The sequence below is a fragment of the Electrona antarctica genome (genome assembly GCF_951216825.1).
Source record: "Electrona antarctica genome assembly, chromosome: 18".
NCBI classification, from domain to species: domain Eukaryota; kingdom Metazoa; phylum Chordata; class Actinopteri; order Myctophiformes; family Myctophidae; genus Electrona; species Electrona antarctica.
In genome coordinates, this window is record NC_136799.1 from 19304025 (window position 1) to 19544394 (window position 240370).

The following is a 240370-nucleotide window of genomic DNA, read 5'->3' on the forward strand; positions in this document are numbered from 1 at the left end:
TATTAGTAGTAGTAGTAGTAGTAGTAGTATTATTAGTAGTAGTAGTGGTAGTAGTAGTAGTACTAGTAGTACTAGTAGTAGTAGTAGTATTATTATTATTAGTAGTAGTTTATAATTATAATTATTATTACTATTATTATTATAGAGCATTTAACATATGAGGTATAAAGTACAGAAGCATTGTATTCATACAACAGCAAGGTATTATTATTTGTATTATTATTATTATTAGTAGTAGTAGTACTAGTAGTAGTTTATAATTATAATTAGTATTACTATTATTATTATAGAGCGTATGAGGTATAAAGTACAGCAGTATTGTATTCATACAACAGCAAGGTATTATTATTATTATTATTATTATTGCTATTATTATTGTTATACAACAGCAAGATTGGGTAAGACAGCAAGATTGGGTAAGACGTTATGTATCTTTCAGGACCTTCCACTGCTTCGTCTGAGTATCTCTCTCTCACTTTCTCTCGCACGCACGCATGCACGCACGCACACACGGCACGCGCGCATACACACACGCACACACGCGCATACACACGCACACGCGCGCACGCACGCACGCGCACACAGCCACCGCTCCAGCCAGCGCTGTACAGCCGGTACGGTAATTACACTACTAAATGCGCAACGAAATTCGGGCGTCGGATCACATTACTGTCGGTTCGCGAGTGTAGGACTGCGTTACTCCAGTTTTTCTCGTTCAGTCACTCATGTTTAAGCGGTTGTGTTCAACTTCAAGTCATGGCCAGTTATAGTAGGTCATGGGCATGGCAGGTGAAGAAGATAAAGAATGACCAAGTTAACATCCGCACTCAGTCCCGAGTCCGCAGTTGTTTTCAAAGGTCCTTGTCATGTGACAAGCTATGAGGTCAGCTGATCCGACAAATATCATATGATGGGCCTCAGAACAGGCAAAGTTGAACAACCTCTGGGTGCTGCTAAAATGTCGTGATCTTACAAGTCTGCAAGATGTTGCTATTTTAACCCTCGACTCGTTGATTTGACTAGAAAAGTATGCCCCCAGGCTAGCGAATTGAGTAGCTTAGTGACATTTACAAATAAAATCTAAACTCAGATTCTCAGAGTTTAGATATTTGGCTAGACAATGGCAGAAAAACTAGTCTCACACACACATGGGCCAATTGATTGATTGATTGAAGAATTTATTAACAGTTTGCAGAATTACAGTACATTTCAAGCACAAACTCAATACAAAGGCTGTTAACTGTGAGTGGACGACCCAATTAAGCATTACACTTGTTTCCAACAGGGTCCACCATGTTCAAATCATCAAAACATTTAGAGACGTACAAATAGACACTTCTATAGACAGAACAGGAATTCATCAAATTCCAAACTAGATTTATTGGGAGTTGGCTGACAAATACACGCACGCACGCCAGTGGCGTATCCAGGAATTACGTTTTGGCCAGGCAGATCTGTTAATTTGTCGTCTCCCCGTGCACAATCGTAGCACTAAAGGTTTTCAAATAGATATACCTGCCAGACGAGTGGGATACAAAGGCTGAAAGGCATGCATTTACATTCCAATGGGTGATTGAGGGTCGCGCTCTACCGCAACGGCAATCAGCTGTCCATTTTAATAGTTCTCAGGTCTTGTTTTTGTCCTTTCTATTCTATGGATTTTGGCCAGAACACACACACACACACACACACACACACACACACACACACACACACACACACACACACACACAATGAAAAGGCAAAAGCATCACTATAGATTTCATGTTTTAAGCAACTTTATTGAAGGGAAAACTTAAATCAGCACAAGTTGATTATCAACCTTTGCCTAAAAATGCCAGGGCTACAAGAAGACAGTGTTCAAGTCGTGTATAACTAATAGATCTTCTACTAACTTCTAAATAATCAAAATAAATGATAGAAAGCGTTTGCGGGCACCAAATTTCCAACAACCTAGCCTTACAATCCAATTAATTTGCAGATAAAACATAATAGTCTACCTTTTAATTAGCATGCATAAAATACATTGAATTTCTTATACTGTACTTTCCTTAAACATTTCTCTCACACACACACACACACACACACACACACACACACACACACACACACACACACACACACACACACGTTCTCTGCTGTATGGATTTTCTAATACTAATTAATTAGAAGAGCCACACCAGTCCTTAGGACTCAAATACCTACTTATACAGGAGTCAAGGGTAGGAATCCAGCAGCATTCATAGCTTTAACAAATTGTCCATTTTGCCTTAAACCGGTCACACAGTTGCAGGTCAATGGTCAATCCTTATTTGACTGAGTGAGGACATATTTCCCAATAGAGATCATTTTGATGATGTTTGTTAATTACTGAATAATTATTTAAAGCTATGAAAACACTTGGAAGCCTAGTCCAGGACATTTTCAACCAGGGCCTCCAATAGGTACCTTTAGGCAGGGCTCCATGGAGCTGGCATACAGGCTATTGTTGAAGGGAGACGAGGCAGGGTCAGCATCTCAGATGTGTTCAGACTCAGAGTAATGAGTGACATCATTAATTATGGGCTGAATGAACAAGTGTCAGTGCAGGCAAGCCAGGCCTTCTTCTCTTACTGGTGCATAATCAAAACAGAGTCCACAACTGTGGCAATGTGCTCCTTAAACAAACAATTGTTGAATTTGTTGTACTTTCACCGATCCTGGCACGTGTCCAACTTAGAAAACACTATCTTCTTATGAGCACGCGGGGGAAAGTTGGAGGAACAGGGATAAAATGTTGTAATTAACGAACCAAAAAGGTAAAGGGGGGAAAGATGAAACTGAGAATTTTAAATTGGATCCAGCAAAATGTTTCCCCCCCCAAACACCAGCTTTTCTGAAGGATGTGGCATCACATAGCATATTTCTGTGTCCATTCTTTTGCTATTCTGCCGTATCTGTGAACGAGAGGAAGACAAAAATCAGCCAAGGCCTAGACATTCACCACAGAAAAACTAAAAATGTTCTTCTTGCGGAAAATAAGCTATTGGATCATCTCACTATTATGCATCCACAAGACTGGTAACCTTGTATTCAAAATTTGCTGCAGTGCATGCCAACACCTTAGCACACTAAATTTATAGTGGATTGTGCACACAAGCTTAGCATTATCTCAAGTGTTAGCATATACACTGGAATAAAGTGTGATGTTTCTCACGGAACTTATTTAGCAAGAAATTGAGCCATTTACAGACATTCATAGGAACATGTTCAATAAAGTTGAAAGAGAAACATTTCATGCTAACAAAGCAAACAATGAACATTCCTTTTTACTCATCATCAAACAGTGATTAGTATATTCTCTCCAGTCTGTCTGTCAGTCAGTAACCAAACAACCATGATATACAGAAGCCCACACTGCAGCCATACAAGATTTGGTGAACTAGAGCCAAAGACTTACACTTAATAGAATGCAGAGGGACATTGGGGGAGGCAGCCAGCAAATGCCTCTGGTTATAGTTATACCAATGTGACCAGAGAATCACAAATCACAAACACATCTACCACATCCATAACACTTAGCCAAGGGTGCAACGCTAACTCTGGCCTTACCCCTAAAGCATGGCATACTTCTCTGTCCACTCCCGAGCTAGTTTATTATACCTGATGGGAGTGAAACTGGGTTACACAAACGATGATTCACACTAGGATTTATGAGATTTACCTTGCAACCATTGTACATAACATGGGATAATATAGCTTAATTTCTACAGATTTAAAGGTTCCTGCAATAACAGATACTGTATGTATATAGATTACACTACACCCACTGCATTACATTATTTCCTAGGAGACAAAAAAAAGGTTATATAAATTATAAATAATATGCTGTATGCACAGTACTTACTTCTGAGTATCTGTTTTATAGATTCGTGCAATCTCTGGCACTAGTGGGTCGTCTGGGTTTGGGTCACATAAGAGAGAGCAAATGGACAGAAGTACTGTGGGATGAAAAAGGTAAACTGTGAGTACCTGTAGCCAAATGATTATCATCATTGTAAAACATTGTATCCAGACTTCGTCTTTGTTTGCTTTATTTAAATAAACCTACAATCTATCTATCTAAAAAAAACGTTTCAAGGTTAGGCGTTTCTCTTTAACATGTACACCAATATTCATTTAGGTGTGCAGAAGCACAAAATAATGCATGAATCACGAATCACCAGACAGTGTATGGTGAATGCAATCTACTTAAATTATATGTGAAATGATGATTCTAATGGCATATATAATGATAGTTATATTCTATATTCTCAAATAATATCTATTACATTGTCATCCATTGTCCTGCTATTCCATACCATATGTGTTAGTATGCATTATGCAACAAAGTCAATGTTTCAACTACATCCAGGATATTAAGATTAAACTCCAGCACATCCATTATATTTTGTGAGAGAATGTGTTAAATCTCAGAAATCTTACCCTTTGAAATAGTAAGAGCTGGAGACCATTGTGATCTGAGAATATCCAGACAGATACTGCCGTTACTGTTAATATTTGGGTGGTAGATTCTTGTTGTAAATGCAACCTGAGAACAGAAGGATTAACAAGCCATTACATTGTGAATTGACAGCAATCCCATTTTTTCAACTGAAATTATGCGTTTCCAAATAAACAATATACAACCAACATTGTGACCGAAAAATATACAATTAATTGTGAATTAGACAAATGACAGAGAGAGATAAAGCAGAAGGCCGGCTCATTAGCCTCTTCTGGCATAATAGCATCAGAACCAACCCCAATAGATATTTACATGGAGCATTGCACATGGCCACAAGTTAACCTTCTAGATTTTAAACCCCTGTGCCAATAGTCCATACCTAAATGATACAGAAATACTTGCCAATATAGTGTAAAGACTCATCTTATGTAGTAGGTGATGTGTGGTTTTTTTACACTTGGTAAGTAGTTCTGTGTGATTCTGACTTTGCCTAAAAAGATAATTCTACTTAATAATTGCATACATTTTAGCTGTGATCAATCTTCTGTGCAGTGCAGACTTACCTTGGGTGGTTTGAAAGGGTAGTCTGTTGGAAAATTAATCGTCAAGAAAAAGACACCTCCCTGGTATGGACTGTCATTCTGCAGGCGACAAAAGGTATCAAAACCTGTTAGACAACATCGGATCCCTTTGGCAATAATGAACGTTGTCTTATCAAATATACTTCCGTAATCTCATGATTAAATTTGATGCACCCTGCAAGACAAACAACAATCACCCAGATGCACATTGCATTATACCATGTTTAACCACACTCTCTGTCTGTAATGCAATTCAACAGTCTTTATTAACTTGTCTTTCGATTACTGTCCATCTAATAAACCTAGTTTTTTCATCTGCACAAATGAATAACCTGAAACTGTGTTTTTGAATAAATCACTGTGATCAACAACATGAATAGCTTATACGTACAGGTCCCATGATTGTGGCTTGCCACTGAAACACTGAAAGAGAATAGAAGAGATGAGAGTTTATGATTAGTTATCTTAAGCTGAACCCACATAAAAGAGGCATTATATCTGTCAGGAACAGATACAAAATCATTAACAAGGCTGAAAAACACTTCCCTGGGAACATATCTGATACCATTTCCCTTTCCCCTGCTGCATGTTCTCAGTCAGTAACATGTCTGTTTTGCAGCTATGGCTGTCAGGGCTAATTTTTTAATTTAATTTCTTCTGTTTCTATCCTTAATTTGATCTAAAACTATTTTTTTATTTGGATGCTTTATCATAATAAAATGCTTTTAGAACTAAGCCAGGGTCGTTTTCCTCAAACGGTGGTAGTTCTCTCTTGTAAACAGAATACTGTATTGTGCTTCCTTCTGTTACATATTTGTTTATTTTCAAAAGCTTACAAAAAACGGACACAGGAATTTGTGTAGGCTAGTTCTCCGATATCGTTACAGAATATAAATTCTCAGTAACTAGCTCTAGTTCTGTGCATCATATTTGAACTTGTGAGACACCTACTGTCCTCGCCTACAGGACCTGCTGAGCACTGGGCTGGAGGGTCACGGGCCAGGTCGTTAAGCTCCTGTAATAATAAGAAAGGAACAATCATTGATCAAGCCCGAGACAATTTACTTTACAGACAAAACGACTCAATCTAAAGAGGTAAAAAAATAAAAATACCCATCATGTGTCATGTAGGGGAGTCACGATTCAGAATAAAAATAAGTCATTATGACAGTTCAATATTGCACACATAAGAAATTACAAACTAGTTTGCGATACTCCAAATAACCCCCTCTCTACAGTTCTCAATCTTGTTGATAAGTCTTTAGGTTTAGAACATTCGATTTCTGGTAAAAGCCGTACTTAATAATTCGATTATGTAACAAAACCAAGCCGACGTTGCCGGGAATCCCTAACACCCTATTGTTGGCTGTGTATTTTAGGGCAGATTCACACTGAGTCTGTTTGATTCAAACTGTTCCCGAATACAATTGCCTGGTCCCCGCTGGCCATGATTCACATTGGCCTTGATTCTTCCGTACCCGAGTACATTGTATTCAATGCTTTCACATTGCATCAATCCGTATCCGAGTACACTTCAATCAGTCCCGAGACTGACTCCATGCAGTCCCGGGACCGCATGGTCCGCTCCGGGGAACAGTACGCAGCATTCACACTACCACATCATCTGCCAAGTGGTCCTGAGTGCACACCCAGGACCATAGTGTGCCTAATCTGCCCTTAGTCCCTGCATTTTGAGAAAACATGGGCACTGTCAGAGATGGTGGAGGAATTGAAATGAAAAACTTCTCCCACTGTCAAGTAACAGTTTCCCTAGTTACAATGTCCTCCATATATGCAAGTACCAAATCTAAAGTTGACACCCCTGCTGTCATGATATGACTGTCAAAGATAACACAAAGGACAGGAGTCCTGAACTGGTTTACATTATGGCCCCAGTCATTCCTTCTGAATCAGATGCTAACATACAGCCTTGTTAGAGAGAAACACAAGAAGATACTCCAGGGAGTGAGGGATGCTATAGTGTAGACTGTAGAAACATAGTCATGACAGTTTCAATGCTCTATTACTTGTTTTATCTGCCCTCCCCCTTATGTACTGTACAGCATTTTGATCTGCATTTCTATGTATGAAAAGCTAAATAAATAGTTTATTATGTCATGCATCTACTCAGGCTGACTAGTTATCTCGAACAACGACTGATAGCAAGATGAGACTCGCCTCAAAAGGCAACTATATTTTTAGGTCTATAGCTATTTTAGACAGAGGTGGGGGCCAATGCCCAGCCCTGGGCCTCCCTGTCACTCACTATTACATATTCACTTTATGGATTTTTCCCCTGGAAGGTTCAAGCTAGCAACGGGGCATAATGTAAGCTGTTGCTTTGCAACCTATATCCTGTGCTGCCGAAGTACTGTCAAGTGTCAACACAGTCTGATGTGAATGGGGCCAGAGGGGAGCAGAGGCATTTATACAGAGGAAATGTATCATTAAAGATTTTTCAAGCCAGTCATGACTTCCAGTAACTTTTTATTAACTAGTGTGATTAATATGAGAGCTTAATGGCAGCCAGATGACGTCTGTACACAGACAGACGTATCGTCAGCACCAGGCAGCTCTTTGGCTGCGGCCAGAGCCTTGGCTGCGGCTTTGTTCGTATGCAAAAGGTATTATAGATTGGGCAATTGTCAATTTGTCAGGTGTCCTCTTCCTGTTCAAACAAAGCGTCTGTGGAGTCGTTCAGCGAAGTTATTTAATTAGCTAGTGGGGAAAAACGCCGGTGTTTAAATTTGTCCTCCGTCCGTGTGTGACAGTCGGTGATTAGATGAAAAGAATGCCTTAATAATAAAGTCCACCAAAAGACTTCTAGGACTAGGCCAAAATGTACACACGTCATGACAAGTGAACAACAGAGTACAGACTATGAACATGTAATGTCACACAGCTGTGTTTGCCAGCAGAGCAGAGGTACATGGGAGGCTAGCTAGCTCGATCGGGTCTAGGTTCAAGTTGACCAAGGGTTCGTCAGTGATGTCAGTCAGACCTAGCGGAAATGATCACTCTTCGGATCGTGCGCCTGTCACTTCTTATTTAAAATTAGCTGGACAGTTATTTTAACTAGAGGAAAACGACGTACTTTGTGTAGCATCAATGCCCGTTTCAGTACAATGTACGTTATTTTAGCATACGCATACCAACAAGCTATATATTTGTGACGTCACTTGCGACGTGCGTATCCCTCTTTATTCTATCTTGCCAACCGGCAGGCTAGAAGAAGGTCCTACCTTGTGGATCCTTTTCAGCGCCATCCTCGCTTGATGTTCTCCCTGTGGTGAATGTTTTCAGGTCCACGCAATGACTGGGGACCGTGATATGCCAGGATTGTTGGCAAAATGTCACCACTTGCGTTAGTTTCAGGATGACGGGCCTTCACTTCTCAAGCTAGCGCGGTGCTTTGCTAAACTGGGTAGCAAGCTAAACTACGTATGCTACCTGTTTTCTTTTATTTATCTCACTTACATTTGCCACTTGGATTTTATCAAGTCGCTTTGATGCGCTTTCTACTTTGTGTCGTTGCGTGCAATTCTTCTCGGTTGTTTGTAAATCCGACAGCGCTTAGGTGAGCGCGTTATCCCTTGAAAGTACACAGACAACAAAAGGTCCGCTTCTCCTTTGGTTTCTTCCGATACTGTCAGTTGAGTTCTGTGCTAACGGCTAACGGGATAGAATGTTACCTTACTACACGTACCAGATCCCATAGCCCGGGAGCATTGATGACACAATGGCGCTGTAATTGGCTAGTTGTTAGGCAGAGGAACAAGAAAGGAAATACTGGGTTAATAATGTTTGAAATGAAATGAAATGAGGGCATATTTACCCAGGGTATCTGGGCTAAGCTCAAGAACTTGTTTCCAGCCAGGCCCTGCTCATAGAACACATTTCATCGTAGTGGTTGATGCCTTGTTCAAGGGCATTTCAGCGGTGGTAATTTTTAACGTGTCGGACGGCTGGTTCGAACTGGGAACCTTCCGGTATCTAGACCGCGCCGCTATCCGTTCGGCCACCGCTGCCACAAAGAGTTTTAGATTAGATATTGTTAAATTACTAGTAACCATGTACATTGTGTACACAGAATAGAAACCGTAGAATGTATTTAGGCAGGAGAGGTTGGCAATTCCCATTAGTCAGCATCAGTAATCTGATTTATACAAGCTCACTTGCCACCTAATGGTCAAAATAACAGGGGCCAAGCAATAAGAAAAACGTTTGTCGTGCAATAGGGCAACTGGAAGCTGGTGTCCCAGCATAGTAGCATACATAGGAGCATTATTTGGTGTCAGCCCTGGTACCATTTCCAAACTTTAAGACCAAGTTCTGTGAGACTGGTAAGGACTGAGGAACCACAGGCTTTCTTCCAGAGATTTACAGGCAAGATTTGCTCAGTGGTACCACAGACACATCTCTGAACAGATGTTGTATTTGTTAGAGCTAGAGTGGCCAACAGACCGACATTGGCTGATTTGCAACAAATCCTGGTTGAGGAATGGGATGCCATCCCACTGTAATGTGGCTAGGTTCTTATGATTTTAAGAAATCAAATGTCATATTTTTTAATTAATACATTTGACCATAAGTGTCAGCATATTTCAGAGGACAATCACCACTTGTAATGTTTAATTTATATTGGGCTACAGAAGAACGTTTTTTATAAAGGGCCACAATAGTGAATTAATACTGAACAGAGCCTGTGGTTACAATCTACTGTCAGGACCTGCTTCAATTTTGTCCCACAAAAATGTAAAAACAATGAAAATGTTTTTAAATAAATGATTTAAACATGTAAACACGTCTTATCCTAACCTGTGAGTTTGTTAAATTTATGTTAAAGTTATTTACAATAATGTAGTGGTATAATCACTTTAACCCTGAACCATTATGCCTGTGAATTCAATCCCAGACAGACATTTCAAACATCAGCACATCCATTAATCTGTCAGTAAAATAACAGCACATTCATTAGTCTGTCAGTAAAATAACACAATTTCCCACAATGGATCATGGCGTCAAGGCAAACATGTTTCTGTCCACTTAAAAAAAGATTGTTCCCTTCACACCCAAGGCACTGATTCATGGCACTCACTACTCCACTGTGTTTGTGAAAGAGTAGATATCCACTAGTGGCCAGGAAATAAGTGCGATTGAAATGATTTGGCCTCTTTGAGTCTATCTTGTCTGAGTCCGTACAGTCTCTTCGGACACTCAAATACTGTCCATGTTGCCAAATACATATTTATATAATATGTTCATTGCTTCATTTGATGCTAGATGTTTGCCCAGCAGTGTTCATATGCCATGAGACGGTCTCAAGGAGTTGGTTGGTCAGTGCCGTTTCCATTCCATTGAATCAGTACCACTTACGTTTAGTGATACAGACTTCTTCTGGCAGTCCATTGTTGTCGAAGAATATTTAGCTTCCTTGAACCTTGTGCTGTGAAGAGTTTGTCAGTGGTCATCTCTGCTGGCGGAGCTATGCCATTGCAGATGACCATGAAGCCCGATTTTTGAATCACATATCATGCCACAGTTGGGACATGTGAGGCCTGGATCAGGAGGCTGAGATGAAGCTAGATCAGCATTATACAGTGATACCAATGATACAGGTATCATATTATGGACAGCCGTTTGGTCAGAACGTTGTGCCCTGCTGTGAATTACAAGGGTCTCTTGGGTTTCCTCAAACTGTGGCGCATCAGGGCCATTTAAACAAAGGGCATGATCTTTTTCCAAGTCAGATGAGTTATTTGATTCATTGCTGTTTATAAAGTCACATTTGGCTACACAGCTCTCATCATAACTGTCATTATTTTGAAGTATCACAACAGAGTTAGCAGTGTGTCCTTCAAGCTGAATGCAAGGTCCAGCTCTCTCAGCATACATGCTCTCCACATTGTCCTGGTTTACAGTGTCCACAGAGTACATTGGGAAGGACAAACCTGTCATTTCAGAATCCACAGCTCCAGAACACAGCTTGTCTTCTGTCTGCAGTATATCTCTGCTTTCCTCCTCACTCGGGCTGTGCTTTTCAACAGGAGACATTTGATCCCGTTGCCTGTGAGAACTAGGACTGCTCCCTGAAGGGCAGTTGAATACTGGGCTAGTGAAGCCAACAAAGTCACCACTGGAGCTGAAACGGAGGCCCTGGACAGCCCTCCGACGCGGGCTGTCCGGACAGTCACCGTCAACTATGCCATTGCCACAGGCTCCCGCCTCAGACCTAAGTGTCCTCTCCTGCTCCTCTGTGGGCTCAGGAGCTGCTTGGTTACTTGGGGCCTCCTGTGAGGGATCGTTCCTTGTGGAAAGATCTCTCTGCTCTGCAGCTAGCTCTGCCCCCTGTCCATCTCTTTGAAGTGGTGTTGCTGCCCGAGTGTCGCCAGCCCCCTGATTCTGACTGGTCAATGTGGGTCGGACCGACTGGTGGCACATGGGGCAGGTCTCCTGAACATACAGCCACTTGCGGAGGCAGTTTCCATGGAAAAGATGTCCGCAGTGTGTGATCACAGCAGAGCTCATTTCCTGTGGAAATCAGATGTTTTTTAATTAATAAAAAAAAAATACAACCATAATTATTATTAATAATGAATAATGTTAATTAATATGTTTCGACCTGGAAACAGATGGAACAGACATCATTGTGTTGCTGCAGCTGCAGAGGTGTGGCTCGTGGCAGGGAGTTGATTTTCTTTGCCGCTTCCTGTCTCAACAGGAAGCTCTTCCAGCCCGACTGCGCCCTGAGCCACACGTTGAAGTAGGAGTGGACGATGATGACGGAAGCACCCATCCAGCTCCACTCCCCAAAGAGGGACTCCCATGTTCCGTACGCCACCACGCAAAGGGCCACCATGAACTCCAGCACTCGGCTGATGGCATTCACCCAGTAGATCACCTCGTCCAGGCTGTCGATGGGGTCGGTGCGGAAGAGCTCCACCATGAAGAGGGAATAGATCAACATGGTGCCTGTAACCTGAGGAATCGAATAGTAAAAGAAACCAAAATAAAACTATGGATTTATTAGATAGTTCTACAATATTTGTCTAGATAGAAGAGGGTAGAAGAGGGTAAGGTAAGCTATAAGGTAAGATATGTTTCTTGAGGGGCGCTAGCTGCTCTAACGTCTGGCTTTCCTAAATTACATAAAATGACGTAAAAAAACAGCACCCCACATGATGTCTGTTTAGAGTATGATGTTTGTTTAAAGAAGTGAGGCGCCCCTCACTTCACACAAGTGTGATTTTGGGTGTATGATGGCATGGCTGTTGGACCAGGAAGTGGAGGGACATTACCAGGAATGTAAAAAACAAAACAAAATGAAATGCCCTGCCACATGAGAAGTGATGATCAGTACCGGCGATCAGACTTAAGATGTTCGGTGATCAGTCCCAAAAAACCTGATCGAACCATCTCTCCTGTATTTCAATAACACCTTTCAAGGAGCCTTACAACTTTGCTTCCTATGAACTGGATATGCAGCTGAAAAGCAGTCACAGTAATTTAGTAATTTACATGCAATGGGGAGATGATATATAGAACACGAGTAAAGCAACAGAAAGACAAAATAAGGTTTCCTTGTAGTTGTAGTAACTCTCTTACCTGAAGAGAAGTGAGCATGAAACTGGACACCAGTATAAGAAGCCAAAAGTCCATGTGGAAGAACTGGCCGATTTTATAAGCCATGACTCCTGGGAAAACCAGCAGGAGCACGCACATGCTGAGGCCACGGAAGTGTTTCCACAGGCTCCTAAAGCAAATGCATTACAAACACTGAACATTGTTGAGTATGTATTCTGTACATGCTGCAGTCACTATAGTGTCACTGTTTGTAGCAGAGTTAAAGTCTAGACTTGAAGCCTTTCATTCAAACAAATTATATTACATTTTGATTATAGAAATTATTTTACTGCAGGTTGTTGTATTTTGTGAATACAATAATAATGGATATATTTTTAGAAATTAACTCTGTTACCTATTGCGGGATGCACCCAGTGCTAGAATGACTGGGTCCGTGATTTCAATCATGGACTGCAGAGTGGAAGTGGCCACGATGAAGAGGATGATGCTGAGAAGGAAGGTGCGCTGTAGGGCTTGCATATCTAGTAAACCCGTCTGAAGTGCCAGTAGGAGCAACGTGACACCCTCGGTCACACCTCTGGTGAGAGACAAACAAATTAAACAAAAATGAATGAAATGAAAAGAAACTGGAAAAAGTGCCCCTCGGGGGACACAGGTCTCCACCAGGGCAGGTCAGGTTGTGGCCTCCTGGTGGCGCTATAATAGGCCAATGTGAAAAGGGTGGCATTTCTTCTTACGCCTTGGATGATTTGAGGCATTATGTTCCAAAAATGTGTTTTGCAAAAATCCACCTGTTGGTGGCGCTATAACAGGCCAATGTGAAAAGGGTGAGATATATTCCTCAACCTAGTAGGAAAGTCTGTGAAAGATTTCATGTAAATTGCACGCTGCATTCATGATTTGAGGCTTTTTGTTCAAAACGGGCAAATCCTGCAAACTTTGAAAGCCAATGTCAATGGATGGAATATGAAATATCGGACAGATCTGTCTTGAACACAACACATGAATATAGAGATAGTGTGTAACGATTTGCGGGATTTTTGGACATAATCTGGAGGAATAATATCAAAAATAAAATTCGAAAGTCAGCCTCCTGCCGTTCTGGAAAGTTTGGAGCAGAGGTTCATAATTGGCATCCAGGGAGTGTGTGTGCAAAATTTGGCATCGACCAGGTTAACGGTGCCGGAGATTAGCTGTACACAGACAGACGGACGGACACACACACACCCACGCACACAGACGGAGTGCAAAACATACTCTCTCCCCATGCCTTCGGCCTGGTGGAGACAACAAATGAAACAATTCATTTGCTCATCCTTTCTTGTACAGCTGCAGTCTTGTTGGCAGAGAAAAAACAGATATGTTGAATATCAACGTTTCAAATATGTTAATAACTTGCATTCAACATTTAGCATTTACTTGCATTGTGAAGCACTATGTGATTATAAATGATTCCACCCCATTGGTATGAAACCCGGACAACAGCACAGCCTTACACCACTCGGCATGGGCATTCACTCAGCTAGTAATGCCATGCACGGGCATGCCTCACTAGGCTCAACCCCATTTCCGACGATGAACCTGCCCTATTGTTTGGAAGGATGCATTGCTATTTCCTGCATAACCACGCCCATCTGGGAGCAACACCTGGTTTCCTTGTTTGCGGCCAGTCCTAGTTTCGGGTAGGAGTGGTTCTGCTTTGTGATGTCATAATGCATGTAGCCGAGTTTTGATTAATCAACTTTCGAGCAGACATACATACTGTAGGTGCACATAAAAACATACATACAAACACTGCTCTAGATGCCTCACTTTCAGTCACTCTGTAAAAAACCATCGCGTAGACAGGGTTTTGAATCCTCAGTCCACAGTGCCTCATGCTTGGCCTGGTGTTCGTACATTGTCTGGTCCACAAGATTCGATACTCCACCAAGATACCCATGTACCTGTCTAGATACTTCCTTAATGTTAACGAAGTCCACACCCACAACACCAGAGGGAGTGCAACGAACCATGTACAACCCAGATTTGGCACAAACAAGGGACTAAATTATTTTCGCTCCTATGCCACCAAAATGTGGAACGCCCTACCAACAGTCATTAAGACATGCGAATCCCTTGACTCCTTCAAAACCGCTCTCAAAGGGCACCTACGGACGGCTGCAATTCGAAACTGGCCCCGTAAAAATCTGAATCCCCCCCCCCCCTTTTTTCCCCTCACTGTATATGTCTCTTTTCCCTTTTTACCTCTATGATGAATTCCTGTTCTGTTCTTTGACTATATAGAAGTGTCTATTTGTACGTCTCTAAATGTTTTGATGAATTGAACATGGTGGACCCTCTTGTAAACAAGTGTAATGCTTAATTGGGTCGTCCACTCACAGTTAACAGTCTTTGTATTGAGTTTGTGCTTGAAATGTACTGTAATTCTGCAAACTGTTAATACATATTTCAATCAATCAATCAAAAAACATTCGCGTGGAAGACGATCTCTGTCACTGCACTATGTATCATGTGCATCGGAGGAGACATGTGGTTGTCTCTACACCCTCTCCAAGACCAAACAGTAGGGGTTTAGCAGTGACTACAGGGGTTTAGCAGTTTCTACAGAGTTAAGAGATTCTCATATGCACCAGTCCAGTACACTCATTGCATTGCCATGGTCGAAATAAGACACTGCCTGGTTGACTACAGCTGGTGACCTGTGAATTAAGCCAAAACAGAAAAGGTAGCACAAATTTCAGACTCACCTGTGCATGACGTTCTCATTCTGAACAGCTGCATAACCCCCCAAATAGAATTTGCATAGGTTAAGCAGCCCAAGAGCCAGGTATGATACCACAAACGTCAGGCCCAGCAGGGAGTAGGGAGTGGAACAACACTCGGAGACACTGTGGAGAGCGGGGGGTGCAGAGACGCAAAGGAGAAAAAACATCAATAACGTGCACACTCATTTGTTCATGTCTATATCCATATTAGAATAAACAGGGGGACATAAACAAAAATTCAGTCACTAGGAACTGATTTTGCAAAATTTCTGGCACCTGCTAACCTACAAAACTGTTAGAATTGTTAAAATAGTCATAAAATGTCAGAAATAAGTGAAGGTACCTTTATTCCCGTTTACAAGCATTTTCATATTATGTTGATATTGATATTATGTTATGCTGACAAAGAAAAAGTAAAATATTGCTGTATTATTGCTGTGAAATGTGTGGGTGTAAATTACTGTATATGCTGATGTCTAAAAAAACAGTAAAACGCAACTCCTGATGCACACATACAAATCTTCTTAAAATACCTTGTTAGCACAATGAAGATAATTCCCTGATGACCTGCTGAGGCGCTGCTAGACATAGTGTCTGAGCCCAGCTGGACCACGAATAGAACAAACCAGAAAACACTGAACAGAACTGGGACAGCAAACTGGTTCCACAAAGAGATTGCCACAGCCAGGAGCCTGTACAGCTCTATCACCTGAGAAAAGAGAAGCCAGGGACATGTCGATTACAGATAAATATTATCTGATAAGAAATAATTGTATTGTTTTGTTTATGTCCCACAAACTACTGACATCCCAGAAAGACAAAATCAACATCATCTTCCATGGAATATGAAACAAAGACAAAAGAAAATCGAAAAGAAAAGTACTGTTGGCCTTAATGATGCTAAGTACTATACAATACTTGCACTTCAACTAAGCATGGCTTTTTTGCATGGTGAATTATAAAACATTTGAAACATAGTCAATGATTATGTAGTCTTGGGTGGCCAGACTATTGCCTCCCACAATTTTCAAGCGATAAAGCGGCTGTGAAGCCTCTTTCCCACTTCTGTTTCCTCTTTACAATCACGCAAATTTATCAGAATATAAATCAAAATCATATAAGCATATAATACAGCTTGCTGCTTAGCAGAAATAGAATTCAATGTAAAGATATGATAAGATATTTTATGACGAACAGATGACAGCTTCCTCTCTAGGATTAAGGGGGTGTCGTTCCAGACTCTATATAGCATTTATTTTGGAGATTGTGGAGTAGTTGTCTGGCTACACGTAGGGTCATATCTGCCGATACCGATTCTGACCGATTCTGATATTATACAGAGGACCACAATTGGCTTGGCCCAAAGCCTGTTAATAAAGTAATCAATCAATAAATAGCCTATACTCTTTTCCAAGTGTCTGTTTTCACAACTGAATGACTATTGACTACTGAATGAGATGAGTACATCTAAATTAAATATAGAAGTCTTTTTAATTTTTATTATTTTTTGCTGGTGAAAACCGATTAAATAATCTGTATAATTTTGAGACCGTTCCGATACCGATATGGCATTTTTATGGCCGATATGGCCAATTCCGATTAGGCTACCGATTAATCGTGCATACCTAAATAAAACATACAAGGGGTGGGACTACAGTTACCTCCAACTGAAGCAGTTCCGAGTAGGCGGCTTTGGCTAGGCGATATGGCACAAAGAGATTTGAGAGAAGGAATATTACTATTCCAACTCCAGTCAGACCCATGGAGAAGGAGTTGACAGTTAGCAGCGTGGCATGGGGTGATGCACACAGTCGGGCCAGCAGAGGCAGCATGTGGGCAGAAAACAGCCACACCTTTCTGGTCTTCAATAGAAAGGCACACAAAGTGCTGAGAATAATCTGACCTAGATGAAAAAACAAGGCAGATTAACAGAGCTGTAAAGCCTTTTGAACATTTAATGTACAAATCAAATTCAGTGATATCAACAATAATAGTCTGACTCTGAATTCATATAGTACTCATCTAAAATAGGTTTTACAAAACAAACAAATAATACTAGTAATTAAGACAAATTAAAAAGAACATTTACAAAGAGACATGTTTTAGAGACTCTAATTATGCTACAAATGTGACATTGGGACTCACTTGTCAGTGCAGAGACAAATCGGTTGAAAGCCAGAGAATCGAGGTACAAAGCTCCTTCATAACCGTACATCACCTCCTCACGTACATAATCCCTGCCAATGACATGAACACGACACATGCTGGCTGTGAGGTTGTGCAATGCTTCTAAAATAAGTGTAAACAAGTGAACAAGGGCTTTGATTCAAAACATTAATTCACAAGTTCAGCATCTTGGCAGGCTACAGGATACAGAGAGACATGCATTGTGTGCGTGCGTGCAGCCCAGCATCATCATACAGTATGAGACAACTGATTCTGTCAGTATGATTGGGAAATGTAGTAATAGTAGTAATAGTAGTAGTAGTAGTATGGCACCGTACTTGGAAATCTGATGTCCCACGTATAGAAGAAGGGCAGCAAGGATGTGGAGGTAGAGTGTCACAATGTGTCTCAGTGGCAGAACCAACACTATAACATTTATGAGGTGACCTGGAAGAGAAACAAGGATGTTCATGTTATGTTGCTTTTTTTTACTCCACCTTTGAAGGTCAGAGGGAGTGTCAACTGGAGGATATACATATGGAGAAATGTTAACAAAATATAAAACAAATAGGATATAGCATGTGATGTACAGTATGTACTCGACAACACAATAGATTTCAATCTGTTTTAGCTAGTTAGGAAAGCAACTATTTTCTTCTTTTTTCAGCTTCTGCTGATGTTAGACTATTAATATTTGTTGTAATTCTAATATCAACTAAGAGACTGGTTAGACTAATATGTTCATGAATACAGCTGTGTAAGTGATAAAGGTGAATTATGATTATATTACCCAGATATACATACCCAGATAATACATGTTCCAAATTACATATTTGTATTTGAAAAGCATGTCTTCATTTTTGGCTTTGAGGTGGTCTGTTAAGCCATCAATGTCACATTTATACAATAAGTCCAGCACTAATATGCTTGGAACCCTAAGGGCAACATTGGCAAACTCTTCTAGGCGAGGCATCTTGAGATCCACTTTTTGGAGAGAAGGAAGCTTGTGTCACATGCTGAGCTCAGTGGATGTTGTCACTGTGCCATGGGAGAGTTTACAACCATCATGATTGCCTCGTCCTCTAGTCATCTGCGGAAAAAAAAATGTCCACACACAATATGTTAATTGCTCCTCATCTTCTCTTTATTTGAACCAAACAACAACGTTTTGAAAAGTATGCTTTTGAAAATGAAATAATGTGATGTGATTGTGTATACATGATTTGAACATGCATGCACAGTACATCATTATTAGACCTACATTTAGGATTAGCCTTCAATATAAAGATAATTAATCAGACCTTAAATGGCAAATGTTTTACAAAATACATTCTTTATTTATTTTTTTACATTTTGGAAAAAACATTGCAAATTTAACAGTCTTCTCAGGTGCCCACTCTTACTGATTACTGTCACTCGTCGTCATTGATTACTTGGCACTGTCACCCTTTAATTGTATTTCTACTGCGCTTAAACCGCTACCAGATGATTCAATCAATTATAAAATGTATCTCATTTTGTTGATGGAAGGACAAAAGAGAAGGCTCTTTCTTATTTACAGAAAGAGCTCGTATGAAGTTGCAACCATGCAGGCCATATGTTAAATAAATATAAACTCCATTTGTATTTGAGACTTATCCTTGTTTCTTGGAGAGGTGCTGCACATCATAGCCATTATAATTAGGGCGTGCAAAATCCAACACATTCAAGATCAAGATATTCGTACTGTACTGTACCTACTTTGCGAAGCATCTCGCATCTCAGTCGGACAGCCATTTAACGCGGTGCACAAATAATATAAACATTTGGTTACGCGCAAACTATTTGGAAATCTGCATATGCCGACATTCTGCGATAGAATGAAATGAAGAATGTCTAAACTTAGAGTAGATAAAGAAGATAATAAATTACATAAAACAGAGTTGACACGCAATGTTGTGATTCCAGGGCATCGCTTGCGTGGCTATTTCCTGTGTGTACACGTCATGTCAGCCAACACAAACCATTTCAAAATAAAGGTCATTCACAGTCAAAATAAAATCTAATGAACTCCATTATGAAATAACTTCAATAATTAATTCAATCAATTAACTTCCTGAAATGTGACAGACACAGACATTATTCTTCATCAATCATTTGTTGTAATTTCGATCAAACAGAGAAGGCCATCTGATGTTTAATGCACTATTTCTACACACTTTCAAAAAAGCTGCAGAGCAGAGGCAAGGCTGGCAAGTTGGCTGTGTGTGGCATCAAAGACTGCACTGCAGACTGAGCACCATTGAAGGTTTCCATAACACTAGAGGCAGGCAGTTGGGACCAAAATCCCATGTGGAAACAGCATTTGAAGGAATTGACGGACTAGCACTGTTAAAACTTTCCATTTTGGTGACTCCTGCAGTGAAATGAATTAACCTAACAGACCAGCCAGCAAAATGTTGCATTGTATTTACTATAATTTATCATTAATACATTATTATATTAAGAAACCTTCCTGTGCCAAAGCTGATACCTCTTCATTTTCAGTCCCTTATTAATTCAGTTATGCTGATCCTCTTGGTAACCAGAATAGTGGGTACCTGACTGTATCCTCTGTCTCTACACTGTAGTCTACAATGTTATCTGAAACAAAAGATTATTGATTATTGAATACACTAAATATATACAGGAGCACTACTGCGGTATACTCTTCATGATTGATCAGTTGGTATTTTCTCACATACCAGTAACTCCTGAGACAATTCCTAATCATTCCATTCCATGACCCTGTTCCTTTCACCACTTGTCCTATCTCAACAATTACGTCTACTGAATGTACTGATATTTCCTCTGTTATAATGTTTTGCTGGAGGAACCTATAGTAATTTGATTGATTGTTTCATGCTTCATTAGAAGCATTGATTGATTGATAAAATACTTTATTAGCCGTTTGAAAACAGTAGGCAAAATGCTAAAGTAAAAGGATATTGTTGTCCATTGTACTCAATTCATCTTCATGACATCAGCAACAACACCAAAATAAATATTATTATATATATTTACAGAAAAAAAGTGTGGTGGGGGGGATAAGAGGATTCCACTCACACAGGCAGGGAGGCAGGGCTCCTTCTGTGGAAGTGGACCTCAGGAGAGTGTTGTGTGCATCTCTGGGGGCAAGTTCAATAGCCCTTTGGGTTAAATCAGCCATACTAGACTCGATAATTGCTTTTAAAACAAACCATTTCCCTCAATTGACATTCAATTCACAAGGTTGACACATGAACAACCTTACAAGGATGAATTCTTTGATTCATTGTCTACAATGCTGAAACAGTGATTTGAGTAAGGACTAAGTGAATTTAAAAACTGAGATACCAAAGGCACTTCATCTTACAAATAAAAGAGACATTTATAATATTACTTATTTTTATAAGGGACTCTTTAGAACCAAAATACATTGGCTGTCAGATTTTGTATTGCTATCAAAAGGGTTAGTACAGTAGAGCATTGGCTCTCAAAGTGGGGTCCCGGGACCCCTAGGGGTAGGCACGTGCAGAGGGGGGGGGGGGGGGGGGGCTAGGGGGGCTTGAGCACCTGACCTTTTGCAGAAAGTGCCCTTTCTAAAAAAGAAGTTTTATTTTTTTATTCTTTTTATTTTTAAAAAATGTTCGATGGAAAGGGCAAAACAAAGTTTTATTATATATTTTTTTTAAATTGCCACATAAGGACATGTGTGTGTGTGTGTGTGTGTGTGTGGGGGGGGGGGGGGGGGGTGTGGGGGCCCAATACGAGCTTATGTGGGGGCCAATAAGGGCTTGTGGGGGGCCAATAAGGGCTTATGTGGGGGGAAAACAAGGGCTTGTGTGGGGGACCAATAAGGGCTTATGTGGGGGGCAAATACGGGCTTGTGTGGGGGGCCAATAAGGGCTTGTGTGGGGGGGGCAATAAGGGCTTGTGTGGGGGGCAAATAAGGGCTTGTGTGGGGGGCAAATAAGGGCTTATGTGGGGGGCAAATAAGGGCTTGTGTGGGGGGGCAATAAGGGCTTGTGTGGGGGGCAATAACGGCTTGTGTGGGGGGCAAATAAGGGCTTGTGTGGGGGGCAAATAAGGGCTTGTGTGGGGGGCAAATAAGGGCTTGTGTGGGGGGCAAATAAGGGCTTGTGTGGGGGACCAATAAGGGCTTGTGTGGGGGCCAATAAGTGCCATTGGCCCTTCAAGACGAACATTTGACAAGTAATGATAAATGCCACTATCATAATGAATTATCTTTTAATCTGCCATCAGTCAGTTTTAGTTTCAGACTAATGACAACATATTTCTTATTTTACTGTCCAATGACATGAAATGGCACAAGGGAAGGACTCCACAAAAAGACCACCCCCAAAAATCGTGTGCCCTTTTTTGGAGTTTGAGCCCCTGCCCCCCTATAGTGCTCTCTGCACGGCCCTGGGTAGACCTACTTGAGGGAGTTCCAGGGGGTCCCTAGCTAAATTAGAGATAATATACTTAGTTATGAACCAAATGGACCCTTAATGGGTCTGTAACTCGGAGTTAAATTAACAGTGGTTGTATAAATTGGGGTCCCAGAGATAGAAATGCCATTAAATGGGGGTCCGTAGATTAATGCATGTCAAACTGGGGGTTCTTGAAATAATAATGGTTGAGAATTGATCCGTAAAACTCCTCTCTTATCGTGGTCCCTGACCCCTTTTCAAATGGGGGTCCGCAGACTAATTATCGGTTTGGGGATACTTGACATGAAAAAGTTTGAGAACCACTGTCCACTGCAGTAGAGTCACACTCTGTGTTTCATAGGGAATGTTTCCAGGACTACAAAGATGTTCTGTAGAAGATGTCCAAGGACTACACTAGTGAGGAGCCAGAGGCCACAGTGGAGCAAAACAATAACATTGAGACCACACTACAAAATCCTGAGTGTTCATTTGACTCGTAAGATTTTATTGTGCATGCTGCCTGAGGCAGGGCAGATGTCCAGGGAAGAATGGCCAAGGTTTGGCGGGACTGGAGCAGAGAATGTTAAACAAAACATTGGCAGACAAAATCATTTACTTAATTCAGTGGTCAAAGAATACAATGAAAACAATGCACCAGTACAAGATGCAGACAGAGGAACTATGGGCTGCATGTGGTGGGCTCCAGCAACAGACTGTTTGTAGTACTAGGCTATGTCCCTTCATGCTGTTAAATTGAGCTGTACCATTGGATTAGTATACTGTGTTACTGTTATTATGTAAAATGCCAGTGATTGTGCAGCAATGCCACTTAAACCCCAGCATCCTCATTGTGGGAAAGGCTTTAGCAGGAAATAGCAGATCGACAAGCTCACAACGCGTAAAGCTTTCCCCACAATAACTGAAAACAGAAAATACACTAGTAGAGGGAGGTCACCAGAGATTTCGACCCAGGACTATTCGACCAACCGCAAATTCGAGTCCGTTCGACCCGTTTTTACCGGGTCGAATTATCTTTACTTTACTTTACTTTATTTGTTTATTTAGACAGGACAGAGCATATTAATGAACGTCACATGAACGTAAATACACCGGGATTAGCAAAGATGCTAATTTTCATCCGCAGTCCTCACACAAAACATAAAAACAGACAAACGGTGTAACCCCTAGAGGGTTCACCTTGTAAACAAAATGTAAGTAAGATGAAATATGCAATATAAATGAAATCCCAATTATAATATTCGCATCTCATATATGATGCCTAATTCTCCATATTCAGGATTTAAGATGGGGAACATATACAGTTGGAGGGGGGTACAGCATTGTGTAAACAGAGCTATGTTACATTGTGTCGTTCTATATGGGAGAATAAAATGAGTGCAAGAATAATTGTCAGACAACACAGAGCTGCTGCTAATGTGTAGACTGAACGTCACTTTATGACTGAATGACAAAATATAGTGTATTCAAATCACAGCATACAATCAATAAAGGCATTACCATTATAGCTATAACTTTTCTTATATATCATACTTTTATACTTCATGTGATTATTCACAAAACCCCACTAGCAAAAAACGTCATACTCTGCTATGGGGATGAGGATGGTGGCTGCTAGCCTTAGGAATGTGATCGTTGATGGCCTGTGTCTCTGTGTCTCTGTGGGTGGCTCCCTTTAGCCTCCATTAGCCTCTATTAGCTTTGTAATTGTTTGGTAAATAAAAACACCAACACAATAATTGTTTGGTAAATCAATGTACATATTATTATTATTATGTCTCTGTCTCTCTCTCTCTCTCTATGTCTCTCTCTGTCTCTCTCTCTCGCGGTCCGGGTCGAAAAGTCAGGTCCAAGCGGGTCGAGAGCGGGTCGAATGGTCCGGGTCGAATAGTCCTGGGTCGAAATCTCTGGTGACCTAGAGGGTCTGCAGTCAAATGGGGTTTAAGTCTTTCAGACAGTTTTCATACTATTAGCCACTATGTCAATAGGTCTCAATATATGTTGCTTTATGATTTATGAGTTATTTAATTGCCAATTAGCCAATTAGCTATAGGCCTAACAGCTGTGGAAAATTATATTTACATTCCATGGAGAATGGATATCCAGACAGATAAATGTCATTTCTCAATGAGAGAAGAATTACATGTTTTATTATTTTAACGCACTAATGTCCTCATGTAGGCTAGGCCTAATGCTACAATAAACTCAATGAACTGAGTGACAAAGAAATTAAAGAATGGAAATAAAAACATTGTGTATAACAGCTTTGGAGGGATATCCATAAAAGCCTATAGGCTATACATAATGTGTTAAGCTTTGACGTGAAAGATGTGCGCGTGTCCTCAAGCTTATAACCACACATAATATAATGTAAACTACAATCATGCGCTTGTTTTTTATGGATTACGGTTTTTGCAGGAATTTGGGGAGGGTGGGGTTGGGGAGGTTGATGCAGCGCGGTTCGGGTCTGACTGTGACTGTCATCATCTGTTGAACCATTTTCGCAGCCTGAGCCTGCACCAAACAAAGAGAAAGATGGAAAGGCTATTGTGCATTGGGACTACAATACTTGTTCTGACAGGTTTTAACGAGACAGGAGCACTGATCACTAATGCTACGTCTGGTAGCTATTCTTTTAACACAAGTAGACCTACAGCTGCAACTTCAGATTGGACTGTTTCTGTCACAATAATGAACTCTTCCATACATCAAGAAGAGACCAGCACAGTCGGATGGACATCGATACCTACTACAGCAGCGACAGAGATGCTCACCACTACTGTCAGAGATAATCAAACCGTCAAGATAAACGTTGAAAAAGATGGTAAAGAAACCCCTGAAAATAAGGAGAAAGTCGACGCTACTGAAAGCAAGACAGAGGATGCGCCAAAACCACTGGGTAGGTCAGACTCAGGGGACTAATATTTGACCTTTTGTGTTTTGTATTTATTTTTAATTTGCGGGAAAACTAGAAAATGAAATTATTTGAATTATAAAAGCAATTAGCCTACATTACGTTAATTGAATCTTTGCATATAAAACTGTCTACAGCCTAAATCTACTGAATTAAAAACATGAGGCAACAGAGACCTAGCTACATTATTTAATTGCCTGCCTTTCTATTAAAGCATTCATTTTGGTTTGTTATTGGCCTTGTTTATGTAAAATCCTCAAAATTTGGAATTGTACAGATGTAGCCTATTTAAAAATAAGATAAACAATAAATTATACAACTTAGAAAGGCATGCAGTGCAGGTCAGCCAACAAATACACATTTGTCTTGGATTCAAAGCATATTGAATCAATTTATCAAGATTGTGTGAGAGAGGATTTTCACATGCCATGCTATACCCATGTAGTGATGATGTCAAATGCAAACAGGATTCCAGGTACCACAATAGTTTTATTTCAAATGAATGCAACTGAACTCATTTCTTCATTGAAAGAGACAAAATGCGTTTGATCTTGTTAGCATATCCTCCTGTTATTGATCTCAAAGCCATAAATCCTGTGGGTTTTCTCCACAGTCTGCTTAGACTTGACTCTCCTGACCCATGTCTGAGCGGCGGTGTCTCATTACATGCATACACTGTCCATACTTTTGCACAGGCTCACTTATCTGCAAGTCCACTTTCCTTGACTCCCAACTTAGGGAGAGAGAGAGAGAGAGAGAGAGAGAGGTGGGGGTAGGGGGGCGTTGCGTTGTGGTTTCCTCAAACCTTCCATGGAACTCACTCAGTACTATTATACTCCCCACGACCTTGTGGGGAGTGAGAACATAATGGTCTAATACTATCAGACTGTGAGGTTGCTTACTCAGAACAACCAAAAGATGGTATTTAACCCTTCAGCAGTCTGACCAGAATAGTTTTTACTTGAATGTAAAATATTGCATCCCTAGTTCAAGAGAAAAGAGTCTGCACACCATTTTCTGCATTTACTTCACGTACTTGAAGTAAATGGGAGCAGCAAATGGTGTGCTGTTTTTCAGCCTCTGTTTGCCACCAAATATTGCATCCCTAAGACAAGCACAGAAAGACAACACACACAGAAGATGGTATCTGCTAAATGCTTTCATTCTTCTCCAGACTGCCCTCCACTTGGCCTGGAGTCCCTGCGGGTTCAGGACAGCCAGCTCCAGGCATCTTCCTTCCAACGGCCAGGGCTGGGCCCTCATAGGGGCAGGCTAAACATTCAGGTTTGTCTAAGCTATTCTCTCAGAATCATGGTCTACTGCCTTTTTTACCCCATTTATGGAGTCAGGATACTAAGAAAGGTGTGTGTGTGTGTGTGTGTGTGAGTGCATGAGAGAGAGAGAGAGAGAGAGAGAGAGAGAGGAGAGGTAGAGTGTGTGAGAGAGGGGGGGGCACAGGAGAGAAATAGTCTATCAAAATTGTTCAAAGACAGGGATGTTGGGAACACATTACATTACTTCACATACATAGAAAATAAATACTTACTATTTACTGAACATAACTGCATATACACTGTACTGTACTGTACTGTACTGTACTGTACTGTACTGTACTGTACTGTACTGTACTGTACTGTACTGTACTGTACTGCACTGTACTGTACTGTACTGTACTGTACTGTACTGTCGACTATAGTAGCCTACATATTAACACAACAATGCCCCAATGCATTGGTCAATCACCACACTACATGCATTTGTTTTCTCAGAACACTTTCCTTGGTATAATAATCTTAATTTAACTTACTTTATTTATATATATATATTTTAAGTAACTTTTTTCAGCATTCATATTCTTTATTTGTTAGATAAGATAGTAGAGAAAGATAGGAAGCCAATGGCAGAGAGAGGAGAGACATGCGATACAAGACCCGGAAATCAGATTTTAACTCAGATCCTCTCGGCGTGGATGTCGACAAACCACCTGAAGCTCAACCTGGACAAGACCGAGCTGATGTTCCTCCCGGGGAAGGGCTGTCCGCACCGAGACATGGCCATCACCATTGATAATGCTGTGGTGACCTCAACTCGGACTGCGAAAAATCTGGGTGTGACCCTGGACGATCAACTGACGTTCTCGGCAAACATCGCATCAGTGACAAGGTCCTGCAGATTCCTCCTCTACAACATCAGGAGGATTCGCCCCTTCCTCACGGAGAAGGCAGCCCAGGTGCTCATCCAGGCTCTCGTCATCTCCCGCCTGGACTACTGCAACTCCCTCCTTGCTGGTGCTCCGGCATCTGCCATCAGACCTCTGGAGCTTGTTCAGAAAGCTGCGGCTCGTCTGGTGTTCAACCGCCCCAAGTTCTCCCACACAACCATCCTTCTCCGTTCTCTACACTGGCTCCCCGTAGCGGCTCGCATCCAGTTCAAAACCCTGGTGTTAGCCTATAGGGCAGTGAAAGGAACAGCTCCTTCCTACCTCCGGGCTATGGTCGATGCCTACACCCCTGCCCGACCACTTCGGTCTGCCACCTCGGGGCGACTGATTGCCTCGTCACTCAAGGGTCCTTCTGGCCGATCCACACGGTCACGACTCTTTTCTGTTCTGGCCCCACAGTGGTGGAATGAACTCCCCACTGATGTTAGGACAGCAGAGTCACTGCCCATATTTCGCCGCAGGTTGAAAACCCACCTCTTCAGGAAACACTACCCTTCCTCTCTGCCTGACCTACTTGTTGTTAACTAGTTGTACGAACGCTTGTTTTCTATTGTTGTATCGTTTATTGGATCTTGTTTAGTCGATACACTTAATTGTTTTAGCTCATGCTCATTTGATTTAGCTATTTTGTCTCATCTGTTTAAGGAAATAGGTAGCTGATATATTGCACTTTTACCTTAGCACTAGGTATACTCTTGGTTGCTTGTTTTTGCAGAAAATGCACTAAAGACTTCTGGTGATTAGTAGTTTTTGTTCCCTACCTATGTTGAATACACTTATTGTAAGTCGCTTTGGATAAAAGCGTCTGCTAAATGACTGTAATGTAATGTAATCCTGGCGGCTCACGAGGAGCACTTGTTATTGCAGCCCGGCTGCAATAACTGCAACTGGCTGAACCAACAGGCAGGCACCCCGTTCATTTGAAATCTAGATTATAATATACATTTAACTTAATCATTACTTTGCATTTGCATTTGTAGTCAGGCATTGAAGACGGGGACCTGTATGATGGAGCTTGGTGTGCAGAGTACAAAGATCGGAACCAGTGGCTGGAGTTGGACGCCATCTACCTGACCATGTTCACCGGAGTCATCCTGCAGGGCAGGAACTCCATCTGGAGGTCAGGTACTATCAGGGTCAAGATACCAAGAGTTGAATTCCAAAACTATTTGAAAACAGTGAAACCTGTTCATATTGAGTAATATTACCAATGATCAATTATTATGGGTAACTTAAATCATTTTTGTAAATACAAACAAACAATTAAACAAAAACATCTATTGCAAGTGTATAGCATTCAATAGAGTTAACACTGAACAAAAGAGAGAGAAAAAAAAACTTTCCATTGACCAAATGTAATGATGATAATTATTTCCCAATATGACATTTAGGAAATTAGCTCATTATTTACATAAGGTTGTTATCGTAAATCATAGTAAAAATATATTTAGTAATTTGATGTAATTGAACTCGACTACTACCTATTACAACACTGACTATACAAGCAGTACTGCACTGTAGGGTACTGTACAATCACAGACGAGTCAGTGGAAAGAGCCCATCACAAAAAATGCTTTTATTTTGCTTAATGAGGTTTTAATTTCTTGGACTTGGTGTGGTTACAGCTGGGACTGGGTCCATACATACAAGGTGCAGCTGAGTAATGACTCTACGAACTGGGAAACCTGTATGAATGGGACAGAGGAGGCGGTATGTGTGAATACCTCTTTATTATTGTACATAGTTATCTTATTGGCTTTTTTAACTATTCCTCCAACCGTACTATTTGCAACAACCATGCTAAGTTTCTATATACTTTGTATCCCACATTGAATATTCCCATAACCACCTAAACTATTTATTTACTTAGTTGACCGTGGTCAACCTAGGGCTTGGTCTGCCCCTTTTTCCCCCTCTAATGAACATCATAATATGCAGATCAGCTATTTTCAATGAAGAGATATTATCTCTTCATTGAAAATAGCTGATCTGCAAGCTCACAACACGGCATGTTGTGAGCTTGTAGATATGCTATTTTTGCTGAATGTTCACCCCAAAATAGGAACACTAGGTTTCAATTGGTTCAATAGTCATATAGTGTTTAATGATGTAACATTGCATTGTGCAGGTATTTAAAGGGAACGAGGACCCAGAGACTCCAGTGCTGGCACTACTCCCTGTTCCCACCGTGGCCCGTTCTATCCGCATCAACCCTCAGACCTGGTACTTTAATGGCACCATCTGCCTCAGGGCTGAGATACTTGGCTGTCGTGTTCCTGGTATAGTTTTAAACCCTTTTTGTTTAAGACATTCAACTTCAGAGCTCTGGTATGAAATTATTTGGTAAATGTGGATTATCTCTGTTTATATTGAAGATATCCCATTGAACAGTGATATACAGATGCTTCCTCATAGATCCAGATGACATGTACTACTCAGACACAGAACGGGAATCAAAAGACGATCTGGACTTCAGGCATCACAACTACAAAGAGATGCGAAAGGTTAGTCAGTTCCTCTTCAATCACAGAGAGACCACAGACCAAACATGCATGATGAGTAACATGGTTTGCGACCATAACAGACTGCCATTAGCCTTCTAAAGATAATGCCAAAGCTTTGACTCAGAGTCCAGAGCGTTTGCAGATTTGCGGAACAAATCTACATCTGCTGTAGATTAGATGGACGGATGGACGATAGAATGACGGACGATAGAATGATAGCCGTTCTGGAAAATTTGGGGCAGAGGTTCATCGTTGGCATCCAGGGAGTGTGTGCGCAAAATTTGGCATCTACCGGGTTAACGGTGCCGGAGATTAGCTGGTAACGGACGGATGGACAGACACACACACACTCACTCACACACACACACGGACTCACACACACACAGACGGAGTGCAAAACATACTCTCTCCCCATGCCTTCGGCCTGGTGGAGACAATACATTTTCAAGTTGCAAGCTCAATTGTCTGGGATCCGCTTCTTTGATCCTCGAACAAAACAAGACTACCATTTCCAATTAGCCCTCCCACTGACAGGGTTTCTATCTCCTTTCACTTGAAGCTTATGAAGTCTGTGAACGATGAGTGTCCTGACATCACCCGCATCTACAGCATAGGGAAGAGCTACATGGGCCTCAAACTCTACGTTATGGAGATCTCAGATAACCCCGGCAAGCATGAACTTGGTAAGATGGATTGTTTATTTTGTTTTCTCTTAGCAGGAGGATGTACAGGAACCTCAGGCAAGATCACTGCAGTACAAACAGGGACCAAAAAAACAATGCCAGGCTGAAACTTAGTAGTATGATATTATTTCTTGCAGAAGGCTACATCCAGTACATCATCCAGTACATCTTGACTGATTTTTTTCAGACCTCCAGTTCTAGGCAACACAGAATGGGGGGAATTTTCCCCTTTGCAAAATAAACTATTAGCCTATATTCAATCAATTGTCAGCTCCCTAATAAAATCCCTAAAAAGCTCCACATTTATCCATAACCAATTTGTTTCAAACTTTAGTAACTCCTAATGTTTGAGTGATTTCGTTGCAAGTTGATAGCACTTCCTAACCAGTAAAAAATGTTGTCCCTCTATGTGCAAACATTTTATTTCTGCCAATGACTTTCAACCTGGTATCCCTGTTTTGGGCATGTCATTATAGACAAAGACAAACATTAAAAAAAAAGGAATGCGTTTTTTATTTTCACCATGTGACACCATTATGCGAAGAAGTATAAAATATGGCTTCAGTGGTTATCCAGTCAAGTTGCTTTAAGTTCAACAGCCCCTGGGATGAACTGCTTCCTCCATTCTCTTCTGATAGTGGCTGTTTAGGGGCCCAGTTGAACTTCCCCTTGTGTTTATACAGCCTGAGTTATAGAGCAGGACTGGATAACAAACCCTGCAGTGTCCTGTTGAAAAGGCCTCTCAAATAAACAAACAGATTATGGTTTCAAATTCAATAGTTCAAGACTATGTATACACCATCAGAATCAAGAATGTTCCTGTGTTAAAATGAGTTAAAATAAAAATGCATTATCGCCATAACTTGGCTGTTCTGTCTGGTAGCTAGTTGTGGTCACTCAACTTGTGCCAAAGTGTAAATAGAAGTACAGCTAGTCTACTTGGTAACTTCAAAGACATGAACACATTTTACATTTACTTTTCTATCTGAGAGAATGAGAATGTAGGCTATACAGTATGTGCAAACAGCTGAGTCTCATTCACAGTGGTTTCATGGATAATTAGGTCCCGGTGCAGACTTTTTATGGGCAATGGTAGTGTTTGGACTCACTATTTCTCCGCATCATCAGTAAGGTTTCATCAATAAAAGACCCATGTCTTTATGGGCATCTTATTGAGTCTAGATTCTTACAGGACTATACTGTATTTTACGAGTCCACCAATCTTATTGAATTACAGAGAGGTCTGACTTGTCTCTAGAAACTGTGTCCTGACAGTTTTCCTCTGATGGTAAAGGCCAAGACAAATTAACCATACTGTATGTCTAAGTTTAAGGCAGGGCTGGACCAAATTACGCCTATTAACCCTATCTGCTTTAAGTGGGTTGCATTAATGTGCACCTGTGGATTGCATGTGAGTTTACCTTGCACACCAAACTAAGGTGAATCATCATAATCTTGTGTCATTGTTTTTGTATTGTCCCAGGGTAAAAATATATATACCAGTTTTCTTTTCTTTCTTTTTTCTGTTTTGCTTGGCCCATAATATGCCAATATTCAGGATATTCAGGCTAGGCCTATCCTTTTATATATTATCATTGGCAAGTTGCTGTAGTTCACGCTTTTGCCAAATCTTATCTGAATCCTTGAATGCGTTCCCAATGTGCTCCTGGGCTTCTGCCAATAGCTAAAGAGACCGGCTTTCAGATGCTTCGTTGTTTTGTGTGACTTGTGTCTCATTATGTAGTGAATTACTGTGCAAGTTTCGTTTTGTATGGTTGCAACAATTCGAGCAAGGCACATTCATTTCAAGTCAAATTCAGTGGAAGACGGCATGGTCAGTTAATACACATATGGCCAATAACCACAATTTATACAATCCAAACAGAGCCTCATGTTGGACTAGTGACTCACCCAGGAGTGCAAATCAAGAGATTCTTCTGTTTCTCTTCAGCTCTTTATAGTCTAATCAAATGAACACTGATCCCATCAGGGATCTTCTTTGTTTTGCCACAGAGGAATAGTTAATAAAGATCACAATATTCTGTTTAGTTGCCACCTTTCTAACATTGTAGGTAACCACTAGTAAAAACATCCCGTAACTGGCTTTCTATTGCCCCTCTTGGCAGGTGAGCCAGAGTTCCGCTACGTGGCAGGGATGCATGGGAATGAGGCTCTTGGCCGAGAGCTGTTGCTCAACCTCATGCAGTACATGTGCCGGGAATACAAAGGCGGCAACCAGCGCATTGTGCGCCTGGTGACTAAAACACGAATCCACCTACTGCCTTCCATGAACCCTGATGGCTACGAAGGAGCATATGAGCTGGTACACAAAGGAGATAATGAATGAGTATGGTATTAGACAGACTTTAGGAGTTGGACAGTAGAGACGTTTCTACAAAATGAGAGGGCAGTCAACTTTTATTTATTTTTATTTATTTTTAAGTGGTGCAACCACTTCCTTAAGTGACTATGTGTGTGGGTGGCTGGCTGGCTGGCTGGCTGGGTGGGTGGCTGGCTGGCTGCGTGCGTCTGAGCACGAAAACAGCATGGTTGTTTTTCACCACCTGTGCGTAACCTAACACACACAAACACACACGCACATATTAACTGTATATATGGTGATTTCGGGTGTGCCAGTACAGTACAGTACAGTACAGTACAGTACAGTACAGTACAGTACAATACAGTACAGTACAGTACAGGGTACAGTAGAGGGACCCCCACACGGTAACTCTGTCATTTCTCAACCATTTCGGACACAGGGCGGCTCACCGGAATCGGTCCGGCACCCTGGATGCGTTCCTGTGGGTCTGGAACTTCCAGAATTTTTTAATTCATGGTGAAAACATTGAAAATATGTGGAGGAAGGGAGACATATTTGGGGAGATTCCGTCCTGACTGAGACAGCAACAAAACAGCCAATTTATAGATAGATTTTAGTGTTTGCACAATGTATGAGCTGTACATTTATTTAAACTGTCAATATGCCTCTCTACCAAGTTGGGGCATCAAGTCAAATTCGTATGCAGAAATTGAAGTTGTTATCTAACATGAATCATGATTGTGATTGATTGATCGTAGGGCTCAGAACTGGCTGGCTGGGCCCATGGGCGGTACAGTTTTGAGGGGATTGATATGAACCACAACTTCCCTGACCTCAACAACATAATGTGGGATGCTCAGGAGATGGCGGTGGACAAATCTAAAGTCACCAACCACTACATCCCCATTCCAGAGTACTACACCAAAGAAGATGCCTTTGTAAGTCAGTTATTTAACTACTTAAACCCTATTTGTGTCCGGGTAGTTCAGTCGGTAGAGCGCTCGCCTTTCGACCAAGGCCATGGGTTCGATCCCGGGCACTGCCGACTCAGCATATGAGTAGCATGGCTTTAAGTCGTATTGCTGTCACAATAGTAGTACTGGCAGCAAACAGCTAAACTTATACAATATATGCCATATAAGAATAGGCACTAACAATCAATGAATCAGCTTATGATGAATCCGCTCATGCAGATAATTCTTTCTCAAGGGAATCTGAGAACATCTTGAAATGTTAAAATCATGTGTGTTACCCTCTGTGGCATGCAAGCAATATTAGATATTTCGAACAGGAAATCTATTCAGAGCTGAAGAAATTGCTTTTGCTCGTAAAACAAGAAGAAGCGATTCTTTTATAGTAAGAGTTCAAATTTTAATACCAAACATCTGTTGCAGTCCAGTTCTATTGTTGAACTTGAAATTGTTAGTTTTTTTTCCTTCGTTTTTTCAAGGACAGGAATCTCAATCCCTTTTTTCTCCAATAAAGCAGAACCTTACAAACATAATTCAAGCTGATACTTCATCAGTTTAACGCTTACTCTTACTCTTCTCAGGTCGCGCCTGAGACCCGCGCAGTCATCAACTGGATGCAGAACATCCCCTTTGTCCTCAGCGCTAACCTCCATGGTGGTGAGTTGGTGGTCACCTATCCCTTTGACTGCACTCGCGACTGGATCCCCAAGGAAGACACCCCGTCAACCGACGACGGGTTCTTCCGCTGGCTCGCCACTGTCTACGCCTCCACCAACTTGGTGATGGCCAATCCTGACCGCCGCCACTGTCACTACGAAGACTTCCAGCAGCACCACAACATTATCAACGGAGGGGCCTGGCACACTGTCCCTGGGAGTGAGTACCTTAGTACACAGTCAAATCCTTACATACAAGTTTGTACATAAAAGCTAGTATATGAAATACATTCATTTTCAGTCCTTGACAGTTAGCACGAAAAAGTTTGAGAACTACTGATTTAGAAGGCATTCATAGAATCGGCCTAAGGTCTTAATGGGTTAACTCTTGACTTTGTACAAATGAACCCATAGGAGTTTACATCCTATAATGAAAGATCATAGTCAACAGTGAGATTTAATGTTGCTTAATTTACATTTGTCCAAATGTGTCATGTTTGTATTCTTTCAAATGATGGATATCTCATTTTGGAATGAAACAACTCATTCCATTGGGGGTCACAAAGAGTACATACAGAACACTCCCTTCTTAAAACAAGGGAATGTACTGTATGTACTGTACTGTGTTGGTTCTTAAGAATCTTCAGTCAGTAAGGAACATGTACTGTACAGACTTCATCATGTTTTTCAAATAGGGATCCCTGGTGTATTCTTGTTTGTTTGTCTTGGATGAGTGTAATATGAACTAATTCCAGACATCTGTTTAAACGTTTTTCTCTGTCATCAACTTGGCTGTAAAAATTCCCTGTACACACACAGGCTGCAGCTCCAAAACAAGCTTACTCTCACTACAGTTATATGTCATAGATGTATATACTTAGATCAGAGACTGTTATACTGAACTCAATTAAAAGGAATTGGAATGAACTTAAATGAACTCTCCTCCACACACGCCTTCCGGTTTATATAAACAAGAGTGCTATAACGAAACCAATATTTACAACTGAAGCTTAACGTACTAAGCCTGTACCCCGCGTTTCTATTATGTGATGGTTGAGTGTATGTTTCCCGCAGGTATGAATGACTTCAGCTACCTCCACACCAACTGCTTTGAGGTGACAGTGGAGCTGTCCTGTGACAAGTTCCCTCATGTCAGTGAGCTTCCCATTGAGTGGGAGAACAACAAAGAGTCTCTACTGGTTTATATGGAACAGGTCAGTCAGTTGTGTCGGTACATTGTCTACCCTTTCCTTCCCAACTTGCACTTCACCAACCTTGTCTTCATATAATTGGTCTAATGGCCATTAATGGCACCATTTGAATCTACTCAGTCTGTATCTCAGAGGTGGACAATGGACAGTTCAGAAACCTGCCTACCATTAACAACACACATTGATGAGGATAACAAGCTGGGGATTCAAGCTAATAGAAAGTTAGAAGGAAATGAAAGTTAGTATGCTGAAATAGAAGCCATTGTTCTTGCATTAATAATAATGCAAGAACAAGTTACCAACAAAAAATGTAAATGTTGTTTGAATGACCAAACGTGCCTACTGATTGTCTGTCTGATTGATTGAATACTTTATTAGTCAGAAATGTAAATAGCACGAGGCACAGTCAGACATTATGGCTAAAAGGATAACACAAAGAAATCCTGGGGACTTGTTTCCATTGTGGTCCTATTTATGACCCCTGTCATTGGTCGGCAGGTTTCTGAACTGTCCACAGCTCTCCTCTGAGACACAGAGTGAGTAGACAGAAATGGTGTTATCTTATGACGAGCATTAATGAGGACCAAATATACTCCATAACAGTGGTTTTCAACCAGTGGTCCAGGAACCACCAGTGGTCCTTGAGGGGGTTCCAGGTAGTCCCCAGCTAAATGATGGAGAGTTGGTAACCAAATGGACCCTCACAGATCTTTAACTCTTGAGAGTGTAACAGTAAGGGTCCATTTGGTTAGATTTTACACTCTCAAGAGTTACATTATTGTTCAACATCTGCATTACTTAAAGGAGAATTCCATGCTAGAAGGCTTTCTTACCTTTTTTTGTAGTTGTCCCTACCAAAGAGGTCCAGGTGCTATTTTTGTGCAAAAGCGCATTATTGGCTATTTCTCCTACCATAAGCCCTCAATGAATTGCATTGAATTGAATGGGGCATTGGGGAGTTGTGCTAATTCGCTTATTTCCATCGAAATAAGCGAATTAGCACAAAAACCCAACCCCCATTGAGAGCTTATATTAGGGGAAATAGCCAATAATGCACTTTTGCACAAAATAACACCTGGACCTCTTTGGTGGTGACGTACCGTAACAACTACAAATAAAGGTAAGAAAGCCTTCTAGCATGGAATTCTCCTTTCATTTATAAGAAGTCTACACAATTAGAGAATTTGGAAAAATTGTGGACAATATCTTATCCAACGATAACAACATTCTTTAGTTTTGGGTCTACAAGGCTAAATGTCATCAAATTATGGTCCGTGGCTCAAACGCCAAAAAGAACAATGGGCCTTGATATGAAAAGGGTTGAAAACCACTGCTCTATGACGTTGAAATGGGTTTAGTGGTCCTTTGAACGATTGGCGTTCAAATCTTTACTCTCCACTTAGGTTCACAGAGGAATCAAGGGTGTGGTGAGAGACAAGATTACCAAAGAAGGAATAGAAGATGCTATAATCAAGGTTGAAGGCCACGACCATGACATCAGATCAGGTAGAATCCTACCTTACCTCTTTGTTCTATTAAAATTGTGATGCATTTTAAAAGATACATCTGACAAAGATAATTCATAATGATTTATGTATGGGATGTTGGGCATCCATTTTTTGCAGGTTTGTTCTCATTGAAGTAGGTTCTTCCTTATGTTTTGTTTTTAAATAAATCTTGTGTGTCCCCTGCCTGTCATCTCTGTAGCGGGTGACGGTGACTACTGGCGCCTACTAAACCCGGGAGAGTACAAGGTGGTGGTGTGGGCTGAGGGCTACTTCCCCTCCATGCGGCGCTGCCGCGTGGGCATGGATCCACGCCCCACCATCTGTGACTTCAATCTAACCCTTACGCCCAGGCAGAGGCTGAAGGACATCAGGGCTAAAGGAGGGAAGGTTCCTCAGGACCTTCAGTTGCGTCTTCGTGCCCTGAGGCTCCGTAAGCTGCGTGTCAGCACCAAGGCTATCAATCGCAGGCGCCAGAGCCAGCAACAGCAGCAAAGGAAAGCCCGCTCTGCAAGAGCCAAGAGGGCATGATGAGTGTCTGGGTGAAGGAGTGCATTTAGCATTTACATGCACAGAAATACAGTTGTCATATCCCTATTGAGGCAACACACCAAAGTGGTCCTGCAAATGCCTCACACTAAATTAAGGTATTGATCGCAGTAAGCATAACCCTATTAAAACCACTGGAGTTGTGCTCAAGCTCTCAGTATATTTAGGCAAGTAAACAGCAGCCTTAGTGGATTTTGTTAGTTAAGTTGTGAAGCAATGCAAAAAACACAATACTGGTGCTTTTTTCAGGACTGTATACAACACAATCCTCAGTGTTAATTCAAAACTCTTGTACAGAGTGGATTCTGAATGAAGCACAATGTCTCGGAAATGAACTGTTTACGCGCTGCAGTATCCATGTTATCCTCTTGCTAAAGGCTTTGGGGATGAGGTATGAGGATCGAGTGATTGAGTATCAGCTGGTCTGATAAATGAAATGTTTTTCTAACACTGTACTTATATTTTACAATGACTATTAGTCCACCAGAACCATATAAATATCACAGACAAATACAACATCCATTGCCGTTTTTGTCTCTAATCTTTATTATCAAGCCCATGTATTATGCCTTTTGGGAGGATCAGTTTGGAATTGGACAACAATGAAGGTAGTTCATTATATGATGTCTTCAGGGTAGCTTGCAGTGTCTGAGAATGCACAAATACAGTAGACAGATCTATGCTCAGCTATGTTCCATATGCCTCTATGCTGTGGTACATTTTGAAACACCCCCTCTGCCTCCTCACACTGCCACACAGGGAATCTGTTATAATCAAAAGTTGCTGACAGCAGTGTTGAAGCCTACAGTAGACTGCTGGTTGTTGTCTCACTCTCCACCAGGCCGAAGGCATGGGGAGGAGAGAGTATGTTTTGCACTCCGTCCGTCCGTCCGTGTGTCCGTCCGTCTGTGAACAGCTAATCTCCGGCACCGTTAACCCGGTCGATGCCAAATTTTGCACACACACTCCCTGGATGCCAACGATGAACCTCTGCCCCAGAATTTCCAGAACGGCCGGTTATAGCGCCACCAGGAGGCCGCTTTGTGCAAAACAAGTTTTTGGACAGTACACCTACAGATTTTGTCCAAACATCACGCAAATTGGTACACAGTCTCTCTAGAGCCATTCAACGAAGCGGGTCTTTCAGATTTCTCAGACTCCATCCTGATTGGCTAAGATTGGCTTCCAAAGTTTGCAGGAGTGCTCAGTTTCAAACAAGATACTGCAAATCATGTGAATTTGTGCACGCACATTCCCACTAGGCGAGGAAGAAATGCCACGTGAACATTTTCAATTCAGCCTCATGGTGGCGCTATAACTGGCCGAAAAGGGTTTTTACCTCCAACTGCACAGATCTGTCTAAAACTTTGTATGCATTGCACACTCCCTAGAGGCCAAGGAAAAACCTTTGCCTGGAATTTTTCACATCTGCTCTTTATAGCGCCACCAGGAGGCCGACATGTAAAACATTTTCTAATATTACTCCTTCAGATTTAATCCAAATTTCACGCAAATCGGTACACATGCTCTCCATAGTCATGTGATCAAGACGGGTTTGTTTGATTTCTCATAATCCACCTTCATTGCCTAAGATTGGCTTCTAAACTTTTCAGGAATAGCCTGCTTTGTACCCGTTTTGTACAAATCGCCACAACTACTCAACACAGCGTCCGATCGCGGTGAAACTGTGCACACACACACACAAAACATGATTATATTACTCCTAAATATTTTGCCAAACATCCCACACACTCCTATCCTCCTGGTGGAGACCTGTGCCCAGAAGGGCACTTTTTCTAGTTTTCTTGTTATTGTGGGGAATGTCTTGTGCTCACTGACATTTTGACTACCATCTAGTGGATGTTCCCAAGCATTACAAGGTTGTTGAGTAAAACAAATAGTCGGCAGTGCAAAAAGCCACTTTTATTTCAGTGATTATAAGTACCATTTTAGTCATGTCATTGTTGGGATTACTTAGAGCCATTTAGGAACAAACATTGTGAGCTTCAAACCTGTCAAAACAGTTTTATCCCACCCTCCAAACTGAAAACAGAATTTAACAGTTTGCTCGCAAATTATTAAACAATAATGTTCAACCAACCAAATCTGAATGTAGGTAAAAACCATGATAGGGCTGCCAAAACAAAAAGATTTGTAATTTCATAACAAATACCATGTTTATATTTGCTTTATGTAATATGGCATTTCTCACAAATGAGCAAGAAAAGAAAAGCAGCAACAGAGATGAGGTCAATGCAATTATTCATTCAATGCTTAAATAATTCAAATAGACTAGAGGCTACAAGTATCTTGCCAATGCTCCAGTATTTTCTTCCCGATGTACATTATAACTTTGTCCTGTTTTAAAAAAATATTTTTTTTTATCCGTCTCTTGAATTGACTGAATTGAACCCACTTCTGGTTTGCAGAACATTGAGCATGTAATTGAGGTACAGAGTGCAAAAGACATCCTTCCTTCCCTCTCTTTCCTCCCGACACACATGATTCAGTCAGTATGAAGCATTTTGGGAGCTTAGAATTATAAGGTCTCATCGACAGTAATATAAAAAGATCTTCTCACAGCTAGTATGTTCTTATCTAACACTTTTTAATTATATACAATAACTTTAGAATTAACAAGAATAATGCCACTTCTACTTTCAGGGCACAGTAACTTCCCTGGCTGAAAGTAGGGTGCATTATCTAGATGTTTTTGTTTGTTTTTCCAACATAGACCATTAAACATCCTATATAAACAAAGCTAATAACATTTTGTACATTTCTATTAATCAAGCACTTCAACATTTTCAAAAATCCAACTTCAGTTATCTACAAAATTATCTTATTGCTGAGACAGCTTATGCTTACAAACACTAAACCCCATCACCAAATGAAACCTTACAAGTCCAAGCTCACATTTACTGCACAGCTACATCAGGTAAGGAGCAGCCATACCCCAGACCCAACAATCTTAAGACATGTTTTGGCATCAGACAGCTCCAAGCAGAGCACCCCTCTCACATAAATAAGAAATAAGAATAGGAGGATATTTATCAAGGCTGGTGTGCATAGTTGTATAGGCTCATGTTGCCTATTACTTGCTTATAACGAACAAAACTTAAATCACTAAGTATTTTAACTGTCATAATAAGGTGAATATCTGGGGGCATTTGCCTGGTTTTTGGGACCACGCTATACACTACACAGGGTTCCCTTCCCCGAAAGTATCGTATGTGATTTTTGTAACCATTCACTCTCCTCCACTTAAGTAAAATAACAAAAATGTTGAACAGTCATTAGCAAAGCTAATGAGAGAAATGCTGCTATATCCTTTCACCACTCTATACTACAATCTGAGTGCCTTGCCACCACAAACAAAATTGGATAATTTCTTGTTTTGTCAGGGAGATGGACAATATAAAAGAAAATGCTGATGGTATTTCAGAAATCTTCTCAAGTACTTCCCAGAAACAATACCTTCCCGTGTGATTATAGCAACCATGCTCAAGTAATTCTCCAAGCACTGCTCCTCCACACATTGCCTCAAATACTTGTGTCTCAAATACTTTTGCATCTATTTTATAAGAGTATGGGATTTCCCTTTCAGGGCCCTAAATTTTAAAATGCACAAATAAGGTGAAAACAACATCCAAATAGGAAGTCTCACAGACCACAGTGAGAGAAAGAACTCAATCCAATGTATAAACCGTGCTACATGTAGTTAGTGTAAAGTCAAGATCAAGAACATTCAAAAGAACTACAACAATAAAAAACATTTAAAATCCACAAAAGACAAAGAAAAGACCAGGACAATTAGAAAAAGAGGTGTAGAACAAATAATAAGGTAGTAGGTAGGAGAAGGTCACCATCCATAACCACAGCGGGAAGGCATCCAACGATGAGGTCCTTTGCGCAGGGGTCAAAGTTCAGATTGTATGAGCAGAAAAGCAGCACATATGAGAAGGCATGACAACCGTGAACTGATTAGCTGTGAACTGATGCTTCCCGATGAAATGTATGTAGAATGGAGGATGCTGAAGAACAGCTGCCCGGTTCTCAATTGTCGTATGAAGACTAATGACTGTACTTTTGTTATTAGTGTAAAATATCAGCATCATTCCTTTTTTAATTCTTATTCTTTTAACTTCTGGGTGTTAGTCTCAACAAGACTCATGGTGGGTTACTAGTACTATTGTTAAAGAACACACAGTTCCAAACAATGATTGGATGAGAAATCTAATATGTTTGTGAGTGATGCCATTATTCCACCTTGACCTACGCAACAGCGACCAAACCAAGCCAGTCTTTGACTCTCTAAATCCCCCATTTTTCACCATAGATTAATTCCTATTTAAAGTTTTGGATTTGAAAGGCTTAAAGTTTCACCACAAGGCCATTGATTCTTCAGCCAGTATTCCCCATACTTCAGTCTTTTCTCTACAGGCTGATGGTGTAAGTAGCTGCAGTCAGTATACCAGACCTGGGAAAATAGTATTCGAATACACGGTTTAAAACTAGTTTGATGACAGCTGTTTGCCACATGGAACAATATAGGAAATTTAGACCACCAAAATAAAAAAAAATTAAAGTCAATTTACTTACTTAGAGGGGGGGGGGGGGGGGGGGTCTAAATATTAACAACTACTATTTATCCCAGGTCCATATATTAGTCCACGTTTGTTCACCTAGGTGCAGCACAGGTAAATGGGTCCACTTGTGGGACAGAAACAGATGCTAGAACTTGGGCTGATAGAGTGCCACACGGCCACTAAGGCAACCAGAGGCCAGCTGGCAATGTGTTGGGGAGAACTTGGTGGTGAGCACCACGTCGCTGTGAGAGTAGATGGAGCGAACCTCCCTCAGCACGCTGGTCTGGACGGGTAGGCAGTCAACCAGCTCGGCACAGTGCTCGTCAAAGGCCAGCAGGCGGACGCCGTAGGCGTAAGGCGAGCATATGAGGCGGCCGTCGGGGCTGAAACACAACTCTTTGATGTAGCCTCGGCCCACGTTGGCCTCCTCAATGTAGTGGGTGAGACGCAGGGAGCAGCGTGGGGAGACGGGCGGCCGCGTTGGCGCCCCCTCCTGGAACTCATACACGCACGTCCACTGGAGGGAGGCAGAAGAAAGCAGGGTTTAACCCATTAAGACCTGAGACCACATTCCACAAAACGTCTTCTAAATCATGACAGTTTTCTGAAAAACCTATGTTCAACCTATGTGGTTGAAAAACTACTATGTCAGTGGTTCTCATGTGACCCCCATGTGAAAATAGGTTGTTCCAGGGCCCCCCAGAAGCAAAGATATGAATTATAGATGTTCGCTGTGAAAGATATTATATTCATAGATTTGCACCACATATTCACGATTCAACAGCTAAAGTTTAAAATAATGGTTAAAGTAGTTAAGCGCAATAAGGCGACACAGATGCGTGGGGGGGAGGGGGTGCATCGCACGTCATCGTGTCTAAGCGCAACGGCCAATCCTGCCCACTAATGTGTTTGTCCTCTCTTTTTTCTCAGTCGTGTTTTCAAATGGATTTCAAAATACGACGGGAAAACTTGGGATTCCCTTCTCACGTACCAGTGGCACATGTCCCGGTGGTTGGGAACCTCTGGTTTAATTAGCTTCCCTCTTCACCCGACTGGAAAGTGTCCAAAGCTGAATTTACATGAGCCAAGGCTCTTTAACATCTCTTCTAATAATGAGACTGGCTTTTTGCCAGCTATTTGATATTAAAAGTAATGCCTAGGATTTTATCTAATTACAGTGAACTTGTTAGTTATTTGGACAGTGGCACACTAATGTTTTGGCTCTTTAAGTTACAGTCATTACTTAGGATGCAAAATAAAGTCTGCCAAATGACAAAGTCTGTCAAATAAAACATTGCTAATTTTCAGAAGGAGTCAGATTATTAGTGATGAATGGTCCAACCAGTTATGTATGACAAACATATTTTGGATGGACTATAGCACTGTGTTTACAGGCCCAGATACCTGAAGATCATTGAGACCTCCATTGCAATTTTCCATCAAAGTTTATTTAGCAAAATCATGCAAAATCTAAACAATAAAAAAAGCAAAAACAGTGCCCTTTAATTAAAACTGCTAATTTGAGCCAAAAGACAGTGGTTTTAAAAAGCCATGAGCTTTTTTTTTCCTTCTGCGGGCTAGTAGTGTTCACTAACCTCCTGGTCATCCATGTTACTAGAACAACGGATGAGTGTGGCCCAGCCTTTAGGGTGGAGCTGGAGGGAGGTGATGCAGTTCCCTCTGTCCCTCTCTCCAGGTATTTCTGGGGTCAGCACCTCCAGGCTATTCCTGGGAGACAGACCTGGGAGAGGATAATGATAGTTTTATTATATATATATATTTTTAAATATATATTCTTTATTTAAAAACATCTACAATCATGTTACATGATTTTTCAAATAACATTTCTTTGGTTGACCAAGGGATTCTTTTTTCAAACAAAGACAAAATAAATCAAATGGGAGAGATAAAAAAGAAACAAATGACATTTAGGGGTTATAAAATGTGGCCTATATCAGGAACTAATTATGAAGTTCATAATTATACTGTATTGTATGGTGACCGAGTACCACCAAAAACCTCATTATTTTGTTGAGATAAGCTGTAATTAACATTTTCCACGCAATTTTGATTAGACTGTAAGTAGAACATTTAAATACCTTCTTTGTGAGGATGGATCTTGCTGGAGTCATTTCCCTGGCGGGAAGTTCCAGTAGACCTGGATGCTGATGTACCGCCATCTACACAGACCAAGAGAGACAGAAATGTTTTTTCCCCACTTCAATATAGATGGCTAAAACAAGCATGGACTTCTAAACTTAAAGCTCAGGCTTCTTCAAAGGGCCTTTATCAGCAAAGTAATAGGAAACACAAAAAAGAAAGAAAAAAATAATAAAAATGTCCCCCCCCCCCTATTTTGGCCATTTATATAGGTGAAACTTTTATAAAACATTTGCAAAATGTGGAAAATTGTGGGGGTTATATGTGGATATTTCACTTTAAAAAAAACACCCCAGACAGTTTTTGGGGTTGCTTGATTCAGTATTTTAGATATTTGATATTCATTTTAGCTGCCCTGCCCCCTTCCTATACAAACCCATTGTAACTTCAAACTCCATTTTAACCATGAGAGATTAATCAAAAACACCCAACCTGGTGACTGATACTGCCCCCTCCTAATACGTGAGGGGGCCGTGTTTTTTCATTTACTGTATTCTTTTATTTTTAATAATTGTTTTGGAAAAGAATAAGGAGCAGGAGAAGGCCAGAGGACACTAAATAATTATTAAAATTAAATGAAAACAGTAAATGAAAAAACACAGCCCCTCACGTATTAGGAGGGCAGTATTAGTCACCATAAAAAGGACAGGTGTTTTCGATGAATCTATCATGGTTAAAATGGAGTTTGTAGCTACAATGTGTTTGTATAGGAAGGGGGCTGGGCAGCGAAAATGAATATCAATTATCTAAATACTGAATCGAGCAACTTAAAAACTGTCTGGGGTGTTCACATAAGCCTGAGTAGACGATAAAATGTCCAAAGGTTATTTTGAAAGTGGAATATCCCTTTAAGTGGTTAAGAGGTTAACTCTATCATTATCTCTGTGTCAGTCTGTGTCAGTGTCTTTGTCTGCAGAAACCCTGCCTTCTGCCTGTATTTATTATGTTTGAATGTTGACATCATTTCTGGGCGCCAACCTTTTGTGTGGCGCCAATTGTATTTGGTCACACCTGCAACAAATACCATTGCTTGCAACATAGTGTAAGCATACAGCAGCTGTTTCACAACCAACTAGCCAATAAAAACTGTCTCTCTGGGTCATAGGATCGAAGCAGCAAATGTGACCATCATGGAGTCATGGGGTTCAAAACAGCTAAACAGAGGGAGTGAATCTGGGGTTGGATTTTCCCCCATTGGTGAGATTTGATGAGGATGATGCGGTTAAGGGCGATGCAGAATGGGGTGTTTTCTGCTGGACGTTATGAGTTGTATTTAAAAATGACAAGTGGCATAATTCTACTCATTATACCTTTAAAACCCTGCAGAATCAGATGCGAATGGGATCAAATTTAAAAATCAGAATTGAATGACTTTATGCAACACAAACTACATCTGGAAAAGTGTCTTTAAAGTGTTAAAATGTATTTATGTATTGGCAGTTGATAACATTCAAAATACTACCAAAAAGGAGAATTTTGTCTTACCTGAGCTAAGGGACGTGCGTCGTGCTCGGAGCATGCGGTAGCTGCCCACCTCCAGGGACTGGGTGAGGTCCAGGTCGTGGAGGATGAGCAGGTACCCTGAGGAGGTGGAGATGAGCATCTTTGAACAGTCGGGCGTCAGGCGCATCCTCATAAGGTAGCGAGTATGGAAAAACTTCTTGTGCGGGCACCCTTCCTCTGTGAACCTGTAGACAGAGGATTAGATTGGTGAAGAACGCAGTGTGGCATGGAAGAAAAATAATAATCACACCTGTGTGAAGTGAGGGGCGCTCGAATCATCGTACATCATCATCATCATCAAGAATGGTGGTCCGCTTACAAATGTTATACCAACTATGAATGAATGGATTGATTTAATCTATAGTATATTTATTATGGAGAGAATTACATTCAGCTTCAGAGTTCAAGTTGAAGTCTTCACAGATAACTGGTTTAGATGGATTACTCATGTTTCTGCCATAAGACCTGATTTTGTATAAATTCAGTTAAACCTGTTTAACCTGTATATGCACCTGTTTGAGGTACTTATGTATTATGAATGATCATCAATAGAGAAGAGAGGCAGATATCTCCCCTTGTGTGTATTGTACGTATATTGTCTTGTTTTGTTTTCGGTTGTATGTATTGTCAATTGTCAGTCGTTTCGTTTTCATGTTTTGATTAAAATTCAATAAAACGTAAATTGGAAGAAAAAAAGAATGGTGGTCCACTATGGCCCCTACACACTGTATGAGTTTTAAAGTTGTACAGTATATGCTGTATATAGTTGTATATGCTTTGAAATATGCTTTTCATCTTTACCAGTCCCCATGGCAGATGATCCAAAAAGGACATTTTGGACAATCAATATCAATATATATCCCATGCTAATGATGCAAAACATGCTTTCCTCGAACATAAATCCAGCAGGACAGAAATCTGAAAAATAAAGCTTATATTGGGCTGGTCAACACCAAGCTAATGCAGCTATACTATTATTCTCCTTCAATTATTTAACAAAGGCCTTCAAGTGCCAGATCTACACTGGTGGTGTGCAGGGTAGACCCAATGTTCAAGTGCTACATTTACTATAGCAGTGTACTTTTACTTTTTTGTATTTTTATTGAGGCTCTGAAATTTCACAGCTGAACAATCGCCATTCAATGTATATAGAACCACACATTTTTCTTTTTTAAACACAACATAGGAAAACAACCACAATACGGACATTACAATGCACAGACAAAAAAAAATACAAACAAGAAAAAACAAAACAGTACACCACAGTCTTGACATGATTGTACATTACAGGTCACCAGAGTATTTGTTATTCACTACCGGTCAATAAGGTACATTGAAGCGCAGTCTAGAAGGGTCCACTGTATCTAAGACTGGTTCCCATACCTTCGTGAACCCTAACATGTTATCACACTTTTTTTTTTAAGGTGCCTTAGATTAATATTCAAGTCCTACTGTGTATCGTTTTCAATTAAGAAGACGTGATCCACCCCTTTCTATCTATACTTAAGTGTTGATTTTGACAGCAAATTTTGATTTAGTTTCAGTCGTAGTATTTTGAATAAAATTCCATTTAGTTTTAGTCACATTTTAGTCATCTGAAATGTTTTAGTGTTAATCTAGTTTTAGTCAACTAAATATCATAATGATTTTAGTGGACTACATCTACAGTTGATTTAGTAGACTAAAATGTATTTTGGCAATGGCAGGCCTTGATTGCGTCGTAATGGCTGATTTTAGACTTGGTTATTTATGGCAGTTGTCTTACCAGATCTACCAGCTGAACTTGTAGATCGGCTATTTTCAGCATGCAACACAAACAAGCATAAAATGATTTGTCTTTTAGTTCTTATGGATCTCTTCTCCATTACTAGTCCCTCCCTAACATTTTAGTCTAGTTTATTTGTTAATGAAATATATTTAGTCTTAGTTTTAGTCATCATAGCTTAGTTTTTATTTTGTTTTCCTCTGTAAAAAAAGATAGTCAAACATTTTTTGTCATAGTTTTAGTCAACAAAATCAACACTAACTTAAAATTGCCTTGTGAGTGGATGTTGGGTGGACAGAGGGCATCACAAATATAACATGCCCATGCACAGACAGCTTTAATCTAGATTTAAAGGCTGTAAAATGCTCATATGGAGATGACTTTAAACTAAACCCACGCATAACACTTAAACCCACGCATAATACCAACAAATACATACAGAACACACACATACCTGTTGGTATCCCAGGTGATAACATTTCCATCAAAGCCGGAGGTGACCAGGAGACGTGTGTTGGTGTCATACTCTATGTTCTTCACCCAGCTGGCGTGACCGTGCAACGAGCAAATCTTTGAATTCAGCTTGCGCAGATCCCATAATGCAATTGTGGTGTCATCCGAACAGGTGGCAAACAGACGATTGTCCAAAAACCTAGAGTGCAAAAATTAAGACAAGACCACATTCAAAACGTACACTGCCGTTGGTTCAGCAGAACTTACGGCTAAAGATTTTAGGCAGTTTTTGCTTCATGTAGACTGACTGATAAATGTAGAGACAGGTGCAGGCAACACACAGGTCTCCAGTCAGAACTGAACCACAGGGATGTTGGTATTATTCAGTTGACACTCAATTTATTATAAAAAATAATCAATTTAGCTAACTAACAATTAATACATTTGGGGAGAATGTACATTTTTCTTTCAACCCTTTAAAAAAAGGCTAAAAAGCTACTCTTCTCGATTATATGATTAATTTTGATTAAAGGACCACTTCGCCACTATTCAACCTAGTCTGTGTGTTTTTAATCATTAGCATATATGCTAAAATGCGCCCGTTTATTATCATTGGTGTTCTGTAGCTCCGTGGGCGCACTTCCAAAGCTGTCCACCATGTACGTATTTGTCCAAAAATGACGTAGGTGGTGGACACTCGGTAGGCTTTCAGAAACTACAGGGACAATGGACAGGTAGGCTTGCCGTAGCTAGCCTAGCCGCGAAGGACACCCCTGTCTACACAACAACAAACGAAAACAACGAGTCAGTATGGCTGCTCCAGGGGATTTTTCCCTTACACATAATGGCAGAATCTGCGTTAGGGTCGTTATATGAACCAGAAATATACGGAGGAAGAAATGCAGTGACGGGGACAAGAGCAGCTGCTAGTTGCTGCATTTGGATGTGTGGACTGTTGCCTGCTGGAGCGACCTAGCTAGTAGCTTTCCCTGGTCCAGTGCGTCGCACATGCAAACCTTTCTGCCCAGGAAAAGTTTTTTTCTGCCCAGATAGTGTTTGTTGACTGTGTTACTGGGAACCTGCGTTCAGGATGCCTAAATAAACTGGAAGTTGCAACCGAAGCCCGATGGACGAAGAGGGACATTCAGATTGAAGTAAGTGTTCAATGTATTTACAGCTTATTTGTGTACGTGTGTGTCGCCACACCGTATTGTTTACATAAAGTGTCAGAGGCTAGGCACGGCTTCAGCCTACAACTTTTCGGTCCAAACATATTCTATTCGTTCAACTATTCATTAATTCAATTCAAAACTGTATGGCATGCCATCTGAAGCAATGTTAGCCATGGGCTCGTATGTTTCAGGGCTAGCAATGTAAACATTCAAGTGTTATACCTGTGTCCATTAGGTCAGCCCAGATGGGTACAGAAGGCTGATGAAGCTGAAGATGTCTTTGATGGACTGATGGTGAGCCATACATACTCAACTCAAACTTTATACATAAAGCACATTACTGTATTTGCTGTATTTTGTTTGACCCCCTAGAAAACTAGATGACACGTCTCAAGGGCATATCATTTTCAATAAAGGTTCATATATTTATATATGCTTTTACAAAGACCAGTCAGTGGTCAACCAAAGTCCTGTAAAATGTAGTAAATATACTGTCATTTATACTATAGGCCTACTGTGTCTCACACAGACGGTTTCACACTGTAGTATTGAATTGTATCTGTAAATCACACTAGATGACGGTGAATTGACTTTTAACCTTTTGTAATATCTCAAAAGAAAAAAAAAAGATCATTACTGCATCAAAAGTAATCAACAAACTATAAAACTGATGACAACATTGTACAAATTACACAAGCAAAGTTCCTTGCACTGAATAATAATAAAACTATTTGTATCGCACCTTTCATGACATGCAATGCAGCTCAAAGTGCTTTACAGAGCAATGGTGGAAAAAAAAACGCAAGGCATAAAACATTGAAATGGCAGTAATGCAATAGTGAGGACATGAATAAATCTAAAAGCAAGAGTGTATTTAAAATGTCTAGAGACTGCCTGTCAAAGGTACAGTGGGAGTTTGTTCCACGCCGTGTCGCCGTCGGCCCGTAGAAGCTGAAAACTGCTTCACTGTGTTTTTTTGTTGCCATTTGTTAGGCACATCGAGCAAGCCAGCTGTGAGGACCTGAGGGGGTGGTTTGGGACATATCTAGGCAGGCAGTCATGTAGGTCGGAAGGTCACAGATGCAGACCAATAATTGTAAAATCAATCCTAAAAACAACCGGAAGCCAATGCCGTGACACTCTTAGTTTTAGTTAAAACTCTGGCTGCCGCAAGTTGTAATCTGTCAGTAGTTTTCTTTGGCAGTCCAGAATAAAGTGCATTGCAGTAATCAAGCCCAGAAAAAACAACGGCGTGGATCAGTGTTTTTGCATCATCTAATGACTGACAGGCTCTGATTCATACAATATTTGTAAAGGTGAAAAAGGCAATCTTGGTAACATGATTGTGTGAATTAAAATTCAATTCAGAATAATGACCCCCAAGTTATTTACTGTACTGTTACTTTCTACAGTCAGGTTGCCAAGTCTGCTTATTATTATGATTGATATGTGATACTCAGTTGTAGCCTACCTACTAATTTGATCAGTAAAGAAACATACTGTACATAGCCTACACACTCAATCGTCCATTCCAGTAATCCTTGAGTGCTTTCACCATTACTGACTCTACGTCTTCTCTCACCACAGCATGTGCGTCTGCTCCTGTCCTGTCTCGGCCAGAAGCAGCTCCAGTGATGTGTCATCATGCAGAAAGCCTGAAAAACCACCTGCCTCAGTGACCTCTGACTATAGAACATCTAGTTTGTTAATTTCCAGTTCAACCATAGACCCCTGTTTTTATATATATCTGTAGATTTATGTAAATCAGTACTATTAAAAGATAGTTGATTTGATGACAAGTTTGTTTTATTTTATCTCATGTAGGCGTATGGTATTTATACATTTTGACCAATTCCTAATACTCATTCACATCTGAATGCAAACAAGACCACAATGGAAATAAGTGAATAAGTGAATGTGTTTTATTGTACTGTAACATAAGGTTTAAAAAACAAGGCCACACAGGCAAAGTCTGTCCTCTACTCAGATTACAAAAATCAGAATCCCAGAAGAAAAAGTATCAATATTGCTATATAGAAATACTCTGTTACAAGTAAAAGTCCAGAATTTAAAATGTACTTCAGTAAAAGCACGACAATATTGGTAAAGGCTTAGGAGTAGAGTAGTACATTGATTTATCAATCCAGATTGTGTACAACAGCAACATACAAAGTAAATTGTATCTATATAATATACTGTATACTTCATGGGAGTTCCTTGAAAGCCACTTCTTCATCTCTTGAGTCGAAGACAGCCACCGAGACCTCAGCTCCTGCATCAAATAAAGTATTATGCAATTATGGGCCTATCTGACCAATCATGAGACAATATGGTAAACAATATAAGGTTTTTCATTTTTGCAAATGTATACAAGCTCGCAGCACGGCACCAAGTGACGCACTGAGCTTGTATATCTGCTATTTTTGAATAGCCAATGCTAATACAGATGCTTTCCCGGTTGTAAATGCTTTTATGTTTGGTTTGTAGTTTGAAGCTTGATATGGAAAAATGTAGCTCTGGTCCATAGCCTTCTGCAGGGCTATGGACCAGAGCTAGGAAAAATGGTGGTGTTTATGTGGAGGGTGTTCCAGTTACAAACAGCAAAAAAGGTCTTTAGCTGTAAGCATCAGAGACACTCGGCATGTCAAATTCATTTATAGACATCACAACAACAACCACGTGTAACAACAACCATGTATTTTGAAAGGAAATGCATGTGGTCGTAGCTTTAGTTTATTACGACATACCTCTGTTCTGCTTCGATGATGATGATCCGGTCAATTCTTCCATTAGATTGCGGTCGAACTGGAAGATATCTGCGGTGGTGAAATGTTCACTGCACACCCAAAGTGGTCCGAGTACAGTACAGAGTAAAGCTGGATGATTGCATCTGTATTTTCGTCATAACGAGTTCTAAAAACAAAGCCAGCCAGTGGCATCTCGAGTCCGACGCACGTTACTTCGAACTGACTACTATTACCGCTACTTACTTACTACCAGAGACTAGGCTACTAACTACTATACCACCACTACTGCTGTTACTATTACTACCCCTAAATATTAGCTATTATTACTTCTATCGCTTGCAACTCCAAACAACAACACGAGAAACTTTCAGCTTCCTGGGTGCCTGGGGCTGCCTGTCTGTCTGTCGCGCAATGCACTGTGGGTAATGTAGGAAATGAGCGCACCGTTCCTCGGCTCGTTACATGAGCCGTTGTCAGCCACTATATCGCCAAATGAAAATATTTATATTTGTTTTCATGACCGGATATCATACTAAAGCATGACAAATGCCATGTTATAGTGGCGAACTGATCCTTTAAGTAATCGATAGATAAATCACCAAGACAATAATTGATAGTTGCAGCCCTAGCTGGCACACTATCCAGTATCCACTCCAGTAGGTACCTCTAAAGATTACAGATAGTATTACAGATAGTTTTTACCTTATGTTGTTGACACAGTCCTCATGTGCTTCCACCAGGGTTTTGATGTGTTTGGAGGAGATTGGATCGAACAGGAGCACCTCAGTCTGTTCACAGGCCACTGTCAGCACAGACCTGAGGAGGACAATCAATCCCACAGAGGTCAAATGACAATCAATATGGAAAAACTCGGCTTCAATGAGTCACACACCAAAACACAAGGTACTGAATGCTCAAAACACCCTGCTGTGTACACTAGTGATATTTATATGACCTGACCGGAAACAGTGTGCGTGCGCCCATCCTGAAAATAGTAACAAGTAGCAATAGTCAGATATAGTACGTTTCTTTTGAGTTAGATGACCCTGCATTTGGCACAGTGACCAGATCAGGCTCTCATACACAAATGCAATTCTTCAGACAGCTCTGTGACAAGTTGTCATATACTGTATGTCTACAAATTAGTCTTGTTGCCATTGCCTTGGTTAAAAGAACATCTTGTTAAGTTATTGACTTCCACGTTTGGCCACTGCTATGACAATTGTAGTTCAACACTTAGATTTTACTCTCATTGACGGATGTAAATGTAATGTCTATATCTTATTACCCGTCTGGAGAATATTCCAAGTTGAACACAGCACCGTGTGTCTGAGTGCTCAGGTTGACGGAGTCCGCCGAGGGGTTCATTGAGCAGTACAAGTTTGTCATTGTCCTGTAGTTATCCCGAGCGGGGTCGACAAAAAGACCCCTTCTAATAGTCCTGCTTTGCACCCAGGAGAACAGACTCCTGCTGCCCTTCACCGTGCCGCTGGCACCGGGGCAGCCCACCGTGGGCGCCGCCGCCGGGCAGCGGACATCTTTCTCGGCGGCGGTGGTCGCGCCGTCTTCACGCTCATCGTCGCCGCTGCTCTCCGGTGCAGCAGCAGGGGGGTTCTTCCCGGTGGTCCCTGAACTGTCACCATTTTCGTCCTCCTCCGAGTCGTCTGTGTCGGGGTCCTCCTCCTCTTCTTTGTCAGCAGAGGCACTGCTGCTGTTCGGAGGCCTGTCCTGCTGCTGCGACTGGTCGTCTGCGTCCTCGCTGTCGCTTCGGTGCCCCGAGTTCATTGTCGCTCCGTCAGGGTCCGCGGACCCGTCTGTCGGGTCGGCTGCGCCGCTGCTGCAGCGTCTCCTCCTCCGTGACAACGATCAGCGACGAGTTACCGTTGTTGGCTACCTTCCGAACATAATATGACAAACTCTCACTCACCAACCCTTTTAATACGCCATGGCTGCGATTCTTCGGCTGGCCGCGCTGCGTTTAGCCGAACTGTATTGTGTTGTTGTCAGACAGACTTGCTACTGCTAGCAGAAGCATAGAGAGCGCCTCAGCATAAACAAAATGCATCGCAAAATAAAACGAAGTGACGCCTTTCCGTTTCCTTCTCTACTTGGGGGGAGGGGGGATTCGGGGATTGTACGCCGCCACCTACTGGGGATTTACGGTGCTGATAGAGCTTTTAAACAAAAGTGATATATGACTCATATCACATATAATATGAGCAGATATTTTCTATCCAAGCAAAACGGTTTTATTAGGTGCTGATAGAGCTTTTAAACAAAAGTGAAATATGAGCAGATATTTTCTATCCAAGCAAAACGGTTTTATTAGTTTGTTTGAGATTCTTTAAGATGGGCTGTGCAACTTGTGCCGCATACTAGGACCACGTTTTCTCCTTCCTCTTCTTAATAGATATATTACGGGTTTATTTAAATCTATACATATTTTCATTTAATACATATTTACAAAATATTTTCAAAGAACTTAGTATATTTTAGAAATAAATACATGAACATTATTACATACCCCTACGGAGACCCCCACTAGGGCCTAGTCCCTTAATTATTTATGATGATCGCTCTGTATAATCACACAACTTGGCATCGGATCAGAATGATGACACACGTGCGCGCGGGGCCGTTGACAGTAGCCGCTGTAGGTCTATATTCAAATCATGAAAAGACATGCTGTGACAGTGAAGTGTGGAGCAGAAAACATCTCTGCGGTTACAAAAATGTCAAACAAAATTATAGTTTGTGGTATCAGTTTGCATTCCTTTATACATTGCCCCAGCTGTGTGTGTGTGTGTGTGTGTGTGTGTGTGTGTGTGTGTGTGTGTGTGTGTGTGTGTGTGTGTGCGTGCGTATGTGCGTGCGTGCGTGTGTGGGTGTGTGTGTGTGTGTGTGTGTGTGTGTGTGTGTGTGTGTGTGTGTGTGTTTAAACAGAGTCTAGGCTATAAACTATAGCTTAAGCTATAGCTTATAGCCAATAAATCAATATAGGGAAAAATAGGGGAAAATATAGGGAAACACAATGGGAAACAAACAAGTATGTCCATGATTATTATTAGGCCTATTAATATTTTGTATCTTCAGGTAGCCCACTTTATGGAATCATAAAAAAACTAGAAAAAGTGCCCTTCTGGGCACAGGTCTCCACCAGGAGGATAGGACTGTGTGAGATGTTTGGCAAAATGTTTAGGAGTAATATAAACATGTTTGCCTTTGATGGCAATTGATTTGAGGCATTTTGTTCCAAAAATGTGTTTTGCAAAAATCAACCTGTTGGTGGCGCTATAACAGGCCAATGTGAAAAGGGTGGGATATATGCCTCAGCCTAGTAGGAAGGTCTGTGAAAGATTTCACGTAAATTGCATGCTGCGTTCATGATTTGAGGATTTTGTTCAAAACGGGGCAATCTTGCAAACTGTGAAAGCCAATTATAGCCAATTAGGATGGAATATGAAATATCGGACAGATCCGACTTGAGCACATGACCATAGAGATACTGTGTAACGATTTGTGAGATTTCTGGACAGAATCTGGAGGAGTAATATCAAAAAATGTGTTTTACAAAAGTCGGCCTCCTGGTGGCGCTATAAAAGGCAGATGCGGAAAATGAAGGTCAAAGGTTTGTCCTTGGCCTCTAGGGAGTGTGCATGCAACGTTTCACGCAGATCGGTGCAGTTTTAGGTAAAACATTTGAAAAGCTGCCTCATGGTGGCGCTATAACAGGCCGTTCTGGAAAATGCGGGGCAGAGGTTCATCGTTGGCATCCAGGGAGTGTGTGTGCAAAGTTTGGCATCGACCGGGTTAACGGTGCCGGAGATTAGCTGGTAACGGACGGACGGAAGGACGGACGGAAGGACGGACGGACGGACGGACGGACGGACGGACGGACGGACACACACACGGACGGAGTGCAAAACATACTCTCTCCCCATGCCTTCGGCCTGGTGGAGACAACCATGCCTTCGGCCTGGTGGAGACAATTATCTCCCACATTATATACTTTTCATAACTTAATGGTGTTGCTGCTGCAGGCAGGTTTTGCAGCTCAGTCAATTTCATGGCATAGACGTCAACGTCAACAATCAACAGATAATCAAAGTCCCATTAACAAAACTTTAAGTTTAAGATTAAATGAGTCTATAAAAACCGGCAGAAGCCTGTGAGACTGTCCTCGTGACGCAGGTCACAGGTGGCTGTATGCAGTATGCTACGTAAATGATACAACATGCACGCGCGCACAGGCATGCACATACACACGCACGCGCGGCACAGTTCAATCATTGAGAGTGAGAGAAGAGTCAAGCTCGGCTCAGCAGACGGCAAAGATGTCAAGGGTGCAGGATGCGGCTCTCCATGCAAGAGGAGCCTGCCGCGCGTTATTACGCGGGGAATCGAGATCAGCTAGACAAACACCGCACTTTCCCCAGCTCATCATGCTTCTAGTCGTTATTCTGCTCATCCCAGTTCAACAGGTATCGCTTCACCCCCAGTGTCTGGACTTTGCACCACCTTTCAAACCTCATTGGCACCTGGAGTTTTGTCGGCAGTATGAAGAGTTTGGCTGCTGCGACCAGAAAACGGACAATATCATTGCCGAGAGGTATTGGGACATCATTGACTTCTTGGAGGATATCCCCGGATACGAGCTCTGCAGTGACATGTTGAAAGAAATCTTGTGCCAGGTAAATAATACATTATAATAGTAATATCTGCACGTCCAGATGTGTCACATCGCACAGTATGACACTGGTCATGCAGGGGGCAAAGCATCACCTCACATGGCCATGCATACATTTTTATTAATTTATACATTTTTTTAAAATGTAATTCTAGCATAGAGAAAGCAGGCTAATAATCTACCAGGTTTATTATTTTATTTCTTATTTTTTTTAAACATAATTTTTCCCCCTCACATTCCCCTAACTTGGACTACCTGTCACATCATGGTAAAAAAGTAGGAAAATATATTTTAAGAAACTGAAGTCAAGACTAACATGGTAACTTTCCATATACTTTTGTTGGTAACAGGTACGGTCGCCCCAATTCCATCTCGCCCCAGCTTTTTTCCGCCGACCTCACGCCGACAGCTTGGTGCGACGGTTCTTGTATTCTTTATTTTGTTTTACTGAGAATAAGGTTAGAAATAAGTTTAGGTTTAGGCATAGTTTTACTGAGGTTAAGGTTAGGAATAAGGTTAGGTTTAACCGTTTAAGCTAAGCATAATTTACTTAGATTACTTCAGGAATACCAGGCCGCGCTGTTCCGCCGGCTGTACGCCCCGGGGCGAGTTGGTAAAGGGGCGAGTTGTTTTGTATTCCTTTTGTTGACTTTACACAGCCTTAATAACAGGATGACAGCAAACTACTGACACCTAAAACTGAAAGACAACTGCTGTTGTGTTCTTAAAATCACAGCCCCGAGCGGGTGTATTAACAGTCTGACTATTTCCTCATCCCTCTTAGGAGTGCTCTCCTTATGCAGCTCATCTCTACGATGCTGAAGACCCCTACACCCCTGTCAGAGAAATACCCGGGCTGTGCTTTGCCTTCTGCTCAGACTTCCATGGTAAATGTGGCTACGTGATTAAGTATCTGACGGAGAACAAACTCCTGCGGGACACCAGTGAGCGGGATGCAACAACCTTCTGCAGCATGGTTGAACTAGCTGACCAAGATTACTGCTACCCCAATGTCCTGAAGAACACACTCCTGAACAGCAACCTGGGCAGTGTGGTGGAAGACCCTAGGGGGTGTCTCCAACTTTGCCTGGTCGAGGTCGCAAACAACCTCCGGAACCCTGTGCTCATGATCCACAGCCGTGACGACACGCACCGCATGTTTATCGCAGAGCAAGTGGGCTTCGTGTGGGTCTATTTGCGTGATGGCAGCCGCCTGGAGAAGCCATTTCTTGACATGAGCGGGGAGGTACTGACCACACCATGGTTTGGGGATGAGAGGGGCTTTCTGGGAATGGCCTTCCACCCGCAATACAGAGACAATGGGCGCCTTTTCATCTACTATTCCATCCTGGTCAACGGCAGGCTTGAGAAGATCCGTATCAGTGAGATGAGGGTCTCCGACTATGACATGAATATGGCTGATCCATATTCAGAAAGGTAGTTTTAGTTTATATGCTGGGGGGATCCTCTTAATTCCCTGGCACAGCTGGTTGACGAGGGGCCTGCCCTGCCCTTCACTCACTCATCAAAGTGTTTTCTTCTTACAAGCCTATAAAAGACTACTTCCTCGCTCCACCCAGATATGACCTAGACTATAGGGCCCAGTACTTCCCACCACCAGTAACTTGCATGAGCATGTTTGACATTTTGCCACCGGATTTAAAATCAGTGACATGTGTCAAAGCTTGTGTTGAAAAGGTTAAAGCCAGATGACAGAGTTGCTTGGGGGCCTGACATACTGCAAAAGAACCCTCAGAAGATTGAAAGCAGACATTGATGTCTCTATAATCTCGATTTTGGATGAGTAAAGTTTCTTGTGTAGACAGTAGACACTAAAATCAACAGGGTGGTCTAGTAACATTACTGGTGGAAGTTGAACTGAGTTGGTTTTCATACCAATCAGATATTACTTTGCACTTGGTAAACCAATGTGAAATCTTAGTTAAAAGTTTAGTTTTCCAAGAAAAACATCTGCATATCATAATTATGTTGTTCTTCTAGGAAATGGATGAGCTTTGTGAAAAAAATGCGAATTCTGTCCTCCTTCATTAAGGGTCATTCTAGAGATTGAAGAGCCAGCAGCAAATCACAATGGAGGTCAGATTCTCTTTGGCCTTGATGGATACTTGTACATCTTTACTGGGGATGGTGGAAAAGCAGGGGATCCGTTTGGGAAGTATGGTAATGCTCAAAACAAGTAAGGCACAAGTTTAATACTTAAAACCCATATTTCCTTTCATAACCATAACAGTTACAGAATTATACAGTAAAACTTCACAGAAATGCTTAATGTAACATCACTTAAAATCTTGCACACTCCTTTTCACACCTATATAGGACTGCGCTGTTAGGGAAGGTCCTCCGCATCGATGTAGACGGAAGCGATGCTAATGGAAAGCACTACAGAATCCCCCCTGATAACCCTTTCATCTGGGAGCAGGATGCTCGGCCGGAGGTGTATGCATTCGGGGTCCGGAACATGTGGCGCTGCTCTGTGGATCGTGGAGACCCGGTCAGCCAGTATGGCAGGGGCAGGATCTTCTGTGGAGACGTAGGCCAGAACCGCTATGAGGAGGTGGATATTATTGTGAAGGGGGGGAACTACGGATGGAGAGCCAAGGAGGGCTTTGAATGTTTTGATCTCAAACTCTGCCACAACTCCTCATTGAGTGAGTATTATGTTATGCCATTTTTTTTGCCCTAATACTTGTTTAGAGTAGTGGTTCCTCTGGAACCTTGAGGAGGTTCCAGAGGAGGTTCCAGGGGGTTCCCCAGCAAAATTAGTTAAAGGTATATTCAGTGATTTCACTTAATTTAAATATCACTTATTTTTTCTTATTTTTTGGATAATCCTCCATACTATAAAGTGTGCTGACCATATAAGGAGTTCCTCCCTGTCCCCAGTGAGCCCCTGGGGTAAAAAAAACCCTAGTTTCGGTTTGGGCCTTCCTCCAATCATGATCGAGTGGGGCGGGCCTTGGTGCACGTGCTGTTAGTCTGTTGTACTTCCCCTAACTGTAGAGCGTGTGCATGTGCACATCTTGTTACCGGGGTGGACCAGGGTTTTTTTCCAAATCACCCAAATCACTGAATGCTCCTTTAATATAGCATCAAAAGTTTTCAAAACCACTTATATACAATGGCTAATTAGCTATTTTGAAATCGAAAATAAGATCTCAACAAAAAACACAAATCTTGTTTCAGGGGTCCTTGCTTGGCACAAAATATTGTCAGATAGGGGTTAAATTAATTTGGAGATCCGACCTTGATATGAAAAGCTTTGAGAATCACTGGTTCCATGGGAAAACTCACTGCATCTTTCTTCACCATAACAGATGACATCCTCCCTATATTTGCCTATAGCCATCATGTTGGGAAGTCTGTGACAGGAGGTTATGTGTACAGAGGATGTGAATCCCCAAATCTCAATGGCTTGTACGTGTTTGGAGACTTCATGAGTGGGTATGTTAGAAACTCTTTATTTGCAATTCTGTCACCCAGTTGTACCAAAGAGCACCTTGTTAGAGATTTATACTCTGGCCAAACAGATGCGCTCCTTCCCCTCTCTTCTCTCCTTTTTCCTATTTTCTATTTTTAATATTACACTTTTACCCATGGGTATCCTGATAGCATTTACCAAATACCCATGCACTATACATGAAATAAACGGTACTCTAACGGCTAACCTGTCCAACCAGTCGAATTATGGCTTTGCAAGAGGATAGGACCACAGGGACCTGGAAGGAGAGGAGTGTGTGCATGGGAAACACAAAGACATGTTCTTTTCCAGGACTGATCAACCACTATCACAAGTTTATCATTTCCTTTGCTGAAGATGAAGCAGGTAATTCAGTATTTCTTATAAAACTCTACACAACTCTACATCAACTCATCATAGATCATTTTCCAGCATTAAACTTGTTAATTTGTGAATAATCTGTGTGTTGTAGGAAGAAATGAAACATGTACAAATGTGTTGATGGATAGTTTGGATGTTGTTTTTACTTGTTCCTCCTTGAGAAAAAGGAGGTCCCACACACTGTCTTCAACTTATATAGCAGTAGTTTATTAGGGCCTAATAAACTACTGCTATATAAGTTGAAGTAGCCTAATAATTAGGCTACTGAAGGTTACAACGTTTCGCTCTCACGACCTTCATCGGGTATCTGTTTCCAAAAGCAACAGGTAACGGTTATATAGAGGAACTCAGAGAGGTGAGAACCAATGAGAGACACACGCAATTTGTTACCATGTTCCTCCTTGGCCTTGAATTGTTTCATAGATGCCCCCTGTTCTCCATTTTCCCCACCCCTCCCACAGTAAAATGCAGTTAGAATGGAGCTAGTTGTCTTAATTCATTCTAATGTGGGTATTTTAGTAGCTCCAAACTTTATTTATTCTTCACGAATCGTCTATTAATAGTGTCCTGTTTGTCACACTCGAGCTGCCGTTCATACAGAACCTAGCGAGCGGTAGAGTTCTCAAAGGGCCTCAAAATTAAGGCCTGGGCCAGGCCTTGGTTCTATATGAACGACAGCTCGATGGTGACAAACAGTGCATGTGTGAGTACCAGAACACTATTAATAGACGTCGCGATTCGTGAAGAAAAATAAAGTTTGGAGCTACTAAAATGCCCGCATTAGAATGAAGACAAGATAAGATAAGATCTTTATTGTCACTGTATGAGACATACAACGAAATTCCGTTTAGTGCAACCATAACATAAAACAGTATCAACAGAGAGAACACAAAGGACAAAGGAAAAAAACACTGATGGAGCAACTTCATGGCATAAAACTGTTAGTCCGTCATAGTCCAGTCCAGTCAAGTCATCTCAATCCATTAATAAGCATTATAATGCACCGTTAAAAATAGTAAAATACACCAATAAAATGATAAGTAGATCAAATAAGGGGGACCACACAATCACAAGATTAAATAGATGGAACAGAGTCCGAAGTTCATGTGCAAATTCATCATCAGTAGAGGGGAGACCATGGGGGAATATATTATATACTATTGCACTTGCCCATATGCTATTGCATACTATATACTATATCCTATTGCATTTGCCAATATGCTATTGCACTGGCCCATGGTTTATATTGCACTTGCCAGTTAGGACAGTCATATGCGAGTGTGTATGCGTGTATGCGAACCGAGCAGTGTTTTCACTGATGTGGTAGATATGTTAATGTTTTGGTGTGGATTTTTTTAACACAGTGTTATGAGTGTTTATCATATTAGTCTATAATAAAGAGATTGGTGCTTATACTGCATAATGTGACTGGTTTGTGCCTGTCAGTTCTAAGCTGACACATATTTTAAGTCGCTAGACTAGAGCATTCAAAAGATGTTTGGATTTAAGGATAAATATTCTTGCAGAATATGATACATGAAATGAGTGTGAGAACAAATAAAACAATAATTGCACTTTGGCCATTATTCTTTATGCCATTTTATTCCTTTATTTATCTATATTATACATTCTATTCTTTACTTCTCTTTATATGTTTTCTTTCCTATCATATAGTCATACCCTTTATATAGCCTGCTTTGATGAGTTGTGTTGTCTTTCTGGTTGTTTTCTCTCCACAGGGGAACTGTATTTTCTCGCTACCTCGTACCCTAGTACCATCTCTCCATTTGGGACAGTTTTCAAGTTTGTGGATCCATCCAGGTATGTCAATACTAAAGCCATGTCTTGTGCATGCAGAAACTGCAGTTGCGCAGTCAAACTTGCCACTATAATAATCGGATAATTGTGGCGGTAAACTTATTTTGATGTTGAATTAAATTCAAGTCGCTCTGGTTACGAGTTTTGCTGAATGCCTGAAATGCAACTGTAATGTAAAACCTATGTTAGTTGTACCAATATGTACTGTAGGTCAAGGTCAAGGTAAACTTTATTGTCCACAAGGGAAATTTGTCTTCTCCTGCAGCCCCACATAAAACATCAGGAACTGTAGTCAAATGCTGACCCTTTGTCTATAAGAAATAACTTGAGTTTGGTGCCTTGATCTACACATAGGCAGGTTTCCTTCACATATTGTTGTCAACCAATCCGATAAATTTTCTTTTTTTCTCTGGGTCCTATTCAATCTCCCTTATTGAATGACCTAAAGGCTGCAGTTATACGGTTAAGTTACTTCATTTTATTAGACACATCCATAATACGGCAGGGCTGACAGAATCATTAGATGGCTCAGATGTCAGATGTCTTCCATTCTTTCCATTCACAATCTTGGACTCCTTCCTTGGTGACCTGAGTCACATCTACTGTTTTTCTACACTAGATATCCACCAATAAACGTGTCTAAACTTTGAGCTAATTAGGCATGTAGATATATCGTATATCAATATATATATATATATCGATATAAACTGGTGACAATTTAAATTGATTTAATAAAAACATGTATCGCGATCCAAACAGCAGAGGGATCGTACAATCATGTTAAACCGTAAAAAACGGAAACGAATCTGTGAAAAATCGTACAGTGAACCTAACATCGTGATTCGAATCATATCGTGAGTTGAGTGAATCGTTAGATACCTAGAGCTAATAGATTTTTTCTTTCAATAATACTATGCATTCCAACAAATAAAAACAATGCATGCATTGTAAGACATTCATGTATAACGTTTTAGTTAGAACGTTAGACAAATCTGAACCCTAGGATTTTTCAAAGCCTGAGGATTTTTCTCTCCCTCAAATTCAAATCCTCATGAATTAATCCTCATCCAGAAAACCTAGGTTTTATGTCAGTAGCCATCTGGATATCATGATTTCATTGTACTGCATTTTAAAGATTCCAAGTGGTCTACTTGCCCAGTGTCCCCAAGATGCTGCAGTGGAGCACTGTCTTAATGTAGGCGACTGGCCTGCTGTTCAAGGCAACATAAAGCCTGATTAATACATCGTTTTATGACAATAAAGTCATACAACACATTTTTTCATTATTTCAATAACTTTAACATGGAGTCACTATATGCTAACCTTCAACCCATGCAAGAAAAAGCAATGGCATGTTTTCTATTAGCAGTAATAGTGCATCAGGTATCTTCACCAGGGACGTGCTCACACCTGTTTCACAATACAGCACATAATGTAGACAAGCCATGTTATGTCTCTAGTATTGACTTACCGGTACTGTATTTATGTATAATAGTTATGTTTTTGTTTTTTAAACCAAAACCTTATCCCTCTGCTATTGTATCTAAACATTTACAGGAGAGCACCTCCAGGAAAATGCAAGCAAAAACCACTCCCTGTGAAAGTGAGAGGGAAAAAGGTTCCATTCATTCCCAGGGAAAGTAAGTTACCTGAGTTACCTTTGTGTTTTTATTGCCTTTTTTATATCCTTTATGCCAGCTCATTTCATAGCTGCACATACCAGACCTGATGATGGGGAAAAACACATTTCGAAATTACAGTTTACTGTGATTAGTTTTGTGTGATTTATCTTCCATGGCTGCCAGTACTCAATTTATAAGTAAATGAAAACTACCTTGTCTGTCCAGACTTAGTGTATACTAGTGAATTAAGTGAAGGAATGTTTTATGAGGTCACAGTGACCTTAACCTTTGCCAACCACATCTAGTCAATTCATCCCTCAAGGTGTTCCAAGGTTGGATACGAACGTATCTATGGACAAGCTTATGTACTTTACTTACTGTATGGACAAACCTACTGTATGGATGTATGGACATCAGAAAAAATGCCTCAAGCACAGCTGTCTGCCGCCAGAGGCATATAAAGTCTAGATAAAGTACTGTCCAGTGAGAGCATGGAATAGTTCTAAAAACCAGAACACATTGGGAGGATGTAATCCGTTCTGGCAAGCAATTTTATTGTTTACTATAGGCTATTTAAGTAAACTCAGTAAAACTATTCTTCACCCTGCATTTCATCCATCTATAAGTTGCCAATACGTATAATGAGACTGAGGTCATATACGTAACAATTATAGAAGGCAGTGCTGATTTAATCATATCTTTAAAATGCCACATGTGGCCTACTTCTACCATAGAAGATGTGACAATGATGTACTTACTTACTTACATAGCCTACTAACATGTGTGCCATTTCAGTTACTTTACTGGACACAAATGAGAAACCCACGCGACCTCCCCTGAAAAAATTAAAGCTGACTACCAAACCGCCAGCGACGACACAGACCAGCCCTACCTCAGCCACTGCCAGCACGAGGACTGTGACCACTGCTACCACATCCACAACCACTACTACTACCACCACTACTGTGTTGAAGCCTAGATGGAAGTCAGCGGATAGGAAAGCATTGAAAAAAAAGAAGTTGGAAAAACTGAGGAAAACAAAAGTGATCAACAAGCAGGTGGCACAAACAAAGGTCATGTTAAAACAGACATCCAATGTACAGACTAAAAAGAAGACCCCTGTGAAAAAGAAGACCCCTGTGAAAAACCTAGTGAGAAAAAATGCCAAAGGCCAAAAAAAGAAATTGCCAACTAAGAACAAACTGAAAAATGGCAAAAATCAAACATCTACAGAGAATTTGAAAAACAAAAACAAACCTATCAACTTGAAAAATAATACACTCCAGACCAGGGCAGGAATTTCATAGAGGCCACCGTGCCCCCGATCAGTGTGGCATTATGTCCCTCAAAACAGTATATGCCCTAAAGCCACAGTGGTCTTGTTGCCCAGCCCACAAGGCACCAGCGCCCCTGCTGATTTAACTGTTAACTGTCGCTTTCCTGATCCAGATTCTGGATTCTTAACTCCCCCTGACTCCCCATTCAAACAAGTCCAGTGACTGATTAGTCCAGGCTGACAGTGTGTGAACTTTTGATTTGGGATTGTACAAATATTGGTCATTTGTAAATACCAATAATTATTAAACAATTATTTTGTGAAATAAACAGCTTTATTTATTTATTTTTTCACTGATCGTTATACTACTGTATGTAGTAAAAACAAAATCCTTAACCAGACAGACCGACCGACAGACCGACCGACCGACCGACCGACCGACAGACAGACAGACAGACAGACAGACAGACAGACAGACAGACAGACAGACAGACAGACAGAAAATATTGTTTATCCATCGGGGGTAGTGAATGATAGTGAAGGCTGCTGCTGCAGAAAGAGTTATGCCTTTAGCTTTTGCATTAAGGTGAGAAGCTTGGCATCATGGTCCTTATTGGTTTGCATGCTGAATGGGTTCCTGTTTGATTCTGTTTGAGATGTGTGGCATGATATGACAAATAAGATCCTTGATACATTGGGTTATGGATTTAGAGCATTGTGTTAAATAGTTTCCTTGGGTCATGCCCCTGTCCCCATTGTCTTTGCAGCTTTACAGTCTTTCACTTGTCAGCGTTCAATTGAGTGAATTCAGCTGGAACAGATCTCCTTCAATGTTGCAAGTGAACATGTCATTTCCAACGTGTGATGATAAGTGAGGTGACATCAGCCACTGAGTATGCGTTATAAATTTCTATTTCATGCAGACTTAACACAAGACATACAATACACAATTATATAAAACAAATTTTACAAAAATTAGATGGGGGACAAAAACTGGGGTAAAGCATAATACACATTACACACACACACAAATTACAATTGTGGGGCTTCCCCAGAGTGTAGCCTATATGTTACAATTACAATTTAGGCATTTAGCAGACGCTCTTAATCCAGAGCGACTTACAATAAGCAATAACAAAAAAGCATGGCATACATCACATACATAACTAGAAAAAGTGCCCTTCTGGGCACAGGTCTCCACCAGGAGGATAGGAGTGTGTGTGATGTTTGGCAAAATGTTTAGGAGTAATATAATCATGTTTTGTGTGTGTGTGTGTGTGTGTGTGTGTGTGTGTGTGTGTGTGTGTGTGTGTGTGTGAGAGACACAGCTTGGCCTGTTGTAGCGCCACCATGAGGCTGATTTGAAAACTGTCAAGTGGCATTTTTTCCTCAGCCTAGTGGGAATATGCATGCACAGTTTCACCGAAATCGGACGCTGCGTTGAGTAGTTGTGGCGATTTGTACAAAACGGGTACCAAGCGGGCTACTCCTGAAAAGTTTAGAAGCCAATCGTAGGCAATGAAGGTGGATTACATGACTATGGAGAGCATGTGTACCGATTTGCGTGCAATTTGGATAACATCTGAAGGAGTAATATTAGAAAATGTGTTTTACATATGTCGGCCTCCTGGTGGCGCTATAAAGAGCAGATGTGAGAAATTCCAGGCAAAGGTTTTTCCTTGGCCTCTAGGGAGTTGGCATACAAAGTTATCCACAGATCCGTGCAGTTAGAGGTAAAAACACTTTTCGGCCAGTTATAGCGCCACCATGAGGCTGAGTTGAAAATGTTCACGTGGCATTTCTTCCTCGGCCGAGTGGGAATGTGCGAATGTGCGCAATTTCACGGAAATCACACAATGTGTTCATGATTTGCAGCATTTTGTTTGAAACTGAACACTCCTGCGAACTTTGGAAGCCAATCTTAGCCAATCAGGATGGAGTCTGGGAAATCTGAAAGACCCGTTTGGTTGAATGGCTCTAGAGAGACTGTGTACCAATTTGCGTGATGTTTGGACAAAATCTGTAGGTGTACTGTCCAAAAACTTGTTTTGCACAAAGCGGCCTCCTGGTGGCGCTATAACAGGCCGTTCTGGAAATTTTGGGGCAGAGGTTCATCGTTGGCATCCAGGGAGTGTGTGTGCAAAATGTGGCATCGACCGGGTTAACAGTGGCGGAGATTAGCTGTTCACAGACGGACACACGGACGGACACACGGACGGACACACGGACGGACGGACGGACGGACACACGGACGGACGGACGGAGTGCAAAACATACTCTCTCCCCATGCCTTCGGCCTGGTGGAGACAAAAAGTAGTTATCATGAAACATGGGTAAGCTAAGAGCGTAACAGTGGAGTATCTATACTGTATAATGAAACTATATATATATAAACGATGCATACTATACTATATTATACTATACATATGTACTATAAAGTGCTATGACTACATAAAATACAATTCTATGTAACATGCTATAAGTCTGTATAAAATGCTATCTACATAAAGTGCTATCTAAGGGGCTATATATGTCCCCTATGTAGCCTGTAAACTGCAGTTTCGACAGCCGTCGATCTTCCTCAGAGGCTTCACACACAAAAACGTGTGTCCCTCTCTGTTTCTTTGACTAATTGTAAAACAGTTAAAAGTGCTGTGATATCCAATTAATTATTCAGCAGAGACAATGTATTCTCATGACCTGTACACAATTACACCGTTTCATATCCGCTCTGGACACAGACCGGATTGACATTCGGCAACTTGCAAAGAGGAGGAGGGAGGATTTGTTTACATCGGGAGAGCAGGAACACGATTTTATTCGCAGGAAAAGGGGACGGGCGACGGATTGGAAAGAAATCAGCGGGGGGAAATATTCGATTGGAGAGAAATTATTTCGGTGGACGTTTATTGTCAAGAAGTGAGAATGGGGCAGATGGGGGAGCCCTGCCATTGGAAAGGAATGGATCGAGCGAGGTGACCAACCGTCGCTCTTAACACTGCCAGGATTAATGAATCTATTTATCGCACATTGCCACATTTTTTCCCCTTTCAACCCTTATTTTGAAGAGCCAAATATCCGTAACAGGGTGTTCCGATGACGTAATGCTGTGTGTGGTGTCTTGACCGGTTGTTGTTCTCTCGCTCGGTGCAGAAAAAACCAGACCGCGAGTATCACAGCGCCTGGTGTCGGCCGTTGAAAAACCTTGTTCATTCATTCATTGAGCCGATTTGGAGATACAGGCCATTGAAAGCAGCACATAGAGTGCAAGTGGATGTGCGCGCATCTTCAAAATAGCCACGCCCACTGTCACAATTTACACTGGGATGCTAACGAGAGACAGCTATCGATGCGATCCGATCAAAACATGGATTAAAGAATATAAAGCCTAGAAAACGTAGGCTACGCTGTTGGCGGGCTGCCAGACAAAAGTTAATCTACGCTTTCTACGCTTCTGGCGGGCTCCGTGTTAAGCGCCACCGTGCCCCGCTAAGTAAACCGTAGTAACATTAGTATCATTGATGTAACATTTCCATAGTGAGAAATGGGCTTCCCTCAAATTAATTTCCCCAGTCACCAACAACAATGTTTGGGGCTACAGCCATGGGCATGTGCCTAGTGTTTGAATGTAGTTTTCATGCATGAAATAATTTTTGGATAAAACCAAGTTGAGCAACTCACAAAGAAAGGGGTTTGGAGGGATCTCTATGTCAGCACAACTTTGATGTGTTGATGTCTTGAGGAATACTTCCACTTTGGTGGTTTATGAGTTAAAGGTATATTCAGTGATTTCACTTAATTCAAATATCACTTATTTCTTCTTATTTTTTGGATAATCCTCCCTACTATAAAGTGTGCTGACCATATAAGGAGTTCCTCCCTGTCCCCAGTGAGCCCCTGGGGTCAAAAACCCTAGTTTCGGTTTGGGCTTTGGGTGGCAAAGCCTTCATCCAATCAGGATGAGAGGGGCCTTCCTCCAATCATGATCGAGTGGGGCGGGCATTGGTGCACGTGCTGTTGGTCTGTTGTACTTCCCCCACTGTAGAGCGTGTGCATGTGCACATCTTGTTACCGGGTGGACCGGGTTTTTTTCAAAATCACCCAAATCACTGAATGATCCTTTAAGTTGCAGTCTAGACTGCAACTCCCACCTGCATGGCACGCCCAGCCAAGCCGGAAGTACCACGGAGGATGCAAACACCAGTCTCCATGATGGAGAACAGAAACTTTAGCTCTGTGCCACCCAGATGAACAGCACCCTTTCTGGGTGCTGTTCATGTTGGATCTATATCTCAGCTGGGCTGAAAGCAGGGCATTCGTCCCCGTCTGTCTGTCTGTCTGTCTGTCTGTCTGTCTGTCTACAGCTAATCTATTCATAAACCTGAATAACACCGTTTACACACCAGTGGGCAGCTGTCATTTGTAGACTATAATGTGATAGATTGTACCCCAAATAGGGACACCAGTTTGGACGTGGTAAAAACAATCATGGTTGTTTAAAATACTCTTGACAAAGGTCCAGTGAGGCTCAGAGCTGTTTGCATGCAAGAATGTATGTAATGACCACTTATTTTAGTACTTTTAGTACTTTTTTTTTTAGTACGTTTACTGTCGTAAACTCATTGATCCAAGTTAATCACTGCTGTCTGTTTTTAAACCATATCAAAAAGGTTTGAAGTAGAACTATAGGCAGCAAACAGGGAAAAACTTCACTTTTGAAAGTTCTATCTAACCAATGTCGAGTGTTGCAAAAAAGCTCTAATTTTATAACACAATTAAGTGATCAAAATAAACGGTTATATACTTGTTAAGTGTGCGTGCCCCAGAAGCCGCCTGTAATTTAATTCTCCCCACACCACTGATCATAATAAAAACACACTGCATGACCTCTTGAGTGTTATAAAGTGATGCTGGATTCAGGAGTGCATTTCTTTGCACATGTAGCTATGATGTCCTCATTGGGACAAACATTTCATGTAAGGTAAGGTGTATATACTTTCAACAAAGTGCTGTACAAATAATAAATGCATAACAAATACACAACCTAAACAAAGTAACAATAAAATATAAAGTTTAAAGCACAAAAAAAATAAAACAGGATAAAGAAAAACCTGCCACATCTCTACTACTGTGTATGTTTTATAGCGTGTTTGTTGTGGTGGTTCGAGTGCCCTTTCAGACCACAGGGCTCCAGAAAGATTATAGACTGAGATAATTACGCATGAGTACTGAGGTGTTCTAAACTCAGATGACATGGTTGCACCAGCATTCAGCCAGATTTTCTACACCAACCATGTTACCTAGTGTTTCAACACATTCTTTGTCCAAAAACCGACATTATTTCCCTTCAAATTATCCATTTTAAGCTGACGGACAACACAGTGGTTCAGAATGGGCTCTTGTTAAACAACAGCATTTCTTGTACTGTAGTTTGTCATTACCTGCGGCTTAACAGCTTGACTACCTTTGATGAACTGGGGCTGGGGGGCGTTGTTAACATGCAACAACATGCATGCACGTTTTTCTCACTTGAAAGAGGATGTGCTTGGCTTACAATTGTTTGTTATTTTTGTTCCTTATGTGAAGAAAGCTCTTTGGCACATTTGGGGGAATTCATAATTTGCATTAAAATCTACGAAAGTTGACAACGGAAAGATATTCACATTTCTAGAGTTTAAAGTAATAATACTATGCTGGCTAGTGGCTACCTTATCTATAGATGATGGATATTAGTTAGAGTGCTGTAAGTAATATTTTCTGATCATTAAAGCTACATTCTAGTAATCATTGATATTGCCAGAGTATTCGGTAACAGCTCTCTCCAGCTCTTAAATAACAGAAAATAGAGCATTTTCTGGTAAATTATTACATCCCAACAGCAGAGAGAACCCCACCAAAAATCATTTATCAGCTTCAATTTGATAGTATTCCATTTCCAGTTTTGTCTGTTAATTTGTTTTTGCGTCATCACTTCCAGTTTCACTTATTGTCTCCGCCAGGCCGAAGGCATGGCCGAGATTCTGATTGGCTAAGATTGACATCTAAAGTTTGCACGAGAGGCCCGTTTTGAACAAAATGCTTTGCAAGCTACGTTGATGAACAAATCAAATGCCACCCTTTTAACATTGCCCTATTATAGTACCACTAATGCCATTCATTTCCAATATCACAACTGTGAGCGGGCGAAATTAGTTTTCTTCGACGGGTGGCTGGCATCTCCCTTAGAGATAGGGTGAGAAGTTCAGTCACACGAGAGAGACTCGGAATAGAACCGCTGCTCCTTCGCCTGGAAAGGAGTCAGCTGAGGGGGTTCGGACATCTGGTTAGGATGCCTCTCGGGCGCCTCCCTAGGGAGGTCCTCGATGCACGTCCCACTGGGAGGAGACCCCGGGGCAGACCAAGGCGCAGTTGGAGGAAATACATCGACTCACTGGCCTTGGAACGTCTCGGAATCCCCCAGGAGGAAGTCACTAATGTTGCTCTGGAGAGGGAAGTCTGGAGCACTCTGGTGGAGCTGTTGCCCCCGCGACTCGACTACGGATTGAAGATGCGGTTGAAGATGGATGGATGGATGGATGGACAACTGTGATGAGGTCATCACATTTGTGTTTTTCATGCCAAAACAAATGCTACTTAAAGGAGCATTAAGTGATTTGGGTGATTTGGAAAACCACCCAGTCCGCCCCGGTAACAAAATGTGCACATGCACGCTCTACAGTTGGGGGAAGTGCAACAGGCCAACAGCATGTGCACCAAGGCCCGCCCCCACTCGATCATGATTGGAGGAAGGCCCCTCTCATCCTGATTGGATGAAGGTTTTGCCACCCGCCACCAAAACTGAAACTAGGGTTTTTTGACCCCAGGGGCTCACTGGGGACAGGGAGGATTTCCTTATATGGTCAGCACACTCTATAGTAGGGAGGATTATCCAGAAAAAAAGACAAAATAAGTGATATTTGAATTAAGTCAAATCACTGTATATACCTTTAAAGCGGAATGAAAATGTGTAAATCTTGCCTGCATATTTAGGTTGTAAATGGTACCCCAACTTTCAGAAGCTGTCACAGATTCTCCCAGGGAAACTGAATTTCAATCTTTGTGAGATGTGTTACTAGACACCTTTACAAACACACAAATATATACAAATATATTGGTAAGGAATTTATTCCCAGATTGTATTAATATCTCCTGACTATCCTCACAAAAGTAGAGTAGTATAGTATAGTATAGTATAGTATAGTATAGTATAGTATAGTATAGTATAGTTTCATTATATAGATATTCCACTGTTACGTTCTTGTTTCATGATAACTACTTTTTATGTATGTGATGTATTGCCATGCTTTTTGTTCTTGCTTAATGTAAGTCGCTCTGGATTAAGAGCGTCTGCTAAATGCCTAAATTGTAAATTGTTAAAATTACCTACATGTTTGTGAAATAACCCCTTTAACACATGGTGGAGTCATACAGAGATATTCTACTACTGTAAATAGCTGATACTGTGGCTGTGTGAGTTTGAACAACAGGTATCATACTAAACACCTTTCCTGTATTGGCAGTCATCACTGGATTGGCCCCCAGTCAGACTTAGAACTTTTGTTTACTATATGTTTTTTAAAGCCCTTAATGGTTTAGCACCACCATTCATCTCCAAACACCTCTGTCCCAAAACACCTGTAGGGCAGGCCAGTGCGGCCACTGAGATCCTCTGACCTCTCTCTCTGACTCTGCAGAGACTTCTCAGTACCACTATCCCAACTGAAGTAATTTTAAGGCTAAGGGTAATTAAGCAGCCTGCACTTACCCTTCCCTGTTAGACCTGCCCCTTTCTGGACAGACTCAACACACCTTTGTCCAATCTAAACTGTTTTTCGACACTCATTTGACATTTTTATCTCCTGTTCTTTCTGTTATTGTATATTGGTCTAACTTAATACTGTCTTAACTCTCACATTTTATCTGTTGAATTCTGTATGCTGTTTTATTCATTTGTACTTGGTCAACATGGTTGTTTATAAATGTGCTTCAAAACGGAGACTGAAACTACTACTTTGCAGCATCCCAGCACTAGCCTGATAATCAGAATTGTCTATTGGCTATCCCAGCACCACATTTGAACATCTGAAGTGCAGCTTAGTGAATTATTACTTTATCACAGCTCCGCCAGCATCTGCTACACATCTATTTTGAAAAGTATATTGCCATGCTTTTTGTTCTTGCTTAATGTAAGTCACTCTGGATTAAGAGCGTCTGCTAAATGCCTAAATTGTAAATTGTTAAATTTACCTACATGTTTGTGAAATAACCCCTTTAACACATGGTGGAGTCATACAGAGATATTCTACTACTGTAAATACTAAATAGCTGATACTGTGGCTGTGTGAGCTTGAACAACAGGTATCATACTAAACACCTTTCCTGTATTGGCAGTCATCACTGGATTGGCCCCCAGTCAGACTTAGAACTTTTGTTTACTATATGTTTTTTAAAGCCCTTAATGGTTTAGCACCACTGTAACGGCCATCCATCACTTTCCTTTGTCTCAGTTTTGGCCCGTTACTGTCACAGGCATGGTGGGAGTGATCCTATATGCAGTACACAGAAAACAGGTACAGATAGATAGATGTCCAGTCGTTGATCCAGTTTGAGTTATTTATTGAAACAGAAGTGAGCAGTTGAAATTGTAAACATACCAGTTGTATTGAATTGTTATTTTCTTTCTCTGAGTGCTGGTGCTGGTAGGAACGGTGTGCTCCCATGACCCTGTGTCCTAGTCTGTGTCCCATCTGAATCACAGCACCTGTGCACCCTCTAAATACACACCCAGTGCTGTCAAATCTAAAGCCCGCCACCAAGTGTTCAAAAACAATATTGCCAACAACAGAAATAATACACCACTATCATAATGGCTCCTACACACCGGCCCCTAATTGTTTTAAGTGTAGCGACACAATTACAAAAATAAACATAAGGAGCCAGTATTAAATTCACATTTTTACATTGTTCATTTGTTCCATTTTCTTTCCATAATTTTTTGTGACAATTTCCAAAAAACAAATCAAAAGATAGTGTTGGCATTCAAAGTCTCTTGGAGCCTTGTGTGGTGCATTTAGTTCTTTAGTGTCTTTCAGTTTTTTAGTTTTTCTATGAACAGGAGTTCCAGTGCATAGCCCATGTGTGCATCTTGTCATGTGTGTGCTGAAGTACAGAGGCATCTCTGCATGCTTCCCATAGTACCTCGGTATTTGAGGTGTTTTACAGGCCGGAATCCTGGGTTCTTCGGATGGAGGTGGTGGTTCAGTGTGCAGGGTCCTGGACTTGTCTCTCCTTTTCATTTTCCTGTGTTCATTTGGCTGTTTGTGGACATATTTCAGATATTTCCTGTTGACATACTGTCGAGTTAGATAGGTTCTGGGATGATCGATCTTTGTTAATTCAGTTGTAGATTTTAACCATGACTTTGGCTTCCATTTCCATGCCAACTCTTTCACTAGAGTCCTGATTGTTTTCCAGGATGGGGATTTGATGTCCTTGGCGTCCTTTCTTTTCCTTTTCACTCGTAGTAGAGCCACGTTCCTACTTGAATGTAACGCCATCCATCACTTTCCTTTGTCTCAGTTTTGGCACGTTACTGTCACAGGCATGGTGGGAGTGATCCTATACGCAGTACACAGAAAACAGGTACAGATAGATAGATAGATGTCCAGTCGTTGATCCAGTTTGAGTTATTTATTGAAACAGAAGTGAGCAGTTGAAATTGTAAACATACCAGTTGTATTGAATTGTTATTTTCTTTCTCTGAGTGCTGGTGCTGGTAGGAACGGTGTGCTCCCATGACCCTGTGTCCTAGTCTGTGTCCCATCTGAATCACAGCACCTGTGCACCCTCTAAATACACACCCAGTGCTGTCAAATCTAAAGCCCGCCACCAAGTGTTCAAAAACAATATTGCCAACAACAGAAATAATACACCACTATCATAATGGCTCCTACAACCACCATTCATCTCCAAACACCTCTGTCCCAAAACACCTGCAGGGCAGGCCAGTGCGGCCACTGAGATCCTCTGACCTCTCTCTCTGACTCTGCAGAGACTTCTCAGTACCACTATCCCAACTAAAGTAATTTTAAGGCTAAGGGTAATTAAGCAGCCTGCACTTACCCTTCCCTGTTAGACCTGCCCCTTTCTGGACAGACTCAACACACCTTTGTCCAATCTAAACTGTTTTTCGACACTCATTTGACATTTTTATCTCCTGTTCTTTCTGTTATTGTATATTGGTCTAACTTAATACTGTCTTAACTTAACTCTCACATTTTATCTGTTGAATTCTGTATGCTGTTTTATTCATTTGTACTTGGTCAACATGGTTGTTTATAAATGTGCTTCAAAACGGAGACTGAAACTACTACTGTAGTGTGTGTGTGTGTGTGTGTGTGTGTGTGTGTGTGTGTGTGTGTGTGTGTGTGTGTGTGTGTGTGTGTGTGTGTGTGTGTGTGTCATGAACAGGGTTAAGGTATTGCCTACAAAACACGAATGTTTATACCCCCCTCCTAATGATGGTACAGTACTAGTAATGTGAAAGTCAGCATGAATAACATTAAGACAGGCTGATGAATACATCACATCACAGTGAACGCTTGGCCCTTCTTTAACTCCTCTCATGTGTGCTATCCTTTTGCAGCATCCCAGCACTAGCCTGATCATCAGAATTGTCTATAATAGTCTGGAGCCAGGCTATCCCAGCAGCACATTTGAACATCTGAAGTGCAGCTTACTGCTTAGTGAATTATTACTTTATCACAGCTCTGCCAGCATCTGCTACACATCTATTTTTGGAAAGAAAACACAGGACCACTGCCAGTGTTGTCACAGCCTCTAAATCAACCCTCTTTGTGCTCCAACCACTGTCAATCTATATCTTCAGATGACATCACAATTAGGCTTCAGAAACAGAGCCACATATCACAATTACCACATTCCATGATTTTTTCATCACAGCTCCATATACCCAGGGATGCTGCAGGCCAGCATCACCTGCACACATCTGCATGTATCCCCAGATGGATTTGCGCACAATGTGCAAACATGGCAAAAATGCTGTTGCAGGAACTTACCCGCAATCCAATCCAACCCTTGATGCTGAGTGCCAAGCAAGGAGGCACCTTTACTCTTCGCAGATGAGTAAGTCTGGGACTGAATCTGAAACTATGGAAGCACTGGGTCTTTGGTATGACCCGGCCAGGGATTGAACCCCCATCTTCCAGTCCCAGGGCAGACATTCTAACAAGGCCACTGAGCTCCTGTAGTCACGTACTTACTATAAATGTTCTATAGATAGGATGGTTTCTGTGCATTATTGAGTACAGATTAGTGATTACTATGAAAACCTGCAAAACCTCAGTCAGTCCGCCCGTCACGCCTCCTGGCCTGTGTGTGTGTGGCTGCGTAAGTAACAGTGAAACAGTGAACAAACGCTATAACGCTCCGTGCTCGGACCCAGCCAGGGACACAGCCAGGGACACACATTGCTGGGCAATGGAGTGGCTGCACCACTAAAAAAGAAACTCGCGTCTTACTGGTATAATACCATCATTCAAGGTGCAGGACATCATTCAAGGTGCAACGTTATTTAAGGTGCAACATTATTTTGATATTTATCTGGATTCACTAAGCCGTTGCCAGGTGGGTCCCATGTGTTCATGCATGTGTTATCTATCTGAGTGATGCATGGCACACTGCTCATTCAATGTTCTCTGCATAAATAAGGCTTCAACATGACAAATGAAGAGAAGGTAAGTTTAATATTATACTTAATATATTGTATCTTGTCCTTTTGTTTATTTATTTTTCATCTTTTGTTTTCTTTTGTTACTTTAGTTTAATGTGCAGTGAATGGAAATACTGTAATAATAAAACAAATAGTAATCACAGATGTTATGTCTTACAATATCGTAAGTTCTTTATTTAATTAAAATGTTTTAACATAAACCGATTTAATTCTGGATTCATATATCTCTAATAATAATAAAAAACAAGCACTGAAAATAATGGATAAAAAACCAATGAAATGGCATCATTGCATAATACTTAGAAAATACAACATGCTTAGTTTTGACAGTTTTATTAAATTCTCTTTCATTAAGGTAATTTTCAAATGTGTTCATGATCTTGCCCCAGCGGTACTCTGTCCTCAGGTAAAAGGACCAGATAGACCAACTAGTAGGATCACAAGGGGATCAGCAGCCGGAAACCTCAAGGTAGCAAAGTGTAAAAAAAAAGAAAAAATAGGCTTTTGTGAACAAGTGATGTTTTATTGCTCCCTACTGGTAGTCCTGTAGAACAGCACAGAGCACACTAAAGATGGTTCCATTTATGGTGTAAGTATAACAAAGCAAAACACTGCCCTATGGTCAATTGTTTTGGAGAGGCATACATGTGTTTAAATTTACTCTATGGCTCTCCCAAATGTTAAGATGAAAAAGGACTCTAACTATAAACTACAGTAGCTACATTCAACACTGAACGGCTATGCTCACTCCAACCACTATCTCAACAGAGCAACAATAATAAGCATTCTCCATCAACCATCATAATATTGATTGAGTGCACATTGAATTGATAAAAGACTCTTGGTAACTTTACTGTACAAGGACTGGACCACAGAAAGACACTGGAGCACACAGATCTTCTTTTATATTATTTAATCAACAAACACGACTGCAAAATATTAATAATGTTTTGAAGCTATATGCAGGATGAATCATGCAGATCATTGGAGTCCAACACACAGAGTCCAACACACATTGAATTACTTAAGGACATGTCAGAAAATAGTTGCATTAATTAGTAACGTCTGTGAATCAAGTAGTCTGATTTGAAGTCCTTTTTTGTTTTGGTGTGGTGTTCTGAAAGTGATCCTCTAGTGACTAGTCTATAGCAATTCATGATCAGATTCCACTTCATTTTTCTGTGAAACGGTATCTAAGACTGGGTTTGATTCAGCATTCAAGAGATTTATTTGCCACACTCATAGTGAAATGTGTGTGGTTATGTCATATCTCTCATATCTCTCTCTCTCCCTACCTAGTACCTACCTACCTACCTACTGCTCTCTATCTCTCTCTCTCTCTCTCTCTCTCTCTCTCTCAACGGCTGATCTTGTACACAATGTCTCCGACCTGGAAGACTCCAGTCTTTTTGACAGTATACAGCTGTCCGAATAAGGGTGACGTTTTGTAAATGTGCTTCTCTGAAGGCTTGCACTGGCGATAGCTGGAAAATAAGACAACAATTAGAACACATTAAGCTGTGATTCCAACAGAGAAAAGGGTTATTGGACATGGATTATAACATGAAAGGTGGTTCCAAAATGTGCATAGATTTTGTTTTATTGTTCTTACCTTTTCAGTGTATCTAGAGGCTCCTTTCTATTGATTATACCTGTTTCTGGGTCAACCGTGGTGAAGATGCACCTGGCAATGATAAATACAGATAAGCTTATTATTATAAATACAGATTAGCTTGCAACATTATTCTTATTATTAATTACACTGCTATTATGTCACCACTTTCAGAGCATTTTTAAGAACACAGAATGAAGCTTTACAATATTGACAATGATATAAATATCTCTACATGAAATTGTGAACTGTGAAGATGTGCTCATTACAAATTACTAATTTGAGTACACCATGTTACCTTCCACATGACATCACACGCTGCATTCGCACGTCTCCAATCTGAACCGCCTCCCATGAATCCTAAAATGTAGGCAATATTTTGGGGGTTACTTTTTTGTCACTATGACAAAAAAAAATGCATTATTTCCAAAAATGATGTGCAAAAGTGTTTCTCATAGTGAGATAATAAAGATTGAGGGCCAAAATCACACCTCACCTCATCAAAGGCTTCACAGTCACTTATGACGATATTTGGACGGAAGCGTTCCACCGTGACATCTTTCTCCAGCCGGGTGCTTAGATCCCTCACTGAGGCCTCCGACAGCAGCATCACCGGTCCAACGTCAGGGTAAGCCACCTGCTACCGGATTTTACATCAGCAACAATGACGCACATTACAAAGTATGACCGTGTTGCTTGCCTGAAATAAACTATATTGGCATTAGTTTAGGTCAGATTTCCAAAAATGTTAACCGTGTTGTGGCAGTAATTATTTATTTTTTATGCCTTGCAAGACACAGTTACAAACACTTGTTAGGGAGATTATAAATGTCGTTTTTCACATATACATAAAAATTGACCATTTAAAGATGGCGGCTACTATGCTATATATATATATAGCATAGTAGCCGCCATCTTTAAATGGTCTATATATATATATATATATATATATAGCATAGTAGCCGCCATCTTTAAATGGTCAATTTTGAGTCATTAGCAGACATTTTTGAGCTGCAGCAGATTTGGATTCAGTACCCCTTAATATCTCTAAAGAAAAACATGCATAAATAACACTTAAGGACTTTAAGTAAGCACATTTTCTGCTTTAAGAGGTTTAAGAGGTTATGTGACTTATGTCATGTCAGTATTTAGTATTTATGTCATGGCACTGATATAAAAGATGGGATGTGATAAGGAAGATGAAAGCAAGCCAATAAACAGTAAAACAGTCATCTCCCAATAGAAATATTCAGCCTGTAGCTGCATAATTAATCATTGAGAGCAATGGTAAAATCAAAGCAACAGCAGATTCATCTTTTACTCCTTGCTCGCCAAAATTATAAGCAACCAATAACATAGAGAGCAAGGTTCAAAGCCATTGGAAACGTATGCCCCCCCCCCCCCCCCCCATTTACCTCATATTGTGGGAAAATGGGCTCAATTTCCACTGGCCTCCTGGGCTTCATGTGGGGTTCAAAGTGCACCAAGCAAAAGGTTTTATCACATGCCAAGTAACGGCTGAGCCAGCTGGAGGCTTCGTCACCACAATACCTGCCTTGAATGTCAGCACCGAACACTCTGAAACACAGAGTTTGAAAACATAAGAGTTGCGGAAACATAATTACAAGAAGCGTTGTTGTCCAACTTCTGTCATCATCATAAGTTCAGAGAGAACCAGGTGCTCACCGCAGACGTACTGTAGAAGTCAACAGAGTTAAAATAGTAAAAGGTGCTCCTGGATCAGACAGGATAAGTACTCCGGGTACTCGAGGTTAAAAGAGGAAACAAGGCTGTTGCCTCTTTTAACCTTGTGTGCCCGGATCTCCAATTTTGTATCTGATCATAAGTTCAACTGTAATATACAGTGTTGGGCAGTAAATTAGTAACAGGAGTCAGCCCAGCTCCTAATCCAGACAACAGTCTTGTCAAAACTTGACTATTGCAACTCCCTCCTTACTGGCCTACCGGCATGTGCACTTAAGCCCCTCCAACTGATCCAAAATGCCGCAGCACGCTTGGTCTTCAACCAGCCAAAATTCTCACACGTCTCCCCCCTTCTCCGCTCCCTCCATTGGCTCCCGGTCGCTGCCCGCACAGAATACAAAACTTTGATGCTGGCATTCAAAGCAACCAAAGGCATGGCCCCCCCATATCTCACAAGTATGATCGTACCCTACAAACCCTCCCGCGCACTCAGATCAGCCAACGCAGGGAAGCTGGAGGTACCTTCACTAAAAACGCCGGGACAACGCTCCACACGTCCCAAACTCTTCTCCCTTCTGGCTCCAAAACTATGGAATGCACTTCCCATCGCAGTCAGAACTGCAGCCTCACTCCCAATCTTCCGCCGTAGTCTGAAAACCCACCTCTTCAGACTCCACCATGGCCCGTAGCACTTGCCCTAGCCTAGCCCCTTAGATAGCACATTATGTAGACTTAGATAGTATTTTAAACAGACTTATAGCTTGTTACGTAGACAGCTCTAGAATTGCACTTTATGTAGTCATAGCACTTTATAGTACACATGTATAATATATTATATAGTATAGTATGCATAGTTTACATAGATACTCCACTGTTACGTTCTTAGTTTACGCATGATTCATGATAACTACTTTTTATATATGTGATGTATGCCATGCTTTTTGTTATTGCTTAATGTAAATCGCTCTGGATTAAGAGCGTCTGCTAAATGCCTAAATTGTAAATTGTAACTAGTTAATAGTAATATATTATATCCCAGTAACGAGTAGTGTACGGTATTACTCTGCCAAAACAGTAATATTATTACTATTTACTTTGTAAAAATAGCACATATTACATATTACTTTTTTGTTTTTGTTATGTTGGCTGTTGGCTTGAAAACATTTAATTTCAAAGGTTGAGAGAGATTGCTGCTTTATAGCCTTTTTGGCTGATTGGTGAATCTTCTTAATATTATTATTCAAAACATTGGATTCAGTTCTAAAAGAAGCTGACTAAACAGATTGTGTTGTTGTAAATCCCTTTTTTCGCAGGTGGGTGGTGCAAAAGTAATATGTAATAATATTACTCTTGATTCCAAGTAATAACTAATGTAATATTATTACTTTTTCTAAGGAGTAATAAGTCATAAGTAACATATTACTCTCCTAAGTAATATTGCCCAACACTGGTAATATAATATAATATAATATAATATAATATAATATAATATAATATAATATAATATAATATAATATAATATAATATAATATAATATAATATAATATAATATAATATAATATAATATAATATAATGTGACATGTACTGTACCCCTCGAACTAAATGTTAGATACTGCAAATGCATAGTACGTACATTGTAAAGAAATTTAAAAAAAAAACGTTTCAACACGTCTGCAACACGTCCCTATGACGAAACATACAAACTTTATCAGCAAGGTAGATGATCAACAACTGATTGATCCATGTAGTTTATTGAACCCCTATTAAAATGGTACAGGAACCTGCAGTCGATGACACGGTTTTCAGGCTGTTGAAGGGGGAACCTGAGCTCTTCCATGTCAGGTCCGTTCAGACAGACCTGCCGTCCCTCGCAGGTCAAAGACACAAGGACCAGACGGGGTTCCTGCCTGCCTGTCACCATGTGGCCATCCTCGGTGATCACAAGCCAGTGTCTACATCAAAACAAAAGGATGGAGAAAAGTACTGAGAGATATGGGACTTTTTAACCAAACCCTTACTAAAGGCTGGTCAGAGCCTTCGAGACAAATGTATACTTTGTCATACAGTGGTGTTGCCAGTGACCAATGGCAAATTTACCTTAATGTCTAGCCCTGAATTGGCATGCTGACACAGCAGCATGTGGACCTAAATGCTACAATAGGAGGGGAAGGGGAGGGAGTTTGCTCACTGACACGCTACAGTAGAGGTGCCAGTGACCTACTGTATACTGAGTGTGTACTGTGTAGCATGAAAGAGTGAGAGGCGTTCTGCTTAAAAAGACTGCCTCCATTAGGATTGAGGGCATGTGTGTTAGATTGTGGGCGAATGAGATTGGAGGGTGAATTAGCGTGGGAACCAACTTTACTGCCTGAACTATCTCGATGCTGCTTGATCTGTTTAACATCCTATGCCTGATGACGCAGGCAAGGCAGAAAACTGTTTTTTATGCTGCTACCTGGCCTGTCATCATATGTGGAATTTAGGGTGCAAAATGCAGCCCGTCTCTGAGAAATAGAATATTAAAAACTGGCATCAGTATTTATAAAAGCATGTCATACAGTATAGCAAATGCATACACTTTGAAAATATGTGTGATCCTGACCTACAGTATATGCATACCAAAAACCTCTGCAAGCTGAAAAATATTATTATTAAGCAAGGTTAAGCAGGACATTTGTTACTAGTCTTGAAAAGGTCCATAAAGGTGATATGGACTTTCTAGAAAGGCAACTTTAGAATAGGGAAACATGTGTGGATTGTGGATTAATAAGTGTCAAACTACTAGTGAATTAGTTATGAGCAAGACCTCACTTTAGAATGGGGAGCATGATTATGAGTTAAAAATACTTCATTTAGAGTTATATGGGCACTTGCAGTTTTGTATTTAATTGTGAAATAAATGTTCAGAATCTACAGCTTGGTACGATAACCAACACACCAACATAGCCAATGCAAAATGTAGACCTATGCTTATCAACAACAGATAAGAAAAAGTTTATTTTAAAGTGAAATAGTGTTGTTAAGGGAGAATGACTATTCTTGTAGTGAACTGCCTTATCAGGTCCATACTGAGCTAAACATAGGCTATTATATCATAATTTATGTACAACACCCTTTCAGTTAATGTCAATAAGCTATAGTCTAATTAAGTGGTTAAAGCTCTATTAAGCAAGCTCAATTATAAAACTGGACGGGCACCGTTTTTTCACCAGAAATACTTTTGTGCCCAGTGTGCCCACTAGGTTTTGGTGCCCAGAAATACAGTATCTGGTGCCCACTTTGTTTTGGTGCCCAGTGCCCCCTGGGACCAGTAGGTTTTGGTACACAGAAAATCGACGCCATCGAAGGCGTTGTTTTTGAGTTGTGTGGTGCCTATGTTTTGTAGCTCCAAACGGAACCTCTCACTCCACAACAACGAGCGGAATAATGAAGAACAATAAACTGGATAGAGTGCTCGCCTATAATCGAGCCAGATAATCATCTTATTCAACTAGTTAATGGTGAATATATAGTCCCTGGTCTACTGAATTCATTCATTGTGCTGTACAGTAGCTAGCTATATACTTACCGATCTTGAAGTTCTCCATATTTTAATCCAAACTCTTGGCATTCTGCAAGAGCGACGGACAGCGCTTTTCCAGATTTCAGGGGGTGAATAAGCAGCTGCGACACAACACCCACTGCTGTAACTTTTTCTGGCTTTATAAAGTATTTATATCCGAGACCAAAGCCTAGAACAGCAACACCAGCTCCCCCGACCAAGAAAGCAACTTTTTTATTTTCCGAAAATGCATTCATCAATACTCCCTTCAAGTTCATTTTTAAACCTCAAAACGTAAAAGAGTTGCACGGACATTGAACTTTATGAAAGAGAGGAGGCGTGTCTAAACTGGTCCAACAGTTTATGACGTTGCATTGTTGACACGGACAGTGATTCTAACCGGTTACATTACATTTCAGTTAGGGATTATTAGGCCACTGAACCCCCATTTGACTTTTTTCAGTGGTGGTGGAGGAAGAAGTAGACTACTCTATGTTTTACTTGAGTAAAAATAGAAACAGGCTATTACAAGTAACAGGTAGGCCTATGATGATTTTGCATATTTGTATAATGGTGGCATTAAATGTTCTGATGAAGGATCCCAATGGAAACAAGCCATAGGCTTTCTTGGGTTTTAAATCCTAGTATAGACCTTGTTGAACTGTACTTTCCTGTCAAATTATTGTAGTGAATAAAAAGTAGGCTACAAAAATGCCTTGAGATGTATAGCTGAGTAGGATATGTATAAAATATTAAAAACTGTAACAGTTTCTTGAGTCTGTCCTTGAGAGACTAGAAGTGTATACAGAATAATCATACCATACAATAAATACACCATGCTACTTGAGCATAATGGCAGAATATTACACCATTGTAATATCTGCTAATCTATACTAATACATTCTCTGTTGGTGTACAAATGGAACCAAATGGTCTTGTGAGGGTCCATTTGGTTCCAATAATTTAGCAGGAGACCCCCTCTCTCCCCCCAGGACCCCAACTGAACCACTGCATTATACTGTATCTGGGGCAAAGATCTTCCCGGTATTCAAATGTGTTGTAGCGGATGCACTGTGTGTACATTAATGAATTGCACCCAAATAAGGTTGAAAAGTTAGAAATACCCTAAAGAACCTATTGTCACATTGTTTAAACTAAAGACTTTATTGGGGATCCAGTCTCGATGATTGATTGTCATGGGGATAGGGACTAAAATTCCAAGCGGACACATGGTTGAGAAGTAACTCATAGGCCTAAGCACTTACACAGAGTCCAATAATTGTGCTTACTTTCGCCTGACTAACCAGTGACAGAGAGGCCTCTCAGTTTAATCTTTAATACCCCAAAATGTGTCCCAAAATAAACAAACAGTTGCTCTCAGAGAAGAGGCCTGGGTGATGTAATGGCTCAGCTGACCTTCTGAGTGAAACTATTTTTGTCATTGACATAGATACCCAGGTTTATGGCCAAAGTAGAAAACAGCAGATGCTGTCACGGTAGGGAGTCAATACAGGGATTTGTCGAATGGATGGATACTCCTTCTGTTGCAGTCCTGTGCACGCATAATGGCTGAAGGCATATTCACGGGAATGACGCCAGAACTAGCTGGCTGTCTTCATGAAGCAACGGCAAGCACATTATTATCATAACAAGGTACAATCTTAATTGCTCTACATGCTCAACAACTGAGAAGAGACAGGTCACAGATGTGTGATTTAGAAATGTCAGGGCATAGAGAAGATGAAACGGGAACTGAAACACTGTGGTGAGGTGACTAAAGTGTGTTAGTTAGATGATCAGTTATTTCAAGTTTATAAATTGTCATTTATTTTGCATTATGAATTCTGTGCAACTTAAACCTTTTATTTCCTGCTTTATGAGTTTTCAAGTCATCCCCATTCGCAGTATTGTGCCTTAAGTAAACCAATGTTTGCACCAGTGACATGTAAAGTCTTCTCTTGGCATTATTTGTCTTTAACCTATGGCATTAAACAGGAAAAGTGTAGGAGTCATAATTGGACTTTGGTCAACATTCCCATGGGGCCACCATCTGGGCCACACTGCTATTTCTATATATTCAGGATGATGAGTGTTTTCTCTCCTGTGGTACACTGGCATAAACAATATTGATGTTGATAAAAGGTTCCTGGAATGACTACATCTTAACCACAATCCTTTTTCTGTGTGCATTTAATACATCAATACAAGTGGACAAGCACTAGAAATTGATTTAAATAGAGCAAAAGATCCAATATGATATTGTTGTATTAATAATCCTCCTAGGCTGTTCGATTCTTTCTTATTCAATCTTGTAGATTGTAGATACAGTACTCTAACCATTGCAATAATCATTCACAGTGATCAACAATATTGATGTGGATTTTGGTGGAATTATAGAAAACCACTCCCTCGCTGAATATCAGCGAGATGCTTGAGATGCAGGAACAGCTTCAATGTATTACATTTTGTTCTACAGATAGTCCACACTTTCTCAAAAAATAGTGCCCTTATTGTCAACCCGAACCCTTCAATGGCCATCAATGGTCTCTAGACTATAAGACATTTAGAAATCAGTCTTTAACTGGTCCAGTATTATATCCTTAATACTTAGTTAGTTAGTTTTCCTCATACACAACAAAATGTTAACTTGTGTTAACTTTAAGTTAACATTTTACTGTGTGCCTCTCCATTACATTGCTGCTTCGTCTCCAGTTTCATAAATTAGACACATATTCTTATTCATACACATTTGTAAGTGATAAATCCAACAACCAATGTAATTTACATTGTAGCATTAATGACGCGCCTTCCACAAGAAAGAATGCAGAGAAACCGGTTTCCATTAAATCTGTTACAGTACTTGCAGAAAATATAGGCTATTATGAATCAATACCAGCAAACCAAACATAACACCATACACACCATAGCAATTATTTCTCTTCCACATAATGTGTACAAGGATGATGTAGCTGTAGTACATCCTGAGTATTAAATACGGGTCCATGTGTTTACATTTGTACACTCTCAGAGTTACAAATGATAAATGAACACTGAGGATTTTACTGTGCTGGTCCGTGGTCCCTCATCCACATCAGTGCAGTGCAACACAATTAAGTAATTATTCAGACAAATCACAGGTAACAATAACTTCTACGTCTTTTCTGAGGTTTGTAAATGGAGGCCAGGCCTGAGTAGCATTCATTGGTTTATGAGAAAGGTGAGGCTTGTCAGTTGTCACAAAGAGCATCTCGATGAGTGTACTGTATATCCTCTGAAAGTCAATTTAGTTTATTTTTCAGTTTAGTTTCCTGTGGCTTGTCTTCTGAGTTGATACACCACATCCGTCTTGAACCCAAGCAGTTTAAAACTAAATGAGATAAGTAAAATTATGAGGATTATGTGCCTGTGCTGTTTGACCCTGTTCTACAGACTACATCCAGGTAACTGACCTGTTTTGTTTGATAGGCACAAAATGTTGTGAAGCTTCACACAGTCCTTGAGGTCAAAGGAGTGCAGTGTGGAGAGAAATGCAAAGATGGAACAAAACAAGAAAAACAACCATACCAATGGGGTAGCCTACATGTACTCAACCTTTTGATTTCCACTGTTAAATTGTATTTGAACAATATTGAAATGAGCTGTGCTTTCGTTAGCTTGTCATGATGTTATCCAAATTGACTTGTATCCATCAAAGGTGTCAATGACTTCAGTTAATCCTGATATAAGACATGAGTACAATTGTGTGCCCTGGCCACCACCAGTTCCAGTGACAGGCATCTACTGTATACTCCATTAATAGATAAACTATCAGAAGATGGCTAAACCCTTGGACCAAACAATACTCCGAAATGGTCACAGAATCATTTTGGCGCTGGTCTGGCTTTAATGAGTTTGACTATAAGCATAGTAATTTTTTGTTTTCACCTTGTGCTTGCCCGTTTTTCATGTCCTCCTGTCTTCTACGGTTTACAGCACTGAAAACATCTAGTTTGGTCTATAATCCACTCGGCTGCAAAAACAATAATGTATTGTATTTGGGAGGCTAGACAGAGCTGCGTCTCTTGAACACTCTGAATGGAGACAGAATGTGTAGACCCGTTGTTATGGAACTTATACTGGCACATTGGCGTGGGCTGCACACGCACCCTGTGGACCCAGGCTCAATGTGGTGCGGACATAAGCTGCTCTGCTGAAGGTAGGCATCTGAAAAGGACAGCTCCTGAATCATCATGGAGCTCTGCATCTTCTCCCTGCTGCTCCGGTACCACAGGCAAGAGCAGATTGTCTGGAAATGCATCACCTCAGTGTAAGCTCTTTTGAACTCTTTACCCCCCTTAGACCTGGCATTTCTCACAGGCATGGGGGACATGGCGGTGGAGGCTGGCACCGGGAGCAGGTGGCCTGCCGCTGCGGCCAACGAGTGGGACGCCTTGTGCTCTGCATCCCTCCTCTCGTCCTCAGCGTTCATGGTGAGGAAGCGCAGAACGACCAGGTTGAGGAAGGCCCCAATCACCGTCAGGCCCGTGAGGATGTAGACAAAGCAGAAGGCCACATAATGTGGGTCGTTCTGCAGAGCGTGGTCCTTCTGTAGGGCGACGTAGTCACCGAATCCGATGGTGGTGAGCGTGATGAAGCAGTAGTAGTAGGCGTGGAGGAAGCTCCAGCCCTCGTAGTGGGAGAATGCCACCGCCCCCACACACAATGTGCTGCCGCAGGAGAAGAAGCCCACGGTCACCATGTTAGCCATGGAGACCTCAGGTTTGCGCATTCCCAGGCACTTCTTGGCTTGGTGCAGCAGATATCTGACAAGCGTGTTTATTCTCTCTCCTAGGCTCTGGAACATGACCAGGGTGAGAGGGATCCCCAGGAGAGCATAGAACATGCAGAACACCTTACCTGAGTCTGTGCTGGGGGCAGCATGTCCATAGCCTGATTACAAAGAAATAACAATTTATTCTTGCATTGAAAAGAGTAAAACAGAAGCTTTATAACATGACAAATTAAATTAAAGATAGACACAATGAGCAACTGAGAATTGGCATAATCAAAACATCATGTAGGCTATATAGCACCTCCAGTACATGTAATGTTTATAAATAATTTTAAGTTTCTGATGGAAACTGTGGAAACTATGGAAACTTGCAAATAAGAAGTATAGTTTTCGAATTTTCCTCCAGATTTGTGTAGGCCTATATTCAAGTTTACACAAGCCATGAAATAGGCTATTGTTTCTTATGTGATTAGATTAGTATTGTCTTATTAATTAATAAGCCTAATTGTGTACACAGCTTAAATTAATCCAAAAGTGTGGTCGAGTATAATTCCAACATTGAGGAATTAAAATAATTCCATAAAATAGAGGAATTATAAGTAGACTACTGTCTTTAAAATTGACTTTAATGTTTTGAAGCAACACTTCAGTTCCAGCAAAGCTGTGTCACAGCTTACTGTCGCTGTGTCAGCTGATACTTTTACAATGGATAAAAATGCTATGTCCTATTGTCCTTGTGTTTGTCCTTGGATAAACCGAAGTGGTCATAGACATTAGTGTCACTCTCAACTCAACGTTTTGAGGCGAAGAGCAGCTTAAAACTCAACAAAACAGCTTTGGTTTCATCTGCTTCGTGTTAAATATAATGATCAAAGCTCACTGCTCACCTATTGTCGTTATCACAGTAATGGCGAAATAAAAGGATCCGGCGAATTTCCATTGCACCCCAGCTTTGTGTGGTTTCAGCTGCAAAACGACCTGCTCCAACTCAGCAAAGTTCACTTTGGTCAAGTTATATTTCCGCATAAGTTCATATTTTCTCGCATCAAGCTTCCTCCTCTGACTTTTTTCCTGTTTAGATTCCAACGTGTCAAATACGGCGGCTCCAACCACCAGGTAGGTTAAAATACTGATAATGAGAGCAAGAGTCCTGGCGTTCTGCCTCTTCATGATAGAAAAGACGCTCTAAAGACCCTTATCCTTGTCGTTTTGGAACAGAAGCGTTCTTGATTGAATATAGATCCAACATTCGGGGGACTTGCGGCGAAGTGCACATTGATTGGGAGCTGTTCTTTCAGCACCACCCCCACACCACAGTTGGGTGCCTCTGTGGGTTATTTGGACTATTTGTCATCGTCATATATTTAGACTTCGTGGAGAAGAAACACAGGGAACAATCCCACGGGCTTTAAAAAAAAACGGGCGATAAACAATGGTTTTAGTTTCGAAGAATGCTTTTTACTGTAAGAAAGATGCTGTTGAACGAAGTTGAGCACTTTGAATATATCTATAGGCAGATATAGCCTACAGCCCTACAGTATAGTTTCCCTGAAGCCTGAATAAATATTACCTCAATGTGTGAAGAGCGCTCATATTTCTGAGCATGCTAGCACTGTCGATGTCATCTTTCAACAAGCTAGCACGTATCACGTTTTCAAATAACGTTCAGTAGGATGTTACAATATTTACTCTGTGTGTTCAAACAGATAACCGGTCTCCAGGTTTCACAAGTTGTCAAGCAACACAATTTGCTCTTTTGTCTGCAAATAATTATTAGTACTGTAGGCCTACTTATTTAAGTACAATTTTGAGGTATTTGTTTTTAGTTTACTGTAGTTTTTCTCAATTTTTAGTACAAGCTCATTTACTTTTTTTTTTCAATTCTGAACGTCAGTATTTCCAGTATGTACCAGTATTCCACCTGCATATAGTATTACCCTGCCCATCAAGAGGAACAAGACCTCTTACATTTCCAGATGTTCTGAGTAGGGACACAGGACTGACTGAACTTGGTGTGGCAATGAGCAACAGAGACCAGTGGAAGCAGCTTGTGTCGCAGATCTCGAGGGCGCTCGAAGGATGATGATGATAGTATTAATTTTACTTATACAAAAACGGATACATTCAAAATGAAAAAGATTGAGATTTTCTTTCTTAATTTATTTTATAGTATGAAAGAGAAAACATCTACGAGATATTATACATAATATAGCCTTAAAACAACACCATCTATAATTAAGTCATCATCATTGTCAAACATTGTTCTCTTGAACATACTGTAAATTTGCAACAAAGCTCTGTTCATTGTGGCCGTGAAATGATCTCTAACAAGAACATAGCTCTAGCAGACTAATTGTTAAAGGGCTATCAAAAGAGGCAATACGATATTCCTATGCAACAATGCTGAGTGAGACAAGTCTCATATGCCCCCACAGTTTCCCCAAATGTCATTGTATCATAGTATAAACACAATTAAAATTGTAAAACCCATTATGTTCAAAACAAGGTGACAACATGATAAAATTATCCTTAGTCAAATAAGCCAAATAATTGTCACATATGTATAATCACATTTTCATATACTAGAAAAACACATTGGCATCATAATGAAACTGAAGACGAATTGAATTAACCGCTCATTCTGCTCTCATACAAAATTATACATACATTTGTATTCTTAGATCAACATACAAGCTTGATCACCAGTATAAGACAACTTGTGGTGAAAACAGTACTTTTATGGTTTCCTAAATGAGAAGAACAAGATCATTTTAAGTCCATTAGTGCTTCACTGCATTCTGCAAAAATAACCACAGAGCGTTGAAGCAAAACTTCCAAGAAACCAGCCAATTAACACCTCGTGGAGGCACTTTTAGACATGCTATTTTCATCCCTCTTGGCCCTGATGCAGGCCAATCCTTCATTTCTATCTTTGTATGGCTGCTACTATGGGTGAGAATGTAGCTGCATATTTGGCATTTTTGGCAGTTACATCTTTGTTAAATCCGAGTCTGTGTTAACCAGCACATAAACTGTCCCTCTTGAAAATATCCTATCATGTTTAACCTGAGCCTGAGATTATGTTGAAGTTCTACGTAGTTTCTGGGTTGACTGTATGCCAAGTGAGTAATAGAACCTGATGATTCAGATATAGACTCATGTCTTCTTGTACGAGATATGAGTATTTGCCAGGAGACATTAACCACACCCTGTATACTTTGTAGTATGTCAAATTGTGAAAATAGCCCATGTACAATCTCATAAGCTTGTAGATCTGCTATTTTCACAGAATGTTTGCCTATTATGACATACCCAGAATACGGATCCTAGGGTGCATGTGGTTAAACAACCAATATCCTGCATACAGTCTGATATAATGCTCTCTTCCATACAAAGATAACAGCTCATATTAGTGGCTACAACACTCATCAGAGAGATCAGGAATTTTCCCTCTGGATATTTGAGATAGGTTGTGGTTGGAATGACATCACACTTCAATTATCAAGTGCTTATTAGAGCCTCCATTGGATCTTATGTGTTACCAGGAGATATTTGGATCACTAAGCTCTGTTTACAAGGCCTCAAACTCATCCACCCTCTGCTTGGTGTTGCCCATGCGGATCCGCTTCAGGGTCTTGTATTTGTCACGACCTTCACGGACATTCTCCGTGTGTAGCAGGTCGTTCTTTGTCTTCATGCTATCGTCTCTGGCTTGGCCCAGCTCTGTGCTCAGGTCCTGTGGGAAGTGAAGAGTGTTTCATTAATTAAGGGTGAGCAAACTAACTGACTCCACTGAGCACATATTATGCAGGGTGCTGTCAAGATTCAAATGAGGTTAAACACAAAAGTACTGACTCAGTACTCTACTGGCTGTAGAGTACTGAGTCGGAAACGATGGAAGTTAGAGATCCATGCCCCACCTGGCTATGCAATACCCATTATACCCGTGTCAGAGTACCCGTTGCACCCATCTGTCTGTGTCCCTTTTATGCCCATTTATGGAGATTTCTGTATCTGTCTCTCTGTGTCCCTTTATTCCAATATATGGAGTTCTGTGTCAGGCATGCCCAAATATGTGTTGTGATGTCAGAAACAGGCCAGCTCCATTATGGAGCCTGTGCAGGGGCCCTGTCCAGAGCCTGGGCAGAGGTCTTTTGTGGCGGTTCTGGACAACCGTGGGTCCGACCGACTCGACACCGGGCACAGACAGACAGACAGAGACATGGTGCATTTATAGATAGAAGATGCCAACTAACCCTCCCCACACATTTCTGCGTTAGTCACTGCTGTACCCCACTGGTTCACCTGTCAGTGAGGAGCCCCCACTGGGAGGACTCAGTGCCTCCGTCCTAATCCTCCCGTTTAACACCCCCTGCTGACAGGCGCCTTCCCAGCCTGTAGGAGTGACTAATAATAATGGATTGCATTTTATAGCGCTTTTCTATGCACAGTGCTTACTCAAAGCGCTTTACAATGGTCCATTCATTCATACATTGGGAGCCGGGAGGTGAAGCAGCGAACAGTCGACACCAGCGTCCTCACTTCCCACATTCACACACCAATGGTGGCAACCACTAGAGGCAATGTGGGGTTCAGTGTCTTGCCCATGGACACTTAGACATGTAGACAGGAGGAGCCGGGATTTGAACCGCCGACCCACGGATCATTGGACGACCTGCTCTACCTCCTGAGCCACAGCCGCCCCAACTGGTGCAGTAGTCTCATAGTAGTGCTGCATAGCCAGCCTAAAGGTCTGGCTATGCAAGACTACTAGTGCAGCAACAAAGATTCCCCTCACCACCAGGATTCCCTACCCTGAACACAAGCAATTGTGTTTATACAGACGCACGGCCAAGCCAGAGATGCAACCTGATGAATTCAAACTCCAAGACTCCACATGGTGGACAGGTTCTTTACCCCTGTCACACCTGAGCACCCTCAATGTAATATACTGTCTACAAGAGAGAGAAAAAAGAGATCTAAAAAAAATAATATAACTACACTGTTAATAAGTGCTAATTCTCAGGATTTACAGCATCGATCTAAATAGTAATAGTTTAGGGAACCACCAATTTATCCCTATAGGCTGACTGCTGGTACTGACCTTCAGTTGTTTCTGCAAACGTTTATTCTTTTCGGCCTCCGTGACGCGCTCCTCCTCTTGGCGGTGGTCGTCGATGCCCTGTGACGGCAGCTCGGCGCTGTAGGTGCTGTTCTCCTCACTGTGCTCCTCGCTGTGCTCGCTGTGTTCCTCATGGTCGCTCTCGCTGTCTGAGGAGGACGAGGCGCTGGCAGGAGGAGTGGCGCTGGCAGGAGGAGTAGCGGCGGGTGCCGGGGAAGCCATCACCATGGTCAGCTCCTCTTTCGTCTTCTCCAGGTCCTCCTGCACCTCCAGTGCCTTGGGAGTAGGACAGAGAGGTGCAGATGTCACATTGACGATGAACATTTCTATTTAGACTAAACTATAAATACAATTGTCAAACATCACCAGCTACTGTGCTAAATATGGTAAGCGGAGGGGTATAATGCAGTTACATGCATTTCAAGGACTCTTCCCATTGTTCGCGGTCAGCTGCTGTGTTGTAAGAAACTCACTTTGCTGTGCCATGACTCAGCCTCTTCCTCCTTCCTTCGCTTGTCCTCCTCAAGCTCAGCGATCCTGGCACTGTACTCGGCCAGCTCTGCCGCCTGGGGGAGTGAGAAGAAAACCATGTCACCACACAGCCCTGTTTAACTTAGCAACCTTGTTTTTTCCGACACTTCATTATGTCCCTAGCCAAAGGCCTGCAGTGACGGTTAATGGTTAAGCTACACAGTATGTATTGTATTGTGTGGTGGCGTTCATGTTTGTATGACCATTACTAGAACATGAACTCAGATTCAGACATATACTCAAACTCTCAAGTTGCTAAAACACTACTTCCGTATTAACCGTTTCCATAACTCATGGTTGCCAGTGCACTGCAGCAATACTACTACTACTTTACCCACCAGCAGTTCCCGACCCTTGAGTTGGTCTTCAGCCTGTCTGGCCAGCTCCTCCTTCTCTACGATGGCCTCCAACCTCTCAGCTTCCAGCCGACTTGCCTCCTCCTCCACCCTACTCCTCTCCTCCTCCAACTTCAGGGACCGTTCCATCTGTTCCTGTAGGTCTAAAGTAAGCAATGCAGATGAAGATCAACGTTATGCTGCGTTCACATTTGAGGCGACACAAGGCACAAAACGTGTGGCCAACTACTTTAGTGCTCAAGCCACAGTCACTGCGTAAGGAGGGTTAAATAGAACAGGTAACTGATTAACAGCAAGATTTAAGAATAATAATAAGGGTAATAATAATAAGTTGTAATAAGTAATTCATCAAGGACATTTATTTTTGGGAGTGGTATTTCTTTAACAGTAGGGGGCAGCAAATGATTCAGAGTGCTCAAACTCAAGCATTATGAGGATTATTATTATATAAATAATGGTAATGAGTTGAGTTGCACACACCAAGACTGCATTTCAGAAATGTATTCTTGCATTTTGGACAGGAGACCAAAATGCGTGATGATTATTAAGCATTAGTATATTACTTAATATACTAAACTTGCTTACTAAACGACAAAACCATGGAATCATTGAGGGCCGCTCTAAATCTAGGATTTAAAAAAAATCCTTTCCTACAATACCACTAAGAATAATTGTAATATAATACAGCTATTAAAGTCAGTCTCAAGCTCTTAGAATGTAACTCCAAAACAATGCTGTTTTTGTTTTTAGACATTTATACTCAATTTATGAGCAAACAGGAAACACCTGTGTAGTTGATGCTCCAAATGTTTAGCTACTTAAGCAATGGGATGACTTCTTAAGCCTCATTTTTACCGTGTCATGATGGTGAAAAGATTATGCATTATGTAGCCTATAAATTAGGCGTTACCTCTCTCTGCTTTCTTGGTTGATTCTTGAAACTTTAAGAGCCTAATCATCAACTCCTGCTTCTCTCTCTCCATCTCCGACTTCTCTTTCTCTATGGCCTCTCTCTTCTTCTTCTCACTCTCCAGCTGAGCCCTGAACAATATGACAAAAGCAATAGGCAGTTTTTTATTTTTCATTCATTAGAATGACAGACATAAACAGACAGATAGACAAATAGGGATTCATGCATAGATACACATTCAACATATTCAGCCATACAAACTCAGGTCAGGTTGTGGCCTCCTGGTGGCGCTATAATATGTCAATGTGAAAAGGGTGCCATTTCTTCTTATGCCTTGAATGGCAATAGGCCTATCTCACAGCCCCCTTTCCACGCCCACTTCCGGTAGATAGTGGTGTCATTTAACATTAGGCATTTACACTTTTTTTCTCTGGAGAATCTAAGTACATTTCCTAATGTTAAAATGTCAAAGACCGATAATAATATGAAGAAAACACAATGGTATAACAACTCAAATAAGTAGAATAAACCTTACCTTTACAAAACGGTAGTTTGTGGCTTGTGAAAATACCTCTTTTAACATGGAAGCCTATGGACCGCAGAAAAAATAACACCACTAGCCCCAAAAGGGGGCGTAAAAAGGGGGCGGGGAAATGCTGTGAGATAGGCCTATTGGATGATTTGAGGCATTTTGTTCCAAAAATGTGTTTTGCAAAGATCCACCTGTTGGTGGCGCTATAACAGGCCAGTGTGAAAAGCGTGGGATATATTCCTCAGCCTAGTAGGAAAGTCCGTAAAGGATTTCACGTAAATTGCACACTGCGTTCATGATTTGAGGCTTTTTGTTCAAAACGGGCCAATCCTGCAAACTTTGAAAGCCATTGCTAGCCAATTAAGGTGGAATATGAAATATCGGACAGATCCGTCTTGAACACATGACTATAGAGATAGTGTGTAACGATTTGCAGGATTTTTGGACAGAATCTGGAGGAGTAATATAAAAAAAATGTTTTTTCAAAAGTCGGCCTGGAAACTTTGGGGCAGAGGTTCATCGTTAGCATCCAGGGAGTGTGTGTGCAAAGTTTTGCATCGCCCGGGTTAACGGTGCCAGGGATTAGCTGTACACAGACACACACACACACACACACACACACACACACACACACACACACACACACACACACACACACACACACACACACACACACACACACACGGACGGACGGACGGAGTGCAAAACATACTCTCTGGTGGAGACAATTATACGTTCCAATAATGGCATCTCTCCCTCACCTCTCCATCTGCTTCAGCTGCTTCTCCTCTCTGGCCTGGGTCTTCATTTGCTGCACCTCAATGCTGTCGTTCTTGCGACGCCGCATGTACAGCTCATGGTTGCCCATGCACAGCGCCAGGATGCCCTTGTTAACTCTCAGACGAGGTGCTAAGAATATAAAATCCTGACAGGACACAATGGCAATTGTTTTGTGACAACAGTTTTGTTGTGTCCTGTGTGGAGACTCATTAAGTTATTATTATTAAATATGATTTTTTTAGTAAAAAAGCCCAAAAATATATTTGAGAGAAAATATGTTTGAGTGACTACTAAAACATGTCTTAAAAAAATGAGTGTTTCATGTTGTTTTTCATATTTCTTTATAGTTGATTCTTTTGGCCTTTTTCTGGACAGTCAATGTCAATGCAATTGTATAATAAAAATGGATTGATTGTGTCAAACATCTTACGCAACCTTGAATGTTTACATTTCATATACAATTATTTTAAATGAAGATGTTTTGAAAGACAAAATAAACTTTCATCTGAACATTCCTCCAAGGGAAGGACACCATTGTCATGAAGCACTTACAGGAGCTTTCTTATCTATGGGCTTGATGATGAATTTCTTGTCATTGAAAGAAATGTTTCTAATTTCACTCCAGGGAAATCCAATCTTTGGAGTGAGTCTGCAAACAAGTAGGGAAGACAGAACAGACAGAGTAATTTGACAGTGAACAGTGAACAGGACATTCATTCAGAGAGAATGAAACACACGTTTAGCATTCTCATGCTGTAACAGACCTTGGAGGATGAAGTCATTGACATCTAAAAAGTGGATAGTACAAATAAAATGAGAATAAAAATCATGCAGAGGCACTCTCTTTTTTCTTTTACCAGTTACAATAAATGTGGCTGCATAGCCTGAGATAACCTGACAGCTTAGTGGGATGCACAGCATGTACTGGTGCACATTATACAACAACAGCAGGGAATGAATGAAGCACCCCTCTGTTGTGGTGGAGTCAGAAGAATTAGGTCAATGGCCCCTTAAAAACAACAGTCATGCTTGCGGTCAAACATGATAGCATACAAGTGATAGTTATTAGGAGAGTAGTACTGCAGGGGTCAATGACTCCCAGACTGTTGGCCTTGTCTCGTCTACAGGGCTTCAGGTCTCAATCTCAATACATATATGAGGTCATTAACAGAATATCACAAATATAATAATATTTGCATAAATAATGTGCTATCATTTTTAGGTTATATATAAACTAAATGCAGTGAAAAGAGACAGTAAGTGTGAGTGATCTGTGTGTGTTTATGAGAGATAGAGAAAGAAAGAATAAGAGGAGAGTGAAAGTGGATGAGTCATATTACATGGGTCAGCATTAGCCTTGGTACCCAGGCTTTTCTTTTTGTTCGCATCGGCTAGGTCAGCATTGACCAAACAACATTTCAAGTGCAGGGCCAAACCAAACGTCCCATTTGTTAGAAACTGGGACACTGAGTCGTTGAATTACCTGTCGTCCTTCTCATAGATGTTAAGTCCAAGAGCATCTACTCCCAGCCACAGGTCTGTACCCTTCTTGTTCTTAATCTCAAAGTAGTTCACGCCATACATCTCCAGATCCTGGGATATCTTCAGGTACTCCAGCACAGCATCTTCCCTGTTCAGAAAAACAACAAAGATGAGTCAAAAGTGAAAGAGAAACAAAAGCAATGTTCTATCATTTATTTACCTTGCATGTGAGATTACCTGATCGCTGTGCCATGAAAGAAAGGAAATGGAAAATGATTTGTTGTTGACATTGAGTGAATGAGTGAATGAGTGAATCATCATCGTCATTTCACTACCATCATCGTTAAAATCATAAAATTACGTCATAACAAAAACAGTAATATGTAATACATTACCAAGTAATGCTTTGATTTGATTTGATTTTGGTTAAAGAACACAATATAACATAAACCTATTTAAGTTTCCAATGTGGTCCTGCAAAACTGTTTCTGAAAGTAATGTTACAACATGACATAGTAACTGTAATAATATTACCCAATTTGCAAAAGTAATGGATTAATATTACTTAATTACTCATGAAAGTAATATTATTACCAAATGCATTACAACAACACTGAGTTTGTGTGTAAACTGGTGTTGACTCACTTCAGCATTGCTCTGTGCTCCTCATGCCAAACTTGTATCCTCTCCTCCCACTGGTCCTTGGACATCTTGTGTTGGTCCAGCACTCTGATGTGACAGAAAGTTTATCAGTAACCATTTGGTCAAAATGTAAACCGTCTATGTATACATAGTGCTAACTCAAACACATACAGTACATTGTTACTTACAGAATGTCTTGGGTTCTTTCTTGCAACATGTGAATGAGTTTCACGAAATACAGTGGAGAATTAATAATAGAGTGGCGGCCATCAAGGGGCCACTCAGTGGCCAGAAACCAACTGTAGATATCTGACTACAGCATCAACTAGGTGTATGTATATATACACAGAATATAGCCCTGAGGCTAACATAGCAGCCTTCAGATTGGAACTTCACTCTGAAACGCCCTGACTACTTTGGCGCGCGCACGCACACACACACACACACACACACACACACACACACACACACACACACACACACACACACACACACACACACACACACACACACACACACACACACACACACACACACACACACAAACATTTAAAACATAAAAAATAACTATCAAGATCAATTTCACCTCTTGGGCAGTAGGCGCTCAGATGTCAGGTAGCCAGACTGGTGCACAGATTTAGTGAAGTCCCCTAACTTGGCCTGAATAGAGTAGGAGGCCAGTAGCACGGCGGACTCAGGAGGACAGTAGATTTCATCTGACAAGATGTCTTCTTTCACCTGCAGGAAAAACAGCCTCTGGGTGATGTCCTGGACCAGTTCATCAGATGCTTCCTCCGGGTAGAACTTAGCCCGGAACTTGAACTGGAGGGGGTTCTCCTTCCTCACCTCCTGGGCAGTGACCTGAGGAGAGGATAGAAATGTAGTCAAGTGATATTGTGAGAAGAATAAAGCAGAATAGACCAGAGTAACATGTATTATCATAAGGTATATCTATTTTATTTTACTGAACTCAAAAGAGAATACGGTATGAAATGCTAAAGCAATACATACAGTGAAATTGTGTTAAACATACATACATTTCCATTTACAAAGGTAAATGAGAATACACAGATTTACTCAAATTAGCAAATGGACCTTTTTGTCAAATTTCAGCCATGTGAAAAATCCTTTGCTGTCCACGAACTGCAGTCCAAAGTACCAGACTTCTCGCAGGCCGATGGTTCTCACCACCTTGGGGAGACCAGAGAAAATGCAAGGTGTACTGTAACAACAGGTGGAATGAGAAACACCATAACTTAATCCCTATATAATACTTTATTGTATGACGCTGAGTTGAAAGAAGTTAATTCAAGTACATTAAATCAGTCAAGTACATTAAATGTTTCAGATATAGTCTTGGCATAATTTGTGCAGATATACTTGAGCCAAATAATTTGGTAAACTACATAGAATGGTATCGGATTGGATTCTGTCTGTTCCAATACTGTCTACTACTGACACCTTTTTAAAAAGATTTATTTTTGGCCTTTTTATGCCTTCATTATTGATATTGAAGTGAAGTCATACAGGCAACGGGGCGAGAGATGGGTAGTAGTAACACACAGCAAAGGCCGTCAGGATCGGGACTCGAACCTGTAACACTGTCAGGCTACATCGGAGCCTACATTATTCAATTTCTCAAGTACCTACTCCAGATGTGGTTGTAGCTCTGTGAGTCTGTTAAGCTCTGCATGCCCTCAAATGCCAGTACACTAATTATGTTGATCTTTATTTATCCACTGAAAGGTAGTTATATTATATGAACATGGAGGGTCTTCTACATCAATGTCATAAATACTCACACCTGCTACTTTAATTAATATAGTTTATTAGCGACTGTAGGCCGCAGATTACTATGAAAACCTGCAAAACCCGTCTGTCGCTCCATCACTCACACCTCCATATATGGTTGTTAGTGCATCACGCCTCGTGACACACTCCATATATGGCTGTCTCCATATATGAAGATCACGACACCTCGTGACATGCTCCTGAAGATGGTCAGTCCGTTACGCCTCCTGACAAAGCTCCATATATGGCTGTCTCCATATATGAAGATCACGACGATGTCGATCTGACATCATCGAACCCTCTACACTCAAGACATATATGGCCATGAACCCTGGCCATACCTGTTTTTCATCGTTCATTTTGGTCAATGAAAAACAGGAGAAATATAGGCCTATGGGAATGTCAATATATGGCCATATTGTGACAGTCTCATGATAACCAGTGTGGTTACTGCGACGCGAGTCACACTTGCAAATGAACCAAGTTGGTACAACACATGGATCTCCATATGTGGAGCTGACTATCATCACCTGGATCTCCATATATGAAGATCACAACACTGACCTCATCAAACCCTGGATAACCATACATGGTTTGACATACTAGATCTGCATATATGGAGCCAGCCAGCAACTCTACATCTGACCTCACTGACACCAGATTAATAGTTAATAAACTCCTGCTTCTCAACTGTGCCGTATTAAGAAGCTCTGTTGTTTCTTACTGGTGTATATGCTGTGATATGTTGTAAGCTTGTAGATCAGCTTTTTTTGGTGAGTGACACCATCATACAACAAAGTAAACTAGTCTTTAGCTTCACAATACAAACACAGCTCAACTCAAGTGTGGATTAACAACCTTGCTCAAGGGCAGTACTTAACTGTGTCCTTGCATTACAAAACTGGTCTGAAAGCTACAGCACACTAACCTGGTCAAAGAGCTGCTTTCCTGTAGTGTTGGGGTGGAAAGAAAACTCCAGCTCTGCATCCATGGTGGTGACCCGAACATTGACCTGCAGCAGAAAGGGTCATTACAAATTCTTGTTTAGTCATTAGATATGGCTGAGGCCCTCTGTTAGTACGCTACTGTCTCATCTACCTGTGTCCTGTGATCCAAGCATTTAGCAATTGTGCTAGTTCAAAAGATAAAATGGTGTATTTCTACCTCATATCATGTGTTCTTTTGGCTTGTTAAATGACATTATATATGGTACCTGAAGCCTATAAATAGGGTTGGACAGTTAGGGAGATTCCAAGCCAAGGGTAGTTGGATGACAGGGGCCCTCAAAGAAACTGTGGTTTATATCGTTTCTATGACCCATATATATACCGGTATATATTTATTACCCAAAGAGAAAGGTCATCATGGGATCTGGAATGGTCTTCTTTACTTGGACACATTGTCCTTCAAAACACTCATCACTTACAGTTGAACTATACCTTTAATTCAGAACTGTGAGTGTGAAGTGGATTGTTCATAAACCATAATTGCTTGCTATCTCACTAGACTTTGGACTACCCTTGTGAAGTACTACAAGGTTGCTCAAATGGAGATTAAAATATCCAAATAGTCAGTGCTTGCCAAGATGCCTTTAGACTTAACACGAGCAAATCACACTAATTACTATTAGTCAATGATTTTTTGTTTGTTCAATAGCAAACATAGTTTACAAAGCTAACAATGTCTAACGTCAGACTCATTATGTAAGCTACTTTAACGATTTAGTAGTGATGGTCACTTTAGTCATTGTAACTTTGTTGAATGGAAAAAAGGAATCACAATTGGAGATACTGTACAACAATTGCACAAAGTGTGCAATGACCCTTTGACAGCTCTGAAACAGCAATGCATTGACCAGTAACAGAGTTACACAATCTTTTTATGAACTTACACTAGAGCACGCCCCGGGTGCTATAAAGATAAACTCACTGAAACTTAGGTCACAAAACCAATATCCACAGTCTTACTTTCCAACTGTTTCCACCTTCATGATCATTTGCACAATATACTATCTTTCACTCTTAAAGTTTCAGATCTTGATAATGCATTCCTTTTCACTAGTAACCACTGTTCCTTTGAATTTTTAAAAACTCAATGAGTTGGAGTATTTCCTTTATCAAAACAGTTATCCAAATGTGTACTGGCAGGATTCAGTGAAATTGCTGCTTCACATTCACTTTTATTCAAGTGATATATATCTTTATTCTTTATCCACCTCTTTAAACAAGGGCATAACAATTGCACACATCAAACACTTCAATCGTTCATACCAACATTATTTCTGTCATTAATGTTTCCACATTACTCATAAATGTGAGTTGTTTCTCGTGTCACAAAAATGTCAGAAAAACTGAGTCAGGTGTCCGTATCAAGAATGACCCCTGTGTGGGTTGCTTTCTCCTTGGAATGCCGATAAGAGGCCTGTTCTAGGTGCTCATATAGAGGGTATAGTTGCAGGGTCTCTTATCACCAAGGTTTTCTAAAGACTATACTATTCCACATTTCAAGAATTCCTATTGTGGATATTCTAACAGCAAATATTATTTTCTTTTGGGCTCTCCCTTAACTGATGTGGGGAAAGGTAACAGTCCCATTTGGAGAATTAATTACAATTGCCATATATGCACAATCAAAAGAGAATGTGAATAAAGTAAATTTGAGTAAAAAGGTTAAACCATGAATTTATGAGCTGTTTGGGAAGGCCATTCAGGCAATTCACAAGTAAAATGCAAACATACACAGCCAACACAACCTAATTCTTAACATGAAGTAAGTATGACATCGTCATGAATGTGAGGGGTATAGGTCAAACTGAGTTTGGTTAATGAATACATTCCCGGAAGGCCAGATCTCTCTTCAGTTTGACTCACAAGTTTAAAAATGAAAGAATCTAGAAGACAGCTACTTAATAACATAAGCAACTAAAATAAAGTATGGTAAAATCTCGCTGAAATATTAACAATAGCTATTAATAAATAGGCTATTATTATTCAGTCAATTAGGAAAATGTGCTGTCCACATACTGTATATTTCAGTCACAATACAAGACGATTTATTTTGAGCATGAATTCACGCATAGTTTATCAGTGCGCCAAGTTTAACATTCACATAAGTAAGAAACATTGTTATAACACATTCGGTTACCTTAAACTTAAACATCTTCAAAATGAGAACATCTTACCGTTTTGGGCATCTTGACTCCGAATGTTACACCAGCTCCAACCAAAAAGAACACCGTTCCCCAACCTGACTGAGAGTGCAGTGGCCTTCCCCCTGGCGGAAAGCTGATAAAGAACACTGCAGCTCCTGCACAACTCCCACCGGCACACTCAAGGGTAGGGCTTCTGACCTTTGAACTCTGCTGTAGATGACACTGTCGGTGGTAGGTGTGACTTAACAAGGCATCTTCCGGCCTCACCTCCATTACACATCCAGTTCCTCTGGACAGGTATAGGCTTGGGTGGACGAATGCTTCCACCCATAAATGTTCACCGGTGACTGTGACTTAACTGTTGTGAACTTTGATCGGAGCATGTTGGGCTATATAGCCTGAGGTTCTATTTATGTATCCTATTTCGTGATTATTATTGCCTGACTGCACATTGCAATCAACAACTTGATGTTTATATACTACATATGTATATTTGTCTGCATCTATTGTATTTGCTGCACTGTCCCGTTGTATAATACAACAATAATAATAATAATAATAATGGAAATATATCTATCTTCTATCTATCTATAAATGCACCAAGTCTCTGTCTGTCTGTACGTCTGTCTGTCTGTGTGTAATCCACATAACTTGAGTTCAAACTCGACACACGCGTGCCACGCCACCGCAAGGGGTGCAGTGGCCGGTGTCGAGTCGGTCAGACCCACGGTTGTCCGGAACCACCCCAAAAAGGCCTCTGCCCGGGCTCTGGACAGGGACTCTGCCCAGAGTCCATATATGGAGCTGGCCTTTTTTTTTTTTTTACATCATTCTGACGTTTGCATATACTCCATATTTGGGCATGCCTGACAAAGAACTCCATATACTGTATGGGCATAAAAGGGACACAGACATAATATCTGGGTGGAGCATGCATTTCCTACTTGCATCGTTCCAAGTAGGCCAGTGCCCAACGGGCACCGCTGTAGAGGCCCCACGAGCACTTCTCTAGTATATTATATTTGACGTATACAACCTGACATCATTTTGGAACAGAATATATTTAAACTGTTCTAGTCTCACGAATGTCATATTAAAAGTCCAGGGAGGGTGAACTCTGTCCATGCAATATAGCGACTACTACAGATTGGACAAGGTGCCTGTTCAGCAGGGTGTGGATCTAGGAGGAATGTACCTCTGCATGCATTACTTTATTTACTTCCTCAGGTGAAAAGATTTGGTCTTCACATCACGCGTGTCAGAGGAGACAAGTGGTTGTCTTGTCTGTGCTTTCCCTAGCACCAACTGTAAGAGTTAGCACTGACAAGGAACTAGTATATATTTTTCATGTGATATTGCACTTGGGTGATATTATATTGTCCAACACTGACCCATTGACCCATCTGCTTTATAGTGGAGGTATACTGTTTCCAATATCCAATTTTAGAATATATCCTGCCTGTTTGTGTTGTAAAATATAGAGTAACGGATAGATTGATCTATTCTGTTGTACAGCAACTGTGTCACATGACCACGTCCTTTTGTCAGTATTTACTTATGTAACGAGTCAATATGTTCTGCACCATTGTAACCATAGGAAAAATTACCGTACAGGTACATTATGATTTGGCATTTAGCAGACGTGTTCATCCGGAGCGACATAAAAAGTGCAAGATTGAAAAAAGCGGCATGGAATGAACCCCAGTAAACCAACAACAGGGTAGGTCAAGAAAATAGATTGTTAAGAAAATGTTCCATAACATAACATAAGTATTAACTACTGCAACTGACACTTAAAGTGATTTGGATGACATAAGAGATTTACGAACTGTAAAAAAAAAAAAAAGAAAAAAAAAAGATAATATTAATATAGCCCCTGTATTCTGACACATTGTTGTGCTCAGATATTAGTTCTAATGATAAATTGTCTTTGAATAAAAATACTATGTATTAATGATATTTATACACAAACCATACACAACAAAATAACCATAAGAGTGCTTTGGGATGTTTACACATTCAGAGCATTTGAGTACGAGTTGTCAACTTAATTACAAACATAAAGGCTGCACGTAAATGTCATTGAACATTGTTCATATCTTTTGGAACCTTTTATTTTAATTGTATACATTACTAATGAAATAGATATGAAATAGATCTCCAGGCAAACAGTTGTCACACAGTGACATTATATACTAAACATACATACTGTATTTCCTTCATTTGACCTTTTTTTTCAATCACAACAAAAGGGAGGAGTATTTATGCTCATTTATGGTCTGAAGACTATCACTGCTTTGTATACACTTGCATGTGAAAAGGAATAGCTCATCTAGGATTATACAATAGTGTCAAATCCCTACTGTCAAATACAATCCTTGTTTGCAAAAAAATAAAAGAATCAAGAAAGCCTCATATCCACATCAATATACGTATATTAAAAAGGATAACGTGTGCTTTGAATGGATTTCACAGGTGCTACTCAACTTAATCAGCTCAAGTAATATGAAAATCCATCAAATAAACTAGTAATTTCTAGTAGTAGTAGTTTCCTCCACCTGCATTATGTTTCCTTATGTATTGGTGATAACTTTCTCACTGTTGGACAAATTCTGAATGTATGTTTTACAGTTTACACTGTAATTTAAAGCCTGATAAATGTACCTTTAATGATAAATTACTCAAAGGTGTAATATAAAGCCTGATAAATGTACCTTTAGCGATAAATTACTCAAAGGTGTAATATAAAAAGGTCCTTTCAAAATGTGAAAATATATTTAACTCGTCTCTCTATGTAAAAATAGATTAGAACTCATCTCTCTTGAGTTGGAAATGGGGCTGGTCCTCAGGTTTGAAGTTCTCATTTGGACTTCCATCCTCATTGAGGATACAAGACGCAGTGTAACCCACGATGGGGTATTTGGCTTTGTATGTTCCCTCAAATACACTGTCCAGGGATTTTAGTTCCTCTTCTGTCAGGCCTGTCTGTCAAACAATAGAAGGGAAGAAACGTTCCTGAAACATTCAAATTACATTTTTAACATTTAAATACAAGGCATTTCCTCAAATAGGAAATAGGTTAGGGCAGTGGTTTCCAAACTTTTCAGGTGGAGACACAAAAGAGAGATTAGACATTTGCCTGCTGCGACCCAAAATATTGAAAATAGCAGATCTACAATGAGCACACAGATCAAATGATCTTAAATGACTAGATTACCACCATCAAAACAACTAATATTGATGTAGTCACAATCCACGTGTATTAAAGATGCAACATATCAATATCTGTTGTAATCATGGATTTTTTTACATCCGGATATCCCGTCCAGGACAGGTTTCAGACGCGCCTCCTCAGAAGACTCAGATCTGAACCCATTTGATTTGGCGTTGGGAACCTGTTGCGACCGCATTTATTGATTGATTGAAATATTTATTAACAGTTTGCAGAATTACAGTACATTTCAAGCACAAACTCAATACAAAGACCCAATTAAGCATTACACTTGTACAAGAGGGTCCACCTTGTTCAATTCATCAAAACATTTAGAGACGTACAAATAGACACTTCTATATAGTCAAAGAACAGAACGGGAATTCATCATAAGGGAGGTAAAAAGGGAAAAGAAACATATACAGTGAGGGGAAAAAAGGGTGGGCGGTGGGGGGATTCAGATTTTATGGAGGCCAGTTTCGAATTGCAGCCATCCGTAGTTGCCCTTTGAGAGCGGTTTTGAAGGAGTCAAGGGATTCACATGTCTTAATGACTGTTGGTAGGGCGTTCCACATTTTGGTGGCATAGGAGCGAAAATAATTTAGTCCCTTGTTTGTGCCGAATCTGGGTTGTACATGGTTCGTTGCACTTCCTCTGGTGTTGTGGGTGTGGACTTCGTTAACATTAAGGAAGTATCTAGACAGGTACATGGGTATCTTGGTGGTGTATCGAATCTTGTAGACCAGACCCATTGCAAGATGCTGTACTGGGTTCGGGGGGTGAGGCCAAGTGCATGCCCTTGCTAACGTCGACCCCAGGCAGGGTTTGAACCCACAACCTTCCGCATGAAAGGCATAAGCTCTAACCACTACACTAGGGTAGTCAGTTGTAATCACCCTCTCTGTTATTTAACTAGAGTGAGTGCCTATGTAGAAACTTGCTATGGATGTTACAACACTGGTGTCCTTATTTTGGTCATTATTAGAGGCACTTTTTTATGTCAAATAAAAGTAATACTTTTGTTCATGCTCCAACTTATTTCTGCTTTTCATCAACTCACAGTGTCAGATGTCAAGTCTGCAGGATCTAGGGACATTTTAGCCACAGCCCTTGTAGTATCCTTGCCAACCAGGGCGTTGTATGGCGCATCTTTACCATAGAACTCTGCAGAAAACAAAATACAAATGTGTCAACTGTCAATTACATTTTATTTAACTTTTGAGTGTCTTATTTAGATGAGGCAGCATTAGAGCAGGCCTAAGAATCAAATGGATATTAATACGGTAATAATAATAAACTTAGTTTTGTTACATCTACTGGGATGTTAAACATTAACAACCAATACCACGCCAATAACGAGGTCCTACAAATTATTGTTCATCATGGGTGACAGTCAGAGCTGTGTCACCTCACCCATGAACTTAGTGATAAATTCATGTTCAGGTTCAGTTCAGTGAGGTCGCAAGCCCACCTTATTTCTGTTATTTACCTTTTCCCTTGGTAACATCAAACACCACTCCTTTTATTGCCATGTAAATAGGCTGTCCCTCCTAAAACAGGATAGATGAATCATTACCAAGGCTACTCCATATAAAACCGGACGCACGCGCACGTCGCGCGCGCACACACACACACACACACACACACACACACACACACGCATGCGCGCGCTAGACTAGCATGGCAACTTACCTCGCTCCCGTCATATTTTGTCAGCTCTTTCTCAGTGAACAAACGGACAGGTTTGCTGGCAGGTTTATGTTTCAATTTAATATCTTCCGCCAAAGTTGTATACAGTAGAATGGTTAACATGACACAGAGTTGTAGCGTTGCCATGGTTAACCCCTGAAGTTGAATCTAACACGGAAATTGCGCCTCCTTCCTGTGTACTAAAGTCATGTGTGCATTTAGCACACTGTGATTGGCCCGCACAGCACAGCAGCCACAGTTGTGTAAAACAAATCATGGATGTATCATGTATATTACATGTAGAACCCATAATCAGTCAGTGTCTCAGTCACATGCACGGTCAGACCCCTTTATACATTAAAACAACATTGCTACGTGAGCATTTATAGCATAGGTATGTTTCTTGACAGACACTTCCACAATTTCTCAGTTCAAAATACTTTGGATTGGATTCTATGTAAGCCACACAGAATCACAGAACAAAGATGTGCACACTTCAAGTGCCCACTGCCCAGCTCTGCAGTCCCCACTTGACAAAGGTGCACTGGCCGCTGTTGCAGTTCACAAACACATTTCTCAAGGCTGGGATCGAGGGCCTAGTCAACATAGCCTGGCTAATAAGCCAGACTAATATCACACAACACTGGCAGGCATTTTTTTTGCCAACGGCTGATTCGGTCTGGTTTATTAACCAGGCTATAGTCAACAGGCTACACAAACTGGTTTAACGCTAGGAGGCTTTTCTTCGAGGACGCATGCAGGCCAGGAGGGAAGTGAATATATTAACCAAGGGAAGGAGTAGAGACGGCCGGGGATGTGCCAGTGTCGTGACAAAATAAGTTGTTGTGACTCCGTCACTGGGGGAAGAAGAAGGGAAACACTATCTCCCCAAAATGCAGCATTTAGTATTACAGTTCATTTTCTGACCTTTAACTAATGAATACCGAGCCGGATTATTCGATCAATTATTCATTGAGAGAAGTCCATCGGAATGCTTAGGAGGGAGCGCTCCCCTACATACCAGGAGGTGAGCTTGAAACTGTGTGTTTGAAGTACTGTTACTGTTTACACAGTTGCCAGTGAATGTTCTGTTATCTTTCAGGTTCCTTTCCATTGTTAACAGAACAAAAACAATGTGCACATTGCATTTTAGCGTGAGCTGATCGAAGATAGAAATAACGTATCATGTGACTGTAAGCAGCAGTGCTTGAACTGTCCGTCGCAGGTACGATGGTGTCGCGCGTTTAAAACGGCAAATATACACGCTCACAACGCCTCCAGACCACAGTCTATGCTCCAGACGCAACACGCTATGAGCTTGTAGATCGGCTATTTTCGGGTTCGCCACCGTCATGCGACGAAGTATACAGTCATGCTTTACAGCTGACAGACTCTGAGATGAGGCATGTTTTGTTTGTTTGCTTTCTTCGGCACTTAATCATACTGTAACTCACTTTTCCAACCAGACAAAAGTACCACCAGAGTTGTATGCTGTTTGTTTGATTGATTGAAGTATTAACAGTTTGGAGAATTACAGTACATTTCTAGTACAACTCAATACAACTAGCCTGTTAACTGTGGACGACACCATAAAGCATTACACTTGTTTACAATAGGGTCCGCCATGTTCAATTCATAGAGACAAATATACAATAGCCAAAAACAGGAAATCGTCATAGAGGTCATGAATCTCATGATAATTATGCCTTTATGCTGTCTCAGTATACTTTACTTAAGTAGCATGTGATGCACACTCTTTCAAAGCCAAAACATTTGTGTGATAGTTCTCATTGTTGCTCAGGCTGTGCAAATACATTTTGTTTTACTAATACACCCTATTTCATCTTAATGTAATATAGCCTACCTATAGTACTACCTACAAATCAACAAAACTAGTAATACTACTCTGTACCATATAGACTGCTCTGCTTTGAGAGCTTTACTTGATTTTGTTTTCACAAATGTGGGTTTCAAATATATCAGCAATCAGGGGCGAATTCTTCTTATAACTGTCAGGGGTGCTCCAGCTACCAGGCACCCCTGTAGTTGTTGTTGCTGTCAGCAATCCACTAGCCACATCTTTAAAAAATATATATATTCAAAGACAAGACAGTAACAGAGTAACTAGTTTAAAAAAACTACATTTGTACATTTTGACAATCAGCTTTCTTCTTAATGGACTGTATATGATATGGAACACATTGCCAAGTTGCCAAACTGATATCAAAATAATTCCAGATATACATGTTTTTATTGTTTTCATAACAAAGGTATCTAAAAGCAAACCAGAGCTGTAGCCTACCCATTTTGTCATTGTATTGTTGTTTTGTTTTAGTTGTTTCACCTCATGTGTGTATTTGTTTGTGATCATGTTTGTTTTATTGTACCTCCTAAGTGTATTGTGGTTTTATGATAGTGGAAAGTTGGACATTAGCCATATAAACTCTCTGCACACCAGTTTCATATGTACCTATTAAATAAAGATCAACTAATGATACAGTGCTAAAATATCTGACTTTACCTTACAGTTTGATGATGAAGAAGAGAACCAGTCTCCAGACCTTTTCCAAGACGTTACTGATGACCCAGACCCAGAGGAGTGTAATGGCAGTATCTCACAAGGTGAACCATGTCTCTGTCGTACTATGTCAAGGCCTTGATATGGCCAGGGATGTGGTGGATGGTAGATTAATTTACCTACTAATGTGGTACCTTTTGTGAACACAAAACATGTTTATTTTTTTCTTTTAGAAAATTAAATATAGATTAAATACAAATGAATAATGTTGTTTCGCACTTCAAAATAGGGTAGTTTTCAGATTTTTATTTATTTACGGTATATTGACTAGAGATTATCTTTAATCCTTTTCTTTATTTGGTGTTAACTCCTTGGGGTTTTGCTTCCACAAGGAGGTTAGTATGTGTAGAAACTAAAAGGTGCTCTCATTTGCTCACTTCTGTACCCCCTTTTCTGTTTTCTAAATTTCTAGGCACTCCCTTGTATTCTGTGTATTGAAAAGGTTCACTAATTGTAATCACCTGTTTTTCTTTCCTTTCAATGCAGAGGATGACGGTAAAGATGGCTCACCATCGATAAAATTCAACAAAGCATGCCTGAAAAATGTATTCACGGTTGTGCTCATCTTTATCTACCTGCTGCTCACCGCAGTGGCTGTCTTCCTGGCCTACCAAACCATCACTGACTTTTTGGAGAAACTCAATCACCCTGTCATGTCCGTAACTTACAAAGAGATGGACTCATTTTGTCCTCCTGGTGTGTATGAATATTGAATAATAATTTTGGGTATAAATTAGGGACATAACTTGGAAAATGTGTAACTGTCGGAGCATACAGTGATCATAAATGTTTTTTATACAAACAGAAAGACTAAATGTCATTCTACCTTCACCCTAGAAGCGACAAACCAACAGCCTACAAGTCATTTTCAGTAGAGCCAGCGATATGAAGTTACAAGCTGACACCCAAAATTTGTTGCTGCATCACAAAAATAGTTGAGCTGGCTTCAACCTTTTTCATTGCTCCAATGAAGCAGTGAGGCATCATTTAATCATGTCTTATTTCACAATTTAGACTCCCCTTCCTCCTCCCCACAATTCCTACTCTGTTCTGTAAAAAGGAAGAACAACTCATATTGGTGTTAAATAATTCAAATCAGATTGAATACTTTCCTTACATGTTTGATAACAATGTACTGTATATGTTATCAAATGCAGTAACCATAACCATTGTAAATGCAATAACCATACTTGTACTTTTGCCGCTAGTCTGAACGGCTGCATGTAGCCTAATTATTTTGCTTTTCAAAAGTCTTCCCTGATTTAGCTGTCCCAACTCAATGTTAAGTAATTACTGACTTACAACACCAGCATGTGGAATGGTGTGCAACACAGTGAAGTGCATGCAAGCCAATAAGCAAGTGTTGCTTCAGCTTATTTGTCTTTGTGGTTTTGGCATTATTACATGTTATGTATTCCATGTTTTCTTCTTTGAACAGGCATTGCTTTGTATCCAGGGAAGGCTCAACTGCTCGGTTGCAAGCATCACTACCATGACATACCTCCTTTAGTGGAGCCAGGGAAGCCTCAGGAAAGTGACTGTGTGATAGAAAACGTTACTTACATAGGCCCATTCACAAATCAAACAAAGGTCAGTGACACACTATGATTTATTGGTAACGACTCAGGAACGCTCGCCCCAAAACACTCTTGTGCCCATGTTTTGCACTGAACTTTCGCCCCCAGCTGTGGACCACTCGCCCCACTTGGCACAGAACGCTCGCCCCCAGCGAGGCGGACCACTTGGCCCGCTTGGTGAGAACAGACTACAGTACTAGTACAGCCCTAGGAAGCAGTTAGGCAAAAAACAGTTTAATTACAACGATGGAGGCACACCGTCTGAAACGGACTTGAGCCACGAGAGGCACCGCCGGCAAGTGAGTCGAACGTGACAAAGTCCTCTTCAGCCGATGCAGCACAGTTCGAGTTACGACAGAAAATAATAACCCCCCACCCCACCCACTAGTCTTGGTAACCCTGAGACGTCAAAAAAAGTGGTCAAATGGCCAGAAATACCTGGTGGGTTCGACTGTTCCGAGGTCACCGGATTTTACTGGGGTGAATGGAATTTGCTGGCCAGAAACATGTGATTCCGATTATTCCAAGGTTGCCGTATTTGAACCAGGGCGAGTGTGTTTTGGTGCGAGCATTCCTGAATTCGATATGTTTAGCTGAGTTTCATAGACATTGAACATATTCCTGTTGCTCATTTTACTTTTACATTATTCTCCGGGGAATCCCTAATGCCATTCCCCACACTCGCACCCCCAAGTATTTACGCAAATGGCCACCATGTGGGTATGGTCAAAAGATTCACTGTCATGGGTGGAATCCATGGTGTAAATCTAATATTTTCTTTGACCATGAATGTGTAGAGTTTTTTCAATGTCTCTCTATGACGGTATTTACACTGCATTATGTGAGCTGAATCTGGATAATGTTATCTCTGGATATGGAAAAATTATTATTGCTCAATGTAGTCTCAACATTGCAATCAGAATGGGATCAGATCTGCCAGAACACACCTGGAGGTGGTCTGGCTCACATTATGATCGGTTAACAATGTAAAGTCACAGTCGAGATCGGATCACTCATTATTCAGAAGAGATATCCATGCAAAGTGTAAATGGGATCTTTGTCTATCCTACTAAAATCGTCTCCTTGATTGTGGTATATCTTTCAGTTAAATGAGTGACTTAAGCCCGATTGATTCATACCTTGTTGCATGATGGTGTAGTGTAGTTCACAACAAGTCGTAATCGAGGCAACTTGTTGTTAGAGTGTTGGTCTGCTATATGGCATGTGACAACGTCGTGTGGCGAAGTATAAATTAGGCTTGAGAAACCAGAACATTGTGCTAAGGAAAAAAAACATACTGTCATACTTACTCCTCTTGTCTTGTGTTGTAGAAGCAAGCTCTGGTGGTCCGTGGCCCATCTTATGTCAGGAAGAAAGAACTGATCTTCATGCAGTTCAGTCAAAATGAAACTGAGGAGGATTTCAGTGCCATCACTTACATGCTTTTTAACAACTACACTGATTTGAATTCAAGGTAAAAAACAAGAAATGATTACATAGTAAATTAGTAATAATGTTTCAGGTGAAAGGCGCTGTCTCCGTTGTCCCCCTTTTTGTCTTTGTATTTCCCCCCATATTATTATTATTATTATTATTTTAGTAACGTGTATGTTTCTGTGTCGCAACCTTGCGGCTGCCCTTGTGGGATTTGTAGGACGCACGCATGACCCGTCCTTGCAAGACCCGTTTCCATTCAGGGAGAAAATATGTTTTAGAATAATGTGATTTGACAAAATATAAATGGGCTTGATGCTATAAGCCTGGTAAATGCAAACACAGAATTATTTAAGTTCTTAGTAAAAATATTATCATCTGATTTATCATAATCACAATGTTATGCCAAGACAATGGTGAATGGTCAGTCTGTGTGATAGTTGCTTTGCTCTTTTATTGATTTATGCAGTAGGTAAGGTGTCAGCTCTGCCATTCTGATTCTCTAGTGCAGATAAATCAAAGTTCATGATAGACTGTGAGAAGAATTACTCCATGTGGACTTTCTCTGGAGGATTCAGAACCTGGGTCAAGATGTCTTTGGTGAAGACAGCTGGGAAAAGCAGCGAAGCTATGGAGTTTCGGCAAGAGGTATCATTTATCTTTTAAGTTTCACATCGTTTTAATGTTCATTTTGGTTAATTGTTAAAAGAAAAACAATTTCATGATCTATGTTTAATATCTTTCAGTCGGGTGTGGTCAAATTCATTGACAAGAGGCCTGAACAGGAGAGGACCAATCAACTTTTCTTTGTGGTGTTCGAATGGAGAGATCCGTTCATGCAAGAAATCAGACTGGTATGTTCTACCCCTCCCCCGTTCTCTCCCATGTAGTAGTATAAATAATATAATGGCAATTATATATTAATATTAGTTTTAGCAGTAGTAGTTTTACAAAATATTAACTATAATTAATATACAGGGTACATAGTGATTTTCAAAACAGAGCCTTAAATATAATCTCAACACTCTATTCCACATTTCCAAACAGATTGTGACTGCGAATCCCTGGAACTCCATAGCCATTCTCTGTGGGGTGTTCATGGCTCTTTTTAAGGCTGCAAACTTTGCTCATTTTACTATCAGATGGATCATCAAGATGCGCAAAAGACACCAGAGAAACAGAACAAGGGAACTTAACCAAATTGGCTGAAGCATACTGCAAATAAGCATTTGCATTTCTCACGAAATTGCCGTCAAGGTCCACATCACCTAAGATTCAAACCATTATTTAACTCATTCGCAGCCTAGAACGCAGAGATTGTCTTTTGACGTCTTATTATTTTATTTATCAATTACGTTTCATAACGCTGTTCTGCACCCGTCTGTATCGCTCCGGTTGCTGTGCGAGGGAAGTAAACAGGGAAAAAAATAGAAGTGACAAGTCTGACAAGTATGTCTATGGGAACGGATTTTTTTTAGAATCTTTTCCAGGCTGCGTTTTTTTTTTAATGTTTTGAATATTTTGTTTTTATTTTCAATTGATTTGCGGCTCATAACTAAAGCATTGATGATCGGAGTTGCAAAATGTGTTTTGGGTGAATTAAATAACATTTGCGGGACTCATTACATAGCCGATTTTATACTTTCGGTATTCAGTCTTTTCGGTCTTCCGGCTTTCAAAATAAGATCCTCGTTCACTTACTGCACATTATGGCGTTTCTCGAGTACGAATCCAGCCACTAGATGGCACCAGATGGCGGCGAATTAGTTTGTGATCATTGATATGATTATTTTTGGGATAACTTCACTACATGCAGTGTTTTGCAATTATTGTTAAGGATTGTAGACACAATTGTTTGGAGATAAATGTATGTCATATTATGCCAGCATTTACATTCTGGTCACATTTTAACACTAGTTTCTCACAGAGCTTTAAAGTTGTCTCAATCATTTCTCTAAAAAAGGTCAAATTCACAACGATTGATTTATTGAACCTCTGTGCCTTTTATGTGTTAATTATTTTTATTATAATACATTTAATGTTGTAGGCTGAGAGTTCTGCAGAAGAAAATGGGACTGGAAATTTGAGTTGTACTATGCTACTGATGTAGTTGCACTATGCTATATATAATGTATATGTAAATATGAAAACGTTACTGAAGGCTTATGTTTGGTAAGGGATTTAGTGAAACTGTCAAAATATTGCTGAAATCGCCTTGCTGGATTGTTCTCAGGTGGATTATAAAGGGACTATCACATGTCTTGTTGTACCTTACATTTGTTAATGTAGCATTCATGGCAACTTAATATCACACTGTTTGTGCATAACTGTGAAATTATGGCTTTTAAACTACTGACAATGTTCAACTCTAAGTCTTTTATGAGAATTACCTGTTTATTATCTATTTAAGGTAGTGCTATTATTGTCACATTATTGGTCTATATTTAAGGTAGTGCTATTACTGTCATGTGACATACTGAACATAAAGAGTATAGATGTGGTTATTATACACATAAGACTTGCTTTCTGGATTTTCTTTTCAAAGATTCGCATTGATTCATCATCTGGAATGTACTTGAATTGATCTAAATGATGTTATATGAATAAAAAAAACATTTCTGAAATACAAATTATGTCCTTACTAGCTATTTATAGATGAATGACCTGCACCTTTATTTACCGGTAGATCTAGCCTACAGTTGATCATTGTCAAGGGCAATATCACTCAGTTTAAAATTGCTCATGCCTTAACCTAACCTAGGGGCCAGGGAATTCACTTTGGAAAATACAAATAAAATCCCACGCCCCAGTACAGATCAGTGTTAAATTTCTCTGCCAGTAAGACAACTTAATACCGGTCCTCCACACACAAAAAATATATAATGAAGGAGAAAGTGTAACGCCCAGGATTCAAACCCTGATGTGCCGCACGGGAAGGGACACTATAGTCAAAGGGGAATCTCCCTTGACCGGGGGAGATGTTAGACTTTTGGTCTTAACGGTATCTTCAGTGATTTTACTTAATTCAAATATCACTTCTTTTTTTTGGGTTGTGATAATCCTCCCTATACTATAGTGTGCTGACCATATAAGGAGTTCCTCCCTGTCCCCAGTTAACCCCTGAGGTAAAAAAAAAACCCTCAGGTTTCGTTTTTGGCTAGAGGGCCCAGCCTTCATCCAATCAGGATAGAGAGGGGCCTTCCCCCAATCATGATCGAGCGGGGGCCCCACTGTAGAGCGTGTGCATGTGCACATCTTGTTACCGGGTTGCCCTACTCGCATATATTTGTGCTGCCCCCCTCCCGACGCGAGCGCTGCTTTATCTCATGCAGATCCAGTTTGCGAGGACGCACACATGGGCGTGCGTTATTACGTGGTGGAGCCACGGAGAAAATTGTTATTATGAGGGCCGGCTTGGCACATTTTGTTGCCCCCCTCGGTGTGTTGCTTTCTTGGGTTTAAATACTCTTAGCAGACCTTGTATTGAACTGTAACAAACTGTTTTTTCTGCAAACTTATCAAAGTACTCAATCAATCAATCAAACTCCACTGGCCATTTGTGAGAGACAAGGTTTTCTGCCACTTTGTGTTCTTAAAATACACGTTTTGCTACCACTGTCCACTACTATAGCGATTACTACTGATACTGATTGATTTAATGATTTTCCAAAAGTTGCAGGCACTGGGTAGGGCGGTAGGCATACTAGGCAACAAGCCATGGCGGGGGTCTGCGCTCCGAGGGGCACACTTGTCCAAAGGGATTTGGCCACGCCTCCAAATAAAGAATGCCACCTTACTGGTAAGATTGGGCCCTTTGGCCCCTTTGTTTGTATGAAGAATAAAGAAAGAGACCAAGGAAGAGGAAAGGGGTGATGTGATCTTTTCGGTATTATTGGGCAAAAATGGACTTGTACATCATTCCGGAATCCGGGTTCAGTTCAGTTGAGGTCAAAGTCCAATCAATCAAGCGTACAGGACGCTATGTCGCTTACTTGTGACATCACGGACAAATCCTTGGTATTCTCATTGTATGCCTCAGCGGTGGATGAAAATGCAGTACATGTACAAATATTTGGATATTGTGGAGGTATCCGAACAGTAATCTCTTAACATTTCCAACATTGAAGCATATGTTCTAACGTTCGTTGACGTTTTAACGAAACAGCCACGTTGTTATGCTTTAACACTGCACAACAATGGCAACGTTTCTTTTCTTTAGTTGTTAGCTTGCTAACATGTTTTGGGGATTTATAGTTAACGTTAAATCTAAATGCATCTTTCATGATAACCGAATTAATTAACTATATCTGATTGTTTGACTTTGTTTTGCTGTTGAAGGAAAAATATATAGCGCTTGAGCTGTGTGCTAGAGCAGTGACTAACTAACGTTAGCTAAATAGCTTTTTGCTAACTGCAGACAAGTTGTGTCTTGGACTCTTGGTTAACATCTAATATTTTATTACTAAACATACGGCACCTAAGTTAAACGTTTAGAAAACGTTATTCTCTAGGCTGGCTGACGTTAAACAGCTACAACTTAATGTTAGCGTTAGCGTTGACGATAACTTCTTGAAGTTGATACTTGCTAGCTAATGTTATGTTGGGTAACTTGTTAACTGATTGCAAAACTTGCCAAGGCGGGGTTGATTTGTGTCCCTGCAGATTATCTTAAAGACGTGTAGAATGGTAAACGGGGCCAGAGTGGTCTAGATATAGTGAATAACATATGAGAGGGACTCTTATAGTGTATGTTGATACAACAATGGTGTTGTTTTTAACCATTAAAACAACCTGTATCCATCTACAGGTTAGCTAACATCTCTGAGGAATGAGGATACAATCCTAGACTCTGGAAGGATAGTGTTGGTTGGCAGCCTGCTGCCCTCTAGGGATCCACTGTGTGTGTGTTGACTGTTGAAGGAATGCACGAGCCTCCAAACATACTATCAATGTTACATTCAACATACTATAAATATCTATTATACTGCTCTCATAGTAGCTTGGGCAGATAGATATGGTGGTATGGTATTGTCAGGTGTTTTTCTTATAACATCATGCACAGAATATAAGCCTAACTTTCTTATGATGACGATGATGGGCTATTCAGTCCATGTCCATATAGCGTATTCGTCTTCTTGAGCAAGGCTCTCAATTTAGGCTACACGTGGCATAATGTTGATTTTAAAATTAGTTCACTAATGTCTGATTTATACATAGTTGCGTGCCAGTGTCGTGTACAAAAATAAACGATCCACATTCTACAAGCTTGTAGATCTGCTATTCTTGGTGTGAGAGACCGGCACTTACATAAGTATATATTGGGTGTAATTTTATGTTATTATGAAAGCCCTCAAATTGTTTCACACCATAACAACACAAACTGTAATGACACCTCTCCTGTGCTATGTGGTTTAGTTTGAAATAAAGTGATTGCGAAGATAAAACGCATACTTTGTTTTGCCATTATTGCTACACAGGAGAGGACTTGTCAGCTCTTTTTAATGGGCTAAGAACGTTGTTTTGTTTTCTATTGGGCCACGATGCGTTGTTGAATACTAGAACTGATCTGGGATATTGGACAATTTCCCAGCCAACCACAAATTTAGAATAGAATAGCACCTCCAAAATTAGATTGCTGGTAGAGCTAATAAACTTAATGGATGCTGAGAAAATTGATCAGCATTTCGCTGGTTTCTGGGCTGGCTTTTTCTCCCAAACTGTTTCTGAAAGTTGAACAAGTCCAGACATAGGCCCTAGCGCTCCAGTGACACTGTCCTCTGGCCATGATGTTGTTCCATCAGCACTTCAGCAGGCTAGAATTAGACCTGTTTGTTTGGCTACGGCACCTATGTTGTGGAGCGCTGCAGTAGAGTTTGGGCTACACGCCGGTATCACAGACACAAATAGCAGATCTTCAAGCTCACATGCTTTTCGTTGTGAGACAACGGCATGCAGCCAAGTATAATTCAGGCATTAGTCACCACTCCTCACCAATAGTGTAAATGTCCTGCCTTTGCCAATGATATCTCATCTACTAAGATGATTGCTGACAGCAGTTCTACATTTGTCCGCCTTAAATTCAACTGTGTTTTTTCATAATGAGCTTAGTGTTACAGAACTTTCCACCATGTTTCTATGTAAGCGGTTAATGAGATACTATGACATTTTGACTCTTGATGCTACCTTTGCTGCATACTTGCCACAGGGGGAAAACAGCCTCATATTGCAGCTAGCTTGACTTTTTGATTTGCCAATCGTTAATTTCAGACAAGATGAATTAACTTTTTCTCAGCATCTCTTTGTGCTCAATAATATTTTCTTATTTTCATTGACAGTAATATCCTAACATCCACCTGCATCCAAGATGGGAAAAGACAGGAAGTGCATCCTTTGTGAAATGGTCTGCTACTCCAAGCAGGTAAATTATAAACATGTTAATAGTTCTATTTGTATTCATCTGTCTTCTACAGCAGTTGTCTAAAACAAAACCATAGTCTCCAAGAAAGTCAAGTGTCAAGAAAGTTGGCATTTCTCCGAAGTTGCATGATAAAGTTGCGTGCGCACGGACGCGCTCGCACACACACACACACACCAACCAAACCAAACATTTTTGCTCAATACCCGAAAGAGGGTATAGAGAGAAAATAGCAGATATACACACTCACAACACGTTTCTTCGAACCACATTATAAGCTGGTATATCGGCTATTTTCACTACTACTTTTACTACGTTTTTTATTTTTATTATGTTTTCATTTTATTCATCAAATACTTTTGAAAATGTTGGAATTGTTTTTTAATTGACGAAAAGTTGTGATTATTTTCTTCGTTTAAGCATTTTTAAATGTAGGAAACAGGGAAAATTTTATATTTCTTTGCAACACAAACAAATTGTTTCTGCAACCCACAAATGGGACCTGACCGAGTGTTTGTAAAACAGTGGTCTATACTGTATCTGTATCACTGTTGTGCAGGAGATGGGTGAACATATGAGGAGTATGCTGCACCACCGAGAGCTGGAAAACCTGAAAGGCCGGTGAGTTCTCTCTAATCATGAAAGGCAAACCTTTTGTCTTTAAAAAAAAATCTATCTGCTCCAAAAACAATGAATATGCTCAAATTAATGTAATGCATACAAACCAAATAACAGGTATCAGTCAAAAATTAAATGATTCAAATCGACCACAAATAATCAAACGTTTGCATTTGATTCAAGATCTTGATTCAAGTCCATTTCAGACACACAGGCACGTGTATGCACCATCACGTGTGCTGTATGGAAGATGAGCAGCAGGGCAGCTGTCTCAACTGTGGCATATATATTTAGACACAATCTCCCCGGAACAACGGTCATGACCGACTGAAGGCAACTGGCTGTCTCATGACTCCCGTATAGATTAGTGAAGTATGTGAGTGAAATGTAGGTTAGAGATACACAATCTGCAACTTTCAAGTGGTTGCTAGAGTATCGGGACTTCAAATAAATATTTATTATTATTATTATTATTTTACCAATATTACCAAAAGTCCATGTAGTCCAGGAGTTTTAAATGAAAAACTATATATATATATATGTGTAGTAGCGAAGTAACTATTCCACATTTTTTCAGAAACGTTTGAAATTGTGTTTGTTAGTTATATTAATGCTACCGTCAACATAATGTCACATAAAAGGATGCCTATAATCCCAAAGGAGTCAATATAAATACATTACAATACAGTCTAATAAGGCCTTATGCTTATAGTTCGTCTAATTACCATCTATTCTATGTTACAAGTTGGCTTTATAGTCACTTCTACATCATATGCTAACTTACAAATGTCCTTCTGTTAAAGTTGAGAACGAACACAACTGCAACCCAACCATATAGATCAGTGGTTTCCAACCGGTGGCCCGGGGACCACCGGTGGTCCTTGAGGGGGTTTCAGGTGGTCCCCAGCTAAATGATGGAGAGTTGGTAACACTTTAGTTGATTTTAACTCTTGAGAGTGTAAAATGAAATTGTGTAGACTTCTTGTAAATGTGACATAATTGCCATTTTGATCAATGTTTGCCTGTGCCATTGTGGACACAATCTTATCCAACGACAACAAAATATTCTTTAGTTTTGGGTCTGTCAGGCTAAATTTCATCAAATGGTGGTACGTGGCTTAAATGCAGAATAAATAATGTTCCTTGATATGAAAACTTGATATAGATGAAGGCTTTTCCAACGGCACAAGTTGTCATAGAATGGAAGAATGCCATGACAGGAAAGTCATGGCTTTAGCCAGGCAAGTCACTGCCCATCACAGAGAAACCACAGCATGGCATTCTTGGGTGTTAGGGGTTTTAAGCAGGGTAGTGGATTGTGTGCAGCTGCACAAGGCTCCAGTTACACAGGCTTCAGAGATTGGTTGACAGGATCTCTGCAACTAATGTGAGGACTGTGCTAGTAACACACACCAATATGGAGGGGGGAGGTGAGTCTTAGCTCTTGGGGGCAGAGTCTGTGATTAAATACAAACACAGTTGTCCATACAGTCTCACAGCACAGCGGACAACATCATGAGAGCGTGCTAAGCTGAGGGTGCGCCCACCTTCCCCTTTGCGCGTCTCAGCGCTGTGCTGGGTACAGCCTGGCTGTCCCTCCTGCCATCACCCTACCACCTATACCCTGCTGAATAAAATGGAAAGATCAGGAAGCTCCTATCTGTAATTTGTTTTTAAACAAGGGAAAATTCTAAGTTAGTTTACCTCCTGATCTGTGAAGAGTAGAGAATTTTGAGTTATACATTTTTTTCAAAGGATTGTTGAGTAATCTCCTCTCCTTTAATTTGATTTATTTTTTACTTTAATGTAACGAGAAAGTAGAGCCTCTCTATTGTTGAAGGCTCTGCAGGCAAGAAAAATCGAACCAGACTTCAAAAAGTTTTTACCTGAACCATGCCCGAAGGAACCATTGAACGCCCACTGTCCCCCTCCCTCCCCAGGGACTGCGGACATGAGTGCAAAGTTTGCCGAGTGACGGTGGTGAGCCTGACCGAGTATGCCAACCACATCTCCAGCCCTGTGCACAAACAGAACGTGGAGGCTTCTGAGCGACTGAACGGCACAGATGACCATGAGGAGGAATACTTTGACAAAGAGCTGGTGGCCTTGATTGAGAAGAGAAAGGAACAGCTCAGGTACGTTACTTTCAACCAAAATGGAGTGGTGGGAGGCTGGGAGTACTAATAACTAATATTAGTACTAATATTAGTATAATAATTAATGTTCTTAACATTTCAGTGTTGCACCAAAGTAGCAACAATATTTGTATTTGACTATTTGATGAGTCTAAAATAATCTAGTATTATCTGTCTGCCATAATCCACAATTGAGTATACAAGGCAGGGCTGCATTATATCAATGAAAGGTGCTCCACACCGGTAAGGTTTAGCCACACATGTAAATGTTGCTGATAGCCTACTAGACATCCCAGTCTCTAAACCATGTATAGTCAAACTGCTCAGAGGAGCTCACAGTTCTGATTTAGCTGAGCTGCCCGTGCTGCACATAGAGCAGGAGAGGCCTGGAGTCATATGTCAGCGCTACAATCTAAAAAAAAAAGCATGACTGCACACTCTCACTTGCTCACTAAAAGCTAAGACACATTCTTCTCAAATTAACAGGTCTCTCTGCTGCCTAGAAACATAGTCTATAGAACCAAACTTTTGAGTTTAACATTATGTCTAAATCGGTGAAATATGATGACATGGTTTAATGGTTTCATTACTGTTAGCCTGCCTTTGTGTTCCTGATCATATCCCATAAATGGCAGATTATTAGTGATCAAATTAGTGGTACATTTTGATGTTTATCTCAAAAGAGGGATGTCCAGCAGCAGTTGGGAAAGAGTGATTCAAGAGTTGAGATCGTCACATGCAAAAGCTGGCATACAGCTGTCCTCTGCTTACACTTACCAGAGCATATCCCCGACATAGACATGTAGGTCATAGCTTGAACCAAAGTGGCAGCTCCACAGCTATGCAGCAAGTGATATGGTTGCTAGCTAGACTGTTTGGTACAAACAATAAGTGTAGTTCAGGTTATGAGAATGTCATAACTTGAGTGTCATTTCAAAAACCACCACAAACCACTTCCACTTGACATGGCAGCAGGCATGATGGCGTCAAATAAAAAGTAATGTAATTCTTTCATGAAAAGTGGAATCAGCCCACAATTTTAGAGATGAGAAGCTTCCATTTTTATGCGGTTTGCCCACCACTTCCCAGCTGCTGAAGGTAGCATGTGCTTTGTATTTTCTTTAGGCAAGAAGAGTTGGCCGCTGCTGCAGCTGCTGCAAAGCAGGAAAAAGAGGAGGCGGCACGCAAGAAGCAGCAGGAGTTTCAGCAGAGGTTGAAAGCAGTGAAGGAACGCTTTTCTCAGGGTTACACATGGCAACAGTCGAGGGGCATCGGTGGATCATTCAGTGGCCAGGGAGCATTGAACCGGAACAACATATCTTATGGGGGCAGACCGTGGGAGGGTCCATTTTCAAGACCTTCAAACTACAGCCAACAGGGAAAGAGCGCCACATGGCACGCCCAGGAACCCCCCAACTTCCAGAATTGGGATGTCCGACAGAGGGCACCTGGTAGGACTTGGCGTACTTCAGAATTTAGGCAGAACATGACGTCTGACCAGGGTATGGCGCCTGACAATTCAAGAAGTCGACTGCCCTGGCTGAGCAATGGAGGTAGCAGTAATGGGATCTATGGCTGGAACAACATTTCTCAGTGCCCACCACAACCAACCAGGCCTTTAAGCCTACTTGGAGAAGTACCTCATTGTCCGCCCGCACCAAGTTATTTTGCTCGAGCAATGGGACATAATCAAGACAAAGGGCAGGAAAGTGGACAGGGTGATGGGTATCAGCACATGGAAGGATCAAGTGCAGAGCGTGATCACCACAGCAGTCTGGCTCCTAAAGCCTCTGGCAGTAACCCCAAACTGGACAAAGCCTGTCGCTGGTCCCCCTACCCGCCAACTAAGTTTGACTGCGCCCCCCAAAAAGAAACCCACCACAGCCCCTCAGCCTCAGAGAAGTCCCCCAAAATCCCCACAACACAGCAACAACAACAAAATGGACCAGATGTTTGCACCCACAACAGTCCTTGTGATGGTAAGAAAAAGAAAAAGAAGAGGAGTACTAAGGGCGCAAGGCACCAAGATAAAAGTAACTGCAGTTCTCACAGTGACAGACCACAAACCTCCTCACCTGAGCCATCCAAAGAGAGGTCGGATAAACTGCCAGAACATAGAGACAGGAAGGTGCAATCAGTTCCTGATCCTGAGCTCATCAAGGCCTCCAGTCAAGATCCTGAGCAATCCACGGTGATCCCCAGCCACAGTGACCACAGCCCTAGGTTCTCACCCACTGGAGTCTGTGTGCGAGAATCGGTGCGAGAACAGCAACTATTGGAAATCTTGAAAAAGTCTAAGGAGGCAGTGTCAGACAAGAAGAGCTCTGTCAAGCTTTCCAAGGAGAGCAGGCTGGGATTTGTCGTGCAGGAAAAGCAAAGCAGAGGTTCAGACAGCCAGGTCGGAGCCAACAAAGAAAATAACTGTAGACAGGAGCAATCCAAAGCACCTTCTTCTACCATGGTCAGGTCTTCTTTTCGTAAAGAGGGGGAAACAAATCTGCCATTTAACTGCCAGTCTCTGCAGTCAGTGCAGGTCAGTACATCCACCATGGACACTTCAGAGCCTGTGGTCTCAACCAGGGAAGAAGACCGAGACAGTAAGAGGTTGGAGTGTGGGCCAGAGGAGAGAACAAACTCTGTTGCCACAGATGAAGCCATGCAGACTGCAGAGATCAGCCATGGGTCAGAGAGTGATGCCTCCAGAAGCAGTGAAGCAACACATTCCACCTCAGGATCCACTGCTGCACTCAGTCTGTCCAAAGTTAGTCTTCCTCCTGTCTTGAAACATGACCTGAATAAACACATAGTCTCCAAGAACAAACCCAACCTGAACATCGCCAGGCGGGTCCGAAACGTGGACGAGTCTCGGAGGGGCGAGGCGGAGAAGGAGTCAGGACTCAAGCCAACCGTGCGGCAGCTCATCAGCTCATTTGGATCGCGCAACGTGAACTGGGAGCATGTGTACCAGGAAGTCAGGAAGAAGCAAGAGCAAGGCAAAGGCATGCCAAGGTGAGACATTGTACATCGATTTACACCTGTAAATGGCCAGCAGGATTAAAGTAGCAATTCAGGGTATACCAAGGTCCTTTGAGGTGATAGTTTGAATGTCGAATATGATGTTTCACACTTCTAAATGGTAAATATCATCAATATCAGTGACTACATGCATTAACTGCCAGAAACTAAATGAACATCAGATACATTTGTTTTGTAGTAAATACGTAACATATAATTACTTTAATGTAACATCAAATTCAAAGTAATATGTCCCCGTGTGTAGGTTTGGCATAGAGATGGTGTCCTGCGACCAGGAGGATCACAGCCAGGAGGAGGAAGACATAGCTCTGCTCGAGGGGTTCCAGTGGGAGTCGCTAGCTGACTCGGACACCTCTTCCCTCCCGGTCACTTCCGCCCGCAAACGCTGCCTATCCGAGAGCAGCATCGCTCCCAACTGCTCACAGTTTCCCTCAAAGACTTTGGGGGAGACGGCATCACCTAGAGATGCCCTCCAGTGGCCTAACAGACCCCCCTCTCTACACAAAGACAGTCTGCAGCAAGATAAGGTGCAGGTGTTTGGCCAGTGTGAGGCCAGACCATTGAAACAGCCAGAAGGGTCACTGAAAGGGACACTGAAGGCTCTCCAGGGATCAGTCACACTGATTGGGGACAGCAGCTCCGGTCCTGAGCTGTATGACGCTCAGGGGGCTGGAAAGAAACGCAGAGCAGCCGGGGTAAGTGGTGGAAGTGAGGAGTCTTATTTTCTTTGAGATGGGAAGAGTTCAAAGTGATTTAAAGGTGTCATGAATTGATACTGATTTGACTGTCTGTCTGTCTGTCTGGCTGATTTATTTTATTTAGTATTTTATTAATTGAGTTTTACAAGCCACCCTGCAGTGTACACCATGAGCAACAACATGTCTCACAGACATACTATATTTCTCATTCATTTTTAGGATATTCCAAACCCAGAGATTCCTAGTTTGGAAAGAACCAATAAAAGGAGGAAAATCAAGTCCAAGAAAGGTAAGCATCTAAAACAAGGTGAGAACCAACCTTGTTAAAGATTATTTTAATAACTGTACTACATCCCTGAGCGTGTGTCTGTGTTGTCTGCGTGGCAGAGCGTCTCCAGGTGGACCAGCTGCTGGCTGTGTCTCTGAGGGAGGAGGAGCTGAGCGGTTCCCTGCAGTTGGTGGACAACAGTCTGATCCATGCCAGAGCTGCCCTGCAGGCTGCTTACATTGAAGTCCAGCGCCTCATGGTGGTCAAACAGCAGGTAGCACCTCAGACACAAGACATGAAGTATCTGTCCTTCCTCTGTTACAATTTTTCTATTATTGTTTGACCATATTTTGGGAATGTAATTATAAAAAAGAAAAAACAGCAGATATTTACACTATTTGTCCTACAATGAAGTATATAAATTGGTTTTGTATCTGTCAATATGCTTGTTTGCCCATCTTTATATGTAGCACACTCTGTATCCAGTGTCTCTTTATTGCATACATTTATTAACATCACCATTAATGTGCATGTCATGCTACAGTATATGCATGTAATTACGGAAAAAAGGTCCAGATTACAGTGGGGTGGGGGGGGGGAACTGTGATACGTATAGTTCTACTTCTCTTATAGTCAGAAAACAATGTATTTGGTTTCCAACTTTCCTGGTATTCGATGGTCTTGAGAATTTCATTGTTTCCGTTTTCTCAGATGAACGGCGAGATGACCACCCTGAGAAACAAGCGTATCGAGCTGCTCAAAGGGATGCAAGGTAAGAACCGCTGATCTCCCCCTGACATGAAACACATTGGGTGACCACTGTAATGACCAACAGTGCAGTGCCTACAGCTACATTTATGCTCTGTTGCGTGATGGTGTTCTCGCCAAGAACAGCTGAGAATAGCAGACCTACAAGCTCACATACTGTATGTCAGTGTTTCCCAAACTTTTTCATGTCAAGGACCCCCAAATTGACACTAATTAGCCTGCGGACCCCCCATTTGAAAAGATATGCCAGGGACCCCCATAAGAGCAGATTGTTGTGGCTCTAGCAGAGAATCTCAACCCATTTAATTTCAAGGACTCACAGTTTGACATGCATTATAGGCTACAGAACCCCATTTAATGGCATTTCTATCTCTGGGACCCCAATTTATATTCATTTAACTCGAGAGTTACAGACCCATAAGGGTCCATTTGGTTCCATTTTGGTTGGACCCCACTTTGGGAACCACTGCTGTATGTCTCCCCAGTGTTAACCAGTTTTATCTTGTCATCTTCTTCTCCAGGTGATATTGGAGACACAGCAGCTCCTGTCAAAGTCAAGGAAGAGAAGATGGATGCAGTTCCCTTTGAGTCCCAGCAGTCCCCACTGCCCCCTTCTGTCCCAGATGCTGCTGTCCCCAGCCAGGCTTCTCAGCCCCCACACTGTGCCTCCACTCCCCTCATCACACCTGTAGTCATAAAGCAGGAGCCTCTCTCCCCAGTTCATGTCAGCTCAGAGCCAGACCCCATGGAGATTCCAGCCCCCTGTGCTCACAGCACCACCCCTGAACTACCCGTGCCTCTTGCTGCAGATTCTCAGCCAGGTAGCACTAGTCCTCCTGAGTTTTCTCATAGCTTTTATGTTGCTGCAGTGTTTTGATTTAATCATAGTTCCCCACAGGGCTGGCCCCGATTATCTGAATATAAACTACACAAAACTAGCATTGTATTAAAATCTCATAGTTTAGTTTAATGTTAGAATGTGACATCCAGTGCTGACAAATGTTTGACATAATGTGCATGGCTTACTCTGTCTTTGCATTTTCTAACTCACTTGAGATATTAGAGTATCTGCTAAATGCTCAAATTGTAAATTGTAATAATGGACCAAGTAAGTGTATTCCGTTTTTCTCTTCATCTGTAGACCCAGCAAATAACTACCAGGTATCTCCTGAAAAAGGACTGGAGGTTTACAAAACTACCAGGGAGCCCACGCCAGAGAGCTTCAGAGCCCCTGCAGAAGCCAAAGAGAGTTCCCCGTGCACGGTTCAGGTGATGGAGAGAGCTATTCAGGCTACCAGAGACACTCTTAGCCCATCGTCCGACTGCAAACCCCCCTTAGATGCCTTGCTGTCCAGTCGAAGGAGCTCCGATGATGCGAGTGTTGTTGCTGGTGCCACTGTCTCACTGTCCTGTGAGACAGTGTCCTCTGTCCCTGCTGCCCTCATGGTGCCTCTCTCTCCATCTGAGCTCAGGACAAGCAAGCGTGTGAGGAAGCTGAAGAAGAGAAGGGTGTTGAAGAAGGCCCAGGGGACAGACCAGCCTGAAAGCAGTGACACAGAGGTTGAAGCGATAACCATGAAGCCGAGGCGCATCCGCACACGCAGGAGACCCAGTTGTGGCTCTCACGTTAGCACCTCCACTCCACCAGTCGCGAACGATGATGGTGACAGGGAAATGGAAGCAAATGGGGAGGTTTTGGCGGTGGTAGAAGTCCTGTCTGACTCTCTGTCCCCAGCCACTAAACCTGAGCAGGTGGACACAGACTCGACCCTGGACATGGTGGAGCTTACCCAGGTGACTGCTGTTGACGTGGTGACTATTGAATCATCTGAGTCAGAGGCAGGCATGGAGGCCATCTCTGCCAGCCAGGAGGCCCAGATGGACAGCAAAGCCCAGACGCCAGTAACAGGTCCGCCCCCAGCCTCAAGCCCCACACAGAACCTGGCCTGCAACGAGGTCACCTCCACCAGTGAGATGGATGTATCCACTGCTGTCAAGCCTCATCATGACGGGTAAGATTGATTATGTACCGTATTTAAAATTTGCATCCTTAAAGTTTGAAACGCACTAACGCAGACACTATACCATAACCATAGCCGTCTGAAACCTTTTCACCAGGAAAATTATGATTTTCTTTGTTGTTTGGTGCTCATTCTGTATATGAAGAACAGATTGGTTCATGCCATAAGTCATCCCACAGTTCTCTCCAACCTGCGTTTGCATTTCCCTATCACCCAAGCCAGGTTTCTACATGTGCACAATGGATAGTTCTATTTCAGATCCTATATATCAGATCCTGTGTATTGGCCAATGGCCCTCACATCTTGCCTTCGAAGCACTGTAGCCCAAATAATGTCATGAAATGACTAGGTGAAAGACCATAGGTAAAGTTGGTAAATCCCCCAACAATGATCAAACAGAACGTGTGTGTGTGTGTGTGTGTGTGTGTGTGTGTGTGTGTGTGTGTGTGTGTGTGTGTGTGTGTGTGTGTGTGTGTGTGTGTGTGTGTGTGTGTGTGTGTGTGTGTGTGAGTGTGAGTGTGAGTGTGAGAATATGCTTCTAATTTATCACTTTTTTGTAAACTTTGTTTACTCCACTCACTCATGTATGTCTGTTTTCCCCATAGTGACATCCAGATGCTGCCAAAGATGCCAAAGGCATCATCAGGTAACACACAGGATGATTTTCCCACAGGAGTTATTTTAGAGATTGCAAAAAATACAGTCCATGATATGTATAGAAATAGCACTGGTATGCTTGGTGTTTTACATTGTACATGAATAGCTCATTTCCAAAACATTAAACGCTGCATATAGAAAAATTACCAGAGATTTGTCTGTAGAAACGTTATAATTTAATCCAAGAATCTTAATTCCTTATTGTGTATTAAAACGTAAACGCTCTACTAAGACCACAGCCATGCTGTGACTCTTCCTGTGTAGCCCAACATAAATCTTCTCTCACATCTCACATTCTCCGGGGACAGAATTAGCACTCCACACACTCTTTGAACAGATTGAAATAGTCTCCACAGATCCCAAATTACTTTTTATGGGCAAGATATTCATAGAACTGATAGATGACTTACACTGAGTGTGCTCAGAGAAGTGATTAATGGAGGTTTCTGAGAGGAGGTACTGTATATAACCTGAAGTCAATTGAATGCTATACAAACATCTCTCCTTGTCATATATATATATGTGTTTTCCTTCTTTTTCTCGGTTGTAAAAAGTGATGTGAGGTATTTAAACCCTGTGTGTGTGTGTGTGTGTGTGTGTGTGTGTGTGTGTGTGTGTGTGTGTGTGTGTGTGTGTGTGTGTGTGTGTGTGTGTGTGTGTGTGTGTGTGTGTGTGTGTGTGTGTGTGTGTGTGTGTGTGTGTGTGTGTGTGTGTGTGTGTGTGTGTGTGTGTGTGTGTGTGTTCGTGCGCCGTGCGTGCCAGATGTGTCGTCTGATGCTGGAGACGACTATATGCCTACTGAGGGGAGCTTTGAGGGCCACCAGGAGGCAGTGAACGCCATGCAGGTCCATGATGGACTGTTGTACACCTGCTCTGGAGACCGCACAGTCAAGGCCTTCGACCTGGTGGTGAGTATGGATGACATGAAGCATGGCCACAGCATTACCTTAAAAGTTACAGAAGCAGGGTAATGAATGGAAAGTTGCCAGTTTATTTGCACTTATTGGTTTGGGTTTGCCTAGAAGCAGTACGGGGAACTGAATGTGTGTGTCGACGTCAAGCAGAGATGGGCTGTGAAACAAAGATAAAATAAAAGTAAAAATAAACACTGATGCTGGTCTTTTGTCACGTTTTCTAAATTTACGTTGAATTGTGTTGAATGGCTATTTGTATTATAGATTATTTTCCTATTTTCTTTAAAGAAGTGTTTTGGCAATTTTATGCATTAGTTAATTTAGGTCGGTATAGATTAGAAAAAACAAGGTCAGAGAGAGAGGAGAGACATGCAAGATAAGACTGGTCCTATTAATGCTGCTCCTCGTGCTCACAAGAAGCATGTGGACTGTGTGGACTGTGCACTAACTGGCCGAGCCACCAGGCACCTCGCTAAAGAAGCATGTGGACTGTGCACTAACTGGCCGAGCCACCAGGCACCTCGCTAAAGAATAGAATTAAGTTTTCCAATACCTTGAATTCATTCCGTTTTTATTTTTAAAATCAACAAACCAAGATTTTGGTCCCAGACTTCTGGCTCATGAGATCGTCCTTCATGAGATCGTCCTTTCATACGTCTCCTTAACTTCTCAATGTCTTCCAGAGCCATAAATGTGTGGCTGTGTTTGAGGGCCACAGCACCAAGGTCAACAGTCTGTTGGTGTCAGCAGGACCAACCCTGCCACAGCGCCTGTACTCTGGCTCCAGTGACCAGACCATCCGCTGCTACAGCCTCAAGGTGACAACAGAGAATGCATGTATAGACAAATAAGTAAATTGGTCATCACAGAAGATTAAACTATTTCATACTTGGTTACTATATGCATCAATTGCCATAGGGGGAAATGAGTCTTTGAATGATGTTACCGGTATATACTGTAGACTAGTAACCTGATTAATGAGTGCAGATGTATAGTTCTCGTATGAATCAACCTTTGAGTTGCTGTTGCTGACACAATTTCCAGCTTCAAAATGCAACTGGCTATGTTGTATGTTTGCAACTGCCATTATTTAACATGATTATTTATTTCCGATACAGACAATGGAGTGTGTGCAGCAGTTCTCTCTATCAGACCGGGTCCTCTGTCTGCACAGCCGCTGGAAGATCCTGTATGCTGGCCTGGCAAATGGCACCGTGGTCACCTTCAATCTCAGGGTGACTGAGAATTACATCTTATACGATACTGTGAAACTGTAGAATACATAGTTTTGTATTTAGGTAACGATAAAACATAGCAAGTAGAGACAAAATAATTATACAAATCCAAAAGACTTGACCAAGTAAAATATCTTGCTACCATGCCGTAAAAATATAATGTAAAGAAAATGTTATTCAGATGGAATCAGATTACACAAATCAAGGACAAAAAGAAATAAAGTAAATTAATAACAATAAACAAATCACACAACCAAATTAATAAATAGGTTAAATGAACATAATAATGTTTTCAAATGTATGTATTGCTTTTAAATGTGGACACCAGGAAGACTAGCTGTGCTTTAGGGCACAGCTAATTGGAATCCTAACATATAAAATAATTGCAGAAATGTACTTGTTTTTTTGTTTTTTTTTATGGGGGTTTTTTGTGTGGCTTTCGCCTTTATTTTATATTTTTTATGGAGGGACAGACAGTAGGCTGACAGGAAATGGGGAGAGAGATGGGGGGCTGACATGCAGTAAAGGCCATCGGGAGTCAAACCCGCGGCACACTGCCAGACTGGATTACCAGCCAAGGTGCCTGGACCGCTGAGCCACGGCCCAGGCCAAAAATGTACTTGTTTAACAGCAAATGTTATCTCTAACTAACTAAACCGATGTGTTTTTTCCCCCTGGTCTGATCAGACCAACAAGCAGCTGGATGAGTTTGATTGCCACGGGCCGCGGGCGGTGAGCTGCCTGGCCACGGCTCAGGAGGGGGCTCGGAAGGTCCTTTTGGTGGGCTCCTATGACAGCTCCATCAGCGTCAGGGACGCCAAGAATGGTCTACTGCTACGCACCCTGGAGGGACACACCAAGACTGTGCTCTGCATGAAGGTGAGGATTGTTGTGAAACTTGTATTAGATGTAGAAGTTCATGTTGACTCTATTCATTTTATTCATTCTAACCAGTAAACCCTGGGAAGTACTGAAAACACTTTGACATTATTTAATGTTTTGCCACTGTATTTGAAGTTATCTTACGTTTTTACTCCCCTGTACTCTCTTCCACACTCAGGTGGTGAATGATCTGGTGTTTAGCGGTTCCAGCGATCAGTCCGTTCATGCACACAACATCCATGTGAGACAACAATCCCTTTTCACACATTATGACACATTGTATCAAAATATAACATTTCTTGAAATTAAAATTGTGGCTAAAATGTTCATTCTATATTTCTACAACTGCAGACTGGAGAGCTGGTGCGGATCTACAAAGGCCACAGCCACGCGGTGACTGTGGTGGCCGTACTGGGGAAGGTGATGGTGACGGCATGTCTGGACAAACTGGTCCGCATCTATGAGCTACAGGTCAGTCTTCTTTAAGGGTACACTTACAACATGACAATATCAACAATAATAACAAATTGTGACAGCATCAGGAATTTAGAAATTGATTTATGGCCATTCATGCAAACTTTTGCTCATTTTGAATCTAAATCTCATTGTTCTGATGTGACTGAGGAATACAATATTTGTATAATGTTTTTCTTTTGCAAATTACGTTTTCAGATCTGGGATTGTATTTGTCTCATTTTTGGATAAACCTTCACTATAGATTAATATATATATAACCTTTCCTTGTGTTGCTACCTTGTCGAGGTGGGAAGGCTTGTGTGTCTCCGTGACTCTGAGGGCTATACCGGAGGGGGTTCATACCCCCGGCAGGTTCAACCAAGCCGGGCAGGTCTCAGGGGAGAGGCCAGACGAAAAGCAGCACCTGGTCCTCCAGGTTGGGGGTTGGGCGTGGGGCTAACAACCTCACCCCGTCAAAAGAACGTTGTTACAGAAACTAAACAAAAAAAATAGATGAATATAACCATAATTCTAACCATGAGATCGGTTTAAATAATAGTACATGGATGTGCTTTATACAAAATGAGATTTGTAATTCGTATTACTCATGATGATATTGATTCACTTGTTTACAGTCCCATGACCGACTGCAGGTCTATGGTGGACACAAGGACATGGTGATGTGCATGGCCATACACAAGAGCATGGTAAGACTGACCTTTCCACTATACCTGTTTCAGAAGATATTGTTAAAACTAGTAGAAAATTTAATTAATGGCATCTATCTATCTATCTATAGGCTTATTATAGCTTTTAAAACACACAATATATCAGTGTGCGTGTGTTAGTATTTTAATATTACATCATTGTCCATCTGGCATAAATTAGCCGCCTATACACGTTGGCTGGGGTCCTTAATGTGAAAAACAACAACACGGTGGACAGCTACATGCAGCTATAGTGAGAGAGAAACTTAAAACTATATAAAAAAAGAAGGGAGGAATACAAGTTTGGCGTGAGCTGAGAGTGATTTAAGTTCTAAACCGCGCCGACGACGGCTGGATATGCCTTATGAAAAGAAATTGGGATGTGAGAACGTGAATGAAGTCCGAGCGGACAGCTTGTTACCAAGGATAAGGATATACAATCACTAACGTTGTTGAATGACAGTGGTGAGTGACATTGTTTGTTTAAACGGACTGCAGTATAGAATCCCATGTGCTTCCCTGTGTTGGTGGCGTTGCGGTTAATATAAATAGGATAATATAATTAATGAGTTTGGATAACGGGCGGATAATGAATGTACACACGGTTGTGGGTGACAAAACACTCCATCCACAGGTCTCTAGTAGCAACATATTTTTTAAATTTTTGAATAAGAATTTGAAGGTTTTCAGAAACCTTAGGTTAGGTTTTAGAAGGCGTTTTTAGAATTGGCCTCAGGTCTAAATAGGTCAAGGTCTATGCTAGACACATATTTAAGGTATCCCAATAGCATGTGAATTGCGTAGTAACTTAGTTCATAGAGCCATGGTTACATGAGTAAAATTGACCCTTCACTGGTGTGTCCTTGTGTCTTCAGATCTACACAGGCTGTTATGATGGCAGTGTGCAGGCTGTCAGGCTGAACCTGATGCAGAACTACCGCTGTTGGGTAAGAGAAGAGACTGGAATCAAGGAACTGAGAGATGGGAGTGGGGTGCACAACAAATTATTGTGCATAATCACATGTTTCAATTTTAGCACACACGTTTGAAAGTCATGGAATTCGTCAAGATGTGGTTATTGTTAAACTTAAAGGGAAACTGCTGATTTTCAAAATAAATCCCATTGTTCTGATGTAAAGAGATAATCTAGTGTGGCAAAAAACACCCTGCCTTCTGAGTATTTATCATTGTTATTTAATAGTGACATCAACATTTTGCAGAGAAATACCCAGAAGACATCACATTTAATATTATTGATACCGTCGCATCAGAACAATGGGCTTTAGGTTGAAATCGGCAAAGGTTCCGTAATAGAAGTTACCGGTAATTAAATTACATTTCTGCCCCACATAAAAGCTTATACTGTATTTTATTGGCGTCGATGGTCAAGGCACATACCAAAAATAACTTGATTCAGATGGGTAGTTTCCAGTTTGTGTTTATTGTTGTATTGTATTGACAGTGGCATGGCTGTTCGCTGATCTTTGGTGTGAGAGAACATCTGCAGCAGCATCTGGTAAATGATCACTCCAATGCCAGCCTCCTCAAATGTCGCTGGAAAAATTGTGATGAGTTTTTTGGCGGACGCAATTGCTCCAAGCAGGTATGAAATGTTGAAATGTGGCTCTTTAAATATGATCTCATCTCCACCAATCTGTACTTTGTGTATCAAACCTATTTTTTTTTTAAGAAAAGAAAAAAGATAACAATTATCTTGCTTTGACTTGATCCTTCTGACCTGCAGGGAATCCCCATGCATATGCAGAAACATGCTGACGAGGAGGTTGAACTGGAGCCGTGAGTGTTAGGCTGTCATCTAATCATGTTCGCCCCCCCTACTTTCTACCTCCCATATTGGGGGGATATCTTACTGGGACCCACTCAACTAGACAGCGTTAATCCTGATGCTGTTGAGTGTTTTTGTTCTGTTTGTCGATTCCAGTACCTGCTCTGTTGGAATCCAACCGTGATATCACTACTACTGTTAATAAAGCAAAGGTTGTGTGCTGACTTTTTCTTACTTTGGCAATCACATCTTTTGCTCTATTTCTCTCTCTGTCTTCTGTTCATGTACACCACTACAGTTCCTTTCTAATCACTGACCAAATAAGACAAGAAACGCAGAACTGTTGTATTTTTTAAGTGGAAGAAACTTGGGCAGTTGCCGGTAAGGTAACTGAAGGATTGCATCGCTTTTCTTTTTTCAAAACTGCCTGCAAGTACTGACTACTGTACATTAAGCCTCTGTTTTACAGACTGGCTGGCTACTATATGGCATGGGTTAAGGGATGTTTTTATTGTTAAGTGTGAGTTCAGTTGTGACGTGTCACAACAACTTTTCTTTGAGCAACTTTTCTTTGGTTTACTTTTTCATTTGCCGTTTAATCACTCAAGGTTCAGAAAAGTTCAGATTAAAATATAGTACTGGCCTTAAAAGGGAGTGAAACCATTTGAGATTTCATGGCAGTTTTTGGGCCGTATTTCAGTGCAATGCCATATGGTGTGACATTTTTAATAGTTGGCCGTTTTTAAGGAATTAAATGATGTGGAAATGGTTTTCTTTTGAGTGGTAACTTTTATTTTCCTTCCCAGAACCCTTTGCGAACATTCTTTTTTGTTAGCAATGTAAGGTTGACATTTACTATTTATTTTTGTGTTGCTCATCGATAATGGCGTAGAAGGGCTTTGGTGCAGTGGTGTGACTTGGTCTTACATTTCCTTTTGAGGATTTGTGTTTGCTGTGAAGGAGTACTGAGAAATGGTGTTTGTGGATCCATGTGTGTAAACATGTTGATGTGTGTCTTTCTTCGTAGTCGTCATAAGAGGGATTTAAGTTATATATTTTTCATGAATGAGTGTACTAGTCTGTATGACATAATATTGATGCCTGGGATTCCTCGGTTGTTTCATACACTGAGCATCAAGTAGAATGCGTGAGAGCTTGGGTGTTTTTTTTACCATTGTTTTGTTTTTGAAGAAGAGGCATTTGCGTGGAGTTGAAGAGATGTGTAGAGAGGAGGTGTTTGAGGGAAGAACTTGAAGGACAGAATTAGGGTTCATCTCCCATGCCATACCTCACCCAGATTTAAGGCGATATTTTAACAGCCAGATTTTTGTTTTCAATTTTAAAGTAAAAGTTTGCTCTATGCTCCTGTCCTCCTTTGTGCGATGGCAGCAGCAGCAGCTATTGGTTGTGTACAATCATGTTTGGGGTTTGTCTTCTGCCCAGTTAACCCTGCAGTCGGAGTCCTCACAAATCACCATCTTCATAGTTTTTCCGGTAACAGGCCTTATCTGGCCCCTGTTATTTCAAACATAAGGAAAAGCATGCAGTGTACCTCTTACCTGGCATTCCCAAGTTTCTTCAGTTTTTTTTTTCCTTTTTAGTTATTACCAGACATTGTGAACTAATAAACAGATATTTTATAAGAAAACACAATGTAAAAACAAAGTGATAACATAATAAAAAAGTTTTCTGCAACATCGTTTTGAGTTTCTTTCAGTTTTAGTCAACAAGATGTGTGTACTGTATCAAGCATTTGTGTCAGATAATTTGTTTAATGTCAAAGCCATTGGTAAAGCAGACAAACCATAACTACACAGTTCTTTATTGGTTTAAAATCATTATAAATGCAGAACACTCATTTGACCCAAAGGTTTAATTGGAAACCACGAAAAAGCTGAAGTCCAACCTGATTAGCTGTATCCACAACTCCACTGTTAGAACCTCATAACTTGTCATAATGGTAAAGGGCTTGATATACTTCATCGCACATTGTTTTGCGCAACGGAAATAGCCAATCTACACTCTCACAACGCTTCGCACTGCGACGCGTTGTGCGCTTGTAGATCGACTATTTTCGGTGCGCCCAGACCTGCACGCAACAAAGCATAAATCGCCCTCAACTCTGCCTTAAAGAAAAGTCCAACCACAGTAATGATGATGTTCTCATAGTAGAGCGTCATGTGTTCTTTGGCAGGGTCTTCTGTGGATCCACATGCAGAGCTATAAGACTTGGTAGACTGTACAGTTTGTCAAGAGATTTGATGGATGGGGAGGGTAGGAGTTGGGGAATGACCATTGGCTGGAAACAGAAAGCCTGAGTTTGGAAGTACTGTGCTCCTTTCCCGCAATGCAGCAGTTCATCCATTGTCCACCACTGAGAGCCCCCTGTTTGTTGCACTGTTGTAGGAAAAGGGTATTGTAGCACCATGGGTTTGTTAACTTAATATCGAAAATGGAAATGTTAGTTATAGAGAGGGTTTGGAGGAGCAAGTTACTGCTAAAGTGATTCTTTCCCACAAGTCATCATCCATTGTCCAACCAAGTGGCCTGTCCATGAGACGAGGAGAAGGAAGGGGCCTCGCACCACTGGTGGTCTGCTTTATTGTTAACTGTATAGATGGGGGCTGGAGAAGCAGGCGACAACCAGAGCACCAGGTGGATCTTTGAGTCAGAAAGATGAACAATGCATACTACAGAGATGGATAACTTAGGGAGAGGCTTTGTGAGGTATCGTGACAGAAAAAGAGAGGTTTGTGTGTGTGTTTGATGCCTGAGAAAAGTACGGTACATGCGTTATGGGAAGGGGTGTATTGTGTGTGTATGTGTGTGTGTGTGTGTGTGTGTGTGTGTTTGTGTATATATAATATATATATATTAAAAAGGTAAAACAGGGCTGATGACTCAAGGGTGATACTGATTGGTACTTGGGGGACAAAGGCAGGAGAGGGAAAAGGAGGCATGAGTTAAAGTATAAAGAAAGATGAAGAAGGGATGAGAATTGAAAGAAGTGTGAGCGAACTGAGGGAGCAAAATACAGAATAAGGGGACATTTTGGGAGTGGGAAAGAGCAAAGTTTTTGTGGGAGCTTGAAGGAGGAAGTGGAGGCGAAATGGATGAGCTCCTAACGGCGTTCAGGCACAGTGAATAATGAGGTAAAGGCTGGCAGTTTCTGGTCCTCGTGGAGTGGGGCTCACCTGGGAAAAGATGGGCCTTGCTCTAGGCATACATGGTCAACTGGAGCCACTGCGTGCAAAGGGGAGACACAACAGCTGTTAGCTCAACATAATAAGTGCATGGCATCTCAAAATGGGATATCTATCATTTGAAACTGACTATTTGGAAAGAGGGAGTGGACTAAAACTTTCTGTTGAAGATACTGTCTAAGGCTAAGCAACCTTTTCAATAGAGCGCTAAAGGGATGAATTATTTTTTGTAGGCCAATCTAGAAGTTACATCTGTCATGGGATCCCACTACAGATTTACAATGAAACTTTTGCAATGAAACTTTTTGTGGATCAATAAACTAACAAACAAAGGCTTATGATATTTATGTTTATGAAGTCTGAGCCACAAGCATTCATTCTAAATTTTAAAAAGCATGTCAATGGCTTCATAATTCACAGAGAAGATATTTACAGATAATTTATGTCATAACAAAACTCCTAGGTTTTATTCACATGAAATTGGGTACAGTTAATAGCTAGTTAAGTGCTTACCTCCAGGACACTGAGTCTGATCGTACCATCTCCCTCCACATCAAAGGCCTGGAATGCCCCTGTAAGGAAAACAATACTTTGATACAGCAGCTGTACTGGATTCCCAACAATGTGTCATGACCAAATCTGACTATCTAGGTAAATCATTCAGTACAATGGATGCTAAAAAATACAGTTGACAGTGATTTTTGGTGTCAAATATTGTTTGACCTCTATTTTGTGGGATACTCAATTTGGTATACTAAAGGTCACTTCACATGTGTAGCCAAACTGGGCTGGATTTCCAACAGTAATCGAAACACAGGCATTTAGCGGTGCACTGTGTTGACCTGCAGGGGCGTCATTTGGGGTCCCAGGATGGTATATAACTATCCATATAGTTGTTTTCTTGTCGTAGATTCATTAGCCACTTTCAATCTGGTCATATGTCATTGTAGGCGAACATTTTCAATAATCTTCAATTTAGTTATCTTATATTTTCAAAAATAACCAAAATAGCAGATCTACGAGCTCACTCTGAACTTGTAGATCGGCTATTTTTGCTATAAAAGCAAAAAGCCATCTTCCTGTTTCTTTCTGAAACGAGGCCTTTATTGACCCGATTCCCTGTTCCTGGACTACTACGACTACAGACTTACTGAACATTCCTTCCAGCCGCACCAGACAGCTGATGAAGCTGTCAAAGTCGATGTTCATGTTCTCGTTGGCGTAGCGCATGGTGATGATGTCGTACAGCTGGTTGTTGAGACGGAAGCCTGAGCGGGACACAAGACACATGACTGTACAGTGACAACAACATTCACAGGCAGAGGTCAGGCATGGAGCAAAGGCAATTCAAACAATTCCTATATGGTCTATGACAGACAGTGGTTCCCAAACAGTGGGTCACAGACCATATGACAGTGGTTCCCAAACAGTGGGCCACAGACCATATGACAGTGGTTCCCAAACAGTGGGTCACAGACCATATGACAGTGGTTCCCAAACAGTGGGTCACAGACCATATGACAGTGGTTCCCAAACAGTGGGTCACAGACCATATGACAGTGGTTCCCAAACAGTGGGTCACAGACCATATGACAGTGGTTCCCAAACAGTGGGTCACAGACCATATGACAGTGGTTCCCAAACAGTGGGTCACAGACCATATGACAGTGGTTCCCAAACAGTGGGTCACAGACCATATGACAGTGGTCCCCAAACAGTGGGTCACAGACCATAAGTGAGTGGGTCACAGACCATATGACAGTGGTTCCCAAACAGTGGGTCACAGACCATATGACAGTGGTTCCCAAACAGTGGGTCACAGACCAATTTGTATGGGTCATGACTCGAGTAAAAATCCTGTTTTTTTTTCCTACATAAAAGAAAATCATCAAAAGATTTTGTTTAAAAATATATATACATAAACACACACACACACACAGCACACACACACACACACACACACACACACACACACACACACACACACACACACACACTGTAAACCAATCGAAGAAATCCCATGAATAAAACAATTTCAATAATTTAGAAGTTGTGAGCATGTAGATCTGCTATTTTCACTAGTTTGGGTCCCGTGGCAAACATCTAATTTCTCTTTTGGGTCACAGGCTAAAAAGTTTGGGAACCACTGGTCTATAGCATATTTTAATGACCCCCATAGAGTTTTTATTTTTAACAACCTCTCCAAATATTATGACCGTAGCTTATATCAACAAGACTTGTTTGTCTTTGCATTGGTTATTACCTGCATCATTGACGGCGTTTCTCATCTCATAGCTGTTGATGCTGCCAGACTGGTCGGAGTTGTAGTGCTTAAAGATTCCCTGGAAAAGAGAAGTTGTAAATCTAATGCACCTGGTAATGCTCACTGCTGAACTGAAGCCTTCAGAAGAATTGTGTACATCCGTATTAAGGGTGATCATGATTTGTTTTCACTACACCTGATCTGATCTTAGACTTAATATGTGCTTCACTGTAAAAGACTGCAGTGTGTTCAGATGAAATATGCATAACTGAGCCCCGAAGCGGACAATACAGTAATTCATCTCAAGGCTTCAACTGTAATTTGAGAAGACAGATGATGCTTAGCTGTGTCTCGTAACTAGAATAGCTATAAGCACAGTAAAGGATGAATAAGAAAGATATAGAGGTATTCACACCTGCCACTGTTTAATCTTGTTCCACATAAGTCTGAACTCTTGCAGATTGAGTCTACCTGTTCCATCCATCTAACAGAGGCAGTTAAGACCACAATCACATTTACCTAGCAGAGTCAACATGTTATAAAAAAATAGAACATCAAAATAGACAGCAAAGAGAAATATTGCTTTAAATGGAAATTAAACAAAGTCATGGACATTTTAAAGTGAGTTCAAGAGGGAATCCATGTTTTCAATGTGGATCATAGACCCTGCCATGGGGCTCAGCAGGTTGTGCGTTCTAGAGACAGCCAGCCCGATGCGCTCGATACAAAGGATACGTCCATCAGAGCAATCATGCTCCTGCAACTCTCCAGACTGAAACCCTCAGTGTTAAAGTCCTTGTCTGGAGGAGAGAGGTACAACACACAAGTAACTGCATCTTAGAAACACATTTCTTTTGCCTGATTAATACTGAAAAACATGAATAGTTGGTTTAATAAATGTAATAACTGCATGATTATATTTACAAGTGATAAGTGATAGTGATATATATATATATATATACTGTATAAGTAAAGTATTGTGGTAGAGTGTATAGTTCAGCATGTGAGTAGACGTACGTTTGGAGACCACTCTGTTGAGGACATTCTTGAGTTCATTTGCTGTGATTTCCATTTCCTGTGAAAAACAGGAGAAGATTACTTTACTGTTTACACAAGCCATCATAACTTCTTCTTGCGGCTAATTCCGATCAGGGGTCGCCTGATCAGAATTAGCCATCTGTTTCTGTTTTCTGCATCTTCCTTGGTCACTCCAGCCACCTGCATGTCCTCTCTCACCGCATCCATAAACCTCCTCTTTGGCCTTCCTCTTCTCCTCTTGCCTGGCAGCTCCATCTTCAGCATCCTTCGCCCAAACCATCTCACCCTTGCCTCTCTTGCTTTATCCCCAAACCTCATCTGTTTAAAGTCTGCTTTCCAGGCACCACTGGGTTGTACTGGATTCTCACTGTGACCTTCTACCACCCTGAACAGTCCATCTCATGGTTGATGCAGAGTCCCCTCAGAGTTAATCAACATTACTTTCTTCACCCAATCATTATCTTCCTTCCTCCTCACAACGTGTCCGTACTACTGCAGTCTGCCTGTGTAACCACTCCTCACCTGGCCACCACTCCCATGTTCTGTTCTGGTCTTTCTCTCCCTCTGTGACACACCGCACATCAATTTGATCATCCTCCTCTCCACTCTGTTCAGCTTCTCTTCATGCTCCACCCTCAGGGCCCATGTCTTGCTTACATATGTCATGCCACTTCTGACGCAGGCAGAGTACACATTTGCCCTTTCATCTTCAGGGATGGGGCCTTGGATGTTATAATGGGTATGAGTTCCCTGGACGTCTTCCTTCCACTTCTCACCTTGTGGTCACTGCTAGGTCCACCCCCTATCAGTGTTAGTCCCAGGGAGCAGAAACTGTCCACCATACGTCTCCCTGTCGAATACAAGCCCCTATTGCTCGGCTGCACCTGCCTGTGAAACTACTCCCCTGCACCGCTTGGCTTGCACTGGAATGTTTCACTTCTTTTTTTTTTTTTAAGATATTTTTTTTGCGGCTTACGCCTTTTATTGGTTTTTTTGAAGGGACAGACTGACAGGAAACGGGAGAGAGATGGGGGAAGACACGCAGTAAAGGCCGTGTCGGGCTCGGGAGTCGAACCCGCGGCACACTGCGACTGGATTACCAGTCGGGTGCCCAGACGGTTACGCCACCGCCTGGGCCTGTTTCACTTCTGCTTGCCTTTTACTCCACTGCATCTCCGATTCTCCGATGGACCCATTTCTGACAGCCCTTGCACTGGAAAGATTTAGCTTCTACTCCCTTCCCACAGACTCCACATGGGGAGAGAGATGGGGAGTGACATGCAGCAAAGGTAGTCAGGACCAGTGACTCACTCGCTGTCAGGCTGGCATTGCAGCCTAGGGTGCCCGGACCACCACGCCGGCGGCCTGGGCCGGCAGTTGCAATATTAATCCACAGTTAGGGGTTGGTTCATGGGCACTAGGGCATGTCCACACACCGGTGGGCCTGCATATGTCGGGGGGCCAAACCTCCTCTGAGTGTAGTTCAGCCAGGGTCCGAGCTGTATCCTGCAGACCAGCTACCGTGTCTCGTCACGTGGAGGCACTACATAGAGGCTATGTACTCTGCCTTTCACATTCTGCTATAGCTATGTTGACAGTGAGAGGTGGCAGGCACTGGGCACTCCACCAACACACTAGATGCATCACAATAACCCGACTTCTTACGAAGTCAGACCCAAACCTAAGCCAATCAAAACTTTCATTTGTTCCAAATGATTTCCACTCTGTTGTCAATCATCAACTAAAGCATGAAGAATGAAGCCCCCTGTTGATACTTGATACACTAGGAGCAGTAGTCCCTCCATCCAACGCTAGCTGTCTGTCACCCATCCATATACTGTACTCACTTCTCCAGCTATCTCCTGAAAGATGGTCAGGAACTGCTGGTCCTCCTCGCTCTCCTCCCCCGCCAAGGCTGGTGCCGGCTGAGAAGGTGTGGGTCCATCATGGAAGGCAGAAGAAATATGTGGAGAGAAACAGACAGTGTCTGAGAGGCAGAACAAGTCTTCAGAGTGCTACCCTTTGTCAGCACAATGCAACGTTTTGGTAAGAAATGAGATTCATAATATAGTAAATGCAGTATGTGCAGATCATTCTCTGACGGCAAAGTCAAAGAATGATATGCACATATTTTTTGTTGAAATGAAATTAACACAATAAATACATAAATTACTAATAGTTGGAATAGACTAGGTCTGCCTCCAGGACTGTGTGGAGACATAAAATGTAATATGAGTGTCATAATTGTTTGTATTGAATGTAAAAAGTCTGAAGGCAGAGGGGGAGAGATGAGAAAAACTCACCACTGGATGATCAGCCTCAATCCTGTTCTCTATCTCCCTGGATGAAGACGAACAAACAGCAGTCACCATGGCGACATGAACAGGGCGTACCATTTCGTTTGGACCATAAATCTATCAATGGCTAATCAAAACATTATTTTATGACATGATATCAGACACTACAGTAAATCTGAGTATGTCCTGAGTCATTCTTGAATGGAATTATCTTTCTCATCCTATAAAAATATATTTATCTTTACATGTAGTATATGATTGAAGACTTATGGCCCGTATTCATAACGAGCAAAATCATACCACAAACTCTTACCGTGTCAGTGAGCTGTGAAGAAAACACATTAGTTAAGTACCACCTGTTGTTCCTTCCATCCAAAACTGTGTTAGTTTTCCTCTTGAAAACAATGTCTTTTTATTGCCACTTGATTTCAGCTGCTCTCCTCTTGGACACTTTGTATTTACCTATCCACTGAGGTTCTGTTATTCTAATTGGGAGGTGCCTTGGGCCAAACAGTATTTGCAAATAATTCCCAAAATGTAAACAATTAAGATAGTGTCTGATAGCATCCATGTTGTCAATCACAAAAGCATACAAAATTGGCATAAAGAATCCAGAAATAACCCTCTGCCACTCATTGCGCTGTCCTTAGCGGCAGCCTCTATCAATATGGTACTCCAAGCAGGATAAAGAATTAATTGCAAATACTATTTAACCTATGAGCAGATATGCTCTAAAAGCCAATATTTGTTCTTCAAAAACTGGCAAAGTGCTTGGTTTGCTGGGCACTTCCACTTCATAGCTAGCTTGAAAGGACCTCCATTTTGCTGCTTGTAATTCAGATCCCAGTCCATCAGATAGGTACTGTAGAAGACCACCTCTGGATGCCATCTTGTCCTCCAGGTCAGCATTAAGTGGTGTTATTGAGGTTGCAGCATGGGAGGGGGGTAATTCATGGACTAAAAGGAAATGTTTACCGGAGCATGCCCAAATCTGAAGTCGCTTGTCCTAAAAAAGATTCCATAACAGCTTCGAACTGGGGCCGATTTCTTCCAGCTCTACAAATCAAATCGCCGTTAAAATTGTTTGTCCTTGGTGGTTCTTAACCCTCCCAACAATCCCCAAGCTATCCCATGATCAATACATCCACCCAACCCCAATTAACCAACACATCCAAAATGTAAAACACAGAATGCACAAGGGCAAGATAACTGAGGAAACACAAGTACAGCTGGATACTGCTTAGATCAATTGAAATGTGCTACATTACATGCCAATATATAGGGCTGGATATTGTTTTTAATTTAATAAAATTTTGGTTCTGCAGTTTTGGGACTGCTTTTCATATAGTTTCTTAGAATCTTGTCATAGAATCGTACATTTATTTTGTTGGTCCAAATGACCATATATTACTAATTCTCATCACAAAAATAAAACCATTTGAGTGTTTTGAGACCTTTCGATGTTTTTAATAGAGTATCCATACACTCTGTTTTTCAATACCCAGCCCTATCAAACAAAACACAAACTGAAATGCATAAAACTCTAATAACTACAAGTAACACAGCTATAAGCTATATGAGGTTGACCTTATGTTAGGGGGAGGGACAATTACACTTTAGTGTAAGTACACATTCCCCTTTACATCTTTTCCCTCCTGCCACCAGCCACCCACTTGGCTCCCTCACCCACTCACTCTGAGGTGTTCCTCTTTTCAGAGAAGACTCGCAGGATGAATTCGCCCTCCTGATGGGGCTCATAGGTGGAGGGCACGATGACGTACTCCCCAGGGCTCAGACGGAAACGCTGGGTGACCTCGCGCAGGTTGATGTAGGACTTACAGCGAGCCTTGGAAGAGTTGCTCAGGAAGAAGTCTTTCTGCATGTGCTGCTTGTTTCCATGCATCTGCAAAAGAGGAGGAGGGAAAGAGCACAGAGAATGTTTGACACAATAAAAAACAATGACCTTAACCTCTATTTGTAACTATACCTTAGAACAGGGGTTCTCAAAGTTTTTGGCTGGGGACCTCCGGAAATGCTTTGGCCATGTATCGCCCCCCCCCCCCCCCCCCCCCCCCCAATACAAACTGACTGCAAAAATAACCTTCATTAATAATAGAGAAAATACATCATAATAAATAAATAATTTAATTTAATTTAATAAATAAATACTGAAACCAGATATAATCATTAAGGAAATGTATGCATGTACTTTGTGTACTATGTAAACTCCAGCCATTCAGTTGCAAAAAATAAATAAAAATAAATAAATATATATATTTCTTTAATAATTTGGGGACCCCCCAAAATAATTTGGCGACCCCCGAGGGTTCGCGAACCCACGGGTTGAGAACCCCTGCCATAGAAGGTGTTTTTTGCCTCAGGCCTAAAGGGGTTAATACATACGTCATACAGATACACATAAAGATAGTCATAAAGACTGAAATCCACATAGTGCAGGGTGTGAAATAGCTGGAAAACGGATGCTCCACTGCAAGTCAGGCTTCCTCCTTACCTCCTTTGGAACCTATGGGCAGACAGAGACAATGTCAGTATGACAGGAAAGCCATACACGTACAGTATAACTGTATAAAGCTTCTGTAATGTGTAATATACATGTAAAATACAGTATTCAATGTTATATTATGGAACAATTGCCTGAATAAGTAGTTAAATGTAAATAGTTAGCATATGGTTGACTTTAGACTTCCTCAGCACCAGAGAGGCGAGGGTTCTCCACAAAGACAGTTGTGAGACAGTTTAGTGAGACAGCCGATTATACCTCATAAATGGCAAATCCGATGGTGAAGAGGTTGGCTCCCATCTTGCGCTCTTTCCTCCTATTCTTCTGCATCAGAGACACCACAAATGTGCAGGCCACCTCGTTATCCTCTGGGTCATCATCCTCCTCCAGCAGACGCAGGCGGTACTGAGGGTTGGTCCAGAATGTGTCTGTGCAAAATATGGAATTCATAAATTCATCAAGCATCAAACCGTTTGATACACAGACTGTGTTTGGATTGTTTGAATTCATTTTCTTTAACCTACTTTTACTTGTGTATTTCCAATTTTCTGTACTTTTACTTCTACTCCACTACATCTCAGAGACAAATATTGTCCACTACTCCACTACAATTATTTATTTTAGTTACTTTTTAGATTTGGATTGTTATTACAAAACATACATTACCCACTTCAGCCCTATATACATTTCGGCCATTTGAAAATAGCCTATCTCTACAAGCTCAAAATGCATCGCGATGCTACGCATTGTGGAGGTTGTAGATCGGCTATTTTCAAAATAATCTTTTATACATTTGAAGACTTGAAATGGGACATTCTACATAACTACTAGACCTGTACGTGCCCGTCGGTCAGTACTTAGGAACGATGCAACTTGGGAACCTAATAATACCCATTGTCATATAGCACCCGTTTTAACTATCTGTATGTGTCCCTTTTGTGCCCATACTGTATATGGAGATCTCTGTAGTATGCAATACCCATTGTCATAGCACCCATTTTAACTGTCTATGTCTGTTTACATGAAGCTGAACCTGACCAAGCCCTCATGCACACCAAATGGATCCACTCTAGAGTTCACCGTGCCCACTGTGTACCTGCGTAATTCCTGCATCCTCCAGCAGAACATCCCCTCACCCAGCGTCCCTCGTTTACAGAAACGGTCCACTTGTGGATCTTGTCGTCCTCCAGGGCGTCGGGGGTCAGGTTGCAGATCTCGATCTTGGTGTAGTTCTTCTTGAAGTCGTCGAAGGACATCCTGCACGGAAGACGCAGGGTACAGGATGAAGTATCTGGCTCAGATCTCCTTCGTCTTCGATCACACATATACCTCTGATGGGTGCAAGAAACTAATCCTTCAAGGAACAACTCTTCCGGGTGGAACCAGAGACAAGGAGAACATTTGAGGATGATACACGAAAGAAGTAGAAGGAACAACTTCTTCACTGCAATGCCTGTTTTATACATGGCTGTGCACCACACCGCAAATACCTAGCCGATTTTGGTGTGTGACATCACAACATGTAACAGGCTAATCAATCAGTAAAACTTACCAGAACTCGCCATCCTCAGCATTTTGATGCTGCAGCTTCTCCTTCTCAGACTTAGACAGATTTTGCCATTCCTTAGAGCTGTTGGAAAAGTTAACAGAAAATGGGTGTCTGGAAAGCATGAAAATAGGCTTTGATAGCTGCTAATGCACTTAGTATTTCTGATTGTGAATCTACCACACAAGGTGTGCTTCCTTTGTATCTATCCTCACTTTTAGAACCAACGGTTACTGGACATTCAACACGTTCAGAGACACACATTAGATATATCAATATATATCAAGGAAAGACTGCTTTCATTTCTTATTCTCCACACAAATGGAACAAACTTCAGGACTCTCTGAAACTGGTCTCCATAGAGACATTTACGGGTGGTTCTTGAGGACACATTACATAGTGACTGCACCCGTTTCTTAAGACAAACATTAAAAGTCCATAGACGAGTGAAAGCCAGACATTGGAGGGGATAGCGCCCCTCAATAACTAGTGACTCAACCACAGGGCACTCAAATATGTAATTCATGTAATTCATCCTATGATGCAACAATTCCCAGGTTCAATCCACACTATATGTCCCTGTATTTAAAGTACCCTTTTCTGTATATATACAGACACTGAAGCTTTAACCACTTAACCACAGAGAACGCCAGTGTACCTGTACACAAGATGTAACAATAAAGAAACCTTGACCATGACTAAGCCAATTAACCACAAAAGTCTCGTCTACAAGCTAACAATGCATTGCAACTTGATGTGTTGCAAGCTTGTAGATCAGCTATTATCAAAGGAATTGATTCAATCTTTGTCATTTAAAATGTTGTCTATAATGATATCCCCAAAATTGGAATGTGTGGGTTAAAGGAGTAGCTCACCCCAAAAGATACGTACTTTCTTTCAATTACACACCCCATGAAGCCTTGAGTCTCCTACCGGAGACGCTGCCATTCATCACATTATTAGTGAGTAAATGGTGGTTCAATCACTGTACAAAGTCAATGTGTTGTCGTAAGTTAGAAATTAAAAACAATTGCGGCGCCCGCTGGCCTAGTGGTCCAGGCGCATGCGACATATAGGTTCTGGCCTGACAGCGTGTCGCGTGTTCGAGTCCCGTTCATGCTGACCTTTGCTGCATGTCTCTCCCCTCTCTCTCTATCCCTCTTTCCTGTCCATCTTCACTGTAACTATCAATAAAGGCACAAAAGCCAAAAACAAATCTTTTTTTTTTTGCACATCACTTACTTGTCACTCCAAGGTCCATTCCATTCTACCTGACCCCATGGGTTCCTGAGACGCACCAGTCGCACTTTATTCTCCTTGTGCTGGGTCTGTTTACACTGAGAAATTATTATCATTTAATCAAAGGCAGCTCACTTGACTTATTTTTTTCTTCATTGAGACAGACGGAAGGAAAAACAAAGCACTTGATAGCAAAATGGACATAAGAAGACAGAATACGGAGACTTTAGACTATCAATGCCCTATAAATAAGACACAAGTGTGTGGACACAGGCAGAGACAGAGTAAAGATTTTATCTGAAATGTTTCTGTATTTCACCTCACATGTTTTTGGTGGAGTGGCACTTTTTGTTTTATATAACACTATGGCTCATTAATCATCAACAATACTTTTGCATTTGTGAAGTTGGTGTGCAAGCGTTACCCTCTCTGCTTACCTCGTCTACAGCAGTCACAGAGTAAGCATGGCCCTTCACAAGTCCTGTCACAGTACGAGTCTCAAAGCGAGCTGGAACCAGGGACTGGTGATTTACAAAACAAGGTATTACAGAAAGAATAAATGGGAACAAACCCAACATTCAATATAAAGAAATTCATTAGTATATAAAGCATATATTAAGATGGATAATCTGAGAATAGAAAATTAGAATCAAAGAACATATATTTAGAAACACTGAAGGAATTAGGAAATACACAAACAATAGCCAAAAGGGTGAATTTGGGGTTTATGATATATTATGCAAACGGGTGATGCTGGAGGTAAAGGAACCAGGCTGGAGTGCGAGGCGAGCACATCAAGAAATACATTTGGTGAGTCCAAACGCCCCTGTGAACTAAATTAACGGCTTTTGGAATTTCGTCATGTGGCAGCCTTTTTAATGTTTGTTTAGAGCACTTTAAACCAACATTACCAGGTGCCCCTCACTTCACACAAGTGTGATATTTTATCACACTATCCTCACACAAGTGTGAGGATAGAGAACCCACCCTTTAAAGTACGAATTACACATGGATCATTTTGCTTTGCTGATTACTTTCCTCACATGGAATACTTTCCTTATGTGGGTCTACTTCCTTGTGTTCCACCTGCATGTAATAATATTAGCTCGAAAGCCTATGTTCTATATCTGTTACTCTCTCTACTGCTGCACATCTGCAACTGCTGTTAAGCTGCATCTATACACATCTGCATCTGCTGCTACTTTATAACAGTATAGTATGTATTATTTCTTCACTTTACAAGGAAGGAACCTCTTTGTTTCTACCCTGTTTTCCTTTCTCTTGTGTCTGTTTGTGACACTGCCACATAAATGTGTGAAATAATGTATTTCCTGTCCTTGTATGAGTATTGAAACTAGAAAACAAAACATACTGATAACAAGGGAATATATTGGTTAAACTATGGTTGAGTATTTAATTTAACCCTGAAACGTAGTGTACAGAGGTGTTTTGTGTAGTTAAATCATAGTCATCCATTTTCTGTTGACGATGTTTGATCATAAGGGGAGCTGTGGGGAAAAAACATGTGAGCAATAGTTCCAGGAAGTGAGGTACCAGGAAGCTATAAAGGTACAGGAAGTGAGGCAGCCTGGGGTTCCATCTTGGGGCAGTAAGAAGAGTGTTTGTGTTTGGTGGTGGTTGTTTGGCAAACAAACTCTTTTAAAGCCAATACTCACACTGAGGAGGATACATATTTTTCCTTTTTTGTCAAGCAATGCATTGCCTTTTTGTTTTCTAAACTTTGGGATTACTTGATTTCGAGAGAAGAGAAAGGTATTACTTTGGTATACCTGTCTCTTGGAACACATGTAAAGGGACATTGCAGGGGAAAAAACTGAAGTGAACATTTATATTTTGAAAAGATATGAATTGTCCAATTGTATTATTTTTGTTTGATCTACTTTAATACAGATAAAAAATATTGCAATTTAATTTCAAAATAAATAGTTTGGGGTTTTCCTTTTTGCTCTGCAATACAGTTAATTTCCAGTACGAAGATGTATTGTCACAGCCTGGTACAGGACCTTTATTTCTTTAATATAAATCAGACATATCATTTTATGGTTCTGATTGTTATGTTTATATTCTTTCTCTTTTATGGAAATCTACAACCAATGGCGCTTTTACAAACGATATGTTCACCCACTCGTCTACACATGTAAACCTGTGATGTGACTTTAAAGCTGATATTGAATGTGAATACTGTCTATTTGTAGAGGCAGTAGCCATTGCAATGGGTGCAGACTGCAGAGCCAACCTCTGCACCTTTACTGGGCACCATTAGGTCCGTTCCTATTTGTACGTTTTAAACTCACATCAATGGAACAGCCCATGAGGGAGCCTCTCTGCAGAGCTTTCTGCATGATCTTGTACAGCTCCTTGGGGGCCTCCTTCATCTCATAGAACTCAGTCACTCCTCCAGTGAAGTCCTCCATGGCCTCAGTGGTGTTGCCACCCTTCAGGGCCTCATAGGAGCCATGAAGCCTGGAGGAGAAGTAATGTTACAGAGAGAATTTAAATATAGTACTATAGCACAGTGATTCCCAATGTCCAATGTCATAAAACAAGAGACAATTATGTGACAACAGATTTGTATTCTTCTGACTACACATATGCCATTGTCCTAGTATGAGCGAATAGGGGAAGGGGATCAACGTGATTCTTTGTTTGACCCTGCAAAAAAACAGCCTTACTCATCTGCGAAGAGAAAAGCCTGGTCACAATATAAGGCAGATATTGCATAGCCGGAAGTGTCGGTCCGGAACATCCGTCAGATGTATTTCCCCCGGATACGATAGTTTTCGACCAATCACAACACTTATTTCATACACGCAGAATGTAAACATATTTGTAAAGCGTCAACATCATTTCCTTGAGCGGTACTTCTGCCAAATTCCAGCTATGCACTCTACAAGTAGGTCTTGCCCAGTGTGGCAAAAACTTGAATGTGTGTGTCTCAAAGAATATGATTATTGGCAGAATCGTTTTCATTTTCTTAGCATCAGTCGTTGTTGCAATTACCTGCACTACAATACTTGTACCATACCATATGTTGCGCAATGATGAAATAAACCCATAAAATGTAACATGTAGGTTCCCCAATGCAATTCCAATGGTAAGTTGTGTTGTTTTCACCCTATGAAGGCATGGTGGATTCTGCCACCCCCTGAAATACCTGTATGTGTCTCAAAGAATTGTTTCATCATTCATAGTCTGCCCATTGGCATCTACCTGTAGCCCAACAGGTGAGTAGATATTAATCTCCTCATGAAGATATAAGAAAATATGTGCCTGCCCAAAGAAATAATATGCACAAAAGGCTTCTCTCCCTTCCTCTGTTCTGTTCTGAGACCTACTTGGCATAGGCCTTCTCCAGCAGGGCGCTCCAGAACTCGTTCCTCTCAGCCGACTTGGTGAACACCAGCTGGTTGTTGAAGGTGGGGATGCGGTCGTCGATGACAACATCAACCCAGTCGCCATAGCGCCAGAACTGGAAGACACAGACAAGGTGAGATTAAAGATTGAGGTTAACACGTACCAAATAAACCACACACTCCCTCTGTGAGCTTTGTGGAAGGAGCCCCGTGTTAGTGGCAATGAATTCAATACAATGGACCAGATCACTAGAATGGAAACAAGGAACATAATATAAAGGCTATTTAAAGGAATAGTTCAGCCCCAAAATGACCCCCAAAATGTCTATCATTTATATACTGTAAATACTGAGGACACGGACAGGATACAGGACACTTGGGATTATACTGTGAATGTTATTTTGGAGTTTATAATATATATATTTTTTCAACTGGAGAACAAACGATAATTCTCCTTTTCTGAAGCAAGCCATCATGGGGTGAGTATAAATATAAGACATTTTTTTTTGGGAGTGAGGTAATCCTTCAATGAAAATTCACAGCACTATCATTAGGAAGTGATTTCTAACCTGGAAGTGGAAGATGCCAGCATAGCTTTCAGAGTAGCTCTGCTCAATTGGAACGACTCTGTAGAGGAGCTTCTCATTCAGAGTCAGACAGGCGATGGCAGCCAACAGCCAACAGTCACCTGAACAAAGCACACTGCTCAGTTCAAACCCATTCATTACAGATTTTCTGTCCCACCCAGGGGCTACTTTCACACAAATAGATACATTACAAATACAAACACTGTCTGCACCAACATCTCTTGCTAAGCTTGGTTCTATAACCACTTAATACTGGAGGCCAAAGAGTACACCGGCGTGATGTCACTGATCACATGACCCCAAGTTCTAGACCTCCAGTTCTAGGCTAAACAGAAGGGGGCACTTTATATTATTTCCACACAACAACTCTAAGGTATATTAATGACATAGTTCAATTTTGAAAATGAATGGTATTCCCCTTTAATATATTTTGTTCTACAATGAAAATAGCGTGAAAATAGCTGCAAAATGGCTCACAACACATTGAATTATTGAAATATTTTAACAAATTTGCCTATGACATGCCCAAAGTATGGACGCCATGCTGAAAGTGGTTATGGGCACATTTTGTTTCCCATTTCCACGACCATGTTCCTGATATATGACAGATTATGTAATTTTGACCTTGACCTTGATTGTGACCTTTTCTTTACTCATTTTGACCCATGACTCATTTTTTACTCACTACTATTTAGTTCACAATAAGGGACACAGACACTGAGAGATGCAACACTGCCGGGTAATGACATGCTATTTATGTGACCCATGAAGAGCAACCTCAACAGAAGCAATAATCTCAGAGAACCGTTACAGTGCATTGAGGGTTGGGCAGCAGTTGAAATGGGGTAGTTGAAATGGGGTAGTAACATTTTTGTTGCCTTAAAACCAGTAATGATACCAAAAATTAAAACGGTACTTATGTACGGTATAGGTATTCTACAAAGAATGCTTTAACCATACCTGTTACCTGGACCATTGTTATTTAAAATGACAACAACAAACAGCCAACAGTGTGTTCTATGACAAACTATTTTCCTTTTGTGTTGTAGAGGAAAAGACCACCTGCAAGTGCTGACATGTGACTTTTGATTATCCAGGTGTGTGTCAGAGTGCTATAAACAATGTAAGGTTTTCAACAGGAGGGGAGCAGGCAACAGGGTCTGCCTAGACCTTTGTCCCGCCTGGTGCCCTTTATGCACGGTCTGGATGGAACAACAATGAGAAGTGCTGCTGGCTGGATTCCCTTCCAAAACAATAAGCATAATAAGGGGGTGCCACTGCAGGCGGAGAGGCCATGTGTGGGGGGCTTGTTGGGTTGTTTTCTGTACTGCTCTGCCTCTACTGGTACCCCAATATGTTCCGTTTATGCTGTGCTATTTTGTGCTATTTTGCGGATGCTCTGAATGCTACCTCAGTGTCTTGCAGTGTCAATGCATCATGCTGTGTGATAGCCCACAATCCTTTGGTGGGCATACTGAGTGTTGCAGGCATCATAGCTGTGACCTGTTTAAAGATAGTACTTCTAAACTCTCTGTCACAGCAGCATGCCTAGTAAATGTCAATACATTTTTGGATCAGTAATATAAATTCCTGGCCATTTATTCTATTTCTTGGTAAATTACGTTTTTTTTTTCTTTTTTTCCTGAGGTCACCAATCTAGCAGCTATAGCCCCTGTCTGTAGACTATTTCCTTCCAGGTTTACAACCAGATAAATACATTTGAATGTAAAAAGAAGCACAACTTAATTAATTGAATTGGGTGATTTCAGTTTGAAGTGACAACAACCTAAAGGTGTTATTACTTTTTAATATAGAAAATATTTACCAAGATCTCCCTGACAGATGTCGGTTCTGCTGGCTCCTCCCACAATGAATTGAGGATTGTCACAGATCTCCTACAGACACATTCAGAACACAGGAATAACAGGAATACATGTTTCATAACTCTACTCCATCAATGGAGAATTGGTGAGGAGCATTCCTTCTGCTCTGGTGCCAATATACTGTTCACCTCCATGTGTAATCCCCAAATTAGAAGAGATAAGTGAGAGATGGTTCTCCTGGCTGACATTACTTCACTGATAACTGTCATCAAGATGGAAAAATCCCATTATTTCCACGAAAAGGCATTGACGCTTGTATTATTGAAGATAACGTCAAACCCCACCCCACACACACATGCATGAGCCGTGATCCTCTTTAATGAGCATCCCTCTTCAGAGTGCCAACCTCCTCATCAACCCCCTCTGCATCCTCTTACCTTGGGCCTCTTCCAGACGATGTTCTTGACCTTGTTGGACTTGTGACCCAGCTCCTTGTAGCCCAGGGACTCCACGGTGGCTGGGAAAGTTTCATCCTCAAACAGGCTCTTCTTCTGGACGTACTCCTGCTTTAGGGCGGTGAAATCCTGGCCACTGAACCGCAGGGGCTTGTTGAGGGACCCTTCCCCGTCTCTCCTCTCTCGCTCCCGGATTAACCGGTCGCAGAAAAACCCAGACGGTGTGTAGGGCATGTCGTCTCAGGTGAGAATGCTTTTTGTTTTTTTGAAAACACGGCTTTTGACACTTGTACTAAAAGTCTTACAAGCCTGAAACCCCTGGCATAAATCCAAACAGCCAATCTCTGATTGGCTCCTTGTTTGTGTGACGTCCCCCCTCACTCAGAGCAGAAGCAGAAAGGCTGCAGTAGGTGTGACAGACATTCACTTGACATGCATTCACCTCTGCATTTGCATACACACACAACGCACAAACACACACACGTACACAAACACACATACACATTTGCACATATACACGTAAAGGTTTGACTATTTGATGCCCTCCCATTGGTGCGCTGAACAATGACCTTTCCTGGTCTGTGGTGCTCTGGTGCCATCATTGTTGGGTGACACAAAGGCCATGGTGGCATGTAAAGAGAGGTTGGTGGATGCCCTACCTCAGCAGAAGGCATTCAACCCCTTTAAACCTATTCTCAATGGAGCTCAGCATTGAGCAGTCTCAGCACAACCATGGCCGGCTAATGCTATGGGTATGGCTGTGAAGGGGTGCTCTGCTGTCTATTTCTTGTCTCTAGTGACATGATACAAAATCAATTAGTTGTTTTGAGTGCTTTTATGCCGTACCGATGGCTTAGCCATAAGGTAAACGCATTCGATCAGGCTTTGGTGGAACAGATTGTACCAAAGGTTCCTGCTCCTGCCTCCTCTGCTGTGATAAATTAAGAGTGTTATGGCAACACACACATGGCCTCTGACCCTGAAGTGCACAACATTTTAACACTAAGTATATCTTGAATTTGGCACTGAACATCTTCCCTGAAACTTCTAATATTCTCTTAGGACCTGGAAAACCACAAATAGGTGGGAATAGCATCACTGCAAAGAATAAAATGACTGTTGGCTCAGAAGCACATTTTTTATTAATGCTACATTACGCTAACACGTTTCGGCAGGAGCCTTCATCTAAGCATAGTGATATGCTCTGCCGAAATGCATTAGCCTGATGTAGCATTAATACAGGGTTCCCACACACTTTTACCAATGAATATCCAAAATATTTAACCCAGAATATCATTCAGCGTATTAATGCGTTTCTTACTCCTATTTGCAATGCCAAAAGACAGGCAGTGTAGCAACAATAAACAGAATATAGAATGCTATAATTCTATTCCAAATTTTGTGCCAAATGTTTTGCTAGGGCATAGGATCACGCTGGAGCACGTTGTGAGCTTGTAGAGCTGTTATATTTGTCACATACAGGTACACATCAGGCTGCAATCACGCTGCCTGTCTGACGACTTATGTTACATATTTCGTGTAATGTTATACATGTTTTGGAAAAAGTGTATTAACAAAATCAATAGCCAAAAACAAGACATAGCCAACTATTTTTCCAGGACCCTTGATAAATTACAAACCTTTATAAAATTAATAAAAATATACATCTGAGCCAACAGTCTTGCATCTTTATTCTTTGGAGTGCTGGTATTTCCACCTGTTCTGATAGTTCAGTATTGATTGTAGCTGAGCACCCACAGCCAAGGAGGCCATCAGAGACCAAACCTACTCCACATCCACAGATAAAGGACATTATCTCCTATGCCATTTCCTGACTAAGCCATTCTCACCATACAGTGTATATATATATATATATATATACACACACGTATATATTATATATATATATGAAATGTTGGCAGTCTAGTAATTCAAGCAAATGTCATTGTTGCAGTTGGTGTTAAGTCTCTATGAATGATAGTATTGGTTGATTACCTACAGGTTCAAAAGGCCAGCAGGTCTCACCAAAAGCCATTCACAATGCTCATGCAGCAACTTAAGGATACATGCATAAAGGAACTGTTTGAATCAGCTACCTTGGAAGCTGAAGGTCAGGACAGCTTTTATTCAAAAGAGCACCCTATTGTTCCTAAAAATGACAACAGAAGGCCTTCACATGGCTCCCAACAGCCTCCATGCCCAAACCAGTGTTGGGATACGAAAGCACGTTATGGATTCTGAATCCAAAATCAAACCCATTTAAATCCCAGATCAAATCATTTCGGTAAAATTGTTAGTGGACAGAGCAGGGAAAACAATTTCTCTGTGCAAAACAGTACAGAACTAGGGTTGGGAAATGATGTAGTCCATGTGTGTTCAGACACACAGTCACACAAAGAGAGTATTCTCAGCACTTGAATCAGCCTCCGTTTGCAAGTGTAGCGGTAGGCAAGAGACAAATTGAAAATCAACGATTCAATGAGATATCGTTTGACTCCGAACGTAACTACTTAAGCCCATACGGCATACTGCATACTTCAGCATATGACGAATAGTCAAAATAGTTGATCACAATGTGAGCCTGTAATTTAAAAATAAAAAAATACAATATTCAAGGTGAAAAGGCTGATTAATGAATGAATGTGACAGTTAATCTATCTGAATGTCCCAGTCCATCACCACTCTATGGTTGAGGTTGTTCACTGTCAACATGTGCCGGTCCTCCTCGTAATGAAACTCAGTTGACATATACTTGGTATCTGGTAACAAAAAAACAAAAGAGAACAAGGCGATTTATTGGCATTCTATCTTTTCCATTCTGTCTCATTATCTGTAATGTAGCACAAAATGATAATGTGCTTGTGTTTCATAGCTTAATATGTCATGACATTTAGCAATTTGCTGGCATTGTTAATGGGAATGTGGGTTGTTCAAAATGAGATATCATATTGTTGCTGTCGGGAGGAAACCTCATAACTAGATATTTTGGCATAAATCAGTGCTATTGAACACCCTTTACATCTGTGTGTTGCCTTCTTCAGGGCATACCCTGAGGAAGGCAGTTGCATCTGCCGAAACATTGGTTCCTACTCTGCATCCTAATATAAATAATCGGCACTTCAGACCTACAAGCTCGTAGCATGCCACTCGGTGGCGCGCTATGAGCTTGTAGATCTGCTATTTTTCAATAGCTAAAGCATAACACCAAAAGGGGTTCCCGCCCAAAATGGGTTAAATATCTAAAGTTACAACACCAACTTTGATGAGACTGTATTGCTTTTTTATTTCCTGAAAAATGTATATTTTTCATTTACTGAAAAATTTATATTTTTCATTTCCTGAAAAATGAACATTTTGGAGTTATGAGTTTCCTCCCGACCGCAGAGATATGATATAACAGACATGTCATATATCACAGTATATAAGAAAGGTCATGTCATATATCATACAAAAAACAATGAGGTGACAAAATATGACATAAGAAGTAGGAGGGGGGGGGGGGGGTGCATACTTAGTTTAGACTAGTCATTGGTTAGACATGGGTTAGGTTTAGGTGTGCTGCCCCGTGGGAGGTTAGGTTTAGGGTGAGGATTTGAGATAGGTTGTAGTTGTAGGACTAATAATGACTGGTCTAACCAATGACTAGTCTAAACCAAAAACTGTCTAAACTAAGTACTGCACCCGAAATAGGGTCATGACACGTGTGAATGTAAAATTGTGAATGCATATTGACAACACATCCTCACCAAATACATGTACAGTCACGTGGCAAGGCCTCCTCTTCAGCCCCAGGACAATGAGTGACTGAACCATGTTGCAGCCACTGTGAAACTCACCCTCCTCACTGCCACTCCTGACAGAGACAACAACACCATGTCAGTCATGGATCAATACATTCAGAATACAGTACACACACACACACACACACACACACACACACACACACACACACACACACACACACACACACACACACATGCACGCGGTGGGAGAGATATGTTGGGATACTTTCTATTATCGTCAGAATCAAAGTACGGCAGCTGTGCAGGAATGTCACTCAGTGACACTGGTTGGCGTGGTTGCATTCACAAAGAGTGTTAATTTATTTGTAACCCAGAGTGTGCAAATGTGTACAAGTTAAAATACATGAACCCTGAGGGTTTTACTGTGTTAATGTTGTATTAAATGTTACAGTGACTCTCCCCCTATTATATTATTATATGGGGATGAATACATTTTAATCTTTAACTAGAAAAAGTGCCCTTCCGGGCACAGGTCTCCACCAGGAGGATAGGAGTGTGTGTGATGTTTGGCAAAATGTTTAGGAGAATTTTTTTTTCCTTAATTTTGTTGAGGAAATGCAGAGCCAGATCACTCATAGCATCTCTGAGGATAGAATTCTGGATGAGCAGGACATGTGCAGCATTTTGTACAAAACGGGCCACTCCTGAAAACTTTTGAAGGCAATCTTAGCCAATCAGTGTACAATCTGAGAAATCCAACAGACTCGTCTTGATCACATGACTACAGAGATCATGTGTACCGATTTGAGGCATTTTGTTCCAAAAATGTGTTTTGCAAAAATCAACCTGTTGGTGGCGCTATAACAGGCCAATGTGAAAAGGGTGGGATATATTCCTCAGCCTAGTAAGAAAATGTGTGAAAGATTTCACGTAAATTGCATGCTGCGTTCATGATTTGAGGCTATTGTTCAAAACGGGGCAATCTTGCAAACTGTGAAAGCCAATTATAGGCAATTAGGATGGAATATGAAATATCAGACAGATCCGACTTGAGCACATGACCATAGAGATACTGTGTAACGATTTGTGAGATTCTTGGACAGAATCTGGAGGAGTAATATAAAAAAATGTGTTTTACAAAAGTCGGCCTCCTGGTGGCGCTATAAAAGGCAGATGCGGAAAAGGCAGGTAAAAGGTTTGTCCTTGGCCTCTAGGGAGTGTGCATGCAACGTTTCACGCAGATCGGTGTAGTTTTAGGTAGAAAATGTGAAAAGCTGCCTCATGGTGGCGCTATAACATGCCGTTCTGGAAAATGTGGGGCAGAGGTTCATCGTTGGCATCCAGGGAGTGTGTGTGCAAAGTTTGGCATCGACCGGGTTAACGGTGCCGGAGATTAGCTGTTCACAGACGGACGGAAGGACGGAAGGACGGACGGAAGGACGGACACACGGACGGAGTGCAAAACATACTCTCTCCCCATGCCTTCGGCCTGGTGGAGACAATAACCAGTGGAATACTATAAAGTTAGTTGACCGAATCCCCCAGGGCTCTATAATTGGCTAGTTTTTTTTCCACCCCATCTACACCAAATCTCTTTGTCAAAAATAGCTGGATGTTCACCGCAGAAAAGGGAAGCTAGGGTTCATGTGGTTAAATGTTACAGCATTTGTTAGTCTTGACATGTGTCCTTCACTGGGGAGGTGCGAGGGTGACCTACCGGCAGAGCAGACGGCCTGAACGCATGCTGAACGTGCGCAGGCAGAAGGCCTTAGTGTCGCGGTATCTGAAGGAGTGGCCGTCATCCAGGTACAGCTCACCGGCAGCACAACCCTGCCGAGGAGAGGAGAGGAGAGGAGGATTAGACTCACAACCACTGAACCCAAACATCCCTATTCTAGGCATTCAAAGAAAATAGCCAATCGACAAGATGTGTAGAGGCCTAGAGGGGGAAAAGAGTGGACAAAGTGGAGAAGTATAAAGGGCTTAAGTGGTTAAAAGATAGCTGGTTCGGCCTGGGCCATGGCTCAGTGGTCCAGGCACCTTGGCTGGTAATCCAGTCTGGCAGTGTGCCGCGGGTTCGACTCCCGATCCCGACGGCCTTTACTGCATGTCTTCCCCCCCCATCTCTCTCCCCATTTCCTGTCAGCCCACTGTCTGTCCCTCCATAAAATATATAAAAAAAGGCGAAAGCCACAACAAAAAAAAACATAAAAAAAGAAAAAAGGATAGCTGGTTCCAGAAAAACATAAAACAAATAGATAATTTATGTATTTGTCTACTGGTTTAAATATTGATATGTTTATGTCTCCACAGAGCAAGCCCACAGTCCTAGATTACCAACATTTAGTAGAAGAGTCCTATGTTTTCCCAGAATCATCATGAAAGAGAAGTGGCAGTATGATGAATAGAGGACAAAACGTAAAGGGACAGATAGCAGGATACAACATTGTATCCTGCTATCTTCTTAGAGTTTGGTGGTTGATTAATCAGTGATCAGTGATTAATCAACCAAATCAATCAAATCCATACTGTGTACCTGAGTACAGTGGCACTTTGCTCTTTCTCTTTCATATTTGCTCATTTGGACCCCAGTACCCCAATACATCACTATTCACTATATAGTTTCCCACATAGCCAGATGCTTACCACAGAGTCTAGGGCCACCGTGAGAGAGAAGGGGTACTGTTTTTGCTCAGCTGTACAGGATCCACATTCTGCCACCCTGGGAACCACAGTGCCACCTCGCTGGAACACAGGTACCTGTAGAAAGACACCACATGAAGGAATACATACATTTACATTACAAAGATACATCATTTTAAGTGCTTCTGAGTATAGTTCTCCATTAGAGTTGGTCACAAGCACTCATAATTCACCGTAATGAATTTACTGTAGTCATTAAAAAAAAGCTAGCTTCAACCTATCTTTGTGGTAAAATGTAAATATAACCTCCAGCAGTAGTCCATCAATAGACTATTTTCAAACTTGTACCCCCAGCTGTCCCATCCCCACCCCCTGGTGGGCAAATCATGTCAGGACACCCACTGTGTCCAGGGTCACTGGAAAGTTCAGGGTCCTCCCTCCTTTGTACGACTTTGCAGTATGGATATCATACCAAATCTACAGTACAGACAAAAAAAACAGAAGCCTTATTTTTCAAATGTAATACCAGATATATGTACACATTATAATGCATTAGTAGACTACTAAGCACTTATGCTTATTTACCTCGTTCGCTTCTGGAAGTAAAACTTTGACTTCTTGAACACCAGATTCAGTTACAGGACAGGCAAGCAATGCAGCTCCTGCAGGGAATGAGGGAGGTACAGTACATATATAAAGTGATCTTGAATTTTGATAGAATCTTGGTCCAAAATGTGTCAAGCATCTTTATCTGGTCGGTGTGCTCCATTAGTGAGAACCTGGAAGTAACAATTCCATTTACACTTGTCTGGCGAAACAGGTCTCAAAATCACACATTCTCTTCATTAGTGTTAATTTAGGTGTAAAACAAGTAATTTTGAGAATTATTTGTGACTATTTCTGGTTTCTTTATCACAGAGCACAGGAGCAGTAGATAAAGATGAGCGATAATATTTGGAAATTAGGAGTTCTTTACCAATCATATACTGGTTGTCCACATCAAATATGCTTTGTTCTTCTGGATACTCCACCCATAAAGGTCTGTTGTGATGAATAAAATAACTGTTGACTTTTGTTTTCGAAACGGCAATTATGAGAAAGATTTGAGTAATATATTCATATCTCACTGACAACACTGCTTTAGCAGAGGGCAGCAGTACTAACCTAAGAGGAGGCAGCGCTGAGACATGTGCTTGGTGAAACAGAGTGTACCAGTATGGCAGCAAGCAGTACCTGAAATACACAGAAAACAAGAGGTGTCTCTCATTAGGAGCTGTAGAAAGAGATAATGGACCAAACCATCTTGTGACTGTGTGAGATCTACACTGTGATCTTGTCTTGGTTAGTTAATAGCTCACATATACATCTCAAATCACATTATGATTAAGTAGAAGGAACAGTTCCTCACTAATGTTCATTATAAGATTTTTTTTTTTTTTTTTTTTAAGTTTGAAATCTTGTTTGAAATGACCAAACCTGCCTACCGATGATGTCACTGGCAGGTGACATGGAAATTGAATATTCCAGTTGAAGTTCCAGTTCCAAGTATGGTATTTTGTGGTTTTTCACTTACAGCAGACATACAGTATATTGACACTGACACGGATGGGCGTCTATAGTCATTCAATCATAATTTTCTCCCAAATTTGTACTGTTGTAGGAAATGTATAACCTTCAGCCAAATTCTGGTGAATTATCAGCTATTTATCAACCCACTTCATTAATCAATTATTTACTGTATAGTAGAGTCTCTTTACTAAACTGGAAAGTTCGTCTTGTAAAATAGGAAACATCGTTGTTTGGAGTTGGAACCATGTAAAATGTACAAAAGCTGTCATTCATTTTATTTATATCATAAACATGATGTCCTTGCTACGCCCCGCCCTTCCTGTTTTCATGAAGATGAACAGTGCTTTTCCAGTACCTCTGCTGAATCACAGTACGTATGGCAGCAGTGACCTCGTCTCCAAACAGCCAGGGCTCTCTGCGCTTTGTCTCCTTGGCAGAGTGACCACGGAAAAATGGTTGCAGTGCACCCGCCTGGTACCAGCGCACCAGCAGCTCTGGCTCCGGGTCCTGAACAAACCCCCCAACGTCCGCTGAAATGCAGATAATTGTCCTGCTCTGTCACATTGCAAGTTCAATTTATGTCAGTATGTATTTTATGATACTACGTCATCTCCATCAACATCCCCAAGATAAATCCCTGCAATTCTAATTCATGAAAACAGAATAACGATAGGGCACTGGTATGTGTGTTCATTTTACATAATTATGATAATAAGGGATCAAATATATCTTCATGAAAGATTATGGATAATGGTTTTGAAATCACAACTTTTACTCAATGTTATTCTGACTCCCTTTTTTTGTTAATCTTGTTTTTTCTTTAGTTGGTTCATATTTTAACTGTCCATTCATGAAATCCACTCACCACCACAAAACGATATGCCAGCCACACTTAGAGATAACAACATTGGGATGGATATCTTCAAATAGTCCCAACTGGCAACGTTGTCACCTGTCCATATTGCTCCTTTATGTAAAAACAAATAGTAGAAACAAATTCCTGCTTTAATCAAATAATAAATTAAAACAATAACAAGGTTGGCGTGCACAAGGACCGTTTCCCTTTGAGGGGAAAAGGACAAAGGAAGTATAAATTACCGAATCTCTGTGATCCTGCAAAGAAGGAGCGTGAAAGGACAAAGGGTCTCTCTGTGCCTCCTGAGCGAGTTATCAGACCATCTACTGTAGCCATGTGCTGTAGGGTGATGACAATAACGCAATAACAATACTGTGTAATGCTGATGCCATTGATACTGTAGGTCTTTGACTATATTAACATGCTGTATGTGTGTAGCAGCAACACTTGCTGCCAGTCCTGCTGCTGAAAACCTAAACTAAATTAAACTTAGCTTAGCTAAATTAAGCTAAGTAACCAACTGTACAATACATTTTTTTATACCAGAATAATATACAACACAGAACAAAACTACAGTAAACGATGGCAACTAATGTAAAACTCAACCAAAATAAGACCAGGTTCCATCTCACCTGGTAAAAGCCATAGAGGTTGTGAAGCTCCCTGTGTTCCCAGCCCCCAGAATGAACTGCATCCTTGGGCATGGTTTGCTCTGGACCCCCGAACACAGAAGGTTCATTCATATCATTCCACACAAACAATGATGGCGTCGAACCCTGAGTCAGACTAGAAATTAGTGCACTGCATCAACAACTTCCACACTTTTAGGATTTTTTTGTTTTTGTTTTAACACATACTCATTTTTGAAAAACCATGTCTTAATTGTGTCAGGACTGAAAGATATGCTCTCCTCCCTCAATGTGCATTGTTCCTTCACGAGAACACATGGATTTAGGTGGTCATGTACTGTATAAGGGATAATATCTTTCATCTGGTCTTATAATAACAGCAGGCATTGCTTATGTTTTGTACTCTCAGTAGGCATGTCACAGTCACAGACATATAGGTGTTGTATTTCTATGTTATGTTGTAGTTGTTTTGGTTCTATGTTCTTGTCTTCCCCAGGTGTTTCTCATGTGTAATCAGCCCAACCGCTTAAATCGGGCTAAATAAAAATGTAGTACAGTCAACCCCCATCCACATGCTGCCACATACTGCTTCCGTAAGATTGCTTTGGGAAAACATGGTACTGGCTGACAAACAACCGCTTTGTAAGCCTGTGTTAAGTTTATTAACTGTATCTCGGTTCTGATACCTTTACTTTCTGGAAACTATACTGCAAAAAGGGGTTTTCTCTTCTGTTTGTGGACGGCTCAACCCCATTTTGACCCGTGCAGGGATATCCTGATACTTAACCTCTTCTCTGAGCTAAGTGTAGATATGAGGTTACAAACGGAACTAGGGTTTGATCATCACCTGCCTGGCTGTCCTGCTTTGGGGTCCTCACCAGAACATGACAGTAGGTGTTCTTACCTTGTAGCTGTCCAGGGCGTAAAGTCTGGAGTACCATGCTCGAGTAGCTGGACTGCTGTAGTCCAAATAGCATGACTCACCTACAGTACAGTATTTGGGAGAGTCATGATATTTATGTCCATTGCTAATGGAAATATTGAGAATTCACAGTTTTACTTTTTAACAATCATTCCATTCCTTGCATTATACACCATTATTTTACTGCTCTACTCAATTTAATTCACTTTGTAAAAGTGAACTCACTAAACATCTAAAAGGGAAATGTACAAAAACCTACCAGGCCAGCATGTTCCCCGATAGATCTGTCCCTTACTGTCCTTGACAAGATGTCCTCCATCCCAAGCCATGTTAAAGAGAGACCACTCTGCATCCACTTTGATGTGGGGATCATTTATGACCACCAACTGGAAAAGTATGTGTGTAATTACATAGACTTATAATGTAATATTTAATTAAAAAAATAAATACATCTGATCTGAGTCATTATGTTATTTTATAATGGATACTGTCTTCAAGTATTACACATACATTCATCATAAAGAACCAAACTAAAGAACAATTCTTGCAGAACCTAGAAAAGCAAACCTTCCTCTTCTTCTGCTCTAGGTGGCGTTGCAGGCCAACGGGATCAGGGAAGAGGACAGGGTCCCAGGTGAAGTAGCGCTTCCCCTCAGTGTGTTCGATGTCCAGCCAGATGACGTCGTAAGGGATGCCATGGCAGTCGAACCCGGCGTCCACAGCTTTCACGTCTGCCTCGTCATCATAGTTCCATCGACACTGGTGGTACCCCAGGGAAAACAGAGGTGGCATGGCTTGATATCCTAGTGGCAAAAAAAACAAAGAGAGGACATGATTCACTATAATTAAGTATGCTTTCATTCATGATCATTGAGGGAAAACACAGGACAAAAATGAAACATGAAGAAAAGTGTCAGTTTCAAACAGAAAATTTAAATTCTTTGTTATAGCAGTCCTTTGTAAACATTAACATGGTAGCCATGCTATAAGTGTGCTTTCCCTAATGTGTGTCCTGTATCTGTATCAGTACTGCAAATCCTCCTCACTGTTGCTCTTGTAAATGGAGCAAGTGTGTAGTGTAGTAGCAGTGCAGCGAGCATGCAGACAGGTAATGTAAAACAACACTTGGAGATAACCTGCGCTCGCGCACGCACGCACGCACGCACGCACACACACACACACACACACACACACACACACACACACACACACACACACACACACACACACACACACACACACACACACACACACACACACACACACACACACACACACACACACACACACACACACACACACACACACACACACACACACACACACACACACACCTGTTAGCTGAGCATACTGAGTGAAGGTCTGGGTGGGAGTGGGTCCCAGCAGGACCATACAGTCAATCACACCACTCTCCGACTGCCAGTGTACGTCTGTATGAGGGGTAATCCTCTTCTTCACTGGGGGGTTACAGTCATCCTGGTAGTAGGGCCAGTGAGAACGTAATGCATGTTAAGCATACTGTAAGAAGTCTACATTGGGTTGAGTATCTTTAGTGCTGTTTGTGAAGGAGTACAACCAGTAGCCTTTGATAGAGGGCCACTATTAACCTCGACATTCTGTGTTATTCACCTGCTGTTCATGGGAGCTGTGGTAAACATTCACAAAGGTCTCTGATGCGTTGAGCCAAAATATGCCCACTGTTCTGTCCGCCTTGTGGGCCAGTAAGAGTGGTACTGACCCATACAGGCCAAGGCGACTATACAGGTCATAGGCAAACACGTCCAGATTATACAGCCGATACGGTCCACTGTCCCTGGGAAGGGAGATGTATAAAAAGGGTTGCAAATTGTTTCAGCAATTTGGAAGTTGGCAGCTTTAAAGGCCCAGCTTCAGTTCTTGATTAGAGGGTTAACACTACAGACACATCATTATGCCTCTGCTGGCAACAGCCGTGATCGGAGGAATTTTGTTTTTGGGTTGTACAACATCTGTCTGTCCCATTCTCATGAAACTAATATCTCAGCAATGCCTTGAGGGAATTTCTTCAAATTTGGAACAAACATCCACTTGGACTCAAAGATGAACGGATTAGAATTTTGGTCAAAGTCAACGTAGCTTCACAAATCAAATTTCATACATATTAAAATTCTTATTATAAAACTTACATTTCACCAATGAATAAGCTTTAAATTAAATTATTAAATTCTACATATACTATATGAGTCTGGACAGACATGCATGTAAACTGCAACTGGTTGGCAGAGGCATACAGCCTTGCTGTAATTTGGGGCTATAATCGTTTATGTAATAGTGCTGTAGTTTGTAAACATTACAGGAAAACAGACCTCTATTTTGGTTTATGATCATGTAAGAAAGATCCATATAGCATGTTTTACATAAATAAATAATGATCTTTAAGAGTGTCTGTGAACAATTCTGGATTGGGCCTTTAAAGTGCTGTCATAATGTTGTATTGTAAAAATCATTATCATGAACATTATCATTATCGTTATTATCAACTAAATGAAATGTGTGAGCATTTGATTCATCATACCTTGTATCCCTGAGCTGTAGGCTATCAGCATGCTCTGGAAGACCGTACACATGGCTGAACCCATGAAGACGGACATCAGCCCCTACGCTACTGGGACCTGTGGAGAAGAAAATAAAACTTCAAAAACCGCTTTGAATAATATATTTGTATTAATATGATAATTTTCCTGTTACAGTACTACGTATTGTGCCAGTTCTTATTTGTTGAGTTGATTTTAATCTCAAAGGGCCGATCTGGTTACAAGCTCACAACATTTTGCCTGAGCTTGTAGATTTTGGATTTTCTATTTTGGACAAATACATTTGGTGTAGAGTGAAAAATCACACCCGTGTGAAGTGAGGGGTGCTCTTATCATCATACATAATCTCATTCCGACAAATGAGAATTTGCGTCCTCACCTTCCACTTCAACGTTTGTGTTTACACAAACACTCAAAACTGTCCATTCATTGTCAATGTGGCATTCAATGTCCGTGTTTGCACAAACATTCAAAACTGGCCATTCATTGTCAATGGCATTCAATGTTTGTGTTAGGACAAACACTAAAAACTGGCCATTCATTGTTTGTCAATGGCATTCAATGTTTTTGTTAGGACAATGTTTGTGTTTACACAAACCCTCAAAGCTGGACATAGGAGGGGTAACGTCCCTCAAAAAAGAGGCCCAAATAGACCCCTGGGGATCAACTAAGTACTTTTGAAGTGCTTAACTGATTAAACTAGACCAAAGGTTGGCCATTAAATACTCAAAATGACCCAAACCAACCATTAGCTTTGATGTCCACAAACTGTCTAAACGTTTCCTTCCATAGCCCCAGTGGATCTTCTTCAAGCTGCAAATAGTCAGTGGAAGCAAAGAAAGCAGCTAGATATTTGTAGAGGGTCCGACTCCAAAGCTAAGATTAAAGCAATATTATGTTGCAGTGTTGACTAATTTGATTTTCTTACCTCACCACCACCAGAAGATGCAGCTCTGAGAGAGAAGGGAAATGAGGAAATGCAGTGTTTTTTAACATCGCACGGAAATTAATCTGTAAAACAAATTAACGCACACCTACATGTTTGCTTTCCAGTCAACATCTGCTCTCACCTGGGTGGAACCTGCAGTGTCTCAAACCACAATTTCCCCTCAGGGTTGAACGTGACAATGACTTGCTCATCACACAGGATCTCCAAGTGGAAAGGACATGCCCACAAACGAACCCGGTGAAGCCCCGAAGACCAAGTTAGAGTGACAGAATCCTTACTTTGCCTCTCCACTCTCAACCTGTCAGATGGACCCAGAGCAGTGATATCAGTTTTAATAGTTTTTTTGTTGTTGTTTGTTTGTTTGTTTGTTTTCCGGTTTTCCAGTGGAGACACAGGAGAAAGGCTCTGATGGGATGTGATCCTATAGGCCAGCTACGGCAAGATTTAGTTGCGTGCTTTGTCATATGATGAAAATGGCAGATCTACAAGCTCACAATACGTCAGTGTGACACATTTAGAGTGTGCGACACTGGCACTCAACTAACTATAAATCAAGCTTAGGGCAAATTAATATTTTGTTGCACAACCATCATTTTGTTGCACAAAATCAGCTATTTTCACCAAGCAGCGTGGTTGTACGACAAAGTTAGGCTTAATGGTACTTACAATGAAGTAAGTACTTCACCACTTGACCTCTGAAGGGAAGTGGTGAAGGCAGACCACAACTAGAGGAACTGTCAACCAAACTAGAGTATTTATGTGTTTATATAAACAGTTATGATTTATTAGTTATTATATATTAGTTATTATTCGTTTTTTATATATTTATATTTATAGTTATTATATATATTAGTTATGAGTTATTATATTAACATTGTTTTCAATCATGGGTTTTATTGCCATATATATGAAATTAATGCAGTTTCATGGGTCTTTCCAACTCGCCAAAATACATCTTATAAGTGAACACAAGACCAACAATTTTACTGTGACAATGAAAGTCACTATTTACTTCAGTTGAAAAGAGTAATTCGGTTTGCAAATGGGATTTTACAACAAAAACACAATTAATCACCACTGTACACTGTAGTGTATACAATACTGTATACAGGCACACATGCAAACAGTAAGGTACTGGCACTGCTATGCACACTATACAGTGTACAGTATATGCCATTGTGATTGATTTCTTATCTTCTTATGAACAGCGATGTCGTGAATTAATTGGTGTCATAATGGAAGGAAATCCAAGCACATTTCTTACTGTTCACACTGTGGTTCCGCGGTTAGCACGTCTGGAACTCGGTAGCGTGCTTTAATGGGCTGCAGCTCATCCAGCAAAATTCTTACGATCCCACTTTTACTGGGTGACACACAGAGAAGTAGTTCCACCTAACAAAAGAGGTAAGTGATTACGGTAAAGTACAAGTAATTTGTATCATATTATGTTATATATACTGTATCCATACTGTACCTTTACCCAGCCTTTATTTTCACTAGTTGAGGGCAGTGGTGACCGAGCAGGTGATACGCTTGCACTGATTGATCGGCTCTCATATCAGCCCTATGAGTTACTGTATACAGCAACTGACCATTAAAACACTTTGTGTGCCCACGCAAAAGTGGGTGAAAATCACTTTCACCTAGAAAATCCATTCATTTTTTTTTAAATTCAGCTGACAGTGGAGACACATGCTGGAACTTTTTACTTTGAAATGTTTTATAGTTTCTGAGTTATTTAATTTAAACGCCCAATGCATTCTCAATGGCGAAAACACAAACGTTGGCACCACGTATTAAAAAAAACAAAAAACATTTTTTTTTCAAAGATGTCCACGGACGTCTTGGGCACTGCACGTGCGGGCACAAGATGTGTTAAAGGACCACTTCACCACTTTTCAACATCTCTTCATATAATTGGTCCTCACTAATGTTCATGATAAAACACCACCATTTTTTCCTACTCAGTCTGTGTCTCATAGGAGGGCTTTGGGCAGTTCGGACACCCGTCCACCAGTGACATCATCATTAGGCAGATTTTTTTTTAAACAAGATTTGTTTTAAAATATATTTAGATTTGTATTATCGTGAGAACGATGGCTTCAACTTTTGCATTGCAACTTTTCAGGAAAAGAAAGCCTGCCGTTTCTATTAGCTTGGATTCACCATCGATGATGTCACTGGTGGACGGGTTTCTGAACTGCCCACAGCCTTTCTATGAGACACAGACTGAGTAGGAAAAAATTGTGGTATTTTATCATGAACATTAGTTAGGACCAATTATAGGAAGAAGTTGAAAAGTGGTGAAGTGGTCCTCAAACATTCTAAAGCTGCATCTTCCATAGGGGTTACATGGCAACTGACCAATAAGCGTCACCTTGCCCTGAACTAGCATTGCAAACAACCTTGCTAATATCAGGCATGGACGAAACTCAACTGTCAAATATGGTGGCTTAAGTTTGAACAGTGCGGTAGAATGTTCAGCTGAGGAGACACTAGAGTTTATCTGGGTGCAAAGACGAAAACAGCTGACACACCAATAAAGGTGAGGCATGCCAGCAACACTCCTTCTGTGTTCTGAGCCAACTCTCTACACTCGCTGTTATCCCAATGGGACTGTACCTTTTTGTTTGCTGAGGCTATTCCTCGAGGACAGTATATGTTGATCTATTTATTTAATGCTCTTTTCTCACTGTCTTCTTTGTGAATAAATAAAGCTATGTATGGATAATATATGGAACAAATACTTTATAGACAGTACATGTACATACAGTAATATATAAAGCTGTCTACATATCCAAAATATGAAACATTTTGCACATCCCAAAATTCAAGGCAATGAATAGAGGAAAAAATACTTACATTTACACATATATATTTGGCACACAGAAGAAACTTCAAGCCTTATGCGTTTCTTCCAAGAGCCTTTTTCCTATTTTTAACATTAATACATTCTCCAATATGTCGGATTATAAATCTTATGCTGATGTAAAACCAATATGAAATGTGACTTGAAGCTTGTCCAAACCTGTATATGAGGTTCCAAGACATGAATGCGTGCCCCTTTCTCTGTCAGTGTCAAGGTATCCAGAAGGGCCCTGTACTGCAACTTAGGGCCCTGCATCTGTCGCCTAAATAAGTGACAGTCACATTTACCAATAACATTCTCATTGTGTGATCCATCATAACAATATCACTTGAATCTGTACACATATTATAATGTAATGTGATGTTAAATCCACTAAATTATCAGTTGGGACAAATCATAAATAAAAATGCATGGCTGCCCAAAGCTCTATGCAGAATATTACATTTATGATATGGTTTATTTTTAAATTGATTAATAATGAACACTGACTCAACACACCTATAAAATGCCACCTGGTCACATTTCTTGAACTTTTCCTTTCCTTCATCATCGGGGACAACACTGAATACAGGAAAGTGGAGGATAGCAGGATATAGAAAGGCAAAAAAGAGAGAAATCAGTGTTAACAAAATACATTACATGATTCATCCCACTTTGACACAGTGAATATGTGGATTGTGGAACTTGGAAGGATTCACGTTATCAGATCTAACGGTGCACGGACTGACTGTGCTGTGCCCGCTTCCCTTGCGCTTTGTACGGTACGTGCGAGTGCGACGTGCGTGCCAACTGCCAAGACAACACGTGACACTGACACCTGTATACTAGTATCGATATAAAAATGTAACATTTGTTTTTATACCTAACAATCGTTTGGCCTTCTTCTGCCATTTCGGTAGACAACTTTTCTGTCACTGCGGACAGTGCGGAGTTCGTTCGTCCTCTTGTTTTTCTTGCGTACAGTGTACACTGTCAGATACCCTAACCCACTACAGTGTGGTGTGTTTACTGCGTACTGTACACTACAGTGTGTACATGTCATGTCGTGCAAAGGACAACGACACACAAGAGGAAGGACCTGAATTACTGAACGGATTTGTAGTCACTACAAGACTCAGAAACTACAATGTTAGTGCTATACAGTCTATAGCCGGAAGAGACGGCCGCCCGCCCTGTGATTGGCTAGTTGGTTGTCAGGCAACCAGGTGCTGAGTTTGCACACCACGTACGACGTCCTCAGACTCCCCAATCTCCACCCTACACAGATATGATTACAGTTACAGTGGTAGATAATACATCTTCAAAGTTCTCATACAGAAAGGACTGCTGTTCCTCCCTCATATTAGCTGTTTCTAGTTGCCCAGCAAGTTACTACCTAACCAATCACAATGCGACGGTCCTTCCAAGTTATGGGATCTGCATTCTACCAAAGCTTTGAGACGAAAAGGTAAACGCACGATGAATTCGGCCAATCGGGTGTCGCCCCCTCGTGGTAGATGCACGTACTACACTAAACTGGATGCAAGACTGTCTCACTGGATGCGGTGACTGTACAGTAGATAGAGCTCACAAATAAAAATGCCAGATGCTACGGCTCATTGGGTCCGTGCGCTGGTTTTTACATTGGTTTTACGTGGTGGAACTGCAGCCGAGGTGTCCTTGTGGAATGCAGAAATCAACGCGGTGAGTGTTTTTTACTGTCGTTCCGTGTCCTGTTAACGCTGCTTCTCGGGAATTTCCATGGGAATTACCCATAGCAACGTGCTAGCTAGTGTTGCTACCAAAGAGGACTGTGTACTGTGTAGCATCCTGGATCCAGTGGATCCAACCTCTTGTTGAAGAGCACCTGTCAATCATATGACAATGACACTCACTCTACATTGTGGTTGTTGTCACTTTATGTCACACAACATACAGTGCATATAGGCTCAAGTAATAATAACAGCTCTGGTATACAGCTGTTTATTTACCCCAGAGCTGTTATTATTACTTGCCATAAGAGCTGCCAAAATAAGCTTGCATGGTCGTTTTAGGGATAAAGAACAAGTAGTCTTAACTTAAGATGTGTTTTAATACAGTATATTTAATGGCACTGGGAAATCAATGTGGAGAAGTGACAGTGTTTGTGTTATCCAGCTGTGAATACACACTATATGTCACTGAGGCAGCTGGGACTTCAAACCCCAAACAATAGCTTATTGATTTGTTTTTTTTGTCCTGTTGCATTTTCAGACACAAGATGCTGTGTTCCGCAAGACGTTGTACGCCAACACCACTATCTTCATGAAGTGTAAGTAGGGTGACTTGACAGTTTGTCAAATATATCAACATCTTTGATTGTTTTTGGCAAATTTAACATCGGGTAAGGGCATGGTCTAGCTGTCTTGAAACACTAACCACTTTAAGTTTAATCCTATTCCTGGTGTCCAACATTTTTCAATTTGTCTCCCACAAGTTGTTTTTGAGAAAACAAATTAATAAAATAGCAGATCTTCACCCTTGTAGTTCTGTTTGTGCTCCATTCACTTTGGCTATTTGAATTGCCAAAGTATGAAATAGCGATTAAGTGGTTATGGGATGTTGCTCGGCCATTATAAGTGTTATCAACATGTGTTTTCATGTGATATACTGAATTCAAATCCAGGTCATAAGCATTTGCATTTCTACAACATGGCATTGCCTTGCAGTACCTGCTCTTACCTATCATTCTTCACTCTCTTTTCTGATCAATAAATTATTGATCAGCAATATTGTACAAAGGCCCCCACACATGAAGTATGTCGGGATTTATGTATGTACACCTGCCACAAATATAGCTTTTCAAACTAACCAATACACATACCAAACCTGTTTAAATAGTCTTGGTTAGTATTTACTTTTTTTATATGTAGGCACAAGATAAGCGAGTATTGTGGAGATGATTCAGATAGTATCTGGCTTGAAATACCTTCCCATGTTTATCTTTCTGTTTGGTCATGTTGAAAATGTACTGTAGGAATACTGTGTGGTAAACCACACCCAGCTAGTTCCTGTTGGAAAACTCTGTTTGACATAAGGCTGATCCTCGTATAACAATGTTGCATCAGCACGACAGGGAAAATAGTCACTGGTGGTATTTAGCCTTTAAGTGACTTCTGTCCAGCTTTTGATTATAGTAATATATCACGTTTGATTTTATCTGGATAAAAACGTCTATGTTAAAACAAAATACTAATATATATATATAATATTTATTTTGTTAATTTTGCAAATAGCAATAGTGATAATGCTTATTTTTTTGTTGCTCAGTGAATACAGAGGAAATGCAGAGGCTCAAGGAATGCGCACATTTGATTAAATGTCAGCTTGAGTAATACCTCTGGTAAAATTCACATTGGCTAGCATGATTTACTACTGTGTCCCTGCTTACTGGCTACGTTCCAAAATCAGCATGGATCGGCCAAATGCGTCACACTTTGCATGGGCACAGTGTGTCTTTATCCAAAACGCTCCCATGGAGCAAAGATTAAAGGCCTATTCATACTCCAGTTTTAGGTGATAAGGTGACCACCAAAAACTACAACATGACGTCGTCACATCACGCCGCGGTGGTAAGCGCTTCACCACTCACCCAAACATCTCTCTGTTTTTACTAACCACCTTATCACCTAAAACTACAACATGACGTCGTCACATCACGCCGCGGTGGTAAGCGCTTCACCACTCACCCAAACATCTCTCTGTTTTTACTAACCACCTTATCACCTAAAACTACAACATGACGTCGTCACATCACGCCGCGGTGGTAAGCGCTTCACCACTCACCCAAACATCTCTCTGTTTTTACTAACCACCTTATCACCTAAAACTGGAGTATGAATAGGCCATATTAAGCCATTAACTGTAATAGCTACACAATAGCTACACAACATCCTGTCTAAGCAAGTTTTCTAGGGGAAAACAGAAAATATCTTATCTTCCCAAGGCCAATTATACAGTGACCATTAGAAATACCTTTTTGTTTATCAGAACTTTTGATGTACTGTTACTCATTGTTTTCTTGCTTGTTAATATAATGTTGATGAATACATGAATGGGCAACCTCGGAGGCAAAATAGTGTTTAACCCTGGACATTGTTTTTAACCAATCTGTATGGTAAAGTGTGTTAATAACTTAATACCTATAGTCTAGTACAGTACATCTGCATCGGTTGGAGGAGATCTCCCTGCTCTTCCATTGAGAAATGTAGACCGTGGTGTCAGGTAGGACACCTGCTGGTTGAGAAGTAGCACCGCCAGAAATGTGCAGTTTCTCCCCATGCCAAGTCGTGGGGATTCCCTCTAGTCTGGAAAGAGCGGTAGAACCACATGGGGGCCACAGCATACCCAGGTTCGAATCCCGGTTAGGACATGAAACACGGATTGTGAGCTACATGCAATGATGTATCATTTAGGAAAATACCTGGTCTGTTGCCTAGTAGTTACAATAGTTTGGGGGGAAATGTCTATTCCCCACATAGTTCTGTTTTAAGATAGTCTTTGTTTATTAGGATTTAACCACTGTCTGGTTGCTTCCTAAGATATCAGTTGTCCCTCACATTCCACCTCTGCTTAATATGCCAGAACTTTCTCCAGTGTTATTAAAATAAACCTTTTGCCCTGTTGCCCATATCTTATTTAGTGCTTCTCTGTCTTTTCATTAACATTCCTGAGGGACTAAAGAGTATTTGTTACCTGTCATTTGTTGATGACTAGGTTTCATGCTACTTGCTCCGATCTTGCACATTGTAAGTCGCATATAAGAGCGACTGTTAAATGCCAAAGTTGTCATTGTTGTAACTTGTATTGATTGGGCATCGGTTATTTGACCTTTGCACCTTATGATTTTGGTTGCTTACATGTTTTTCAATGTTTGGCTGCTTGCTAAGATACATCAATACATGCCATTTAGTGCACTGCATAGTATGAGTGCAGTGCATATATCTGTCTTGGGTGGTCGTCACGGTGAGGAGATCGAGCACTTATTTCTGTCAAGTGTTCATATAGAATTTACGAAAGCATCATTAGTTTGACTTGATTTATTCTCATTAATTGATCATCTTCATCGATCCATCATTGAGAACATCATTGAAAATTGTCGCGTCTAAATAAAGTAAAGTAACAATTTGTTACACTGTAATAGGTTGTGCTTGTGTGGATGCTTTAGTTTAAACCAGGGGTGCCCACACATTTATGACGTGAGATCTACTTTCAAAATGACCAGCTCAACAAGATCTACCCACTGAAAAAATAAGTGTACCCTTGCTGAAAATAGTTTAAATATATAATGTACCTGGGGGGGCTTTGGAATAGGGAGAAATTATGACAGGCAGTTTCTGCTGTCAAAATATGTCCCCCCCGTATTTAACTTAAACGCCCAATGCATTCTCAATGGCAATAGCACAAACTTTGCCATGCTACTAGTCCTACATACTTACACCTAGAAACCCCATTCAAACCTATTTAGGTTCATCTTACGGTGGACATGTTTGCCTGAAAAGATATTTTTGAAATGTTTCATAGTTTTAGAAATATAGTGCTTTCAAATTTGAGAAATTCACAATGGGGCTCAATGGCAGATATTGGCACGTCAAAAAAACACTTTCACCTAGAAACTCCATTCACACTTTTTGAGTGGTGTAAACCACTCCTACAACTGGCTTTTGTGTGCATAAAAAAATTACCATGGTTGCTATGTTCAAAATAATTTCTGACGTAATTAAATCACACCCGGGTGAACTGGATGACCGTAGCAACCGTGGTCATTTTCTCTGCGCAAAAAAAGCCAGTTGTGAAATCACATCCGGGTGTGATACATACATTTATCAAAAATGATAGCTTTTTTTACTTAACATATTTTGTGTGATTTAATTACGTCAGACATTACGTCAGACCACAGCTGATCATGCTATATAAAACCTTACACCACTCAGTTCACACGGGTGTGATTTTATTATAATTCAGCTTACTGTGGAGACACATGCTGGAACTTTTTACTTTGAAATGATTTGTAGTTATTTAACTTAAACGCCCAATGCATTCTCAATGGCAATAGCACAAACTTTGGCATGCTACTAGTCCTACTTTAAACCATAAAGTATCATTACATACATTTTAGTATGGACAACCTCAGTGATAATTGAGACCCTGACCGTGGTAGTGTTAATTCTGTGCTCGATTCACTGAGATATTACAGTATCTTGTAGATGAATTATATTCCATATTGTATTGTCCTAATGTACATTTGTAAAATAACAGTGTGTGTATTGCCCTTCATGGATCCTCCTTACTCACTGAATGTGAATCATGTGACTCAGTCCAGGGTGATCTGGCCTCATGCGATGGGAACCTCTCCTTTAACGTCAGCTGGTATCTACGTTCCTCTGTCTGCTACAATGAGGTCTTTAACACTCCTGTGAGTACACACACTTCAAACTGGGTTGTCATGTATTTAGCTGTCACTCTTATATAAACACTTTTCAGTATCATTCTTTCATATAATGACTTTAATTCATTTCCTGAAACTACATCTTTTGATATAATGAAAAGTGCAGTATAATTACGGTAATCATATTAATATGTCAACTTTACTGCATAACGTATAAGATGCATACAGTATAAACAAAATATACACCCATAATATAACGTGAGGTGATATGTTTTGTTTCCTCTGCAGGACAACAAAGCCATGAGCATGTTTGGACTGGAACACATGTTGAGAGATGGCTGGAGTGGTTACTACAGCCAGGGTTATATGTTCTTTGATAATTGTTCCTCTCTCTTCTTACCAAAGGTAAGTGGGTTTGACACACACACACTGACATCCAGTAGATACTTCCATTTCAAAACCTTGAGGATGCAAATTTGTATTTGAAAGGATTCAAAGGAAAGATATTCACCATATTCGCAGCGGCCATTTTGCTATTAAGTTAAATATCCCAACCCGCAAATATGACGTGGGAGCAAAATGGCTGATGTGTGAATATAGTCTATTGCAGTTGGCCTCCTAAATGGAGCATTTAGAATTTGAACCATGTAGATTGTCGCTCATATACAGTATGAAAATCTTTAATTTGATCCACAAATTGAAACCTAACGCTTGCACGCACACAAGCACGTACAAATGCAAGAGATGTGCTATTACAGAACAACTGCATATTTTATAATGTATAATATATATTCTACTTCTCCTGTCTTCCCGCTATTAGGTGTACTACACAGAGTTTAATCCGTACCAACCACTTTCCAGCCCAAAGGTCAGTCGTCTTGCTGGTGGTACATTACATTATTCATATTAACAGCCAGTTACAGTACAGATGGTTTTATCTTCATCCTTCATTGATGTTTCTTTTGACATATCCAGTGATAATGATGTAGCTATGCTCTCTCCCAATTTGTCTCTGTCCTACTGTTTCTCTGAATAAAGAAAGATATTAAGGAGAGTAGACTGCCTGCCCTATCTCCATTTCAACCACCACTGCAAAGCACAACCCAAAATATACCCTGGCCAAATTATACGTGGTGTTAATCATGTGGTCTAACCTGTTTTATATGGTATATTCTTGGTTAGTCCAAGCAGTGGCAGTGGTTCCCAAACCTTTTTGGCCGTGCACCCCCTGTTACCTCCTGACCTAGCTGACGCACTCCCCCCCCCCCCCCCCCCCCAATACACACACCCCGCACTTTAGCATTATGCCATACAGTTGAATTATTGCAAAATGAAGAAATATTAATTCAAGAAATTAAAACAAACGCCTAACAAAAGGCAATATCATGTCTATGTCTAATATAATAACACAGACAGAGCTTTGTCCCTCTAAATGTAGTGTCTTGAGACTAAATAACACCATAATATCGCCATTACCCTTTTCATGTCACGCACCCCCTAGGCCTAGGGCACTCACACACCACAAGGGATGCACGCACCACAGTTTGGGAACCCCTGTGGGCCTAGGGTATAAAACAGGCTAGCCCACTTTGGCTAGGGGTATATTTTTGGGACTGCATTCCAAAGACTGAATCCCCTGAAACCACTGCAAATGTACTAGCTATATTATATTAAAATGCATAAAAATAATAATTGATATTCATTAAAATAACATTCCAGATTGTACTGTACATTCACATGACCTTTGTTTTGTTTAGAGTGACCCCTCAAATCAGACCTTTACTTGGCCAGACAAGCCGGTAAGACAATAACAATATTCTATGTTATGACTACACAGTTTATCTGTCTCTGAATAAATGTTACAACAGTGACTATGACTTTCCACCAGACCCTTTAGTCAAAATATTATATAGAAATTGTTTTTGCCTGTAGCCGAAACTACATTTTGTAGCCGAAAGTATATTTTGGCACTTTACAAGATGGTAGGATATGTTAATGAAAGAAACTAGTTATGTTAGTATGTAACTGAGGTTATCAAGGGGTTATCTCTTACAGCAGATAATTATTATCTCATCAGTGTTTATTTCGGTGTGGAAATAAATGAAAATGACAGGTTAGACCGAGAGCCCCTAAGGCTCTCATGTTGACTTGGCTGTGAGTTCCATCGAACACGGCCAGTGTTCCAAGGTGGGGAGGGTGATCTCTGGCACTCACTGCACCAGCCTCGTACAGGGTGGCGCCTGTTCGGTAGGGAGCTGAACTGGGAGGAATTGAGTACATGTTATGTCCTCGCAGTTAAACTCCTCACTGTCAGTGAGGGGGATGAATATATTATATTTTTGCTAGGATGTGTACACTTGGAGTTAATTTAAGAAGAAAAAAACCCAATATATATTTGTATAAATGTTGACATTTGTTTCAATTGAAATACTGTGTTCATGTACAACACAGTAATTCGATGTATAAGTATAAAATAGATTAAGCTCACTGGACTCTCTCTCTTGCAGGACATAGGTGCGTTGGCAAAGTCATGGGATGACAGTCCGTATATCTTCATAGTGAAGGTGCAGCCTTTGTTACGTGGGGAAGATGACATCTCCGAGGTCCCCAACTTCGCTTTCACAAGTGAGAAGCACTACCTTCGTCGTTAGCCATATTTGTACAGCAATTAAAATAGTATTTGATGCATTTACTACATGTGAGAGAGGATTGAACACCTCATGTGTATACTAATCACAAGATTAAACTTTAAACTTTTTTCCCTGGGGGGAATTCAGGGGTTATACTGTACCAGCAGTAAAATAAAACACAGGAGAGGACAGAAAAGAGTCAAGAACAACAAAAAAGTATTAGGTTCTGACACATGTGAGCTACTGTACTGTCACTGACTGGGGTGTACTGTGGATTTGTTAGCTAGTGGAACGCTACATCACGTGATTGAAATAACCTCTTTAAGATCCCTCATGTCATCAATATTTATGTTCTCAACAGGCCCGGAAATTAAGGCCTGGCCCTACCTGGGCCCTCATCAAACCCTGTACACTCAAGACACTGCCACCGCTGTCACCCTTAGATCTCCATGTATATGGAGCTGACCTGTTCTGACATTCCATATGTTGATCTAACCTCATCAAACCCTGTACTCTCATGACACGCTCCATATGTGGCCAGTACAGAATTCATTCCATAATATGTTGATCCCCCATGCAAAAGCGCCAGCGCTCGCCCAGCAGTCTGCTGTCACCCAGGCGGATATGGTGATCTGACCCCCCATGCCAAAGGGCCAGCGCTCGCCCATAGTCTGCTGTCACCCAGGTGGATGTGTGCGACCTCGCCCTTAGGTCGAGGTCGCTTCTCGCACTCAGGTGTCTTACTGGTTATATTTAATTGCATGATAGGGACACTTTAGTGTTGTCATAGCCTATGCCTTTACCTTGCAGACGTCACCTCTGTCATTTAATTACTGTAGAGTATTAAAGTGTTGGTTTTGTGTCTTTGTAGTGAAAGTGGAGATGAAGGGACCTAATGACTACTCCTCCCCCGCAGACTGGCCCTTGATGATGGTGCGTTGAACTTTCTCAAATTGTTTATTTTTTTAAATGGTGAGATCCTCTAATAATGTAGCCAAAGATGAAGCTTATACCTATTATTATAACTTATATGATATAAAAACAATATTATAACCTGTTTTGTTACACGTAGATTCACGTGTTGAACTGAGCTTTTCACTCAAGAGGGTGAACAGCTGGGAATCCCCTACGGCCTACTCCATTTAATGGAAACAAGAATCGATTTGTTGTGCAAGGCCACCGGTGCATTTCTAAAGACAACCTGAGCTGCATAATGAGGGTTGAGCATTTATTCTCATGTTCTTTATGTTCCACAGTTTTTCATGGTAATGTGCATTGTGTATGTGCTTTTCGGGGCTCTCTGGCTCTTCTGGTCTGCCTGCTATTGGAGGGATTTGTTGCGGATCCAGTTCTGGATTGGTGCTGTCATTATCCTTGGGATGCTGGAGAAAGCAGTGTTCTACTCTGTGTACCAAAGCATCCGCTACAAAGGAGAATACGGTCTGTCAATGGTCCACACTTCAAAATACTGAATGCAATAGTAATAGTAATCTAAATATTGGGTAATGTCTCAGCATTTCAATACCACTGAAGACTATGTCATATAAAAATAATAGACATAGCTCAGCCTCACAGTGTGTGAGCTTTAGTCCCATCACACAGCACATTTTCATTAATATGTCAGGCTTGTCAGCAGTAATTTTCAGTAAACCTGTTTTGATCACCAGAGGGAAATTCATGAGTCATATCGGCAACAGCAGTAAGAATGAAACACAGTACAGTAGAGTCAGGAACCAAACCAAGCTAAAATAACTTGTGTCATTTTATAATGAATCCTTTTTTAAATATGTTGTATTTATTTCTCCCTCCACAGTTCAAGGTGCTGTGATTTTTGCAGAGCTGCTCTCTGCTCTGAAGAGGTCGCTAGCTCGAATCCTGGTGCTCATAGTCAGTCTCGGCTATGGCATTGTCAAGTGAGTCACCATTAAAATACAGCAGACTCTTCTCACATTGGGGGAAAGAAATTCTATATTTTTGTCCTTAAAAGGCCATTTTAATAGTAATTTTTGGTGACACCTCTCTTAACTCCGTTATGATTAAGCTACGCCAGCCGTCTAGGCCACGCGTGAATCTAGTTTGCGTCCGAGCATAGGCATGGTAGTGCCCCGGCTGCCTCACAGGGACAGCGGTGGTTTGCGGAGCGGTCTTGTTATCGGAAGGTCGCCAGTTCGAATCCCCGGACCGGCACGTTAAAATTACCACCGCTGAAGTGCCCTTGAGCAAGGCATTGAACCCCTACCATGAAATGTTCTATGAGCAGGGTCTGGCTGTAAACAAGCATCTCGAGCTTAGTCCATTCACCCTGGGTAAACAAAGAACTTTGCTTTGCTTTGCTTTTGCCTCTGATTGGCCTACCGACACTGCCCGTCTTGACTGTCCTCCGAGGTGGATATAGCTATGCTGGATAGTCTGATGCGAGGTTACTCTCTGTGGTGGGAAATAATACAAGTACGGTATGATACAAGAGAACTGACTGTAACTTGTAAGTTTTATTTTTGTAGAAGAGGCAAACTAATATTGTTTATGCCGTTTGCTTTGATGGAATAATTGATTGAACACACGTGTACGTTGTACTATGATTTGATTTGGGTGTGTACTTCTAAATAAAGTGTTAGTGTTGATTATCGTGTATTAATCTAATTATAGTAAACTAATACTATATTATACTAAAAAGGATATAGGTGAAGGGAAAAGAGACCTTTTTACCGTACAATGTTTCACGTTTACTTACACATACAAATAAATTACACAATCAACACAAACGCCGTACATGTTCAATCAATTATTCCATCAAAGCAAACGGCATAAACAATATTAGTTTGCCTCTTCTACAAAAATGGAGGGGATGATATTGTGATGTCACTATCACTGTTGTTTTCATTGGCACGTTTGACTGTCAAGGTTTCAGCCAAGGGGTCTAATGAAGTAACCTCATAAACGTATGAAAAACTGGAAAGAATTACAAAAATCACGGCACTCCATCTTTAAATATAAGTATACCAAACTGAAGCCAATGAGCACAGATATGAGGAGAGCTCAAGGGAAATAAAGAGAGGGATAGAAATACTCTCAAGCCCAAACCCTAAAACCTAAACTAAAAAGGTGAGACTTCTTTTAACCTCTGCTACGTTTAATGACTAAAGTAACTTATCTTAATTTTCTAACCTCAGAACTCATCCACTCATTGCTAATTCATCACTTCTTTAATACACTAAGCATTACATTGATCTGAACTGGATGATTAATAGGGCTGGGCAATTAACCAAAAATATATATCGATACTAACGGCCTAATGATTAACCACGTTTGGCGTTTTCTGCTCCTCCAGGCCCAGGTTAGGTACTACGGTACATCGGTTAGTAGCCGTGGGACTCCTCTACCTGCTCTTCTCCGCTGTGGAAGGTGTACTGAGGGTTACAGGTGTAAGTATCCATTGTTTTATTCATGAAAACTACTGGTGACTCTGATTTAAACATCAACACTTGAAAATACATTATTATTATTTTTTGAGTAATAAGTAATACATGACATGAAACCTAAAGCAGAAATCAATCGGATAATAGATCAGATAACACAAGCGATCATGTTCTCATGTTTCACGTTTACAATTTATGAATATATTTATGAATACAACAATTGAGTGTGTGCACCCGAGTGCAAGCATGTGCGTTTGTGTGTGTGGCCTTTTCTATTGCAATGAACCATGCTCCCCATTATTTTCCTGGGGCATACCATCACTTGGTTACACCATGTTATGCAAGAATGAATGAATGCCTACTGAATGCCCTCCATTATGCCTGCAGTACAATGTCCGTAGCTATGGCAATAACAAAATGTAATTGAAAGTACATAACTTTATATAGACCTACCGACTGCCACAAAACCTGAAAGGTCTTACTCCAAAGTTTAATAACATATTTGAGAAACACTGAACATAGTTGAAAGTTGCAATTTACATCATGAAACATTTGCCTGCGGTAGACAGGGCCCCAATTCTCACCCACTTTCATATGTTTATCCTTCAGACCTACTTGCTGGCTGTATCTTGTATTTCATCAATAAATCCATAAACAATAGCATATTTGTAATGTGACATGAATGATACAGTTTGGATTCACAAACAACAAGAGGGAGTATTGCATATTTACAGTTTTCTGGACTGAATTGTATTTAAAAACCCAAATGTAATTTATGTAAAAGATATTTTTTGTAAGTGATTAGAAGCATGTTTTTAAATCCATGCCATTATAGACAGCCTGCACAGCTATAGTTCACTTCACAAAGAATTCCATAAACATTTCAAAGAGTTCATTGCCTTCAAGAGTTCATTGCCTTCTGTTTGGAAATACAGTGTTGTGCTGTGAGCGCACAGGAGGACACACATGATTTTGTGCAGAACAGTTTTTTATTTGTGCCGGGGTTTTATGGTTAACTATTCCATCTTAATTTTGCTCTTTCTTTCTTTCTTTCTCTATCTCTATCTTTGTCTCTGTCTGTCTCTCGCTCTGTCTCTCTGTCTCTTTCGCTCTCTCTCATCCAGGGTCATGGCACGGTTGCCTTGGTGGGTAATCTTGGCCTGTCTCTCATTGATTCCTGTGTGATGTGGTGGATATCCTTCTACACAGCAGTCAGGAGGGATGGATAACTGCAAAGTCCTGGGTTCCAATCTGGAAATCATGGACCTTTGTTGTGTTATCCCACCTTTCACTGTACTGTTTACCTGCCTGTCTTCATTGTCCTGTTAGAGATGCTCTGTTTAATCACTTTCAAGACTGGCATCCCTATTTTGCCCATGTCAATATAGGGTTGAAAATATCAAAACATTTAAAAACGAGCTTGTAGATTGTCTATATATTATTATTTTATTTTTTTAATGTATTTTTATTGAGGCTCTGAGATTTCACAAATGTTCAATCACAATTCAATGTATATAGAACCACACATTTTTATTTTTTCAACATAGCATAGGAAAACAACAAGAACCACAATGCGGACATTACAATGCACAGACAAAAAACAAAAAAACACAAAAAAAATGACAAAACGAGTACACCACAGTCTTGACATGATTACATTACAGGTCACCAGAGTCTTTATATATTCTTTTAACAGGACTTGAGCTGTTAATACAAGCCATGAAATAAGTTATATGTATGGCCTTTTCATGTAAAGTATTTCCTTTTTCCTTAACTTGTGTCTACATTTTCATCAGTCTATCCCAGACTACTAAACTCCTGAAGCTCCGCAGGAATGTAGTGAAACTCTCTTTGTATCAGCACTTCACCAACACACTCATCTTCTCTGTTGTGGGTGAGTTGTTTTGGATCAGAAACATCTGCTCCTCCGTCCTCCATGATTAGATATGCATTGCCATAATTCTGAGAGTGTACAAATGGAATGTCCATTTGGTTCCAAACTATCAATTTATTTGGAGATGTCCTGGAACCCCCTCAAGGACCCCGTGGCGGTCCCCGAACCCCATATTGAGAACCAGTGTTTTATACAGTACTTACTTAATACTTAATATATGCCATGAGATTAAATACTGTTTCTAAACAAGGTCATGAGAAGAATGCAGTTGTCAATATACCATTTCCACCTGAGTTATGACATTATATTCGCTGTCAGATGAAAACCTAGGTAGTAGGAGGTACTAAGGGGCTGCCATACTGTGTCATAGGCTCAATCGTCAGTTTGTCACCACCTCCTTCACATTCAATAGATCCTGTGATCTTTTGTGGCCAGATGTCATTTCCTGGGGTCTAGTAGGACTATAGTAAATAATAATTTACCACTTGCTCGAATTCCCCCACCCCCGGTCAAAAAAAATCACAGAAATTGCTAAAACAAAAGTAATGTAAATTACAAAAGTAAGCAGTAAATGAAAAACAATTAACACTCATCTTTTACTTTCTCTAATAACAACCTAAAACTTGAACCTTGGTTGAAAAAAACTAAAGTTTCGAAACTAAATATTGCAGAACCATAATACTTAACCACTTTTCCTTTCTTGTATCCTTATACTTAATGTTGGAAAATTGTCCTTCCTCCTGACATTGTGGAGATGGGGTCTTGTGATTATTTAGCAGAATTCTAAACCATGCAAAATCATGTTTTTTGTTTGTTTGTGAACATTGTTTATATTTGCCTGAAAAATCTAACCGCTGCTTACTTGTGTGACTGCAGCCTCCATCATCTTCATCATTTGGACCAACAAAGTTTTCAGGATGGTTGGCTGTCAAACGGTCAGTTTGCTTGTTTTCCATAATGTATTACTGCAATTTCTCCTGTTACTGTATGTCTACTCTTGAGAGAGAGAGAGATTAAAGAAGCACTTAATTTAGTTAGTATCTAATGAAATGAAATGAAATTCTTGTTTGTGTTCAGGGCTGGAGGGACCTGTGGGTGGATGACGCCTTCTGGCGGTTGCTGTTCTCCACCATCTTGCTGGTCATCATGGTGCTGCTGCGACCCTCTGCTAACAGCCAAAGGTCAGGACTCAATCACACCTGGACTGCACAGGGCAGTTCAATCCAGCACAGGACATTTTTACTCATACAAAGATAATCATTCAGTATTAATTAACTCTGGAAGTGTATTTGGTTCCATTTGTACACTCCCAGAGTTACAAAAGGATAAATTGAAATGGATTTTACTGCGTAGATATTTTTTAAACTACTCTACTGATGTGAATCATGTCCTTTTTTTTCTTAGCATGCTTTGGTTTAAGGCCCAGTTGTTCACATGAATCTGACACTCTGTTCTGTTGTCTCGTAGGTTCTCCCATTCCCCTCTGATTGATGAAGATGATGAAGAGGAAGAGGCCAAGGAGCCCATGTTGAATGAGGCTTTTGGTAAGCATCATAAATCTCCCCTCCATGGAAGGGAAAGGAACTGGTTGGAATAATGTGTTCCTTCCGACCGGGGAAACTCCCCCTGTCAGGTGAAAAGAAGCGGCTTGTACTCCTCATGCATAGAAGAAAGCATGAGGTCAGTCCGTTGCTTTCCCCAGGTTGGCGGAGGGAGTGTAGTGCCGAGGATTACATTAGAATTAGATAATTGACACTGGATGAAAAGAATGGGTCGCAAAATCGTGGGATAAAAAAAAATAAATAAATCCTCCTCCACTGTGGGATCATTCAACTAGTCAGTGGTCTCTTATCATTCCCAAAATTCAAATCAGCACAATTATTACTCCCTACCAGACATCAATCAAACAGTAGTCCAAAATAATTTGTGTTCAGTGTTCTGAGTGCCAGATGGGTGGAGTTTATCGTCAGAAGTTGGCACATAAAAGTATGCTAAATCGATTTCCAAATGGCGTGAACCTTCGGACATTCTGCTATGTTAAGTGGAGTAGATACCATCCACCTGGCACATCAATGCCAAAGACACTGGCACAGATGATCACTTTACAGCTTTTACATTAGTACATGTTTATAATAGATGTTATAACCTAGGAGTGAGAACACTCAGCATCTTCAAATACAGTCAAACTATAGCTGTTCTCTTTCTCAATTATATATTATTCCTTATTATTGTATATAACAATAAAGAAACCTTTAACCTTGTATTTAACCAAAATACAATTTGGCAGAAAATGTGTCTAAAAATAGGAAAACAATTCCCCACAAAATAATCTTGAAATGATACAATTTAATAGATGATGGATGGAGCCTGTACCACAGGTACAAAATGACTTTATTGAGAAATAATCTGACCAAATCTGACGAAGGTCAGATTTCTCAATAAAGAAAGTTTTTTTTTAGCCCAGCACCCAGCCTGTCGATGTGCGACATTGTGCGTATTGTGGGCGGCTGTGGCTCAGGAGGTAGAGCAGGTCGTCCAATGATCCATGGGTCGGCGGTTCGAATCCCGGCTCCTCCTGTCTACATGCCGAAGTGTCCTTGGGCAAGACATTGAACCCTACATTGCCTCCAATGAGTCAGTCAGTGTGAGCTTGCCACCATTGGTGTGTGAATGTGGGAAGTGAGGACGCTGGCATCGACTGTTCGCCGCGTCACCTCCCAATGTATGAATGAATGAACCATTGTAAGTGCTTTGAGTAGGCACGTAATGCATAGAAAGCGCTATAAAAATGCAATTCATGTGACTTTATTTTTTATTTCAGAGGGGATGAAAATGAGAGGCTCAAAGCCAGACACAAATGGCTCCCAGAAACTGCTCAGTAAAGAGGTGGGTTGTCCTCATTATCCACCGCACCCATATTCCCCAGGGTATTTTGTAATTCCATCTGTCAGCTTGGTCACTTCTTAACCATATGAACCCTAGTGTCCATATTATGTGTGTTATAATAGCCAGACATTCTTTGAAAAGGGTACCAAATATACCGGGGGACCCCGGTCAAGAAAGTGTTTAGGGTTTAAGTGTTTAATGAATCTTTCATATGTGATCTACATCCATCTGTTTAGTGTTCCATTAATACTCCATTAATAATTCATTGTGTATAATGTGCTCTTGACAGGATGAAGACCTAAAATGGGTCGAGGAGAACATTCCCACAACTGTTGCTGACGTGTGAGTACAAAGTGAAAACGATACAGAGAGATATTTTGACTTATTCCCCCCTGGAATTAAAACGTGTCACCATGTTCTCTGGACAGAATGTGGTGCTGTCCCACCAGCTTAACCACTTCAACCCTCTAGTCTTAAGGTAGCTCTCCGCCGCGCTGATGTCGGCGGCGGTATGTGTTGGAAAGCGTCTGTGGCCAAAACTCTGTTGTGTGCACAGCCGAAAGCCGACCAAACTTGCTCGGTTGGCTCGGTTTAGCTTGTTTTGGCCAGAGCAAATCAGTTTTAGTGTTTTCCCTCTCGTCTGCTTGGAGCAGCCAAATACATTGCCCGTTGCACATTTGAACTAGATACCATATTCTCAATTCCTATACCGATCCAAGCTGCCTCAGCTTCTCTGACTGTAGGCTCCTGCAGACTACTGCCACCTACTGGTATAGGGAGTTATTTAATCTGATTTCCTCTGACACATGGCACAACAAAGTGCATTCGGCCAACTATTTGCAATAGCTTGTTATTCTGTCTACACAAATCTCTTGGCAAAAATAGCTGATCTTCTATTTTTAGATTCTTTTCAAAAAACAACTTCCAGATCGTGATGTGATGCCTTCAGCTTGTGCATCAGCTATGAAGTACAATATAGATTAAATAATGGAGATACAAGGTTTCTGCTCCCTCCCTCACATTAATCTGTCTTTACCATCTCTCTCCACAGAGCCCTTCCAGCACTTTTGGACGATGAAGAGGTAAAAGACCCTTCTCTTTCCCCCCTTGTAGTCCCATGATTTCCATTCAATTTTTATGCAATAAAAGGCTCAGGGGTAACAAGTTCTTCAGTGATATTGTTCCTCTTAAGCCTAAACCACACCAGTTGCAACTCCTTGGGACAAAACCGTTTTAAGGTCAACCACGCCAATGCAACTCATGAGTTGCAAGGAGTTGGATTGGTGTGGTTGACCTTAAAATGGTTTTGTCCCAAGGAGTTGCAGCTGGTGTGGTTTGGGCTTTATACACACGCGCACGCACGCACACACACACACACACACACACACACACACACACACACAGACACACGTGTTACTGCAGATGCATTAATGTCTGTTCTCTTTTCAGGAAATCCTTAAAACCAAGATGGAGAGATCCAAGATGGAGTAGATGTAATGATCTGAGAATAATGCGAGAGTGGAAGCAATTTCCAAGAGGCCACAATGGATGAGTCGCAGCTAACGGAAGTCACAGCCAAAAAATAATCATTATAATGGGGACACAATCACACTGTAAAATCCAGTGTACAAATGAAACCAAATAGAAGGGTTCATTCGGTTCCATGTGTACACTCTCAGAGTTAAATATACTCTGAGGATTTTACTGAGCAGATGTTCCTTTTATCACACTTATTTTATTTTATTTTAGTTTATGATCCAAAAAGGGATAATAGGATGGGGAAAAGTTGTGGAGTTGCAAGAATGACAGAATTGTATTGCGAGGCAGCAATGAATTGAGGTGCAGCTGAATGAATTGACAACCAAAAATGTGTGTTCATGGCCACCCGTTCCTTCTATATATTTTTATTTCTATCTTTAAATTAAGTTTAATAATTTTGAGTTATTCTGTTACTCATTGGTAAGCAGTGAGCAACAGTTACTTGCGACAAAGAGTTGGCTGGGCTCGCAGAGGTGTGATTTGTACTATCCATATCGTGTGAAGATCTGCACTCTGTGCCATGGGCCCTGGGGTGTAGTTGAATATCAGAAAACAGGGCAGCACAATCTGATGACATTTTATCTGCTGCATACCGGTATGCACATATTTTACAAGAGATTATTAGTGTGCTAAGGTGACATGTTTTTACATTCGGGCAGCATCTGAGTTGAAACGTCTGTGTCAGCCAGTGTTGCTGTGTGCTCTTTCATGATTTCCTTGGTTATGGGAGGTTTCAGCCCCCTGTTGAAGGGGAGGTGGTTAGAGGCACGTGCAGTTCATTCATCCCTGGAGTGTGGATGTAATGACCAGGGAGTATTGACATGGTTCAGAGGTGTCTTTACGAAACATGATCCATTTAGTTTTGCAGTGGTTATTGGGTCAATGGTATTGGTTATAGATGTCTTCTGTTGCCTTAGATCTAAAGCTTCCATACAGATGGCACCCTCGAAGACACAAGCTGTTTTCGGTGTTCGTCACAGTTGTGCGTCAAAGTATAAATCAGTAGTATTGTTCTAAGTATTACTCAGAACATCAACAAGTCATCTGCCTAACCCCTACTGTTTAGATCTACCAAGTCACAAATTATGTTTATACAGATAAATTACTAGACATTGTAATCTAGGCAACTTCTTGTGTTCTACTACCAGTAGCTCCTGGTCATTGCTACTTAATACAGTTTCAGTCCGTCACATTTATCATTGTCTATTCATTCTGTTCATTCCTATGAAGCTCGATTAGCTGCCTTGCACTTTACTGGTTACCATGCTAACTAATTAATGTCATTCATTGCACATTAGAGACTGTTAAGTAAAAGTTGTAATATCATTGAGGATGTTCTCTAATGCTGTGTGGTACTTAGAGCTGGGGCTGTAACCACAGTAAATATACTTTATTGAAATATATGACCCCTTCTACCATGTGGAATGTTGTAATCTACATGATATATACCCTATTCAGAGGGTATCAGCCTGTTGGGCTTACTGTCATCTCACTTGCCTTTGATTTTATTTGCTTGTAGACTTCACTGTTGAGCCTTCTTGGCATGCCGCGGGACTAACTAACTCTCGGCCACAGCACTCCCCTTTGACAACTAGGCCAGGATTTCATGTACGGGGTTGCCCTAGACTAGTTTGAATGCCAAAGGGTAGTTGCATCAAATCCTGTATATTGTTCATGAATAATGAGCCACTATGGCACACTAAGAAAGAACTCTCCGCACTGACTGAATTCCCATAAGCTTTGTTGCTGCAACGTTTCAACCAGTACTGCATCTTCATCAGGCAAGGCATCCATCAATACTTTTGTCCTGCACCTATAACCAATTTGGGTTGGATGTGCACACCGGTCTACTTCTAACACCATGGAACACAAAATACATTTTACTCTAGATAAATTATATTTGCACCCACGTATTAGTCATTTGCCTTCAGATGGCAGTCATTTTCCCGTCCTTGTGCAATCTACTGTAATGTGTGGATGTGGTCAATTTATATTTTAGGTTCATTCATTTGTTTTGTTTTTTATTTGTTTATTATTCATTGATGTCATACAAAACTTTTTTTATTTTAGAGATGAGGGCATGAGGCCCTATATCAGGATGTGAGTCTGCAATGTATTGTGATATGCTAACAAAGTATGGCTTTTTTTGCATAATGTCCTGAAAATAAACTTTATATTAAAACATTAATTCCTTGTGTAATTATTTCCCAGTGTTCCTTCATAGGATATTTCATTTCTACAAAATTTGACACTTTAGTTTAAATTAATTAAAAATAAATCTTATTTTTTTAAAGTAATGCTATGTCCAAAAATAGCTAGGCGGAACAGAAATAACTCATTATGTAACAAATTATATCACTTTCCACCGGCACCTACTGTTTCACAATCAATTGTTTATACTTAGTTAAGAGGAATGTGCCTTTAATGCGTTCCTCGTGAGTACACCGAGTTCAGTCACGTGCCTGTCAAACCTCACTGTCTCGCGCAGCCATCAGCAACAACCCCAACTGGGGAAGTAACTGAGGACGATGCTAATGTTAGCAAACCTATCTAACTAGGAGCAATACGGAAATCTACCAAGTTGTACTGGCGGTTTGGAATTATTTTATTCGTCTATACATTGGGGGTGAAATCGGTTGTTTGTCCTTGTGTTTAGAATAGCACGGAATGGGAAAGAACGATGTTTAGTTGCATTGTTTGCTAGCTCATAAGCTAGCCAGCAGTCAGCTGTTTTGATGAGGAAAGTGGCTAGCTGGTGACCACTTTATAGCTTCACAGCTGTCTTTCCAGCCAGCTGCAGCGATTTTAATCTTGCTGTGAGTTTGGTAGACCACATTTTCCTCATTACCTGGCGCTTAAATAAACTACTGGCCCCTGTTGAGATGACATAAAGGCGTGTCACTGTGACCGTTCAAGTCTACAGTCAGCTGTTGTCTGGCAGACGTCACTTCAAGAGTGTGTGATCGATTGACCGATCGCCTTGCTCTGTAATTAACCAGCAATATTATTCCAAAATGCATGACGCTTATGAACCAGTGCCTATCTTGGAAAAGCTTCCTCTTCAGATTGACTGCCTAGCGGCCTGGGGTAAGTTATTGTATTTGTTAATAAGAAACACCATTTCATTAAAATAATGAGCAAGCAGTTTCTCTTTCTCTCTGACAGACAGGCTGTATAGCTTTTGACATGAAAGATTTGCATGCAGCCAAAGTGGCTGCTTACTTTACTGGGGATGACAACGTCATGGCACCGCACATTGTGTGATGGCAGGAGATTGGTAACCTCAGTCGAACTGTTATTGACTGAAGTCTCTTGTTTCTCTGTCCCCACAGAGGACTGGCTTCTTGTTGGAACCAAGCCAGGACATCTCTTGCTCTATCGGATACGAAAAGATACAGGTGAACTACAGTATGATGAAAGTGAAAATATACATATAATACAGTTTGTGTATGATGTATTTATCTATAACCTAGATCAGTGGTTTTCAACCAGAGGTCCGGGGACCACCAGTGGTCCTTGAGAGGGTTCCAGGTGGTCCCCAGCTAAATAATGGGGGAGTTGGTAACCAAATGGACCGTTACTGCATACTTTGCAGTGTGTTTAAACCTATAAACAACAATAAATGAACACGTAAATCTAATGAGCATAATATGCTATTATAAATGTAGAGCATGAGAAATGATCCTACAAATATCAGGGCAAATGCCACACAATATTATCTATATCAACTAGTGTGCAGACTACTGTTATTTTCTGCACCTGATTGCCAGAGTGGATGTGCGTGCTACATTCTGTTCTGATATCCTGCCATTAACTACACTTTCACAGACAGCTTAAAAAGGTTTTAAAAAACTTTTAATTGAAATTATTCATACACTATTGATTACTGTAAGTCAGCCCACATATCGTGAAGACCAAAGTGGGAAATTTGCATTCCACCAAACTGTCAGGAGCACTCACTGGCATGTGAAAATCAGGTATTTCTTCGAAGGGGGACTTAAATGGCCTCTCTGTTAAAATATGCACAATCCTTTTTGAATGTGCAAACTGTCTTATCCACAGGCACAAACAGATTTGAGGTGACACTAGAGAAATCTAACAAGAACTTCTCAAAGAAGATCCAGCAGGTATGCACATTGACAGGATAAGATATTTGATAGCCGTGGTGGGTGATCTGATACATATATTTCTGGAAGACACTGTGATATGATCCCACCTTGCACTATTGAGTAACTAATAGGATTGCATGGCTTCATTTTCGGTTATTCTGGAATTTGACCTGGGAGTGCCTGTAATTGTTTCACATACATTAATGTCTGTGATTAGAGACTAGATTATTTTGGTCTCAGCTCCTGACCTTTATGACTTTCATTTCCACAGCTGTATGTGGTGTCACAGTACAAGATCCTTGTCAGTCTGCTTGGTAAGCTCCTTTACTTAAAGGAACACTTAACCTTTTTTCACGCTTATCTCCATATATCGGTCCTCCTTAATGCTCAATGTACAGTAGGATGGTACTATGGTGTCTCAATGGCAGGCTGTGGAATTGGATAGCTAAAACAATGTACCTGATGAAGACGACATAGGTGTTTATTTCAAACCTTTTATTTTATTTATTTTTTATTTTAACAACATGGCTACTATTTAAGCTTGCTAACATTCCAAGAAAAGTCTGTAGTTTTCATTAACTTGAGTTGAAATCCTTGATTGTGAGATACAGGGAGTAGACAATCTCATCGTGAGCATGAGTGAAGACTGGGATAAGGTTGAAAATGGTGTTTGTTTAATACGAATGATGTTGATTAGTGATAATTATACTTAAGAATAAGAGTTGATGTATGCTTCAATGCATAAATGGTGTGCGTGAGATTAAACATTTTATTATCTACAGGATTGTATATTCTAACAATTCTTTGGTAGTTTTACAATCAAGATTGATATGAATAGTAAGATAGTGAGCATTTGTTGCTGTGACAGGTAGACATACAGTATAGTAGGAGAGAAGACCTGCCGAAGATGTGTGAGGTTCTGGTCTCGTCCAGCATATCTGTAAATGAGAACAAAATCTCAGAAGGGACACTTGCAGTGTACAGTAAAATCTTTGATTCTCCCCTACAGAGAACAACATCCATGTCCATGACCTCCTAACCTTCCAGCAGATCACTGTGGTATCCAAGGCCAAAGGAGCCACACTGTTTGCCTGTGACCTGCAGGTCAGTCATATTACAGTCCTTGGGCCTGCACGTAGCTATTAGAGGGAGATTTCAGCATTGGTTGTCACTTATTAATAAGAAGGTGGATCAAACTTAATTACAGACTTACTTACCAGTAAGACGCCCTAAGGGCGAGAAGCGTGCACGCATCCGCCTAGGTGACGGCAGACTGCTGGGTGAGCGCTCGCGCTTTGGCATCGGGGGGTCAGATCAACATATGGAATGAATTATGTACTAGCCATATATGGAGCGTGTCTTGAGTATGTAGGGAGACCTAAGGGTTTGAGGTCAGATGTAGAGTTGCTGACCGGCTCCATATATGCAGATCTAGGTGATGATCCAGTCTTCTCCATGTATGGCTATCCATGGTTTGATGAGGTCAGTGTTGTGATCTTCATATATGGAGACCGTCACGAGGCGTGACCATATATGGAGGCGTGATGTCACAAGGCGTGACCATATATGGAGGTGTGACTGAACGACTTACTGACGAGAAAGATAGGATTTCATAGTAAAAGTTATTGTAACCTATTGTTGTAACCTACATCTTAATGTAGGTTAATAATTAATCTTTTATTGAGTTATGATGAAGTTAATGTATTTCTGAATAAGAAATACTTACTAACTTAATAAATTAATTGTAATAAATTAAAATGGCTTATCTTGTCTCCTTTATATTCAGCAATCAAGCTCAGGGGAGGCAAGATTGAGAATGTGTGTCGCAGTGAAAAAGAAACTCCAACTTTATTACTGGAAGGACAGAGAGTTCCATGAGTTACAGGTGAGATAAGACACAATTTTGTATGTGGGTATGACTCATTAAAATATGGTGTCCAGGTTTTTCAGTTCTTTTCAATCTATTTTGTAAGTACTTTTGTAAATGTTCTTTGTCTGTCAGGGAGACTTTGCCGCACCAGATATCCCAAAGTCTATGGCCTGGTGTGAAAACTCTATATGTGTCGGCTTCAAGCGAGACTATTACCTCATCCGGGTATGTAGATAATGCTCAAACCCGCCTACTGTACACTATTGATGCTGTTTTATGTTGCTATGTATTTCAACAGTTTAACCTACTTGTATTTAGGATGCCAGTTAGGACAATGCATAAAATGATTTTTGCCCAAAACATTTATGTTTGTAACTTGTAAGTCCATCCATACAGCACATGACTAAAATACTGTATACACAAAACTCCTTTTCCATGATGTCTTAACCAGAGATTGTACATTGCACAATGAAATCTCCCACCCAATTACAGTCTCATACTGTACATAAGTTTCACAGACACTGTTTGGAATTTAATTCACTGTTTAATTAAAGCATATTGTTTTAGAGTATAGAGTATTTGTTTTACCTGTTTATTCTCATTATTGTATTTTTTGTAATCTTCTCTAGTAATTCATGTGTTTACTGCTGAATGTTTCTTTGCTTCTCTTTTTCTTTTATGATCTACATAGAAGATGAACTAACCATCTGTCTATGCAAGTTTATGATTACATCGATTATAGGCTACTGTCTCACTCAGCAACACAATACTATCGCTCCCTGTCTCCTAGATGGATGGTCGTGGCTCCATAAAGGAGCTCTTCCCAACAGGAAAGCAGCTGGAGCCCTTGGTTGCGCCACTAGCTGATGGGAAGGTGGCTGTAGGGCAGGATGATCTGACGGTGGTGTTAAATGAAGAGGGCGTCTGCACCCAGAAATGTGCGCTGAACTGGACAGACATCCCCATAGCAATGGGTAAGGAAGGAACATGTACTTACAGCAGTGTAGCCTGTGGCTAGAAAGGACAAAATGTCAGTGGTTCATTCTCTGCAACACTGGCTACGTTTACATGGACGGTTAAATCCCCTTTTCATTCAGAATAAAAGTTAAATCCTATTAAAAGTTGTCATGTAAACACCTACAAAAACTTAAATCGGAATGAAAATGGAGAGAAAGTTATTCTACTGTTAATTATTGCTGTTTATCTCTCCTGTTATCCTGTTAAGTCTCTCTGTTAATCCTTTCCTGTTAATTCTTGCTGTTTATATCTCCTGTTCTCCTATTAAGTCTAGCTATTAATCCTATCTTTCCTGTTCTCCTGTTCATTCTTGCTGATCATCCTCCCTGTTCATTCTTTCCTTTCCTCTTGTTCCACGGTGCCACCACCTTCTACTTTCCAACTTCCTCTCAGTATGAGGTGCATATCACTGTGTTGCATTATTCAACAAGATAAATGCAGAAGTAGACCAGACCTTTTTGTTTATTTTATTATGACTAAGGCACCACAGCACATCTGGTTTACTGATGAACTTCATGACTCAAAAACGAAGGCAAATGAAGTCTCAATTTGTATTCAAAAGTTCCTTACTCTGTAGCCATTGGAATTCAGATGGAACAGCGCGAAGGGGAAATTAAGCCTTGGAGCAGGGGTTTAAAAACCACTCGCAATTTCCTTGGTTTTGAATGGGTCAGTACTGTGGCTTTGGTTCTGGCCAGGGTTGGATGAGAACTGTCTAAAACCAACTTCCCCTGTGATCCACCATCACATCCCTGGGATGAAGAGGAAAGGGCGTAGTCTCGCCTCTGGGTGTAATCTTTCCCACATCCAGATTCCCAGCCTCAACCCTGTCCAGATATATGGCTCCAACTTGGATTTCCTAACCTCAGGGTCTTCACTCCAAGAACCCTCGGAATAGAATATTGTCAATAGTCTAGTCTTTTATAGACGTCTTGGAAGATGAGGTTGCACAGTAATAATGAACTGTGCACTGATAGACTGCATGCAAATGATACCTGTACATCCACAGCAAAAAAGGGAAAGAAAGATTGTAATTGTTGTTATAATTGAAGTACTGTGTTGTAAACACTTCTTCATTCTATAATTTGTGCAAATGAAACAAGCTGAAGTAACAAACAGAGAACCTGAAAGAGTTTATGTAACCTGTTAGTACCCAGTGTTCTCATTTGTTTGAACATGGCTGGAACTGATAATGCCAACATAATGAATCAATCTGATGTTTGAACTAGAAAGAAACGAGGAAGATGCTGACAAACAATGTTGTCCACCGAGATTGGTTTTGTTTGTTTGTTCTTTTTTTCTCCTGCCTGGCTTGCCTCTCACCATAATCACCACAGAAAAGACCTTCTGTATTGACATCAGAAAACTTTATACTGTACACTAATCACCCAACCTTCCAAAATGTTGGCTTTGAGATAAGAATAAAGAATATGAATTTAAATTATGTATTAAATTGAGTGAAGTGACTTGTAAGAGGAAATGTTTGAATCCACAGACTTTTCTCTGTGATAAAATGTAATTATCTCACAGTGGTCTGTGAGAGTGAGTAGAGCATTTGCACTTTCAGAATTTGATGTTTACATTTGTATCCACTGTCCATTTATGTCCACATGTACAGTACTTTGTTGGGATGTCTGTTTGTTGTTAAATTGTTAGCAGCCTGAAACAGTCAAATTCTCGATTCTGATGGTTTCTCTGTAATGTCTCTCAGAGCACCAGCCCCCCTACATCATAGCTGTGCTGCCACGGTATGTGGAGATCAGGACTTTTGAGCCCAGGCTACTAGTTCAAAGTGTGGAGCTCCAGAGACCTCGGTTCATCTCCTCAGCAGGGTAAGGTGAAAAAGACTGCAGCAAATCCTAATAGGGCTGATCGTGAAATTCAGTGTAATCTTTCATAGTGATTGTGTTTTACTATTGTTGTCATACAGCTTTTACTATCTCTATTCTTACCCGTTATCTGTTTCATGCCTGCAATGATTATCCTATGACACCTGAGGTCCTCAGGATCAATACGTCTCTTATAACATAGTTAATGTCTGACTGAGTATTGACATAATAATCGTAGAATATTGACATACTAGACTAATTTAATGATTTGAGATGCAAATGACCCGGTATGTACTAGATTCACTAGAACTATCTCAATTTAGTTAATATTGTCCCTAAAAAAAGGTTAGGCCTATGTCTTTTTCAGAAATGACTTTGGACATGTGGAAAACATTAGTTAAACATGCATAGTTACTTTACCTGGGTTACATCATCTTCTGATACTTGAATGTTTTGACATGAAATTATAAATCCGTATCGTGTAGTGTTTTGTTTCATTAGCGCGAGCCGGTGGTTGGGAACCTCTGCATTACAGTACTGACAAAGACTAACTTCAGTTATATATCAAAAGGAAATGCTAAACATAGAATCAAAAGATAAACATCAAACATTATATCCATTAGATTCCGATCCTTTGTATTTTATTTCAGTGAACTGACACCTCGTCTTCCTGTGTGTGAGTGAAAGATTACTTGCGTTCCATCTCCATTCATTCTTGTGTTTTCTGTCTCTCTCTCTCTCTCTCTCTCTCTCTCTCTCTCTCTGTCTTTCTCTCTCTGTCCTTCATCTATCACAGGCCCAATATCGTGTATGTTGCCAGCAACCACTTTGTGTGGCGCCTAGTGCCTGTGTCCATTGCCAGCCAGATCCGTCAGCTTCTCCAGGACAAGCAGTTTGAACTGGCCTTGCAGCTGGCGGTGAGCATCAAAACTAGACCCATGCTGTATAATGTCATTCATTTCTCTTCTGCAATTTCCTATTGCTCAAGGACATGGTGTCCTTGAGCCTTGACTTGCTCACTCCTTAAAAACACTGGTTCTGAATAGTCATTAATACTCAGTCAGTATAACTAAGTATTTCTATTTATAAAGTTACTTGCAGACTATGATGTGCTTGCACTATTGCGTTTCTCTACAACTATGATGCATAATCCGGAATTCTACATAACCTGAAATCTTCCAGAGAACCTGTGAAGTTCTGAGATTGATTTTTGTTTACGTTTCAATGATGTCCAGAACCAACCGTAAAGGGGGAGGTACGTCATAGAAATCTCCACCGCCTACATTATTCCTCTTCATTGTAATGTTATATGCAAACATTTCAACAGAAACATTTCTGTGGAATTGGCACAATGGAAGACGGTGTAATGTAAATGGTGCATTTATATAGTGCCTTTATCCAAGGCACTGCTCAGTGGCGTTGTGGTTCGTGTGTCTGCCCTGAGACTGGGAGGTTGGGGTTCAATCCCTGGCCGGGTCATACCAAAGACTCTAAAAATGGGACCCAGTGCCTCCCTGCTTGACACTCAGCATCAAGGGTTGGATTGGGGGTAAGTCCCTGCGACATACTAGCGTCATGTCCAGGGGGTGTACTTGTACATCAAGCTGCCTCACGCTACAGAAACAGGAGATAGGCTCCTGCCCTATGGGCCTCATGGCTCGGCAAGGCTACTTACATCTATCCAAGGCGCTTTACATAGATTGTGTATTACATTCACCCATTCAGACACACATTCATACACCGATGGCGGCAGAAACCATGCAAGGCACCAACCAGCACATCAGGGGCAATTAGGGGTTCAGTGTCTTGCTCAAGGACAATTGGACACTAACTCTGGGGGAGCCCGGGTTCGAACTGGCGACCTTGCAGTTACCATCCGGCCACTCTACCCCTGAGCCACCACCGCCCCACAAATTTACATTCGTGTTCAAATGTACATTGAACACAGTTTGTTGTTGACTAAATGCAGATTTGCAGGCTTATTTTGTTTGTAGACACATACTACAGAACACAGGGACCCCTCCAGCGTTCATTTACAGGTGTTAATTTAACTTGGAGAGTGTTCAAATGCATGGAACCATTTGGTATGAGATGAGATATACTTTATTAATCCCTGAGGGGAAATTGAAGTGTTACAACAGCACAATGTGACACATAGAAAGCTAAAACTACTGGACAGACAGAAACACAAAAACAGACACAAATGGACATAAACCACACAAGACCAGCACCACCAAGGGCCATATGCCAATTGGGGGGGAGGAAGTTCTTATGCATTCGCATTGTATAGTCTGATAGCAGTTGGCATAAAAGAGAGTCTCTATCGTTCCGTGTGCATCCTCGGGGGGAGTGTGAGCCTACGGCTGAAAGTGCTCACCCTATCTTGCAGCACACCATAAAAGTACCCTCTCTGCAGTACAAGAATACTATTGTACATACTGGTACGTGCTGTTTTTCTGTACAGTATTATGATGGAAGCTATGTCCTTTCACCCCCTAGAAGATGAAGGATGATTCAGATGGAGATAAGAAGCAGCAGATCCACCACATTCAGAACCTTTACGCCTTCAACCTCTTCTGCCAGAAGAGATTTGATGATTCCATGCAGGTGTTTGCCAAACTTGGCACAGGTATTACAAGTATGACAACAGGGATTATGCACACTGTAACTTTACTTGATATTATCTACAAATATATTACATGTGGTGTGCTTTATTACAAATATATAAATAATAATAACATTTCTCAAAATAGGGACGGCAGATTTAGTGGTTAAAATGAAAGCAGTTCTTTTGATTGTGACAGAAGTACTTACTGTACATGATCATTATATAGTATTTGTACATATGTCAAAAGGATAAAAGACAGAAATGCTTGAGACCATAATTGTACATGTGTAAACGGAGCCATGTGTTTGGGACATAAAAATATGTTATGTTATGTATATTTGACATGGACATCACAATTACATTGGACGAACCAGGTGCATTGCTTAGCAGTGTGCTAGTTTTCAACACCTGTCCACAGGTATTGTTATAATCAATAACAATTGCATTCATTCAATGTGTTATACAAGTAAAATAGCAAAGAACAACATATAGGCCTTGTAAAAGGAGCCTGTTGCAATACCATTCTGCTATTCAGCCAGCTCTTTAAGGAGGACTTAAAGTTAACAATGGAGCTAATCAAGCTAATGGTGAGTTTTTCAATGTGATTTTACAGATCCCACTCATGTGATTGGTCTGTATCCTGACCTGCTCCCCTCAGACTACCGTAAGCAGCTGCATTACCCCAACCCTTTGCCCACTCTGTCTGGGGCAGAGCTGGAGAAGGCTCACCTGGCTCTCATCGATTACCTCACACAGGTGTGTGTGTGTGTGTGTGTGTGTGTGTGTGTGTGTGTGGGTGGGTGGGTGTGTGGGTGTGGGTGTGGGTGGGGTGTGGGTGTGTGTGTGTGTGTGTGTGTGTGATGTCCTCACAAGCACATTATGTACATGAGGTTTGAGTTGTATATTATGTTACAGTGAATGTGGGAATCCCGTGAATCTAGTAAAAGCAGAATGAGGAGCGTTCGTTTAATTTTTCGGCTGCCGGGTGGTGCTGCGACAAACAAAATGGGAAGAGGTCAAAAACACAGGGCGCTGAGCAAGTGGCCCCAGCGTGAAAAAAAAATAAGCTAGATCCGAGATTCATGGGTTTCCCCACATGGTGTGTCCCCTCACACAAGATATCAGAGTGAAATATGGACATGCGGGTATTGATTTGAGCTCACTCTTTGTGGGCACTAACAGAGAGACTTTGCGTATGCTACATGCCTGCCTGTCACTAGTGGAGCAATAGGAAGCTCCTGTTGTAAAGGGATTCTGTATTGTATATTTTAATGTATTGTACCTTTTAAAGTTTTTGATTCATGGGTTTTTAATTATTGTTTGGACCCAATGTTTTATACATTTGTCAATAAAGTAACTAACTAACTATACACAGTCAAATCTGAGATGAGGTAGTCTGTGAAGTCACTGAAGGTTGGGAAATGCCCTCAAGTATAGTATTGAGTGGTTTATGTGTTTACTAGCTTTGGTATTACTTGATGTTGTCGAATGCAAATAAGTGTGTAGCAAGTCATTGCGATAGACCTGAATAAGTGTGATTACTTTTGTTATTGCATTTACAGAAACGCAGTCATCTCGTCAAGCAGCTGAATGACTCTGACCCCTCCACCACCTCTCCACTCATGGAAGGCACTCCAACCATCAAGAGTCGCAAGAAACTCCTTCAAATCATTGACACTACCCTGCTGAAATGCTATCTGCATGTAAGACTTTTCTTATTTAGAGTAGAGAAGAGTTCAGTTAGACAATTTCTGGGCAACAGAAGTGAGAGACTGATTCAAAAAAGTTTCATGGCATATATTTGCATTGATTAGAGCAACAGTGGCGGAGCAACTCCTCTCCTTTCCTCTGTCAAGTGCCAGGGAGACTAATTTAATAAACATAGTCCCAAATGGGTACCAGAGCTCATTCAAATATAGTTACGTTATGTAAAATGCCCAGATACAGCGATGTGACCTTGTTTTGGGTCCTTGCACATAAAATAAGAAACTACAACTATTTTTGATGCTGATTATCTTCAATCTTGTGATGTCTAATTTCCCTCTATAATATCTTCTACAAAATACAGTTTGTTCTGATTTCTTTTTAAAAAGGAAATAACTTCATATATTGTATATTTATTTTGATGATTATTCTTTCCATGTTTTTCCAATGTGAGTGACTCATCATGCTGTCCATTCTTGTTGTTCAGACCAATGTGGCTCTTGTGTCGCCTCTCCTGCGTCTGGAGAACAACCACTGTCACATAGAGGAGAGTGAGTATGTTCTGAAGAAAGCCCACAAGTACAGCGAGCTCATCATTCTCTATGAGAAGAAAGGGCTGCACCAGAAAGGTGAGGGCTTTTACAGTATAGCATATAGGCATGTTAAGTATTTTGTCATTTCTGTTGGGTGGAAACCTTGTAAGTCCAAAACCGTTCCTTTTTTGTTATTATTTTAACACATTAAGACCTGAGGCCGATTCAGCAGTAGTTCTCACACTCAAAAATGTTCAAAAATAGCAGATGTGCAAGCTCACGCTCTGCTATTTTTGAACAGCCAACGCTAAAATCTAAAATGACATGCTTTCCCAGTTTCAATGGGTTAAAAAAACCTGATTTAAAATAGTGAAAATTGCCGGTCTCCAAGCTCTGCTCACAATATCTCACCATGCGAGGCGTTGTGAGCTTGTTGATCGGCTATTTTCACTACTTTTGCACTTTTTGTGATAAAGTACGGCATTCATTTACGAGAAAACATAAAAAGTTAAAATGTAGAGATAAGAGGTTTCTGCCTGACAGCAACAATGTCATTATTTGTATGCATTTGAATGATAGCTGCCATACATAGAATGTTAGGTCAAGGTGCTTCACAGTATTGAGAACATACAGTACAATATGCTGAACATACAGAGGGCTTTGACAGTATGGCATTTTTCTCACCACGGTGAAAAGTCAACATACCCTGGCAGTTCAGTGTTTTATCAGTTATATTTAACTATAATTTAGATATTTGCTCAAGTAAATCGACATTTTTCCCCATTAAAAAATGTGGCATATCAAGTTTAGTTTCTCCAGAAGCCGATGGACAAATGACGCAAGACTGTCAAATTTACTGTAACTAAACCATGATTAGTATTTATAGTAAGCGTACAGTATATTTTTTTCATATCACACTCCATACGAACTCCTGTAACTTTCAGCAATAATAATTTTAACTGGTATACATAACACACAATCGCCGTAAATGTGGTCATTGTCCCAGCCCTACAGTATAAAGCTAAGAAATATGTAGCCACTTTCCAGCTAACAGACTCAACATATAACCTCATTGCACTTGTTTTTATTCGTGTTCTATATTATTATGAACAAAACACTTCTTCAACTATTTAATTTGTACAGTATGTATCTTTTGCGATGTTTCTCTTTTCTTTTTTTATATAAAAAGTGGAAGAAATCTTCTGAGATGAATGATCAAAGAAGTAGATTGACTTTATTGTCACTTGATGGGGTAGTCAACCTTCAAGATAATTCAGATTTCCCAAGAGTTCAAATTTGCCCATTTGAATTATCTGTCATCTAAGTACAGTAGATTACATCCAGAACCGTGAAACCAGGCGAAACATTTCCACATCTGCCTCCACTTTTTCTGTCGTATTGGGCCTGCTGCAGAAACTCGGGGGAGATGCATTCATATGCCACATGATTTTATCTGGTCTGATTTGTGTTTTCTTTAGCATTTTCTCTGCCGTTTTCCACTTGTACAGTATATACGTACAAGAGCCAATGGGCCTCATTCATGACACTCATGTACAATCACTATCGATTCTATAGTGCTAATGTGAGTGTTTCTATTAGCATCATAGTCTGATTCATCATTCTTCTAAGCTGAATTTATATGTTGATAAACACAACTCAAGTGTGCACTATGCAAAGACTGAACTTGCAAAGACTGAACTTCTCTTCTTCCCAGCTAAGTCCTGCCCTATGCGGGAGCTAACTATTTCCGTAGGCAACGCCCTGGTAATGTCTGTCCCAACAGCCAGGAACCATGGTGTTCTGGACAGTCAGCCATCGTTTAAAACACACATCACAGCTGTCACTCGATCCTGCAGGTTTACACTCTATAACATACAACGAATTAGACCGTTCCTCACCCAGGAGTCAGCCCAGCGCCTAATCCAGACAACAGTCTTGTCAAAACTTGACTATTGTAACTCCCTCCTTATTGGCCTACCGGCATGTATGCCTCTCCAACTGACCCAAAATGCCGCAGCTCGCTTGGTCTTCAACCAGTCAAAATTCTCACACGTCTCCCCCCTTCTCCGCTCCCTCCATTGGCTCCCGGTCGCTGCCCGCACAGAATACAAAACTCTGATGCTGGCATTCAAAGCAACCAAAGGTATGATTCCCCCATATCTTGCAAGTATGATCGAACCCTACAAACCCTCCCACGCACTCAGATCAGCCAACGCAGGGAAGCTGGAAGTACCTTCACTAAAAACGCCGGGACAATGCTCCACACGTCCCAAACTCTTCTCCCTTCTGACTCCAAAACAATGGAATGCACTTCCCATTACAATCAGAACTGCAGCCTCACTCCCAATCTTCCATCTGAAAACCCACCTTTTCAGACTCCATCATGGCCCGCAGCACTTGCCCTAGCCCCTTAGATAGCACTTTATGTAGACTTAGATAGCATTTTATACAGACTTATAGCATGTTACGTAGACACTAGAATTGCATTTTATGTAGTCATAACACTTTATAGTATATATATGTATAGTATAGTATAGTATGTATATTTTATATGTCTAGTTTCATTATATAGATATTCCACTGTTACGTTCTTAACTTACGCATGTTTCATGATAACTACTTTTTATGTATGTGGTGTATTGCCATGCTTTTTTATTCTTGCTTAATGTAAATCGCTCTGGATTAAGAGCGTCTGCTAAATGCCTAAATTGTAATGCATGCTTGAACACTTGATTGATTGGGGGGAAAAAAACAACTTCGGACTACACACACTATTTACGGTGAACTTTAGCTGTGAAAGGCATCTTAAATATAGTAGAAATATAAGTAGAGTGAGACCCATTCTGGGGAGGAAGTTTTGGTGTTTTGTGAAAAACAGTTCTAGCCATGTAAATATAAATGAGAACAGTGGGTGCAGCCCACCACAGCTTTGACTTTCCTCATGTGTTTAGAATTTACAATTTTTTATTTTATTTAACCAATTAGTATCTATTCGATTCTATCTATAGTATTTATTTGCACAATGGTAGAATATGTCATGTCAAATTTGTAGCAGCTCTTGTTACAGAAGGTACACAAGGGGCTTTCTCTCATCAGAAGGTTTTTTTATTGCATCCTCCTCCATCCTCCTTTTCCTCTGAGAGGGTTCCTGCATTTGGTGGATCATTCGCACTAGATCAGAGCTGTCTTAATGTAATTTAGATTTGCGTGGTATGCTGGGCTGTTCTCACCGCGACCATGCCTGTTTTTAATCAACCGAACGCAGATCGTTGATGTAATGCCGAATCCGATAAATTCTGGCTCACTTAACACTATCCTTCCCATGCTCACTTTTTTATCTTTTATCTCTCACTCTATTTTATTTCATTCTCTCTCTCTCTCTCTCTTTCTCTCTCTCTCTCTCTCTCTCTCTCTCTCTCTCTCACTCTTTTCTCTATCTGCCTCTCTTTTTCATTGTTAGTTCAAACCAGCTGTTTGTAGTTGCCAATTAAAGGGATTCCTAGACCAGATCCATTTTCTATTGCAGGAGGAATTATGCAACACAACACTAAACCCTAAATAGATGACATATTGCTACTTTCCGACATCCATTCTAATCCTCCCCATTTGTTCTCTCCTCCCTCTTTCCTCCCTTCACCTCTCTTTCACCTTGTTTCCTCTCGCCAGCCCTCCAGGTGTTATTGGATCAGTCGACCAAGGCCAACTCTCCCTTGAAAGGCCATGAGCGAACAGTGCAGTACCTCCAAAGATTAGGTACAGTAAGCTCAACAATTACGCCAATGTGTTTAATGTAACTCATGCTGCTTCTGAGTTTGGAAGTTGTAAAATTTGGTTTGGTTGTTTATCAAATCCCAATTACAGTGTTTACTGAAGCTGTTAACAATACCAATATATTTTAGATGTTTTAAATGTCATACTTTAAACTTTAAATAATTTTAAGTGTATTTTAGATATACCTTTCTCCCTAAAATGAATCTAAAGGTTATGTAATTTTCTTGCCAATATTTGTATAATTTGACCCATAAATATTCAGTATGGGTAACTTGTATCCTCCCATGCCACAGGAAATGAGAATCTGGGCATCATCTTTGAATTCTCCCCCTGGGTGCTGAAGATCTGTCCAGAGGATGGTCTGAAGGTGAGTGCGTGACATAGCCTGACAGCTGGCCTTGACTGATTTCTCCACTCCTTCATTCTTCTTTACCCTAGTGTCTTTCTCCCACAAAACTACACCGTATTTATTATAACAGTCTGACAGTACTGACAGAATGTGAAACAATAAGATATCAGGCCTTTTGTTTCTTTTTCGTGTCTGTTCCATGACGTGACTGCATGAAACTTCTTTTCCTGACTCAATTTCAGGAATGTGTCAGACTAAAACGCTAGTTTTTCCTTGTATACATTGAATAACCTTTGGTAGGCTTTGGTAATGTTTCTGGGTTGATTATATGTGGCTCTTTGTTTGTTGAGACATGTCACTGTTGCTTTTTAGTTTTAGGCCTTCTGGCCTGCGGTGTTCAAAGAAAGCAATAATAAATGCTGATGCTTGTTTTATCTTGTCATCTTCTTTTAAAGCTTGTCTCTCGTTTTTCTTTTCTCAGATCTTTACTGAGGACCTGACGGAGGTGGAGACGCAGCCCAGGGACAAGGTGTTGAACTTCCTGAAGGAGGGCTTTAAGGAGCTGGCTATTCCTTACCTGGAGCACATCATCCATGTGTGGGAGGAGACGGGGCCCGAGTTCCACAACGTGCTGATCCAGCTGTACCTGGAAAGAGTCCAGGGCCTCATGAAGCAGTACCTCAACTCATTGGCTGAGGGTACGAACATGAGGGAGGGTTTGTGTGAAAGGAAATGAAGGGGGGCAATGGTAAATTCATACTCCATCATATGATTGTGTCCTTTGCCAAAAATAGCTGCCCTACAAGGGCTCTATTTCCCTTGGGTTGGGTTCTCTAAATAGAGCCCTTAGCTCTAAACGCTTAGCCATTGTCGGCATGGGACACCATTGTACGACCAAGGCTTTAAGTTCATTACCGACCACATAGCTCCCAGTTTGATTCTTGTCGAAATATAGCATGTACATGCTCTTCTTTTGGATGTACAGTATGCACAGAAAGAAAGATAACAAGTTAAGATTAGATTCTGGGCTGTATTTGGCCACACAACAAGAGCATGTAGTGAAAGCCTTGCATACAACAAGATTGAATGGAAGCACTCTGCCACACGCTTGCACACATACAGTGCATAAAGTAGAAAAACTCTCATATAGGTACTTAGAATTTAAATGTTTTGTGCGATTACAGTTAGGGCTGCATGATTATGACAACAATAACTAATTAATCACTATTACTAATTATGATTTTTGGTGGCACATTGAGCTTTTTGGGGGCATGTTATCTATCTATAAATGTACCATGTGTCTGTCTGTACGTGTGTAAGGCTGTAATCCACGTAACTCGAGAACCGTTCGCCCCACCGACTTCCAATTTCCACACTCCTACAGGGAGTGCAGTGCCCGGTGTTGAGTCGGTCGGACCCATGGTTGTCCAGAACCGCCACAAAAGGCCTCGGCCCGGGCTCTGGACAGGGCCCCTGCCCGGGCTCTGGACAGGGCCCCTGCACACGGTCCATATATGGAGCTGGCCTGTTCTGACATCACAACACTCCATATTTGGGCATGCCTGACACAGAACTCCATATGTACGTGTGTACGTCTGTAATCCACGTAACTCGAGAACCGTTCGCCCCACCGACTTCAAATTTGACACACGCGTTCAGGGCTCGACAGTGCGAGCAGGTACTTGTATTTGCTACTAAGAATAGTACCGTGCGAATTGTGAAATGCAATTTGTAGCACCGGTGCGACTATAGAATTTGACCGTTCAATCGTGATGAAGACAAGGCTCTAATACAGCAAGTGCACATTCTGAGTCGCAGTTCTATACCTTAATTTTCGGGGATTCAGATTTTACGGGGGCCAGTTTTAAATTGCAGCCGTCCGTAGGTGCCCTTTGAGAGCGGTTTTGAAGGAGTCAAGGGATTTGCATGTCTTAATGACTGTTGGTAGGGCGTTCCACATTTTGGTGGCATAGGAGCGAAAATAATTTAGTCCCTTGTTTGTGCCGAATCTGGGTTGTACATGGTTCGTTGCACTCCCTCTGGTGTTGTGGGTGTGGACTTTGTTAACATTAGGGAAGTATCTAGACAGGTACATGGGTATCTTGGTGTTGTATCGAATCTTGTGGACCAGACCCATTGCAAGATGCTGTACTCTGTCGTCGACCCTAAGCCATTCCAGCCTGTCAAAGTGGGTGTCTCTGTACATCCCTTGCAGGCAGCACACAGAGCATCAGAGCGAACGCAGCATGATAGCATCACGGAAGGAATTACTTGTTGAATACTAACGTCACTCAATTTAACTTTTAACCAAACGCGGGGGAAACGGCATGCACACACAAAGAGTGCATGCACACATAAAGAGTGCCTGCACGCACGCACATAGACGGATCAAAAACAACCCTTATTAGTTATCACCTCACTTACAAAAGCATGTGCACAGCATGAATGATATTAGGAATGACCAACCTTGCTGGATACATATTGGTGGTCCATCCATTGCTTAACAATGCTTTATTAAAGCATCTTTGATGACGTCAATGGATCTCTGTGCTCTACAGCCGGGCACCGATTTAGTTGTACAAATAGTGTGTAATTGTTTTGTGATTATATTGTTCCACTTAGAGCCTGATGGGTGGAGAGATAGGTTCAGTGTTCTAGCTCTCCTTGTGTGATGATGAATGAAGAGACGAGGGCAAAATGTTTTAATTAATTGCCAACTTAAGTTTCACAATTAGATAAATCGTGAAACCTAAAATCATGATTTTTGATGAATTGTGCAGCCCTAATTACAATACCATCGCTGGTTAAACAAAACAACCAACCACCTGGCACGATAGATGGCCAAGCTCCCAGCTGTGTGTTGTTTATCACCATGGATACACACATCGGGGTGACTGAGGGTACAGCTTCTGCAGCACCAGTCTCTCTGAACACATTATTTCACTGTCTGAGAGCAAACTATACAAAAATAGATTGTTCATGATTACCCAAAAATATGCTTTGGGTGGCTATTTTGTTTTACTGTCACTGTATATCCTGACTTGAAACGGTGGTCTGGATTCAATTTAGTCATTTCATTACTAATGGCTGAGCCTAGGAAAAAGAGAGGTAACAAAGCCGTTCACTTGTCAGAGCTTAGTTACAGCTTCATCCAAGGGCTTATTTGTCCTATTGGAGGATGTGGACTGGATTTCCCTGAATAGGACAGGCTTTTCAGCAAAAAGCTCCCTATTCATGCGGCTGGACCTCAACCTATTCCCAATAGAAATACGGTATCAACCTCCCTGATTTCTCATGGTGCCTTGGATTACAGTGCCACACATGGATTAAGTTTTCCTCTTTTGCGATGTCATCCAAGGAGTAGTCTTGCACAACTTGGCTTGTGTCAGAGCTCATTATCCACTCTATCCGTCTCTGTGCATTAGAGCCTTAATGTCCATCCAGGGACGGACTGTCAATGCAAATGGTCCTGTTGGCTAAATGTGCCACATTTACAGAGATGCTGATTAATGGGAACTCTGCCGGGAAAATAAACTAATATAAGCAAGGAAATAAATAATAGGGTCCTTAAGGCTGGGTACCTGCTAGCCTGCTAGGGGACATACTGTACATGACTGTGTGTGTATCATAAACTACAGGTATGCAAAAGCTACAGCACAACACAAATCATTGTACAAGTTACAGTTGTTTTTGTACGAAAACAAATCGCAATTAGAGTTAGACATTGAAATGTAGTTCCTCTCATCTGGGGGGATACAATTATTTTGATGTCTAAAATAAGAGCAATAAAATAAACGGTAGTAACACAGTAAACTATTTGGCGTGTATCCGTGTTTGGAATTTTAGCTGTAAAGTTTTGTGTAAAGTTCCCTTTTTGCATTATCTTTCTGACATGGATGTAGTGGTGCATCAGTGGCCCATTGTGTATCTCTTTGACATGCTATAGGTAGGATACCAGCAGTGTTCCATTATCTTTCTCCTTGACATGGTACAGGGGTACCAGCACTATTCCATTATCTTTATCCTTGACGTGGTACAGAGGTACCAGCAGTGTTCCATTATCTTTGTCCTTGACGTGGTACAGGGGTACCAGCACTATTCCATTATCTTTCTCCTTGACATGGTACAGAGGTACCAGCACTGTTCCATTATCTTTCTCCTTGACGTGGTACAGAGGTACCAGCAGTGTTCCATTATCTTTGTCCTTGACGTGGTACAGGGGTACCAGCACTATTCCATTATCTTTCTCCTTGACATGGTACAGAGGTACCAGCACTGTTCCATTATCTTTCTCCTTGACGTGGTACAGAGGTACCAGCAGTGTTCCATTATCTTTCTCCTTGATGTGGTACAGGTGTACCAGCACTGTTCCATTATCTTTCTCCTTGACGTGGTACAGAGGTACCAGCACTGTTCATTATCTTCCTCTGTGACACACTGTAGGGTAGGGAATCTAGGGATGTCCCGATCACGTTTTTTTGCTCCTGATCCGATTCCGATCATTTGATTTTGAGTATCTGCCGATACCGTTTTTTCCCGATCCGATATTTATATTTTTATAGAACAATTATGCCAAATCACAATAGTACAATATCTAAAATCACAGACAATATCCAGTCTAATATCATGATATGAATATAATATTGATACCGTACTAGGGATGTCCCGATCATGTCTTTTGCTCCCCATCCGATTCCGAGCATTTGAAAATGACGTGATCTGCCCCAATTTCCGATCATCGGATCGGGACAACCCTACTGTAGGGGTACCATCAGTGTTCCATTGTTTTCTCTTTGACATGCTGTAGGGGAACCAGCGGTAGCAGCAGGTACTGAAGAAGGTGATCTGGGGGAGTTCAGGAACAAGTTGCTGTGTTTCTTGGAGGTTTCCACCAGCTATGAACCAGCAAGACTCATCAGTGACTTCCCCTTTGATGGTAAGTAAGTACTTACCATCAAATGATGGTAAGTTTATCATTGAGGTTCCCACCTCAATGATAAAGGATTCTGCATTTCAGAGCTGTACTGTATACCTTCTATTCTTATACCAGCTATAGTCAATTATGTAACATCCAATTAATCACTACAACCAAACTACACTACAAACATTCACTTACAACCTTCCAGATTACCACACCCAAATCATATTATTTACTCTTTTTCTGTGCTACTGCCTGGATTCCATGTTATGTTATATTCTTATTAAGAGAGGATACATGTTATGTAATCCTTTCCTGCACATTTGGATTTACATGTGTTTTCCCACTCTTAAGGCCTTTTGGAGGAAAGGGCCTTGCTGCTGGGTCGGATGGGAAAACATGAGCAGGCGCTCTTCATCTACGTTCACATCCTTAAAGACACCCGCATGGCAGAGGAGTGAGTAGTTTTAATCACAGCTACAGACTAATCATTACATAATCAACTACAATATTGTGCTGGCTGCCTGCTTGATGGCTCACACAATTTACTGTAAGCACTGAATTATTTTAGAACATAGCTTTATCTGCCTTATGCACGCTGTGTATTACAGTCTCATTACAGTTTAATTTCTTGAATAAATTCAGTCAGTCAAACAGTTAATCAAATTCTATTTTACAAGCAGATTATAACCAGATTAACTTGACAAATTGTGTTTTCTCTGTGTTGTCCTGCTGTAGGTACTGCCACCGACATTATGACAAACTCACCGAGGGAAACAAAGATGTATGTAATGTAGTTTTAATGTCTAATCAGTGTCTAACTTTATGTATTGACCAATAGTTTCTCTTGCATGGCACCATCTGTTTCTCAGTGTGTTGTAAATCTCATTGTAAATAGGTTGCAGCTTTTGCTATATTATGCATCAATGTCTCCAAGACAAATATAGTTATTAAATGTATTGTGCTTGGCATTAAAGGCTATTCTGATTCATTCATGTTCCACCTACCAGGATGAGGTAATGGTCTCAGCTGAAGTAGACGACATTGTACTGTAAGGAATATCTGAGTAATAAGAATGGAGGAAATACTGTATCAGTTGCACTAAAGTAATTTGGCCGAATAGAAAATGCATATTCTGTATTCGGTTTGGTTGATTTTAGAGCCGAAACTGAATACTCAAAGAACCGAGGTTGCCATAGCCTACCGTTTTGTTGTGATGACGTGATCAAAACTCTGCTTCAAGCATGGCCCACACATACACACACACACACACACACACACACACACACACACACACACACATGAATGTACGTAGCTATGACAGCAATGGTACAAAAACTGTTAAAAAACAAAATTATATATACCGTAATAGTAATCCTTGTTCCTACTGTTTCCTATATTCGGTTTTGGCCAAGAATTTCCCATTGGGTGCATAAATAATGGAAGCAACTATTATTAAGCCCTGTATTTGTGTCCCTTGTAGGTGTATCTGTCTCTGCTGAGGATGTACCTGTCTCCACCTGACGTGCACTGTCTGGGGCCCATCAAGATGGAACTATCAGAACCTCAGGCCAACCTCCAGGCTGCCCTGCACGTTCTGGAGCTGCACCACAGCAAACTCAACACCACCAAGGTACAACAACACACATTACTAAGATGATCTAAGTCTAAATTGTAATAAAACAAAAATCATATCAAAATGATTTTTAAAATGTATTGTAACAATTTTAAAAGAAGCTAAAATATTTTGCAGATTTTTACGGAAGTCTCCAGTCATAGACATTATTTTATTTGCTGTATTATCCATGATGCTGCTGATGCACACCTTTCTGGCCTTACATTATTCATTTCCAAGGGACGGTTACAAACGATTCAAACGTCACAGAAAAACAATTCCCACAATAATGGGCTTTGATTGGGCACCCACAACTCTGGGGTGAGTGAAATGTAATTCAAACCAAGGAGTGCCAGACCAATCTGCCCAGGGCTATTTCTTTCTTTTTTTTTAGCTGTGCCAGATTCGTCTGGTTTCGTCTGTTGGTTTCGTCTGTTGATGTTGCATTGCACACATCATTATTTGGCCTATAATTAACTTGTCTAATGAGTTATTAATTTCATACTTTTAACTTTTAAGTATGAAGTTTGACTGCTGGTTTGAATGCTTGATGTCCCAGTCGTCTTTGGGGAAAAACAAAATAAAATGCTGTGATTGGTTATATGCAAATAAATTATCTGTAAATGTCACACCTCCTGGTAGATGGGCAGCATTTGTATGATTTTATTTTTTTAATCGTAAAATATATTTTATCTATTTGTCTTTCTGCCAAAAGACGGCACAAGAAAATATCATATACAAGAATTTGGTATACATATTTGGTGTTTACATAGTCCTAGAACAAAATATTCTCTGGGTCTTGAAAGATTAGTAGAAAGTTAGAAACGCTCAAAAATGCTGACAGTGGCTAAAGAAACTCTGTCAGGAAATGAGTTAACTTGCTGAGATACTTGGAGTAGCATAGCATAGATAATGTGTGGGTTGCCCTGTATTCAATGCTTTAACATCAGGCTTGATTTAAATAGTATTTGCATTATTCTTGGTTTGTAACTTGGAGTCTCAAATGGATGGGGTTTACCACACTGGCAACATTGTAGTAATCTCATACTGTAAGTTGTCCATCACATGAAAAGTATGCTAAAGAGATGTTTTAATGGTTAATGTGGTTAAACGCTAACGTGACATGGATGCGTTCCAGGTCTCAATGGATTAAATACTTAGCCTACTTTGTCTCATCCTTCTGCACTGAATAAGATTGTGCCTTGGCTGAACCCCACCCATCTGGTACTTTGAGCAGGGTAAAACTAATTACAAAAATGATACGCTTTGACCTATGTGTCTTATTATTCACCCCTTTGCTAGTTTGAATCGTACTGCTGGTTGAGACAAGCTGTCTAGGCACAGTGATGTTGATGGAAACCATGTGGTAATAGCTTTCATAACAAAGAACCCCATTAGACAGATTGGCATTTAAGTTGGAATTAATCAGGGGATGTTTAACGTATTATGTTGTATAGGCCTACTGGTGTTCAAGAGATGCAGGCCTTTCTCTTTTTGAGAGAAATCCCTCAGAAAAAACCCCAGACATACACATTTGCCAGCAGGCTTTAATTAAAATCCTGCAGTCCTGAACTACAATAGACGTAGGTTTACGTGAAGGGCCTTTGATGCATTGTGTGCAGGCCTTAGATGTAGGTCCTTATCATATACAATATCTGTCATCAGAAATAGAATAGTAGGCTAAATGAAAACCATTTGGTTCTTGAAGTTTCTAGTGTCCCGACAGGCTACAGACAATACTTTGTATTCACAATGTCCCAGGCTAAAATCCGGCATATGACATACTTCATGCCACATTCCTTTCCTCTGTGTCTCCAATCTGTCCCATCGCTCACCCTTAAAAATGTTTTATTTATTTGTCTCTGTATTTTGAATAGGGAAGTTGGAGTAGGGCCCAATCAATGTCAGATTTTTGGGTCCAATGCCAATAACGATATTTTTTGCTAAATCTTTAAATCTTTTTGAAAACATTTTCATACTGTGGGATATGACGTCTGCTCTTTTAGGAGGAACATGGCGTCTGCTCTTTAAGGACATTTAACATTTATTTTCTTTCACAATTAGTCAATCTGCAAACTGACAACTAATCACATTGCAATGGGTTGTGAGCAATGGAAAAAAGGTTAAACAAATCGGGACACATTGGCTGCATGAATGCTGATGTAAGTAAATAATGGACAATATATTGATAGACCGATAGATCGGTCAGGCTCTAGTTGGGAGTCCACTGTAATGTGACACCGAGAGAGAAAGACTTGTGACATGTAAAGGCCTCGACAGAGTCCGTTTTTGCCTTGCGGAGGGGAGTCAAACACACACAAAAAACGCAATGTTATTTTTAGTCCTTAAGTACCTGCGTGAGTTGCGTCGCTATTGTAGGTTTATGCCGGTCTATAATGTGCAATCAACTAATCATCCACTAGATGGCAGCTATGACAGATTAGATTGTACAAAAAGTACTGACACAAGTGCCACTTTATTTTTGTTCTGAGTTGAGATGTAGTTCTAACTGTATATAGTGAGTTTTACACTATCATCATAATTGAAGTATATACCACTGCCTGTGCTGGCCAATCTACAAGCTCACGCGATACCTTGCAAGCTTGAAACTTGTTTATTGACCCAGTTTTGCGTCTTCTGCTAGTGATGTAATCAATTAATCATTGTGTTCATTCATTGTCAAAGGAAGCCAGACATGACGTTCATTACTAGTGGATGAGCATCTGCAACGGAAAACGCGGTTTGTTGGTCGAGTCTGTAAACGGCCAAATTGTCACCAAATGGAAGCATAGGATTAGGAGACGATACACCAGGGCTGGACTGGGTCAAAATAATTAATCCCTGACATTTGGCCCAAAAACATATTAAAGCAAGGGGGCGGCCCAATGAATGGGCAAAGCAGTGCTTCGAACGATGATGTCATGTTGTCCTGTTTAACTTTCAATCTATCCATGCCGATCGTGTTTACAACTCGATGTGCCGGCGGAAGTGTCATCCTCTTTCAAGAAAGAGGGGTCGAGCAGAGGAGGAAAAGCCTTCTTGCTCTCTGCTGCCAAAGGACGCCAGGGGTACTTTTGCTCTGCTTGCGTCGAGGACCTCCTTGCGCTGCGTTGGATTGGGGTTCGTACCCAGACCGACGGATGACGCAAGGGAGCTGACGCAAGGGGAGACATTTCTCTCACCCTCCGTTGCTTAGCCCTGCTTGCGTCGGTTATGTTCGACTCTGTAAAGCACTTAAAGGGATAGGGAAGTTTGAATTTACAATGGGTTTGTATAGGAAGAGGCGGGGCAGCTAAAATGAATATCTAATTACTGAATCGAGTAACTGTAAACCGTCTGGGGTGTTCACATAAGCCTGAGTAGATGATAAAACAACAACGTTTTTTAAAAAGTAAAATATCCCTTTTAAGTGTGAGGAGAGAAGTATTCAATCCCAGGCCAAGGAACGGGCCCCTCATGGGTGGCCCAAATGCGGAAGTCTCTGCCCCTTCACCATCAACACTGAGAGCTCTGTGCTTTCAGCATTACCAAGTTACAGCCTGCCAACTGCAGAGGATCACTCCACATACTGTACTGTAGTGGCCAAGCAATAGAAACCTCACCTTTTGTGGAATGAAAACATTCTCTCTAATATGAAAACAGTCTCTCAGCAGACTGTGTTTTGCTTCTCTCCATATCTTATCACATAGAGTGAGAGCCGCAGTCTAATTAAAGGGCCTCCATTGAATTGGTGTAAATATTTTAGTAGCAGAGCTGCTCGGGTTTAAGTATTTATCTCTCATGGAATGTGCCACAGCACAGTGATACTAAATCATTTTATTTTAACACTTTTTGTGAACATTTCGTTTTTGTACATTACTCAGTTTGTATAAAGGATCATGTGCAGCCATTTGCATGTTTTTTTTTAGCCACCCAGTAAAATGTACAGTATATTTTTTAACTTAGTTTGTACAAATAAGGGTCCATTTGGTTGCGAGTTAAATTAACACATACAGTATTTACCTGCCTTGGCAGCTTTAGAGAGGACATGATCATTGGGAGTTGGTGAAGAGGAGGCACTCAGGCAATGCATTCCTTAGTCCAGGGGTTCTCAACGTTTATGGCCGGGGACCCCCGGAAATGCTTTGGCAATGTCTCGGGACCCCCGCCCCGCCCCCTCCCGACCCCCAATATAAATTGACTGCTACAATAACCTTAATAATAGAGACAATACACCATAAATAAATACTGAAACCAGATATAATCATTAAGGAAGGTGTATGCATGTACTATGTGTACTATATGTAAACTATTCATTTCCATTTTTTTATTTTTTTTGAAAGAAAATTGGGGTCGGGAGGGGGCAGGGCGCGGGTCCTGAGACATTGCCAAAGCAATGCGACCCACGGGTTGAAAACCCCTGCCGTAGTCAGATAATTGCACCTGTTGGTTTTAAGATGGAGGTTTGTACAACTCTCCTTTGACAGACAAAATGTCAATTTTTGCGTCATTAAGATGACTACAGCTCAGACCCTTGCACTCATTACTATACTGTAGGTTGCTTGTAATGTTGTGCAAGCATTAAAACTGGTTATGACTGCTAGTGTGGACATCAATTGCAAAACATGTAAAGTGGAAATGGTTGTATGTGCATTGCGCAAAGACAATGGCAACCTGTGTCAAACCATAGACGTTTCACGTTAACCATGTAAATTGTAAACAATACTTATACTTGGATACAATACTTGGAACCCCTGGGGTGCTATACTTCTATCTTGCACCACCTTACCCTTTATGCCTAGTCTTTTAGGCATGTTTTACTATTTTGAAAGAATAGTCTATTGACACGTTATCAGCTTGTAGATACCGGTAGGCTGTTTTAACAATTAATGTTTTTCTGAAAAACAGTAAAAAATGCATAAAGAGTTTAGGCATAAGGCCCTTTGTCTGCACCTCGTTTCCCTCTATACCATTTTTCTCCGCCAAAATAGCTGAAACGCAAGCTCACCATGCGTCTCTCATTGTGATCTTGTAGAGATCGTCCATTTTCGCCAAATGTTTGCCCTAGAATATCATGCTGGTTTCATGTTGAGGACACATACTCTGCTTTTAGGTGATCGCCCTCTCATCAAGGTGGTTGGAAAACTACAACATGACGTCACTGAGCTGCGGTGATAAGGAGGTCACTGCTCACATCTGTTTTGTTTGCGACCACAGGTTGCATTTATTATGGATTATGGAATCATGCATTTCCCGTCAGTTGTTTGTTTGCTTGGTCACGTCCTCATATATGGTCATGCCTCGTGACATCACGGTGAGGTGACCACCGGAGCTGAAATAACGTTGAGCGGTGGTGAGTAAAAACAGAGAGAAGGGCTGGGGCGGTGGTTTTCTCTTCACCACGGCTCGTGACGTCATGTTGTAGTTCGGTGGTCACCTCACCACAGAAAATCCAGACTATGAATGAGCCTTTAGATCTCCATATATGGAGCTGAACTGTTCTGACATTCCATATGTTGATCCTTCCTCTTTGATGTCTCTCTTTTGACTGATACATGTCCATTTAAACTCTAGACGGTCCTGCCCCAAAGTTATTTGTGCAGCCAGCGAAAACTAGTGTTCTCAACAGGCCCGAAAATTAAGGGCCGGCCCTACCTAGGCCCTCATCAAACCCTGTACACTCAAGACACTGCCCCCACTGCCACCCTTAGATCTCCATATATGGAGCTGACCTGTTCTGACATTCCATATGTGGATCTGACCTCATCAAACCCTGTACACTCAAGACACGCTTCATATATAGCCAGTACAGAATTAATTCCATATGTTGACACGGAGAACAGAGAACAGCAGAAAGGAAACCTATGATCAGTGTTGGGGAACGTTACTTTTAACTGTATTCCGTTACGTTACAGGATTACTGCAATTAAAAAGTATTCTGTTACGTTACAAGATTACCATCTGAGAAAAGTAACTTGCTAGATTATTTTTTGCGTTACCGACGATTAAAACCCACCTGCGAGGAAGTTTGGTAAAAAACAAAATCAAGAGTGCAGCCAAGAGTGTTGTGGAGCTGTGTTCGGCTTGCTTCACCAAGACTAATTTGCATTGATGTTGATCTCCTTTCTTTCACCAATAAATCCAAAAATAGTGTGAATACTTCCACAGCCTTACTAAAGAATAAACTCTCCGTCCTTTCTCAATCTGTCATTTCGCACACATGCGACAACGGAATGTAAACAAGACCAGCCATGTGTCACATCAAAAGTGGTGACCTATTGAATGTGGTAGATTAGAATGATTACGCAATCACCACAGACTGCAAAGCATTTTCGTGTAACACCCGTGGCTGCGCCGGTGTTGCTGCTTGTAGCAGTCTTGCATGTCTCTGTTGACAGAGAGCTCATTCATTCAGGCAACAGCTCAAATGCGTCGGATGGATTATTTTTCCTTTGTGGCAACAGAAAGAACAGGGAAATATAGGTCTTACATGTAACTAAGTAGTAACTCCATTGTTTTAGAAAAGATAACTAAGTAACTGATTACTCTAATTGCAAACTAATCTGTTAAGTTTCTCCATTATCCAAAAAAGTATTCCGTTACAGTAACGCCATTACCCCCAACACTGGCTATGATCACCTAAATGACATTGGTAGCACGCCACGCAGCCACCTTAACCCAGAGACCACTGCTCTCTCCCCCACTCTGTCATCTCCTCTAGCTTCGCTAATCTCTTGCTCAGTGCTCCCTCATTGATTTTAATGGTACTGCACTTTCATTTCCCTTGGATTTGCTCCGTGTCTTCCTTGCCAACATTACAAGAAGACAGGAGAGCAAACACAACATTTATGATGCCAAGGCAGTGTGTGGCCGACACCCGCTCCATGCCTGGCTGACACCCGCTCCATGCCCAGCCGCACACATGTGGTGGTGTTTAGACTCCCACTGTGCCGCAGACATCTCGCAGCCCAGAGCCCCTGCAAGTCCCTGCCAATGTGGCTAAATCCATTTACACTTTGAAGAGCCTCCTGGGAGAACATGTGGATGCACTGAGAAAGCGGTACTGAGAACATGGGGCCAAATGCGAATCAGTGTTGTTTTTGGCAGCAAATTTTAGTTTTAGTCAGTCTCTTGAATAGTTTTCATTTAGTTTTAGTCACATTTTAGTCACCTGGAATGTCTTGGTGTTAGTCTAGTTTTAGTCGACTAAATATCATAGGATTTTAGTCGACTAAATCTACAGTTGATTTAGTCAACTAAAATGTATTTTGGCGGGCCTTGATACCGTCGTAATGACTGTTTTTACACTTGCTGAAAATAGCCGATCTACAAGCTCAGAATGCGTCACGCTGTGTGATCAGCTATTTTCAGCATGCAACCAAGTGTAAAATGACTAGTGGATCTCTTGTCCACTAGTCCCTAACATTTTAGTCTAGTTGTTATTTGTTGACGAAATTGTCAATATATTTAGTCTTAGTTTTAGTCATCATAGCTTAGTTTTCATTTAGTTTGTCAGTGAAAAAAGGTAGTCGACGAACATTTTTCGTCATAGTATTAGTCGACGAAAACTACACTGATGCGAATGCACACAACTTTGGATCCCATTGCCTGTCAGACTTGTGTTGAGCTGTAGCGTGTTTACCTTTACTACAACTGCCCTATACAGGACTGCAGTTATGATAGTGTCCATATAGAGTGGGTTCACACTGTATTAGCTCAGCACTGCACAGCCACACAGCAAGAAGGTGATTGACAACTTTGGCTCTCACCTGTCCTATGGCGAGAACATGAGCATCCGCAAAGGATACTCTGGGAGTAAATGGCATAAGCCAATAGCCATACATTGTGTTGTTTGGTCCATCTCACTATTACGGACATTTTGTTTTTTCAATGGACCCAAATTATAAATGGGTAAATTAACACTGAGGAGTTACTGTGTAGATTATAGCATTTTTCCCAGAGGGAGAAACCATAAGAGTCTGTCTGGATGACGTTTTCCTTTTAGTGAGTTACATTTCCCTTCCCTAATTCATAGGAGTTTCAGTCTGAGATACCACCATACGAATGTGTAATACACACCTTTGCCTCTCATCTCTCCTGAGAAGGCTACCCTCGGAAGTGACTGAATGCATTTAGGCTTTAAAACGTCTCCCATGAGGACAAGGTATTAAGAGAGAGAGACCACTCAGAAGGACACATTTGGAATGGTGATATAGGCCACGTTTGAGTGTGTAATTTAGATCACAGTGGGGGAGGAGGATTTTCTCCTCAGTTGCAGCGTAAAAATTGACATTTTATATATCGTAGCTGTCAGCAAACCACCTAATTCCAATTTTTTTAGGTTTTTGATTTGTTTTCCATAAATCAATGCTATTGAACATCCTTTACAGTTTGTGTAGGTTATACAAATTTGGAACCAATAAAAAGTATTAAAAAGTGCTTCGGACAAAACCTCTTAACTCCATTGTACCCTCAAACTGTCTGCTAAAGCAGCTAACTCCACAACCTCTCCCCCTCTCATGCAAGTAAGTAAAGTCCCAATACCAATTTTGATTAGGCAGTATTGCTTTGTTTTAACAGAAAAATGTACATTTTGGAGTTAGGTGGTTTCTTCCCGAAAACAGAGATATATATATATATATATATATATATATATATATATATATATATATATATATATATATATATACTGTATACTGTACAGATGTGCCATTCCAACCCTGAAATTTCTGAAAATGCATGTTTTCCCTGCAGGTTTTCTATCTATTCAGGGAATATGAATAGAATTAACACACCTTGGCAAATTACCCCCTTTCTCACTGACAATGTTGTATTTCTGACAATGCACTGACAATCTACTGAATTGCCAATGGCAGGACATGTGAAGTTCTCAAACGGTATATCTGTATATACTTTTCTAAACAGTATTTGACTGCATAGAACAAGAATGTGTTGTGCACATCTTTGGCCCTCACCTCGCCTGAATGAATTCCCACCAGAGTGATTCAATGCAGTTAGACTTTGAAGGCAGGCAGGCAGGCAGGCAGGCAGGCAGGCAGGCGTGGAGTGGAGTGGCTGCACCACTCAAACATGGTGAATGGTGGTTGCAGCTGAAGTGGAACGGGAGAAATGAGTGACCACGTGATTTTCTGGATTCATTAGGACTAGAACGGTGAATCGTAGGTTAGAGAAGAGCGCCATCTAGTGTAAAAACACAAAAGTCTCAAAGTCGTCCTTGGCAGTGTGGGCATTTGGAAAAATAAATGTTGTCAAAGGTCGTCCTTGGCAGTGAATGAAGGTCTGTTTGCCCTATAGGCTATCAACCTGTTACCAGCAAACACCCAGATCAGAGAGATCCGAGTCTTCCTGGAGAGTGTACTGGAGGAGAAGGCCCAAAGGAAACGTTTCGACCAGGTTCTGAAGAGTCTGCTACAGGCCGAGTTCCTCAGGGTGAGACGGAGGGACCATTTAACTGTTAATGTGTTTGTTTATTTTTGGGTGGTTCTCCTGTGGATGGATACATTTGTCTTCTGTCTGTATATTATTTACTACTACTTATAATAATAATAAATAAAGCCTTACTTTAGAAGTGCATTACACTAAAAAGCTGATTTATTTTATCAGCAAAACATTTATAGGATGAGCAGAAAATGTGAGTGGTCGAAACACTGGACAATACAGTACAGTAAATGATGATAAGAAGTGACTTGTTCTCAGAATATTTCTTCAGGGTTAAATGAGTTCATGTTCATCTTTATTCATTATCTGTTTTTGCCCCTCAATTTCCCCTTAGGGGATTACTAAAGTTTATATCTGCAGCAAACTTGCAATTTGTTTTATGTGGGCCTTTCAAAGAGATTCAAGTCTCAGTGAAGTTTAACTCCTTAAAATAAAGGCGTAATCTAACAGGGCTTCCGTTTAATGTGGTTATCTGCTGATTGCGGCTGAATAAAATATAGAGCCATTTTCTGCTGATTAACTTTAAGATATTTCTGCTTTATTGAGACGGGACAATGTGAGCAGAAACGATGGTCTTATTATCCGGTGCTGGAGCCCATGAATCTGTATGTGTATATATACTATATATGTGTGTATGTATATATAATATTTTTTTTCTCCACAAATCTCATGTCTCTTGCTGCAAACCCTCTCTATTATCAGGTTCAGGAGGAGCGAATCTTCCACCAGCAGGTGAAATGTGTCATCACAGAGGAAAAGACCTGCAGGGTGTGCAAGAAGAAAATAGGGAACAGGTAACACTGTTAACATTAGCATTATATCGGCTATATAAAGTCTATGTGTGGTGTTTTTATCTGTTTGCTGGGAGTTTGGATCCTTTTGTAGGCCAGCGCCTTGCATTTTCAGCTAGGAAGAAATGCTTTGGTGGACTTCCCAACCCAAAAAGAGATTGTCCAATGCCAATCCAAATAGTTTAGTAACTATTTGACCTGCAAAAGCTTGACCTACTATGCAGGTCAAGCTTTTGCCACCTCATAGCTGTCAATGTTATTTTGCATGGCTGTGTCGTTGGAACACATACAGTACACAGCTTAACATTGAGAAAGTTACACGACTGATCCACCCAGGTGAATCTGGCAATAATACTAATGACCGTAGTCTTACCATGCAACATGAAAACTCTTTCGGGTGGTTGATTTCACCCTCTGTCATCTCCTCGTATTTCTAGTTTATTTAAATAATGTCATGCACATTTGTCCAGTGCATAGCCTACTGTAGACCTGGTTGACTAGATTTAGAAGACATTTTGAAGGTTTTGCTACCGAAATGATCGATTATTTTATATGGAGAAATCCTGTCATTTAACATGCATCTCAATGGGGGGGAAGGACAGCTTGTCCTGTCTCCTCGCTGCTAACTTGCATATTGGACAAGGACGGTTTGGGGAGGGACTTAGCGAAGGGCTAATTGTACTTGTATACAAAAGTCTTGACCAAGCACTCATAGGAACACCCTAGGGTAAAAATAATTCTGGAAATGTTCTCGCTCTCTGTTTATCCCTCTGGTTGTGGACAGTTAAAATGCTGAAAATGTAGATGGTGGTCTCTCAAATTGACTTTGAGAGACCAACGTAAATATGCATAAGAGTATCAGCTATGGTAAATGCCTAAACACCTAAAATGTATCTCTTTCTGTGTCTCCTCAGTGCATTTGCTAGGTACCCCAAAGGGGTGGTGGTCCATTACTTCTGCTGTAAAGACCGCACGGTGTGCCCGACTGAGCAGTAACGGCCTTTCGATCTGTTTGACATGAGCCATGCCTGGGGGTGGTCATGTGACATTGACTGTTTACCAGTAAACATTAACCCCCCCCCTCCCTGCATTCTCCCAGTGGACTCCACTGTTTAATCATCTATGAAGAAGAGATGTGCTGGAAGGTAGATAGGGGAACCACTTGTAGCTGAGCTGTGGAATAGGACTCGATCCACAACAACATATGTCATGCGGACGCAGCGCCATACAGCACCTTGGTCACATGCATGTTTAATGAAGCGGGATGGTGCACCTAACACAGTGTGGGTGGCAGGTGCTACCTGGTGAACTGCACAGAGAATGGAACCCCCCTAACCCTGGCAGAGTTGGTGCCACGGTCTCTACCCGTCGAGCAAGACAGGGAATGGTACCCCTCACCCTGGGAGAGTTGCTATACTCATGGTGATACACAGGGACTCTTTCTAGAAGTGTGGGTGTTGCTCACTTACTCCTTTCTCTCTCCCTCTCTGTTTGTCTCTGCACGAGGAGCCTGGTGGAATGTGTCCAGCAGAGAAAGAGAGAGCGACGTTGACATTTAAAAGCATGTGTCACTGTAACGCTAGAGGGGATTCATTCCCGTGCACCTTTGCCTTTTGAAGAGAATGGTCACTATTGACAGGCGACTCTCAGAGGAACTACTAGATAATAAAATATCTTCCCTGTTCTCGGATGCATGGGGACAAGTCAGAGCTTCTTCCTTTTTTCCTTTTCTTGTCCTTGCACTCTGTAGGCCCCGACTACTGCTTAATACGCCATAGACTCTACAGAACTGCTCTGAAATGCCTTGTGTGACTCCTACGATTGTACTCGCAGTGATTTCAGCCATGTTTTTGTTTGTTTTTTTGTTTTATATCTTTTTTTCATTATATATTTGTGTTGTGATATTTGCTATAGGCCTAAACAAAACCTCACTTATCTCATTTGTACTGTTGTTACTGTCTGTGTGTGTCTCTCTCTCAAGGCCATGGAGAGCTGTGCTCTTCCATGGTCAGCCACGCTGCTTTTAGCTGGTTTTGTTTTGTTCCATTATTCATTAGGTCATGTTTCAGCGCTGGTTAACACAAAATATAGATGCAAACAATAGTCCGCACTCACAAACTAAGCCTTTCAGATGATTTATTAAAGTGCACATTAGTGGTCAGGTACAAGCACGTTTCAGCACAAAGCCTTTCTGTGATCCCTATTTATAGACAATCAATTGATGTGTACGAAATAAATGAATGCAAACAAATGGCAAAATAGACATTCTTAAATGTGTTCTATTGGTTAACTTTTTATTTTATTCAATCATTTAATTTTTCACCATACTCATTTCCCTCTTCTTATTTTTCTTTTCTAGGCAAATCACAAATGTTTAGCACTTTAAATTTAAACAGATTTTTATTTATTAATGCTTTAGCCTCATAACTATAGAGACAAATAGGTCATAAGTTGAGAGTTGAATGTGTGTGGCAATATTGTAATCAAAATATATCAACCGTCCGACCATGTGGTACTTTAAGAAGCAGGATTGTTAGTTAGCCAGACTGTGGAAGAATTAGACATGGCTCTCATATTGTAATATATATATATTTTTTAGCTTTTTCTGATACTCTAACTAGAGTGGCTTACATTGACTGACCAGATAGGAGTTCCGTTGAGGATTTGTGATTTAGTGGTCTCTGATAGACCACCAGTTGAATAATTAATCAAAATTAAACAAACGCATTGTGTTTTGGATATCTTCTTGCAATATATGTTACTCCACCAAACAATCTCCCATCATGAGTTATGCGACTGACTCACCCTGCTTCTTAAAATACTCTCACTGCTACTGAGACGTTTGCAGAGGGTCTGTGTCAAGACTGTTCAAGTAATTTTTATTACAAACTTTGGATTTGTGGTACCACTACTATACTGTCTAGGCCGGGGCTGTGTTTGAGGGTTAAATTAAGGTTTTCTTTAGATATTTTATTTCTGAACAACACAGCAGATACTGTGTGTCTGTTTGGCTTAAATCAATAATAAATGCATTTCCACTTGAGTTTGTGTTTGAGAAAAATTGGGTAAGAGACTGAGTGACTACTGGCTTTTTTTAATGTGTATGGGATCTTTTTTACAGGCGACATTCAAGTCATGGTCATTAATTCCCACTATTACAACGTGGTAAGCATGACATCATGATCTCAAAGCTCTTGGAAAAGTTTTCCTGCATTGGTAAATATCACACCATTGTACCATTCATGTAAATTATTCTTGTGAATACATGGAACACAATACAACTTGAATGCATCGATAGAGCTAATTGGTGGCATAGTGAAAAGAATGAAGGCTGTCCTTTGATTCACCTGTCATCTCTCTCTCTACGTCGTCCTCAGACGAGCCCTCCATCGGCGTCTCCAGTCATCTCGGTTCTCCATACATCTGGCCAGCTCATTTGCGCTTTCTGCACCAGCATCTTTCTTTAGTACGTCCACATAGGTAGGTGTGGGACGTCCTCTCGATGTGTGTGTTGGTTCCCACAGTACAAGCTTTTTGGCCGGGAGTTCTTGGTGTCGGTGGCAGTGGCCAGCTATAGTCTCATCCTCCTTACTGCTATCTTCTCTGATACACTTGGTAATGCCCCGTACAGACACTTGTTGGTGATGTGCTCGTCCTGGTTGATGTTCAGTACCACACGTAACATTCTGGTGTAGCATCCATCCAGGGATTTCTGTAGGGCTTGTGTTAGTGTCCAGCATTCCCAGCCATAGAGGAGAACAGACTCCACGGTCGCAGAGAAGAAACTGATCTTGATATGTCGGGGGAGGTTGGATTTCCACACACTGGTCATACCATTAAGAGCTCTCCAGGCAAGTGCTTTCCTCACTTTATTTATTTATCAATTTACCAGGTTCCCCCTCTCCGAATATGATGATGTCTGAAAAGATAATTCCCCATCCAGATCATTACTGTACGTACACTAAAGTGCAAGGACACTTTGGTAGAGGTTTGGGTCTGGGTTGTGAACTTACCTTGCCATGATGTCACTCCAAAGGTGAGTAAACTAACGTGCTGTTTTATAAAACATTTCAACTTACTGCTGATTTTACAATTTGAAGATCCCAATCCACGGATCCAGTCCAGCACACTCCTAATAAAAATAGCAAAATCAACATGATGTTAAAATGTATTCAAATAAAACATGCTCTATATTGGCAGAATCCGCTTTGTTTGCATTTGTCTACGGGCTAAAAGAGTGACTTTGGGAGCGGTTTCACCAAACAATGTAATTTGTCAAGTCATTAAGGAGCATATTTTAAATTAATATAAATGGAGAAACTATTTTTTATGTCTCATCCACCTTTGACCTTGCACTAGAACCACACGAATCCCATGCTTCAATGTAAAGTAGTAGATGTCTCTGCCTTCAGACCCTGGGGGCTATCAGGGGCAAAATCTTAGCCTATATTACTCTTGAAATTGTAACAATTTAAAATTTTTAAAGTATGTTTTACTTAATAGATTTACTCTGAATTTGGTGTAATTTACATTAATTGCAAATATAAAGAGCAGCCCTACTCTTTTCACATGACGAACTCTCTCCATCTTATCTGGTAGTCCTTCCACTGAAGAATGGTAAACACTGTTACTGTACTTGTCTTACTAATGGCTTTGATACGCTGAACGGAGCCAGGCTGGGGTAACAGAATAACAAACCAAGCTAGGCCTGATGCTCAGCAACAGAGTAGGCACGGTGAGCCGGCCAACTGCTTTCGGGCCGGGGGACACGGATGCATTACGATGACTACTACTCTGCAAGGAAACAGTCTTTGGGTAAAAACACGGCTGAAATGCATGGAGTATGTTTGGCTGATGGTACTGTACATATTGTTTTAGAGGCTGATCTTCAGGGCCGGATTTAGCCAGGCCTACTAGGGTGGGCAGATGTTATAGGGGGGGACGACGCGGGCGAAACATTTTTGGGGTGTCAAATCCCCCCAAACCCCCGAAATGCATAGAAAACTATGCTATCATCATATCAGTTCATAGCCTATATCTTCTCCTTCTTTGACCAACAGCATGCTAACCCAATTGCCCTTCCTGACACTACCCTTAATTTGCATTTACCCGGGCTTGGGCCCGGCACAAATAGGATACTGACACATTTATCTTTTTTTTCATCTTTTTATTTTTTTCATCTTTTTTCTTTCTCTCTCTATCTATCTATCTATCTAGTCTTCTCTTTGTCCTGGCAAAAATGGTAACAAATTCATCCATGTCCAATGTATTTGTTATAGATTTCTCATGTGCCAAGATTTTTTTCTGTCGTGCAACATGGTGCGATGGTAGGGGGTTAGGACACGTGCCAGCGTGGAGAAGGAACTCTCACATGAAGCTGAAGACACACCAATTACAAGGGCTGTCACATACAACTTGTGACACTGTATGTCTTCATGTGTTTAGACACAGTGGCCAGGTCTGTTTCGGTTGGACAACATATCTTGTCCAACATTGACTTTGCAACAATGAGTTCGCTTTTCAGAGTTGCATATCTTTTCCAGTTCCAGCAAGTGCATGCAAAGGCTGCAACAAGGTGGAGTCTATAAATCTCTCAGAATAGGGTACAAGGCTTGATATGGCTGTCATTAGTTCTAAATTCTTCTTTGAGAATCTGTTTTCCATTTCTGAAATGGCCCTGTCGAGGATGCTGAGCAAGGATCTTTTGAGAGACTGAGAGGGGGTGATGGTGGGGTTATCAGTATCTGTATGACCCACGGTTGACAACACAACACTTTCACCAAGACGTTTGCTCAATATGCTCCTTCTTTTAGGTTGATGTGACGCATCATGATCCTCCGCAGATAACTCAGAAAGCTCAGTCCAGCAATCCTCTTTGCGGATGTCTTTAAAGGACTCCAGTGATTCAGTAACAACCAAACCAGCAGAACACATATCCACAGCATGAGACTGTAGAATAACATTTGCTGGAATTAAGACACTAAGCACCCGCACTAGAAATGTGGCAATCTCAAAGAAATGTAGCCTCTTCATTTGAATTAAAAGGCCTGATGCTTCAGTGCACAAATCAACTGAGGCCTCATCATCCTCTGAAATCTCTGACAGGATAGTGCAAAGACGTTCTTCGTTCTCAACAATGCACCTTGTCACATCATAATGGCTTGTCCAACGAATTCCAATTAGTCGTCTGAGACAAGGAGCATCATACCTTTCTGACATAGTGGTGACGGAAGAAGTTATACAGGGAATTGCAGAGGTCAAAAAAACGTTTTGGCACATGGCTCACCCTGCATAGCATGCACAACCATTAAATGCAACTGGTCGTTGTATAACAATGAATATATGGCACATATCTATCCACCTTCTTTTGAAGTAGTGCTTGGACACCACCTCGTACTCCACTCATCACCAAAGCACCATCATAACACTGGCTAACTATATTGTCAGCAGTGTAGCCAGCCTCAGAAATGTGTTTTAATATCTCAGTGCTGGTGTACTCGGCATCAAGTTGGTGCAAGTTAAGTAATCCAATTAGACACCTCCAATGCTTTTAACATAGTACCGCTTCTTTTCAAGTGCTGTCTTACCTACCAGCATACTGTCAAATGTCGCCCCGATCACCTCTCTGGACTTGTGTTGTGACCAGGTTGCTGCAGCCTGTATATGATTGTGGCTGGATGCATGTTTCTGCAGCCCCCTTCCATTTTCGAGTGCCGCTTTCCAGTTAGTGTAACCGCGCATGGTATAAAACAACATCCCTTTCATTACCAACACTGCTATATTTTCCGACAGGGGAAACAGAAACATGCGTCTTTTTTAACGGAGTACTCAAGCCATGGTCGTGTGCGGTACCTGCAGGCATGACACAAATGCAAGTTTGGGGTATGAAGTTAATATGGGTTGGGACGGTGCCTCTCCATTCAAGTCTGTGCTCACTGTGACTGGGGCCGAGACAGCGGGGGCGTCGGGTCCCCCATTGTTGGGTCTAAAAATGTGGCGCAGTGCCCACCCAATCAGAAATGATAGCCTACAGATATTTTGTGATATTTTTTATAGGCAAAGAAATAAAATAATTCCCAAAACTTTTGATTGGGTGGGCAGGACGCACGTTTGGGTGGGCACTGCCCACCCCTGCCCCCCCCCCCCCCCCCCCCCCTATAACCGGCCTTGCTGATTTTAGGACATATTCCCCCATAGGCCTACTGTCAAGTTACTTGAACCACAGACTTACCAGAGGGGATCACTCCGTTCGTGTAAATTGCTGTCTGTAAGGCAAGAATATACCCACTGCTGAATAATTTACAGTGTTTCAAATGCTCATACTGTAGGTCTCTTTTGGTGTTGAGGCGCTGAGGGATGCTGTCATGTCTTGGAATGACACACTAGCCACTAGTGTAGTGTGCAAATGGAAAAGAGTAAGAGGTCGAAATGCTGTAAGGCAAACATGAGTCCCCAGACCTCTCGGGAGCTGTAATTCGTCAGCCCACCTCAGTTTTTATGTTTTGTAAATCATCTGGATATCCTCAAAGTCACGAGTTAGTGGGAATGCCAGAAACTAAAAATGAATGACGGAAAGATTTATGGCTTTTAATAAGTCTCTTTGTAATAGTCTACACTACAGCCTATTACGACGTGGCTTTATAGTGAGTAATTTACATTACATAAATGTTGCAGTCATAAGGAAAGGTTAGGCCTAGCCGCCTATAGAGGGTATGTGCATGCTTAAAGTGAATGGCACATCGAGTGGCAAAGCAACATGCAAAGTGAGTTTAACATTGTTTAACGTTGTTTAATGCAATCACATAGGACTTTTCTGTTTGGATGCATGGGCTGTCAAGGCCAGAAAGTAGTTTTTTGCCACTCAGTAGGCATTCCTGCATAACCTCCAGGTTTGCTGATGATGTCACGCGCATACCCTCTATATTCCAGAACTCAAGTGGACATGTCAGCGACAAGCATGAATGTTGAAAACATTTTGTAGATTGTTAAAAGTCTTTATGTACGTATTACGATGTGGTCTTGGAAAGTAATTTCAGACTTTCAACCTTCAGTTTTGGTGATGAGATTTCTAAGCAATAAAGCCCTATTTTACTTTAATATTAATATTTAATATACACCAACAAGCACAATTGCACATTGAACACTCGCCAACACAACACTCACTCATACTAGATAGGTATATTCCTTCATTCATTGGTGATGGACTGTACATGAGTTTATTCATATTATATTAATATGAATAAACATACCGTACATGAGTTTATTCATATTATATTAATATGAATAAACATACCGGTATTTATCCATATTGTATGAATAAACCAAGAGTTATATTATAGGATATCCATTGTTTCTAGACTGTGCCTACATTCATTCAGAGACTCACTGCAATTATTTAGTGGCACAATCTAAGCTATTTTTTTGTATTATTACCTGTCCTGTGACTGTCCCTCCAATCCGCTTTATTTATAAAGCACATTTTGTTGAAACAAAGTGCTGTACACAAAGAAATACTAAAATATCAAAGGCAAAAAAACTACATAAACAGGGCAACATAAGGACATAATGCAGTGGAAGCAACAACTCTTAATCAGCATGTTCGAATGCCAGGGAGTACAAGTGAGTTTTCAGACGTGATTTAAAGAGAGGCAAGGTTTGAGAAGCTCTAACATGAGGTGGAAGTTCATTCCACAGTGTGGGCGCTACAACGGAAAATGACCTATCCTCCATCAGTAACAGCCAAAATCAGAGTAATTATATTTTCCCATCCATCTGTCCATATGAATACGAGACTGCTCGCAACTGTCCGTTTACCGTACTTGCATCTGTCTGTGTCCCATTGTCATGAATGTGATATCTTAGGGAATTTCATTACATCCAGCACAAAAGTCCCCTTTGACTCAAGTATGAACTGATTATAAGTTGGTGGTCAAAGTTCAAGGTCACTGTGACCTAACAAAGCACATTTTTGGCCATAACTTGAGAATTATACACTAATATATCAGGTCTGGACACATGCACAACTTATCATCAGTGCTGTATTTCTAATTTATCTGGAATGCTTCTTTGACTTTTACTCAAATCTGTGCATTTCCTATGTTTCTGCCGTGGCATTGTGAAATCCATGATCTCGATATATATATATATATATATGGTATGTTTTTAAAACCTTGAAGAACAATTGTTTTTGTAGTGATACCAATCACAACGAAATTAAAATGTACTGTTAGTTCCATTCATTCAAGTTGGACCACATGATTGACCATTAAAATAAACATGCTCTAAAATGCACGCAACCCACCCTTCTGAACACTTAACACAAGTGGTCATTTGGGTGGGCCACGAATGATTGTGAGATTTCCAAGTTGGCCCTAGAACCACTGCTCTGCAGTACTGCAGAACTGCACTACTGAAGCTCAAGAGTGAAGGGAGAAAATCCACAATATTTTGTCTGCTAATATCCCTGTATGCCTTTATGACCAGAGATGGGAAGGTCACCTGAATGTAATCTGTTACAGGGCACAGATTACCTGTCCGGTATTGTAATGCAATCCAGCGTGTAGATTACTCACGTTGAACAAATTAAGTAATCAAATTGTGTTCAGTTCCCTTTGATTTACATTGCCTCCAAAACTGTTTTTGGAGGCAAATGATTTAACTATTTAAATCATTTGTTCCAGTTTACTTTGAAATGGTAACTTCAATATCTCGTTCCCACTGCAAAGTGCAAACACTATTACATTTTTCAAGATGTGTGAACAGATGTTAGTGTCTATTAGTAACTATGATCTCAGCTCACTAACATATAAATGTTGCGTTTCATCATCATCATCATCATCATCATCATCTTTGTTATGGACTCTTACAATAAAATAAAAACACAAACAAAGCCAAAACAAAAGGAAAACATTAATCTAATGCTCACAGGGGAGACTGGTATCACACACTAAAACACTGTTTGACAGCAGAACCATAATGGTGTTCTGGCAGTGCTGGAAGAAGTAGCCTACTCCAATTCTTTCTTTTGTAAAAGTAGCATTACCACAAATAATATTAATACTAGTCACCACTCACTAACACACCGCAATGTGTTGTGAATTTGTATATCTGCTATTTTTGAATAGTCAAAGTAACTACCGTAGTAACTAATGTTTGTCATTTAAATTTCATTTATTATGGAGAGAATTACATTCAGCTTCAGAGGTCAAGTTGAAGTCTTCACATATAACTGGTTTAGATGGATTACTCATGTTTCTACCATAAGACCTGATTTTGTATACATTCAGTGAAACCTGTTTAACCTGTATATGCACCTGTTTGAGGTACTTATGTATTATGAATGATCATCAATAGAGAAGAGAGGCAGATATCTCCCCTTGTGTGTATTGTACGTATATTGTCTTGTTTTGTTTTCGGTTGTATGTATTGTCAATTGTCAGTTGTTTCGTTTTCATGTATGTTTGATTAAAATTCAATAAAACGTAAATTAAAAAAAAAAAAATCAAATTCAAATTGCAGTGGAGTAGCCCTCTGGGCTGTAGTTGAGTTAGCCATGGTTCACATGGCTTAATTTCCGCCTGTTTTACGCGATCACTACATTTACACTGAAAACGTGTACATAAACATTCAGATTTCAAATATAAAGTACTCACCACCACTGGCCTACTTGGAACGCACTGGCCTACTTGGAACGATGCAAGTTGGAAATACATGCCCCACCCAGTTATTATGTCTGTGTCCCTTTTACGCCCATATATGGAGTTCTTTGTCAGGCATGCCCAAATGGAGTCTATGCAGATGTCGGAACAATCATTGTGATGTCAGAACAGGCGAGGCCAGCTCCATATATGGAGATATAGGGGTGATTAGGTCCAGATCCCGGGCAGAGGCTTCTGTGCTGGTTGTGGACACTGGTGTATCCAACGGACTCGACACCAGGCACTGCACTCCCTGTGGTGGTGTGGAACGCGCGTTCTCGAGATACATGGATTACAGACGTACACACACATATATAAGTACGCACTGACTGCACAGAGGCATTTATAGATAGATGTTATATCATCTTTAAAATCTTTGTGTTTTGCCAATTATTTGGGGCCCACTTACAATATCCTCAATGCCCACCAGTGGGCCCCGGTCCACAGGTTTAGAATTGCAGGTTTTAAGATAAACTTGTACATGAGGTTTCTCAATACATCCCGAAAAGTATTTACTCCTGCTTTTCAAAAACAGTCATTTGTAATTTTGTACTACACCCAGTTAGTGTGTGGAAGTGGTGGAAGAAGTACTCGGATGTCATTACCATATACTGTAGATGTTACCATACTCCCATTATATTTATTTCTCTACTCCACTGCAGGCCCATCCTTTTTGTTTGAAAACATGGGGCCAGTGCAGTTCCCATCGGCACTGGAGGCTGCATGACTCCTTGGGGGGTGTTGGGAGAATTCTTGTATACTTTAACCCTGCGGCTGTGCTTTTGCTCAGTAATCTGTCAGGAATTCCGAAAGAGAGAAAGCTCAGAGTTTAGGGTGTAAACTGTAAAGCAAGACCCGCAGAGTGGCCTCTTCTGTTCCGATGGGCACCTCTGGCTCTTGAGTTCTGATGCAGACTTGGTGCTGAGGGGTATTTGGAAATACTGTATGCTACGTGATTTGTGTGGGTTTTGTTTTAATTCAACCCAGATGTCAGGTGGGTGGGGTTTGTTTTAGAGGAGACTACAGATTATTTATACAATAATAAAATAATTAGACAATACTTTAATGTCAGTGTACTTAGCTACAGTGATTGACAATGTATTCTTGACTCTCCTGATAGGGTTTTAGTTGTGATATGTACTGTGTGCGACACGAAGATTTTTTTAAATAGTTTTCCTACAAAATCCGATTTTCGCTATTTGAAAATATTGGTATCACCAGCTGCTGGTACACACTGGTTGATTAGACAAGAGTAAAATAATTTATACCATTTAATTTATAAAATCACAACTTATATGTTACCCAACCACAAATTCAAATCGGCAAACCATGGTGAAGGATCAGAAAGAATTCCTGCATGCTCACTGACACTCTGTTTGCACAGTGGGCGCGCGCACACACACACACACACACACACACACACACACACACACACACACACACACACACACACACACACACACACACACACACAGTCACATACACATACAATACACATACACATACACATACACATACACATACACATACATACAAGTCCCAACTTGCACATCACAGAGCCTGATGATGAGCGGTTCAAGCCAAGAGATGATTGGCTAAGATTCCATTATTATGATAGTGAAATTCCATTGAGACTGTTGTGTGCGCGTGTGCGTGTGTGCTTGCGCTCACAATTGAGTAATACAGACAGTATATGTGAATCTGTGTTTATGAGCTTAAGTACATGCACATGTATAGAGTGTCTATTTCTGTATACAGTATTTGTGGTCTTGGGTGTATGTGCTGCTGTAAGCTTGTGTGTACATACGCACGTACCAGAGTCTGTGTGTCTTTGTGTGTCTGGGAGATTCACCATTTTGGCATACCTGTCTGAAATGCCAGCAGTCTTTCTCAGTGGAACTAAAAGGGCTAGGGTAGGGATGGTCAGTGGAAAAGTAGTGTTAAGCCAACAGACAGACAGGCAGACAGACAAGTGGCCTTGTCTGCCCCTCTATTTGCTCATATTCATCCTTGTACCAGGGTCAGTTTTTAAGTGAAGTTTGTTGATTTAATTTAATCTAATCCACATTATTACTGCAATATTCTGCAAAAAAGGTGTTATGTTTTTACATTTTATCTACCCTTGTGCTATTTACTGTAGTTTGACCCTTCACCTTTTTTATTTGGGAAAGGGTCTCGTATTTCTGTGGTGAGTCTTGTCAGACATGGAAACACTTACCTTTGTC

At 40.9% G+C, this 240370-nt stretch overlaps 15 protein-coding genes and 1 long non-coding RNA gene across 28 annotated transcripts; 7 read left to right on the top strand and 9 right to left on the bottom strand.

Moving 5' to 3' along the window:
- Positions 1-1756: 1756 nt before the first annotated feature.
- ube2d3 (ubiquitin-conjugating enzyme E2D 3) lies at positions 1757-8859 on the bottom strand. Of its 2 annotated transcripts, XM_079527693.1 has the most exons (8): positions 8310-8859; positions 6019-6082; positions 5459-5490; positions 5050-5127; positions 4465-4570; positions 3887-3980; positions 3592-3642; positions 1757-2936 (listed from the first exon to the last, which is right to left on the bottom strand). In XM_079527693.1, exons 1-7 carry the CDS (start codon positions 8331-8333, stop codon positions 3594-3596), a joined length of 447 nt encoding a protein of 148 aa, XP_079383819.1. In that variant the 5' UTR covers positions 8334-8859; the 3' UTR covers positions 1757-2936; positions 3592-3593. The 2 variants fall into 2 exon arrangements, with proteins under 2 accessions (XP_079383819.1, XP_079383820.1); XM_079527694.1 differs by lacking the exon at positions 3592-3642 and having other exon boundaries at positions 8310-8856.
- Positions 8860-9838: 979 nt separating this feature from the next.
- Positions 9839-19599, bottom strand: LOC306941945 (RING finger protein 145). Of its 3 annotated transcripts, none has more exons than XM_079527585.1 (11): positions 19497-19599; positions 18390-18675; positions 17924-18032; positions 17565-17656; positions 17081-17322; positions 15953-16128; positions 15402-15542; positions 13046-13228; positions 12673-12820; positions 11690-12046; positions 9839-11598 (listed from the first exon to the last, which is right to left on the bottom strand). In XM_079527585.1, the coding sequence occupies exons 2-11, from the start codon at positions 18556-18558 to the stop codon at positions 10528-10530; spliced, it is 2688 nt and encodes an 895-aa protein (XP_079383711.1). In that variant the 5' UTR covers positions 18559-18675; positions 19497-19599; the 3' UTR covers positions 9839-10527. The 3 variants fall into 3 exon arrangements, with proteins under 3 accessions (XP_079383711.1, XP_079383709.1, XP_079383710.1); XM_079527583.1 differs by having other exon boundaries at positions 19326-19552; XM_079527584.1 differs by having other exon boundaries at positions 19322-19552.
- Positions 19600-24546: 4947 nt separating this feature from the next.
- On the top strand, positions 24547-38093 carry LOC306942543 (putative carboxypeptidase X1). Of its 2 annotated transcripts, XM_079528518.1 has the most exons (13): positions 24547-24935; positions 26125-26234; positions 28152-28291; positions 28797-28881; positions 29300-29450; positions 29587-29675; positions 30235-30358; positions 32485-32681; positions 33440-33619; positions 34234-34528; positions 35383-35522; positions 36923-37025; positions 37227-38093. In XM_079528518.1, the coding sequence occupies exons 1-13, from the start codon at positions 24572-24574 to the stop codon at positions 37553-37555; spliced, it is 2307 nt and encodes a 768-aa protein (XP_079384644.1). In that variant the 5' UTR covers positions 24547-24571; the 3' UTR covers positions 37556-38093. The 2 variants fall into 2 exon arrangements, with proteins under 2 accessions (XP_079384644.1, XP_079384645.1); XM_079528519.1 differs by lacking the exons at positions 24547-24935; positions 26125-26234 and having other exon boundaries at positions 28280-28296.
- Positions 38094-39481: 1388 nt separating this feature from the next.
- wdr32 (WD repeat domain 32) lies at positions 39482-54069 on the bottom strand. Its single transcript, XM_079528772.1, has 7 exons — positions 53251-54069; positions 52665-52778; positions 48045-48242; positions 45808-46010; positions 44262-44342; positions 43758-43903; positions 39482-42679 (listed from the first exon to the last, which is right to left on the bottom strand). The coding sequence occupies exons 1-7, from the start codon at positions 53745-53747 to the stop codon at positions 42308-42310; spliced, it is 1611 nt and encodes a 536-aa protein (XP_079384898.1). The 5' UTR covers positions 53748-54069; the 3' UTR covers positions 39482-42307.
- On the top strand, positions 48577-50923 carry LOC306942284. Its single transcript, XR_013792264.1, has 3 exons — positions 48577-49197; positions 49451-49509; positions 50803-50923. It is a non-coding gene; the product is annotated as an uncharacterized lncRNA (long non-coding RNA).
- A 2227-nt stretch (positions 54070-56296) lies between the features above and the next one.
- hhipl2 (HHIP-like 2) lies at positions 56297-76106 on the top strand (the record flags this gene model as incomplete). The annotated part of the gene is made up of 10 exons (XM_079527445.1): positions 56297-56653; positions 57434-58086; positions 58703-58846; positions 58987-59318; positions 59985-60111; positions 60348-60493; positions 62248-62329; positions 63884-63966; positions 64744-65006; positions 75909-76106. 10 exons carry the CDS (start codon positions 56297-56299, stop codon positions 76104-76106), a joined length of 2385 nt encoding a protein of 794 aa, XP_079383571.1.
- Positions 76107-77898: 1792 nt separating this feature from the next.
- Positions 77899-84197, bottom strand: marc1 (mitochondrial amidoxime reducing component 1). Of its 3 annotated transcripts, none has more exons than XM_079527751.1 (7): positions 83901-84197; positions 82114-82284; positions 80043-80205; positions 79124-79264; positions 78926-78987; positions 78628-78699; positions 77899-78499 (listed from the first exon to the last, which is right to left on the bottom strand). In XM_079527751.1, exons 1-7 carry the CDS (start codon positions 84149-84151, stop codon positions 78373-78375), a joined length of 987 nt encoding a protein of 328 aa, XP_079383877.1. In that variant the 5' UTR covers positions 84152-84197; the 3' UTR covers positions 77899-78372. The 3 variants fall into 3 exon arrangements, with proteins under 3 accessions (XP_079383877.1, XP_079383876.1, XP_079383878.1); XM_079527750.1 differs by having other exon boundaries at positions 79124-79267; XM_079527752.1 differs by lacking the exon at positions 82114-82284 and having other exon boundaries at positions 79124-79267.
- Positions 84198-87915: 3718 nt separating this feature from the next.
- kcnk3b (potassium channel, subfamily K, member 3b) lies at positions 87916-89814 on the bottom strand (the record flags this gene model as incomplete). The annotated part of the gene is made up of 2 exons (XM_079528982.1): positions 87916-88802; positions 89532-89814. The coding sequence occupies 2 exons, from the start codon at positions 89812-89814 to the stop codon at positions 87916-87918; spliced, it is 1170 nt and encodes a 389-aa protein (XP_079385108.1).
- A 2396-nt stretch (positions 89815-92210) lies between these two features.
- Positions 92211-103983, bottom strand: ezra (ezrin a; the record flags this gene model as incomplete). The annotated part of the gene is made up of 13 exons (XM_079528970.1): positions 92211-92380; positions 93749-94042; positions 94240-94332; positions 94636-94796; positions 95564-95694; positions 96857-97020; positions 97428-97524; positions 98359-98505; positions 99003-99086; positions 99586-99860; positions 100095-100190; positions 101719-101802; positions 103972-103983. The coding sequence occupies 13 exons, from the start codon at positions 103981-103983 to the stop codon at positions 92216-92218; spliced, it is 1803 nt and encodes a 600-aa protein (XP_079385096.1). The 3' UTR covers positions 92211-92215.
- A 2039-nt stretch (positions 103984-106022) lies between these two features.
- On the bottom strand, positions 106023-109083 carry nenf (neudesin neurotrophic factor). Of its 2 annotated transcripts, XR_013792288.1 has the most exons (5): positions 108845-109083; positions 108642-108702; positions 108213-108316; positions 106656-106926; positions 106023-106605 (listed from the first exon to the last, which is right to left on the bottom strand). XR_013792288.1 is itself a non-coding variant. In XM_079528262.1 (4 exons), exons 1-4 carry the CDS (start codon positions 108986-108988, stop codon positions 106747-106749), a joined length of 489 nt encoding a protein of 162 aa, XP_079384388.1. In that variant the 5' UTR covers positions 108989-109083; the 3' UTR covers positions 106023-106746. The 2 variants fall into 2 exon arrangements, 1 of the variants encoding a protein (XP_079384388.1); XM_079528262.1 differs by having other exon boundaries at positions 106023-106926.
- A 313-nt stretch (positions 109084-109396) lies between these two features.
- pacc1 (proton activated chloride channel 1) lies at positions 109397-116953 on the top strand. Its single transcript, XM_079528070.1, has 8 exons — positions 109397-109868; positions 111370-111463; positions 111906-112115; positions 112858-113009; positions 114328-114470; positions 114937-115078; positions 115177-115284; positions 115478-116953. Exons 1-8 carry the CDS (start codon positions 109833-109835, stop codon positions 115637-115639), a joined length of 1047 nt encoding a protein of 348 aa, XP_079384196.1. The 5' UTR covers positions 109397-109832; the 3' UTR covers positions 115640-116953.
- A 1489-nt stretch (positions 116954-118442) lies between these two features.
- On the top strand, positions 118443-138721 carry znf106a (zinc finger protein 106a). 2 transcript variants are annotated; one of them, XM_079529029.1, is made up of 22 exons: positions 118443-118517; positions 120766-120848; positions 121405-121466; positions 123404-123598; positions 124724-126607; positions 126879-127329; positions 127552-127621; positions 127720-127874; positions 128312-128372; positions 128890-129189; positions 129510-130380; positions 130995-131035; positions 131809-131954; positions 132644-132778; positions 133079-133195; positions 133883-134074; positions 134256-134318; positions 134429-134548; positions 135169-135240; positions 136116-136187; positions 136703-136843; positions 136985-138721. In XM_079529029.1, exons 2-22 carry the CDS (start codon positions 120795-120797, stop codon positions 137039-137041), a joined length of 5259 nt encoding a protein of 1752 aa, XP_079385155.1. In that variant the 5' UTR covers positions 118443-118517; positions 120766-120794; the 3' UTR covers positions 137042-138721. The 2 variants fall into 2 exon arrangements, with proteins under 2 accessions (XP_079385155.1, XP_079385156.1); XM_079529030.1 differs by lacking the exons at positions 118443-118517; positions 120766-120848; positions 121405-121466 and adding an exon at positions 123045-123125.
- A 113-nt stretch (positions 138722-138834) lies between these two features.
- capn3a (calpain 3a, (p94)) lies at positions 138835-157606 on the bottom strand (the record flags this gene model as incomplete). Of its 2 annotated transcripts, none has more annotated exons than XM_079527973.1 (21): positions 138835-140269; positions 140743-140801; positions 141381-141497; positions 142493-142571; positions 142908-142976; positions 143228-143292; positions 143510-143567; positions 145378-145455; positions 145834-145870; positions 147522-147730; positions 148340-148351; positions 148607-148776; positions 149445-149605; positions 149901-149978; positions 151137-151231; positions 151571-151654; positions 153449-153617; positions 154490-154623; positions 155077-155195; positions 156920-156989; positions 157355-157606. In XM_079527973.1, 21 exons carry the CDS (start codon positions 157604-157606, stop codon positions 140243-140245), a joined length of 2142 nt encoding a protein of 713 aa, XP_079384099.1. In that variant the 3' UTR covers positions 138835-140242. The 2 variants fall into 2 exon arrangements, with proteins under 2 accessions (XP_079384099.1, XP_079384098.1); XM_079527972.1 differs by having other exon boundaries at positions 145357-145455.
- Positions 157607-159995: 2389 nt separating this feature from the next.
- Positions 159996-175106, bottom strand: ganc (glucosidase, alpha; neutral C). Its single transcript, XM_079528072.1, has 25 exons — positions 174988-175106; positions 174624-174686; positions 174285-174387; positions 172521-172648; positions 171378-171554; positions 171236-171260; positions 171054-171120; positions 170289-170385; positions 169364-169547; positions 169069-169210; positions 168302-168537; positions 167994-168120; positions 167717-167796; positions 166816-166959; positions 166426-166522; positions 166193-166294; positions 165683-165857; positions 164923-164991; positions 164735-164799; positions 164344-164420; positions 164161-164235; positions 163762-163875; positions 162833-162945; positions 161119-161225; positions 159996-160131 (listed from the first exon to the last, which is right to left on the bottom strand). The coding sequence occupies exons 1-25, from the start codon at positions 175014-175016 to the stop codon at positions 160022-160024; spliced, it is 2706 nt and encodes a 901-aa protein (XP_079384198.1). The 5' UTR covers positions 175017-175106; the 3' UTR covers positions 159996-160021.
- A 528-nt stretch (positions 175107-175634) lies between these two features.
- LOC306942918 (transmembrane protein 87A-like) lies at positions 175635-195078 on the top strand. The gene is made up of 20 exons (XM_079529099.1): positions 175635-175808; positions 176358-176415; positions 180461-180558; positions 180820-180936; positions 181352-181399; positions 182289-182330; positions 183039-183156; positions 184033-184094; positions 184418-184601; positions 184975-185074; positions 186490-186583; positions 187702-187770; positions 188363-188471; positions 189348-189406; positions 189549-189652; positions 189939-190015; positions 191293-191357; positions 191647-191699; positions 192409-192439; positions 192807-195078. Exons 1-20 carry the CDS (start codon positions 175704-175706, stop codon positions 192846-192848), a joined length of 1635 nt encoding a protein of 544 aa, XP_079385225.1. The 5' UTR covers positions 175635-175703; the 3' UTR covers positions 192849-195078.
- Positions 195079-195271: 193 nt separating this feature from the next.
- vps39 (VPS39 subunit of HOPS complex) lies at positions 195272-230491 on the top strand. 4 transcript variants are annotated; one of them, XM_079528888.1, is made up of 24 exons: positions 195272-195983; positions 196229-196294; positions 196959-197023; positions 197277-197319; positions 198015-198109; positions 198792-198890; positions 199008-199100; positions 199666-199849; positions 201604-201724; positions 202518-202638; positions 204221-204359; positions 204943-205085; positions 205892-206032; positions 206521-206662; positions 210233-210319; positions 210631-210704; positions 211168-211384; positions 215494-215622; positions 215959-216061; positions 216343-216388; positions 217088-217237; positions 226514-226648; positions 227360-227451; positions 228363-230491. In XM_079528888.1, the coding sequence occupies exons 1-24, from the start codon at positions 195911-195913 to the stop codon at positions 228442-228444; spliced, it is 2640 nt and encodes an 879-aa protein (XP_079385014.1). In that variant the 5' UTR covers positions 195272-195910; the 3' UTR covers positions 228445-230491. The 4 variants fall into 4 exon arrangements, with proteins under 4 accessions (XP_079385014.1, XP_079385015.1, XP_079385016.1 ...); XM_079528889.1 differs by having other exon boundaries at positions 204224-204359; XM_079528890.1 differs by having other exon boundaries at positions 195274-195983; positions 204221-204350.
- Positions 230492-240370: the final 9879 nt, after the last annotated feature.

Coding starts and splice junctions, on each gene's coding strand:
- ube2d3 (XM_079527693.1), bottom strand. CDS start 8,333: ATGGCGCTGAAAAGGATCCACAAG. Junction 6,083..8,309: donor CGCTGAAAAGGATCCACAAG/GTAGGACCTTCT, acceptor TTATTATTACAG/GAGCTTAACGACCTGGCCCG. Junction 4,571..5,049: donor ACCCTTTCAAACCACCCAAG/GTAAGTCTGCAC, acceptor TTCTGTTCTCAG/GTTGCATTTACAACAAGAAT.
- LOC306941945 (XM_079527585.1), bottom strand. CDS start 18,558: ATGCCTCGCCTAGAAGAGTTTGCCAATGTTGCCCTTAGGGTTCCAAGC. Junction 18,033..18,389: donor TTGGAACATGTATTATCTGG/GTATGTATATCT, acceptor TTTCTCTTCCAG/GTCACCTCATAAATGTTATA. Junction 13,229..15,401: donor AATGAGAACGTCATGCACAG/GTGAGTCTGAAA, acceptor GTCTCTCACCAG/AGGTGTGACCGAGGGTGTCA.
- LOC306942543 (XM_079528518.1), top strand. CDS start 24,572: ATGGAAAGGCTATTGTGCATTGGGACTACAATACTTGTTCTGACAGGT. Junction 30,359..32,484: donor CCCCGGCAAGCATGAACTTG/GTAAGATGGATT, acceptor CCCTCTTGGCAG/GTGAGCCAGAGTTCCGCTAC. Junction 35,523..36,922: donor TACTGGTTTATATGGAACAG/GTCAGTCAGTTG, acceptor CTCTCCACTTAG/GTTCACAGAGGAATCAAGGG.
- wdr32 (XM_079528772.1), bottom strand. CDS start 53,747: ATGAACTCGGGGCACCGAAGCGACAGCGAGGACGCAGACGACCAGTCG. Junction 48,243..52,664: donor GACTGTGTCAACAACATAAG/GTAAAAACTATC, acceptor TTTGCACTCTAG/GTTTTTGGACAATCGTCTGT. Junction 46,011..48,044: donor ATCACCTGGGATACCAACAG/GTATGTGTGTGT, acceptor CTCTGTCTACAG/GTTCACAGAGGAAGGGTGCC.
- marc1 (XM_079527750.1), bottom strand. CDS start 84,151: ATGAACTTGAAGGGAGTATTGATGAATGCATTTTCGGAAAATAAAAAA. Junction 78,700..78,925: donor CGTGTGATGTCATGTGGAAG/GTAACATGGTGT, acceptor TATCATTGCCAG/GTGCATCTTCACCACGGTTG. Junction 78,500..78,627: donor CCTCTAGATACACTGAAAAG/GTAAGAACAATA, acceptor CTTATTTTCCAG/CTATCGCCAGTGCAAGCCTT.
- nenf (XM_079528262.1), bottom strand. CDS start 108,988: ATGGCAACGCTACAACTCTGTGTCATGTTAACCATTCTACTGTATACA. Junction 108,317..108,641: donor TGATGTTACCAAGGGAAAAG/GTAAATAACAGA, acceptor TGTTTTCTGCAG/AGTTCTATGGTAAAGATGCG. Junction 106,927..108,212: donor CAGACTTGACATCTGACACT/GTGAGTTGATGA, acceptor ATTGTTTGACAG/ACAGGCCTGACAGAAGAGGA.
- pacc1 (XM_079528070.1), top strand. CDS start 109,833: ATGCTTAGGAGGGAGCGCTCCCCTACATACCAGGAG. Junction 113,010..114,327: donor CATTCACAAATCAAACAAAG/GTCAGTGACACA, acceptor CTTGTGTTGTAG/AAGCAAGCTCTGGTGGTCCG. Junction 115,285..115,477: donor TCATGCAAGAAATCAGACTG/GTATGTTCTACC, acceptor ATTTCCAAACAG/ATTGTGACTGCGAATCCCTG.
- znf106a (XM_079529029.1), top strand. CDS start 120,795: ATGGGAAAAGACAGGAAGTGCATCCTTTGTGAAATGGTCTGCTACTCC. Junction 129,190..129,509: donor TGCTGCAGATTCTCAGCCAG/GTAGCACTAGTC, acceptor CTTCATCTGTAG/ACCCAGCAAATAACTACCAG. Junction 134,549..135,168: donor TCCGCATCTATGAGCTACAG/GTCAGTCTTCTT, acceptor ACTTGTTTACAG/TCCCATGACCGACTGCAGGT.
- ganc (XM_079528072.1), bottom strand. CDS start 175,016: ATGGCAGAAGAAGGCCAAACGATTGTTAG. Junction 171,555..172,520: donor GCGGAACCACAGTGTGAACA/GTAAGAAATGTG, acceptor TCCATCTGACAG/GTTGAGAGTGGAGAGGCAAA. Junction 168,121..168,301: donor TAGAGCAGAAGAAGAGGAAG/GTTTGCTTTTCT, acceptor ATACTTTTCCAG/TTGGTGGTCATAAATGATCC.
- LOC306942918 (XM_079529099.1), top strand. CDS start 175,704: ATGCCAGATGCTACGGCTCATTGGGTCCGTGCGCTGGTTTTTACATTG. Junction 180,937..181,351: donor CCTCTCTCTTCTTACCAAAG/GTAAGTGGGTTT, acceptor TCCCGCTATTAG/GTGTACTACACAGAGTTTAA. Junction 186,584..187,701: donor GTGTACTGAGGGTTACAGGT/GTAAGTATCCAT, acceptor TCTCTCATCCAG/GGTCATGGCACGGTTGCCTT.
- vps39 (XM_079528888.1), top strand. CDS start 195,911: ATGCATGACGCTTATGAACCAGTGCCTATCTTGGAAAAGCTTCCTCTT. Junction 197,320..198,014: donor GATCCTTGTCAGTCTGCTTG/GTAAGCTCCTTT, acceptor TCTCCCCTACAG/AGAACAACATCCATGTCCAT. Junction 210,705..211,167: donor GTCCAGAGGATGGTCTGAAG/GTGAGTGCGTGA, acceptor TTCTTTTCTCAG/ATCTTTACTGAGGACCTGAC.